Below are 288,358 nucleotides of genomic sequence, written 5' to 3' on the forward strand. Positions count from 1 at the left end.
AGGATTAATGTTGGCCAGAGTGGACCTTCTCGCTCACGCATCCGCCATCTTATGCTCCCAAGCCATGCTCCCCTGCTGTAACCCAGTTAATAGCCTGTTCATTACTAATGCTTACAACTTGGACTTCTCTTCCCGATAGGGGTAGGTTTGGTACCTCCACAGACCAAACTGTAGAGTGGGTACCGCCCATATCTATCAAAAAAGAAATAGGGGGTCATTGACTTCACAGTCAATGTATGGGCCACTCTGGTCTACCTCTAGTAAGCAGTCCTTCTACCCGGTCAGCCAAGGAGAAAAATCATTATTCAGACTCAATGGTTCAGTTGGTACCCTGGATTATAGTACTTTTTTCCCCATTTTGATGCTGCAGTGGAGATATGGGCATATTAATGCGAAATTGTCCTAGATTTTGCATATCCTGCACAGAAGCTGGTTGTACTATTGATTGTACCTGCACATGATTTACATTTTGCTGCATCCGAGGAACAAAAGCATTCTGGATTCGATCTGGACTTTGGTAACATTCCTGTTTCCAGTGCCCAATTTTATCACAGAAATGACAAGGGATCATTTTCTTTAGCATCTCTAGATGTGCAATAGTTTCAGAAATATTCACAACCTCTTTTCTACATCCTTGCATCTACACCATTGCATTTCCCATCTTCACACCTTGCATTGCAGGCCACACATTCATTCCAGCATTGTCAGATGACACAAAACCCAATTCAGGACCCACCGTCTGGTTCCTACCATTGCACTCTGAAACTAGTTTGTGCAACTATCACTTTCTCTTTAATCTTTTTTTCTTTTGCAGTCAGCCACTAACTTCTTTACTTGCCACACTTCAGGGTTTTCTCTATACCCTTTGTCTGTCAAAACATCACACTCTGTTAAATATATGATCTGAGTTCAGTACGCAAACCCATAAGGAAAGCAGACACAAAACCACTTGCACCCTCTTTTTTCGGGATCTTTGACTCTGCTATGTGTCATACAAATCTGTGTGAGCCTTTCATAATAGGCATGCACTGACTCCTTCACTTCATGTGAAGACCTCAAAAACTTTGACCAATTAATTTCTTTCTCGGCCAACTTCTTTTTTATATGTCTATCACTTCCTTGTATTTGTCCACAACCATCTCAGAAGGAACCTTTTTAGGCGTAACCCTAACTGGCTCTTCAGTTGGCTAAGCAACCACAACCTTACTCTTAGACCACAGGTCACTAGGAACAACAATCTCAAACAGTGTGTTTGTCATTCCAAAGCACTTTCCAAATTGTTGTCAACCTATAAATATCTTTGTACCACTTCTCTGGTTCATCTATTAATTTGAGAAAATTTGTCATAAGAGCATAAAGGCCAACTCTCGACCAAGACACAAGCTCATAGTTCCCTCAGTGTGCTTCTCCTTGGGGAAATTCTGAAACTGTCCATATCTCTGATTCACTGGTTGATCCTTTCACTTTCTTTCCTCACTCTGAAGCTTTCTTTTTATTAGTATACTTTTTCCAACCTTATCTGTATTTCTTCAAGTCCTTTATCTTTTCATCCAGATCTTCAATGTAAACTCTTAGGGACTTTAAACCTAATTGTTTTATTTCAACATTAGTCAAATCCATTTTGTAATTTCTTCTCACATTTTTGATTTTACTGATGTCAACCTCACATTTATCAGCCAATTCCGCCAGTTTATCATATGCCTTGTTTGCACAACTCGCTGCTTCTTTGATCAAGCATCTAATTTTATCCACATTATATGTCAGTAACCTAACAGAATAATATCAATGTCTCTTTCTTTAGAAGACTCAATAATGACAGCAGTAGGCATGCCATTTGAAACTAGAAAGATAACTGCTGTGTCTCTACTAGTACTCAGCAAAACAAATGTGTTCTCTGGTGTGGCACTCGTTAATGCACCCACATCTAAGCGCAGTCACCTCTCATGTTGCTGACCCACTCGCACCATCTCCCGCTGCACCTGTATCAGGTACTACCGGGCCCTGCCCGTCTTTTTATTCCATCTGCATATGGAGGAGGTCTGGAGTTCTAAGGATTATTTACAAAGGTATCCTCCTCATCTGAGTCTTGTTCACGGTTTTGTTTCTTCCTGTTTCTCTCATCAGTTTTCTTATCTGTTGTTTCTCTGACTATAGCAGGAAAAGCTCTCACTCCCTACATATCCCCCCTCCAGCATCTCCTTTGTCGATCCCACTTGCCTTCCAGCAACTGTCTAAACAAACGTTTCACCTGCTTCTTCATTCTGCAGGTAATTTCTGACCCTCTATAGCAGATACACTAGGAGCTTTGGGCTTTTTCAACACAGCACCCAATATTTTCACTCAAACAATCAGAAAATTACTCAAAATAATCTAGCAAACAGAAACCAGTCCCATTGCAGCTGTGGCAAAAGTCAATCAATCACAGGGCGGCTGTCAGTAACCAACCAATAACAGCATGACCCTGTAGTACCATCTCATCAGTCCCATTGCGGCTCCGTGGCTGACTAGCCAATCACTGCATGACTTCTTCGTGAACGAGAAAATAACTGTACAGCCTTTTTAGATACACACACAGACACGAAATAAACCAAAATAAATCTTCATGCATAACCTAAAAATGAGAGAAATCATGCGGGATAGAATAAGACCAATCTCACAAACAACAGAAACTAGACTAGCACCTTTGCAGCGCTTGTCAAACCCAAATCACACCTAGCAGACTCCAATCCAGCGGCAAGACGGCAGGTGAGCGAGTCATGGGCACTCCCTCTGTACTTAGTCACATTAATTACTATACAGTGGGTATAACACACTCTCATGTTCAGGCAACACGCATCTTTACCTTCAGGCCTTCTGTACCAGAAGCTGGTGACTACTGTATGCACGCACCTCCCACACAGCCCCTGGATCGCTTCGGAAAATTATGACGTCCACTATTCCTGCTTGACCTATTGTATTCCTGTGGGTGTGTGCTTACTCATAATATAATAAATGCTAATTATGAATATTTATATAGTGATTGAATAGTGCGTGGTTACAACACCACTAATAAAATGCTTTTATATTGTGCTTCGTATTGCACTTATGCTGATTCGAAGAGCTGTGACAAGTGTTACTATTGCTTAATTTGATGATACTCATCCTACCTTTCTTGGAATGATGACAGTCTGAGCCAGCCATGCAGGAATTTAAGTCGAGACCTGCAGAAACCTCAAATGTCGGTGAAAGGTGTTTATCTTAACAAGCCATTTGCCAGCACTGTATAGTGCCTTTGCATAGGGAATAGCCTGCAGGTGCTGAAGTACTAATGAAGAACGCGAATACCAGAACATATTACTTTGAGGAAAGATATTTTTGCTGACCTTTTGTAAACAGGGATTCTCAGACAAAAAACATATTTATCTCCTAGAAAATTATCCTCTCTGGGGCCGGAAGCTATTGAATACATTTTCTTCTTCTTGCTTCCGAAATACGATTAGAGTCAGGCAAACAGAAGCATTTTGTACCACGCACTAGGAGATTCCCTGTTGGACCTAACGTCCTTGGGGTAGCTTGGCTCAGGTAGAAAGGCTTTTACTCCAGAATTGCATGTCGTGCTTGCATCACACCCAATTCACACTTCAGCGCTACACCACTTAAAAACGACGCTACACCGAATAATTAGAAAGGTTAAGAAAAAGTTTTATCTTTCCTTGTCAAAAGTAGTCAATCAATTTTTATCCATCGCATTTCAGGATCAAACATTTCATTGTATTCAAATCAACAGTACAATTCCTTTCTTTACTTCGCTATAGCAGATACCTAAACACCATTGGATGTTTCGATCCAGCGCCTTGACTCTAGAGCGCCAATTTAAATCCCCACAGATAACGCTCCACATAAAATTTACATAGTACTGGATTTCAGATGGTCATCTAGTCTACACGATGCTCTTCAGTCAGATGGTTACACTAGACGCTATTCTTCCTGAATCTTATACTGTCGCATAAAATCAATCTACTACATTTAGGCGCTATACTGGAAATTTACTCTGTTGCTGGGAATCAATCGGTTACATCTAGGCAGTATACATGAATTTTACTCTATCACTGGAGATCAAGCTACTACATTGAAGCATTTTACATGAAACTTTCTCTGTTTCTGAAAATCAATCTGTTATCTCTAGCGCTATTCGTGAAATTCTCAATACGTAGTCTACAGTCTCACGAGTGCTTACATCATCGTGCCGGTATTTTACCATTTAGAACCTGGCTTCCCAAGGGACTGGCAGTCGGGTCTATCAGGACCTCATCTGGCATTGAGTTTGCAATCTCCTGTGCTTTCCCCCCCCCTTTTCTTATAATGCCCAGCTTACTGTTTGAATTCTGTGTCCTCCTCACGGAATGTTCGGCGGAGCCTGGAGTCGAGTTTCCTCTTCTTACGGGACGGGGCTCACCGTGCTGACGAACAAGATCTCTTTTGGGGGAAAGGGGCGAAACCAGGGCACCCTCACCGACCACCTCCCCCAAGGGTTTCCCTACTGGTGGGTCTCCTCAGCTGAAAGAAGCCTCGCTCTTCTGATCTCCACAGCCCGCTGGACCACTCCCCGGCGGACTCCCGGGAACCCACAGCACTGGCGCAGAGTCGACCCTGGACCCTACTTGGACCTCGCAGGCCAGGCGCTGTCCCGTTCCAACTCCGCGACTGCTGGGAGGCGCGCCCGCAGCCGCCAGAAGCAGCGCGGCCTGCGGGGGCGCGGCCTCCTCCCTCTACCGGCAACAGTGGGGCGGCGCCTCAACATCCGCCCCCGACACGTGATACCAGGAAAGCTGCTTCGAGACCTGACGCGGCCCTCTCTTCCCGGGTGCAATCTCCTCACACCTTCAATTGCGCCGCCTGTTCGCAGGCCAACTCAGTGGAGACCCGATTCTCCCCACAGTCCTCCTGGTGACAACAGACAACCTCCTGACTTCTGGGTTGCGGCGGTGAGTGCTTCAGGTTGGGATTCGTGGCAGGGGTGGCTGAAATTAAGGGTGCGATCTACACACCGGGGCAGATGAATAAGCCAACCAAATTCCTGTATCTTTTACCCGGTCACCTCCCCTTCAGTCAGGAACAGTGGACAGTCACCAGGCCCGGTTTGATTCAAAGTCCCAGGCAACAACAGGGGTGAGGGAGATGTAGTCCAGGACGATGACTCCTCACCTGGACTTCCTTCAGGGATTCTGACTAAACAGAAGCGCCTACGGTAAAGATGACCTCCAGAGTCAGTGGCTGTGGTCAGGGACAGGTCAAGAGGTGGAGGGAAGTCACGCAGACCCTAAGAACTGTCAATTCCCTCTCTAGCGCAGCCACCTCACCACTCAGGTGCCTTACTCCTGACTACCTCACAGCTCACCTACTTCCTAAAATGGCCGACCCACCTCACCTCTATTTATAACCGGGGCCCTGACTGGCCAGAGTGGTCCAGAAGGTTCCGGAACCCCTCATGGCAGTCTATGGCCCAGGTTCTGAGGTGACAGTTTAGTCCACCATTTTGTGAAAACACTCCCTCCCTTTTCCATTTTTGTGAAGCACCTTGCGCCTCTCCCTCAGTTAGTTAGAAAGGGGCGCCCAGAACCTCTACCTCAACACCAAAAAGAAGCTAGTGGACAGAAAAATGAGAGGAGAAAGGGAAAAAAAATGAGGAGGGAACAGCCAAAGGGCTGGCAGGTCTAACACGCGTCCCCCCCAGCTGAAAGTGGGGAGAGCTACCCAATCCCTTGGGAGTTCTCTTCACTAAGGCGGAAATACCTGGAGAGACCGTCAGCATTGGCGTGGTCCACTCCTGGGCGATGTTCCACCCTAAAGTCCATTCCCTGTAGGGAGATGGACCACCTCAATAACTTAGGATTCTCGCCCCTCATTTGCATCAGCCGCCTGAGGGGCCGGTGGTCGGTCTGAACCAGGAAGTGCGAGCCAAACGGGTATGGCCGCAACTTCTTCAGGGCCCACACCACCGCAAAAGCCTCCCTCTCAATCGCACTCCACCTCTGTTCCCGGGGGAGTAGTCTCCTAGACAGGAAAACCACAGGTTGGTCAAGGCCCTCTTCATTGAGCTGCGACAGCACTGCCCCAATGCCATGCTCCGACGCATCCGTTTGGACGATGAACTCCTTGGAGAAGTCAGGGGCCCTGAGGACAGGTGCCGCACACATTGCCTGTTTCAAGGTGTCAAAGTCTTGTTGACACACCTCGGTCCAGATTACCCGTCGAGGGTGCTTCTTAGATGTAAGCTCAGTCAAGGGGGCCACGATAGTTCCATACCCCTTGACGAAGCATCGGTAGTAACCGGTGAGGCCCAGAAAGGCTCGGACCTCCGTCTGAGTCTTGGGGGGTTCCCAGGCCATGATAGTTTCAATCTTGGCCTGGAGGGGTTGTATCTTCCCCCGACCCACCAAGTGACCGAGGTACACTACCGACCCCTGCCCGATCTGGCACTTGCTGGCCTTGATCGTCAGACCCGCCTGCTGCAGGGCCTGAAGGACAGCCTGAAGGTGACACAAATGGTCCTCCCAGCTGCTGCTGAAGACAGCGATGTCATCCAGGTAAGCAACCGAGAAAGCCTCCATCCCGGAGAGGACCTGGTTCACCAGCTGCTGAAAAGTGGCAGGGGCGTTCTTGAGCCCAAAGGGCATCACACAGAACTGGTAGTGACCCTCAGGTGTGGAGAAGGCTGACTTTTCCTTTGCTCCATCTGTCAGGGAGATCTGCCAGTACCCAGATGTAAGGTCAAAGGTACTCAGATATTGGGCAGCTCCCAACCGGTCAATGAGCTCATCCGCCCTCGGGATAGGATGAGCATCGTCTTTGTCACAGAGTTCAGTCCCCTGTAATCCACACAGAACCGGAGTTCTGGGGTAGTGCCCGGCGGGGCAGCTTTGGGTACCAGTACCACCGGACTGGACCAGGGACTGCTTGAAGGTTCAATCACTCCCAGCTCCAGCATCTTGGTGACTTCACCATGGATGCTAGCCTTCACCTTATCCGATAAGCGGTAGGACTTGGACTTCACAGGTGGGTTGTCCCCTGTGTCCACATCATGGGTACACAGATGAGTCCTTCCCGGGATAAGTGAGAACAGTGAAGCGTACTGCTCCAAAACCTGGCGGCAGTCTCTCCGTTGTTCGGGAGTTAGAGATGGTGAGAGGATCACTCCCTCTACCGACCCATCCTTCTCTTGGGACGCAAAAAGATCAGGGAGAGGTTCACTTTCCTCTTCCTCTGATCCATCAGTCACCATCATCAAAGTGACCTCTGATCTCTCTCGGTGGGGCTTGAGGTGGTTGACATGGAGCACCCGATGGGGCTGCCTGGGGGTCTTAAGGTCCACCACATAGGTGACCTTGCCCTTCTTCTCAATCACCTCAAAGGGGCCTGACCAGCGATCCTGCAGGACGCTAAGCTCTCCAGGTTCCATAACCCACACCTTCTGGCCAGGCTCCAGCTCCACCGGGTGAGCATTTCGGTCATACCATTCCTTCATGACCGTCTGGCTGGCTTCTAGGTTTTCGGAAGCCTGCTTCCACAACCTAGCCATTAGGCTTCGGAAGGCCAGCATGTAGCTCACTACATCCGGGGGAAGTTTCCTAGGAGTCTTTTCCCATCCATCCTTCACCAGGCTGAGGGGTCCACGTACAGGATGTCCATACAACAGCTCGAAGGGGCTGAAGCCCACTCCCTTCTGTGGTACCTTCCTGTAGGAAAACAGCAAACAAGGTAGGAGGACGTCCCATTTCCTCCGCAGGCTCTCGGGCAGACTCCTGATCATGCCCTTCAAGGTTTTGTTAAACCTCTCCACCAGACCATTGGTCTGGGGGTGATAAGGGGTGGAGAACCGGTAAGTGACTCCACACTCTTTCCACATAGCCTGCATGTATGCTGACATGAAGTTGGTACCTCTGTCCGACACAACTTCCTTGGGGAACCCCATCCGGGTGAAAATCCCCATCTGCAGGTGCAGTAATGGTCCTCAGAGGGATAGCCTCTGGGTACCGGGTGGCATGATCCACCAGAACCAGGATGAACCTGTGACCGGCAGACATTGGTGGATCCAGTGGCCCAACAATGTCGATGCCCACCCTTTCAAAGTGGATGCCAACGACAGGCAGTGGTTCCAGGGGAGCCTTTAGCTTCACCCCTGTTTTCCCACTACCTTGGCAGGTTACACACGTCCTACAAAAAGTGTCGGACGTAATCCTCATCTGAGGCCAGTAGAAATGAGGGACAAGCCGAGCAAAAGTCTTATCCTGTCCCAAGTGTCCTGCCAAGGGTATTTCGTGAGCCAATCCCAAAAGGAAGGCTCGGTAACGCTGGGGAACCACCAAAGCCCGGGATGATCCATGCACCGGAGCCTTGGGTTCGCTATAGAGGAGACCATCTTCCCAATATATGTGGAAGTTCCCCGAATCGTTACCCGCTGCCTGGGCTTCGGCCTGTCACCGTAAGCCCTCAAGGGTAGGGCACTCCTTCTGGGCCCGACAAAATTCCTCCCTGGTAGGTCCTCCCTCCACCTGCCATTCTGCAGGGGTAGGTAAACCCTCCAGGGAAGTCACATCCCCCTCGGTGGACTCCGGGGCCACCCCAGTTGCCCCATCCATCTTACGAGGTGCAGATGCGTGTTGGCACAAGTCCACTTGGGCGTTCCCAACATCTCCATATGAGCCTTGAACTCGACCTCCTTGCATGCCGTATGTTCAAGGTCATTTCCCAACAGACAGTCGACCGGCATGGCAGGCCTTACCGCAACTCGTAGAGGACCCGTAACCCCTCCCTACTCAAAGGGAATCTGGGCCACCGGATAGTGACCTTCTCGGTTGTCAGCCATCACAACCGGGTGGACTACGTTGGGAAACACCTGCTCTGGGGACACCAGCTGACTCCTTACCATAGTCATGCTGTGTCCCTCAGAGCCTCCACCCTCTGGGCATTGATGGTGACCCATTGCCTGTACTTAGTAGTATTCGAGGGCACATGGGTCTTAGGAACCATCTCACAATCCCCTAGGGACACTAATGTTAGCCCTGCCCACTCACCTCCCTTATCTAGGGGCAACTCCTCCCCGAGCACTACGCTCGCCACCCCAGGGGTCTTTCCTCCAGTGGGAGGGTGTGGTCTCTTGGGACACTTGGCATCCCCATTGTAGTGCCCAATCTCGCCACACTCATAACAACGGACAACCCTAGGCTGCTGACCGCGGTCAGGATAAGGGGGTTTATGAGGGCCAACCTTAGGAGGGAATCCTAATCCTTTTCCTTGCGAACTCTTTTGGGGACCTTTAAGGAACTCCTTCTTTTTGTCTCCCCCCTCTTCCTTCTGGGAGGCGCCCTGGCCAGTCCCTCGGAAATTCCCCCAGTCCCTTTTGAGGACACCCGGGTACTTGCCAGATGTCCGCCTCCTCCGCAAGCTTCCTAGGATTAGTTAGCTTGCTGTCCACCAGGTGTTGACGCAGCTCCGGAAAACCTTTCTCGAGGAGGTGCTCCCTTAAAATCAGGTTATACAACCCCTCGTAGTCTTTCACCTCACTGCCCTGTACCCAGCCCTCCAAGGCCTTTTCGGCATAGTCCAGGAAATCCACCCAATTCTGGGTGGCCAGCTTTTGGCTACCCCGGAATCTCTGCCTGTATTTCTCAGGGGTCAGCTCAAACTTTCTAATCAAGGCGACCTTCATAGTGGGGTAATTGGTCTGCTCTCGTTGTTCCAGAGCTAAAAGGGCGTCCCTCCCCACCGGAGGCATATACCTATACAGACCACCCCCCTACTGAACTTCGGGGATCCCATGGGCTCGTAAGGAGACCTCATAGGCAGCCAACCACTTAGCAATGTCATCCCCGACACCGTAGCTGGCAACTACGTCCTTTGGTAGATAGGGTCTGGGCTCCCTGGTGATCTCTTTTTGTAAGCTGCCACCAACGGGACTGCTGGGGGTTCCGAACTGTAGGGCCTTGAGATCCAACTCCTTCAAATGGAGCTCATGGAGGAACCTCCGCTCTTCCCTCTCTTTCTCCAAGCGGGCTAAATCCATTTTGAATTGCCTCTCCTCCCTCCTGTCGACTAAATCAGCTGGAGACAGGCTTCCCCCCGAAGCGCTACTTCCAGCTCTTGAAGGGGCACTAGGTCCTACATCCATATTGCCGCTCTCAGGGGGTAAAAGTGATTCTGTCCATTCCGTGGTGTCTGGTCCTGGCCTCTCCTCCTCCCGTTTCCCGCTAGGGTGGGCCATAACCCAGGCTCTCAAGCTAGTCTGAAGTTCTATTTTCTTCGCTCCCTGCTTGAAAAATACCCCCTTCTCCTGGCAGAATTCCTTTAGCTGGGTTACAGTATACTCTTCCAGCCTACCCAGCTCAAACTCCATACTGCCAGGTGGGCCCTAACACTGCGGAAAAGAACTTTCACGTTAGGAGACCCTTCCTTTTAAATGAAGTCACACCACAGGACAGAAACAATTTCAAAAATTCCAATCAGGGAGACAACCTGGAGAAAACTCCAATAAAAAACAAAAATCAGGTGTAGGGTGCGTGGCGCACACTAAACTGCCAATGAGTGGATGCAAGCACAAGCTCAGCATCCCACCGCTGAACACCAACTTGTTGGACCTAACGTCCTTGGGGTAGCATGGCTCAGGTAGAAAGGCTTTACTCCAGAATTGCATGTCGTGCTTGCATCACACCCAATTCACACTTCAGCGCTACACCACTTAAAAACGACGCTACACCGAATAATTAGAAAGGTTAAGAAAAAGTTTTATCTTTCCTTGTCAAAAGTAGTCAATCAATTTTTATCCATCGCATTTCAGGATCAAACATTTCATTGTATTCAAATCAACAGTACAATTCCTTTCTTTACTTCAATATAGCAGATACCTAAACACCATTGGATGTTTCGATCCAGCGCCTTGACTCTAGAGCGCCAATTTAAATCCCCACAGATAACGCTCCACATAACATTTACATAGTACTGGATTTCAGATGGTCATCTAGTCTACACGATGCTCTTCAGTCAGATGGTTACACTAGACACTATTCTTCCTGAATCTTATACTGTCGCATATAATCAATCTACTACATTTAGGCGCTATACTGCAAATTTACTCTGTTGCTGGAAATCAATCGGTTACATCTAGGCAGTATACATGAATTTTACTCTATCACTGGAGATCAAGCTACTACATTTAAGCATTTTACATGAAACTTTCTCTGTTACTTAAAATCAATCTGTTATCTCTAGCGCTATTCGTGAAATTCTCAATACGGAGTCTACAGTCTCACGAGTGCTTACTGTTTGAATTCTGTGTCCTCTTCCCGGAAAGTTCGGCGGAGCCTGGAGTCGAGTTTCCTCTTCTTACGGGACGGGGCTCACCGTGCTGACGAAGGAGATCTCTTTAGGGGGAAAGGGGCGAAACCAGGGCACCCTCACCGACCACCTCCCCCAAGGGTTTCCCTACTGGTGGGTCTCCTCAGCTGAAAGAAGCCTCGCTCTTCTGATCTCCACAGCCTGCTGGTCCCACTCCCCGGCGGACTCCCGGGAACCCACAGCACTGGCGCAGAGTCGACCCTGGACCCTACTTGGACCTCGCAGGCCAGGCGCTGTCCCGTTCCAACTCCGCGACTGCTGGGAGGCGCGCCCGCAGCCACCAGAAGCAACGCGGCTTGCGGGGGCGCGGCCTCCTCCCTTTACGGGCAACAGTGGGGCGGTGCCTCAACATCCGCCCCCGACACGTGATACCAGGAAAGCTGCTTCGAGACCTGACGCGGCCCTCTCTTCCTGGGTGCAATCTCCTCATACCTTCAGTCGCGCCGCCTGTTCGCAGGCCAACTCAGTGGAGACCCGATTATCCCCACAGTCCTCCTGGTGACAACAGACAACCTCCTGACTTCTGGGTTGCGGCGGTGAGTGCTTCAGGTTGGAATTCGTGGCAGGGGTGGCTGAAATTAAGGGTGCGATCTACACACGGGGCAGATGAATAAGCCAACCAAATTCCTCTATCTTTTACCCGGTCACCTCCCCTTCAGTCAGGAACAGTGGACAGTCACCAGGCCCGGTTTGATTCAAAGTCCCAGGCAACAACAGGGGTGAGGGAGATGTAGTCCAGGACGATGATTCCTCACCTGGACTTCCTTCAGGGATTCTGACTAAACAGAAGCGCCTAAGGTAAAGATGACCTCCAGAGTCAGTGGCTGTGGTCAGGGACAGGTCAAGAGGTCGAGGGTGGTATCAGCTGATGAGGGAAGTCACGCAGACCCTAAGAACTGTCAAATCCCTCTCTAGCGCAGCCACCTCACCACTCAGGTGCCTTACTCCTGACTACTTCACAGCTCACCTACTTCCTAAAATGGCCGACCCACCTCACCTCTATTTATAACCTGGGCCCTGACTGGCCAGAGTGGTCCAGAAGGTTCCGGAACCCCTCATGGCAGTCTATGGCCCAGGTTCTGAGGTGACAGTTAGTCCACCATTTTGTGAAAACACTCCCTCCCTTTTCCATTTTTGTGAAGCACCTTGCGCCTCTCCCTCAGTTAGTGAGAAAGGGGCGCCCAGAACCTCTACGTCAACACCAAAAAGAAGCTAGTGGACAGAAAAATGAGAGGAGAAAGGGAAAACAAATGAGGAGGGAACAGCCAAAGGGCTGGCAGGTCTAACATTCCCAAACTCATTTTTTGGGAAATCTCCACAAAATAATATTGCTCTAAGTCAACTAGCTTCTTGTCTTCAAGAATACAAGATCAAATTCTTCTTAATCTCTGGATGAGAAACATTTATGTTTTTACTGCACGCTTAACCTGCGGGAGATGTCAGGGCAAGATTTTTATTAGAATTTAAACCTGGACATTATTGGCCTTCCTCGCAATTTGTAATGGGTTCCCCGTAAACTATTAGGTGCTCCAACCTTTATTGAAGATGTAATTTTTGTTCTAACCCAAGAAAGAATCACCTCCATTTTAGTTTTATTCAATCAAATTAAATTATAGTGAGGTGCAATTGTTATCCTACTCAATAATACACATTATATTGATTTCAGTGGTCAGTATAATGAGTTGACCCTGCCAGGGAATGCATGAGTCTGTGGCCTGCATGTGTTTGAGTGGGTGCCCATATGACCAGCTTTCAATGTCATCATATTTAGAATATATATATATTTTTTTATAAATCTTGTTATTGGTACATAAACAATAATTTTTACATACAAAGAGCAATCCTAGTCTGTCATCATTTCCATTTATAGATCTTAGTCCTGTGCATTATATGACTTGCTGCAATCTTAACTAACAGTAAAACATGCTACATCACAGTGTCCATCCTACAAACCTCGGTATGTCTGCCAAGCCCCCAAAATGTTCTCCCATTTCTTAGGGCTCCCTCTGCTCTTGTATGTCGTTTGTTCCACTTGCCAGCACCAGTCTAGATCAGTTTCCCATTCCGCCACTGTCCATATTTAGAATATTTATGGACTGTAGTAGAGCTTTTTAGTTGAATGCTACGTCATGCCTACTCTTGATAGGAAACAGACAAAAGCCGGCAGGTGTAGGAAGGTCAGAGTTTTGACAGTTGTAGGTAATACATTGCTCTCTTGGGTGAGTGCCTAAGGGTGTAGGCTCAATACAGTGTTGAATTGTGAGATGACCTCAAATTTCAGTACTGTGCCTTTGAACAATGTGTTCCTGAGTTTGTTGCAACTGTGTGAATTAGCTGAGAAATATCTTCTGCCTCTTCCTGCGTACTCTTGCATTGGACCTTCGCATGGCCATGAGAAGCTCTGCGGTAGTGGATAGTATTTCTTACAGCCCAGCTCAAGGTATTTGCCTGTATTCATGGTTCGTTACACTGCTTAGCACCTCCCTAAACGAGATATGTTTAGTTGTGTATCAATCAAAGGGTTGTATGACGAAACCATGCATGCAATTACCACGCATGCCTTTACCATGCTGTAACTACAACGCGTGCATCACTAGCACACATGCATTTACAACAAAGATGTTTAGGATGCATATGCCTTTCCGGTGCATGCCTTTACCACGAACATTTCGTTGTAAAGGCATAGTTGGTAAAGGCATATACATGGTCAAATTTGGCATGCGTGGTAATCGCCGGGTTAGAAAGATGGAAGGCATGCGCGCCGTTGGGGTGCACTGGGGTGGCTGCAGAGTGAAGAAGGGAAAGCACAGGATGCAGCAGAATGAAGGCAGTGGCTGCAGAGAGACAGAAAGATATTCATGTGGTCGGTTTAATGGCAGAGACTAGCCTGCTGCGGAGCCTGCAGTTGTTGGCCAGGGAATCATGGCTCTGCAGGGGATGCTGAGAGTCCCACGCGCCCCTGGAGCTACACCTGAGGCACTGCTGCTGCACTGGTTGGGTGAGGACGAAGAGGCTGTTCAGTAACTGCTGTCCATTAATGCAGGGGAAGCTTGGCACCGAACTGCGTCCTGGGGGCTCCTCTGCACTGTCCCCCATTGCAGCAGCAACCGTCAAGATCAGGATCCAAATTTGAAGCCATCACCTCCTGTACAGTCTACATCCCTAAGGCTAAGGAATCCCCAAGCTAAATAAAGAATCTCAGGGGCTCAGGTACATCTTGCGAGATAGACGCAAGCAGCAGCAGGCAAAGAGCCTTTGCCCTGTGCTCCGAGGTCACCCTCAGACATTGCTAGACTCATGGCTGCTTTGCAGTCAGTGCAGGCATCAGGAGTGAACGCAGACACACGTGAGTGATGGGACTTACGGCTGGCATCCTATAAAGGAGATCTTACTGCGTTTCAACTGAATTATTTATTTGAGAAAAGGAAATTTGCCTTTATTGATACTACTGCCTGATGCGTATGTATGTTCAACACAGGGTAAATTGGACATGTATTTACTGTTATTACCCTTACTTACCTTTACCACGCATGTTCCTAAGCCTTTACCATGCATATGCCTTCATCATTCAAGCCTTTAGAACAAATATGTTGTAACGGCATGTGTGATAAAGGCATATTCATGGTAAAGACATTGTAATGGATATTTCCCGTATCAAAGGTGCCCTTGGCCCTAACGTAAGGAAGCAAAATGGGCCACTGACTCCTGGTTTGGTTGTAAAAGAGAAGCTATAAATGGGGTGCAGTTGATTCTTCAGACCCCTGGGTCCTTGTGTTACTCTGATATATTAGACCACGAGAGACACTATGGAGCTTTAGAATACACAAGACAGAAAAGAGCAATAAATACTCAGTCAAAATAATGCAGTACTGCCTTTTCAAGGCAGTAATGTAATTTCCTGGCCTCTTTTTTCAATAACAAAACATGGTGTCCAGCCTTAATATATCAACCCCAGAATATCAATGGGACCGAATATTAAAGACAAAATATTCCAAATAAAATATTGACAGGTAAGTCTGTCTAGATTTGTTATACCTAACTCCATATATTGGTACCTACGTGGTACATATATCATGAAAGTATGTAGATGTGGAAAAGGGCTAGGTAAACTATACTTCTCTTTATGCACCTACTTTTCAATATTTTGTCCCTTGATATTCTGTTCTCAATATTCTTGTACAACAACATTCGGGGAGGGGGTTGATGCTCACTAATACAATCACAGGATATTGTCTTTTGAGATAATATTCAGCAAATGGTGAGTGGTTTAACAAATGTTTGTCTCCTTTTGAGAAAGAAGAAATTAGCCTACATTGCACAGCAATTGATCCAATGATGCACAACTATGAATCAGTAGCTGAATTATGCATGTTATTTTAGATGTATATTTATCCAGGATGAGCCTTAAAGACAGCTGGTCAAATTATGATTCCAGCTGTGCTATCTGTTATTATCAGCTTTTTCGAGTCAGGTCCTATGGGACTTTAGAAGTGGTTGTATCACCCCCATCTCTAACTTTCCCTATATGAGAAAACGCCTGGAGAGGTGGGAGATCAGCACAGAGATAGTACTGCCGATGGTACTAGATTTCCTATAATTAGGGTGTCCTGTTTTCCGTGTTTATTTTTTTGTGAATTATAGTGGTAATTTTCCAGTGTTTTCACAAACATTGAAAATGGTTCTTACACCTTTTAGCACCATAAACATATGCTAGAACCCTCGTTTTTCCAGTGGTTATAAAATACATTCACAGATAACATATATATTGTAGTAGAGCCATCGCCAGCATAAGGTGATTTTCTTAGAACTTTTCTCTTTTTTTGTGGTTATTTTGAGGTACTTAAGTTGCTGACAAACAGTGCCAAAACATATTTTTGTTATGAATCAGTGGAGCGCAGCAGCAATATTGATTGTCCCTTGTTCAGAATCTGTTTTGTTTTTGGGCCAGGGGAGCGGCAAAGTGGGAGAGCAGGACAAAAGTGTGGGAAGATATTTTGAGCTTGCCATATACATATGTTGATACCTTTTAGCTTCTACTCAAGAGGACCCTGGCCCAGGGTGGCACATTTTCCATTGTTACTTCACAAGACACTTAGCACTTGGGAACTTCATGGGCATAAAAACAGCCCTGCATTTAAATGTTTTCTCTCCTGTTTGACCAAAATGTTTGATCTTCTGCAAATCATGCTGTCACTATGTCTTTATCATTTGCCTTATTTGCAGCTGAATGTGTGCTTCAAAACAGGCCCCATTCTCAAATGAGAACATGGATGTATTCCTATGACAACTCGCCCCTGGTCCAGAGTGTTTTTTATTCATACTAAATTATGAGTTTACCATATTTTGTAGCCAAAATAGGTCTAGTTAAAGGCAATGACGAGCTGACCTTCACTGACCCCCGAGTGATGACACCGACAAAATATACCATTTAGTGTCACATTCTGCCTCTTACATGAATTGCAATGAAGATGTACAGACACAGCAAACGTTCAACACATCCCAGAATGGTAGAAAATAAATTCCCAACTTTTCCTGAAATCACAAATTTGTGTTTTCAATTTTAAAGATACAAAATTTGGTTAGTATTTGTCAGAGACTATTTATTTTTTTATCCCTACGGGTGAGTGACCATTAAATGAGTCTCATTAATGTGAACCTTTCTGGCTTCCCTAGTCTGGTTCTCTGCAGGTGATCAAATTCCTCCTTATCAGCATCTTTGAAGGTGAAGGTTTTCCTAGTGCTGGTTCTGTAGTGAGCAGAGGCTCATCAAACCAAACGAACCCTGCCAAGACAGCAAGCCCAAATGGCATGCCCTCCAAAAGGGTGGGGAGAATAGCACAAGCCCTATCCGAATCCCAACTGGAACGCCTGCAGGGACTCCAAGAGCAGCAGGTAATGCTGTTGGTAAATTCTGTGTTACAGGGAGAGACTTAGCACATAGGAGAAGCTAAAGGCGCACAGTCCCCTGCTCCACCAGTGTTACAGCTGTTGCCAGTAGCGCATGTAGCACTGGTGGGGGAGTGGTATGTGAGTCTCTTGTTTGGCATATCAGCTGCCTGGTCTCTGCTGCCATCTAGTATGTATATGGTATTTCTTTAGTGGAAACCTAAATAAAGGCAGCAAAGCACTGTACGTGGTCAAAGGCAAGAATAAAGTCTGCAAGTAATAGGAGAGGAAGCTGAATGACGGACGGTTAGTGCATTGTGATATAGTGTTCTTTAAAGAGGTGTCTTCAACTGTTTCCTACATTGGAGCAGCATTTGGGCGGTCCTGATGGATACTGGTAGGTTGTTCCATGATTAGAGAGCTATCTCGGATTCCTAGCCAACATAGAGTTACGGCCCAATTACTACTTTGGTGGTATGAGAGCGGGCTGCCACGTCACTGCCGCTGCTCCAAAACCACCAAAGTCGACCGCCGCCCACTGCAAGGTTACGAGATTCCTCGTGGACTGGCAGACAGTGCTTTTCCGTCCCTGCTACAGTGGAGTTCTAAGGCTCATAAGTGAGCCGTTGCACTGCAGCGCTGAGGGAGCGCCAAAGCAAGTTCTTGCATGGCATGGGGATACACCATGTGCCCCTCTTCATGCCCCCCCTGTGCACAGGGAGCCATGTAGGGCCCCCTTACTTTCCTGACCGCCACACTTTTCATGGCGGGATCATTGCCATGAAAATTGTGGATGTCAGGAAAGTCGTAATATGCTTGGCAGTGCTGCCGCGGCACTGCCAGGATATTGCTGTCCTAGACCACCACGCCACTGCTGAGGGATCGCGGATCCCCACCGGTTACGGAGGTCCCATGGCAGTCGGACTGCCAAAGTTGGAATACGGTGATCGGACCGTCGTTGCGGCGGGAGCTGCCACGCGACCGCGGGTTTGATGGTCCTATGGGTACCTTGGGATTCCCAAGTACCAACTGGAAAAGTTGGAAGTCAAGGCAAAGTTTATTGATTAAGTCTTGTTCCGGAGACAAAAAATATATAATTCAATATAACAAATAATTATATTACTATAAAACAGTATAGCTGTTGTATAACCTTAACCCAAAATAACTCTATAAACATTTTAATTTTTTTAAAATAAGATGACAATCTTTAATTTGTAGGAGATAATACAATAAAGATAATATATCTCTTTCGGTAAGCACATTAAAACTGCAGAAACAGGGATCTAAATATTTAGCACAATACTGCCCAAGATGTATAACTTACAAGCAAATATGGTTTCAATCCTGTATTCAACTATTACAACATACGTTGGTCGGGTTTGGATACCCCTTCAAGCCATGAGTGGTAGTCTATCTGCTTCAATAAACCATAATTCTTGGGTGGCAAAAAACGCAAAACACGGCTGCGTCCTTGTAACGAACATTAAAGTGCCTAGAGGATATTACTCAAGTGTTGAAAAAACTGAACTGGCTCCCAGGCGTCCAAGGGTTTAACAGTGGTGCATGATGCTTTCTGAATAGACTAGTCTCAGCTTTTTGAGTAATTTGTTTTATCATTACTAGCCAGGGAACACTGTAAGAGCAGAAGATAACTTTCTGTCTTTATTGCGAACAATTGAAAGAGTAAGATTAGGTGTCAGGACTTCTCTTGAGACTGAGATGCAAACGCTAATAGGGTGAGCTTGTCCACTGAGAGAGACAGTGTTTCAAGAGAAGTGGTGTAGCATAAACAATGGAGTTCCAACTTCCTGAAGCCTGGAAGAGGAATAACTGGAAGGAAGCAGGAGTAGGCTGGACGGGGACAGTGATCGGGACAGTGATCTGGACAGTGATCTGAACTTTAACTGTATAATGCCTGCAGGAAAAAAATTGAGAGAAAATACAAATAAGATACCTAAACAGGGTACATGAACCAATGAAAAGAGCAACAGCATAAATAAGAAGCAGAAGAATATTAAACTAATAACCGTAAATTATAGTGTGTATGCTTCATGGAAAATTATCTGAGTTAAAGAAAAAACGAATAACATTTATTTTCACAGTCAGATTCTATGTAGAGGAAGAGCATCAAAATGAGTCTCTGTGAGGGACAAAGCTGCAGAACTAACTGGTAACCTCTGATATACCTGGATTTTTAAACACAGATTCCAGATGACAAAGGCAACTGAACACGTAGAACTTAACAAAAGAAATGGGGGCATGGAAGGGAACACAGGACTCTTAGGAACAGATAACAAATCGAGAGGAACAGTACATAAATATGTATCGGGAAGCGCAGAACTGGTCTAGAAAGAGGGAATGTAGCAAGAGTAATAAAATACTCAAAGAGCGGACAAACATAACTAAATGTGAAAGCCAAGCAGACATGAAACTCAGAGACAAAGAAGATTCTGAAACAAAGGGTACCCAGAGAGATCCAAGACAAAGAGGACTTAAGGACAAGGAGACTCAGAGACAACGAGGCCTCACATTCAAAGAGGTATCAGAGAAGACTAAGAGACCCAGTGTATTTGGAGAGGACTTAGAGACAAATGAGGCACAGAGACTAAAGACACTCAGAGAGGACACCATGACAAAGAGTACTCCTAGTAAAAGGGTACCTAGAGAGATCTAAGACAAAGAGGAGTTAAGGGACTCGGAGACAAAGAGGACTCAAAGTCAAAGAGTATTCGGAGAGGACTAAGAGACAAAGGGTACTCGGACGGAACTTAGAGACATATGAGGCACAGGGACAAAGGGTACTCGGAGAGGACTAGGTGACAAATGGTACTCTGAGAGGACTAAGACAAAGAGGACATACACCATCTGGGACTGACTGAGAGACTAGAAGACTCGAAGTCAAAGGGTACTCAGAGGAAAATGGGGCACAGAGACAGAAGGTATTCATGGATCACTAAGAGACAAGAGGACCCAGAGACAAATGGCACTCGGAAAGGTAATAAAGAAAACTTGAAGGCATAGACAACAGAGACAAGGAGGACCCTGCTGCAAGAACTGGTATATTGTCCTTGACGACCCCAAGACCTAATCTTCCCTCCAGTCCTTCAGGCGATATTAAGAGATCATCTTTTTTAGACACGTCCAAAATAATGGCATTCTTTTGCTGTTTGTAAATTGCCCTGCCTACCTCCTAAATCCTATTCTTATTTATTTTTTTACAGTTTATAAATTCTGTCTAAGGTAAAGCACACTGACACTATTGGTGGTCCAGGCGGGCTATAGAAAATATCAAATCAAATAAATAAATAAGTAATGACTGAAAGAAGTCCTCGCATAAAACGAGAAATGACTGTGCAATAGATCCTCCAGTCACCTGGTCTTCGAATGGGTTAAAGTCTATCACATGACGTGTTTCTAACTGGTAGTATTGTGTGGCAGTCCACTATTATCGTGCCACCGGGGACCTTTCTGAGACAACAGACCAGATCTTTCTTTTCGCCCTGGTGACACGCCTTCATATTGTCTTTTTTTATAATAAAGATCGATGATAAGATGACTTTCTGCAAACGCTAATGGAAGTGTTAAAAGTGAAAGCAGACGATATGTACGTGCTGGTGCTTTCAAGGGCCGGGATGTCAGTTTCCACGCTGGCAAGCCAAGGCCTCCAGAGAGCAGCGTAACCTGATCCGTCCGACCTTCAGCACTGCAAATCTTGTTTTTCATTACATCACCCGAGTGGAATTGTGATCCCTTTGTGGCAGACTGGCCCGTGGGGAGATAAGTATGGGCTGTGCCTCTGCTGTGTCTACAGAAATAAAACTTGCTCTGTGGGTTGCGCGAGTAAAGGATTAACATCTCTCTCTGTTGGGGGAGGTTTCTTTCTCAATCTATTAACCCTAGACTTGACGGCGAGCTACAGCACCGCCATTGCGTTCCTTTCTCCCGAGCACAGCTCGGAAACATCGTTCACACACCCCCATAACAAAAATAAGAAGACGTACAGATTGGTAATGACATCCCACGCAGCAATAGCGAAGGGGGAGGGGAGGGGGGTGGGGCGGGAGAAAGCTGTAATGGGCTTTGCTTTGATCTGATAGCTGAATTGTCAAAATGTGTGATGCTGGTAAATCCACTTTCCTTCCTGTGCCTCAGTTTCTGAATATGTAAGTACATTGGAAATAAATACTTCCTGCGATATAAAGCGCCGTGTATGCCAAAAGCTGCAGATTTAAATTGTGCGTCTTTCAGTCGGCAGACTGCACTAAATTAACTATATTGTACACAGGTCTTTACGTGTGACGAAAACTGGGCGTGGGGATCTCTAAAAGGGGCGGGGCGTAAGAAGCTAACAAGGAATCTTTTCCAGGAGGTGTGGCCTTTATCTTTAAAGGCATGACTTAAAACATGTAAACTAAAAAATCCTGTGCTTCCAATAGGGTGCCCTTTGACTTGTATAGTGTTGCCTCTATGTCGGCTTTCAGTTATTGCGTCCAAATAGCACAACAATGGGCATACTCCTAAAACAAGGTAAAACAATTAGCTCTGCCAATGCTTATTAGGTGTGTAAGATCAATTAGTAACAATGACTATGTCATACTGAAAACGTTTCCATTCTGAAAATATGGTGCTGTGTGTTAAAACCTTCGGTGGTTAATCATAGGTGTTGATTCACCAAAATGCCAGGGGTAGCAGTTGTGAAATCACACACATTTGGCCCAATAATGAAATTACAGGAAGTGACAGTGCATGACCTTTGATCCTGTTGACGTCACAGCATGTGACTCCGTTGAATCTTTGAACCTGATTATACAGTGGAATTTAATTTTTTTTTAAAAAACAACACCGGTAAGTGCATTTTGAAACAATAAATGTAAGATGAATAAAACAAAACGTTTCAAAAACATATATTAGTCTTTCATACTTTTATTAATTAGGCTGCTACTGTGATATGCCGTAAGTGCAGCCATGTTATGACTGAGACAAAGCAATTGCATTAAGAGGTCCAGGTGCTGTATACCAGACAGTGTTGCATCCCAATTACAACTTCAGATCCCAACTCACAGCCTCAAAAGCTCGGTAAAAACTCCAACCCTCTGCTCAAAATTACCTGGCAGAGCTGCAATTGCAAGCTTCCCGCAAAAATACAGATTAGGGATAGCATGGACAATGCAGCCCTTGTGCACACAGAGTGGGTACAGAATAGGCAGCAGCAGTACCAACACCCATGCTGGGTCTATGCTAAGACTAACATATCATGCAGGTCTGCTTGGGCTTCCAGTTATAGAACAAGCATTTGCAATGCAATAGGTCTCGCATTCACAAGAGTTTTTGCTATTGGCACTGTCAATGGCAATCCATTTTATTTATGTTGTTTTTAAAACAAATAAATAAAAAGCATTGTCATTTAAAATGCTAATAGCTTAAACTCTCGCAAAGGCAACACCCATTGCATTGCAAATCCGTTCGGCGCCTGTGCTATAAAAAAATTTTTCAAAGCGTTAGGAGAGAGCTTGTCTTGCCTGCTACAGCAGGCAGGACAAAGCAATTTGAGAAAATAGTGCTTGGAGGCTCAAATTTAAGCCTACCGAGTAGCAACACACGTAAAAGGGGGTGTCGCCATGGGAAGTTACATAACGAGACGAGGTGGTACTAAGGAGGGACTACTAAGCCTATTGACCAATGAACAGCCACAGTTTACAGTGGACAATGACACAAGCCAATAAAAAATATAGGCGGAGAATGCCTTGCAGAGCAGCGCATGCGCTAACCAGGCTCGACCTAAAAAAACACCTGTGAGACTGCAAATTCCAGTTTACAGTCCTACTGCTAGCCTTTCTGACATAAGAACGGAACCATTATCAGGAAATTGCCGTTAACGCCTCAAAGTAGATGTATGGAGAAATTCAATTCATTTTGAACTTATGTTATCGTCACATTTTTAAGGAACATACTTTGCAGCGTAAAATGACCGGCCTCCATCAATTTACAGAAAGATACTGCCATCTCAGGCTACATGACAGATGAACACTGCCTTCCCAATGCAGACCTATCCTACCTCCCTGGGAACTGAAAAACTCGGACATTACTGGAGTATTTGCCTAATTACCAGCCTTAATTTCTAAATTACATGTTTTAAAGACCTATAAAATTGCTTTTGGATATATGGCGCAACAGGACATTGCCTAATATGCGTTGTCAACTTCGGACTATGCCAGGATCATAAGGCAGTGTAATGGAGGACATTTCGTGTCTCTGGACCAATGAACTTCAAATTGTGTTTACATTTCTCACTGACCAAAAAAGGAAAGATCATCAGAGAAGTTGTGGGACAAGGGATTCTGTTGCCTAAAAAATTATATATGACTAAATCTCTCCTTTGATTTAGTCATAAACTAGATCTGCACTGGTCTCTACCATGAACACATTAGTGTTTAGAATGCAGTATATATTTTATTGCAGTCTAAAGCATTAAATGTTTGCCCTTTATATCATCACTTTCTGATGAGAAGTGTTTACGCACTCGCTGTCCCTGACAGCAGAGATCACATACATGGGGGGGGGTTTATGCAGATGAATGAGTGTTTTAAAATAAAAGAAAAACAATGTTCACTTAATCGAAAATAAATATGGAAGCTGTGTTATGTTCAGAGCAGGGCTCGAGTCAGGGTAAAACGCGGGTGGACGGCGTCCCCCCATTATTTTACCAGGAGCTCGATAACTGGAGCAAATGGAGCCACACATTCACTCTTTGGCCTCTCTGGGGCGAGATCGGAGCTCATTCAGAACGCTGCTCACGCGCTGGGTTCTCTGATGCAATCGCATCTAAGGGGTGAGTGAGGAAAGGCAATGAGTCTGATGGTGCAAGCCACCTTTTGTGACGTCACTTCCTGTTGTGACGTCAGCGTCCCCCCACTTCTTTTTTAGGTCTCGCTGAGTCAGCGCTCATGCGCTGCTCGGAGAGACATTTTGTAGATGAGTTTTCAAAGTGTTGCTGGCTGGCCTAGCGCTTGCGTTCACGCGAGCATGCACGCGCTCAGCCGGCCGCCAGCAGTCTTTCACGGGTCATTAGAACCGTGATGACTCACTTTTGCAAAAGTAAAGAAATAGAAAAAAACATCTATTTCTTTACTTTTGCTATAATCGCGGCACCCGCGCTTTACTTTTAATGTTCAAAGTAAAACGCCGGTGCCGCAATGCTTGTTTTTTTACTTGGGGGCCTGTTTCAGCCCCCGGTGTACCAGCAAGCAGTCCGTCTGCTTATGCTATAGAGTGCGTTGCTGTCAGCACTCAGTTTTGTTTATTTAACAGTGCCCATCGTTTTCTTTTTTTCACCCATTATATCATTTGGCATGTTTAAATTCCTCTTTATCGGGCTGCGTTCATGTATTTTTCGGCTCCGGCGCACCGTTCCAAGATGTCCGCTGTAGTTTCTTGTTTATTCAGACTAGCGTTTTCATCACGTGACCGATTCAGTGTGTACACGCGCTTTAGTTCGCAAGTTTAATGCAGTCTCAGCAGCTGTTTCACTTGAGTCCATACTTGTGGGGATTGTTGTTTCGAACATCGCGCCAGCATCCAGGTTAGTGCAAGGTTTTCCCTCCGCTTTCGGCTTTTGGGTGAAGCCTCGACATGCACATTGTTTCTTAGCTGTCTTTACTGCTTTTACAGGTGGTGTGTCTCTTCAGGCTCCTTTATAAGGTACCCTTTTTTGGTTTTTACTTTCTGTACACTCGTTACATCGTTACAGCATTTCTTCTAACACATCATTTTATGTGCTCAGGAGCTTGTGGCCAGCAGTTGAAACGCAGGGTACTGACACTTCTGTAGGTTTCCAGTAAGTGGAACTCTTGATTATCGGCATGTCAGTGAGACGGTGTATAGGTGTCTTCTTTCCGCTGTGCACACACCAGCATGATTACGTTACACACTTGGGCCCAGAGGTGCTTTTGTTTGTACTGTTATTGTTGTTCGATTCTCTTTTTCCCTACCCTTCATCTGAACTCTTTGTCACGTACTGGATGTCTTGACTACCTTGTAGGTCAAGTTCTCTTTTTAATCCTTTCTGCTTCAGCTCACAGGGTTGTCGTTGGACGGGATGGCTTGATTTGCTTCTGTATCATTGTTTCTACAATTAGAAAAATGAAAAATGTGCTTGTGTTTACTTTCAGTGGCCCCTGAGGAAGGGACACGAGGTCCTGAAATGCAATGGGCGAAGGTAACCAATCGTCACTTTCTATCTCAACATTGTAACAATGTTATGATTGTGAAACTATTTTTGACGAATTATCATGATGCAATGATTATTGTACTCAACTCAATGTTATATTGTGAAATCTCCTGTTTTTTTGGAAGCCAATGAAAATTTATGGTGATATCAATTTGAGATTATTGGTTCTCTGTTACATATTGTATGAAGGTTTGAAATACATTCAGCAGAAACTTGGTGTAGTAAGTGTAACACCCATTAGCTGTGCACACGGTCTATTTCAGGCTATCGTGCTTGAATAACCCCACACATGCAATAACTGTAGCCATGGCTCGTCTAAAGAAAGGGGCGTGGCCTCTAATGTGAAAGCCCAGCATGGGGCGCTTGCAAACAACAAGCATTTGCAAAGCAATAGGTCTTGCATTTTAGAAACTTTGACCTATTGATATTGTAAATGAGAATGCCTTTTATTATTTCAGGTTTTTTTACACGCATAAATAAAAGACATTGTCATTCACAGCGCCAATACCTCAAAATCTCACAATTGCGAGACCTATTGCATTGCAAATGCTTGTATAAGAATTGTCAATGCCCAAACTGTTTAGAAGCCTGCGGACGGCACTATTGAAGGTCGGGTGCCGAATACCATGGCTGCAATGCTTTGATTCCAATTCATACCTCTTTAATCCACTACAAGTGCTCCCTCACTCTTTGAGAATCCCTGCTTTCTCCCTTTGTCAATGTTTTTCCATTTTTCTTTTCTTTCTTCTTTCCCCCTTATGTGTTTTTCTCTTTCTTGTTCTGAGTGAAAGTCCGATGAGAGAAACTAAGTGCTGATTGCCATAAATAAATGCCGGGGGGCTCACCTGCAAACACTGGCTCAAATTGAGGACTGGGTGGCACATTGCTGGTCCAGACATAATGGAGGTAACTCTTGAAATATATTGGCTTCATTGGCACAATGTGTCCCTCCATGGTATAATGCTGGTCCTTATATAACGGCGGTAATTATTGGTATACTGTGGGTATACATGATGTGAGTGCCCTTTGGTGTAAAGCTGCTACTGGGATAATGGTGATAAGTCTTATCAAACTTTACACAACTGTGCAATGATGGTGCCCAGCCCATGTATGACGCATAGCAGTGCCTATTCCTGGCTCACGATGGACATTTTCTGTTTTTTAAAATGACCATGAGAATTTTATGATTTTTTCAACTGGCTTTTTATGATTGGAGATACTTTTTTTAGATAAGTGTAAGTTTGTGTACCCATTGTTCTTATTATTTGTAAAACAGAATATTAAATACTTTTTAAAGAACGAATGTCTTAATTTGAAGACTGATCTATATGTATTTGCTTCTTTCTTTCTTTTTCTTTTTGGCTCAAAGACTGCTTTTGTTTTCAGGTTGATATTAAGGATGTTGTTAAATGTCTGATGGAAGTTGATTTTAATGATTGGTTTTGATAATGGTTCATAGATCTTGATCGTTCATTGAGTTCCACTCATTCCGTTTATTCAAAAGGTATAAATTAAGTGACTTTGAAAAGGGAATTTTTATGTTATTAGTACAAGTACATCCCGTCCCTTCTCACAGTATTGGGGGTGACTCCTTTGAGTTTTTGGTGATCTTGATTGCCCCTTTTTGGTCTTTGTCCCTAAAGTTTCTTCACGGCTCCATTTGCAACAGGAGGTTTTCTTGATTTTACTGGTGACAGTGTTATGGTCCACTCCTCTTGTTTGAAGAACTCTTCAGATTTATCTGCAGCGCACTCAGGAATTTTGCCTTTCTCCTGCTCTGTTTGTGTATTTTGGTGGCAGCGCTAAAGGGAACAAGCATTGGCATAGCCAATAGGTCTCGCTTTTGGGACCTTATTTAAGTGTTTAGCCATGCAACAGTTGATGTTGTTGCACCAAGGATATTGTGCTGCATAACTAAATACTTATAAGGTCCCAAAGGCGAGACCTATTGGCTATGCCAATGCTTGTTTAGGACTTGTGCCTTGGTTAAGAGTAATTAGTTCAACGGTTTCCAATTTGCAATTCTACTTTTGTTACAAGAAGGTGCAAGGCTTCTTAACAAAACGAATTGAGGATTGTAACTAGGTAAACATTCATTCCTGTACTAACGATATATTTTTATTATGGTTTACATTTAGAGCAGCCCATTTTCTTCCTTCCCTCTTTTTTTCCACAAGATATTTTTCTCTTCTCGCCCTCCAGCTGTGGTTTGTTCACCTTTCCTCCTGTTATCTTGATTTTATCAATCTTCGCTGTAGATTACAGTCAATCAACTAAGTTAGAAGAACTGCAACATGTAAACATCAATCTTAAAGAAGCGTGTTTCATACCTGCCAACTTGAAGAACAATCTAACCGTGTGAGGAGGGGTGGAGCCTTGAAGGGGGTGGAGCCTCGTGCCGAGAAGTACCCAAGAAGCACCTTTAAACCCCACCCTGTCCTCACCCCCCTCCTCCCAAAAAAGAAAAAAAAAGCTCGCGGAGGCTGGTGCCGATGTCCTGGGGGTGTTTTCCCACCCGGCAGTTCAAAGCCTCGGAAAACGAACGATCTCAAAACCACTATTTACAGTGGTTTTCAGCTTGTTTTCCCTGCCTCCTATCGGCTCCACCTCGGGTGACCCTGTGACGGGAGCCGATATCGTGTGTCACACGGTGGCACTGTGAGTTGGCAGGTTTATGTGTTAGCGTCTATTTCCTGGAGCTCTCCCCAAGGACTTTGGCCATGGGTTGCAAGAGCATTGCTGTCGCACGCTGCCTGTTCCAAGCACGCGTACATGGCAATTTATTTTCTCTTTTAAACGTGGCAAACGAGTTTTTTTCCTTTACATTCGATACATACACTGCTAGCAAGTTGATGATGGGATCCACGGATTTAAACGAAAGGGTATTTGGCAGCCGTGCTAAAAAAAAACATAAGGAGACACCTCGCAGTATGTGCACATACTGCCCTCTTACGGCTGTCACTAAATAGGGCAACGGAGTTGAACATTATAACTTTTTCACACGGATACAATTAATTGCTGAATGTCCGTGGGTGTGATTAAGAACTTCGACACATTTTTATGTGTGACTCACAGTGTTAATTCCAAAGCGACACTATGTAACATGGCATTATTCTGCGTTTTTGCTTGTATATTCTTTTTTTAAGGGGGGGGGGGCGTTAGCTAAAATAGAACATGGATACCCAATGCTTTAGCCTGTGCCCGAATTCTGGGGTGAAATGCCTCGAGAAGAATGTTTTGTTATGCAGATGACAACAGGGTATGTTTTGTTAGGAACATTATACTGAAAGCATATTTCTTATTTTGGTAGTCACCATGACCTTGAACCTTTTTGGAACATGGTTACCCCTTAAGCTTCATTGTTTTCAAAACCCGTTACAGCACACTGATGGGCCACAGATATGGCACAATGTGCACGAGATGGGTAGTGGTCCACCCTCTTCCCCTTCACCCCCGTCGTGGGTTTTAGCCCTGGCTGCTTCAGCTTCCAGGATGCACTCAATTCTGTAGCTGATGTGTGCTGGGCTGCAGTGCAGATGGGGCTTCAATGACAGCAGCTATGTATTTTGCATGTTATCAAAAGATTAAAGTCAGGGCCAAATTATGCGGCAGGGTTGAGTAATTTATGCGGCAAGAAAAGGCAAATTATGCAGCATTACGCAGCACATTTTGTTATAGCATTCCTTCATATTGCAATTTTTACACTTCTTAACACTTTCTGGGCATTGGTTGCACCTCATTATTACTAGGTTAACACACGAACACAGCAATAAGCAACAGAAACGTGACCAGTTAAACTTTGCAAAAGGCCTCCCATTGTACGGAAACAAGCGTCACTGTGTTTATAGTAACATTTTAACCTTTTGAGCTAGTTTTTTTTTTTTTTTTTAAATCTGTAGATTATGCAGCAGATGATGTATTATGTGGAAAATGCGGGAAATCTATAATCATGCGGAAAATGCTGTGGTTGCACAATCGCATAATTCCAGTGACCCTGATTAAAGTGCATAACAAGTATGGGAATTATGATCCCGAGTGCAATGGGGGTGAAGCCAGGCTAAAAAAGTACAAAATATATAGTAACTATTTTGTCTTTCACCTTCAGTTAAATGCATATGAAATATAACACACGCTCCTTAAATAAAAAATAAATGCAATTTAAAGTAATCAGTTGGAAATGCATTCTTTTATGTTATGAAAACTCAGTTGGTTAATGCGATCACTGCAGATTTCTGGTGTTTAACAAGACCACCTCAGAATTGAAACCTGGTTGGTGCACTGGGGAATTGTGAGGTGTAGAGCTGAAACCTGTTTGGTGCATTGGAAAATAGTGGCGTGTATTTACAGTGGTACAAGGTCCCAGCCTAGGACTGAAAGCAGTGTGAATAAGCACGTCATTATTTTAAAAGTGTATTATGGGGGGCGGAGCTTGCCGTCAAGAGTAATGGCGGCTTCTTTGTAGGGCTCCGTAGAGGGAGGCAAGGCCGTAGCCATTTCTTATCGGAATCACACATCTGGTAATACTTTAGCAGGAAAAATGCTGATTGGAGTGATACCGGCACCTCAGGACTGCTTTATTTTTTCTGGTAGGCACTTTTCATAAAGGAATCCTGATTTAGTTTTTTCCACTGTGCCACACCCAAAGAAACTTAAAGTGCATGCTCCCGAGAGGACTGCTGTCACGTGCCCGATGCTGGTGGATAATAGAGTTACTCTATCAAAAACACGGCATGATCTCTGAGGTACTGTGGGACTGCTTGCACCCACGTGCTTACTTCGCTTAATTGGGCTAGTTGAAGCTTACATCCATTGTTTGAACCTATTCGGAGCTCATCTAAAAACATTCTTTCAACATCCGATGCATGTGTAAAAGAGCGCACCTGTTTCCTGCCTCTCACTCTTCAATCAATGGTACATTCTTGGGTTCGATGTTATAGCAGACCAATCTATCTCTTTTCTTCTGCCAACCTTTTAGACCCAGTCTTAAAAAAATAGGGCATTTTGGATAAGGCCCTATTTAACTCTTGCTGCTGCTGTTACTTGCTTGTATAAATAGTGGAATGGCTGGAATACTGTTTTGAGGGGAGAGCAGCTTCACAGAAACTCACCTTCCTCCTCCATTCATTATATTGGTGGAAATATTTGCTGTTTTAACGGGTCCTTTTCATTTCTGGTTATTGCTCATGCACAACTTTTGCTGCTAGTTAAAATACGGAAGCTGAATGACTGTGGTCGTTGTCATGGCATGGAGGAATGGTGGAATAATAGTTGGAGGGTAGAGGAACTTATTTGAAAATCATCTTGCTTCTCAGTTCATTAAGTTGGTGAAACTAATTACTGCTCCATTGGTTCTACTTACTGCATTATACATACTCCATCTCTCCGACAGGCCTTCTCTTGGCAAGGGCCCAGTACAAGTGAGACAGCTTTGTGTTCATTTTGAGACCAGTTATATCTCTATGTCAAAATTGAAACATATCAGACATCTGTCATAAAGTGAAGTCCTATAGACAGCTCCACTTACTACGGTCTCTCCTTCTAATATGACAACTTCTCCAGATATTTCTATGACAGCTATGGATACTTTACTTAAAGAACTTTTGAACATTAGAAACTGAATAGCTTCTGTTAACAATGCAGTATCCGCGAATACCCAAGAAGGGCAATCTCTTAGGGGCGAGGTTGCTCAATTCCATTTGAATATGCAGTTAGTTGAAGGGCGCCTAACTGAGGTTGAATCTTGACTTGATAAGACGCCCGAACATGGTCATGGCATATGGTATCTTCCGCAAAAGACAATTGATTTGGAAGATCGCAGTAGGAGAGACAACATTAGAATTTTTGGTCTTCCGGAACAGTCAGAGAAGAATATGTTGCACTTTCTCACACTAACCTGATGATTCCCAACATGACAAAAAGCACTTTCTCTCCACAAATTAAATTTCAAAGAGCACACTGCTTGCGCTAAAAAAACTCTTCTTGCACCTCTCACTCTAATCATATTCTGGCTTGTTGCATTCGGCACCGGCAGGCTCTTCAAATCATAATGGCTGCAAGGAAACATGGTTCATATAATTTTTTTATGGTAGACACATAATTATTACTGCTGAGTTTTCTGCTCCCACCAATATAAAGAGGAACCAATCTTGGCTTTACGTTTTAGGTTAAAGAAAAGAGACATAAAATATTGTCTTTTGGAACCCGCAACTATGCTTGTAGCGTATCAAGAACAGACTACGGAATGTTTTAGTCCTCACGATTTGGAGTCTTTTGAATGATCTTGAAGAAGACGATTAATGGAATGGAACATAAGTCTACATTTTCTGCAACAACTTTGGATTCGACTAGTGATCTCTTCCCAGACTCTCATGATCCTGGCGGCTGGGAATCTATACCTTGTAAACGATCATCTGGTAGTAAACTTAAAACAGGGAAGGGTTTGCACCAAAGAGACAAATCGAGATCACCATTGAAGTAATGGTTGAATGTGTTCTTCTTTGATCCCCCCCTTTTTTTCTTTTTCTTTTTCTCTTTCTCCTTTCTCATTATATTGCCCCTCTTGTTTGGATTAAAATATCATTCTCTTTACCCTTTTCTTCATCTTCTCCAATAACCTCCATCTCTTTCCTTTTATTTTTTTTTACTTCTTCCTTCTTCTCCTTTTTAACGCACATTTCTTTTCATGTTTTCATATAGTTATATTCAACATATATATTATTGTTATTTTATTAATGTCTTACATACACAATTTGACTGTACTTGATTTACCTTAAACACCTAATTAGTATATACGTTTATTGTACTTGTTTATATGCTGGATATCGGTATTGTACATTTACAAGGCTTATGGTCTTGTATTACTTCCTCTCACCACGCCCAGCATGCTTTACCTCAGTTCAAAGTGTTAATAGTTCAAAAGGTTTGTAGCTTGTACTACTTAGTCTGAACTAGACTTACTTTTGATCCTTTTTCTCAAATATATTTCTCTTTCTGTTATAATATAAGCTCTATGTTGTTTTTATCTTTGTATCACTTCGACATTGAATTTTATTATCCCAAATTCACGCAACACTCATATTAATATTGTAGTAAGTGTACTTCTGTTTATATTTTCCCTTTTTCTATTGTTCACAACTTATTATCTTTCATGCAATCTTCTCAATTGAAACCATTGAAAATTGTTTCCCTAAATGTACATAGATTGACACAGATTATTAAACGAAAAAAGATATTGACTCATATAGGCCACAATAAACCATCAAGAAACCCACCTCACACCTTTGGAAAGTGAAAAATTGAAACGCGAATTGGTAGGTAAAGTAGTTCATGCAATATTATTATCCCCAAAACCACTAATGAAACGCTCACACCGTCTAGAAAATGTGGAGTTGGTATTCTTTTTAGTAAACATCTACCTTACAAAATATTACAAACATGGGAAGATAACAAAGGTCTTTCATTTTTGTCAAACTTCAAATTTGTTACACCTTTTTAATAGTGGGATCAATATATGATTTTACAGACTCTAAATTTACCTTCAAATCTGAGTTTAGCAGATTATTAACAGTATTTGGTAATACACGTGTGTTACTCAGAGCAGATTGGAATGTCACTATTGACCCGTACATTGATAGGTCTGTTAAACCATATACACAACATAAAAAGGATAGGTATATGCTAAAATATCTCATTAATGATTAATCTTTGCAAGAACCGTGGAGACTATTGCATCCAACTGAAAGGGATTATACTTTTACTTCTTGCCAACTTTGCATCCGTACATGAATTGACTATTTCTTAACCTCTGTTTCTGTTGTACAATTAGTAACAGATGCAAACATTGTTCCCTGTAGTATATTGGATTATGATCTTATTGATATCAGTATTAAAATGGGACTTTAACGACCCCCAACATCTTCATGGAGATTTACTTAACATTTCCTCTTTCAAAACATCACATTTGAAACAAATGTTATGCTCATACTTGGGACAATTTTGAAAGGAAAATGAACATTTGGTATCTTCTGTGCAGATACTTGGGGGTGCTGAAAAAGCTGTATTGCGAGGGTTTATCATGAGGGACACTGCACTTGTTAAAAAACGTTATAATGCTTACAGAATGACTCTGGATAAGGACATTTCACGCCTGACCTCAATCTATTCACAAACTCAATGCCCATCACTTTTTACAAAAAAATTTACCAGGAAAATTTGACCTTAATAATCTTTAAACTTCTTATGCTGAAAAATGTTTATTTTGTATTTGTCAATGACATTACAAACATGGGGAAAAAGCTGGGAGATTACTAGTTAATCAGTTACGACAACAAGAAGCCTCTAGAACAGTCACTGCCATTAGAATTTTTGATGGTTCACTACTTACCCTCCCATCAGAGATCCTCTCTAGATTTCAGACATTTTATGAAACTTTATATACTTCTATTGATTGTTCAGATCATTCTGCTGAAACTTCTGCCTTCTCCAAATTTAATCTTCCTAAATTGACCCTAGAACAAAAACACAAAATGGAGGGGGAGATCACCAATGATGAAGTATTCAGGGCAATTAATTCTCTGGCTACTGGTAAATCACTGGGGGAGGACGGTCTTCTGATTGAATTTTTATAAAATTACTAAAAGACATGGTGTCCCGCTATTGGTTTCTGTATTCAATGAAGCTTTGAACTTGGGACATCTACCTTCTGATTTCTTAGGAGCTCGAATTACAGTAATTCCTAAACCAGGTAAAGACCCCTTAGAATGCTCTAGCTAAAGGCCATCCTCATTAATTAACTAAATTGTTAAAATTGTGGCTAAAGTGCTGGCACAATGTCTTGAATCAGTAATCACATCCTTGATACATCCCTCTCAAGTTGGATTTGTCCCAGGTTGATCCTCTACTAATCGACTTCGTACTATTTCGCATTTATTGTGGCAATTACGGAGAAGCAAAGAAAAGAATGTTCTTCTTTCCTTGGATGTCGAAAAAGCCTTTGACAGTGTTGAATGGGGATATTTGTTTTGTACAATGGAAAAGATGGGTTTTGGCAAAGACTTTCTTACATTAACAAGTGGTATGTATCATTTACCCCCTGCGTCTGTATCCTTGGTGGGTTTACTCCATCATACTTTAATATTCACCATGACACTAGACAAGGATGCCCGCTGTCCCCATTATTGTTTTTATTGGCTCTGGAACCTTTGGCTACTGCCATAAGATCTAATGCTGATATCAAGGGTATCAATACTACTGCCGGAGAAATTAAAGCCTTTTACTATGCGGATGATATACTTTTGACTCTCTCACACCCAAAATCATCGGCAAATGCTCTTGTTTCTCAGTCAAATATATTTTCAGAATTCTCAGGTTATAAAATTAATTGGACTAAATGCAAAGCCTTATCTAACTCCTGTTACTACTATAGCTTCTATTGATGGCCTCCCATTTAAATGGTTACATTCAAACTTAAAATATTTAGAGATTTTTCTTACCAGCGGCCTTAAGGATATGAATACGGATAATTTAAAACCTTTAATTGACCAAATTAAAAGAGATTTTCAAAGATGGACACTTTTAAATTTATCTTTGAGGTAGGATACAGATTTTAAAAATTAATGCGAATCACAAATGTAATTATGTTTTTGGAATGATTTCGCTTTCCATTCCGAGATCTATCTTTAAATCACTGACATCAGTGATTTCTCGTTTTGTATGGCGCAATGCCAGACTTCGAGTTAACAGCTCCAAATTATATTTCTTATCAGAGAAAGGGGGCCTTCATTTTCCTCTTTTGGAATTTTATTGGATTGCATGACGTTTGGCACACTCTATTTTTATGCTTCCCACTCATGGGAATACACCATTATGGGTTACGATGGAACGTTCCATCCTTAAATCTGATTTGGATTTAGCAATTTATTACACCAAAAGATTGAAGTTCACAAATTCCACTAATCCTATTATTTATTCTTCACAATTAGCATGACAGAAAGCACATAGCCTTAGAAATGTTTATTCTCGTCTCTATTATGAAGCCTCACTATTGGATAATGTTGACTGTGAGGATGTCGAAGGCTCACCGGACCGGAAGTGGAGCAATACGGGCTTGGCCTCTGGAACACCACCGGAAGAACGCAGCGGTCTAGTGGCGCTGGGGAGATGGGACGTCAGGACGTCATCACAGGCGGACGAGGCAAAGGGCGGGGACTCAAACCCTGAAGATGGCGGCGTGAGAGTCAGGAAAGACGGAGGAGAAGAAGAGGAGAAACCGATGAGAGGAGAGCGTGACGAGTCGAGAGAGCAGCCCAGCAGAGGTGTCGACGGAGACCCCTGGAGCAGCTTACACCGCGGACAAGCCCGGCGGCCCAGAGAAGGGAGAGGACGCCCCGGGTCCCAACGCCACGGCCCTGATCACGGGTCGTGGCCCAAGGCAAGTAGCATTGAAGGGGTCGTTCTGGTGGGGGTGGTGGAGTGACACGGGGAGCTAGAACACCTGTGGTTCTTCACGCAATTCCCCGTCACAATACCTTTCCCCAGTATTTTCCCGTTCCCTTTCCCCTGCACAACGCTTGGTGGTGGTAGCACGGAAACCCAGAGCAGGAGGCTGTGAGCTAATCCCGGTATTTGTTCTTCCTTTTCCCTTCATTTGGAGCACCCGGGAGGAAGCAAGACCCACATAACTTCTGAACAAGAGCCTTGAGGACGGCCCAGAGAAGGGAGAAGACGATCTCCCGCATTCTTTAGCCATTGTGTTTGATTTTGTTTGACCAAGTACATTTTCTTATTGATTTTGGAAGACTCCGTTCGGTCTATGGGACTGTTAAAACGAAATACCTACAAACGACGTCCCCATAATAAAAGAAAGACCTTGAAACCCCTATACTGTGTGTGTCCCGTGTTCCCCTACATCCGTTGGGCCGTCAAGCCGCCTACACTGACATTCTGCATAAGGTATCTAAACTCGATTGGCCTCGCTGGATTAAACATAAAATACTTAGAATATTAGATATCTTTCTGCTGTCTCTTTCTATCAAGTAATTTCCCAGTTTATAATAGGAATTTGATTTGCCTTCATCATATTTTAACAGTTATCTTACGTCAGCCCTTTCTCTTAATAAGACGAAAAGTCCTGCTGTTATATTTCATTCTCCTATTGCAAGTTCTATTCATACCTGAGTGGCCCACAGTGCAGGTCTGTCAGAAATGTTTCTATGTTTTATATTTTTAGTGTTTTGAACCCATTCATATTATCAGACACTATTGAAACAGAAACTGAAAGAAAAAAAATGATACATTCTCTCATCAGGTTTTAGCAATAATTCTAATTAATGCCCAAGCCCCCCAAAACCTTGCCACTTTCCTGATCCCAGGTAATTGTTACCTGAAGCAAAGTGTATTGTGGGTGCTCCTGGCTCTGTTGTGCTGTGAATTTGAGAAGTTAACATGGTTCATCCTTCCACAAAGGCTGTTTTGAGGTTGACTGGACCTGTTACCGTATGAATGCCTGTGTTTTCACCTCCTAAGGCTAGCTCCCATCATTTCTGTGCACTATCTAAGCCTCATATTCTATAAAGTTCAAGCTGTATAGACACAGACCGCTCCATAGATGGCAGGTATGCCTTTATAAACTTCTTTTTATTTGGTTTATAAGACAAAATAAAACAACTTGTGCAGCACAGAGACATCTTTGAGATCAGAGAAGTCCCAAACACCTTGATCAATTGTATATCACATGACCTAAATGGGATATATTCATACTTCATAAAATACTCATTCACCATAGGTATATGAGCCATCCAATGAGAGACACAGTCTGAAAATGCAATATCATATGCTATTAAGAGGCACCATTTCTGTTTCTGTTGAAGTAACCTTTTTTGCAAGACATTACATATAATCAACACATTCTATGTTTCTAGATCTTGAAGGAATACATGTATCCTTTGCATGCTAGAACACCATTTGATGCAATATTTTGTCTCACCTACATTTTTTGCCAGTCCTTTAGGCCTGGTGGATTTCTGCATGGATGTAGCTGAATCATCTCAATGTGGACTGCTAACAACTATTTTATTTTAATTTAGACTAGCCCACATTCCTGGCAGAGTATTTAACAGGTGGTAATACTGCCAATTGATTGGCAGTCACTTATTCAATCTCAGGAGAAATAGAATATGCTTTAGGAATCAAACTTGTAAATTTCCAGTCACACATCCTGAATCAGGTGTGTTAACCCACTAAGCTCAATAGTTTAAGACATGTGCAAGTGTGCGGACTCAAACAACCATATGTTGCAGTGTCCTGATGAGCATGGTGAAAATGTACCTTTGGTCAACAATTGGACCAGAGTGTCTTTCTGAAGACGAAATAAAAATATTTAATGACCGCATTGTCATTTCACAGAAGGAATTTTTGGAGAACTGATAAAAAGCATTGTCCCCTTGAAATAAATGTGAGAAAACTAGTTCTCGAGTGCTTTGTAATCAAATTTGTAGAAGCTGCTTCTTAGATGTCAACTCATTTAAGATCTCTGTCAGTAGTTTATACACATTATCAAATAAACTAAAACAGGTTTGTAGTACTTGTATCGGGTTTAACCAATATGTTTAAAATGCATAATTTATTACTCTATTTTCATGTATTGCCTCTAAGAATAGCTCTGCCTCCTTGTTTGAAATGGCCGCCCAATACCTATTGGTTGACCAATTAGCTCCAACCTTGAAGTTGGAGTCTAGTTGTGCCCCTGATTGTTGGACATGTTTAGATGACAGCGCCCTATTTAAAATGACATAGTTTATGGAAATATTTAAAACTTTTATTTGGAATATTTGAAGGTAAAAGTGGACTTTGGTTGTACCTTGGGTGATACTATTCCCTACATGCGTAGCTAAGGCCGACTAGTAATAAAGGTGTTTCTACGTTCTGCCTGTTAGATTCTGTCTTGGAGTTAACCAAGTTTTTCCAAGCCAATGTACATATCCACGCTTCTGCACTGATTCTGGAAATAAATGCAGATTTTCTTAACTAGACTTGATGGAAGGAACTGCTTTTATTACAGATAGAGGTGCCTATCATTCTTCCAAGTTTGTGCTGTTGTTAATAGAAATCAGACATACCTTTCCCAAAAGCTCTGGAGAAAGGAAAACAACTAAGGCGGTGGGAGGATGAACCACCACTCACAGTCCAATGTTGTCTTAAAACACCTTACTATAACTAGCTAATTCTCTTTTCTTGATCAAGTGAAAAGTAGTTGCGGGACAAAGTAAATAATAATAATAGCATAGTTGGCAGTAATAGAAAAATGGCTACTCATTCCGTTCGATTGAACCAGTCATCACTGATATTGGACCTAGAAAGAACAACATTGGCAACATAATAAAGAATGGAAACAGATGCTTTAAAGAAGTAAATATCACTCTAGAGACAGGGAGCTGGACGGATACCACTGGCATACAACTGGAAACCTCAAGCTCAAATACAATACCCTACTTTGATCAGGTTTCCTTCTCAGCCTCCAACTGCACCTTCCAAGTAACTCTCACTCGCAACTGACACAACCTATAATACTGATGCTGGCTCTAGACACCAGGCTTGGCAGGGCTGATCCATAACATCACAAGCACATCACATAATTTTCTCCCTGTTACATTAATTACAAATAAAATGAAAATGTCACATCATCTATCAACTTCAGGTGAGAATTCATACAAGCCACAGGCACTACATGGCTGATCTGACATGATCTCCCAACTTAAGGACTATTGAGAAAGTATACTGTCCAACTGAAAATCACAATGGAAAAGGAGATAGCACACAACTTTTTATCTTCCACCAAGAATAGAAGTGGACACTGGGAAACAGTCTAAACCACATAGTCTGTACTACGCGTGGCTGAACACCGCAGGTGTAACCATGGACGTCTAACCACGCATATGTCTTTACCACGCATATGCGTGGTTCAGACGTCAGTGGTAGTTAGCGCTTTAGTCTGCGGGTCGGAAGTGAGCTGGGCGGAGGGTTGGAAGTAACCTGGTGAGTACCTTTGATTTTAGGGTGGGGGCTGAGGTGGCCGTGGGTAGTTTTGTAGGCTGTGGGTCAGTCGTGGGTAGTTTTGTCAGCTGGGGGGTGGGTCGGGGTAGCTTTCTGGGCTGGGGGTGGGTCAGGCGTAGTTTTCAGGGCTTTGTTTTTAGGGTGGGGGGCTGGGGGGGTCGTGGGTAGTTTTCTGGGCTGGGTCGGGGGTAGTTTTCTAGGCTGGGGTGGGTCGGTATAGTTTTTGGGCTGGTGGTGAGTCAGGGGTAGTTTTCTGGGCTTTGTTTATAGGGTATAGGGCTGGGGTGTTGGGGTATGTTTGTGGGTTGGGGGTAGTTTTCAGGGCAGGGGGTGGGTCAGGTAGTTTAGGACTCAGGGCGGAGGGCTGGGATTTGTTTTAAATATGGGGTCAAGGTTTTAGGATGTAGGGCAGGGGGTTAGTTTTCTGTGCTGGGGGTGGGTCTGGGGTAGTTTTGTGGGCTGGGTCAGGGTAGTTTTGGGCTTGGGTGGGTCAGGGGTAGTTTTCTGAGCTTTGTTTTTAGGGTGGAGGCTGGGAGTGTCGGGGGTAGTTTTGTGGGTCGGGGTAGTTTTCAGGGCTGGGGGTGGGTTGGGGCTAGTTTAGGGCTCAGGGTGGGGGGCTGGGATGTTTTTTAAATATGGGGTCAAGGTTTTAGGGTTAAGGGCAGGGGGCTTAGTTTTCTGGGCTGGGGGTGGTTCGTGGCTAGTTTTCTGGGCTTTGTTTTTAGGGGGGCTGGGGTTCGGGATAGTTTAGGACTCAGGGCAGAGGGCTGAGATTTTTTTTAAATATGGTGTCAAGGATTTAGGGCTCAGGGCAAGGGAGTAGGGCTCAGGGTGGGATTTAAGGCTCAGGGCACAGGGGGGCTGGGGTGTTTTTAGTGCTGAGTGGGATTTGTTTTTAGGGCTGGGGTCCGCTTTTAGGAGTTAAGGCAGGGTGTTGGGCTATTTTTAGGGCTGGGGTCGGGGTGGAACTCGGGGCAAGTGACTGGGTTTTAGGACTCAGGGTGGGTGTTAGGGCATAATCTTAACCACACGTATGATTTTACCAATTATGTCTTTACAACTAAATTAGTTGTAAAGCCATGCGTGGTAAAGGAATGCGCAGTTAAGACGCGGTCGTTATTAAGAATGTGTTGTTAAGGCAGGCGTGGTAAGGGAATTTGTGGTTCCAACATACAACCGTGGACACTAGATCCTTGTAAAGATTCCATGTATAACTTAAGTGTATACAACACCCAAAAACAATTTGACAGAAACTGCATAATATTCGTCTTCTTGCCTTCCTAAAATAGGATTTTTCTTCACTCTCTGGTTCGGAAAATCTACATTTTATGGCAAAACCATAAGCTCTTATTATGCTTGTTTAATTCATATTGACATTCATCATATAATCATAATTGTAATTATTATTATTATTTGTTTAATCCGTTATTTTATCTAACTTTTTTATTATTTTCTCTGTAACTGGTATAATTTTCTCTTGAGTTATTTTTGCACCATATCAGCCTGGTTGGTGTTTCACGTTGCACTAATTATTGTCACTCTTTAGGTTACTACTTCTCTACTTTTTTTCACAGGATATTATTTCCACAGTCACGTAGATTTTATAGTCCGTCTCAGACTTTCCTGTATGTATGTATTATGAAAAAAGTGATTCTTTTTATTTGCTGTTTTCATCTATCAGAATTTCTGTTGAATGCTTTGCTCTGCAAGCGGTGTATGACTTTCTAATGTCCCCAAGAATTCTGCCGCCACTGCAGATAATTTCTCTCAATGCATGTCGGCAGTTGCAGACTGGATGAGACTGAACTTTCTTAAATTAAATTTGGATAAGACAGAGGAGTTTCTCTTTGTCCCATGCTCCTTGAGCTGGAATAGCAATTGGTGGCCAGATACCTTAGGTATATGTCCAGTCCCAGTTGAGAAGGCCAAAAATCTTGGAGTAATCCTAGATACCGAACTTACACTTAATGACCAGGCTAATAATACTGTGGCACCTGCTTCTGGCTCATAAGGATGCTTAGGAAAAGCTTACGTTTATCCACCGGCCAGCACGAAAGCAGGTCGCACTAGCCCTGGTCATATCCAGATTGGACTATTGTAACTCCCTCTATCTAGACTCGAATACCTACACTCAGCACAAACTGCAAATAGTACAGAATGTATTCTTGATATTCCCAGACGCCAATTGACTGCTGTGGAGTTGGGTGCCTTACCCTGGCTCCCCATCAGAAAGTGTATCATGTACAGTTCATAAGTCCCTTTTTCTCCCCAATCCAGCGGGGATTAAAGATATGTTTCACTGGTATACTCCAGGTAGAAGCCTCCTATCAACACACCTTTACCTGCTCACTGTGCCGAGGACCTAAAAGAAGAAATGGGGGGGGCTAAAGCTTTCTCGATTGTGGCAAGCAGACTCCGGAACTCTCTTCCACAAAGCCTGAGGGCCATCCCAGAGTTGTTGCCTTTTAGAAAAGTACTAAAAACCTGGCTATATACTCTATAGGCAGCATTTCTTTTCTCTTCTAGGTCTATAGATAAGGACTAGCTCTGGGTGGCTGGCTTGATGCCCTCGGGTAATTGTCCCACTGTATAAAATCAAACTCAAATCAAATGATATTTACAAGTGGTGGTAAGAAGAATGAATTTAGAACAATCATTGTGTTCTTATCTCATTTTTTGTTTCTTTTTTTTAAATTTAGGTTTTAAAGCTGGCTTTAATGCCATTGTTCATCTGTCAGAAGAAATGGCCTCAGAAAATGATACTAAACAGGGATTCCCTTTTATCGCCCCTTTTGTTCAATTTAGCCCTATAGCCTTGAGCCAATGCTATTAGAAGTAACAGAGCAATTAAAGGTGTTATCACCGGTCCTTATGATTATAAAACACTGCTTTCTTTCAGACAATATGCTATTGACTTCCGTCCCTGAATCTTACATCCCAGTTCTTGTACAACTTGTGGAAAGGTCTGGCTGTTTTTCAGGGTATGTCACTAATTGGCCCTCATTAAGCTTAATGACTTTTTGAAAAATGATTAACAAGCCAGTCTACAAACATTCCCAATTTTGCTGGGAGCCAAAGTAAACAAGGTACATGGGAAATAAAACGACAAGGAACACTGAACATTTAATTATATTACATGTGACAGTATTAAACCTTCAAATTGATGTTGACACTGAGATTAAATGACTTATGTGTACCTTGCAACTATTTATTGTAAGGTCACTGGATCAAACTTTCTCGATTTTGTCTGGGGTATCTGTCACAACCCAATCTTTTCAAGCAGAAAATTACATGTAAAGTTCGTAGATTAGGACTTCCTATTCTTAAGAATTTTCACAAAGCTTTTATTATGCATTAACCTCAATTTTGGTTGCAAGCAAGTAATTCAGACATACCTGTAGGAAGCTGGCTCTGTATATACTATACCAAAGTATAAAGGCAGTGGATCCCTAGAGGTATAGCAGAGGCTAAAGAAGATAATACCGTACTCTCTTTTGTGGTAGTGTTGTTGAACAGTTAGGCTTATCTGAGGGTAGTGTTAAGCATTTGTTGTACACACTCAGGCAAGAAATAATTTCACACACTCCATGACAGAATCCAGAACAATTGTTTGCATAAGAAGTTGTTACTTTGTGGTTATTTTATTGCTAGAGCCTAGATTTACTTAGTAGCAGGTAAGTGATACTTTCAATACACTAACACTTTTCAAGATACAGTGTGTACTGGTTTTTTATAAGCATACATATTACTCTGCAGTAGAGAAAATGGGTTGTAGGCTCTTTAGAATACTTGTAATTACTTTCTAGTTACTTTTCTGGTTTAGGGCAAAACAAACGTCTAACACAGTTTAGGCATTACAGTACATCAGTAAGCAGGTTAACTTATTTGAAGACACCAAGTTGCTTTGTTGCAGTACAAGATATCTGGTTTAGGGCAAAACAAACGTCTAAAACAGTTTAGGCATTACAGTACGCCAGTAAGCAGGTTAACTCAATTCAATTAAAAAATCTTTATTTCGGTCAGTTTCGACCATAAAAGATACAGTTACCTATTTCATCTATCGCCATTAAAACTTATATATTACAATAAATACAATAAAAGCTAGGCAAAATTAACAAAGGCAACATTGTTTTAAAAACCATAACTTTTTCTTCTGTATATACATCAATTTCTATTTGGGTGAAGGTTTCTAATTACAAATTTTCCTTTATCGGTTCAATCATTTCAGAATCACAATTTCCCATAAACACCCATAGATCGTAAAGTGCAAGTGCAATATTTACTAAAAACATTTACAAAAATATACACAATCCTACCCTGTTACAACTTCAGCCCAGCTTTGGCTCTTATGAGGCTCACATTGAATAAATATCTACTTACACTGAAAACAATCAATTGTGAGGTGTCGGTCTTCAATATACGTTCAGCCTCACTACACCATCTAGTATTCAAGTTTTTGCAAACTGGCTTTAGCCACCTTTTCCTAGGTCTATCATATGTGGGACAAAAGAATAATATATGTAAATCATTTTCTTTATTGTTATTTGAACATAATACGCATAGTTCATTACTTTTGCCATCATGAATGTTGCTCCATCTTGATTTATTGGCATTTGTTTGAAGCACCCCATATCTAAACTTCATGAACAAAGATTTCGCTAATTGTGGCCATACCTCGTCCAGAAAGGGTTCAAACTGTGCTACATCTTTAAACAAAAGAAAATTAGATGTTAATGACCCAATAAAGGGGCTATGTAGCACGCTATTATTGATGTAGACCCAAAAGGTGGACTTTAATAGTTTCTTGCAAGCTAGTGTCAACTGGGCTGATTCTTCCCAGTAGTGAGATAAGCCCAACTTCGACATCCACAAAGCAACAGGCTAACTCATTTGAAGACTCTAAGTTACTTTGTTGCAGTGCAAGACAGGGTCAACACTCCTATGGGACAAAACAAAGTGTTAAGGTTACAGGTAAGTAAATGGTTTTGTGGTTCAGTCTCGGGCTGGTAGCACTTACACAGGGCAGGGGTCAGGTAGGTAAAGAGAGTGCACCCTCAGCAGCACAGGGCCGGCCGGGTGCAGAGGTCAAAGGAGAGGTTGGGCCCAATGTAGTGCTATGGAGACTCGGGACAGCACCGGTCACAGGTAGGTACCTGTGGTTTCTGGGTCAGGGATCAAAGGTAAGCACAAAAGGGGCCACAAGTAGACACCAAAGGCGCACCTTCAGCGGCACTCCGGCGGCAGGGTGCAAAGTATGCGTCGGCCCCCAATGTAAACAAATAGAAGACATCGGCCAGGAAGAATGCTGCAGGCTTGGACCAGGAGGCTTGGCAAAGGCGACCAACGGCTGGCCGGTTAAGTTACATAGCTGGGGGACACCGGGGCACCGTCAACTGGGCTCCCCAAAGTCAGGGGCGGAGGATGCAAGAGTGCCTTTAGGTGTGGGCTTTCTTTAGCTGGGTCCAATCACTGATGGGGTGACTCCTTGGACAGAGGCTGCAGGCATCAAGGAGGGGTCCTGGAGAGGTCTGCCACCGGCGCAGATGAGGTCAGGATTGCTGGGGCGACATCCAGTGTAAGTGGTTCACTCGAACTCTGGCCGTGGGTGTCGGGTACAGAGTGATGCAGTGTCGCTGACCCGTCTGGATCCGGTGACTGGTGCTGGTTTCTTTGCTGGACAAATCAGGTGTCCACGGGAGACTGAACTCTTTGCCGAAGACAGCACAGGTCCTCTGGGGTCCTTGAGGTTGTTGGTTGCAGGCACAACGATTTCTGGAAGCAGGTTCGCTGGATTAGGAGAGAGGCCGGTAGGGCTGGGGACAAGTCAGTTCTCGTCCTCTTCTCCACTGCTACATGGCTCTTCTGTCCTTCTTAGGTCATCGAATCTGAAGAGGCAAGGTTCAGGGGTGCCCCTAAATACTAGATTATGGGGCGTTACTGGGGTGTGCAGGTCGGGACCAATGGGTCCCTTTCCTTGGAAGTCTTCAACCCCTATTATGCCACCCTGCAGTGGGAGAGGGGCATGGGCCGCTTCCTGATTGGGTGAGTCCCCTCCTCTTCAAGATGGAGGGGACTGAGATGTGTGTTTCACTTTGCCTACCCCACCTGAGGGGTAGGGTTGGTAAAGGTGGGCCTACCTCCCTTCCTGGCTAGGTTTTCTCACCGATTCTCCTGGCAAAGTGGCGGTCAGATCCGACGGGGACCAGTTGCTGATAGCAGTAAAAGGATGGGGTAGCTAACAAAGACAGCAGGCCTTTGAAGCTTCCCCTTCGTGGAACCTGTCCATCCTGGGGGAGGAGGCATGACACCTCAGCTCAGAATAGGCTTTGTTTCAGGCCCCAGAGAGCAGAGGCTGTCTCCACAGGGATCCAGAAATCTGTCTGCTGGTTGCAGATGATTGGTAGCCAGTCAGGAACCACACCAGGGCTGGTCGTTTTTCAGGGGGCATCTCTAAGATGCCTTCGAGTGCCTTTCACATTAAATCCCACACTGGCATCAGTGTGGGTTTAATGTGCTGAGAAGTTGGGTACCACTCTTCCCAGTTTTCAGTCAAGCCATTCTGGAGCTGTGGAGTTCGTATTAACAACTCCTGGCCTTTATACTGAAAATAGCTTCACTGCACTTACAATGACTGTGAATGGCACAGACACTGTAGGAGCATATTGCTCATGCAGCTATGCCCTCACCGGTGGTATGGTGCACCCTGCCCTTAGGTCTGTAAGGCCAGCTGGAGGGGTGACTTACCCATGCCACAGGCAGTGTTGGTGGGCATGGCACCCAGGGATGGGTGCCTTGTCGACTCTTCAGTTTGGTCGGCACCAGAACACGCAGCATGCAGTGGCAGTGTGTTGGTGTTCAGGTGAGGGGTCCCTGAGGGTGACATAATACATGCTCCAGTCCTTAGGGGACTTCTCTGGTCACAAGGCCCTTGGTACCATGGGTACATTTTACAAGGGACTTGCATGTGGCCCAGAGGTATGCCAATTGTGGAGTCAAAGGTACAGTTTTGGGAAAGAACACAGGCTCTGGGAACCTGGTTGGCAGGGTTCCAGGGCACACTCAGTCAAGTTGGCATCAGGTATCTGGTAAAATGTTAGGGGGTAACCATCCATGCAAAAAGGGGCACTTTCCTACAATACCCAAATGAGTCTACATAGTAAAACAGGTGTATTGTTTGCCAGCACCAAGATTCTTGGTAATAAAAAGGAAAGGTGTTTTTTGGCGCACACGCATGAAGTACTCTCATCACAGCAGGGGCAACTGACAACACTGAAATGTGACTGCACTGGAATTTTCACTATGCGTACATATACCAAGCATGGAATTCTTAGGCATCACCATACCTCATCTCTTACACAAAACTTGAAACAAACTCTTAACTGATAAAATTAACCGAATCAGATGTTAACAATAAATGAATAATGTGAGACAATGAGTTGATAGAGAATTAATATAGAGAAAACTTCATAAATAATTAACCAAGAAAATGATTGTGTCGTCTAGGTCTTCTTGTAACACAATGGCTGCGTCTTACTTTTTTCCTCACAATAATTCTTGTCGCCCTCTTTGAACAATCTAAATAATGTCTCTGATCAACTATACTTACATTATCATGTGCATAATTACAATTCTCATACACAATGACATTTATGGCCATATAAGTAAAATCAACACTTGAAACATGCCACCAACAACCATCTGTCAACTTTACCATGTTCCACTCACTTGCTCAATGTTACAAATTCAGATAATCTCTTCTTCACCAACACTGGATTATTAATTGTAACCGAATCTCCAGTTCTCAGTCTATGACCAAAATGTTTCTTCTCACTGTCCATATGATTCTTGCTTACCATATCCGATTTCTCCTTGGCATTCCTCTATAATTCACTAGCAGTCTCTCCATCACTGCTAATCTTCACCTTCCCAAAAAGGCACAAAATACATGAGGTGTATTGCGATAAGACCAAATGTATTTGGTATAAAATTCACAGCCCTAAGAATGAGAGCAACCATTGATGCTGGAGTTCCCACAATGCTTTGAATCCAACCGTGTTTGAGCTTCACCCCTCCTCAGATAGAACATGCCCAGGATACTCTATTTCCTTAGTCTTGAATACACACTTATCATTCCTTAATGTAACACAATTCTTTTCTAGAACTTTTAGTACCTACTCAACTACTTTTTCATGCTCTTGTTCAAATTTTGAACTGATGGGAAACTTTGGAACATTTTTGTCATATGTTTTTGAAAGATGGCCAACACCAGGCCAATGGCATTCTACAAAATTGGAATACCCTGTTAGGCATAACAAAGGCAGTCACAGGGCATAGTTCTAGACCTAGCACTATCTTGTGATACGCTGACCTTAGATCAAACTTAGAACATCAACTTGAACTTCAAACCCATTTTATTAAATCTTCTCTTCTAGGTAGTAGAAAGCGTTTCACCCTTATAGCGTCATTTAGACTCCTTAAGTCTGCACACATTTTTAATTTACCTGACTTTTTATGTGGCAATAAAATAGTTGAAAGTCAAAGCTTGGCATCCACAGGCTCAATTACTCCTTGTTTGCATGTCACATAACATGGTTGTCAATCTATTCCTCACTTTGTGTATGAAACTTTATGCAATTTGTGTTTAACTTGTAACACATTTTGTTTAGGTGGATAAATGCTTGAAATTTTTAATTTTGCCCTAACTATTCTGAAAAACAGCTTCATATGTTTTAAGCCATCCTTACCATCCAGGACTTTGACTCCTCCAACTTTGCAATCCTTAACTGAAATCGAATTAGAAGGACCGGTTTTGATTGTCATGTGGAATTCTGACTTATGCAAAAACCAAAGGAAATGATGGACGGAGTGTTGAACATTGCAAGCACTCACCCCCAGTCAACTGATCTGGGTTTAATCCATCACCGTTCTTTAGCCCACTCTGCCACCCCAGTTCAGACATGGCCATATGCAAATCAGTCTGACCCTGTGCCTCATGGGAACAGTCCAGCCCGAACTGCCAAGCCATGTCTTCCCTGAACCGGAAACAAGCTTCCTAGGACCGGTTTCTGGCATTTCAGCCGTCTTCAGCCAGGCTTGCTGGAATCCAGTGGCAAAGTGAGCAAGGGACTCACGTCTGAGCATACCCTGCCAACTTATGGCGAACAAAGCAAAAACCAAAGGAAATGATGGGCGGAGTGTTGAACATTGCAAGCACTCACCCCCAGTCAACTGATCTGGGTTTAATCCATCACCGTTCTTTAGCCCACTCTGCCACCCCAGTTCAGACATGGCCATATGCAAATCAGTCTGACCCTGTGCCTCATGGGAACAGTCCAGCCCGAACTGCCAAGCCATGTCTTCCCTGGACCGGAAACAAGCTTCCTAGGACCGGTTTGTGGCATTTCAGCAGTCTTCAGCCAGGCTTGCTGGAATCCAGTGGCAAAGTGAGCAAGGGACTCACGTCTGAGCATACCCTGCCAACTTGTGGCGAACAAAGCAAAAACCAAAGGAAATGATGGACGGAGTGTTGAACATTGCAAGCACTCACCTCCAGTCAACTGATCTGGGTTTAATCCATCACCGTTCTTTAGCCCACTCTGCCACCCCAGTTCAGACATGGCCATATGCAAATCAGTCTGACCCTGTGCCTCATGGGAACAGTCCAGCCCGAACTGCCAAGCCATGTCTTCCCTGGACCGGAAACAAGCTTCCTAGGACCGGTTTCTGGCATTTCAGCCGTCTTCAGCCAGGCTTGCTTGAATCCAGCGCATTAGTGTATTCTCTCTCTTGCCCTATTCCTTTTCCCCTCTGTATGGGCTGCTGTGATTTTTGTTACAATTAGAGTTAGAGATTATGGTCTCTCTGCGGAGGTGAATAGGATTATCTCCATGGCACCTCTGCAGATTTGTAATGAATTCCGTGAACTACAACAGTTTAAGTAGCCCACATTTGCCTATCTGCTCGGGTACCATCAGTACCTCCACTTTTTCCTTACATGATATTGGAAAGGCCATCGGAGGTTTACCAAAAGAGATAAAGAAAGCCATAGTGAGAATCAGTTGCTAAATCAAGTATTAAATATGTCACATCAAATTTACGAAATAAGTAGCCGTGGGCCCTCTGCATTGGGTCAAAAGTCAGAAAATGAAATGAGTACAGGGAGTACTTTTGATCAGAAATTTTACATAATAGTTACAATACTCACACCATTAACTCTACCAGAAAGGTATAGTGGTGATTGACAAAAGCTAGGACTTTACTTAAATCAATGTGGGTTACTTTTTTGTCTAAAACCAGTTCATTTCCAACCCAGGGTCAAAAGCTGTGTTCATATTATCGTATATATTATGGGACGCAGTAGCCTGCCTATTCAATGACATTGATAGAAACAGTCAGTTATTAATTGACCATGAAGCCTTTAAGAAAGACTTAAGAAGGGTCTTTGGTAGAAGGACATTGACCCAAGGGACTTATCATGAGTTACTAGAGATTTGGCAAGGCAAAAGACATTTGTTACAGTGTGCAAGACGTGCAGAATTTGATACCAATACCAATTTGTATAAGGGTCTGAATGATGAATTAAAAGACATCTTGTCTCTGAATCCAGTCCTCTTGAAAAGTGTAGAGGAGCTAATTGACTTAATTATAGGAACTGATAATATGTTAACAGATAGATGATTCGGAAAAAAAACCAGAATTAAGAACAGGCGTATTTGAGAGAAGTTTTGAGACTGTTAGAACCACCCTTCCCCATCTTGAGTCCATCCAGTTTGGCACAGTACATCCACCCATAACAAAGGAATACAAGCAGAAAATAAGGGAGCGAGGGTTGTGTTAATATTGTAGTTCTGATCAACCTTATGATAAACAATGTAATAAGAAATAAGTGAAAAAGTATTCGGAAAACTAAAATGCTTAATAGAATTGAGGAGGGATCTGTTGAACAATGTTTTAATAGACTCCTCTCAAAGCATTTTGAACACATTACAGTCAGGTACAGCACATTTGTTTAAACTTTTTATTGAAGGAAAGGACCATTTTTCACATATTACCACAGTCATTGATTCAGGGGGCGATTTGAATTTTTACAGATTGGAAATTGGTTAAGAAATTGAAATGCTTTATGATCAATAAGCACTGTCCATAATAAGTCAGAGCAGTAGATGGTGCAGAGTTGAAATCAGGATTAATCATTTATTCCACTGCTTTATTTCTAGTTACTAGTCAGGATAACCACAAGGAATACTTTTCCTTTGACATAATTGATTCTTCCCAATTCACAATTATTTTAGGAATCCCATCGTTAGTCAAACACAACCCCAGGATTAACTGGGAGCAAGGTGCAATAAAATTTCAGTCATGAAATTGCAGAAATATATGTGATCAAAGTTTAGATTTGGTGCAAGAAAACATTAGTACTCATTTACAAATGGCTGCTATGGTGTCTGTAGAAAAAGCTGAAGAAGAGATTCCTAAAGAATATCATCAATTTTAGATGGTTTTAGTAAACAGCAAGCTGAGCAGTTGCATCTTCACAGAGAGAATGATTATACAATTGATCTTGAGCCTGGGGCCAAATTGCTTTGCAGAAGAATATACACAGTAACAGATAAGGAGACTGAACATTTGAAACAATAGATTGATAAATATCTGGCAAATAATTTCATGAGACATGCACAGTCTCCTGTATCTTCACCTCTATTTTCGTGATGAAAATGACAGAGATCTTCATATTTGTATTGATGATCGTGCCCTAAACAAAGTTACCATTAAAAATTCTTCCCCGCTTCCTTTGATCTTGGTAATGTTAGATCAGATCAAGGATCCTAAGATTTTTACGAAGCTCGACCTTAGAGGTGCTTATCATTTGGTAAGAGTTTATGAGGAAGATGAGTGGGAGACCTCCAGTTCCTACTAAATTTGGGCTTTATGAATATCAGGTTATGCCATTTAGTCTGTGCAGTGAACCCACAACATTTCAGTTTTTTTAATAATGACATCCTCAGAGAATGTATTGATATATGTTGTCATTGTTTACATTGATGATATTCCTATATTCTCTAAAGATAGACAACAACAAACTCATTATGTGTGCAGAGTTTTACAATAGATGTGGGAAAATCATTTGTATGAAAATACTGAAAAGAGTGAGTTTCATGTTTCTCCTGTGGAATTTTTAGGATTTATGATTTCTCCAGAATGCTGAAAATGGATAGCAAAAGACTCAGGCAATCATTGACTGGCCTATTGCAAAGACAGTGAAAGACATTCAGCGTTTCTTAGGCTTTGCAAACATTTACAGATGTTTTATAAATAATTTTTCTCAGACCCTATCACCCATTAATAAGCTGTTGAAGAAAGGAGTGCCATTTAAGTGGAATCAGGAGTCAGAAGAAGCATTCCAGGAATTAAAAAGCAGACATACTTCCGGCTTGATACTTAGACATCCTGACACTTGTCGGTCTTTCGATGTTGAGGCTAATGCACCAGATGTAGCTTTAGGAGCAGTATTATCTCAGAGACATCCAGATACAGGCCATTTACATTCAGCAGCTTATTTATCCAAAAAATTGACTGATGCTGGTAGGAGTTATACTATTGCTGAAAAAGAGTTATTTGCGATTAATGTAGCTGTTACAGATTGAAGACACTATTTGTTTGAAACACAAGTTCCAGTCATGGGGTTTTACAGAATACTGTAATTTGTTGTTCTTAAGACCAGCAAAAGTGTTAACAGCTAGACAGATGAGGTGCTTATTTTTCTTAGACTATCATTTTGTAATATCCCACAGACTGGGGAAACAAAATCACAAAGCTGGCTCAATGCCTCCTACAAAGTATGACAGTGATGAGAAGGAACGGACCATCTTTCAATAATTCCTAAAGAAGAAAATCATTATGTTATCCATTTGAGAGAGTATTAAGAAAAATATGTTTAGATGAGGAAATGATTAATTGGGCTGTCAAGGATGGCAGACATAGAATGGAAAATCAAATACCATGATTTGACAAATGTCTATATTTTCCTACTATGGAAATTATAAATCAGGTATTAAAGGAAGCACATGATTTTCCATTGGCAGGTAATCAAGGTTGGATTATCAAGTTGTTTGTGGCCTGGAAGCCAGAGTGCATATTGGGGAAAATTAAGGCTCACCGCTACACAGACTAAAGTGGTTTTTATTTTGTCAAATCAGCCTCCAGATATATCTTTGAGAAGTAGCAGAACAATATTATTTTAAGATTCAATTACATTGATGACCTCATCCTTATTTGGTGTGGAGGCGGTTAATGATCTAGGATAAAACATCAGACGTCTCAATAATAAGTTATTCAATCAACTTTTTACATATAATATAGCTTGAGAAAGTTAAGTCTTTGACTAACTGTTATTTTTGGGAACTGGACAGCTGTTTACCAAATTATTTTGGACCTTACTTTTACTAATTCAGTGTTGCATGCTCGTACTTCTCCCCCAGACTGACTGCAAAAATACCATATAGGGAAATGGTCTGAGCTCGACATGGTCTGAGCTAGACATAATTGTTCTAGAAGATCACATTTTAGCAATGAAACTGCCAAACTAGAGGAAAGATTTATAGCCAGTAGCTATTGTGCTAAACACACAACGCTAAATAACAGGCTTTATCTTTGAGAGGGGACACTTTTGGTATCTAAAAAGATACAGAATTGAAAGGAAGGACAACATAGATTTATCGATAAATGTACTAATGATTATAAAACACAGAAAAACATTTTAAGCAAGCATTCTATCAAAAAATCCATTGATTACTCATGAAAGCTTGACTCTATCAGGGATATTGTTATTCAGAGTTATTTTAGTAAACAATAGAAAGGAACTGGCTGTATATGAAGCCCATGGTGTACTACATGTGGCATACATATCTGCTAACTGTGCATTAAGAGATGTAATACCATTTGAGGAAATACAAAATATGAACTCATGTTAAATTAATTTTCAAACTGATTATGGGACATATGCTTTAATCTGACCTTGCAACCGCTTTTACATCAGTAGTGCCATCAGGATTATGAATATCAGAATTTTGAAGCATGTGCATGCAATTAATACCACAGATGTAAATTATCCTGTTGACATGTAATTTGCAGATGAACGAAGTAGTGACCCATTCTCTAAAATGTTAGAACTATACAAGGAACTAAGATGAGATTTTGTGGGCCACAGGGAAATACGTCTATATCGCATGGAGCATAGGATAATTTTAAAGCCATGTAAAAGATACCTGGAGATCTCAATACTGAAGCGGGATTGTTTACTACCCTAACAATGACTGTTTATCAGTCCTTAAATGATTATGTGGATGACAAAGTATGGCTATTAAGCAGGCATAAATATATTATTTCCTTTCTTCATACCTCCACAAGTCTGATATTTTGACCCTTTATTTGTGAATCCAGAAGTGAAAAGTTCATGTTGGGTTTTGCTACAGCCAGGTTTTTGGATTATGGGGTTAGATTAAAAAAGTGGATTTTTAAAGATGTACAATAGCATCTGAAATCATCTGCATATATTTTCACTGTCTGGATTATGTGTAATAAGTAGGTAATACTTAAAGTAACATTATTCCAATCATGTCTAGACAACTCCCCATGATTTAATATAATTGTGTTGCTTTCATTATTTAAACCCCCTCCCCTGAAACGTTTGGTTGCACAATCCCTTTGATAAAGGCAGGATATCTGGCAGAAATGTGCCACGAACCATGTTTCCACTTTTTGCACTTGACACTTTGCTCTATGCATTTTGAAACCCTGTAGGTTTATTAATATTACATTGTTGATCAAGTGAAGTTCTCGGACAAGGCAACTTGTGGATGGTAAGCAACACATTTGCATTGACTGATAATTTTTTGGTGTTTAGCTACAATTGCTTCTTCAATTTTAATCAGTGTTAATGGATTAGTGTGATATAAACTACATATTTGCCACATTTTGCCTGTAAACCTAGTGGCAGATCCCCCGTAAACCTGCCAAGAAATGGTCTTTAAATCCTTCCATTAAAATGTACTATTCGCCGCAACATTTGCTCAAAAGTCATTGACTATAAACCAGTAAACCCCTTTCAAATAGTATTTGTATTGTATTTAGTATGGCCAATCTTACTGGCTAATGTTCTTTAAAATGCACTAATTGCTCAAAAAATGTTAAAATAGTCTTTGCGAAGTTTACTCAATATCCTGTCAAATTATGAAAAGTGTAATCGACTCCAGCGCTCTGCTAGCTACATCTTCATACAGCACATACAGTGGATGCCTTTTCTCCCCATGTATGCATTTGCTATATTATTGAAGCGTACTGTGTTTGGCATTAGCTTTGCTCGAGCTTCACTACTTTCAAAGCATGTCAAGCAGTTGACAAAGAGGGGGACCGAACAAAGCAAAGAGAGTCTGTGATTGTTGGACAGCTTTGAACCATGCCAGTTGGTACTTATGGTAATTGTGGTGTTATGATATTATTCTACACCTCTGCTTTGGATCGCTAAAGCTAAAAGTGTATGTTCTTCAGTAAGAATCAGCCTAATTTGCTTCTGTCAGTCTCTTGATTGTGGGGAGCTGAAGGGTTAAGTTGTGGAATTCAAGGAGGTTGCAGGGTGTGCCCATTTTTCTTATGAGTGTATTGCAGTGCTTAACTTGAGACGGGAACCCGGCCACACTAATTTTTGGGGACTTATTTTTCCTCATTTGACATTTCCCGAAAACAAGAGAAGGAAATGCACATAAGGGGGAAAGAAAGGGGAAGAGGAAAATAGAAACAACTGACACAAAAGGAGAAAGTGGCAACCTGCAGAGTGAGATAAAGTGGCAGACTTGTTAGGCAATGGATTAAAGAGGCCTGAGATGGATTGAAGACTATGCAGCATATTCGGTGCTATGACATTGGCTCTTCTGAGCAGAGTTTTGGGTACCTGCACTCATTATTTTACAAATGAAGCACTACTGTATTGTTTATACTATTCTCTGTTTATAATTGAGGCTCGCAGTTTTCCATTTTTTTCTGATTTTTACCGATAAATACAGACGGAAAACAATCTATTTCCTGTCTATTTATTTAAAAACTGGAAAAATACAGAAAATTGTGCTTCTTCTGAGAGACTCTTCTTGTTGTCCTTTATGAATTCCAGACCAACTGCTAAGCGGATAGACACCATGGGTATTTCAAAACAGGATGAGATTCCTTTAAACACAGGCATATGTTAACATATATTTGTATGTAATACTAATATTTACCTGTCGGTGTAGTGTTTTGCGATATTTGGCTGCTTAGTTTGCTGAAACACGACAGGCATCAAAGTATGAGCGCATGTTTATCAGTTAAACAAATGTGGATGTATACCATTTTACGACTCCATTTATACTCAAAACATAAAATAAAAATTGATAAATACCAATAAACTTGCCAAACATAAATATGGCTAAATACAGACGTAAATATTAAAAAATAAATATCATAGAACCGGGGGCCCAATTTATAATATATTTGTTTTAAATAATGCTAAATATATTTTTCAGAGATGATGTTTCATGTCTTTAAAACTCATTGAGGCTGCAGAAGAGAACACATTGTTCTAGATCAGCGGTACTCAAAGTACGGCCCGCGGGCCAGTTGCGGCCCGCCAGCCCTTTCCATGCGGCCCTCGTGTAAAACAACAGACAGTTGGGAATCAACTGCAATTCCGCCTGTTGTGATTCCTCGGGGGCCACATTCACTGGGTAAAGGATGAAAGAAGCATGCGCAAAACCAGTGCCCCGCAAGCAGAGGCGCAACTAGAGCCAAATTTCGGCGGGGGGGGGGGGCTAAGAAAAATTTCCGGGGGGGGGGGGGGAATCTTTAAGCTATAGGCAGAATAGAGCTGATTTCGGGGGGGGGGGCTGAATCTTTAAGCAATAGGCAGAGTGAAGCTGCAGGGGCTCTTAGAAGTGGTGAAACAACAGCGAGGCCTCATTAACATGCAAAAGGTCTTTTAAAGACCTGTGAAGTGCTCGGGTGCGGCTGTGTGTGGCCCGGGAAGCTGTCTCATCCCGAGCTGCCACACACAGGGGGGGCTGAAGCCCTTTGAGTCCAGTTGGTGTTGCGCGCCTGCTCGCAAGCTCACCCGCAAAAGGTCATCCTACTGCAGCTTCCATTAAGAAACAAACTTGACATACATCTGTTGGTAGGTATATAATATATCTTGTTTTGGGCAAGAGCATGAGAAGGAGAAACTTTCTAACTGCCGCGTTAAAAAGCCCCCTTGATTTGTTTGCTTTGAAGTGGTGGTTAAATGATTGTAAATAGATATTCCTTCTTGCCACATACTGCTCCAAGCAAAGATGTGAATAAACATGAGAAATGAAGCATAGTTTAATTGTCCACTGATGTTGCTGGACTGTGCTTGTTTTCCATTTTACAAAAATAAATGACAGTAAAATATTTTTAAAGTACGTGTGGCCCATATTCAGGGGGCTTGTATTTGTGGGCTGGCAACTGCCAAAGATCACCGATGACGCCAAAAATCAGCACACAGAATCTAATCTTCAACCAGTTACCACTGACAGGTCAGCATGGCCTGTAGAACTTGGCGGGTTTTAGAATGGGTGCATGTTTAATTTTCGTCACAAGGACAATGAGTTCTCAGACAGAGAGCGGCAGAGAGAAGGAGCGAGAGACCGAGGGAGAGAGAGGCAGAGAGACGTAGAAGACGGAGGGAGATGGAGAGGGAGGGAGGGAGACAGGGAGCGAGACAGAGGGGGGAGACAGAGAGAGGGAACAGAGGGAGAGAGAGGGAGGGAGACAGCGAGAGGGAGGGAGACAGAGAGAGACAGAGAGGGAGGGAGACAGAGAGGGAGGGAGACAGAGGGGGAGGGAGACAGGGACACAGAGGGAGACCGAGGGAGACAGAAAGAGGGAGACAGGGAGAGAGAGAGGGAGACAGAGAGAGAGAGAGGGAGACAGGGAGAGAGAGGGAGACAAAGGGAGGGAGACAGAGGGAGACAAAGGGAGGGAGACAGAGGGAGGAAGAGGGAGGGGGAGACAGAGGGAGGGGGAGACAGAGAGAGGGGGAGACAGAGAGAGGGGGAGACAGAGAGGGAGGGAGACAGAGAGGGAGGGAGGGAGACAGGGAGGGAGGGAGGGAGACAGAGAGGGAGGGAGACAAAGGGACACAGACAGAGGGAGACAGAGAGAGAGAGGGAGACTGGGAGAGAGAGAGTACCTGTTTGGCAGTATGTCGTATGCCCAAATGGGCTGCTCTATATGAGACAGCACGTTGCGTACGATATACTGCCAAACAAGGACTCGGAGAACTTTCATTCGCATACTACTGACTGTGTGAGCCTCTGAGGAAGAGAGTTATCGAAACGCGTCGGGCTCAGTCAGGTGTGAGTAATTACAGGCAAGCGCGACAAACCATACCTAATAAAAGCTTGTGGGGAAAAGCAGCTTGTGTTCAAGTGCGGTTCTTCTGATGGACAAATCCCCAATGAACTGTATACATATGTGTGTGTGTATGCTGGGTCTGGTGGCTCAGTGGACGAATGCGTCCGCTGCAGGGGTCTGTGTTCAACCTCATGGTCAGTTTTTTTTGTTGCTCTAGCCCCGCCCCCCTCCACCACTGACCCCGCCCCCACCGGTGCGGCCCTCGGCCACAAACCACACTGTAAATTTGGCCCCCCGAGAGAAAGTTTGTGAGTACCCCTGTTCTAGATCAAGGATCCTCTCTGTTGGACCATTTGGTAAGGACTTTTATTGGATTTTCATAAGCCTAAAACTGGCAAGCTTTCTTAATCCTTGACTTTCAGGACTTTGAGTCCGATTTAGTGTTTGATGGACAGGCCACTCCATCACGCATGTAACAGATATCCTGTAAGTCTTACTACAAGTAGTGTATGGCACTTGTAATAACGTTGACGAGACATCAGTCATATTTGTTATTGAATACCCATGTGCCAAACTCACAACGAAGGCCCTGTGTAAGGCAGCTGTTTGTATAATACCTCTGTAAAATATTAGTAATAACAAAAAAACATCTGCTCAGATGTTCCTACTTTATCTAGCTTTATAGCTTGTAACACTGGGCTATACTGGCCTTTAAAGGCCAGCTCCAGTTTAATTTGCTGGAATAGAAGAGTAGGGCCAATAACTTGGGAGCGTGACCTTAATGACCATTATAGCCTGCTACAGGAGGCTATAACGCTAGTTGAATAATTTGCTCTATAAGGGTGGTTCTAGCAACTTCCATCACAAGTTTGATTTACATCCCAGTTTTCTATCCTTGACAGGTACTGCTGTGCATTCTGGTGTGTACAGCCTCTGCAGGAACTGACATAAAAGGACAGGAGGAGCTGTGAAAGAAGTAAGTGAGAGGCTTCTGCAGCCACGGCCTTCCTCTCTGCTCTGGCAAATGGCTTTCTTTAATTTGTTCAGGAAGAATGAAAGATGGGCATTGAAGGCTTCCCCTTCCCCCCTCCTATGCCTCTTGCAATCACTGCATCTGCATTCCATTGATAGTCTGATCCTCAAAAGGAGTGAAGGGAAAGCCTCCTGTCTTTTCACATGACCACTGTCAGGTTCCACCTTCCAGAATCCTCGGTGTTATGCTGATGCTCAAAAAGGGTCCACCTCTCGACTGCCCCAAGTCCTGAATAATAAATAAACACGGACTGGTGAGGTAGTCAAGTGAGGGAAGGAAAGGGTAGGGACAGCAGGGAAGGAGACCTGGGAAGGACACAAGAATACACAGTCAATACCCAGCTATCTCATCAAACAGTACCATCAGACAAGGCATAACATGTGAACAACTGCAAGGATTGTGACACCCTACCCTTAAATAAAGAAAGTGAAGTAGCGATGCCAGGAGAGAGAAGAGGGTGATTTGTAAAACCTCCAGCATGAAACTAGTGGGAAGAGAGAATGCACACTGAATACATATCCTGCATATACGTAACAACTCTCCCTACAGTAAACGAGAGAGAAGACTCCTCTCCACCTACACCAGTGTACATGTGGATCTGTATGAGTTGCAGTGCAGCAGCTCCCTGCACACCTCCATATGTCTCGCTCTCTCCTAGGAAATGAAATATATCGAACAATTTAAATGTGAAACAATGAACAGCAGAGGTACAATCACCACTTGTAAACTGCTGACAACGGGGCAGCGTTGGCGTGAACAATAACCACGAGATTTCAAAGAAAATACGTAATCCGTTCACAAGAGACGGCTCAAGCTGCATACATTCCCTCAATACTTAGTTGCTCAGAAGCAGAACGTTCAGAAATGTATATCCCTTAAGAGGGTCTCTCACGGTATGCCTCCCAGTAATTGTATGCCAACAAAAACACCAACTGAGGGGCGAAGGAAATGTACTTCCCTGAAGAGGATTTCTCCTACAGGGAGTACGGTGAAGAATGCCCAAGGAAATCTCATATGGTCTTCCTCTGCAACGAGACAGTGGGGGAACAGAGCTGTCTCCTCCAACAGAGGTGCGTGAGAAATTCGAAACCCCCTATAGTGCGCTAGCGCGTTCCTCTGCAAGAGACCGCTAAGAAGTGATCTCGCCAACAGAGGAGCGAGCGCAGCGCGTATGGAAGGCACAAAGAACACGGCCCAACTGGAACGTACTCATGGCAATCCCCAATGGAGAAAGGCGCCCTGCGCCTACGAATCTTCGGAAATCTAGGAAAATCCCAGTGACGGCCAGCCGCAGAGAATAATCGGCAGCGACCGATCTTCCTGCTTGAGTTATATCCGTTTTTTTCGCCCAGCGTCCGAGTCACGTGGGGCGTGGCTCGCGCTAGGCATGCCGGCAATTGTAGTCTAGAAGGGTCGAGACTCCCTGGTTAACTCTTCTATGAGCAGTCAGTGTGTAACCGGCTGTGAGGGCCTGACAGTACATCCCCCTCCCGGAAGACACTGACTGACCTTAGGCTTGCCTGGATACTGTTTGTGGAACGCTGCCACCAGATGTGCAGCATGCACCGCCTCTGCGTTTTCCCAGGAGTTTTCCTCTGGGCCGTAACCCTTCCAGGCAACTAGATACCATAGTTTGCGTCCTACCAGCTTAGAATCCACAATCCCCTTGACTTCGTATTCACGATCTTGCTGCACCCATATGGGCGTGGGCAGTTTCTTCACCGGACTGTGTGAAGGTTTCAGCAGAGAAACATGGAAGACAGGGTGGATGTGTAAATGCACCGGCAGTTTCAGCTTTACTGCCACTGGGTTGATATGTTTTACCACTCGGTAAGGACCTATATATTTGGGGTTAAATACGCTCTCTCACTTAAACCTTATGTGTTTTGTTGACAGCCAAACCCACTCCCCTCTTTTGTATGTGCGGCCTGGTCTACGGTGTTTGTCCGCCTGGGCTTTGTACTTTTCTTTGACATGGATCAAATTGTCTCGTGTTTCCAACAAGACGGTGCGTATGTGGGACAGTCTCTCACGTAAATCAGGGATTTTATTGTTCTGACTAGGAAGAATCAATGGGGTGAAACGAGGGTGAAAACCATAGATGCTAAAGAAAGGAGTGTGCTGTGTAGAAGCATGTTTGGTGCTATTGTATGCTATTTCTGCTACCCATAGCCACTCTACCCACGCGTCTGTGTTATTGTTGACGTAACACCTGAGGAACTGTTTCATGGTTTGGTTAAGTCTCTCTGTTTGGCCATCTGTTTGGGGAGGTAAAAACTCGTGGAAAGTGAGGATTCTATCTGAAATTCTGAACACCAGGTTTTCCAGAAGTGGGCAGTGAACTGGGCTCCTCTGTCCGATACGATTACTTTGGGTAGGCCATGGAGTCGGACCATGTTGGTTAACAACAGTCTTGCCAAAAGACCCGCAGAAGGGACTTGTTTGCAGGTGATAAAATGCCCCATTTTAGACAAATAGTCCACAACGACCACAATCGCGGTGCACCCTTGGTCCTTGGGTAACCCTACGATGAAATCCACGGAAAACCGTTACTACGGGGTGTCTGGTGTGGGCAAAGGCTGGAGAAGCCCCGTAGTTGGACTGTGGTCTATTTTCATCTGAGCGCACGTGGAACATCGTTTTACCCATAAAAGGACATCTGGACGTACTGTCGGCCACCAGAACTGTCGCAACACCTTCTCCAGGGTTTTCTTTCCCCCAACGTGACCTACACACGGGAGGTCGTGACACCAGGAGAACACCGTTCGCCTCAGGTCGGCGGTAGGGACTAACAACTGTTGGTTTTTCATGGGAAGGCCTTGACGCATCTGCCATTCAGGGTGGAACTTCAACTAGTTTCTCCAAGTGAAGGATTGGATCTCTTGTCTGGTTTTCTGTAGGAACTCATCGGTTTGTATTACACATAACACTCTGGTAGGTTCTATGATTGCCCTCTCAGTCGTGACAGGTTGATGCATTGATTTTCTTGCCTCATAAGAGCATCTGCTTTCTCATTGTCTTTGCCGGGTCGAAATGTGACAATGAAGTGAAACTCGGCAAAGAACAGCATCCAGCAGAGCTGTTGTGGAGTGAGATGTCTTGCGGCTCGCATAAACTGGAGGTTGCGATGATCCAAATAGACCGTCACTTGATGTGTTGCCCCCAACAACTAGTGTCTCCACTCCAGAAACGCATCCCTTATGGCCAGCAGCTCCTTTTCAGCGATGGTGTAGTTCTGCTCCGCGGGATTGAGTTTCCTGGACATGAATGCGATGGGGTGAAGATGTCCTGTTGTTTCGTGTCTTTGGGACAGCACCGCCCCTACCGCCACATCGGAAGCGCCTGCTTCTACGATGGACAGCACTTCAGGCTTGGCATGGGTGAGAAAAGGGGCTGAAGTAAAAGCTTTCTTGAGGAGATCTAGTGCCATCTGAGCTTCTTCCGACCATAGAAAAGGGGTCTTTTTCCGAGTCAATCTGGTGAGAGGGGCTACCATGTCGGAGAATTGTCGGATGAACCGCCTGTAGAAATTGGCAAACCCCAGAAAGCTCTGAATATCCTTCACATTCTGAGGCGCGGCCACTCGATGATTGCCTTGACTTTTCTCTCAGCCATAACTTGACCCAAAGGAGTAAGCATGACCCCTAAAAACTCCACGGTGGTCACGTGAAACTCACATTTGATGATCTTACAAAACAGTTGGTGGTCTTGTAGCGCGTGCAAAACGTGTCCTACATGAACCACATGTTCTTCTTCGTTGGGGGAATAGATTAAGATGTCATCTATATATACCACAACAAAGTGGTCCAAGAAGTCTCTCAGAACATCATTGAGGAAAAACTGGAAGGCTACGGTGCCGTTACACAGCCCAAACAGCATGACCAGATACTCAAATAACCCATACCGTGTCTTGAAGGCCGTCTTCCATTCATCGCCATCACGCATACGGACCAGGTGGTACGCCCCTCTGAGGTCCAGTTTGGTGTAGATGACTGCTGTTTTTACCTGTTCCAAAAGGACTGGAATCAAGGGCAGTGGGTACTGGTTCTTAATGGTGATGGTAGTCAACGCCCTATAATCAATGCAACACCTCAGATCCCCATTGGCCTTTGGAATAAAAAAGAGGGGAGAAGCAGCAGGGGATCTTGAGGGGCGAATGAACCCCAAGGCGAGATGCTTATCCAGATATTTCCGTAGGTGTAGGTTTTCTAGTGCGGTAAGGGCATAAATCCTGCAGCAAGGTATCGCTGCTCCCGGAACCAGATCAATCCGGCAATCGTAGTCCCTGTGTGGGGGAAGCTCTTCAGCCTTGGTGTCGCTGAATACCTCAGCAGACCACTCATAACACTTCGGCAGGTCTACGTTCTTTTCTGCCGCCTTGACGATATGATGTCGGGTGGCTAACGCTTTGGATGGTCTTGCGAGAGGTTGGTTACACTGGTTCTGGCAGTAGGTAGACTGCAGAGTCAGTGTCTTGTTAGTCCAGTCTATGATGGGCTCATGCTGTTGTAACCAGGGGAGACCCAATATCACTCCGTACTGAGGGGCTTGAATGATGTTGAACGATAACCATTCATGGTGGTACCCATCGTAGATTAGTTTGTTTTCTGGTGTGACTTAGCTGATCGGGCCTGATTCCAACTCCTTCCCATCTACGGCATAAACTCGTTCTGGGGTTGGTTTGTGGACAAGCTGTATGCCTAGCCTCTGTGTTTCTTTTTTGTCCATGAAGCACCCCGTGGCTCCGGAGTCCACCGTGGCTCTTATCTGCTTGTGCTCCTGGTTTATTCTAATATCTAGTTCAACGAAGAAATGTTCTGATTCCATAAATACACAGCGGTTCACTGAAGGGATCATAGTCACGCTTGATGGCTCCCCTTCTTGCGCCTTCAAGTTTTCCGCTTCTTTTTCTGCGGCTATTGCGGCTACTTGCCCTGGTCTGGTTCACCCATACTTAGGTTTGACGGGACAGTCATGAAGATAATGTCCCTTTTTCCCGCAATAGAGGCATAGGCCTTGTTTTCGTCTGTGGTCTCTCTCGCTGAGAGTCAATGACGCCCTAACCGCCCCAATCTCCATCGGTTTCGGCTTTGTCACGCCGTGTTCCACAGGTTGAGCTCGATCATACTGCGAGGTATATCTGTCTCTCCGCTTGTGGTCCCCCTTCCCCTCTTTTAGGCGGTGGTCGAGTCGTAGGGTCAGCTCAATGAGGGCTGCACATGTCTGAGGCTGTGGGTCTATCTGGGCGAGGGCGTCCTTCAGCTCATCCTTGAGTCCTTGATAAAAGATAGCGGCTTGTTTAGACTCTAGCCAATCTGTTTCTGCCACCAGTCGTCGAAAGCTGTTTAGATAATTGATCAGATCAGTACTTCCCTTTCGGAGTTCTAACAGGTCCCTGTCAGCAGAGAAAGTCTCTGCCCTGCGATCAAACGTCTTCTCGAATTCTACCTTAAACGCCTCCCAATCATAGAGCAAAGGGTTGTCTCGTTTTACTAAGGGGACTGCCCATTGCGCTGCCTCGCCTGCCAAATACGAGATTACAAAGGCTACCCTAGCCTGATTGGTAGTAAACATCTTCGGCTTACAGTTAAAATGCAGTAGAGCTTGGGTCGGAAACACCTGTACTTTCTTGTTGTCCCCATGAAACCGCTCTGGAGGGGCTAACGGTATTTGTGTGAGCATTTATACCACTACCGGAAGAGGTGCAGGGTGTGGTGATCCCCCTACATCGAATGGGTTCCTTTGCATCCTATCTACCATGACTTGGAGAGCGGCTGTTTCAGTGCATGAAGCAGCATGCTCGGCCTGTACTTGAGCCAAAGCTGCTATGATATCCTCTAGGATGGCCATCCCCGACACCAGCACAACCAGGAGGAAATCAATTTGTGGCCCGATAATTCTGTCAGGTTCCACCTTCCAGAATCCTCGGGGTTGTGCTGATGCTCAAAAGGGGTCCACCTCTCGACTGCCCCAAGTCCGGAATAATATATAAACACGGACTGGTGAGGTAGTCAAGTGAGGGAAGGAAAGGGTAGGGACAGCAGGGAAGGAGACCTGGGAAGGACACAAGAATACACAGTCAATACCCAGCTATCTCATCAGACAGTACCATCAGACAAGGCATAAAATGTGAACAACTGCAATGATTGTAACACCCTACCTGTAAATAAAGAAAGTGAAGTAGCGATGCCAGGAGAGAGAAGAGGGTGATTTGCAGAACCTCCAGCATGAAACTAGTGGGAAGAGAGAATGCACACTGAATACATATCCTGCATATACGTAACAACTCTCCCTACAGTAAACGAGAGAGAAGACTCCTCTCCACCTACACCAGTGTACATGTGGATCTGTATGATATGCAGTGCAGCAGCTCCCTGCACACCTCCATATGTCTCGCTCTCTCCTAGGAAATGAAATATAACAAACAATTGAAATGTGAAACAATGAACAGCAGAGGTACAATCACCACTTGTAAACTGCTGAAAACGGGGCAGCTTTGGCGTGAACAATAACCACGAGACTTCAAAGAAAATACGTAATCCGTTCACAAGACACGGATCAAGCTGCATACATTCCCTCAATCCTTAGTTGCTCAGAAGCAGAACGTTCAGAAATGTATTTCCCTTAAGAGGGTCTCTCACTGTATGCCTCCTAGTAATTGTATGCCAACAAAAACACCAACTGAGGGGCGAAGTAAATGTACTTCCCTGAAGAGGGTTTCTCCTACAGGGAGTACGGTGGAAAATGCCCAAGGAAATCTCACATGGTCTTCCTCTGCAACGAGACAGTGGGGGAAAAGAGCTGTCTCCTCCAACAGAGGTGCGTGAGAAATTCGTAACCCCCTATAGTGCGCTAGCGCGTTTCTCTGCAAGAGACCGCTAAGAAGCGATTTCACCAACAGAGGAGCGAGCACAGCGCGTACGGAAGGCACAAAGAACACGGCCCAACTGGCACGTACTCACGACAATCCCCAATGGAGAAAGGCGCCCTGCGCCTACTAACCTTCGGAAATCCAGGAAAATCCCAGTGACGGCCATCCGCAGAGAATAATCGGCAGCGACCTATCTTCCTGCTTGAGTTATATCTGTTTTTTTCGCCCAGCGTCCGAGTCACGTGGGGCGTGACTCGCGCTAGGCATGCCGGGAATTGTAGTCTAGAAGGGTCGATACTCCCTGGTTAACTCTTCTATGCGCAGTCAGTGTGTAACCGGCTGTGAGGGCCTGACAATCATATCGACCTCTCATGTCCCTGCCACAACATACCCTGAATAGAGACAGAAAATAAGAACAGAGCGAGGCTCTGGATTAGGGCCTGTAATGGTAATGGCAAGGAACCTATGCCAGCGTTTAGAATCTGATTAAACTATTTTTAACAGAACTCTCAACATTTCGATAAAATATTTTTTATAGGCCAACAGCTTGTCACCCTTCTTACCTTTTTTTGTAATATAGTTGGTCCATGTGAAGCTTTGTTTGAAGCAAAATTTTAGTAGAGTCCAAGATAGACTCAAATTCACCCTCTCTTTGTGCAGAGCTTTATAGATTTTCATGGAATATGAGACGCTATCCTGGACCTCCAACTTGCGAAGCTGTGTCTCAACGACCCTGGAGTTACGGTCTTTCACCTTATGCAATGCAGAGATTGTTTTGCCACGCCCGACAGGCTCGGACGGGCGCATCATGCGATGCGCTACCCAGGGGGATGGTGTGGTCCTCTGCACATTCACTTGGACCCTGGGGGTCTTGTGGCCAGGAGGTAACTTGCATACCTTCCATTCATCCTGCATTGCCTCGCCGGAATCCTTAGTGAGGAGTCAAGGGATACTTATCTTGCCCAGTACAAGATAGCTACTCCCCATAGCAATTATTGTCGTCTTCCCAATCCATAATGGCTGCCCATTTTTGATGTAATTTCCTGGAGTTGAGCTATATAAGGAGGTCAGATTTGACTTGACCTTGCAGCACAATGCTTTGTTAGTCCTGTTGAGAGTTCTTCGCTTCCTCACTGTTTCTTGAGTCCTGGTTCCAGTTTTGGGTGTTGCTGCCACTGGTTTCTGTTAGTTTCTGTTCTGTTTTGGTGTAATTGTCTGAGAGAGTCCAGTTACTTGCTCTTGTTTGTCTACCGAAGGTTTTTCCCCAACTTGGTCTTTTCCTCCAACAGGGGCTTTTCTGGAAGTCACTATCTGCTTGGGAGCTTCCTAGCGTTGGCTGCATCGTGCCAACTGGAAGGGGTAGCACATACCTCTGGCAGACCTGGGCTTCCCGCTCACTTCGTACTCAAAGGGCATCAACTAGACGTCCGTCCCTGGAATCTGACAGAGATCGGCTTGGCTACCTCCCCTCGGATTGTTCCCCTAGGATCATGTGCTATTTTAAGCCAGCACACCTCACCAGGCACTCGCCCTCTGAAATAGTTTTGAGTGATCCTAAGAGCAGGGTCTCTTATGCCAAGTTCATCCAGCTTCCAGGATCTTACTGTCTTTACTCTGAAGTGCAAAATACACAGCCATATGACTGGAGCATGATCTGAACACATTTAGCTCCTAGGTGCCAGGGCCATTGGAATTAAATTATGTGACAAAGAAAGGAAAATAATTCTGCAATTATGTTGTATCTCATTTAAAAATTATTTTGCAGGACCTTAGAAAGACTTGCAACATATTTGTGAATCTTCTAAATTCTGAATATCCTGTTGAAATAATTAGCTATGTGAACATTGCCTGTGATGTGAACCTGGATTTGTGTTAATAGTAAACTAAATAAACAAACATTGACAAAGAAGGAATCATTCTATCCACTGTTACAATTACATATAAGTACTTGTGTTTTTTTTTTTCTGCTTTGTATAACCCCTAACTGCGATCCAGCAAATGAGACTCTTTACACTACATGTGAAATATTGTCAGCTCTTATTCTGGCTAGTTACAGATATCAACAGCTGAAGGTGACCAATTAACTTTTGTAAAGTTACTGGTGCAGTGTTGCATCTCATGCGCAGCAATTTTATTAACTTTTGATCCATTTGCACTTGAACCAATGTTTTGTTGAAATCTGCAAATTTTGCAGCCAGTCATAGATTACATGGTGAGTGTGATAAACTCATATTGATGTGAAAAACACTTCATTGGCTTATTGTGTTACTTCAGTGAGCAACCTACAGTCAATTAATGTACTTCATCATAGTTGAACTAGCTGTGCCATTCTTGTACAATGAGATACAATAATCTTGTATGTGCTGGGTTCCCGGCCATCTAAGTTTATGTTAATGCGAGACCTGTTGATGATGTACGGGAAACAATAGACGCATAATCATTAGGATTAGCTTTATCTTGCTCCCAGACTACATTTAAGTCTCCTTATTTAGAACCTTACTTCTTGTGCAGCAGCAAAGGACAGGAACAAGTACTTGTAAAAATGCTTATGGGATAGAAGTCCTTTGCACTGTTTTATATACCAGAGCCACCATGCCCCCCACACTATTTCTGATCTACTTTATATTTTCCCTTCAGAAGACTGACAGTCTGTGATCTTGTTGAAAATGTTGCCTTAGTAATATGAAATGTTTGACTGTAGTACCTAGCTTTGCTGAAATGACGTTCACTCAAAGTGTACTGTCAAACATAGTGATGGTGATTACTTGGCCCCTCTTACCTGGCTATGAAGGGTCTAAAAGTGCTGGAAAGAACTGTAGATCAAGTGTACAGTCTCCCTTTTTTCCTGCATCCCAGGAAGCGGAACTGTCTAGATTCTTCCAGTGAGCCACAACTGGGGCTGCTGTGCAAGATAGTGTTAAGTCTGTCCTTATTTTTCTCCATAGTGGAAATGACAGCCTATCCATTTTTATGGCTTACCTTTCAGACATTTATATGGGTAGCTGAAGAATTGTAGTGACAGGTAGCTGGATGAATCCAAACAAATCATGAGGCTGATTCTCGTGATAAGTATATCCTTTAATGGAGGAACAACAAGTTCCAGCAACAGAGCCCGTATCACCTGTCTCTCCACCGCATCTGTTCTCTTTGCTGTATAACTTCAAACACACATCTACATTCTTTAAGTGACATAGGGCCACATTTTTCTCATTTAGAGTCGGACAGACCTTCAGTTTGTTGATGACGCCAACATACACCTCCGATGGCCCAAAAGAGTAATGACAGTTGGAGGCTTTGCTATTTGTCCACCTGACCTATTTAAGTGGGCAGACAAATGGCAACTTTCCAGTGTCCTTCATCGCCAGGTAAAACCTGGTGGTAAGTGGTACTGAAAACTGCAAAATGACCCCCACGCCAAAGATGACGAGGGAGTCACTGCTGTTTTTAGATTCAACGAAAAGCCTCCTTTGGGATTTTTTTTTTCTAAATAAACAAAAAAGTTGAAAGTTTAATGGACTGCCCTATCATGTTGGCGGAGCTGTCCATCAAACTTTCATTGCCTTTACAGGAACCCCTGTTATTCTGGTTCCTTGAAGTGCAAGAGATTTGGCCAGTGGACATCTCTAAATTTGACAAAGGAGTACCCTCGTCATGGCAGGAGTAAAGTACTCTGCTATGGTGACTGTACATAATCTGTCCACCAAACTCTAAATCATGCCCTCAGTAAGCTTCTACACAGGGAGATGCCAGCCAGTAATCTTTCAATAACCACACATTTCGCCCCTCAGCAAAATTTACAATAAAAATAAAACAAACACAAAATGAATAAAAATAAAAATGAAACTACAAATGATGACGGAAAAGTCAAAATAAAATCAAACAGCTGATGACAAGGAAATACCAAATTAACCTAGTCACCAAAACTGCAAGGATGTTTCAGTTCTGTAAGACTGTGACGTAAACATTCATTAGATGCATTAGACAACGTTATTGAAGACACTTTTTTTGTAAAGACTCTTTGGAAAAGGTTGGCAAAAATCTTTTTTTCCTTGACAAGCATCAACCTCTTTTCCTGAAACATGAGACACTACTTATTTGGTTAATAGCTAACCTACTGATGTGCCACTATTGACCACTTTTCACCCTAACAGCGGTGTGTTTTATTTCCATGACCTGAACAGGATTACAAAACTTTGACAACTTTTTTTTCAATAATAGAGGCTTGTCGAGTCTGACCCAGTGTCCAATAGCAAAACACATTTTTCCATAATTTAGATTACACATTGCTTTGGGTTTTTTCATTTTTCTCTGGTCAGACATCAAGCCACCTGGACAAATAGTCAATAATTGTAAGAAAGTGGCTCTGTATACTGTTCCCAAATAGGTACAGTGTGCACAGAGTCCACAGTCCCCAGAGGTTTGGCAGAGGCTAAAGTTAGATACAACCTTACTCTCTAAAGTGGTAGCTTGGTCGAGCAGTAAGGCAGTGTCAGAGGACAGTGTAAAGCATTTGTTGTATACACTCAGTCAGCAAATGGTCTCGCACACTCAAGAACTGAACTCTAGGCCAATGGTTGTATATACAAATATATGGTTGTTTTCTTTTAGAACCAACAATAGGTATCAAAATATACTTTCTCAGAATGAGATGCTTTAGTTAAATACTTTTCAATAGGCAATAGACTTTTGAATGCAATAGTTATAGTTGTTGCAATAGGCAACACAATTTCAAACACAATTATACATTGAGCTCAATGGGAATTTCTAGTTAAATGCAATTGATTACTTTTTGGTTACTTTTCTTACCACAGGACTGGATCCTAGATTCAGTCCTGGGACATCTCCTGTAAACAGTTGAGTAAAACGTTTTGGTTACAGTTGTGATTTTTAAGTAATATTATTGTATTTTAAAAGTTGACAGAAACTTTTTCACATAGAATCACCAATGTTATCCTATGGGAGGAAATTCACTTAGCAGGTAAGTAGGGTTATCGTTACTTTTTCTTACTCAGTGTTGGATCCTGGATCCAGCACTGGTGCATCTCCTGTAAACAGTTGAAAGAATACGTTTTTGTTATACAGGCGATTTTTAACGACTATTTTTAAGTTTGAAAAATCGACACTTCGAACAATTTCTGGCAAAAACAAGGCAATGTTATCCTATGGCGGAAAAGCAAGTTAGCGGTATGTACCGCTGTAATTACTTTGCAGGGCCAGTGCTGGGCACCAAGATCCAGCACTGGGATCTCTCCTGATAGCAGGTGAGTAAATTCGTTTTCGTTGATCGGCTGATTTTTAGTGAATATTTTAAAGTTTCAAAACGCGACAAAAGAATTTCCAAGTGAAACCAGTCAATGTTACCCTATGGAAGAAAAGTGAGTTATCGGCTTTTGGGTAAGTACTCGACTGGCAGAGTTAAGGTTCTGGGCATAGACTCAGGGGTCTCCCAAGGTCAGGTAGGTATAGTTGTTACACCCCCAGCGGCACAGGAGCAGCCGGGTGCAGAGTGAGTTAGGCCAAATGTTATCCTATGGGAGGCAGGGGGCCCTTGGTTGGTGACTGCTGGCTAGCAGGCCACGCGGCTGAGGGATCTGGGCTCCTGGTCACTTACTCATGGCAAGTGGGGAAGTAGATTAGGATAGAGGTTGCACTGCCAGGGGCCCTCGGGCGGCTGGGTGCAGGGTGCTTTTGAGCCGTCGGGCGCTCAATGGATTTCAATGGAGAAGCTCCGTGAGGAACAAAGGCTGCAAGCTCGGGGACGAAGATTCTTCAGGTGCGACCACCACTTCGAGAGGTAAGTTGGGAAGCTGTAGGTTAGGTTGGCACCCAGGAGCTGGGCGCAGGGGGCCGCCGGGCGCCAGGTGGAGGGGTGTCTTTTCGCATCGGGAAATCTTACCCACAGCTGGTCGCGGTTGGGGCGTTCTCTGGTGTTGAGGCTGAAGGTGTCGCCAGGAGCGTCGAGGAGGGTCCTTGGGTGCTGGATTCGGGTCACAAGGCAGTCAGGTCCTCCGGGGTTTTTGAGGTTGCTGACCACTGGAGATGCCGGGATTTAGCAGGAGCAGGTTCGAGGGTCGACAGGCCTGTAGGGCTGGGGCCAAATCAGTTGCTGTCTTCCTCTTGTTAGCAGCTGCACGGCAGGTCTTCTTGTTTCTTGATCTTCGTGCTTGTTTCGGAATCTGGATCTCAGGAAGGAAGGTTCAGGGTGCCCTAAATACTAAATTTAGGGGCGTTACAGGTAGGTAATGGGCAGGGACCAATGGGTCCCTTCCTTGGGGTGGGTACACCCCCTATCCTGCCACTCTCCTGTGGGAGGGGGGCAGTAGCCTAATCCTGATTGGGCAGGGCTCCCCATCTTCAAGATGGCGAGAGCCCGGAGATGTGCTTCACCTCACCTCCCCCACCTGAGGGGTGGGGTTGGCAGTGGCTGGCACACCCCCTTTCCTCCCTTGGGGTCTCCCACCAGTCTTCCCGCCAGAGTGAGGGTCAGAACTGGTGGGGGCCAGTTGCTGAGTACAGCAAGTGGCCTGGAGAAGCTCACAAAGGCGGCATGCCTTTGAAGCTTCCCCTGCCCATCCTGGGGGAGGAGACCTAACACCTCGCCCAGGATGTGCATTGTTGCAGGCCCAGGAGAGCGGATGGCTCTCTACCCAGGGGTCCAGCAACATGTCTGCTGTGTGACAGCCTAGGCAGCCTCTCAGACAGGACGTGGATTGTAGGTTAGGTTCAGGGGGCAACTCTAAGTTGCCCTCTGTCGTGCATCTTACATTAAATCCCACACTGGCGTCAGTGTAGGTTTAATGTGCTGAGAAGTTTGATACCAAACTTCTCAGTCTTCAGTGTAGCCCCCCCCCAGCACCATATACTCTTTATGGCAACACTCCACTTACAATGCCCAGGAATTGACCTGGGTACTGTAGGGGTACAGGGCTCATGCACCTGTACCCACACCACTGGCATAGTGCACACAACTAGAGGGGTGACTGAGGTATGTCAGGGCAGTGTGTTGGTGGGCATGGCACACAGGGAGGTGTGCTATGTCGACTCTCTGTTTTGTTCGGCACCAAGACACTCAGCGTGCAAAGGCAGTGTGTGTGCGTCAGGGTACAGGGCCTCTAAGGGTGGCACAATAAGTGCTGCAGCCCTTAGAGGCCTTCTCTGGTCACGGGGCCCTGGGTACCTAGGGTACCATTCACCAGGGGCTGACATGTGGCCAGAGATGCCATTTGGATTTTGGCTGTAAGGCAGTTTTTAGGGAAGGAACACAGGCCCTGGGTACCTGATTGGCAGGAGCCCAGGGCACACCAAGTCAAAGAGCATCAGTAGTCTGGCAACAAAAAAGAAAAAGGGGGGGGTTTACTGCAACAGAAACCCACTCTCTCACAATAATGACTAGCATGTACCTACATTGTAGAGGTAGAATATGAAATGGTCTTAAAAAATAAAGAACTACTTTTTGCCACTTCCGATCCGGAGTCAACACTGGCTGCTCGGCAGGCGAGAACATAGATAGACACATGCTAGTCACTCATAATACACTTTGAACACTCTCTTATACATTTCTCAAATTCAGTATTGATGTGTGGCCACCAAAAATCTTCTCTGATCATTATTTGTAAGAGTACACCCCAAATGTCCATCATGAGCTGTTTTTATGATTTTGTATCTTAACGAAGTAGGTGGCATTATCCTTGGGTGTCGATTCAGCAAACCACCTATTTAAGAGAAATCGTCAGCTAATTTTCAGTGAGGTTGCAAAGCTGGATTTAGATTCTTTTTTGTTGGCCAGCCATTAAACATCAATTTGAATACATTTTAAAGAACACACTCTTGAGTCAGGTAAGGTTCAATTTCTATTGATCCATACTCTCACATACCAATGTACCAACATTGCAGCTAGCAATAATACATGCCTCAGTTTCATTAGAATCCTCACTTTCCATTGATCAATACTTTCACATACAACTGCACCAACATAGTAACTAGCAGTAACACATGCCTCAGTTTCATTAGAATCCTCAACATAGATAGACTGAAAGGATATCTTGACAGGCAATCCCCCCTGGACATTTCGTTCTCCAGCAATATATTACATTTTAAAATTGTATTACAATATTTTCGTGGCTCATCTGGCCAATCTTGAATTTGTTTTCATGATCTTAGTACCAGAAAGTATATCATTTAGTGATTTATAATCTGATTTATTCACAAATTCATGACTCCAAACATAGGGACGGAGCGTTCCCACATTCCATACACACACTAGCATTTCTTTTTTGATGCCTGAGTATCTTTCTTCAACTGGTTCATTAGTTCTGAAAGCAAAACCAACCATGAAAAGATGGCGCCGCTTAACCTGTGAAAGAACTGCATCAATAGTTATGTGACTTGTTCTTTGTACTGTGTTAGCAAGGCAGGTGCTTCAGAAATTATTTTTTGATCTTAACAAAGGCCACTTTGCATTCATTACTCCAAATAAAATTAGTCCCTTTTTTAAATAAATGTCTAAAATTCTCAAACTGGCAAAGTAATCATACTTTTTGAGTGGAACTCACACATACCAAGAAAGTTGTTCTTTATCAACAGGGCTAGGTGCTTTGATTATACTGTCTACTAACCCTGGCTTGGATTTCACGCCAGCACATGTTCCAGGTATTCATCTTCAGGTACTCTAAGTATACACATATCTTTCTGTGATATTACATCTTTCTCTGTAAGTTCTCCAAAACATATTCAACAACCGAATCATGCTGTTGCAGCGTGTTCCCATGAATTAATATGTCATCCTGGAACGTCACAACACTGGGGATCTCACACAACTTTTCAGACATGACACATTGCAATGCAATGGTTGCAGACGGCAAGCCAAAATACATTCTTCAAAATTGGCAGGTGCCAGTTGGAGTGGTAAAAGCAGCATAACGCCTAGACTCAAGGTCTTGTAAAATCTGGTGATATGCAGCTTTTAGGTCCAACTTAGTGAACCACTTGGCCTGCCAAGTACTAGACAAAAATTACTTTTAGCCTTGGGAGGAGAAAATCTTTAAGCCACAGCACTTCGTTCAGACTTCTTGGACTATGCAAACATGCAACTTGCCAGGCTTCTTTTGTGCTAAGACAAGGGGGAATAACCACAGAATGGTATGGACAGATTCAATCACACCTTCATCCATAATACTTTGGATTTGTTTATGAAGGTCATCACAAGCGCTAAAAGGAACATTGTGCAACTTGTGTTTGACAGCCACCATTGGGGCGTGGGGCGTTGCCCCACTGCTTTCTCACAGTTGGTCTCGGTTGTCGAAAGCAGCGCATGCGTTGCTCTCTGCATTAGAGAGCTTCTTGGAATCGATACAGATTCCGAATCTCTCGGAAGCGGAGTTGAAGCCCTGCCCATCTTTTTAATTGGCCAACGTCATCTTCAATGCAAAACGCTGGCTTTTGATTGTAAAGGAGGCTTCTTAGTCCCTCCTTGTTGCCGCCTTGTCTCCTTTTGGCCACGCCCACCGGGATTTCCGTGACACTCTCTCCTTTATTTATCCCCAAGCACTTTTTTCTTCTCACTTCGGCTTTGGCAAAGTCAGACGCGTGTCTACTTTTGCATAGCGCTTTCACTTAAAGTGAAAGCGCGATGCGACAATAAACACGCGGCTGCCTTCACGGTACCATGCTTGTTGTGATTTCTCTTTCCTTTTGCACAACACTCTGACGGCGACTTGACTGGGTCCACGCTCTCTAAAGCAAATCTCAATGGAAGAAAAAATTAAGCTTAGAGCAGTTTATTTGGAAGGGGGCGCACCTCTATGTAAACAATCTTGCAGAGTGTGCAGGCTGCGGCCAGCAGAGGGGTGTCCTTCGCTGCCAAAGGCCGCCGAGAAGAGGGAGGAGGTGGCAGCGGGGCCGGCCCATCGCCAGCAGAGCCACTGCCGGGTGGGCCTGAGCCGTGGAAGCTGCAGCAGTAGCCACCGCCGTTGTCAATCCAGAGATGGAGGAGAGGCGATACTACTGCCGCTCTCTTGCCCCAGGGCGCAGAGGACAACCGTAGAGGAGGCTGCCGATGCTCGCAGCGTCTGCTGGACGGGCGGTGGCGGCAACCGCACTCTGCTGCAAGGAGGATGCGCCAGTGCCTGCTCTGCCTCGGCGCACCAGGGCTTGATGGTCGCGAGAAGGGTGAGTGCAGCCCGAGAGAGGACCCGACCCTGTCGGCACGTCTGTGGGATGTGTCCTCGGTGGCTCATCAGGCACATCCTCTGCGCCGGTTCCCATCACTGGTTCTTGAGAGCAGGGGAATAGCCTGCACACAAGCGGGGCAAGAGGGTGTCAGAAGGGCACGACCCCGCCGCGCAGAGGCCCAAGTACAGCTCCCTGCAGAAGGATGCTCGCGCCAGCTCCCACGTACTGCACACACATCCAGACTTTCTCTGGTTCTGAGGTTGCCACTTGGGATGTTTTTTCCAAGCCAGTCTGTATTTTCCTGCATAATTTTATCATTATTTTACTGCATTGATGTTGTTCCAATATAAAACAATACAGACTGCTCCGAACATTAGAGCCCAGTTTAACAAAATAAAAAATAAAACAAAAGTGCCTTTTTTTGTTGCTGTAAAACTGTTATGCCTCCGATACCTTGCTATTTCTGTTATGCACTTTTTTCACTTATACATGCAGCAGAATAAGGCATTTTAAAACCCAATTCCTGAACTCTTCTGCTACCCCAGCATGTCTTCCATGAAACACAACATGCACACCGGTCTGTCACCTCGCTCTTATTCTTCAGGTGTCACTTTCTCTCACTTATGCTCACTCTCCGGACATACAAAATGCCCCATAGACTTGAAGTCGCCCTCTTTCCATTGCTCTCCGAAAAACTGATACTCCGTTCACCTTAATGGCATCACCATCTTAATGCATGACTTCGACCCCATTTTAGAGTCAACAGGTTGACAAGTACCCACCCACGTCTTTAATACTGACGCAAGACTACAATTTACTTCTAAAACCCGTCCCTTTGTTCGAACAAGTGTAGTACAGACCTCGGACATGTTTTGCGAGAAAGTTCTGCACTGCTTGCCATTACTATGGCAGGATATCTGACCCATGTCCGTTAAGTGTATTCCGAACAATGGTTCAAGAGCTAAAATAACAAATAATAAACCAAGAAAGGTAAAAGAAGAAAAAATATGAAAAAACAAGAGAAAAACCTAATCCAAAGAAAATCTAAGTCATAAACAACCATATACATAAATAATCAAGAAAGTAATATTTAATATAAATTTAATATAAGACAGAAAAATCTAAATGATAATGACGAGAAGGGCGCTCCAACAGTTACACAGATGACAACCATATTATACACATTGACAAGTGTAAACTGGACAAAACAGTGGCAGAGCAACAAAACAATAAAAACAATTGACACAATACACAATATAACAATAGTGTCCTCTCTTGATTTAGGCCACGTTTTCTATGCATCAACGGCGTTTCAACCCGTAATAACTTTAAGGGTCATCTTCAGGACAAAAGACTTCGAAGAGTGTGAGCGACCACTTTCTTGGTTCTCAGTAAGTTTTTTCATAATTTTTCTTCTTTTACCTTTGTTGGTTTATTATTTGTTATTTTAGCTCTTGAACCATTGTTCAGAATACAGTTGATATTACCCCAGGTTCATGTTCTAGGGTTGCCCTTGTTGTTTGAAATCCATGTCTGTTAAGGGCTGTAACACAATTGAATGCTTAGAATATGTGTGTGAGGGCCACAACCCTCAGGAATCGGGGAAAATAAGTGCTCTATGCCCCGCGGCTGTCCCTATCCAGGTCCTGTACTGTTGTCTGCCTCACCCCCGCATGTCTCTCTATCCCACAGTATTACCCCCTCCTCCCCCAGCGCTGTCCTGCAGTCTCTTTCTCCTCCATTTCACCTGCCGTCTCTCCCTTATAGTAGTCTGTCTCCCTCACTAGTTTTCTACCCTGCCGTCAGTCTGCTCAAGCCTGTATCAGTAGTGCGGCAGGTGCAGCGGCACCGGGAGTCTGAGTGCCCTGTGCTGTTCCGCCGCTGCCAGTGCGCTCTGTACCGTGTGCTCTCCCAGGACCTCGGTGCACCCTGCATGTCTCTCCCCCTGCCTGTCGGCTGCTCTGCCGCCGTCTCCACCCCCCCTTTGCAGTCCGCATGGAGAGGCGCCTCGCTCCTGGCTCCGAGGAGCGCCTCTCCCGTGCACCTGTTACCAGCACTTTCTGGGTGGACCAGGAGTAGTGCCCCCTTGTGGTACTCCTGGCGCTTCTGAGAGGTACGGTGTGCTTGGCCCGTCCACAGGCGGTGCCTATAGGCTGCGGAGTACATTACACCCATGATGTCACAGCTTTCAAAAAATGCGGAGGGGGAGGGGCGTGGCAGGGATAAGAGGAAAGAGGGACGTTTGTGACTGGGTGAGAGAGACAGGCTGGAGGGGTCAGGGCAGAAAGCAGGAGGCTGGTGAGGGAGAAATGCATGTGAGGATGGCCATGGAGTGGGAGTGAGAGAGGCGGGAGGGTAAAGATGGAGGAGATGTGTGATGAGGAAGAGGCATCAGAGAAAGGAATAAGAGTGTGGGGATAGGGTAAGAGGCTGATAATGTGAAAAGAGACGGAGGGAAACAGAGCGAGATAGAAGAATGAGAGGCGAGGAATGAAGGTGGAGAGGGGAAGGGAAGCAGATGGAGAGAGGTAGACAAAAGATAGGGTGAGAGAAGAAACAAACATTGAAAATGCAAAAGGTCTCGCCTTTTATTAAGTTAAAGCCATTTGCTTTGCTATACAACACCATTAACAAAGCAAATGGCGTTAACTTAATAAAAGTCGAGACTTATTGCATTCTCAATGCTTTATTCTCTATGTAGGCTGCTGCAAATGGCCGGCTGGGGCGCTCTCCGCTGCGCCTCACCAATCACAACGCTGCCATTGCAGCGTTGTGATTGGCGGAGGGGAGGGAGGGAGGCTGCATTGATGACGATGAGAGCTGCAGACAGTTATTGGAAAAAACAGGACGGCAGGAGTCGGGAGTTAACCCATCCAGAATCTCAGGTGGCGTGCGGGATGGTGTGTTTTTTTTAAATATATTTTTTTAAATTAAACCCATCCCGCCTCCCCTCCCCGCGATGACCCCATTTACACCCCACCCGTCATGCCGGCCGCGTTTGGCAGTGAGTAATTAGTAGAAACAAGGCGCAGCAGGTGTGTGCAGGAGACTGATCATTGGAGGGCATTGGTAGAAGTTGCCTCTGAGCCTATGCTACTAGTGACGGCACTGCCTGCTCCCGCGCTGCGCAGGTGACCAGTGGGAGCTGTAAACCGAAAGCGGGCTGTCCGTGCCCGTGACTGATAGTTGCAGTTTTTCGACCGTGTAGGTGACTGACATCATTTATTATTACCCGACTTGTAAAGTTGAGTGGGAGCGGTTGCACGTCTGTGCTTTGAAGGAGGGTGGTGGCAGGTGTACTTCCTAGGCCTGTGCGCTGATATGCGCAGTTAGTTGGTGCGGCCGGCTGCAGACTGGCAGCAGTTGCACTTTCTGGGCCTGTGATGCACACGGGAGTCGGGCTGTGAGGTGTCCCATGTACTGCGTGAGGCCCAGGGGCGGCTCTTGTCATTCGGGGCAGCACAGGGCCCCGAAGACCAGCTCTGCTGAGAGAGTCGAGCACTGAAGACTGGCAAAACCCAGCCACCACTGGAGGAGTTCTGCTGCGTCGCTCCTCAGGGCTGAGAGCGGAGAGATGGTAAGCTTTCAGACGGCAACGATGAGTTGTACGGGTCGCATTTGCAATATAATCTAGAGCAAGTTTTTTGCCAGTCTTGGAAATCTGTCTATTTTTGACTGAACTGTTGGAGCCCTGGTTAACTGGGCTCCAACATTTAGATGTAGGGGAAAGACGTGCAGGAAAGCGCCTCATAAATTCCGAGGGCAAAGTGCGCCGTTGGCTTTGCATGCTGAATTTATTCTAGTACATGAACTTCTACATTTAGAGAAACAACAGATGATGCCTGGGAGTCTAAAAGGTTAGAAGATGGGTATTGGGATAACACTAGAACCGTCACCAAGTACGGAGTACTGTAATGTAGCGCTGTATCTGAAGTGATTGCACTCCCAAATGGAAGACATGTCTGTGCAAACTGCTGTTTTAAGCTTGGCGTGGAGTGTGTAAGGTTTGATTGATAAGTGTGAGTAGTGTTATGTTCTATTTGGCAATCCGTGCTCGCTAGAAAGAGGTTAAGCTCTGTGGTGTCAAGTTTCACAATTTCGAAAGCTGTTTTAAGCATTTTGTTGGGTTTCACATCAGCATTTGTAAGAGGAGCAAATGCCTAGACTCGCCCATGCTCTCTAGATTGTGTACCCGGCCTTTTCACTCTCCAAAACTCCCTCCCTCCGTGCGTCTAGGCAGGTTCTGCTGTTCTGAGGGCAGCTGTGTTTATCGTTACGTGTCATATGCTACGAGACAAATCATTTCTGACAATGTGATTGTTTGTGTGCTGGCAAACAGTAGCGTAGTCCATTAAATTCAGTTTCAGTCCTCTGCCTGCACGAGTTTATTCCAGCAGGAGCTGAGCTCTGTAGTCTGCACTCAACTCTAGAAGGGAGGAAGTGTCATCAGCTGCTCACCTTTGCACAGAAAGAAAGATGTGAGCCTTAAGGCAGTGCAGGTAAAGTGGCCTCCCTCCCCTCAACTGGGTAGTAAAGGACAGCCATAACTGGGATATAATGCCGCCCCACCCATTACGATCCTGGGCCCTGATCCTATTGTATGTGCTACACTATTGATTGCCAATGCACTGCTCCCACCCTAACCCCATTGGTGGGTTACACGGTTTGGTGCTGTGGTGAATTCCATGTGACATTCCTTCTTATTTTATGGTTTATTATTAATTCATGTCATTCTATTCTCTTTTCAAGTATTTCTATTTTATTTTAAGAGTTCTCATATTATTAGCAATATTGTTACATTCCTGGACACCATGTTTGTTCATTAAGTTTGCTCGCTTCGCTTGCTACATAAGTCATGCCCACATTTTACGCCCTACCACTTTCAATTGTCACCAGCCGCCACTGGAAACCAAAATACTAATGCACAGTACATTAAAGGATTAGTTAACCATGTTCAATGACAAAATGGAAACTGCGTAGTTGAATCTACACTAAAGCGTGTGAATTGCTGAAAGTGTTGTAAATAATGTGGAGATTGAGGACAAATGTAAACAAGCATTGGCATAGCCAATAGGTCTCGCTTTTGGGACATTATAAGTATTTAGTTTTGCAGCTCAATATCCTTGGTGCAACAACATCAACTGTTGCATGGCTAAACACTTAAAAGGTACAAGGTTTAGCCATGCAACAGCTGATGTTGTTGCACCAAGGATAATGTGCTGCAAAACAAAATACTTAAGGTCCCAAAAGCGAGACCTATTTTGTTTTGGTTTACACTGGAATCTATGTTGTATGTATGGGTTTCTTCTCAGAAGGCTGAGCTTGATGAATCAGATGTGCATTTAAGAGACTCAGGCTGTGTCTAGTGGAAAGAGACGTCCAAGGGGATGGGGCCTTCAGATGTGCCACCCCGTTGTTAATGCTGCTTTTTTTCATGTTCCTCCCGCGCCGTCAATGCATATGTTCCGACCAGTGGGTGTTCATTACCATGTAAGGGCAGCAGTGGATTGCGGGGAGATTGCTGAGTGGCCCTTATTAGTTTGGTGGGGGGAAAAGGGGTAGCGTTGTGTTTCCCTGCCGTTTTGGGCAGGAAGGAAGCCTGCATATGGTGATTTAATGAAGGACGTGGGCGTTATATCTGCTATACCTGAGCAAAGGGTGCTGTCCAAAGCGGCTCATAGTTTGAGCCCAAGGAAACGGCGGCCATGCCCTGCATAAATTATTAAAGAGGCGTGTACTACGGGAGCTTGCTGGAGCGCGGCCTCGGTGAAGTGGCTACATGCTCATAAAGTGAAACAGCAGGAAATGTGTGTGAAGATCAAAACAAGCATTTGCAATGCAATAGGTCTCGCATTAGGAAAGTTTGAGCTTTTTGTATTGTAAATTGACTAATTTTTTATTTATGTGTTGGTATTGAAAATATTGAAATTACTAGCTTTCTCATTTACAATGTCAATAGTTTTAACTGTTGCAAATGTGACACCTATAGCATTTGTAATGCAATATGTGTTGTATTTACGTGACTTAAATGTATTGATATTACAAATAACAATGGCTTTTAATTTTTGCAAATAATTAATACTTAAATAAAAGTTAATGTAAATTATAATGGCAATGGTTTAAACTTTTGTTAATAACTCTTGTGAAGATTATGTTTAGTGTATTTAATTGCGCCTAAAATCCAAGAACAGAAGTTAAATGTTATCATTTTTTTTGTGCCATTTGTAATAAAGCCTAAATATTGAGAGAACATATTAGAGCCAGTTGTTGTTGAATGGTTGTACAGATTGATACTGTGGTGGCGGTGAGTGATGTTGTGGTGGTGTCGAGTGATGCTGTGGCGTTAATTGATGCTGTGGTAGCGCATAGTGATGTAGTGGTGCCCTTGAGTGATGCTGTGGTGGTGCTAAGTGATGCTGTGGTGATGCGATAGATAGATAGATAGAGTGCAATAGTCCGATAGATAGATAGATAGATAGATAGATAGATAGATAGATAGATAGATAGAGAGTGAGGGCGATAGATAAAGTGTAATTATTTAGAATATAATTATGCGGCACTGAGTGGTTTTGTGTGGAGTGTATGTTGATTTTAGTGGTGTGTAATTATGTGGCATTGAGTGTTATTTTGAGTGTATCTTGCATTGTTTGCATTGTAATTAATTGGCACTGAGTTATTTGGAGTGCATTTGGCATTGAGTGTAGTGTAATTATGTGGTGTGTAATTATGTGGCGCTGAGTGGTATTTGAAGTGTATGTGGCATTGAGCGCTGTGTAATTATGTGGTGTGTAACTATGTGGCACTGATTGGTTTTTGGAGTGTCTGTTGTATTGAGTGCATTGTAGTTATGTGGCATGTAATTATGTGGCTCTGAGTGGCATTCGGAGTGTATGTTGCATTGCCTTGTATTTCTATGGTTCCTTAAACCCTTAGAGGCAATTCTTTTATTTTAACTAAAAGGATGGTAGTTAAATGGTGTTTACGGCAGGATGGTCGTTAAATGGTGGCTACGGAGAAGCTGTGTGCTGAAAGGCAAAAAGAACACGGGCATGAAAGTGAAAGCGAGGATGAAAATGGAATGAGTGTGGCAGGATGGTCGTTAAATGGTGGCTACGGAGAAGCTGTGTGCTGAAAGGCAAAGAGAACACGGGCATGAAAGTGAAAGCGAGGATGAAAATGGAATGAGTGTGGCAGGATGTTAGTTAAATGGTGGTTACGGGGAAGCTGAGTGCTGAAAGGCAAGGAGAACATGGGCCAAAGCTGGAAGAAAACACGAGATGCGAGAGGCATGTGTGTGTGGCAAACACTGGTGGGGCTCAGAGCATTCTGTTGCTGCCTTGATGCCTGTGTGTGTGAAGTGCCTAAAGTTGCAAGAAAACATATGGTTATTTAAATCCTTAAACGCAGAATTAATGGAGCTAATGTTATCGACCTTAGCAGGATGAAAAGGGAATGAGCTCGGCATATGTTAACTTTGTAAGCGCAGAAAGCATGCAGGGCAAACTTATTATTTTGGTTGTTTGAGACTCAGATCTGGGCAAAGCTGCAAGAAAACACGGAGCGGGGAGGGCGGGCTGTGTGCTGAAAGGCAAAGAGAACACGGGCATGAAAGTGAAATTGATGGATGGCAATGCGTCCGTGAGACTAGCCCTGTGGTGGGGGAGGGACAGTTGTGAGAGGCGCCATGAGGAAACAATCTCTCGGCATGCTGTGGTGGGGGCGGGGGAGCGCATTCCAGGCGGGGGAGCGGACCCTTTGAAGTATGATGCCGAGGCTGTGGCTACACGTGCACGTGCCAGTGGGCTGAAGCGCTTCCCAAACGGATTGTATGGCGGCACGATGCACGTGATTGTGCTTGTGCTCGCCATGCAATCCACTTTTGGGAGCACTTTGAAATGCCCCTCTTACTAGAGTCTCACATAGCGATTGCGTAAACGCAATAGCTAGGCGAGACCTAATAAAAGGAAAAATGAAGTGTCTGCACTATACCAATAATGTCAGAAAAAGGCCACTTCAAATAAAGTAAATAAATAAAATAGCGTGGTCAAGTAGCACGGAGGGATTCAGTGTGGAAGAGTGGTGCGTGCGAGTAACAGGCTGCACTGCTTTCTTTGTTGAGAGCGACTGTGGGAGGGCACCTCAATGGAAGAATCAAACAACTTTAGCCACTGATCACATCCTTCCATTCGGAAACAATCATCTAGTTAGAATTTGTTGCAGAAGGGAAGATATGCTGGCTAGCTCCCAAAAATAAACAATAAATGATTGAGTTACAGATATTGAACAACATAATTCCTACTTGTAAAGCGCAAACATATCACCTCTTTTAAGGGTTTCGAGGCGCTGGGGGCCTTTGTGGCGATTAACTGAGCTACTGTCCAGAGTCACGTGATGCTGAGCTGCCGCCGACGATCGAACCATGAACCCCGCACTCCGGAGACAGCCGCTCTGGCCGCTGGGCCACACCTATTCATATATAACTGATATGACTGGCGAGCCGGGGACTGACATTTTTAAACCCTGTTTAGAACAGTAAAAATTGGCCCTTCGAACATCTTGCTACGTGAGGGTGGGGCAAAGAAATGGTTATCCCTAACCTTGTGCATCAAAGAATGTATAAGAAGGAATAAGAATAGTAAACACAAATGTGAGTATATGGTGCACCTCAGCTCAAACTCTTAGGGAACAATACGCACGGATTAAAGATATCCACTGGTTGCCAATTAAGGGGAATGCCCGAACAGATAGCGAAACAATGCAGAATATGACCAGCTTCTTAAAGTAAGACAGGTTTGAGACCCTAGGGGCACTACTGGCTGGGCGAAGTATTGCAGTTCATGGCATGAGCAAGCCCCACATTGATGAAGCTGAACACAGGGCGTGTTAGAGTTGGCTATGGAAAGGCAAATGGAAATTATGAGTAAGATGAAAAGCTAAGACCTGGCTAACTGGGCTTCAATGATTCAGGTATTGTCTAATGCCCCTGACAGTGGGTCTCCTTAAACTGGTCGGTGTTCTGTGTGGGGAGAAAGTATATATAGTGATGGCTTCTGTGGTGACTGGGGCTCGGTCTGATGGGTGCTGGAGAGTAGTAGCCAATCCAGAGGTGTTGCGCAGCAAGGTGTGCTTGGTACAGTAGCTCCTGCTCGCCCTATGGTCGTCTAAAAATGTTTCTGACAGTTTAAGAAAGTAGCAGGGAAGATGTAGAAGGAACGTTTCTAGTTTGGCAGAGTAAATAGAAGGTGAGGAAGACATTGTGAATGTTGAGTTGACAGCTAGGAAATTATGTAGGGGTTCAGATTTGACAGTATTTCACTGTGTAAATTAACCATGAAATGTGGGGGAAGAATGAGGACAAGATAACTAGATATGAGATACTGAATGGCTCTGAGTAGCAGAAGAGGAGGAAAGAAAATATATTGTCCTTGAAAGGGTAGAGCATAAGGCTGTATACATCAATCCACTACTGAAGGTCAGAGAAAGAAGTGCTAAGTACTAAGTAAGGGCAACAAAATGTCAGGGTGTTATGTGGGTGAGGCTCAACCAGGGCAAAATCCCTCAAAAGAGAAGTGAATGCATTATTCACCTGGAGGACTACCATAGCCATTTGGACGTGTAGAGTTTTTTCAACTCTTAGAATACACAGATACAGTACAAAAATGGGCCATTTAATGAATGCAGTTTGAGTATGAACAATAGCTAAATACCTCTTAGGATTATTGGAAGTTCTTGTTAATGTATCAAGTCACATTGTACCGCTTTGTTCGCCATAAGTTGGCAGGGTATGCTCAGACGTGAGTCCCTTGCTCACTTTGCCACTGGATTCAAGCAAGCCTGGATGAAGACGGCTGAAATGCCAGAAACCGGTCCTAGGAAGCTTGTTTCCGGTCCAGGGAAGGCATGGCTCGGCAGTTCGGACTGGACTGTTCCCATGAGGCACAGGGTCAGACTGATTTGCATATGGCCATGTCTGAACTGTGGTGGCAGAGTGGGCTAAAGAACGGTGATGGATCAAACCCAGATCTGTTGACTGGGTGAGAGTGTTTGATTGGTTCTGATGCTCCGTCCATCACCACCCCCTTTTGTACCGCTTTGTTCGCCATAAGTTGGCAGGGTATGCTCAGACGTGAGTCCCTTGCTCACTTTGCCACTGGATTCAAGCAAGCCTGGATGAAGACGGCTGAAATGCCGGAAACCGGTCCTAGGAAGCTTGTTTCCGGTCCAGGGAAGGCATGGCTTGGCAGTTCGGGCTCGACTGTTCCCATGAGGCACAGGGTCAGACTGATTTGCATATGGCCATGTCTGAACTGGGGTGGCAGAGTGGGCTAAAGAACGGTGATGGATCAAACCCAGATCTGTTGACTGGGTGAGAGTGTTTGATTGGTTCTGATGCTCCGTCCATCATCACCCCCTTTTGTACCGCTCAAGTCACATTGTAAACAGAGATGCAATCTGAATATAGAATCATTAATGAGCATATATCTCTTTATGGTGCACAAGCAATGTGAAGCAGGTGTCCATATTCAGATTTCCAAAGTGAACGTAAAATAGCCATGTTTTACATTGAAATACATTGCTGAATTATAGGATACTTACAACAGCACCAAATATTTATGAGTGTTGTGCCAAATCCTATCTAAACAAATGAATTTGCTTCTGTATCATCATAATACATCAGGTAAAAAGCAGCGTGGCAGAAATATACAAATCTAGTTCTTGATGGCAGGAATCATAGGCATCTGGATGCAATGTGAAGCCATACAAATCTGTTCTGCCAGAATACAGATCCTGGTTCAGAGAAAGCCACTTGACATGTGGCTTCTTAGGAACGTTTTCTCAATAAACTAGCTGTCTTAGAAAGGGATGAGGCCCCTTAATAAGCCAACCTATACATTTCTAAGTGTATGTTCATTGGGACATGCATTTAGGTAGACTGATCCCCTTGTAAAGTAATCCCTGAATTAAAGTATATATGCAGGTACAATAGAATAACTTTGTGCCTGCATATTAAGCCATATGTGGACACTTCCTGTTGTGTAGGCACTCGGCCCCAGTAGCTTGTTGTGGCCTATATTTGTAATAAGTATGTTCATGCCTCTTTAATTGTGATGCAGCCCCTTGCAGTCCTGCATACATCATATGGAAAGTGATGCTCCTAGAAAACAGTATACTTATAGAGAGTTGCAGTTACATGGTGGATGCATAAAATCTGCGTATGTGTTCTCTTAACATAGCTGTGAGGTAACTCTGCAGTAAACGTTAGTTAGTTAGTTAGTTAATGTTGCTTTATTCGATAAAAAATACCATAAAAGCATTCTACATCAAACGTACAAAACACAAGAGCTACAATTTATAAAAATGAGTTATAGGTATAAAATTATTAGATACATTTGTCCATCTAAAACATTATGTCACGAAATATATAAAAATTCATAGGAGTAAAACAATAAAACAGAGCATCCTGGTAATTCTAGTTTAGCAGCGTAGCATTATCACTCCAGAAGACTTTCCTTAAGTATTTTTTTTCGCTTATTCCATACACAACCTAGAAACTTTGCCACCCCGCAGATCAGAGATGGAGTGCCGTCTGTTCTTAGAATTCGGATGGCAACAGAATGTTTTGTTGTACCAAGGTTTCTGCAAATTGGTTTTAGCCATCTGGCCCTTGCCAGTTTGTATACAGGGCAAGCAAAAGGAAATGGGCTGTGCTTTCCTCTGGCGCTGGGCAACATGGGCATGATTGTGCTGGAGATTTCGGAAGATTCCATTTGGCTGTGAACGAATTTAGGGGTAGGGACCCTAACCTAAATTGGATGTAAAGAGTTCTATCTCTTGGGACTTGAATAAAGTCCATATATGGTTCAAAACAGCTAAATTGTTTGTGCGAGAAGAACTCCTCGGTTAGTCTTCCCATATGCGGATTTCTTAACTCCCGATCACCTACCCAGTTCCAATAAAGTAGTTTAAGCTCCTCTTTTGCCGGAGGGATCTGACTTGCCCGTGCCCCAGACAGCCCTAGATCAATTAGTAATTTCTTGAGGTTCGCCAGCCATTTGACTTTGTTGCCTAGGTCGAGTGCAAGGACCTCTGAGAGTGCTACTGCATACCCAGAGAACTCCTGCGTCCGCCGTAGGTGTGCCCAGAAGAACAAGGAACGTATAAAACACCTCAAGAGGTGAATACAAATGAAAACATGTTTCAGCAAACCCATCCTTACTATGAAGCGTTGGGGACGTATAGCCCGTTTCATGTTCGTTTTAAGAATGAACGTGATGTGAACGAGCCACAAGAGAGGTATTCCCCATTGATGAACTCTTGATTTGCATGGTCGCAACAGACCTAGGACCGCGTTTCAATGTATGGCTACATCTACGAACGGTTTTTACAAGTGTGTGCATAGATGAAGACGTGCCTCATAAACGGTTCAAAATACAAGCCCAGTTTAAAACCGAGTTTGTCGTCTTTTGCCACTTACCTTCCACTGGTCTTCCTACATGCCACTGGAAGTCTGACCCTGTACCCGGAAAAACCCAGACAAAGTTTTATTGGGGGCAAAACAACAGCACTGGATGGATTCCTTTGGTATGCAAATAGAAGGAATGTCCAAGATATCACCCCTTAAACAGCGGCAGCACAAGTTTCACAGGGTGGGGGGGGGGGCAGTGTAGTGAGCACGTCACAGATGTCACTCAAGGACAAAACTGACTTCCCTTTTTACATTAAACATTTCGGTTCCGCTGATCCCGACAGAAATAGCTATCTGCAATACATTTTGTCACAGGCAATATTTACAATGTGGACGAAAAGAACAGCTCGCCGACATACTGAGCAGACAAGCATTGGCCACGCAAGCGGCTGCGAGACGCGATATGTGGAGGAGGAGGGGGGAGAAGGGGGAGGGGGAAGAAGCAGGAGTTGGACGCGCGGCCGAGAGACGCGCTCTGTGACGGGAGGGGGGGGGGAGGGGGTGAGCCTTAAAGGAAAGCCAGGGTGCAGAAAGCTGGCGGCTGCGCGCGTGCATGCTTGCATGAACGCAAGAGCCGCCAAATCCCACATAAGCAAAACAAGATGCTGTAAAGACGCTGCAAAAAATATGACCGCTAGATGGCTCTGCATCAAAGCCAGCACATAGGTAGAAATAAACGCAGACCTACGTTTTGCTGTACAACAGCAATACAGGAAATGCAGGAAACTTAGGTCTTTGCAGATGAGGTCTCTAGGATCCAGGCGGCAACGCCCATTGGGCTCAAAGGGCTTGAGACCCCCCCACCATCGTGTGTGGCAGCCCGGGCTGAGACAGCTTCCCGGGCACACACACACAGCCGCACCCGAGTACTTCACAGGTCTTTAAAAGACCATTTGCTCGTTAGTGAGGCTTTTGTTGTTTTTTCACCCCTTCTCGAGCCCCTGCATCTCCACTCTGACTATTGCTGGAAGAATTACCCCCCCCCCACAAAAAAATTCTTAGATACTGAATCGCTAATTGGGTTTGGGAATAGATACCGAATTGGTCTTTGGAAGGGGCTTGTTAAGGGCGTCCCTTCTAAATACTGATTCCTTTAGAGATGTATTTTATGTTTTGCGACCAAAATCCAGTCGAAAGACATAAATATTCTACCACCACCTCAAAGGAGGTGGTAAGCCATAAAGGGGTCAGACACACTATATTAGGAGAGGTCCAAGCTGCTGAGCAGCCCTGAGAGACGTAGAGGCCCGGCGACTGGAACACCCTGAGCTTTTGGAAGCTAAAAAGGGGATGGTGGTACAGATAGAATGGCTTTGGTTCTTTGACTACAAGCAATATATGGATAAGACACACGCGGAGCAAGACAAATCAGGTTCCCTATTGGCCAAGTTGGCTAACCCAGACAAGTGTGTCTCGACCATAGTGGAACTAGAAGACGGAGGGCGAAACAGATTATACTTGCAGGATGATATTAATAACATATTTGCCCACTATTAGTAAGCCCTCTACACAAGTTCCACTTTGCAGGACACGGCGGTGATGCAAGCATTCTTGGAGACTTTGCCTCTACCACGACTTGAGGTGGAGGAAGCTAGAGAACTTGGGGGAGGGGGGCAGCATTACTCCACAGGAAATAACTTATGCTATCAAACATATGGCGTGGAATAAGAGCCCGGGTACTGATGGTTTCCCGGTGGAATTCTACGCCACCTACTCCACAGAATGAACACCTAGGTTGGCAAACTTATACATGGCAGCCAAGGCTTCAGGAACCTTACCAGACACTACTAGGGAAGGGATTATAGTCTCCATACTAAAACCAGGTACACCAGCCCATGATCATTCAGCATATAGACCACTATTGATGCTAAACATCGATTACAAAATCCTGAGTAAAATTTGGGCAACTAGACTCTTGTCCCTAATGCCTAAATTGAGCCATTCAGATCAATCTAGATTTATCCCTGGCCGCAATATGGCAATTAATATCCGATGACTACTGGCCATTCTTGAAGCTAGGGATTATGACTGGGGGGCTGCAGTGTTTGCTGTTGATATAGGAAAAGCATTTGACAGCCTAGAATGACACTATGTTATCTGTACAAGGTGATTTCATGCATGGGGCTGGGCGAGAGCTTTATAACATGGACACAATTACTGTATACTCGACCAACTGCTAGAGTCTGCATGGGAAGGGTTATCTCTGTGGGTTATTTGGTGGGATGGGGGACACAACAGCACTGCCCCCTCTCTCCCCTGTTTGCTATCTCCATGGAGCATTTGCCACCCTCTGGCAGGTCTGGACATGTATATAGGGGTTACATATTGGGAGACATCACCATTGCCTAGCACTGTATGCGGATGTCTTACTCATGGTCTTGCCCAACACAGTGGAGGACTTGAAGGGAGCGTGGTCCATGCTGAAGAACTTTGGTCTCTTATCTGGCATAAGAGTCAATTGGCAGAAGTCCAGGCTCTTTCCTGCAGCACAGAGCGATGATCCCCCAGAGGGACTGACTCAATTGCAATGGGAACCCCGATGCTTCGCTTACTTGGGGGTTAAGGTTTATTATGATCTGGATGACCTATTAGATGGGAATGTAAGACGAGCTGTCTGATCCCTGAGATTTTCTATAGATTACTGGTAGATGCTGCTACTTTCAGTAGCAGGCAGAAAAGCACTCCTGAAAATGGTGCCTCTCCCCCCACCGTTGCTATTTTTTAAAAAATACGCTTCCAATATGGGCCCCGAAAGTAATATTTAATGAGCTGGACTCATTGATCACTGCTTTCATATTGGGGATGGGACGCAGATGGGTGGCGCTAGTGACAATGCAGCGAGCAACAACAGCTGGAGGGCTAGCGGTCACGGACTTTGAAACATATTATGTTGTAGCCCAATTGTAATAGCTGATTCAGGCACTAGCGTACAGACGAGATCCGAATCTGGCCTGAGGCCCTTCGTGCCACCACTTTCTGACCTCCTGAAAGTATTCCTACAAGTGCGAAAGTTGCCTATAAATGATACTAAGGAGTTTTGAGTACTGGCCAAATGCTGGGATAGTGGCTTACAGAAAATACTTACCAAAATTCCATACTCCCCTGAACTACCTCTGCTGCTACTGAGGAAACTTCCCCCTGGCGGAAGCTGGAAGGGCCTTGATATTTGGGTCGAGGTGGAGGTGTAGAAAATGGGAGACCTTTAAGGACTTGGAACTGCTCTCATTTGTGGAATTCAGTGCAGAATGTATTGGGAATTAGCGCCTGACTGTAAGATACCTTGTGTCTCCCTAACCAGCGTACTGAAACACTTAGTTAAATGTGCCATAAAATTCCATCTATGTAGCATTGTACTGACTCATTGGGGTGTCGGGGGGGGGGGGGGGGGGGGGTTGGTGGAGTAGAATATTTGTTGCTTACATATCATTGGGATACTCTATTTAGCTGATGCGACTGAAATAACCTTGTGCAGCATATGGTTCATGTCGTGACTATGTTGTTTGATGCATTAAACCCAATAAAATATTTATATATTTTTTTAAAGGCAACGGTAAGCCATTCGCAAATGGAAGGGGTCTCCAGGGGACCCCTTCCCATTGTGAATGCTCGCAAAAATATTTTTATGAGCAGGCAGCTGTCCATGCCTGCTCATAACAAGCATTGGAAAAGCAGATAGGTCTCGCCTCTATGAGAGCTATTGGTTTTGTCTATTTTAGCTGTGTTGTACAGCACTGTGGTTGTATAGTATGTTTAAAAATTTATTATAAACGGCTATGAAAAAGCCATTATTGTTTCATTATTTATTAAGTAGTGAGTGATGGTGTAAGTTAAGAATTAAAATCTGAAGAGTGCAGTAGACTAGAGTAGTGTAGAGTGGAGTGACATGGACTGGAGTGGTGCAGAAGCATAGAGTGCAGTGGCATTGAGTAGACTGGTGCAGAGTAGAGCGGTGCAGAGTATAGTGGCGTAGAGCGGAGTGGCATAGAGTGCATGTCATAGAGTGGTGTAAAGTGGAGTAGAGTGCAGTGGCGTAGAGTGGAGTGCTGCAGAGTACAGTGTTGAGTGTAGCAACGTAGATTGTAGTGGTGCAGAGTACAGTGGCGTTAAATGCAGTTGCATAGAGTACAGTGGTGCAGAGTGAATTATAGTGGTGTAGAGTGCATTGGCATAGAGTATAGTGGCATAAAGTGTAGTATGTACAGTGCAGTGGTGCAGAGTAGAGTACTGCAGACTAGTGTAGAGTTGTGTAAAGTTTATTGAAGTAGAGTGCTGTGGCGTAAAGTGGTGTGGTGTAGAGTAGAGTAGCATTTCCCCGGGTAGAGATTCATACAGTCCAGTGGCACAGAGAGCAGCGACAGGGAGAGCACTGTCGTCGGGAGAAGTGGCATAAAGTACAGTGACATAGAGAATAGTAGCAGGGAGTAGAGTGCAGTGGTATAGAGTAGAGTGCGGTAGCATACAGTGCAATGTTGCAGATTATAGTAAAGTGGGGAAGACTGTGGTGGCATATAGTGCAGGGCCTAGATGAATGCTATCAAAGGCCTATGGTAGAGCCTCAGTCTAAGTAATATTTGTTGTTTGGTTTAAGCTAAATTGGTGTGTTGATATAAGTATGTAATAGTGTTAACGGTTTTGTTAAGCTCAGAAATATGTAGACACCGGCATGGTGTGGAATTGTATGTTGCAGAGTGGAATTATGTGTCGTGGAGTGAAATTATGTGGAATAGTGTGGAATTGTGTAGCAGAGAGTGGAATAGTGAGACGTGGAATTGTGTGCCGTGGAGTGCAATTGTGTGGCATTGAGTTCAATTGTGTGTAGTTGAATTATGTGATGTGGTGTGGTATTATGTGGCATCTTGTGTAATTCGGTGGCATGGCATGAAATTAGTTGGTATGGAATAGAATTATGTGATGTGGAGTGTAATTATGTAGTGAGGAATTTTGTGGTGTTTTCTGGAATTGTGTGGTGCGTCATGAAATTGTGTTGCGCTGAGTAGATTGAAATTATGTGGTACGGAGTGGAATTATGTGGAGTGGAGTAGACTTATGTGTAGTGGAAAGAAGTTATGTGGCAAGGAGTTGAATTCTGGGAGGTGCAGTGCAGTAAAATTATCTGGAATGGCATAGAATTATTTGGCGTGGAATTGTGTCTGCTATATGAACTTGAGACTTTTACTGGGTGAGCTTAAAGAGGTGAAAACATACTGAACTGTACATGTATGACTTGGGAGTCTTGTGAGTGAACTGCACCTTCCTAATCAGTGTCATGTCCCGGGTAATCCACGCAAACAGGATTAGAGTCCTGTGTCTGTATCTCCTTGTTGTGCTTTGTAGTACTACGTCATGCTGCGTGATTTTAATACTGGTGTAACGGCCAGAGCTGCCGACTTTGGAACCGGAGAACCAGGTTCGAAACATAGCATCCTGTGATTCTGGGAAAATCACATAATCTCCTTGTGCCTAAAAAAACAAAACATGAATGTGACCTAGTGTGATGTAACCGGTGCTCATGTAAATTGCTCCAATACCTTTGGGTCAAGTTTGTGTTATATAAAAGTCCTGGGCTTGACAATACATTATTGTATCTGCTGGTTGACAGCTGAGTTTAAAGTTCTTGTCCCTCCCACCCACACTCTATCTTTGTGAGAAACCTTTGACTGCTCGTTTTTGATACCTTGAGAGTTAAGTGCGGACATGGTGCACTTGGCCTCATATTGCAGAGTCATAGTAGGAGTGACCCAAGGACAACAGTGGAGAGCATCTTCAACCTCCATGATTGGGGTCCAGTAGCTCCAGTCTGCCCGTGTCCTCTGAAATGGGGTCTGACAATTTGCCTCTACCTCAAAAAGCTTGTTTTAGATGTTTACCTTGTTGCCACGATGCACTTGTCTTTGAAAATATGTCATGTAAGGTTGTCTTTCTTGGTATCTGTGAGCTGAGGAACCCCTTCTTTTAAAGGATTCTCTCATTTGCAAAGCCTGTATTTCTTTAAAAATGTTTTGTGCTTACTTCATTTGCTCTAATGTCTGGTCTACCTAAGGTCCGTACACATGTCCTCCAGTAACAGGATTCTCAATAAAAAAAACTTATTTTGGGCCTGATTCACAAACTGCATTTTGTACTGAGTGAATTAGCACTGCAGTAGTGCTACTTACTACAAAATCGAAGTCTTAACCCCTTTGCAGGTCGTACATTTTTGAAAACTAGACACCCTGGGGAATCCAGGATGGGGTGACTTGTGTAGATCTCACAGGTTCTGTTACTCAGAGTAAACACATGGAGATGATGGACGAAGCGCTGAATCTTTTCAGACACTCACCCTCAGGCACATATCTGGGTTTAATCCTTCATCGTTCTTTGGCTCACTTCGCTACCCCAGTTCAGACCCAGCTATATGCATATCAGTCTTGACCCTGTGCCTCATGGGAACAGTCCAGCTCGAACTGCCAAGCCAGGTCTTCCCTGGACTGGAAACAAGCATCCCGGGACCTGTTTCGGGGTAACACCCCTCATCAGCCAGGCTAGCTTGAATCAAGTGGCAAAGTGAGCAAGGGACCCACGTCTGGGCATACCCTGTTACTCAGAGTCCCTTGCAAACCTCAAACCTTGTCAAATAAACACATTTTACTCATATTTCTGTGGTGGAAGGTTCTGGTATCTGTGGGGAGCCACAAACTTCCCTCCACCCAGCATTCCGCCAAGTCTCCGGATAAAAATGGTATCTCACTTGTTTGGGTAGGCCCATATGCCTGTGACAGCAACGGCCCAAAACGCAACATGGACACCACATTTTTTCCACTTAAAACTGACAATTTTTCTTTTGCAATATGTGTCTAGCTGTGGTTTGTGGGGCCTAGCTCAGCTGGCACATAGAGAAACCTAGCAAACCTGTACATTTTTTTAAACTAGATACCCAGAGAAATCCAGGATTGGGTGACTTGTGTGGCTCTCACCAGGTTCTGTTACCCAGAATCCCTTGCAAACCTCAAAATGTGTCCAAAAACACACATTCTCACATTTCTGGAATGGTAGGTTCTGGAATCTGCGGGAAGCCACTAACTTTCACCCACCCAGCATATCCCTAGTCTCCCAATAAAAATGGTACCTAAGTTGTTTGGGTAGGCCTCGGGCCATTAAAAGAAAAAATCCCAAAACTTACTGTGGAGACATCAAAATGATCTATCACAAAACGTCATGGTTTTGCAAGGGAGTAACGTGCATTTTTGATCCTGGTCTTGGCAGTCATCTAGAGAAACCAACCCAACCCAGAAAGTTCTGAAAACTAGACACCTGGGTAGGTCCTAGGAGGTGTGGCATGAATGAATCCCCCAATGTTTTCTTATCCAAAATCCCCTGCAAACCTCAAATTTATTTGAAAATAAAAAATCAAAATCCTCACATTTCTTTGTGGGAAAGTTGTGGGATCACCGTCCCCACACAAATTTCCTACCATCCAGCATTCCCCCCAGTTCTCCCAATTAAAAATGGTACCTTACTTGTGTGGGTGGGCCAAGTGCCCGTGACAGGGAAGGGCCCAAACATATCATCTATTACAAAATAAACTGGTTTTGGAAGGGGGTCAATAACGTTTTTGGTTCCTCCTCGCATTATTTTATATGGGAGGGTGTTGGAGTACCCGTGGTTGGACATGTGTCATGCAGGACGTTTACACTTACTACTGTTTTGGGTCCTTTTGGCTGTAGTAACTTTAGAAGTGCAGTTAGTCAATAGCAATGGGCTTATTCTTTTGTGGATGGTCCACGAGGGACTTAAAATAAAACCCCAAATAGTAAATAATATTAAACTAAATTGTTTAAGCTAGTCAAAATATACATATATTTAATTTAATGCTACAAAATATATAAAAATAAAGCATTTATTATTTAGTAACCTTTTTAAAGTTAATGTAAAATTAATTTGTAGTAAAATACAAGTACATTTACATTTTCAAATCACGTTTAGTAATACATATAATATACATTAAAATAACGTTAATAGGGCTTTAACATGTTTTAATTTTGTTTTACATATAAAATAAAATGTATGGCATTAATTTAGGTTAGTATTTAACATAAACATACTTTTACTATTTTGTTTTCAATGTATTAAACTTTATTATTTTCCCTATAATTTATCATAGGGACATGTCCACTGTCAAGGCTGTTGCATATCCTTCACCTCTACGTCTCTGCTCTCTCTTTACCAGCCTATTTCTGCATCTCTATATACATAAAAACTTGTCTCTCTGGGGCATATGTACAAGCCCCTTTCGCCACAGGAACGTCACTTTTTGTGACGTTCCCATGGCAATAGGGGCCTTGCCTTATCTACAAGGCAGCGTTCAGCCACTTAACGTGGCTTACTGCTGCCTTGTACATAAGGCACCCTTTCACGCAATGGTTAGCGTGAAAGGGGCGTGCAGTGGGTGTTGTGTTGGGCGTTCCACCACAACACCCATTGTATTTGATGCTGCCCCCTATGTACAAGGGTGGCGTACATAGGAGGCAGTGCCAAAATTAAGACCAGGAATACCCTGGTCTTATTTGGCAAAACAAGGAGAAATGCATAATTTCTCCTCGTTTTTGCTTTTTCCACGTGTGCTGCCTTGTGCAGCACACATGGAAAAAGCTAAATGCCATGGCTTGTTTATGTACAGGAAGGTGTAAACAAATCTTTTTTTTAAATTGCAATTCTGTCACTTTCATGTGTGCTGCATAAAGCAGCACACATGAAAGTGACAGAATTGCATTTTAGGATTCTTTATGTGCAGGAAGGGACACCTTCCTACACATAAATAATCCTCCCCAGCACGCAGACACCCTTGAACTCTGGTGCAAGGGTGCCTGCGTTGGCGCTTAGTTGTTAAACTTAGCGCCATCGCAGGGGAAAATGCAAGGCTGCACCACATTCTTGTAAATATGGCGCAGCCTTGCGTTTCCGAAGTGGCGGAGTGTGTTGATAAGCCAAGGAGGCTATCGACACGCTCCGCCACTTCCTTGTACATATTTCCCTCTATCTTTACACCTCTTCACAATATATCACACATCTGACATCTTTTTCAAAACACTGCTCTACTCCACTTCACTCTTCCTCTCTCAGGACCTCACCTCTCCACCACTCTGTGCCTCCCTCCTGTCTTCTCTTTATTTCAACTATCGTTACCTCGACGCTGTCTCTGCACCTTATTGCACTGTTTTTATCTCGTCTCCATGTTCTCCTGGGTCACCTGCGGTTCGATATTATCTCTCTTTACAACAGCGCTTTATTTCTATCTCTGTCTGTGTCTCACCTCTTTCCACCTCTTTCTCCTTTTGTCTCTACCTCACATTTTTTAGTTCACCTCTCAAACTCATTTCTATTTTTACCTCACACCACACTACATCACCTGTCTCTACCCCACCTCACAAACTAACATCTCAGTTTACCTCGTGATTCATTTGCTACCTCTCCTTTTCTTTCTTCCCATTAACTTTACCTCACCTCACTCATTACCTTACTCCTTTCTTGGAACCTTGCGTTTTCTCCTTCTTTCTCTCTATCATTACCTATCCTCTTACAGCTCTGTTATCTTCTCTTTTTAAACTCACCCTCTACACCTTATATCTCAGTCTCCAAATGTGTATCTATCTCTGCTTCTCTTACTACCTCACCAATCTCTAGCTCATGCTCTGTCTACAACTATATCAACCTCATCTCTCTTTCTCTACATCACCTGTCTCTATATGGGACCTCTTTTCACTCTACATGTCAACGCTCTTTCTACCCTTAAAATTGACCTGTCATTCTGTGCCTCACTTACCTGCTTTTCTACCTCGTCCTTTCTCTAGCTCTCTCTGTCTTCAACTCTCTCTAACTTTTTCTACCTTCCCTCCATTTATAAATGATCCTTAGGGATCCTTCACTCCTCTCCCTGTTTCCTTTTCTTTATCTGTAGCTCTCTCTGCGTCATGTTAAAACCCTGTCTTGTTCTCTACCTCTTTCTCAGCCTACATAAGATAAGATTGCGCTGGCTTCGTGAACACAGAAACAACCACCGCAGAGTCCTAGGAGTGGAGGTGCGTCCCATGCCAAGTGCCAGCCTGCACTTTGGGACTACAAGTAGGGGGACCTATCCAGTCCCGTTATGCTCCCTGCGGGGCCCTATTGACACATCACAGTGGAGCCGGATTGCCAATGCCCACTCGCGGCAACTCTGGGTTGTGCTTTTGCTGTTCTCTCCCTCAAACTCTCGGAAGGAGACTAGGTGGGTGCAATCACTCCAGCGGAACCTGCGACAGGGAGGCAGAGGCGCCCTCTTGTCCTCTTCAGTGGCCACCCTGGGGCCCAGCTGCTCGTGCTGGCCTTGTTGACTTATTGGGCAAGTTGGGCCATCTGCTGGAGATATTGACCCCGCCCTAACAGTAGTGTGACATTTGCAACTATGGGTGACTCAACTGACAAATTGAAATATGGCACTTACTCCTACCCCCTTGGCTAACAACTGTCACCTGCCTTCTCTCACTGATTGAGTGTTAGAGGCGACTCCCAGACACTCCATACCCTGCAGCTGTGGGGAAGGACAAGAACTGAGCTGCGAGTACACAATTGAAATTTGACAAATCTACATCTTCTACCGAAAACAATCAACCAACAAACTACGATATCCAAGTCCCACAGCAATCTGTGGCCCAATTTTACAGGCAATCCAGACCTTCCAAGAAGCTCTCGAGTCCAGAATTGGCAAAGTTGGGTCCTATTTGGTGCTTCTCGGTCAGGACCTTCGCAGTGTGGCTGGAAGGGTCATCGAGGTGGAGGGCCGAGTATCCACCCTGAAGAAGGATTCCTCAGATCTTAAAACAAAGGTCAGCACGCTAATAATCACCGCCAGTAACCTAGAGACCTGAGCTGAGAATGCTGAAAAACATAGTAGACACAGTAACCAGAGACTGGCGGACTTCCCTGATGGTGTCGAGACCCCCCACCCTGAGACCTTTATTGAAACCTGGATAAATTCCTGTATTCCAGAGGAGACCCTTTCGCCCTGGTTTGTGGTCAAACATGCGCATCGGTCTTTGGCGCATTAATCTACTCTTGGGGCACCACCAAGACCAATCATTGCCAAGGTGTTGAACTTTTGAGATGGCGATGATATCCTAAGACAGGCCCGTACGCAAGACAAACTCCATTTCCAATCAGGTCACATTATGATCTTTCCAGACTATACTAAAACTACACAACAACCACGCAAATCACTCAACGCCATCAAACAGAAGCTTTAAGAAATGTCTCTCCAATATATGTTGCTTTTCCTGGCGCACCTGAATGTTGTCCATGGATCCCGTACCCATTTTTTCAACACCCAGGAGGCGGTATGGCTGTCTGCAACCGAACAGAGACCTCTCCAGCATACCGATCCTTCAGATGATGCAGGTCAAAGGGGTTACGACTCACCAATTACAGCTCCTATCTGACCCCGAAACCCACTGATGTCCTAAATCCAACAACAGATGGGGACAGAGTAGATGCTCTCCTGTCATCACAGACTTAGAGGTGGATCGCTCTCAAATTGTTGTGCTGCTTCTTCCCCCTCCTGTGCCGGACAGTAACAATAGATCTACTGGGGAAGTTTCTTCCGGTGAGGTGGTTTGCTTGCAGGGCCAGCATAATATTTTACGCACCTTTCTAATTGCTGGCCCTGGCCCAGGGCTTACCCCTTTCTTACTTTGCTGTTTAGATCCTACATAGAAGGAGGTCCACCTTGAAGAACCTATTATGTGTTAGACTCATTTTGTTGGAGGAGGTTGGGTTACAGATGCTTCTGGGGTGGAAGTGTGGGGTGGGAATTGTTGGGAGGCTTAGGATTTTAATTTGGCCGTTCTTGTATTTTTTGCTGTAAATGCTCCCACACATGTCTTGCACCATCAATCACGACTCAAGTGATTGCTTTATCTGCTGCTACTTGTTTCCCACAATTGCCTCATTACCTTTAGCCTTCTCTCCTGGAATGTAAATTGTCTTTTAGATTGTATGAAATAATTGATACCTGGTTAAGGTTGTTTAAACAATTTATCACTTTATTGCAGGAGACCCATCTTTTGGGTACTCAATGTCCATCTCTGCCCAGATTTGACTATCGACTAGGATCGAGTCTACCACTCAAGGGTTAGCAGAGGGTCCAGAGGAACAGTGATCCTACTCCACAAACACCTCCTACAGCAGTCACCAAGATTATCCACCACAAGGCAGATATACTGGAGTGATTGGCACTTTAGAGGAGAAACCATACAACATCCTTAGTGTCTATACCCCCCCACCACTTACATAAGCAAACCTTCAAAGATCTAACAGAAGTGATCACTGAACTACCATATGGTGTGCTGATTATAGGGGGAGATTTTAACGCTGCTATGAATCTGGACATGGATGTGTTGGGCACCTGCCCTCTCGTAGTCACCGCGGGTTTTCCAAAACCCTTGTCGCTTGGATGGACTCCTTGGGTGTAGGTGATATTTGGAGAAACTTTCGAATGAAACAAGGTACACCCTGAGGTTAATTTGTAGGTCTGGGAGCAAGGGGGAAAAAACACAAAATTATGAAAAAGACTCCCTCCCACCAACCTATATACTTTATCTGTAGGCTTGCAAAAGCTCTATGGGCTACCCACTGTTGAACATACAGATCAAACAGCTGATTGTGTGAATTTTATCATTTTATTATATTATTCAGTTAATTCTTATTATTTTTATATATAACTTTTTTAGGGTATTTCTCAGATTGAACAAAAGTTAAAAACATATTAATGAAACCACAAAACAGTCATTAGTACAAATGTACAGATATTCATTTTGGACATACATGTCACACAGTGGGATGTATGTCATTACAACGCACACTTTTACAACGCATGCACTTACAACGCATTTTTTACAACGCAACATCCACTACAACGCATTCCATTACATAGCATGACACTACAACGCATTTTTAAAAACTACCTTTACAACGCATTCCATTACATCACATACTACCTTTACAACACATACCATTACAACGCATAATATTAAATTGCATTTAAGGTAAGTATTGGATAGTATAGGGGTAAAAATTACTATTCTAACTCCAGGGGGTGCAACAGTAGGGTAAGTGTTGGATTGCGTTGTAATGATATGCGTTGGAAAGGTAGTATGCGATGTAATGGAATGCGTTGTAAAGGTAGTTTTTAAACATGCGTTGTAGTGTCATGCGATGTAATGGAATGCGTTGTAGTGGATGTTGCGTTGTAAAAATTTAGTTGTAAGTGTAGTGCGTTGTAATAGTTGCGTTGTAAAGGTTGTTCACCCACACAGTGCTTTAAATGGGAAAAAATAAGTGCAGGTACTCATTAAAATGAGCTAGAGGTGTGGTGAGTGGGCGGGGCTAGGGGCGGGGCTAAGAGCAAGACATGATGATACTTAACGACTTCTATTATAGTTGCAGCACACACCAAAACACATGATAAATGTGTATATATAAACAAAGCAGGTTAACTCATTACACAAAATGAAAGAGAAATGCGGTAATATGTTAACATTTCCTTTTTTTGCAATAGTTGCACCTTCTTAATGCCATACTGTTAGTTGCTGTTGTTTGGCACAATACTATATATTTTTGAGCACATGAGTAGGAAGAAACTGAAAATACCCCCACTTTGAACCAAAGCTTTATGGCACAAAGCAAATGAAGCAAATCATCACGACCCTTCCCAGAAGATATCTCTTTTCCTTTCATCCTACCATTTACCTGTTGATGTCCCCCATTTAACTTTTACAGTCTATTGTCTATTCAGTCTTTCATCAATCATTCAGTTTTTCACCATTCTGTCTGTCCACCCTTCATATCAAAATCTATCCATCCATCTGTAAATCCATCCATTCATTCTTTCACTCATCCATCTCTTTATCCACCCTTTCACTCATCCATCAATCTTTTCGCTCGTCTATCCATCAACCCTTTCACCCCTTTATTTCATCCACCCTTTCATCCATCCTCCCTCCCTTTCATTCATTCATCCAATCTTTCACTTATCCACCCATCATCCACCCTTTTATACAATCATCCACCCTCTTTCACCCATCCATTCACTCATCCATCCATTCATTCACCCATCCATTCACCCATCTATACATCCACCCTTGCTCACTCACCCACCAACCCTCCCTACTACATTATTTATGAACCTTTGTCGCCGAGCAGTCATGTACATACAAAGTGCAAACCCATTTTCTTTACAATACCTCCTGAGAGTGTCATGATTCTCTCTCTCTCTCTCTCTCTCTCACTTTTTTCTTACAAAAAACAGGCCTACAAATGCAGGCAAACACACAAACATAAGCAGACACACAAAAGACTCCGGTATGTTAAAAGCCATGTTATACTCTTCACCATGGCTTTTTTAATTGCCACTGCCAGGGGACTGACATCATTCCTGTGTTTGCGCAAATGCACAGGATAAGTGTGAATGTGATTGACAGCACAGGGCCTGAACGGACCCCATAGGTGCCAAGTTTTCAGATTGCTATGTGTGACATTTTCATATTTTCATTGCAATTATGAGTGACATTTCAACGACTATGAGTGACACTTTCTCGCTAGCAAAATTAAGCAATGAAGACATGGGAATCATATAAATATCAGAAATGACACCCATTTCAGTATAGCTGCTAATGTTTCAGATTGCTTATGTGTGACATTTTCATAGATTCCGTGGATTTACGAGAGTCAGGCAACAACTAGATGTGTAACACTTAGAGTGGCACTTTCTTGCGACCAAAATCATGGAATGAAGTCAATGGAAATAGACAAATATCAGAAATCACACTCATTTGAGCAACAAGGAAGTCAAACTCTGCAGCAGGTGCTTTTGAAGCTATTATTTAATTTCTAAAAAAATCAGCACCCTCCACCCCAACCTCGGCTTCAGGTGTGGCCAAACCACATGAAACAAAGAGATCTCTGTGACAAAAATAGCAATTCACTGAGCTATCCACATACAATACAGTACAACACAATATGCTTTTTTAAAGGAGGCATATTAACCCTCTGCGTTACTTAATGGTGAGAGTGAAATCTGTCAGTAGAGAAAACTCTGACCTCTCTCCAGCGGGAACAATAATCACATGACTTGTCTCTGACTTAGCAAGTCTAACTGTGCTGGGAAAAGAAAGGCTGCTGCTTGTAGTGTCACTGTCAAGCAGGGATGTTAAATACTTTGAACTACTAATAAATCATCAAAACTGCTAGTTTAGACAAAACGTAGCGCGTTTTCAGCTCAGACAGACAACTTTAGTGTGCCCATTTGCAAGGCCCTATACCGTGCTGGAGCCCCCTAATCATTTTCGTAACAAACATTTTAAATTTCAGCAGGAGATTATTAAATTAATATCTGATGGACCTGAATATCTTTATAGCTGTCAGAACGATCCACCGAGAAGAGCTGCTGGCGCGGCACCACCGGGATGGCTAGCCTGTCTCTTCTTCAGAGAGTCAGGAAGGTAGGTGCCTCAGTGCAGAAAGCAGTTAGATAAGCGCTCCAGGGGCCTCTTCGATGGCATTGTCTGGGCATTGAAAGTATGGGAAGTGTGAGAATCCGCCGCCCTTGCCCCTGATATTACCCTGCACTGACTTTTCACTACCTGAAGTGCTGCGCTTTGAAAATCACACACGCACACTAGCAGGAAAAATGAATCTCGACCATGCTCTGTCAAGCACAGCGTGATAGTGAGCACCGGAGATTATTCAAACGAGCCCTGCTGCATAGCTCAGCTGGGGCTCAGATCGGGGCTACAGAAGTGGCGCCTTGCCAGCCGAGACACGTCCCACTCCTGCTCACCAGCACAGCTAATGAGCCTACCTTTTCATGAGTACTGGTACTCTCTAGGGCAGTAGAGAAGTGCCGGTACTCAGAGCGATAAATTTAAGAAGTGCCGGTACTCCGTTCCGGTGAGTACCGGCCCATTTAAAGCACTGATGTCACATTTGTTTTAATACATCATCGTAGTTTGTAAAAAATGCATGTATATTGGAACATATGGTATATCTCCTGAATCAACCAACAAACCATTGTGACCTCTCACACAACACCACTCTAACAAACACACATCACATACATAAACTACCCAGCCAAAAGTGGCATACATCATTGGAACACTTCATGGAATATCCGCGATTGTGTTGCCAGATTGGATTGAACAACAACCGGGTCAGCGCATGTTTCAGTGGAGATTATAAACTGTATCCACCTTCATCAGGACCACCCTTTTGAATCTGTAAAGGTGAGTGGTATTTGGAGAATCTTTCATCCTCAGGAGCTGATGTGTACTCATACCTCGTCGGTTCTGAAAACCATGTCTCGAATTGATCATATTTCTGACTACAGATGTGCCCCTCACCACGGCATCCATACATGGTATTTCAGACCACTCCCACCTGCTGCTCCGATTGGGCATACCAGAACAGAGTTGATGACACGTGTGGTGACATAACGCCTAGTTCCTTATGGACGATGGTCTTCTGGATCACTTATCTGCGGAATTGTGAGCCTACTTTGATTTGAAACAAGGTACTGTCCGTGAAGTGAGTACCCTATGGGTGACAAATAAGGCTACGCTTAGGGGGATAGCCAAAACAGGAAAAAGCATTTACATCTCATGAGCTACAACGCATGCGATTACAATGTGGTTGTTACAACTACCGTGTTGTTACGACGCAAGCCATTACATCGCAAGCCGTTTCTATGACTTGCTGCAGGAGGCGCGCTCAACTAAGGAATAGTATAATTTACTATTCCAACACCTTCCCTACTGTTGCACACGCTGGAGTTGGAATAGTAAATTATACTATTCCTATGTCCAGCGCGCCCCCTAGAGCAAGTCGTAGAAACGACTTGCGATGTAATGGTTTGCGTTGTAACATCGCGGTCATTGTAATGACCACGTTGTAATTGCATGCGCTGTAGATCATGCGATGTAACATCGCATATTCAGCCAAAACATACCTTTAAACATTCAGATAAGGAGCGCTATCGCCACATAGCAGACCTTGAATCCCAATATTTTGTTTGAGAACAGCTGTCGCCTCCAACGTGACCGAGTCCTTAAGCCGGCTGTTGGAACATGACCAGGCTTCCTTGTATCAGCTTGCCTTCCACAAGGCTTGCTAATCTTGGTATGCATCCCATCAGTGTGTCTATGAACACAAAGATAAGAGCAGCACACTCCTCTACAGACACACTACTAGAGATGTTAGCTCCCACTTTATTCTATCCATTAACAATTCTAACGGATCCCCAATTACTGCTCCAGGAGCAATTGCAAATGTCTTTGCATACTACTATGAACACTTATAATCCCACCATCCTACGCCTTCCTGGGAGACTGCTCACCCCCTACTGCCAGCACTTATAAAGATGATGCTGCTGTAGCTCGTCTTCTACACCCTACAGAACTTTCTGCTTCACGTCCCCAACACCTGGTTTGTCGGAATAAGAGCACAACTTAATTCCTTTCTCTAGAAAGATAAGCCACCACGCATTGATTTTTGACAAGTGTCGGTGCTCCATCTATGACGGTGACATGGGAGCTGTTGATATCAGTCTATATTACTGGCCATTCCAGCTCTTGGCCATTAATGATTTGCTGAATGGGGGCTGGAGAGACCCAGCTTACAGACTGGAGCTAGCACATCTCGGCTTGGATGGGGTGATGCATTATCTCTATGGCAGGGCCATCCCTCTTTCCATCCCAGAAGCACAAGGAGGATTTTTCTGGTGTGGCGAGCTGCTAATAGATTCCTCGGTTTGGACTAGAAATAGACCCAACAGACTCTCCTCTGGAGGAGGCGATGGCTGGAACATACTGCACGTTTAGAGGGTTTCCGACAATGATTGGATCGGGATCACAATGTTGGGTGATGTGTAGGGGGGCTCACATATATGCTCCTTTGCAGGCCTACAGACCCAATTTCCACTCTCCCCCACCCAGTTCCATAGATATTTACAACTGAGATGCGCTCCAATGCTATTACTCTGCTTTAATTGATTTACCAGAATTTGGTCCCCTGGACTCTAAACTACTGATGGGCAGCCTGAGTCAGGGAGGGATCTCCCATCTCTACCACCCCTTGGTCTACAATGCCGCGATGGGACTGGACCACCTTTGGCGGAGATGGGAAAAATGGATTTGTGATCTAGATGACATGGTGTGGCGGGAGGCTTGTATGGCTCTGAGGGAACTCCGAGGGAACTTGTCATTTCAGTGCGATTCAGCATTAGCGGTCAGTGACATTAAAAAATGGTGGGGCACACAGTCAAGCTCACAAACGCATACAAACATACAGTCACAATCATAAACACAGCCACATAAACACACATAATCAATCACACAGTGAGTCAGGAAGACAAAAAAACATAAAAGTTTCACTTACCTTTGAATGTGGCACGTCCTCACGCTCTCCAGTCAGTGGATCTTACTCCTACGAGCACGGGGTGACGTAGCAAAGCAAACTACACCTTATCCAATCCAGACGCTGCTTTAAAGCAGCATGAGAGCAGCATCTGGATTAGCTGGAGCATGCTGCCTCAGCACTCAAAAGACACTGGAGCCCTCCGCCTGCTCTCTAACCCAGCTGACCAAGACAACTGGGTTGGAGAGTTTGACCAGTGCATGTTGGTTTGGCCATAGCAAAGTAGCCGCCCAAACGGACATGCACACTTCAAAGTGAAGGGGCCACTCGCCATTGCTGCCAAAAAGCAGCAATGACGCACTGGGCCTGCCCTCTCTGTTTGGCAGAAATCTGGAAAAGTAAAATGGTAATACAATAATTTTTATTACCATTTTATTTCTGCAACTTTCTGCACAGCAGTGTTGGGGGGGGGGGGGGCAGGCTGATCCACTCGTATGGAGGCTCCGCTACGGCCATTCAGATTGATTAACTGCATTATTTGCACTTTAAGTACAGCACTCAGGCGCTATGGCATGCGGCCCTCCTTGCTGAATCCAACTGCATCCGCTGTTCCTCCCCCGAGGCGGAACTTCTTTCATATGGCATGGCAATGCCGACTGATTACTAAATACTGGTCTAGAATTGGTAGAGCTCTGTCCTGAATTTTGGCTCAACCCATGACATTTATAACACAGAAAATTGCTCTCTTAGGGATCCTTAATGAACTTTTCCTTAATGAACTTGGAGGTCTTATTGGTGACTGGACACTTGTGGGCTTGGCTACGCTGGTGGCCAAGCAGGATATTGCAGAAAATTGTACGTCAGCACAACCCCTAGCCGTACTATATTGAAATCTGGCATGGATTGGTGTACTAAACAAGAGGAACCGATCTTTATCGCAAGAGGTTGCCCTAAAAAATCCATAAAATTTGGGGTAAATGGTGGGAATGCACAAGTTACTTAACTTCGGTAACGATATATATGTAAGAGACATTAGTGATAGATTCCTTAACTTAGAATTACCCCCAGGCGTCAGACTGGATCTGGAAAGTTTTCGTCAGCAGTACCCCTGCGCGTCGGAAGGTGGCGTCATGCAGCTGCGCGTTTGTCGTAGGCGTCGTGATCGCCGGTATTTTGTCATGGCAGCTACTTAGACACTGCCCTCGCGCGCTGACGTCAGTTCTGTACATGACTTTCCACGCCAGGAACGCAGAGCCATGCAAGATACTGAACACTGGTGCATTGAAACTAGGGCCCTGAAAGGGATGACCGTAACCCTAGAAATCATTTCGCAGAATGGGGAGGATGGGTGGGGCGGTAAGGAATCAATCACTAACTAATGTAAGTAACTTGTGCATCTGAAAGAGACACGTTAGTGATAGATCCCTTACCTTAGAATAGATACCCAAGCAATTCCAACAACGGTGGTGGGTCTGCGAACTAAGATCACACCAGAAAGTCACCGAGAACAGAACGGCCAAAGAAGTCGTCTCTCCGGACTTGGCTGTCAAGGCAATAATGCTTAGTAAAAGTGTGCAGCGAGGCCCACGTGGCTGCCGGACAGATGTCTTGCAGGTTGACACCACGTCCCAATGCAGTAGTAGCTGCTGTCGCCCTAGTAGAATGGGTGCGTAGCCCCACTGGAGGCTCGTTTTTAGCCAGAGAATAACAGGCTTTTATACACAAGACAGCCCAGCGAGAGATAGTCCTCTTGTGTACATCCCGGCCTTTCTTGGCGTCTACGTAGCCAACAAAGAGCTGGTCATCCACCCAGAACTGCTGTGCGCGATTCAGGTAAAATGAGAGAGCAACGTTTTGGGTCCAGACGGTGGAGCCTCTCTTCCTTTCTGGATGGGTGCAGAGGCGGAAAGAAAGTGGGCAAGGTGATAGTTTGCCTGATATGGAAGGCAGTGACAACCTTTGGCAAAAAGGAAGGACGAGTGCGGAGCACAACTATATCCGGACGAACAGACAGAAAAGGAGGTTTACAGGAAAGAGCCTGGAGCTCACTCACTCGCCTAGCGGAGGTGATGGCAACCAGGAAAGCAGTCTTTAAAGTTAGTAAATGAAGAGGACAGTTGTGAAGCGGCTCAAAGAGAGGGCACATCAAATAGGTAAGAACCAGATTCAAGTCCCACTGTGGCATCACAAAAGGAATAGGAGGGAAAAGGTGAGTAATGCCTTTGAGAAATCTATTTACAACAGGGGACTTGAAAAGAGAGGGCTGATCAGGGCACCTGAGAAAGGCTGAAATTGCAGAAAGGTAGCCCTGGATAGTGCTCAGAGCAGAGCCCTGCGGGGCCAAAGAAAGAAGGAACAAAAGGACTTCTGAAAGAGGGACAGAAAGGGGATCCACAGCCTTTACTGTGCACCATGCCACAAATTTGTTCCACCTGCAGGCGTATACGGATTTAGTGGAGGGATACCTGGCTGCCAGAATGACATCACAGACTTCAGGAGGCAAGTCAAATGGAATCAAGTGTCGCCGCTCAATCTCCACGCAAAGAGGTGGAGGCTGGACAGGTTCGGGTGGAGGACCGTACCTTGCTTCTGCGACAGAAGATCCTCCCGAAGAGGCAGTCGGATCGGGGGATCCACGCTCATACTGTGTAGCTCGGGATACCAAACTCTTCGAGCCCAGTCCGGAGCTACAAGAATGACTTGGGCCCGGTCGTGCCTGATCTTCTTCAGCACTGTGGGTAGAAGTGGTATAGGCGGAAAGGCATACAGTAGACCACAACTCCACTTGTGACGAACAGCGTCGCCGAGCGAGTGCCGCCTTGGAAATTCCAATGCACAGAACTGCTAACATTGCGCATTCTATTTGGTGGTGAATAGATCTAACCAAGGCTCTCCCCACTGTTGAAAGAGACCTTGTGCCATCTCCGAGTGAAGACGCCATTCGTGATCCATCGTGCACCTGCGGCTGAGTTCGTCCGTGCTGGCGTTCAAAGAACCTGCCAAGTGTTGAACAACCATGGAAATGCCTTGATGTTACAGCCATATCCAGAGACACAGAGCCTCCTGACTTAGGGTCCACGACCCCACCCACCCCGCCTTGCTTGTTGCAGTACCACATGGCAGTGGTGTTGTCTGTGAACACCTGCACTACTCTCCCCTTGACAGAGGGAAGGAATGCCTTCAGTGCAAGTCGGATCGCCCAGAGCTCCATAAGGTTGATATGGAGCCTGGACTCCACCGGAGACCAGAGGCCTCTGATCTCCGCCTCTCCCATGTGGCCGCCCCATCCCAGGAGGGACGCATCCATCACCACTGTGTGCTCCGGTCGGGGAAGGGAGAGTGATCTGCCGCTGACCCATTGCTGGTTCGTGAGCCACCACTGCAATTGTTGTGTAGTGCCCTCCGAGATCTGGACATACTCGGACAGGTTCCCCTGATGCTGCGCCCACTGGAACTTCAGGTCCCACTGCAGAGCCCGCTTATGCCATCTGGCATGATTGGTCAGCAGGATGCAGGAGGCCATGAGGCCCAGCAGCCTTAAGGTCATCCTGACTGTAAGAAACTGGCTCTATATATACTGCACCAAAGTGAGGTACAGTGTGTATAGAGTCCAAGAGTCCCCAAAGGTAGGCAGAGGTTAAAGTTAGATAGAACCCTACTCTCTAATAGCGGTAGCTTTGTCGAGCAGTAAGGCAGTATCAGAGGACAGCGTTAAGCATTTGATGTACGCAGTCAGCAAATGAATTCACACACTCAAGAACTGAACTCTAGGCCAATTGTTTTTGTATAAAAATATTATGTTGTTTATTTTTAGAACCAAGCAAGCCTGGTACAGGTAAGCATTGAATACGTTTCAGTAATAAGTTACTGGATATAGATCAGTTGAAAAATGCAATAGGAATTGTACTTTGTTTGAATGACAGGGGAGCAGTAGTATGCAATTCTTAGCAAATACAGTACATTGAAATGAATAGGCTTTTTCAGTAAATTGCAGGTAAGTTACTTTTTACGTTAGTTTTCTAACTCAGTGCTGGATACCTAGATTCAGTACTGGGATATTTCCAAGAAACAGGTAAGTAATTACGTTTTGGTTATTCGCATGATTTTTAAAGAATATTTTCAGATTTCAAAACTCCACACTTAGAAACTTTTTGGAGCAGTACATTGAAATGAATATGCTTTTACAGTAAATTACAGGTAAGTTACTTTTTACATTACTTTTCTAACTCAGTGCTGGATACCTAGATTCAGCACTGGGACATTTGCTAGAAACAGGTAAGTAATTACGTTTTGGTTATTCGCATGATTTTTAAAGAATATTTTCAGATTTCAAAACTCCACACTTGGAAACTTTTGGGAGAAAAAGTGTCAATGTTATCCTATAGGAGGAAAACAGGTTAATGGTTCACAGGTAAGTAATAGGCTGTGGCAGTTAAGGTTCTGGGGTTAAACTCAGGGGTCCTTCAGGGTCAGTGATGCACTGTTTTTGCACCCTCAGCGGCACTAGGGTGGCCGGGTGCAGAGTGTTGAGGCCCAATGTTATCCAATGGGGGATAGGGGGCCTCTGGTTGGTGGCTGCTGGCAAGCAGGCCACTGGGTTGTGGGAGCAAATCTCCTAGGGTTTAGCTCAGGGCAAGTTGGGAACCAAAGTAGCACCAAAGGTGCATCCTCAGCGGCACTAGGGTGGCCGGGTGCAGGGTGCTGTTTTGAGGTCGGGTGCCCTGTTGTTTTCAATGGAGAACCTCCGGTACAAAGAAACACTGCAGGCTCAGGGACAAGGATCTTCTGGGTGCGACCACCACTTCGAGGGGTAAGTTGGGATGTCGTGAGTTGGTTAGGCACCGTTGGTTTGGGCACACAAGGCCGTGGGGCGTCAGGTGCAGGGGTGCCTTGGGACGTTGGATTTTCTTACCCGCTCTGGTCACGGTGGGGGGGTCCTCTGGATTGAGGCTGCAGGGTTCGTCTGGAGGTTTGAGGCAGGTCAGGGGTCACCGGATCTCAGGTCAGGATCACCGGGGGGACCTCCTCGTGGTGTTTTTCCACTTGAGCTCTGGCCGATTTCGGCGGGGGCAGAGTGGGCTGGATTCGCGGTCTCTGACTGGCACCAGAAGCTGCAGTTTAAACACGTCCAGTGGTCACCGGAGAAACAGTCTTTGAAGTGAAGGCAGGCAGGTCCTCCGGGGTTTGTGAGGTTGCTGGCTGCTGGACACGCCAGGATTTCACAGAAGCAGGTTCAAGGGGAGACGGGCCTGTAGGGCTGGGGCCAAGTCAGTGGGCGTCGTCCTCTTGTTAGCTCTGCACGGCTCTTCGTCCTTCTTCTATTCTTCTTGTAGGTAGGCTGGATCTGCCTTCTTGGTTCAGGGCTGCCTCCTAAATACTGTATTTAGGGGGTGTTTTAGGGGTCTTGAGGTCAGTAGCCAGTGGGCTACTGACCTTAGGGTGACTACACCCTTGGTGTGCTCACCCCATGTGGGGGAGTGAGCACAATTCCTAGTCCTGATTGGGGAGTGCCTGCAATCTGCAAGAGGGGGAACACTGGAGAGAGGGCTTTGCCGCCCCTCCCCCACCTGAGGGGTGGAGTTGGCAGAGGTGGGCACACCTCCTGGGCTGGCTAGTTTATCCCGCCCGTCTTCCCGCCGAAAGAGAGGGGAGACAGAAAGGGGGCCTGCTCCTGATAGCAGGAGAGGCTAGGGGTCGCATTACAAAGGCTGCCAGGCCTTTGAAGCTCCCCTCCCACAGATAGCTCTTCCTGGTCTGGAGAAGGTGTGAACACCTCCGCCCAGGAAAAGCTTTGTTTCTGGGCTCAGGGAGTGTAGGTTCCCACCATAGGGGTCCAGAAGCATGTCTTGTGGTGGCAGGCTGGTGTGTACCAGTCAGGGAACCCACCAGAAGCTGGTCGTTTTTCAGGGGGCATCTCTGAGATGCCCTCTGTGTGCATTTTTCATTAAAACCCACACTGGCATCAGTGTGGGTTTAATGGGCTGAGAAGTTTGATTCCAAACTCCTCAGTTTTCAGGGTAGCCATTATGGTGCTGTGGAGTTCGTAATGACAAGCTAACAGCACCATATACTCTTAATACATCGCCATCATCCACAGGAACACCATCCGCATCACGACCAGCACCGACAACACCCCACCCTCCGCCGAACACCTGCATTTCCAGATCCACACCGACCCGAAGACCACCCTCAGAGGCACCCTGATCTACCGACCTCCGGGACCACGCACCCAATTCAGCGAGGACATCGCCGACTTCGTCAGCCCGCATGCCCTCCCCTCCGCTGACTACATCCTCCTGGGGGACTTCAACTTCCACCTGGAGAACAATAACGACCGCAACACCACCACCCTGCTCGACAACCTCGCCAACCTTGGACTCAAGCAACTGGTGAGCACCCCCACCCACCTCGCCGGACACACACTCGACGCTATCTTCTCATCCAGCAAAGACGTCGATTTCAGCCACGCCACAGAACTCCATTGGACGGACCACAGATGCATCCACTTCACCTTCAGGAGAACGACGATCCACCACCACCAGCAACAGGTTGCACGAAGAAGCTGGAACAAGATCACAGCCGACCAGCTCGCCGCTTCCCTGAGCCAGCACCCTCCGGCCAGCTCAGCGAACCCCAGCCAGGCCGCCGACAACCTCACGAAGTGGATCAGCAACTGCGCGGACGAACTCGCCCCTCTGAGGACCCCGCCCAGCAGACCCGGCAGTAAGAAATCCCCATGGTTCACCGACGAACTCAAGAGCTCCAAGAAGAACTGCCGAGCCCTCGAGAAAGTCTGGAGAAAGGAACCCACACCGGACAACAGGTCCACCCTCAAGCTCGCCACCCGGAAGCACCACCAACTGATCCGCACCGCCAAGAAAACGGCTTTAAAGAACCGACTGGATAACAACGCACACAACTGCAAGGAACTCTTCAACATCATGAAAGAGCTCTCCAACCCCAACGCCGGAAACAACGACATCACCCCTTCGCAAGACCTCTGCAACTCCCTCGCCTCCTACTTCCACAACAAGATCGCGGACATACACAACAGCTTCAGCACCCATCCGACCCACGCCACGTCCACAGCAACGCCACCCACCACCACCCTCCGAGCCTGGACCCCGATCAGCACCGAAGACACCATCCGCATGATGAACTCCGTCCACTCCGGATCTCCGACCGACCCCTGCCCTCACCACGTCTTCAACAAAGCCGACGCTGTCATCGCACCCCACCTGCGGGACATTATCAACACCTCATTCGACACCGCCACCTTCCCCGAGAGCTGGAAGCACGCCGAACTCAGCGCTCTACTCAAGAAACCTACGGCAGACCCCACCGAACTCAAGAATTACCGCCCCATCTCTCTACTCCCGTTTCCAGCCAAAGTCATCGAGAAGACCGTCAACAAACAGCTGGCCGCCTTCCTCGAGACGAACGGATCCCTCGACCCCTCGCAGTCCGGATTCCGTGCCAACCACAGCACCGAGACCGCCCTCATTGCCGCCACCGATGACATCCGAGCCCTGATGGACAACGGAGAAACAGCGGCCCTCATCCTCCTAGACCTCTCCGCGGCTTTCGACACGGTCTGCCACCGCACCCTAGTGCAGCGCCTCTGCAGCGTCGGAATCCAGGAGAAGGCACTGGAGTGGATCATCTCCTTCCTCGACGGAAGAACACAGAGAGTCCGCCTACCACCGTACAAGTCAGAGGCCACCAGTCATCTGCGGCGTCCCTCAAGGATCCTCGCTGAGCCCTACACTCTTCAACGTCTACATGAGCCCCCTCGCGGCCATCGCACGCCAACACAACCTCAACATAATCTCCTACGCCGACGACACCCAGCTGATCCTCTCCCTGACCAACGACCCCGCCGCCGCCAGAGCCAACCTGCACGAAGGGATGAAAGAGGTAGCCGAGTGGATGACGACGAGCTGCCTGAAACTGAACTCAGACAAGACGGAGGTCCTCATCCTGGGCTCCTCGCCCTCCGCCTGGGACGACTCCTGGTGGCCCCCCGCCCTGGGCACCGCACCCAAACCGACGAACCACGCACGCAACCTGGGCTTCATCCTGGACTCCTCCCTCTCCATGACCAGGCAAGTCAACGCCGTGTCCTCGTCGTGCTTCAACATCCTGCGCATGCTTCGGAAGATCTTCTGGTGGATCCCCACGGAGACCAGGAAGACCGTCACCCAGGCCCTCGTCACCAGCCGACTGGACTACGGCAACGCCCTCTACGCCGGAACCACCGACAAGCTCCAGAAGAGACTCCAGCGGATCCAGAACGCCTCAGCCAGACTCATCCTCGACATCCCACGGAACAGCCACATCTCCGGACACCTGAGAGACCTGCACTGGCTCCCCGTCAACAAAAGAATCACCTTCCGGCTCCTCACCCACGCACACAAAGCCCTTCACGATCAAGGCCCGAGCTACCTTAACAACCGAATCAACTTCTACGCTCCCAAACGCCACCTCCGATCTGCCAGCCACGCCCTCGCCACCGTCCCACGCATCCGTAGAGCCACAACAGGAGGAAGGTCCTTCTCCTACCTGGCCGCCAAGACCTGGAACTCCCTCCCGGCCGACCTGCGCCTGACCCAAGACCACCTCTCCTTCAGGAAGAAGCTCAAGACCTGGCTGTTCGAGCAGGAACGGCACCCCCCCCCCCCCTCTAAGCGCCTTGAGACCCTACGGGTAGGTAGTGCGCTCTATAAATGTCTTTGATTGATTGATTGATTGAATGGCAGCACTGCACTTACAATGCCTAAGAATTGACTTAGACACGGTAGGGGTACAGGGCTCAAGCACCTGTACCCTCACCACTGGCGTAGGGCACCCAGGTAGAGGGGTGACTGATCTGTGCCAGGGCAGTGGGTTGTAGGCATGGCATACAGGGATGTGTGCCATGTCGACTCTTTACTTTGTTCTGCACCAAAACACCGGCCTGCAAAGGCAGTGTGTGTGTGTGTAAAGGTACAGGGTCTCTAAGGGTGGCACAATAAGTGCTGCAGCCCTTAGAGGTCTTCCCTGGTCACAGTGCCCTGGGTACCTGTGGTACCATTTACCAGGGGCTGACCTGTGGCCAGGGATGCCAATTGGGTTAGTTTTTGGGAAAGAACACAGGCCCTGGGAACCTGATTGGCAGGGACCCAGGGCACACCAAAAAAAAGTGCATCAGTAGTCTGGCAAAAAGTGTGGGGGGGGGGGGTTACTGCAACAGAAACCCACTTTCCTACACTGACCGAAACCCAGGACCAGGGCTGAAAGATCAGAATCATAGCCCGAATGTCCCGGACTCGCTGTCCGGGAGGATAAACCCGAAACTGTGCCATGTCCAGAACCGCTCCGATGAAGAGGAGCTTCTGGGAGGGAATCAGGTACGACTTCGGCACGGTGATGGAGAACCCCAGCAAATGCAGGAGGTCGGCCGTAGTCTGGAGGTGGGAGATGACTGCCTGGGGCGAGCCCGCCTTCAACAGCCAGTCGTCGAGATAGGGGAAGACTGAAACCCCTGATCTGCGCAGATGAGCTGCGACCACCGCCATCCCTTTCGTGAACACCCGAGGGGCGCTGGTAAGGCCAAAAGGGAGCACGGTGAACTGATAGTGCTCGTGGCCTACCGTGAACCGCAGGTAACGTTGGTGGGCCAGCAGGACAGGGATATGAAAGTAAGCATCCTGAAAGTCCAACGCTACCGTCCAGTCTTGCGGGTCTAGGGCAGACAAGACCTGAGCAAGTGTGAGCATCTTGAACTTCTCCTTCCGGAGGAAGCGATTGATGTTCCAAAGGTCTAAGATAGGACGCAGGCCCTTGTCCTTCTTTAGAACCAGGAAGTAGTGGGAATAACAACCACAACCCACTTCTGGCGTCGGAACGTGCTCGATGGCCCCCTTGGCCAAGAGGGCTGCAACTTCCTGCTGGAGAAGTGTTAAGTGATCTCCTGACATGTGGTGGTACTGAGGTGGCATAGCTGGAGGCGTAGCCTCGAAGGGGAGGGAGTAGTCCCTTCAGGCTATCTGTAAAACTCACCTGTCCAAAGTGATGGTGGGGGAGGTGATGGCGAATCCTGCCGCCCACTGGCGTTTGATGGTCCTGAAACACCGGACTAGGAAGGTTTGGAGGCAGTGGAGGCAGGGGTGGTGGCGGACTGACCCACCCGCTGGCCCTGTGACCCACCTCGGCGGGTCCCACGTCTGCGACTGTTGCTACGCAGGCCTGTGGCTCTGAAATGAACGTGTTTGGGCGCCCCTTCCGTGGCCACGAAAGGAGAGAAAAGCAGAAGCCGAAGGAGTTCGCGTGGCCGAAAGACCCAGGGACTTGACCTTAGCCCGCGAGTCCATAAAGCGTTCCAATGCACTATGTGCCTTGTCGCCAAAAAAGCGAGTGCCATCAAAATGCATGTCCATCAGAGTGTTTTGGACATCCCCTGAAAAGCCAGTTGTCCTCAGACAGGCGTGACAGCGTAGCGCCACTGTCGTGGAAATTGCTCTGCCCAGTGAGTCGGCGGTGTCAAGGCCACAACGAATCGTGAGCTTGGCTGCATCTCTCCCTTCAGCAATAGCTTGTGAGGCAGCACCTGCGCCACCGTATCCCACACAGAGTGGGAATAACGGCCCAAGAGGCATGCGGTGTTCACAGACCTTAATCCTGAACTGGCGGAAGAGAAAATCTTCTTCCCAAACTGCTCCAGTTTCTTGGATTCCCTGTCTGGAGGTGCAGAAGGGAATTCACTCGGGGACGCAGAGGCTTGGACAACCAAGATCTCAGAGGTAGGGTGTTGGGAGAGGAAAATGGGGTCACCCGGGGCCGGGCGATGGCGTCCGGCCATATTCCTAGCCACAGGAGCTCCTGTTTTTGGCCTGGACCAGGTGCCCAAAAGAACGTCTGAAAGTGCGTCATTAAAGGGCAGCAAAGGCTCCGCAGAGGAAGCCGCCGGCCGAAGCACTTCTGTCAGGAGGTTAGTCCTGACGGCCACTGTAGGGAGCTCGAGGTGGAGTGCCTCGGCTGCCCTACGCAACACCACTGAATAAGTACCACCCTCCTCCGTAGCCACGGTAGAAGGAGACAGTGTGCCAGGTTCTGGAGAGAAATCCAGACCACCTGCGTCCTCCAAATCCTCTGCCCAGTCCAGGTCTAACTCGCATTTGGCTGCGAGAGGGTCTCAGACCCGTCCCAGTCCTCCCCATCCACCGTAACCTGCTGGGCAGACGGGAAAGAAGGAGGAGGATGGAGAAAGGGATAGGAATTCCCCATCGGCGTCGGAATCGGCGTCGATCGACACCGGTCCTGCACCGTCTCCATGTCGGGGTGGAAGCCGGGGACGACATCGACTGGGGAGCCGACCGCCGCCGCCGGCGGTGTCGTAGATGTCGACGTTGGTGGAGGTCGTACGAGGTCAACCGACGTCAGCTGGGATCCATGGGTGTCTCGCGGCGCCGAGGCCTGAGCCGTCGACCACGTCGGGGCATGAGCCATCGACGAAGAAGGGCGGGGACCCCCAGTCGAGCCCGCGGGGCCCGAAGGCGCGCTGGCGGGGCCCGACGGGCCAAAGAGGCGGGCCATGGCTGACAGAAAGTCCTGCAGCTGGGCCGGAGTCGCAGACGGACCCGGGAAAGGCAACTGCTTAGGCTCCGCCGGAGCCGCGGGGCAGCACCACCCGCACCCTCAGCCGTGTCATGCGACAGGCTAGGGAAAGGCGAGGAGCGGCGTCACTTCTTCGACTTCTTGTGCTTCGTCTTACCTGACCCCGAGTGCGAAGACTTAGTTGAACGATGGTGGCAGCTCCGCGACCGGTCCCTTGACCTCCAACGGGACCGGGACCTTGAACGACGCAGAGCCGACTCCTGGGCCTCAAGCAACTTTCGGGACCGCTCCCGCAAAGTTTTCGGAGCCATGGCCTGGCAGTCGGGTTATGACGTGGGGTCGTGGTCGTGCCCCCAGGCAGTAGAGACACTTGCGGTGCGGGTCCGTCACGACATTATGCGGGTACAAACTTCGCAAGCATTGAAACCAGGCATCCCTACAGCACCAGGAGTCGAAAAGACAGAGACAAAAGTCCCAAAAAACTCAGTCAAAAAGTGACTGGGGGTACCGCTCTCTCCGGATCTGCGCTTGCTGGCACGGGAAAAGAAAGAACTGACATCAGCACCCGAGGGCGGTGTCTAAGTAGCTGCCGCTACATCATCCAGGCGATCACAATGCCTATGACGGACGCGGAGCCGCACGACGCCACCTTCCGACGCGCAGGGGTACTGCTGACGAAAACATTCCGGATCCAGTCTGGCGCCTGGGGTAATTCTAAGGTAAGGAATCTATCACTAACGTGTCTCTTTCAGGTACTGTGGTTTATCCACAGTACGAAATTATGTACTTTCAAATGACTCAACATTTATGTACTCACTAACTTTGGGTGGGTGAAATAGCGGGACTTGATTGGGCAACAATACAATTGTTTTATTTACAGTTTGTTCATTGTAAAACAATAACATTTTAGATTATTAAAAAAAAAAACATCCAGCTAGTCGCCCTTACCATGCCTCCTACAATAGGATCAAAAGTCTAGTTGGACAAAAAATTCCACATAAAATATAGCTGTTGCAGGATAAAATAAATCTAGACCCAAGTTAAAAAAAGCTTATTCAAGGCTAATGCAAGCTTTCGTTTGGTCCTATTTTTACGTGCTTCATTTCTGAATAACTTTTAACATATGAATTCATTGGCTTCTGCAAATCTTTTGCCCGGGCCCCAGAAATCGTTAAGATGGTATTGGGTGTAATAATTATTGCATCCGACGAGGCCTTCTTAGTCAGGCACTTGGAGGAAGATGTATTTTTGAGGGGAGTGTTGGTGGTGGTGGTGGGTTGGTGGCCGAGTAAAGACAGGGAGTGTCCGGTCAAAAGAGCTGTCATAAGCAGCTTTACATTATAGGGCGAATATTTCTTTTTTTCCTGTGATAGAACCTCAAAGCAAATCTTTTACTGACCAGTAGGTGGCAGCAGATTTTAAAGTATGTGCTCGCCTGCCTTGTCTAGTAAGTTTCCTTTGGCACTACCAGATATAAGCATTTATTTCAGCAGTTGCCTCCGGCGTGAGAGCGGGTGCGGTCCAAGACGAAACAGTAAATACTTACGCAGACGCATTGCACAACTTCAGTTTATAGTACATAATAATACTCGTTCCAAGACGTAACAGGTATTGCCGCTTAATTATTACTTTGGTAGCTCGCTCTTGCTTCTTGATCAGCAGTAGGTTTAAACATGCGGGAGGTTCTCTATTTTTAAAGTAAAACATGTCTTTCATTTAGTCTTTTTCCTGCCTTAAATTGGCAACATTTCAATACAAGTCAACGGGAAAAATACACCCCCCAGACTATTTTTCAGAATCTCGGTCTTTCACCTTCCCAAATACTGGCTTGTATATAAAGCAGTCTGTGTATTGTGTTCCTGGAGGGGCGGTGTTTTAGCGCAAGACATATCAGGGTTCTGTGTACTCCAGTGGCGGCAGCCACCTACGGGGAGTGGTAAGGCGGGCAAATGGGAGGTGGGTGCCGGTGCACGGCAACATTACATCAACAAGATTGCCGACATGCATTACATTATCGTAACTTTAAAACGGTAATGTAATGTATGTTGGCGATTTGGTGCACATTAAATACATTTAAGACATTAAAAAAAAGAAAAGGAAACTCACCTCATTTGCGGCACGTCTGTGCTCCTGTCCGGTGTTCTTCACTCCTCCAGTGCGGGCCCCAGGCTACTCCCCTAACCAATCCCAGCGCTGCTCTCAGCATGAAAGCAACGCCAGGATTGGATGGAGCAGGCTTGCTCATCGCTCCAAAGAGCACTGGAGGCGTTTGCTCAGTCTCAATCTAGCTAGGTGCACAAGATAGCTGGTTTGAGAGGTTTAAAGTGTGCATGTCTGGCTAGCCAGCGCAAGATGGCCAGCCAAAGGGACATGCGCACTTTAAACATAAGTGCCATGCCCGGAACCTCTTTCTGCTGCTGCCAGTCAGCAGCTGTTCCGCACTCCTGACGCTTGGCTCGTGGCGGGGTTATTGAAAAAAAAAATGGAAATACATTAACTGTATTAGCATAAATTTTTTTATCTCTGGGGCATTTTAATTAGTGGGGCGACGCTCCTCCACCTTAATGGAGGAGCTGCCCCAGGTGTACTCTGGAGTGGACATCTGCCAAACAAACCAGTCAATAGTAAGGTTAAGGAAAGATATCAATATGCATAGCTCCAGAGGAGCGAGACTTGTTTGGACAAAAAACGGATGTTCGAATATAATAATAATGATTGTAATATGTTAACTCCATTCAAAAATCTGCTCCTAGGTGTGAGATGCATGCCCCGTGAGTGAGGCTGCTCCACCGTGTGAGACTGACACACACTGAGCTAGGCTGCGCTCCTTGGATACATACATAATATAAATACAATTAGACTTACAATACATTAGTCAGTCATACAGTGGACATTTCTTTGAGATTGTACTCCAAAGACTGTGCTTCAAGGTGTGAGACTCATATCCAACAATTGCCAAAGTATGAGATGTGTTTTTGTGAATGAGACTATACTTGTCTGAAATTTGAGGGTTTTCCGAGACACTGTGTGATGGGTGTTCTATTAAGCCAAAGGCTCTAATATGGGATCAATAGGGTGTAATAATAGCTTATTTTTCATACAAGGAACCTGCGCGGACACCATGACGGTAACTGCCATGGCTTAAAGTAAAGGAATACTCTGGGCTTGGTTTAGAATTGGGTGATAATGGAAAACCCATAGTCAGAAAACTGAATTTGCATAAACATTTGCAAATGTAATTTGTCTCTGAACCTATTGTCTCTTCGCCTTTCCGCTCCTTTATGCACTGTCAGTTTGAGATGTATTTTTTGTCATTATTTCTCCGATATTGTTACTCAGTGATGATCTATGATTCGTACTGTATTTAGTACTAATGAGCATTTATTTGACACTATTTAGATACATCATTATAAATACATAAATGAGTCTGTCTTTATTAAAGGTGTTTATTTAGTTTTAGGAGTATTTTTATAACTAGGAATTAGTTTGCCAAACCCTGTCAACTATATAAACATTGCATCGCCATAATTGGTATATTAGAAATGAAGACTGGGCGTAATACAGGCCCCCGCAGCCCCGCTGTGCGGTGGTGCCCCCAAGCTCCAGGGGGTCCCCTCAGCACAATACTCCGACTGGAGAGCTCCTGATTGAGCCTGGAGGGGGCCCCTCCACGTACCTTGCAGGGGGGCCCCCTCCAGTTTCGTTACGCCACTGAATAAAGATACAATTTGGTCTTTGGTAAATGTGGTAATTTGTTTAGTAATTCACTAACCCAGCATGAAGGGACCTGTTGGGTAATGAAATTGGCCTTGTCTGTAGAAGATTATTAGTCCCAGATCGCTAGATCAGGATCAATAGGGTATAATAATATTTTATTTCTTCATACAAGGAACCTGCGCGGACAACATGACTGTACCTGCCATGGCTTAAAGTAAAGGAATACTCTGGGCCTGGTTTAGAGTTGGTGTGATAATGGAAAACCCTAAGATGTGTTGAATGGTTGCTAATTCTTGAACACTATCCAAGGGCAGAATTTCCGGTAACAGAACATATACTCATTTGAATGATTGAGATTTTCTAAAGCGCAACCGCTACCTCGGCGGTGGTGTCCTGGCGCTAGCTGAGTGCTGCATTGTGGGCCCACTATCCCTGCCTGAAGAGCCAGTTTTTTAAAGCTCTCCGGAATTCTGTTTGTGATTTTAGCAGGCACGGATGGAGTGGGAGTGAGTTCCATAGTTTTAAAAGACTGCACCGCAAAAGATCTACCGCCCAGTTGCACTTTACGGTAGTCGCAGATTGTTGGATCTCAAGACTTGTTTTTGATGGTACAGCTGCAGCCTTTTTTGGAGGTACCTAGAGCCCAAGCTTCTGGTGGCCCTAAATGTAAGGATCAGTGACTTGAATTCTATCCTTCTGATTATAGGGAGCCATTGAAGTTGCTTCAAGTGCGAGAGATGTGGTGGCGCAAAGGTACCTGCCTGATTAGCCTTACAGCAGAGTTTTGGATAATTGGTAGCCTTCGCAATAAGTATGCAGGTAGCCCCAAGTATAGGCTATGTGCATAGTCCAAGTGAGACGTGACTAAAGCATGGACCACTGTCTTCCGATATTCCTCCGGCAGCAAGAGTAAGAATTTCCTTATTGCCCTCATCTTCCAAAAGCAAGTGGATGAGATATGTCGTATCTGGGCGGAGAAAGAGAGCTCCTTGTCCAGCCTGATTCCCAGATTCCTGGCTGATTCTGAGGGGGGTGGGTTCAGTTCTGAAGGCCACCAAAGAATGGGTGAAGGAGGGGGCGCTTGACTAAAAAACAGGACTTCCGTTTTCTCTGCATTTAATTTCAGGCCGTTCTTATTCCTTCATGCCAAGATGTCTTTTGTAGAAAGAGTGCTAGTTCCAGAAGTGAGCGCTTCCCATCCCCACAAGTAAAGCAAAAGCACAGTCCCACAGGCCCCATTCACCACCTCCCCCCAATGTCCTCAGAGCCCAGCAACGCCCTCTGTTTACAGTCATATTAAACAGCGTCTTTGTGTTTTTATTTTAGGCAGAATAAGCCATTATTTATTCGATGCGGTAAAAAAAAACAACCTTTACGTTGAAATCTGCGTGTCATTTAAAGATTTACAACTTTGCCAAGCATTTTTGCCATTGTGGAAAATTAGATTTTACTGTCCACATCTTCACCTGACCCTGCTCCCCGCCCTCCACCCCAAACACAGACCACAACGCCATAGGCCATGGGACGCCTTTTATTTATTGCTGATTTTAAGGGCAATTTGGAAACCTTCATCTTCTAGCTGAATAGGCAACTCCCTGGTCTAGCCTTGCCCCAAACCTGGCACCGAATAAAGAATGTAGAGTTTGTGGTACATGTTGTGCCTTAAAATATACAAATGATTACCTCAAGTATCGATCATGTATATGTCCTGTACATTGTAATTTTATACATATATGAAAGCAGAATATGAGACGATGTTAACCAAAGAATGATCCTGCTGGTTGCATTTTGGCTCAGTGCACCTCAAAGTTTGTGGGGACACCCCATTCATTATGCATTCTGGCTGCATACGGCACAGGGAGTTTTAGTGACTCATGGTGGCTACAATTTGGCACAGGGCATATTTGTGCCTGGGATTGGTGGTTATAGTTTCACACAGAATAATCCTTTGACTAGTCGTGGTCGTTTTATTTTGAAGAAAGAAGAGACACCTCAGTGGACACTCCCCAGTACCTGGTGAGTACCTCTGGCATAGGTTAGCCAAGTTAGTATTTTAGGATTCTGGTGGCGGACACTGTCAGTAATTATTGTTCTGAATACTTTGTGGTACATGGTACATCAGAGTCTGGTTGAGGGGGATGCCATTTGCCTTATTGTCCCCGAGTATAGTCTTAGATCGGATAAGAAGGGATGGGGGACTTATTAAGATGCATTTCTAAGAGCCCAGTCCTTGCACCTGGAGAGTCTGCCTGGCATTAACAGGACGGTGAGAACATGCAAGATCACAGGACTATCATCTTCTGCCAATAGACAATAAAATGGCTTCTCAAAGTCCAAAATTTGTCTCAACAAACATGCATTTTTGTATTATTGCCAAAGAACCCCCCAAAAAACCTTTAACAATCATGGTTTATCATTCTCAACACATTAGATAAAGGTGGTGGTCGGCATCCATCGTTGTCCTTTCTGGCTTCACCATGACATCATGGACACTTGGATACGGATATAGTAGGCAGGCAACACAACTGCAGATCGAAAGACAGTGAAGGCAGAGAGTAGGCACCTCATAACCTGCCACCCAAAGTCCGATCTTTCAGATACTTCCTTTGCACAAATCTATGCATTTTGCTTTGTGCCTTTGGCTCTCCTGTCCTCTTTGGTCGTTCCCTGGTAGTTCAGGGCCAGCCCAAACTCTTTCCCAATTCTCTCCCTTTCGGATTTTCAAGACAGAGTTTTTGCAGGGGTTTCAAGTACAGAGTAAAAAATGTAAGTCGCTTAACAGCTGGCAGCCAAACTTGTCCGTGGAGAATTGGATGCGCTGCTAGGATGGTGCCATGTCCACTTTGGATGGCCAGCATTGTGATATCCCACTCAGCGCTGGGTCTGGCTTCAGCAGGAGGATTCTCTGTCCCATGCCAAGTGGCATTTCTTGCAGAGGATGTGACTCTCCAGAGGGAAACATCCCTGATCCGTCGGCTCCACTGAAAGCATGATTCGACATTTCTGCATGAGAAGGAAGACAACACGTTAACACTGCACACAAATTCCTTAACGTTACAATTCTTACAGTTCTGGTCTCCAGACCCCCTTTATCGAGACTTTTGGCACGTTATTCTCCAATTTTTCCCCAATTATTGGAAGTCCACGGACAAGCATGGTTGTTTCAGTGCCCAGGGCCCACTGCGAAGCATGCAACAGCTTCCTTATAATTCACTTCCTTTTCTCTCCGCACACGACAAAGCCAGAAAACTGTCTACATAGACAAAGAGCGTGCATGGCATGTGAAACATAGAGAGGGAAGTGGGTAGGGGGTTCAAGAGTTATGTTACATTTCATACCTCATCCAGCCCTCCTCATTTAACTGGGAAGATTCCATAGAATGTTTAGTCCAAAAAGGGGCACGCAGCAGATAATGACACTAGCTAAAAAATATTTCTTTAGCATCGCTTGACCAAAGTGGTGTTTTGATCTAGAGGTCACATCGAATGCCTAAAACTTACAAAAGTATGGTGATACTGCTTGTATGAAAAAGAACATTCAAGATCCATTCGATCTAAGTACTACAACATCCCTAAAGCCTAAAACTTACAAATGGATGGTGGTACTGGCCATAAAAAATAAGAACATTTAACATCTTCATCTAAGTACTGCCCAGTATCCTGAATGCCCAAAACGTACAAAAGGATTTCTGATACTGCCCATATAAAAAAGAACATTTAACATCCTCCTCTCTATCTAAGTACTGACCAGTAATTAGAGTCCCATTTATAGGTCTCGCCGACCAGACCGCACAAGCTGTATGCTTGTGAAAAGGCCTATTGTCAGCTTACAATGGGCTTAGAGTCCACCCATTTCTTACCAATGGTTGGCTTTACTGTCACTCTCATTTTCTTGGTTTTTATTTGTTAGCTTGTGCTGCCTTTCCTTCCTCCTATTGTGTTTGTCTCTTCCCTGGAGCATGACCTTATTACTTGTGTACCCCACAGCTTATGTTTCAAGCACTACTTTTTATTGTTGTTAAACATTCCATTGAAGTGCTTTGTTTTCCAGCTGCCTCTCTTGTGTACTTATCTTCTCCCCTCCACCTCTCCGTGTGGTTCTCTCTCATTCATGTGCTTCTCCCCTGCCTTCCCACCGAAATGCGCTCATTCCCTTGTGATTCTCCCCCAGTTCCATGTTGCTCTCTCTCACCTGTGTGCTTCTTTTCTCCACCTATAATTCATGTTGCCCTCTCTCCTTGTGGATTACTTCTCCCTCCACCCTCCGTTCTCCTTCCTTCATAGTCCGTGTGGCTTCTCCCCACTGCCACCCTCCACGTTACTTCCATTGCTCCAGGCCCTCTGCGTTACTACCCCCAACACAGAACCTCTGTGTTGCTTCTATCCACCTGCTTCAAAATATAAAAATAAAAATGCTTTTGCTAAAAAAAATTCTTTTTATTTACTGATCTAACGCACATTAGAAAATAAAAAGAAAAATTTGCCCATGTCATTTTCGTAGACACATGCATGGGTCAACCACTCTACCATGCTTATAACCCACCTGTAAAGGTCTAGAAAAACACTTGAATGGTTTTCCCGTTACTTTTCTAATTGCTCTTTTAATGCTTCCTGGCAATCAGACATCTCCATCCTCAACTAAAAACTTTGGGTACTATTCAATTCTAGCATTCGTCTTGTGTCATTCATAATCTCCACCACAGCTGTCCATTTTTAACTGCTCAACATACAAAAAAATCTGACAATACTCCCATTTGGAATGATCAGATGCTTTATCAATGGATTGATTTTTGGCAAACTGTAAAACTGCAGTAGCCTACTCATGGCACTGCCCAGCATGCATTTGTTCCTTGTTACAAAATTCCCAATGTTGTTACACGGATCGTCTTTAATTTGCCTAGACAGCCATCCAGTTAGACATCTACACACCCTGGGACCAGTTCACAAACACATTTATGAGAATATGAAGATGCACTCTTCCAGTAGTACTTCATATAGTTGTATATGTCTTAGTGAATTGGTCTAAAAACATTCAAAATGGAACTATTCAGGGAACATTAATTTACAGTTTGTACAAATAGAAAGGACTAAGGGCCACATGTATCAATATTAGGAATAGCGATTACCACCTTGCGATTTTCTGCGAATCGCAGTTAGGCAACTGCCATTCCTAATGTATGAAACTCCATGAGTTTCATTTAGCGATTCCTAGGGGGTCGCAAATCAACCTACCTCATGAATAATAATGAGGTAGGTCTCTATTTGCGACCCATTAGGAATCACTAAAATCATGGGTGTGGTGGCCTACTGGGGTCAGCAGACCATCATGTTTGTGATTGCTTTTAAATAAAGCAATACCAATGCTGCCCATTTTTCTTCAAAGAAAACGGGCTGCGTATAAAGAAATGTTTTCTTTTCATTTTCCAAGAGCAGGCAGTGGTCCCCCAGACGTCGGTCCCTTGCCGACTTTGCCACTGGATTCAAGCTTGCCTGGCTGATGAGGGGTATTACCCGGAAATTGGTCCCAGGATGCTTCTTTCCGCTCCAGGGAAGACCTGGCTTGGCAGTTCGGGCTGGACTCTTCCCACGAGGAACAGGGTCAAGACTGATTTGCATATGGCAGGGTCTGCACTGGGGTGGCAAAGTGAGCTAAAGAACGATGATGGATTCAACCCAGATCTGTGACTGGGGGTGAGTATCTGAAAAGTTTCAGGGCTCCAGCCAGTAATTATTTTGTAAAAAAATAAGTGCCGGGGCTCTCACCAAGAGGCCATTGCAGCTAGTGCCACACATTGCTCCAGCCAGCGCCGCCCCTGACAGTACCAAAACTGTTAACCATCACACTCCTAAAAGTTTGACAATTCAGACTATTCCAGGCCCTCAACGCTCTAAGTATAGCTTGAGCTCTTGTAAAAGTCATTTTTAATATATCTTGAATTAATAAACATCTGTTGTTGTGCTCATCCCTGGATTAGAAAGTCAGTGCCACCATGGTGCAGACTGTCATAAGTGTTGACAATTAAGTAAGTACCGGTGCTGAGCACCAGAAACCACTGGCTCAAATTAAGCACTGGGCATATAGTTTAGTCTGGCTTTGTATTCTATAAGCAATTACGAAAGACTGGGGAAAAAGAGCAAGGTTCAACTCTAAATGCCGTGCAGTTAGCATGCAGCTCCTTGATGTTGGTTCATAACTCGCTGAGCTACATTAGAAGTTTTGTAACTGGTGACAAGTAGGCAACAGAAGGAACTCTGCAGCAATAGCAGTAACCCCTGAACTGTCTACATGAAACACAAACCTGTGACCTGCATGCTAGAGGTTGTGCTTTGCAACAGACAGATGAATCTTTTATGGTATTTTATGATGAGCCAACCTGCCTAGTCTGCAAACAATCTCTCCAGTAAGCACTTTAACCGCCAGAGATATCTTACTACTATTATACAAGCAGTATGGAAGATGGGTTCACAAAGAGATCTGCAGCTGGTGCCTTAACCCCACGTTTTAAAAGGCAACCTGTCTATGACCATTTAAGTAAGCCTTTACCTCCAATTTATGTGATCACGGAGTACATTTTATTCTATTTTCACCACTGCCTACTAATCAAATACTATCTCCAAAATCTAAAAATAATACCTGGATGATGTTCATTCCTATTGAACTTTGTCTGTATAGGTTTAATACTTCCAGGTTTTTATATCTGTTGAAATGCAACTTTCCACTTGTTTCCTCCTGTGAAGCACTTCAACCCCCCTGTGTCTGGTACACTCTATATATTGAACTGCAAATAAATCAATCAATAGTCCACCTACCATCAAGCACCGAAAGGCTGCTCTATACATGTCTGATGAAAGATAATCACATCAAGGATGGTAAGATGGAAGGGCAGGGAAAAGACCATTGCTTGAGATGTGGAGGGGAATAAATGATGCACTCCACCAGCACTAATTCAAACCCAGAACAGAGTGGTACACCCGTCTTCTTTTGCCGCAAAAGTTAAGTCAGCAGCAGTGGAGGAAGAGATGCAGCCATGACCCCCACACAGTATAAAATGTTATTAAGCACAATCAGCCATTTGAATGCTTTATAGACAAATTTAACACTGAACACTGGCACACAGCTGATTACAGAAAAACAAGATTACCTGAACGTGCCACTCGAGGCAATTTTTTGTCGAGTGGCACGTTCAAATAGATGTGTTTTTCTGCCATCAGCTGTGTACTAGTGTTCAATGTTAAATTTGTCTACAATTCATATTGATTATTATGCTAAATAACGTTTTATCGTGAGGGGCCCATGGCTGCAGTTCTTCCGCCACTGCTACTAGCTTTTAACTTTAGAAAAAAGATTTTGCTCCAAAAGTTAAAAGCCATTAGCAGTAAAGAAAGAGCTGCAGCCATGGGACTCACACTATAAAACGTTTAGCATAATCATACATTTCTATGTTAAAATTGTAGACAAATATAACTCTGGTGAAAGGCATTACTTACTGGCACTGCAGGACAGCCTTTTTAGTTTAAATTAATCTGCGAGGGAGGAGGCCTGCTGCACCACACGCTGATTGCTTGTGTTGTCGGATAATGATTAACGCCGCAGCTGCGCAGTATGCTGGGCGGACCACAGGTAAAAGCACTACTCATTGGTCCGATTCGGGGCACAAACTTCGTGATTCGCCAAGAAGGGACGGGACCAGGATAATATATTTTGCAATCGTTTATTGGTAGTGCATTACCCAAGCGCGCTACCAATGAAAGACTGCAAAATGGAAATGGGGTGTGATGGTGTTGGTGGCCTACGCTGAGGCAGGGACCCAGCCCAGGCAGTTTCAGTTTCTGAGGGTAATTGGATGTGTGTGGCTCACATTTCGGCAGGCGGCAGAGCCACTGCATTCAATTTTAAATATATTACGCATGCATGCAATCATGTGCAATATCAGCTGTTCACGAGAATGGGAAGAGACTCGAACGGTGGCACCTACTCTCAGAATGCGCATCCAATTATTACCTACACTGCATGTGGACTTGACTACAGTGTAGACCCGGCCCTGAGAAATAAGTGCCGGTGCTAAGCATCAGAAAAAATTAAGCACTGGCTCCATCCCCCTTCTCCTTGTGTTTGCTTTGTGCGCTCTAAGTTGGCAGGGTGCACCCAGACTTGGGTCCCTTGCTCACTGTGCAACTGGATTCAAGCTAGCCTGGCTGATGAAGGGTGTTACCCTGAAACCGGTCCCAGGATGCTTCCTTCCGGTCCAGAGAAGATCTGGCATGGCAGTTCGGGCTGGACTGTTCCCATGAGGGACAAGGTCAAGACTGATTTGCATATGGCAGGGTCTGTACTACTATGGAGAAGTGAGCTAAAGAACGATGATGGATTCAACCCAGATCTGTGACTGGGGGTGAGTGTCTTAAAGGTTTAAGCGCTCCGTCCATCATCTCCTTGTGTTTGCTTTGTTCGCTCTAAGTTGGCAGGGTATGCCCAGACCTGGGTCCCTTGCTCACTTTGCTACTGGATTCAGCTAGCCTGGCTGATGAGGGGTGTTACCCTGAGACCCGTCCCAGGATGCTTCCTTCCGGTCCAGGGAAGACCTGGCTTGGCAGTACGGGCTGGACTGTTCCCATGAGGAACAGGGTCAAGACTGATTTGCTTATGGCTGGGGTGTCGAAGTGAGCTAAAGAACGATAATGGATTCAACCTAGATCTCTGACTGCGGGTGAGTGTAAGAAGATAAAATAAATAAAGGCATGTTCATTGCTCATTTACAGTCTCAACTCCAGCATGGTTTTTCTGCAGCAACCTGCTACCCCTACTTCCAGTACCTATGGTAGGGAGTCGAACATTTTAGGGTGAATTCACAACAACATGTATGTGAACGTAATCTTCCCTCTATAACTCCTTCTCTCCGGTGTAGATTTACTTCTTTCTTCTCTGGTTCTTCAATAACTTTTTTCTTCCCGTCAATGGACATCCACCTGCATACATCCAGCCCCAGTGGTGGAAAAAAAGAAGCTGAAGATGGTGACCAAAGGTGAGAACTTCAGGAGAAAGCACAACAACGTCACAAGGTGCACCAAATGGAGGTACGTCGACGCCCAACGACAACAAATACAAAAATAGTAGAAGGACAAATATGATTTTAGTGACAATTCCGTACTCAACCACTAGATGGCTGAATAATGCACAGCATGTGAATCCAGAAAAGATTCACGCTGCGAAACCTTCGTGAACTGGCCCACAATTTGGGGGCGGGGGGGGGAGAGATGTGGCAGCTATCAGCTAAGCATGTGACATAGCAGAGGCTACTCACCTTGACCATAAATCAGCTGCACCCTGCTTCTCTCAGTTGGTGACAAGCCACACTCCGCTTACTTGCTATGGCTTACTAATCTGCACTTTTTTGTTGTTCATAAGCATTCTACAGCGTTCCAATCTGTCCACAAAGGAATGTCCTCCCTAGCCCTATCAGAGAAACCCCTTTCCTTAAGGAGTTCAAAAACAACACATTCCCAAAGCTTACCTACACACTGTGGATAGAACTACCCTGTGAACAGTACATTTTCCACACGTTCGAATTGTAAATAAAGAGGGTACCTGCAATAATCTGTTTAGAATGCTGTAACATAATGTATGTAAAGAGCAGTACAACAACTGTTATAATTATTCATCAGTGCTCACAGGTCCTCTATTACAAAGAAATCTATATGTTGTCCACACATCTAAATCTCCTCCTGTGTACCACCTTACAATATCTACATAAACCACCTCTTTTAGAAGGGCTCCTCAAAGGCACCGATGACGCCTTTGCCCTAACTGCACATAGAGAAATTCCTTTTGTTCAAAAGTGGTTCAACCTGATTTCTTGTGACAGTGGCAGTCCAAACATCCTGAGCCACGGGGAAAACTAAGCAGAGAATCACACACATAGAGGTAACACCAAGAGGAAAATGTTGCTAACCCAGTAAAAATATGTTTGTAGCTTGTATTGCTGTTCCCACAACAGCACTTCTCTGGCTAGCAAAGACCTGAAAAACATATACAGGTAGCAAAGGTCCTTTTCTAGAAGTTTCAGTGCCCCCCCAAGGACGCTTGTCAGAACACTGTGGGCAGAGGAAAGATCTGCCTGGTGGAAGTATGAATCCTTGCTTATAATCCCTCACACTTGACAGAGGTGTCATGGTGAATTCACATATGGCTTACGTGACTTCTTTCCACACTCATGTGTTCAAAACATAAATGGATCACTTGGACGTTCAAGGCTCATTCCTGAGAGAAATAAGTGAGAGTTTACCTCTCACTTATGGATGCCTTTAAGGTAGTGCCCCTACCTGGCTATGTAACAGAGAAGGACTCACATAGAAATGTGGAAATCTCCTGACACACACATGCCTGTAAAACGCCGTCAATAGATGGAACTCATTCAGTTATGTATCAACTATGATCAATGCCTGCCTATCGTGCCATTTCACTTCTCAAGGGTCACAACCATGCGTGTGTACATATACCTAGCAAGAATATTTACATTCCATTTTAGTCCAGCTTACCTCACAGCGGTAGCAATCTTCATGGAAGTTTTTGCCCAGGCATTCGATCTTGTAGGAGTCTTTGCCATCCTTGGGAATGATGGGGTTGAGGCATACACTGCAAACAGGCGCATACTTCCTGCGGAGTTAAAAGGCACCCAGAAACAAAGTGATAAAATGTTACACCCATAGTCCATGTGTAAATACAACCCATGAATGCCTTCTGTCACTCGCTCCTACTTAAAGCAACCCCATTTCCTCTGATACTGTAGCCAAGCCTCCCCTCTTGCAGTGAGCAGACATATCCTGATATCCCAGCACCCCCACTGCAGTCAGTAAAGGTTCCTCTGATACCCTAGCCGATCTTCTCAACACTGCGGAGAGCAGCCTTCCTCATACGCTCTAGCAAGCTTCCACCACTCTACAAACATGCTTCACCTGATGGTCTTGCGAGCTTCCACCACTGAAATGGTCAAGATTTTCCTGAAACTATAATCAACCTTTCCCAAATGCAGTAGGCAGGCTTCCTCTCTACTCAAGTCAATCTTCTCTACAATGTAGTAAGCAGCCTTATCTATACACTCTTTTGAAGCTTCCCCACTCCATAAAACATGCTTCCCCTGATGGTTTTGCAGAAATTCCACAGACACTCTTATGAACCTTTCCCAACTGCAGTAGGCAGGCCTCCTCTATACTCTAGTCAAGCTTCTTTACTACATAGTGAGCAGCCTTCTTCATACACTCTTTCCAAGCTTCCCCCACTCCATAAAACATGCTTCACCTGATGGTTTTTTCTGAGATTCCACTACCGAAGTGGTCAAACCTCTACTGACAATCTTATGATCCTTTCCCAAATGCAGTAAGCAGGCTTCCTCTATACTTGAGCCAAGCTTCTCTACAATGCAGCGCACAGCCTTCTCTGTAGACTATGGCCATGCTCCCTATTCCATAGAAGATGCTTCTTCAACTGGCACTCTTGCTAAGCTTCCACTACTGCAGCGGGAAAAGTTCTACAGACTCTATAATGAACCTTGTCTACTTCCTGAGCATACATTAGAAAACAATTGTTCGCTAAGATTTTATTCTCTGTAATAAACAAAGAGGAACTTGCTTCTCGTTGTAGAAGACCAAGAGTATATCTACTTCATACAATACCAAGGCATACAATATAGGCAGGTTTTTTTTGCAATTAATTTATTCAGTGCATATTGTAGATTCAAATTACGTTTATTCTTGTAAAAGAACCAGTGTTCATGCTTGTGGGGAAGAAAAGTGCATTGAGGAGAGAAGATACAAAGACAAAGTGTATCACAATTAAAAAGACATGACTCCTTTTTGTGGTTATTTTAACAGTATGCTGGGAGTCTGTATAGGTCTATGGTCAACAGCGTTTCGACCTTGTTTAATGAAAGGTCATCATCAGGACTGGAGTAGGAGCACCTGGTATCTAAAGATTAAAGAGATGCAAGAGTAGGAATACAAAGGTGTCCTAAATATAATGAAAATTAAGGTACATTTCCATTATATCTAGGACACTTTTGTGCCCCCCTATTGCACGCTCGTGCTTATACCAACAGGATCACCTTCCTTGATACCAGGCAAGAGTGGCAATCGTACCAAATCATAATCTGAAAGCAGGCTGCTTTTTACATTATTCTTAGTTTTTATATCTTCTCTCCTCACTGCACTTTTCTTCACCACAAGCATGAGCACTGGATCTTTTACAAGAATAAACGTAATTTGATACTACAATATGAAATATTGTATGCCATGGCATTGTATAAAGTAGATCTACTCTCGGTCTTATACTACGAGAAGCGAGTTCCTCTGTGGTTATTATGGAGATTGAATTCCTAGCGAACCATTGTATTCTGATGTAGCATACTACCCCAGGTTCTCTAAAATTGTGGAGCCACCCATGTTAAACCGAATAGACTTCCCTGAGTAGGCTTGCTCTATCCCCTACTTGAGCTTCTCTACAATGCAGTGAGCCCCATATCCCTTGCACCCTTTTCGTGCTTGCTCCACTCTAGGAGTTATGAAAAACAATTGGTCCTTCAAACATTACAATTCAATTGACAATAAATCCCTGCGATTGTGCTCGAGATCGACTCAAAACCTACTCACGCTACCGGCTGAAAGTGTGATCGGCACCAAGCCAGCGCTTTGCTAAATCAGACTCTACTTGGCCATCAATGCATGGCGGCGCCCATTCTGTCATTAAGGTCTTCCTAAAAGCAACCTTGACTCTTCACTTAGAACGCTCATTACAGCGGTTCTCAAACCACGTGGATTCCATTTTCGCTTCCGCATTTTACTTCCCCACGCTGACTGAACCTCCACGCTTCCGATCCAGGCGGCGTATTACTTCAGGCCTGCAAATCTCCTTGTCCTGATGATGATCCAAGTATCTAGTTATGGATCGAAACGTCGTCGACTTTAACAGCTTGCACGTTAAACTGATTTGTTAAAACTAGTGCAACAGCTGTTGACTCAAAAAGCTTGCCCAGATTATTTGTATTGGCGAAAAGCTTTTCCCTGTTTTGCCTGAAAAAATGTGTGTTTATTTGTGAATGTCTTCTGTTTGTTCTTGTAGGATACAGGACTGTGCCCCACTTGATCACCTTGTGTTTGATCACGACTAATTACCTTGATTCATTAAATTAGGTGTCCAGCTGGACATCTTTAATACAGTATAGTACTGATTCTGGTCTATATTTATTGTTAATTGAATTGTAATATTTGAAGGACCAATTGTTTTTCATAACTAGTTGATACTCCGGGTCCTTCCTACCTTGCGGGTTCCCTTGTTCACACTAAACACATGCTCCACTCAGGGAAGCATGTTTCACCTGAGAAGCAACATTCCCCTGTCTCTTTATACAAATTTCTTCTGACGCACCTGTAGTAATCCTCGGCGCAGTGAATCTCGTTGTAGTCATCTACTGCAAAACTCTCATCTGCGATTCTCCGCTGACAAACCACACATGTGAAACACTCTGGGTGATAGCCACTCCCCATGGCACGCACAATATGGTCCAGGATAACTGCATGGCATTTGGCACATTTATCGAGTGTGTCCTACGTGCGGGAGTACAAGAAGCTGGTGAGTAACATGCAAAAGGTTCTGAACTGTATGCTGTATCCATATAAAAGTTACATATGTTTACAGAAGCTGATTACAAAAATTATGTGACCATCAGTTGGACACTGGTCTGTGTTAAGCTCTGATATATTTAGAAGGCACTTTAACATTACCAAGGCATCATTTAGATAAACAGATTGTTTCTATTACTACAATGCATAAGGTCCCAGAGCCAGTTTGCATGTAGGAAGACCGTACTTATACCAAGTGTATTTCCAGAACATCCTAGCAGCATGGCCATTGTAACGAAGCAAATTACTTTGCAGTTTTAGAACCCCATCAGTACTAGTAGCTTCTTTTTTTTATATAACGCCTCATACAACATTTCTGTCGTTTCTAATAGCTGTAAATAACAGGTTCTATGATTTCCCAAGTTAATGCCACTCAATGTATTGATTTCGGAAGGATGGAAGGCTACGTTCACCTTGCTGGGGCTCAAACTTGTGACCTGCACATCACAACAGATGTCGGAGGCGAGCATTAAATCTTTCCGCCATCCTGCCAAGTAAGGCCTTGAACATCCATTGAAGTTACTCATTGATACTATTGTTTATGCCAATTGTAAAAACAAATGGCTCCAGAAAGGCGCACCTATGGCAGTTTTATGACCTTATAGTTTCACATTTGTCTAAATACGTATCTATATAGAACTTTCTTTGCTAACTTTTACATTTTTTGATTACCTCTGGGACAAGCGCCATGCTTTGAGCTATAATTCAAATGCATTTCTCTTTTCTTATCACCCTACTGATATATAAGGGCATTGTCAATCAGACCATAACTGACAGCTCAGAATTCATCCCAATACTGCCATTAAAGGAGCTCACGTTGCACCAATGGGAAACCAGGAAATGCAACTCTCAAAGCCAGGCTTGCAGTTATAGAACAGGACTTAAGGTGAAGTATAGACCATGTATAAATACCCTTATTGATATGACCATTGAACACATTTTTCAAGACTTAACATGATTATTACAGCATCTCATGACCCATTCCAAATGCATTTATTGTTTTCAGCAAAACGCAATAACAACATTAAAATATACACACTGTATTCATAACACTACTAGCACTACGTTGATAATAATAGATAAAACAAGTTAAACACTACATTAATCCTTTAATATATTTACATTGGGACATGAACATGACATGTATTATTCATGCTAAGGCATGAGACGTAACTCCCTGCCCTTCATATTCCTCAGCTGCCCCATTCCTACCATCTGCCTTGTTCGCATTTTGATGTTTTGATTTGATGAATTCAGACGAGACTTACCAGCACCACCAATAAAACATCAACTCATCTTTCTGTGCCCAGAGTACCCATCCTCAGCCGTCGGCATTACATAAATACATGTTTTAACATAACTATTGCATACCTAATTAAGCGTTATTGCTCGAACTCAGGGAGTTAACCATAGTTAACCTTTGCAGAGTATGTAAATTGCAGTTGATTGCCTGCTGTGCAGTTTTGGGCCTTTGCCAAAGATGAGGACGCAGAAGGGGAATAGTAAATAACAGCTGTTAAAGCCCAACAGCATGTGGGTGATAAGGTGATTAGCACCTGTTCCCTAAATCGCAGATAAACGCATTGACTGTTTAATGTCTGCCACTGAAACAAAAACGCAGGCAAACAACAGTACCCAGTGCTAACATTATTGGCAGTCTAATAGCCGTAGCCAATCACAGCATTCCATTTTGGGTACTAAATGCATTTCACTCATTGAGGTAGCCCATTGGCAGCCTGCAAACCTGTTGGATTAGAAGTAGGCGCAGATACCACATGACACTTTATTTGCACAGCAAAAACAGCAATTCTTTTTTCTTAACCAGCATATAAAAATACCTACCTTAGGTTACTTGTGTTAGACTGTATTAAGACTTTTGAAACATGTTAAGGCTTCCCTAGTTCATGACTTACCATCTCAATCTCAGTGTTTTTAGGACAGTGCCTGGGATGCTTATATCTAATGAAACGCTTCCCTTTTATCGTACAAGGTGATCCTTCCTACCATACGTGATTGTCAACATAGCAGAAAACATCGAAGAATATTTAAAGCCTTGCTGTCTGCAACTTCGTGATATTGAAATAAATCCTCTCTTGCACTGTGGACACCAGTATTGAAATCCGGCTAAACCAAGGACTTTGAACTTGCGCACACCAAGTCCTCTTTCTCCTGAACATTTTAAATGAGGATACAGGCTGTGATAGGCAGAGAAGAAGGTATACCTGGATCATGGCTCACCACAAGGAATGGGGGGTGTTTTCAACAAAGGGAAGTTCGGAAAACGAAGCCCATCAGGTATTTCATGTGAAAATGTTTGCATTACTTGACTTTTTGTGTATTAAGCAATGCAGGCAATTCTAAAAGTATTTTTCTTGAAAAGCTGTTCCTACATGTGTTTGACATTGGCCTACAGTTGTTCCCACTCCAGCTTTAGACTCCACCATCCCATGGGGCATTTGCATCATTGTCGTTTATGAAACATTCAAGTTAAGTGTTAGATCATCTAACTTCAGGAAACAATTTCAATACTCAATTTTGACTCATCTGCATTATTGACAATTCCACCCATCTCGGTTTGCCACTGTTCTTCAATGAGAAGCCGCCAGATCATCATGTTTTGACATTCTGGAATGGGTTGGAACTTGTACTGGAATAGGAGTATCTTGAAAATACAGTGCTTATTTTCTAGTTTAGCAATTGTATCACTTGCATTTAGGAATATTTTAGAAAGCCCTTTGATGTGATTTATTCTTGTATTTGTTGGTTAATGTTTGAATGTAAATAAAATAGGTTTTTGACTAGATTGGAACCCCTTTCCCACAATCACCACCAGCTGAAGTGTTCTCCACCAGAGTGGCCTTTTCTTGTGCTTTTGCATTTGACCGGTTGTCGTTGTCTTATTTAAGCGCGGTCTGCTTTATCGGTGTGCTGCAGTGTCAATATCATATGAATGGAATTCTTTGATTCCGGGACTGTCATTGACCTCTGCTAGCCAATGCGTACAATATAAAGAATTCAAACACAGGTGATGGCAAGGCAAACTGAAACCTGCTGAACATGCTAAGTCACTATGGAGTATGTGGTAGAGCTGAAGTGCTGTAATCGTATGAATCACCTGACAATCATATCCCTCCCAGTTCCAACTTTATTTCATATCAATTGGATTCAGTTCACTTTCTCATGTACTTTCACATATTTTCCAAGCAATGGCTGTCACATAAAACAGTAATGACCCAAAAGGTGAGTGTAGGTAACAAAAAAGGGCATCTGATTTGCCAGAATTGCTACTTTAAGGTCAGTTCCCTGTGTGTCATTGCAGCTAATGTACATTACAGTTTCAACATAATTGGCAGGTAGAAAACAGGTTGATTGGAAACATAGATCCTAATTTTCTGTTCCGCCATGGGGATGGAGTAAATTACTTCATCCCCATGATGGAGGGGCTGCCCACCTAATTTCTAAGTGTCCGCCCAGCTGGCGGTCATTTATAAAAGCATTGCCAGGAGCCACTGTCACAGCGGTTCTAGTCAGTGCATTTTACTCTGTGGTACAGGACTGTGTCAGCATGATGCAGTCCTTTATTCTTTTTTTTTTTTTTTTTTTTTTTACGAAAGGAAAATCCCGAAACGGGACAAAAAAAGTTATGTTCCCCTCGCCAAAGGAGTCATCTACCATGGTCGGGGGAGCATTATTTGCATTTTACTGTGCCTCACCACCAGGGAGGACATCAAAAAATGGCTATATTTCTGCAACTCCTATTTGGGCAGGCAGACATATGCCATTTGGCCAACGGGCCCTTACGCCACAGGGCTCTTAGAGACGTTTTCCCATGGTGGAGACAAAGTAGTCTCTGCCATGGCCACACTTAAGGGCCGCCAGCCTAAAGATCGGGAGGGTGGACCATTATGTAGGCAGGGAGCGAACTCCGTTGCCACCGCACAGAGTTTCCATCCCACCAACATATAAATTATGCACATAGTTGCCTACATCATGTGACATTCGGGCCTATACCACTACTAACGCTGGAGCAACTAGCAGAACAAACACCTACTATCTTTGCCCATTATCATTGGTCCGGCCAGCTATATAAGCTATGCCCCAGCGATGCCTACCACGTCACAGTGACTTCATAGATGGGCAACTTCTTCACCTTATCGGCTGGGCAGCTGATCACCTAGCTGTGCTCTTTTTACCAACTTTGTATTGTGGTACTTGGAGTCTTGTTTTTACAATTTAGGGAGAGGATGTAGCCTTATAGCTAGAGCGGTCGACCTCGAAGCTGGGGAACCAGGTTAGAGTCTCGGCAACGACGCTCAACATCCTGTGATTCTGGGCAAATCACTTAATCTCCCTGTGCCTACCAAAAATGAATGTGTTCTTCTGTAATGAAACTGGTGCTCATGTAAAACTCTCTGATACCCGATGTCTCGGGTCTAGTTCGAGCTACATAAAACTCTTCAAAAAACAAAAAAACAACAAAAAAAAAACAATACCTTCTTCAAAATAAACAGATGAAGAAACATAATGTATGCATTGTGCCAATTTGCATGTTATCTCATTGTCAATGAACACAAGACTATGTCTAAGTATGCATCCATTCTGCTATCTCCTTGATGAGATAGGATTCGGAATTAAACAAAATGTGCATTATTGGTACTTCACAAGCAAACTAGTGTTACAAATAAAGAAGACTGGGACTGTATCAACTACATGAACGTGACACGCTAACACAGATTAACATAAGAACATGAAGCCATTGGTGGATATTTCTGAACAATCCTACTCAGCACGGCTTCCCTATACAAAGGCGATCCTTTCCCTCTCTCGTGGTTACTGTAGTTCTCGAGTGGTCATTCAACCAAATGGGGTTCACACTTTTGGTTGTCTTAGAAGGCATCTACATAAAATGTACTTGCATGGGAAGAAGTCTAGAAAATCTCAAAGAAGAGGTATTTTTTTCAAGTAGCATGTACAATGTTACAACAAATGGCCTGCAACATTAGGAGCATAAATATTTCAAACTTTGTTTTGCCTAGACGACCTTGTCTGTGACTTGGCAAGATTCATGGTGACTTATTCCTGAGAAAGAATCCAGTGTGTTATGGTATCATGTTTGAAGGAGTCTTTGTGTTTGGTCTAGGGCTCAGTGCAAGTGTTGCAAGAGTGCAGTTATGTGTTAATTCATCTAGCTAACAACCCCGGCAAAGCAGTTTTAAATTATAGATAAGTGATCAGTTTTTTCGATAGCCCTGGCACATTATCAAAGACCCCCAGTTACAAACCGGACCTGTAAATTACCAAAATAGATATTTTAGCCATTTTCCATACCTGGCACCCACCACACCCACTCCGGGGACCAAGTTGTTGAACATTTCTCAGTCAGTGAAAATGGGGCTGGGAGTAGAATGGCGGAGTGTTTGAACCTGAGATTTCCTGACTATGGCATACCCAACTTAAACATGATCCTACGAGACAGGTGTAGGAAAGTATATGTTTCACTGGAAAGACTGACACTGTGAAGTTTTAAGGGGTGCTAGTAGGAGGAAAAAAATATATTTTGAAATATAAAATATCTTCATATCCATTCAAGCATTGAGGTATCTGTTTTTATACAAAAAGAGCTTGAGAAATTAGAAAATTCCCCACTGAAGCTTTGTCTCAGATTTTAGCATTGGCAGAGGGTGGGGATAACTCCCACCACCAAGTTACCATAACCTGCGATCCATCCACCAATTACAAAGTTGAAATAGGGATGGCACCAATCGAATGCCGGTATCGCTGCCTCCATCACCATTATCCTGTTAAACCCCTATCAGGTCAGAATTGAGTGGCGTTGTTAGCCTCCAAACATTTCCATGGCTAGGCAAGGTGAAGGAATGGCAGTGGGTTACTTCAGCTCAGGAATGGTGATCGCTCCCATCTTCCCTTCCTCAGGGTTTATGGAATCCCTGAGATTTCCTCCAGGGCCTGCAGTGCTTGTGTTGAGGTGCAATATAATCAATTCCCGAGCCTGATAAAAAGAGCATTACACTAAAGGGATTTCCCTTTTATTTTGGGTGGGTTCACAGCAGAGAAAGTAATTCATGGGAATAAAAGCATGGTGCATTGGGAACCCCGAGCCCTTAGGATCTGCCAAGATTGTCCCTGCCCTCCTCTGGGATCCCCACCACACCGGGTGCTGTTCCAACCAGTGCTTGCACCACCTAATGTTTGCCGCTGCCCAGCCATTTACCGTCTATGGCACAGCCACCTTGATAAGCAAGGACAATTGCAGCTAGTGACCATGATGTAGGAATGTTTGTGTTGTGGCATGTATTAGACATGGGCAGACTCCCATGCTCTGGGGTTCCCTGAGCATCCTCCCCGCAAAGCCCTAGGATTTCACCCTTACACTGATTCTATCCCAGGTATTGTTTCCTCCGGTGCTTGCACCACCATACTAAAGTCTGCAGCTGCTCTGCCATTCTCCTGCCATGGCACAGCTGCCTCAGTAATCAAGAACAATTACTGCCAAAAGCCAGTATGTGGGAATGTTAGGATGGTGGCGGGTACTGGCACTAGGCGGAGGCAGTATGCTGATTTCATCTTAATTGAGGCCTTTGGCACTTAATGACACTTTATTCCAGTGGGATAGCTAGGGAGGTTGAGCTTTTGCGGCAGTGATCCATGTGTAAGCTGCTGGTCCCACATTTTAAATCCAATGAGGCGACTGGTTGGTGAAAGTGCGAGAGGGACAGTAAGCTTACTTTACTTTTATTTTAGGTAATGTAAATTCAAGTTCAAAGGGCAGCAGAGCCCTTTAAAAAGAAACATTTTCTTTCAGAAAGAGCAGCTCATGCTTGAAGTGCTGTACATACAACTGCATTGTGTGTGTGGTGTCTTGAAGTCAAGGTGGTGGGGGATGGTATTATCTTGGAACATTACCAAGCCATCTGGTTTCAATGGGTATTAACTGCTTTCTTTGAGAGTGTGGAAGAAGGCGGTAAGGTTGGTTCAGATTACAAATATAATGAGACGAGCTTCTGTGTCTCATATGCTTTGTACGCGTGAGTACATGCACCACAGACACTGCTACACCCAACTGACAGTGACCCGCTCTAGCTACCAGCTAGTGGAAGCATTTTTAGGTGGCAAATTTCCTATCACCAAAGCTAAGGCGCTGCCTCTACAGAGGTATATGCCTCTGGATTACCTTCTAAGGAGGTCAACGTCAGGATTTTGTCTCTGGGTTTTGCGTGTAGGAGCTGGGAGTTCAAGTCTAGTCTGTTAAACCCTGCACGGTGTGATGCATAAATATTGTCTCTCCCTCTCGAATTCTCTGCTTGTACCAAATTGCAACAGATTTCTTTGTGCTTACATTGGACATTTCATAAATTTTTATCAACAGGTGCCCCTTTAGTGTAAGGATATAGCAGATTGCGTGGAATATTAGAAAGACCTCTTGAAATATCCCTCCATCAAGTACATTCTTCACTGAAGGTCTTCTGGAACATATTTCAAACCAAGGATGAACATAGGCAGCCCCTCAAAAATTTCCCATTGGCTAACACATTCTTCTAAAGTGGTATCTTCAGGAACAGACATGCTTTGATGCCTCTAGCCTGAAGCATTCAACAGATTCCTAAATGCCAAACACACCCAGCACTAAACATGCTGCCACCTAGTTCTGCACGGCTGAGCCTGAGGGGCGTCTCTCAGGTGCTACCTATGTCTTGAGTTTGGCAGATCATGGCTTGCTTTCCATTCCTTCATTTTATGCTGTTACCCATACACGGTGCCCACGCTACACCCGTGCTCATCCTGTACAAGGGTAGCTGTCTTTGCCACTGACTTGCATGTCTCAGAAGACAGTTAACAGAATTAGTCCAGGTGTGCTGAGAAGTGTGGGAATATAGGGTCCCAAGTGGGTCAAGGATCCAGCCTAGAACACCCCCCCACTTCCATAGAAACAAATTGAGGGAGGGGCTTAATGTACTGCAGCATAGAAAATAATATTCAATCAAATGATTTCGACTTATAAATTAAAGACATATACAATTATATTAGTGTTAAAAAGTTAAACAGAAGTAAATATTCTATCATTGAAAAATAAATAATTACCAATTTTTTTAACACAAAAGAATTCAACTACACTTTTCAATTGGTTTTCAAAAAAGAAAAAGTATTTTAAAATAATAAAAAAGGAAATGCTATTATTTGAATTAAAAAAATAATGAAATATTAAAATGAGGATTGTTTAAAATTTTGATTAAAAATAATATATGAAATTAACGTATTTTAATTATGTAATTATTTAATAAAAATGTACTTTGATGAGTTTATGTGCCTTACATTATATTTTATTAGTTATAGGTAAACCATAATAATTTTAAATGAATTTACAATTTTATTGTGCATTAAAATATTTGTTAAATGTTTTAAGAATGATGTATTATTTTGTCCCTATATTTTACCATTTGGAGATCTCCGCCACTGTATCTGATGGGTAATAGGTGAGACAAGCATTTTATAATTAAGGTTCCAATTTTTCTATTATTCTAATGTATACCTATAACTGCTTACAGGTAACAATATATTTTCGTGTCTCCAATAATTAAAAAAAAAAAAATAAGAAACTAGGTTTTCACATGAGTGTCTCTCCATTCTGTCAGTCATGACTTCTTTGTTGATCGCTGTGCATATTCACAGTGTGGATTTAAAAACATGATATTTTACTAAAGAAGCTTAAAAGCTGCAGATGTGCACACCCCTAATGTTTTCAGGTGATCATACTGCTTTTTTGTGTTTGGCTTACAACATCAATAGGAGCCTGAAGATTTCAAATCTCGTATGCACATTTACATGTTAACCATGCAAATATCCTAGTTCTAATTAATTTTTTCATGCACCCAAAAATAAATATGAATAAATACGAAGAAGACAAGAAGAATATATATGTGGAAATACAGTCGAAAATGTCAAAAAATTAGAAGCCATAAAACTGAGTGCCCTAACCATAATTAATCTATCCACTCTGGGATCCTAACACAATACCTCTCCCCAAAAGCTGGCGGTCCAATGATAGTTTGTCAGGAGAAATAATAATCATTAATGTATAAAGACTACTCATTTTCTCCTTATGTGTCATGGGGAATTGTGCTGCAGAATGGTATAAGTTCTATACAGTGACGTAGCAAGGTCAGGTGGTACCCGGTGCGGAAAACTTCTTGTCACCTCCGGCTTGACAAAATGGCAAAAATATGGGTTTAAAACAAATATTTTTGCCATTTTGTAACCCCCTCAGTGATGACATCCGGTGCGGCCCGCAACCACCACGCCCCCCTTCCTACGCCACTGGTTCTACATACATACCCCTGCTTTGTCAGGAGATTAAAACCCGGTTGGGTGAGCAGGGCAGATCGTGGTGTGGGGGTATGAAGTCTCACCTTATAGCAGGAGTCACAGAGGGGTTGACCGTCCATCTGGTAATACCGTTGCCCCGCCAGTGGAAGCTGACACTTTCTGCAGGTAAAGCAGCCGGCGTGGTATTGCTTCCTCATCGCCTCTACAGCAGCAGCCTGGGCGGAGATGCCTTTGCGACAGAAGGCACAGACATCTGGAATCGAAAGAGAAAATCTAACTCCAGTCTTTCTTTATTTAGTGTATTTATTAGAGCACTTTTATGCTAAACACTGTGCGTAAAATAGTATGGTACAAAAAATTAAGTCAAAGATTAATTTACAATAAAGATTATACAGCAGGTCTGGGTTGGTGTGATAATTAAAGATACTGTTCTTCAGAAACAGGAAGCTCATTCCATGATTAAGGAGCTAAAAGAGAAAACAAGTAAAAGCAAGAAGAGGCAGATGGGAATGAGTAACAGATAATTGAGACAGGGCATCACAGTGAAGAGAAGAAGAAGTGGAATACAGCGAGACCAAAGAAGATAAGTAAGACTGTGCTAAAGAATGAACACAGAAGAATGAAAACAGGGAAATAAAAACTTAAATCATATTCAAAATGTAACACAAAGTTAAGACAGATAAGGACACATATTTGAGTGATGTGAAAGACGTTTGAATGACCTGAAAGGGAGCAGTAGTACATTTGGGAAGACCAACATATAAGAAGCAGCAATAGTTAAGGACAGATTGAGCTAACGTTTTGAAGGGCAGTATCAGAGAAGAAAAAACGAAAAAATATTCCTATTTTAAAAATGTTATACAGATGTAAGCGACTATTCTTTAGAAATTGAGGACATTTGACTAAGGAAGTTATGAAAAGAACCAAACTAAAATCCAAGGTTATCAACAAAAGAAGAAAAGGTAGTTACAAAGGGGGAAAAGGAACACGGAAATATTAGACATGGCAGAAAAGAAGAGAATCTCTTTTTTAGGATTAAATTTGAGAAAGTGGGTAGCCATCTATGCCTCATCAACAGGAAGGTATGCCAAAACAAGGACATGGAGAGAGGCAGCTATCAGTAATGCTTGGTTGTGATTAGTCATGGACCACTTTGTTAGGATAACAATGTTGGAATGGCAGGAGCCCATTTGGTGTTTTGCACTCCTCTCTCATCTCAAATGTTTTATTGGTTTGCACTAGAGGCTTGGTGCATTTTTACATGGGGCCAATTTTAGTAACTTGGTACAATTTGGAGTACCATGCAGAATCTGTAGTGTACACTAGGAAACTAATCTGGCCTAGGTTAAAAGTTACGGTTTGCTAAGAACCTAAACACCAGATTCACTTTACGCACCCAGCTATCTCAGTGAAGGCTTTCAGCAACAAAGCTTGCTCTGAAAGCAGACCACCCTCATACTTCTCACACACTGTTCTTTCAGTTCACCTTCTGTCAGTACTGTATGAGGTGGCATCCTCCTCTCTGTATCCATTTGTACTCTTTTTGTACCTCAGTGCAATACCTGCAGTGTCCATATGGTGTTTATAATCATTCCCCTTTCCTTCAAAACAGTTCAGTTGCTTGTGTACTAAATCATGTTGTGTCTCAGTATAGTACCTTCAGTTTCATCCTTCTTTCTATAACTAGGCACACAGGGCCTCCGTACCATGGTCATAGTGCTTTCCTCTTTTTGGTGCCTTTTTCCCTCTGTACTTTAATTGTAATATGTGCCAACTTCTTATATATCAATTCCCCCTCCCTGGTAGGCCATCTTCCCGCCTACCCAGTAATCCTCTTCCACTTACCGGCAATCCCACTGGTATGATGCAATTTAACGGGGTACTTTGCAAAAGATGTTACGAGCTCTCTGAGATGTCTGTCACCCTCAGCATAGCTGCCCAACGAGAAGCATGCCCTGTCCCCTTCTCTCACTCTCAATAATTCTCAGCTTTACTCACAGTGGGGTTCTAGGTTGCTGTCAATCTCTAGGGATACTCACTTTTAGTGGCAGTGAGGTTTTAGTTTCTTGTCAGTGTCCTAGGGGTGGTGGAAGAACACCGTCTGATTCTATATCTATTCACTGTGTTCTTCATGACAGTATGTGAGCAAGATTCTCCCCTCTGCAGTCCCTATAGCAATTCACCCACTCTTGGTCAAGTTCACCATTTCTCCTTATAATGTTCACCCTCTCTGTTAAGTTCACCCCTCTCTGCTTGTAGAGGTCATCTCCCACTCTGTAAAGTACTTGCAATAACCCAGTCTCCAGCTCCTTTGTTAGATGAGAGTATGGAATGATAGCCTTATTGCACGCTGATATGTGACATGCTGGACTCAAAGCCTGGGTATGTTAGGGTCTGACCCAGTTGGTAGGGAAGGCGACCTGCGACAGCCTGAGGGCTCCAGGGAGTCACCGGGACGGGGTGCTCCCTGAGTTGTGGATATGAAGCTTAGGCCTGAAGGTCCGTGGACAAGTGAAGACACCAGAATATGTCTGAAATGTGAGAAATAAAGATAACGAGGCCAAAGTGGGAGGGAGGGTAGGGGATTTGGGGAATGTTTCTTATTGTTTTTAGATCTCGCCTAGCATTGCTGCGCGCATGTGTAGCTCGCTCGGCGAGACATATTGTTGGAGAGGAGATTTCAGAAGGGGGCTCGAAACCCTGCCCCTCATTTTCATTGGCTTGCGTCACCGTTTATGCTTAACGGTGGCCTGCCATTGGAAATGTTTTTTTTTTGTAGCTGCCCTTTCTTCTTTTCGTCCGGCCCATCCGGACAGGATCGCCTGCTTCACGGCTGTCGTAAACCAATTTGTTATCTCAAGGAGGCGTGTTCACACTCCTCTGAGCTTTTGTGTAAACAGGGCCATGATTGTTATCTCGTCGCATGTGCTGTTCAGGTGAAGACAGAGATCAAAGGTCAGATGTGGTTCCCCGAGTCTGCGTGTTTATTTTCCTTTAGCTAGGTGGCCTGGCTGGTTATTATTTGCTTCAAACCTAAAGACGACTACTACATTATATTAAAAGGTCTGAAAATATAATTGCGCTGAAGTTATGAAACAGCGGATCGATGTGTTTTTATAAAGTATGTCGCAGAAGTGATTATGAGATATTAAGTTTACAGTGCACAAGGGCGGCGGTTTCCTTATTGTTTCCTTACGGCAGGAAAGAGACTCGTAATCATGATGATTTATGTTACCGAGGAGCCCCAGTATACACTTGACACTTTGCGAAAAGGACTGCCGCTTGCCTGGGTTATACTGTGCAGTGATCAGTATAGGAATGCAAACTGTACTTTTTGCAAGCCTACAGAACTGTTTTAGAAACATTCACTTAACATCGGGCCTGAGTGCGTTTTTGTCATCGGGCCTGTAGTAGTAGCGAATATGGCGACGGGTAAATCTCGCGAGGTGAGAGTGGGCACATTCGGAACTGGTGGGCGATTCTGTCTCTTTCCTCAACAAAAGTTCGCCTGCTCCGCCGCCCGGAACATCTTGGAGCAGTAGCTGACATCTGCAAGGCCAAAAACGGGCGCATTCTGCGCCCTCACACCGGTACCCAATTGCTCTTTGTTGCTATAAGCCTTCGCAAATGTTATTTAATAGCCATGATGGGTGAAACGTGGGTTACATTGAAGCTTCTCATTTAAACAAAGGATTCTAGATAGCTGCTTCTGTATCTTCTGGTTACATTTAGGATGATGGGCTTTCGAAGACAAAATGACGCCATAATCGGTCGCTGAAGGCGCCAAAATCAGTTTTTAGCTCCTTAAAACATGTAGTCAAATTTTCATCTTTTTCTTGGACAAAGGCTGTGTGGAACACACTCCTTATTCCGTTTAGTCTAACTTAATACGCCTCGTGAAGAAAACACGGTATTCTTACAATGTACACCCAGTTCTTAAATCCAAGGAACACTGCACGTTTGTTTTTCCTTGACCATTCTACAGCTGTATTTTTTTCGGCATGTCCCAGAAACCCGCATGATTTAATGATGTATTGTAAAAAGAATAGTGACACAATGTACTGAATGTAAGACTATCCAGCTCTCGGTTGTTACTACCTATAATCGATTCAGAATAGCGACGTGGGTTGCTTTCTAACCACCTGTGTCATTGGCATTTTATTTCCTGCAGTATCCGTTGAGCGTTTATTCCGTAAACGTTTGTAGCCTAATCTGGTTTGTGTTTTCCGGACCAGAGCTTGTACCAACAACTCATCTTCCTGTCTATAATTGCCTGCCACTGACTGGGTTTGCTTACCCTCACTAAGATGGCGCCTTTTTCGCAGTAGACCTGTAGAATGCCCCTCAAAACATGTCTGCCACGAAAAACGCGGCGCTCCGAAGACTCGTGATGTTTAACACCCGAAATCGTCAGCCGTCAAAGTGAACTGTTGCTACATTTAATCGCTACAACAAACCAATCGGCCTTTTCTCCTGTATGGTTTTCATTGTAAAGCAGCACGTGTAACATAGGGGTAACTTTTAGGGTTAACTCAAGTAATCATAGAACAGAGTAAGCGATGTACATTGCATTGTGCCTAGCAGATGCTGCATGCTAATATTGCTGGAAACTGCGCTATATATTCTTATTAGGCATTTTTTTTTTGTCCGGTTATTTGACTTTGTTACTCCTGGAACAAACGCTACAAGACTGACTTAGTTTAATCAGCTCCACGTAGGGTTGCCACCTTTTCCGAAGGATAATATCGACCATTTGTTCATGTTTTAGGGCCATTGTACCTAAATAGAAATTTATTTAAAACCCTCTTTATTTTTAATGTCTTTTCTGTATGTTTAATTATTGGGCAGGGTTCATTAAGGCAGCTCTGGAACACTTTAATGTGATTTCTAATTGGATTTGCTCCTTTAAATGTGCACTGATAAGGGGAACGTTTTGGTGATTTTTTTTATTGTTTTTACCATCCTGAGCATTAAATACTGGTAATTTCAGTCAAAAGACGGTCAGGTGGCAACCCTACATACACACTTGGGAGAGACCTTTGGAGACAATAAGTGTTGGCAAAGCCAATAGGTGTCGCCTTCGAGACCTATTGGCTTTGCAAATGGTTTTAACCATACTGCACAGCATATCCCCAATTCTGTGCTGCGTAGCTAAAGATGTATTTTTAACAAAAAAGGTTTTGACGCGTTATTGTGTAAGCTTGTGCTCCGTCCATGCGTGAGCTGACAACATGGCAGCCATGTTTTTTTCTTCAACTAATCCCACTATGCAGTGGAGCCAGTGCCAGCCAACGGGCACTGCCGGGCGTGCACGGCTCTCTGGTTCTGATTCACGTGCACAGGTGTGTGTCTGTGTGCTCTATGTCTCTGGTGTCTGAATGTGTACTGTGTCTGTATCTGTGCGTTGTGTATCTGTATGTGTGAGTGTGTTGTGTGTCTGTATGTGTCTCTGTAGGTGTGTGTTTGAAAATGCGTGTGAGTGCATCTGTGTAAACACATTGCTAGGCTGCACCAGTGCGTTTTAATCGATTCAGCTGCACAACGTCTTCGAGGCATGAACAACGGCTTGTAGGCACAGGCGGCCGCGGCGTGTTGGTGCATGGCTAGGGTTGTCTATCCTAGGGATAATAATATGCCACACAATAGTGCATCGAGGAAAAAGAACAAGCAGGAAATGTGGCCAACCCGGCCCACAGTAATAAAATTGGCCCCCCACTAGCTTAATAAACCGCCACCACCATGCCAGCCTCCGGTAAAACAACAGTCCGGCCTTGCTGGGAACTCGTGAACTGTCACCCTTCCATGTCCAGCTGCATGCCACTTTCTGAGAGAGAGCAGAGCACAGCTGAAGAGGGCGGACCTTGGGATCTACTAAAACAAGCATTTGCAATGCAATATGCCTCGCATTCATGGGAGTTTGAGCTATTGACATTGCAAATAACAATTCCTGTTATTTTTGTTTTCGTTTTAAAAAATTAAATAAAAGGCATTGTCATTGAAAATGCCAATAGCTTAAACTCGGGTAACTGCGAGACCTATTGTATTGCAATAGTCATATGTGTGTGTTGTGTACAGTCCTCTTCCTTCCTAGACTTCTTTGCTGGTATTGTGTATGAGCCAAGGGCTGGGTGCGCTCACTTTTCATCGGCAAATTAATAGTCCAACTGCACCCTTTTCTCAGTGAAGGGGCCAGTATTAGGGCACCGAAAAGAAAGGCCTTCGAGCAGGTTAGCAAGGGGTAGACCTCCAGATCAGGCAGCTATAGTCTGCCCCCAGAGGAGCATTAGATTAATGTGATAAAAAATAAAAAATATTAATAAGAGCCATTACCATTTACAATACAAAACTCACACTAGTACAAATGCAATGCAATAGATTTCGCAATTACAACAAAGGGAGCTATTGCCATTTTGCATTACACCATTTGATTAATGCTTCACGAAGGAAGAAAAAAAAAACGATCACATTTCCAATGCCAATAGCTCAAAGTAATGTAATCGCGAGACCTATTGCATTGTAAATGCTTGTTGTTTATTGTAGGCACTTCTTCCATGGTTGACTGACTGTGTATCTGTGGTGGATTTCTACTGTCTTATTTGTTTTTGTGAAAATCAATAAAGACTATTAAAAAAAAGTAATTCTCCATCTCTTCTCTATCTTACCCACTTTGACAGGGTTGTACTATGTCAGAAAATATGCCCTGGCACTAAAATACAAGTGGCCCTAATGAGCAAATCGGAGATCTAAATAAGTGGCCCACATTTGCAAATTAGGGACGTTTTATACTTTGGAGGACATGTTGTGTAAGTGTTTAGCAAGGAATTGGAAACTGCATGCATTTGTGCTTGCTGCAGGCAATCTTTGTGGTAATATCAGGGAAAACAACAGTAAAAACCTGCTCACCGGACCATAAAACATGCCCACAAACTGCCAAAACACCATCCCAATCACTGACCTGACAGACTAGCCCTTTGGACACTGACAGATTGCCCTATAGGCCAGTCCGACCAGCACTCTTTTACCACAGTGCCCATCTGCTCTTGACACTCATGCACCCTTTTTCCCTCTACTGTACCTGTAGTGCCATCCTCCTCCTTATATCCGTTGATGCTCTTCTTGGGCGGTTGTGGTTGATTGGCTTGTATGGAACTGACCGGTGGTGGCTTGATCAGCGAGTACTCCTCCAGAAGTGGTGAGATGATCTGCTGTGGAAAGGAGCAGGGATGAGTACAAAGGTCTTTCGCCTGCACTGCACGTTTGTTGGCTCACTGCGGATCTGGGCCTACACCTTTGCACACCCAAACATTTGCTTAGGGCGGCAGGAGGTACAGGGTATCAAAAGTCCTTTCGATCAAGGAAAGCCATCCAGCACAGCCTCATTCCATCCCTCCCTCTTAAAACACCAAACCGTTATCTTTTTATTTCAAAATCTGTTTATTTAATTTTTCTTCAGAGTGCGGCAACATTAGTCACAAAAACATTCATCCCGGCTGTACAGTTCGCTCATGAAGGTTACAGATTGTCCACAAGGTCCATGGCGAATGAATCGTGCAATAATACACAGCATCCTTATAAAGTATTGTGTTCAGGCCCATGGTGCTGAGCATCAATCAACCCTCCCTGAATAATAACAAATCCGTTGTCTTTTTAAAAACAACATGCAAACAAAACACATTTCATAGGCTCATTGTCAGATTTTTTTTTTACACATTTTAATAGCGCTATGGTGAATTTCTGTTTGTTTTACATTTTTCCTCTTTGAATGATGTCTAAGCTCAATTATGACGTTATTTGTGAAAGGGATATATGTGATTTATAACTGAAAGAATACATGTTCTTTCCTCATTTATGTGTTTGAAGCTATTGTTTATACTTGCAACTTTTAATTTAGCACTCAAGCAGTAAGGAGATTGATTCAAAGAGCTTGTAAAAAATAAAATGAGCTCAAATCTCATATAAAAGTCAAATGCATTTTTTAATGGATATATTTTCTAACGCATTTTTTTCTTGCAACTTTATGAGTTTGGAATGTAAATAAAAATATACGATTATATAGCTCTTTAAAGCAATCCATTTGTTCCTTCCTTTTGTTTCGTCATTACATGCCTGGTATACTCATGTCTTGGCAGTAGCTTTTCTCCTCTCTGCTAAGTTTTATTTAGTGGTAACGAGCTATGAAGTCTATATGTACGTTGCAAATGTATCCTTGCTAATGGTCTCAATTAAGGGTGTAATGTATATGTTAAATGAACGTCTTATTGGTTGACTCGGGTCTCTGTTGGATCCCCTTCCTGGGTGTAACTGACCTGCTCATCCCAGCCACCAGATCCCACTGGCTGTTTGCATTTGCCAGCCATCTTACTAGCTGACTGGTGGAGTGCAGTACCTGGTCAATGGCCTACGGCTGCATTGTTACTTTTAATCTTTAAAATGTCTTTCCCGTGTACCAGTGGAAGGTAGGCACAGCAATCTCTCACCCTCATTGGCTTCACTCCATGCAGAAGGGCGGTTGTATGGTCGAGCCACCTTTGCCATACACAAATAGCATTAGAACATTTCCCACATAATTCACATATTTACCCGTCTCTTCATTTATACACCAGCTCCATTTAAGGATCCTATCTCTTTCTTCTTTCGCTTCACAGTTCTGGACAGCAGGCCGGGCACTGAAACAATTGCCACTTATGCCTCACCAGAAACTTACACTTTTCCAACCAAGCACGCCTGTGAAGTAGCATAATACCTGTCCACAGATGTGCAGTATTGCTTATTGAGTGGTATGAAGGGCCTGCCTGCTTTATATTATTGTATTATAATTTTACAGCAGAAGATAAGACTCTGCTTATTTAAATATTTTTTAAAGTTGAAAAAAATTTGTTCCTTGCTATGAAATGTTTTTTTACAGTTTTTCACAGTTAGTAGCAATTCAAGTTTACATCAGAAAGTTCTTAAACTAGTAGTTATTTTATAAGGGCACTTTGAATTTAGAACATTTCCAAGTATTGTGCATCTCTTGCTAATATATTGAACCTATAAACGTAGATAACATAAATAAATGCCTCATCAGCTGACCAATTTCAGGTGAGGATCCATAATATATAAATCAGTCTTGGCCCAGCTCCAAAAAAACATTCTTGCCAGAGTGGCAGGGTTACGTCCTTCCAAAATAGGAACACAAAGTACTATGTGTTAGCCTTTGTTTGTCATTGCCCTTTTATGCAAGAAACAATTAGCATTTTTTGTTGTGTAATTCAGTCAATCATACCACATAATTTGGTCTTGCATTGATGCATAATTTCAGTGGCACTGGTTTTATGGCACAAGTTAGATATTAGCCAGGTTTGTTCAAAAGGGAACTCACCTTACTAGGATTTGTAAGATTTTGCGGAGAAGATGGTGTCTCTAAAAGGCTGGTTGAACTTGACTGTGAGTCCTTGACACGTAAAGCAGGCCTGACCTATGACTTACTATGTCCTGGCTCTACTAGCCTTTCTGGAACTCTCCCGTTTCTGTATATAGTAGTTTATTTGTCAATCTCACACACGTCTTGATCAAGGGGTCTCATATTCCCAATGACTTCTACTTAGCATGAGGGATGTGGAAGGAAAGTTATATCTTGAGTTTGCTATGATTGGAGCTGTTAAGTTCACTTTGGGTGAGATCGACTGACTGGCACTTCAGGTGTGCAGCGTAAGACCACAAGTCATCATTGCGCCAAATAGGGGGGATGGTTCCATGGAGCTCGGCTGACCCTTTGTAAAGTAATGTGTTCTTCCTTGTTTGAGTTTAGTCACAGGAGGGGACAGAGAATTGGAGCAGTGATTGACAGGCCGCTGTACATCCTGTACGTCAGGTGTTATTCGTAGATGTGAAACACAGAGAAGGGTGTGTTGTCTAGACAGAAACTCTTTGCCTCACACTAGCTGGATTGGTCAAATAAACACTGGAAAAGGGACTTTTGGAGTTAACAGCTACCCATCAGCTATAGGGGAAAACTATTCAAACAAAAGTCACCAAAGATAGAGTTACAAGAGAATTTATTATTCATCAAGATGCGGTAATCCCAGCAAATTTAACAGAGAAAGCCATAGAAACTAGAAGTCCAGACCCTTATAACATACCTCATGTATATCACTGGCATCACATCATCGGCCAACAAGTCTATTCTGGGAGCTATCAGGTGATAATTGTAGCATGCATCTCCTCTAAAAGTGGTGAACAACCCTGTGGAGCCAAAACAGAAATCCGGATCTCTCACTGTGTCCACATTGGTCAGGCCACAGTTCAGGCCCTCACACAGTAGAGAGAGCATAATATGATTGTCAGGTACGTTGTTGACTGTCTCTACATCATGGTGTATAGTCAGGGTTCGGGTCTTGAGGCTCTCTGCCAAACCTGTGTCACCTAGGGTGTTTTTTTGCATACGGGCAATGTGTTTTGTGCCCCAACAAATGATCCAGATAATTGAATGTCAGAGTAATGTTATGTGTGATAGAGGAATGTTATCCAGGCAGATGAAGAGAAGTTGCTGAAAGCTAGGAGGTTTGGATTCTATGCAAGATGAGTTTAAAGGCTGCTTGATGGGAACCTTAAGAGTAACATGAGAAAGGGAGGGGGGTGAAGAATGAATGACGGTAGATATGTTCACAGTCTTCTACTATCCAGGTAAATAATTTGCATTTTTTGTAGAAATATTACGTTGACATTTTTTAAAGTTAGATAGGCAACCTTCACATACACGGTCTACCTCAGCCTCCTGGAAAGGGTTCCAAGCTGCTGAGTGCACGGCTTGGAGCGGATAGATGGCGAAAAGTTTGCAAGTCCTGACTCAGCAGTGAAATGCCTGAAACAAAACATCTCCAGTCACAGCATCCGACCATCCAAGACGGACGCAAATTCTTTGCCACATCACACAGATATATGTTAGGGTTTGGGTGGCCAAACAGAGAAGTCCTCACTTAGGGCCTGTCTGTATCAAAGCCTGAAGGGAAGGGCCAAGCAAAGCCACTACAATTCCAGATGGAAAACACTCCACATTCCCGCCGGGTCACAGAGACAACGGGAGGGCGAAGATGAAAAGGCAAAATGTATCTTTGTGGACAAAGACATATGGTCCTTCTTCCAGACGGCACACCACTGCAATGGCATTTATATACCTCCGTACCTAACCCCCATCTCCCTATGGATGATGGCAGATAATCAGGAGAACGGCAATTAACAGCTGTTAACACCCAACAGAATGTGGGCAATAGATCTATTAGCATCGGCCACCCTAAGTCCCCAACAGTCAGAACAAGCATTTGCAATGCAATAGGTCTCGCAACTGCGAGATTTGGAGCTATTGGTATTGTAAATGACAATGCCTTCAATTTATTCACAAGCATCAGGCATCAGACATCCACAAGCATCAGACATCAGGCATAAGACATCCACAAGCATCAGACATCAGGCATCAGACATCCACAAGCATCAGACATCAGGCATCAGGCATCCACAAGCATCAGGCATCAGGAATCAGACATCCACAAGCATCAGTCATCAGGCATCAGACATCCACAAGCATCAAACATCAGGCATCAGACATCCACAAGCATCAGACATCAGGCATAAGACATCCACAAGCATCAGACGTCAGTCATGAGACATCAGGCATCCACAAGCATCAGACATCAGTCATCAGGCATCAGACATCCACAAGCATCAAACATCAGGCATCAGACATCCACAAGCATCAGACATCAGGAATCAGACATCAGGTATCACACATCAGACATCACACATCAGACATCAGGCATCAGACATCAGGCATCAGACATCCACAAGTATCAGACATCTACAAGCCTCAGGCATCAGGCATCAGACATCCACAAGCATCAGACATCCACAGGCATCAGGCATCATGCATCAGGCATCAGGCGTCAGACATCAGGCGTCAGACATCAGGCGTCAGACATCAGGCGTCAGACATCCACAAGCATCAGGCATCATGCATCAGGCATCAGACATCATGCATGAGACATCCACAAGCATCAGGCATCAGGCGTCAGACATCATGTGTCAGACATCATGCGTCAGACATCATGCGTCAGACATCAGGCGTCAGACATCAGGCGTCAGACATCAGGCGCCAGACATCCATAGGCATCAGACATCAGGCATCAGACAGCCACAAGCATCAGACATCCACAAGCATCAGACATCAGGAATCAAACATCCACAAGCATCAGACATCCACAAGCATCAGACATCATGCATCAGTTATAAAGGTCTGAAAGATACTTCATATCGACACACTTATGCTTACTGAAGATTCACTGTGTGTTGTGTGAGACCTGGTAGAAAATGAACTGAAGAATACACCTGTAACTGGGCCAAGGCTAATATTCAATCTATTGTGTACTGTCAGTAAGTTAAGGCAGAGTGGAACATTTAAGTCACATCTTTGGCAGTCTGCCACAACTGGCCAGGAACAATTCAAAGAGAGAGGAGGTGAAGCCGACGGGAACTCAACGCCCAGCTTCTGCATCAGACGTAAACTTTTTTAATCCATGCCGGGAGATAGCGAGCTGCCCGCCCAGGGTCGAAGTTTGTTAAGAGGTGGAGCCAGGAGTACGCTTTGTGAGTTCTTTCGAGCCTTCAATAAGTGATGCAATTGATTAATTCAATAGTTTTCACTGCTTGACCTCAGAAGGATAAAAGTCAGAGTCATCAGAGCTGGTAACAGAGATTTGAGGAGTCACATTGGTATAACGTAGGAGTGGGAAGTAAGCACGCACCACCTCTCTTGGTGCACGCCTTCCCCAAGCGCTTTTAAAATGTTTGAGCTCGGCTGGCATGCGGTAGAGAGATTTCTTGCCAGCCTATCACGTCCGACAAGCCGTCAGGGCTGGGGCAAGCAGCCATGAGTCAGGCTTTCCTGAATGGCAGGAGTGTATCTTGGCCTTCATGCTGTGGAGAGTGGTTAATGGTGACACCAGACACTGGGCTTGAATGCACGTAGCTGAGAGAATGAGGGGGTTGCGATACAGGGGTGGGGTGTTACACACAACTCAAGAACGCCCCTGATGCCCACAAGTTTATATGACGTGTCAGGGAAAATCTGACTCTAGGCTCAACCAAAAACACTGTATGCATACTCCCTACTTGGAGCAACACTACTGCATTACATTGTAAAAGGTAAAAGTTTAGCTTAAACTAGTGAGTGCCAATACATAGCGCACAGTAACGTCACACAGACTTATAATAATCACATACTACTATAACAGTACGCATAACTTCACCATCCCTAATGTGTTGTGTTACAACACGCTACTCGACTACAATATTACATCAAGAAATATATGTCGATAGGACGCACACGCTCCCTCACTGACAGTCACACGAAGAGAACTTAATATAAGCATGGTAATTGAAATAGTATAGATGCACACCCCTCAGTAATCTACCGGCATTGGGCAGCTCCAACAGTGTTCAACGTATAAAAGTAAACTAGTCGTAGAGCCCGGGCAGCAGTCGTTCCTCACGTTAGGGGCACAGCACCATGCCCCCTTTAGCAGCTACACCGCTGACTTGAATGTTTAAAGGTGCGCATATTGTCGCGTACGGGTCAGCCATGGAAAAGGCATTGCAAACAAACTAAACGCAGATGTCTGCAGGCCATCCCATCTGCTATTAGCTGCAACCGCCTCAAAGCAAACCCCCCAAAAAGGGCTAGGCTCAAAGTCGGCTCAGCAGTTCCGATAAACAAAAGAGCATAAAAAACAAGTACAATAGAAAACGTAAATCAAAACCCTTAGCGTGCGTGGTGCTGGTGAACTTTGAAGCTGTTATTCATGGCTAGGGTCTTAAGGGGCTCGATGTGGAGGCTGAACAATGCGGTGCCACCACAGAACAAGAAACACTAATCAGAGCAGGGACTCAGCTCTGTACGTTCACGGCAAGACACTGAGCCTTAGGAGAAAGGAAGCCCTTGTATGTTTCTTACCAGGGGTGTACTTGAGCACCATGGACTGTGTGCGGGGGGAGGCGCCCAAGGCGGCCGTTGGTAGCTAGATGCTGCTGGGCAAGGCCGGGAGGGACGCCAGCCCTGCTCCCGATGTGTGCTCAGCAGCAGTGCCCTCAGAGAGAGGGTATGGAGGGCAAAGAATACCTCTGTTGGTGAAGGGAGACATAGGAGCAGCGATAGCACCGGAGCAGCCCTAGCGCCAAGCCTCCATCTCGTCCCCATAATAACAGCAAACTCAAATCAGACGTGCACATTCCCAGCGTCTCGTGAGTGATGTGCACGTGCTGAATGTAAAAAAAACAGCGATCTGGGAGGGGTGGTGGGGCGGCAAACACGCACAGGGAGACAAGCGCAATATAAATTACATAAACAGTGTCCTGCGAGTGGTGTGCCCGCGCTGGCACAGTCATACTTTATCTCTCTGTCTATCCGCCTGCCTGCCTGTCGGTCCTGTGTGCCTGTCGTCTAGGCGGCCGCCTCTGGAAGAGTCGGCTGTAGGGTCGGTGGATGCGCCTTTCTCTTTCTTGGTTGGTTGGTCTATTTCCATACATAAGTATCTATCTATGCAGCTAGTTTGTCCATAAAATAGATGTCTGTATGTTTATAAGGCTGCATGAACACATTGTATAGGTATATGTCATATACATAGTTGTTTCCGTTTAGCGCCTCCCTGGCTTGGGGCCGTTTTGTGCGGTGTGCTGCTCTGTGAGGCGCTGTCTGTGTCGACGGGAGTGTGGGGAGAGGCCACGTGGGTATGAACGTGCGTGAGGCACAATGGCTGTGTGAGTATAATAAACGTGTGTATTTGTAACAGAGCGGGTCTGTCGTCTTTGCATGTTTCTTTCTTTTCACACGCTGTGTGTGTCGGTGGGCAGCGCACATTACATGTTTTTCAACAACAATTACATGGACCAGAAGCGGAGGGGCTCTGGTGAGAGTTGGGGTCAGAGGCTTGCGGATTAAGGATGGCGGGGGCGGGGCGGGAGATGGGGGTGGGGGCACCCCATCCACTGCTGAGCAGAGCCCAATCACAGCGAGATACAGGTAGTGCGCTGCACTTTGAGAATCTGGTGGTGTGAAAGGGGGAGGGGGTTCTGTCTGTACGTTATTCACCTGTGTACAGAAAGAGAAAAGTCTGGCTTAAACAGAACCAATGCATCACCGCTGCTATGTGTCACAAAGACTTGCATCTCCTCTGCAGTCCTCGGAACTCACTGATGCTGGGAACAAAGAGATTGGAATCTTTACTGCCGATCTTTACTGCCGTGCGGCCCCCGAAAGTGAAAGCAAACGAGTGCTTTCAGGCCTCCAAATGGTGCGCGCGCCCGACCGACGCACATGCACTGTATTTGGAGGCCTGAAAAGCCACTGTTTGCACTTCCAAAACTCGCTTACTATAAGTCTCGCCAGAGCAGCGCTAAAGCGCTGTCTCAGGCGAGACCTAAAAAAACAACCCACTCCCCCACCTAACCTCACATCCCTGCTCTCAATTTACTCTGAACTTAAAACGCAGCAATAATGAAGGCAGTATTCTAAGCCTTTTAATTGGCAGCTACAATATCAGTGGCCTTCGTCTGGCCTTTTATGGCCTCTTTAAGAGAGGTCTAGTAATATCAACTTGTGTGTGCCCGAATTGGTATTACAAGTTGTACAAAATGACTGCACAACCCAATTCCCCCCCCCCCCCCCCCATGCAAATTATGCTAAATAATATGTGGTGAATTTTAAATGCGGAAAAAGTCAGAAAGAGTCAAATCTGCGCTCATAAAGTGTGTGAATTCTAAGGCTGCGGTATTCCCTTATTTCAAGCCCTTAACATGCGGTTACGTCGACTTGAAGAAAGACTGCACATCTTCAAAATAAAATTGAATGTTCCAAGCCTTGAACTGTCTAATGTCACTCTATAGGTCCCTACATGTCACTGCTTTTCAAGAATTGATAGATGTCTTCCTTGTTTTTCATCTAAATTATAGAATTCCTTCTCATCACACCTGTCACATTCTTTGCTAATGATTTTTCGTTAAGTGGTGCTCACCTGTAGGACAAGGAAGTGTTTCAGAGCAACCCACTGATACAGGTTTGTAAGTAACAGTAGTAATGTGGTCATTGATGGAAACAGATATGTGGCAAGTGCCTCCACTGTCTGAATCTGGGCCTACTTAGAGCAGCATCTCGGATTCCAAATGGCCTGACACCCTGCACGAGAAGCAGCCTAATTCCACCAACAACCTAAACCACAACATCAAACAGATTGACGAGTAGATCACAAAATGCGCCGACTCCCTGGCCCCCAGAAAACACAATACAAAGTAGGACCCACATATATAAACACAGAGGGGCTTTGGGTCAGTCCTCTTCATCCATTGATCTGTTCATCTGTTATTCACATTTACTCCTGCCCAGCACAGCACGGGGCAATGGGTCAGCTCATATAGCCATTGGCTCTCTAGAATGGGAAGTGATGGCATTTTGCCTGGCCACATATGTACATCCCATAAAAAGAATCCCATAAAAAGAAATGCAATTCAGTATCAGGACCGGTGGGCCGCTACTTACTTTACCAAAGGTATTTTTCATTGATGTTTTCAGGTTACAATAATTCAAAAGCAGAAGTACCTTTCTTTGCACCAATACGAATTATTATTTTCCTGTGAAGCAATCCTGGGTCAGATGTATGACCCTTATAATGTGCGAGTTGCAAATTGTGTCGTTTTCTGACTCGCAATTTGCGACTTGCAAAATGTAATTTACATCAGTGTCTCAGACACTGTTTGCCATTCCTCATGTGCTCGCAAATTGCCTGCTTCATTAATATTCATGACATGTGCAATTTGCGACCCCATTGGGAATGGCTAGCACTCCCAGGGATGGTGGCCTGCTGGGATCAGCAGACCACCATGTCTGTGACTGCTTTTTTAATAAAGCAGTTTTTTTTAATGCAGCCCGTTTTCCTCAAAGGAAAACAGGATGCATTTAGAAAAGAAAAATGAAACAGTTCTGTTTAATTTTTTAAGAGTAGGCAGTGGACCGTGGGACCACTGCCTGCTCTTAACAAATATTTTCGCATACATTCACAAAGGGGGACCTCTTCCCATTTACGATTGGCTTACACCTACTTGAAGTAGAGGGTAAACTGCAAGTGTTTTGCGACGGAATTGCCGTCGCAAAAAAGCAATCGTGCATTGAAGTGCGACTCGCTATTAGGAAGGGACGCCCTTGGCACGCCCCTCCCTAATAGCGAGTTGCAAACCCTATTTTGCATGTCGGTAATAGTTAACTGACTCACAAAATAGGGTTTGTACATGTGGCAGACCTATTTTGTGGTCGCAAATGGGCCGATTTCCCATTTGCAACTGCAAAAAACCGCCGTACATCGGTGCCCAAGCCTCCTAAGAAGCACCCGTAATGTTCCACCAAAATTATATGCATTGTTTATTGTTATTCTAACATTTTTATTGCAGGCGTATGGCAGTCACATTTAGTTGGCAGGATGATTTCTGTTTTTGGTTTTTGTGGCATGTGTGTGTAATAAAAAAGCAATGTTGTGCATTTATTCTGCCTTCTAGGGGTTGGGTTCACTCCTACTGGTAGGTGGTAACCATTTCGTTATCCAACTTGAGTGGAATAGCTGTGATCCTGGGACTGCACTAGCAAGTGATAGTACTCACAGCAAATACTGCCTGGTTTACACTTATTGCCCACAGATGCAAACAAATTACCTCTCAGTGTGTGATTTCCAGCCTGTTGATGCAATCATCATTGCTCCCTCATCCCTTTTTGTTGCCAGCTCACTCGAGGTTGTGAGTTAAGATTGTTTCACCATAAATCTCCATTCACACTGTGGCCCGACGAGATGACCACCCTTTGTGCGGACTCTCAGTGGATCCTCCTACATCCCTGCCTAAACTATTATCTCATCCAGCACCCTACGCCATCCATGTGCAACTACATTGTGTGCAAATAGGACTAGCTTTGAAGGTAGAGTGTGCATTCCTACACTACAGTTGTGCTTGGAATGGGTGTGGCACTGCTTATATTTCTTTGCTGATGACTCAGCTTTCCAGTTTCTGGAAATAAACAAGCACTTTCTGGTACATTTCACAGTTTGGGGTAGCTTACGGGTGCAAATTAAAGTCATAGTAAGAGCACCATGGACATTACGAAAAGCAAATAAAATTCTCCCCTCACACACCACCCCTTAGTTGGTTACTAAAAGGCAGCAATAGTTAGTAAGGTTCCTCTGTACACTGCAGATTATGAAAGGCACCATATTGGTACAGAAGGTATGGTAAATTCATGGCAAATTTTACAGAGTTGGTTGTACAAAGACAACTACCACCACCTAGATCAAATTCCAATCCCCTAGGGACTGCACTGTCTCATCAAGAGCTAAGCCCACTCCACCAAGAGCCCTCCTCAATCTGTCAGGAACTTACAATAGCTACATAGAACCTGCACTATTCTGCCGGATGTTAGTCTCAGCCTGCCAAGAGTCTGCGACAACACAGCAGGATCACACTCCACCCCTCTCGGAACTCACTACAAGGGCCTATACCATCTCACCAGGGGCTAAGCCCAGTCCTTCAAGAGTCATCTCCCTGTCACCTCTTCAAAATGAGGGCCTTCACCAACCCACACCAGCCAGCCAGTAAGTAGTATTTGCTCTCCGAAAGGAGGTTTAATCTGTAGATTCGTACACTTTGAAGGAGTCATTGCTAGAAGGTGAACACATATAGATTAAACTGTCTGTACTCACTGTCAGAAAAGCGGGAAAGAACTACACCTCTGTATGTTAAAAACAGGGTTGCCAACATTTACATTTAATGAGTAAAATTCAAATTAATTTAAATACAAGTATTCCAGGATCTTTGTTCTGCCAATTTCCTAGCAACGTGAGAAGATTTTAATTGTTTAATTTTAACAGATAGACATTGGCTACTTATGATTTTTTTAATCTTTTTGTTTTGAATGTGGCTTTTAGATTGAGATAACTGACTTGTAGAAAATGGAGTGTGTTGGAAAGGATTACATGTCAAAATATAAGGTATGGCAAACTGAACTTGATGTGAACATGTCTAGGCTATTGCAACAGCATTGTTAAAATACATACCAATAAAACACTTAGCCATAAATCTAAATTCCAAATTATTCCAGAGAGAAATTATAACTATTTCAACACACTAATATGAACTGCCAGAAAACGCCTTTCTTGTTACACCTCCAATATCATTTAAAAAAGTGGCAGTTTGCAGTTCAGAGCACATACAAGCAAATTGTATGCAAACGGTCTGATGCTCTATCCATACCCTGGACAAGTACTCCAATCTATCCACACACTAATAATCCAAACACTCTCAAGGTACTTACTCTGTCCATTTACAAGGACACCCTCTACCTATTTGCAAGGGATCCTCGCTAATCATTTGCAAGTAATCCACTTTCATCATTTGCAAGGGATCATCCCTAAACAGATGTACTGGAACAAATCTAAATATTATCAAGGAATCCACCGGGACCTAACCAGTTGAATTGTGTCCCTTCTGTCCATTCCCAAGGCATTCAGTCTTCTCAATCACAAGGGTTCACTAACAGTTCACAAGGAGTCTGATCTATTTATTTATGAGGGACTCGCTCTAACCATCCACAAGGGACCTACCCTTACTAAGGAAAGTGAAGCCACTATAACCATTCACAATAAATCCACTAGCCATGCGCAAGTGATGAACTGCCCGTTCACCAAAGACAGACATTTTCCACAAAGGATACACTACCTGTTCTCCAGAGAGGTATTCAACCCATTCAAAAGAGAGCCACTAAAGTTATTCAGAAGGGGTTTGCTCTAACCATTCAGAAAGGATACAGCCTAATCGTTCTAAGGTGATCCATCCTAAATGTTCGAATTTGAATTTATTATAGCCACTCACAAGGGAACGAGCTCAGGGGAAGGAACCCAAGGAGGGAGCGCCATGAAGGTCGCGTCATTCAGTGCCAGGCACTTTGGAATCCAGAAGTGTAACAATGGGGACATCATGTTAGTCATTACTAGGGTGAGTAGGGAACTTTAACCGAGAGAAGAAATGTGAAAACTGTTGCTTCCTGTGTAGAGGGAGTTCTTAAATTGAATTCGGAGGTTTACCTCTGGACTGCTGCCTCTGAAATGCTGGAAGGAGAGGTGTCAGTCACTCAGTGTTCATTGAGAGAGTCAGTCGCCAGGCTCCCCTCTAACACCCACTCACCCCAGGGAGCTAGTAGAGATGGGGAAGGCAGGAGATGCCACTGTGTTTTAACACGACTGCTGGCTTACCTGAGGGAAGACAGGAGATGCCACTTTGTTAACAGGGTTGCTGGCTCACCTGAGGGAAGGCAGGAAATGACAATGTGTGTTAAAGCTACTACTGACTTACCTGAGAGAAGGCAGGAGAAGCCATTGTGTGCTAACGCGACTGCTGGCTCACCTGAGGGAAGGCAGGAGATGCCATTGTGTGTTAACGTGACTGATGGCTCGCCTGAGGGAAGGCAAGAGAAGCCATTGTGTGTTAACGCGACTGCTGGCTCGCCTGGGGAAAGACAGGAGAAGCCATTGTGCGTTAACGGTACTGCTGGCTCGCCTGAGGGAAGGCAGGAGATGCCATTGTATGCTAACGCAACTGCTGGGTCGCCTGAGGGAAGGCGGGAGATGTCATTGAAGGCAGGAGATGCCATTGTATGTTAACGCGACTGCTGGCTCACCTCAGGGAAGACAGGAGAAGCCATTGTATGTTAATCCGACTGCTGGCTGGCCTGACAGAAGACAGGAGAAGCCATTGTATGTTAACGTGACTGCTGGCTCGCATGAGGGAAGGCAGGAAGTGCCATTGTGTGTTAACGGAACTGCTGGCTCGCCTGAGGGAAAGCAGGAGATGCCATTGTGTGTTAACAGGACTGCTGGCTCACCTGAGGGTAAGCAGGAGAAGCCATTGTGTGTTAAGGCAACTGCTGACTCGCCTGAGGGAAGGCAGGAGATGCCATTGTGTGTTAAGGCAACTGCTGGCTCGCCTGAGGGAAGGCAGGAGATGCCTTTGTGTGTTAACGCGACTGCTGGCTCTCCTGAGGGAAGGCAGGAGATTCTATTGTGTGTTGATGCAACTGCTGGCTCGCCTGAGGGAAGGCAGGAGATGCCATTGTGTGTTAACGTAACTACTGCCTCACCTGAGTGAAGGCAGAAGAAGCCATTGTATTATAACGCAACTGCTGGCTCGCCTGAGGGAAGGCAGGAGAAGCCATTGTATGTTAACCCGATTGCTGGCTTGCCTGAGGGAAGGCAGGAGATACCATTGTCTGTTAACGCGACTGCTGGCTCGCCCGGGGGAAGGCAGGAGAAGCCATTGTGTGTTAACATGACTGCTGGCTCGCCTGAGGGAAGGCAGAAGAAGCGATTGTATTATAACGCGACTGCTGGCTCGCCTGAGGGAAGGCCCGAGAAGCCATTGTATGTTAACCCGATTGCTGGCTCGCCTGAGGGAAGGCAGGAGATACCATTGTCTGTTAACGCGGCTGCTGGCTCGCCTGAAGGAAGGCAGGAGATGCCATTGTGTGTTAACAGGACTGCTGACTCACCTGATGGAAAGCAGGAGAAGCCATTGTGTGTTAGCGCAAATGGTGGCTCGCCTGACGGAAGGCAGGAGATACCTTTGTGTGTTAACACGACTACTGGCTCGCCTGACAGAAGGCAGGAGATACCTTTGTGTGTTAACATGACTGCTGGCCCTCCTCAGGAAAGACAGGAGAAGCCATTGTGCGTTAATGCTACTGCATGCTCGCCTGAGGGAAAGCAAGGAGAAGCCATTGTAGGTAAACGCGATTGCTGGCTCACCTGAGGGAAGGCAGGAGATGCCATTGTGCTTTAACACAACTGCTGGCTTGCCCAAGGGAAGGCAGGAGATGCCATTGTATGTTAACGCGACTGCTGGCTCACCTCAGGGAAGGCAGGAGATACCATTGTGTGTTAACGCGACTGCAGGATCGCCTGAGAGAAGGCAGGAGATGCCACTGTTTTTTAACGCAACTGCTGGCTCGCCTGATGGAAGGCCGGAGATGCCATTGTATGTTGTGTCTTGCCTAAGTGAAGGCAGGAGATGCCATTGTTTTTTAACGCGACTGCTGACTCATCTGGTGAGGCTCCGTTAATTCATCTGAGTCATCCCTAGACATCCCATTGATGTTCCCTCTGCCTGTGGTTAATGGAAAAATCGTAATGGCTCATTTATTTTTATTTTTTAAACAATGAATAAAAATTGTGACCAGCAGACAATTTAGGTGAGTTTTTGCTCCTTCAGCCCTGCTGTGGTGGAGGGCATTTATTGTATGCATTAAAAATTGCGGGCTCTCTTAGGGCTAGAAATGGCTGCCACACCTCTCCCCTCACCATCTTGGAGCGTAAAGTTTGCTATGTGCTCATTATTATTATCTATGGTTAGACTCCCCGCTCCATTATGGATGCCATGATTATACAATCTAGTTGCTGGTGGCCATCACAGTTCGTGTACGTAACGTGGTGGCCATTTCAGGTATGTCGTGCTGGCTTTTCCCTGCGATGGAGGCCATTTTAGGGCTGGGTTATTCCCTAGTATTGGAGTGAAGGGATTCCACAGGTTGAATCCATCTTCTAGGGTATAGTGGGAATGATGTCCTTTGTGTTCACTTAAATTATTCAGGAAACAGTGCTTAGTGGGAGATATGGAAGCGCGCAGTCTTATATACTGCCACTCCATTGTATTAAAATGTAGATTGGTTATTCTTTTTTACCTTGCTCCTTGGCTCACTAGCTTTCTGTGCAATTGATCGTTAGGTTAGCTATATTTCTCTGGGGCTGGAGAGATGCAGACCTTTCTGACCCTTTCCAGAGCGTATAGCCTTTTTGATTTCTAGAAGTTATTCTTGTACAGGCGCAATGCTGGGTGCAGCAATACCATCATTTGCGCATGTCTGCTATTACACTGAATTTGGCGATTTTGAGATCTTGCATTGCTCTCTGAGCAGGTCCAGGTGTCTGCCGCCTTGTTGCCTGCCAGGTTTTGCTTCTGTGATACTGCTGTTGGTTTACCTGTCTCTTTCTCATATTGCTTGGGCTTAAAACATCCTGTTTGCCTAATTATTTTGTCATTTGTTGTTTTTGCTGTCATTTGTTGTCTTTTCCTCTATTTATTCCTTTGTTCTATCTGCTGTTATTTGTTGTCGTTGCTGTTTTTTGCCCCCCTGCCCACTCTCTTCCTGACATTGGGCCCGATTCACAGAACTAACTTAAGACAAAATTCTAAACTTAATACCATTTTGGTATTCACAGAAGGCACTTACTCATTTTGGTATTCACAGAAGGTACTTACTCATATCGGTATTCACAGAAGTTAGGAGTCCTAACTTTAGGACTCCTAAATGCCTTCTGTGAATACCGAAAGTCTTAAAGTTAGGATTTTTCTCCGTTAAAGAGTAGTAAAGTTAGGACTCCTAACTTTACTACTCCTAAACTGAGAAAAATCCTAACTCTAAGACTTTCGGTATTCACAGAAGGCATTTAGGAGTCCTAAAGTTAGGAGTCCTAACTTTACTACTCCTAAACGGAGAAAAATCCTAACTTTAAGACTTTCGGTATTCACAGAAGGCATTTAGGAGTCCTAAAGTTAGGACTCCTAACTTCTGTGAATACCAAAATGAGTAAGTGCCTTCTGTGAATACCAAAATGGTAGTAAGTTTAGGATTTTGTCTTAAGTTAGTTCTGTGAATCGGGCCCATTGTTTTTATCCTATTCTATCCAATTAACAGACTCGAGTCCACAAGTCAAAATTAACTCATACTTCCCTATACTAATCCACCACTAATCCTCTTTGGGTTATGGAGCAGCCTGCTACTCGCCGAAAGCGATTTAATGGCTGGTCAGGGGTAGTAAGTGTTATATAAATACAATTACAATCCAATCCAAGAGATCCCCTCAAACTAGGCACAACTGATCCACTCCACGTATTCTCATGGGATTCACTCCAACCATTCATAACATTTCAAGACAGCTACTTAAACCATTCACATGCAGTTTACTTTACCTGTTCAAGAGGTCTATTGAGCGTATTATTAAGAAATCTATTCTAACTATTCTGAAGGGATCTGCTCTCTCCATTCACACGGGGCTCCTGGGATCTACTTTTAATTCACCATGGATCCTGCACCTGCTGACATGACACAACCTACTTCAGGTCATGCTGCACCATCCTCATTCACAAAGACATGCTTTTTATATTCTTCAAGGACACTTCAACACCAATGAGACGGTCGTCATGTATCCTTCTAATTCAATTACACAGTTCTTTTTAGGGATAATCATGAAATATTGTACACGTGTTCAAGCTAAAGCAGTACCTGATAGCCTGGAGATGGGGTCAAGTCCATCTTCTGGAAGTTAGAGCCGAGAGGTTCAATTAGTGTAAGAGGAGGCAAGTCCGGACGATTATTGTGAGGTGGTGGGGGTGGAGGGGGAGGCGGAGGCGGAAGAAGGTCTATGACGTGATCTTTCGGTGCTGGGATGTCGTCCAGGAAGGGATGAGGTAAACCCGGCAGATCTGTGAAGGGAATGTGACAATCACATCATAGAGCAGTATCATACAATTCAACATTTTGCTTTGGTGAGAGGCCTTTCGCAGAGCAACACTGCTATGCAGGATCTATACATACTGTGTCTCCAGAAAGTTGGAGCGGTTCTGCTGAAAAGGTCAGTCAAAAGAGCTATGTGAGCGGAAGAATCTCTGCACAAAAATGTTTGTGGATAATGCATTTTGTCATTTGACAATTCCCCACAATGGAGTTTCATCATCCTAGTTTTGTCAGGCTGGCATTCTACATTTTTGGCATTCGTAAAAATGAGGTTGAGCCGAGGCAGACAACCTCGAATTGAAGTCTTTACTTCTGCGTGGGTCAATGAAATATCTTTAGGGCTTTATTGACGCTCATACTTCCTTGGCTTTAAAAGCATTCTCATGGCTGTGTCTGTATAATGTTACTGATACCTGACATTTTGTGAGGCTAGTAAACATCATTACAGTAGTTGAGCATCGAAAGGATATGTAATCTTGTGAGTTATTTAGGTGGTCCATGGTGCACAGTGTGATGATTGTTGTTTACTGATTTAATTGGTGGTTCATACTCTTCATAACTTAACTGCCCAGTGCAGTGAATGATAACTTGTTTTCAGATCTGATGCCCAGGTGCCTGGCCTTGTCCACTAGACTGGGGAGTCTGTCAAGGTCTTTTGCCAGAAGAAAGGGATGGCAATGTTCTCACTTTCCAACTGGGTTTTTAGAGCCACTATGACACAGCTTTCTCTCATCCAGTGCTGCTGGTTCTTCCTGTTTAGTGGTGAGGAGATTGAAAGGTATGACGAATCTGTCATTTTATATGCTATGCAAAATCTGAGGTGGAAGCTGTGTACAAAGCATTACATGTAGTTGAGAGAGAGTTAATGAGAGAGAGAGAGAGATATGCATATTAGAACAATGACATTATGTGAATGAGTGAAAGGGACCAAATCCCACTGCTTTCATCAACAACGTAGGATCAGCCATATACAAGGATGGGGAGATTTTGACCATATCTAGTTCCAACAAGCCATCACTGTTCACCGAGAGTGAATGGCATAAAACATACAGCGGTGTTGAATGTTTTGAGGTAACCCTTAGAACCCGCTACAGTCACTTTCATCTTACCTCCATTGGGGAAGTTGGTTTCCTCCAACCAGGACTCCACCACGCCACGTGACCGTTGGCTCTGCTTGCCCTTTTTGTGACCATCGGGTAGTGCCTTCGATGGAGGTAGGATTGATGGCTCCCATTGGCTGACTCCAGCAGGCTTGGTACTTTCCTTGACTTGGCCCAGCCTTGGTTCTGGAATCTCCTCTCCAGCATTTTTACGAACAGGTGGCGGGCCTCTCTGTGGTGCGGAAAGAGTGATAAAAACAGAGGACACCATCCTTTTCTCCGACATTTTCACCAGGTTGTGTCTGTAAAGCGAAGGGTAGAAAAAGTGATGTAATTGGTCTTGTGATGAAGCAAACATTATCAAAATCAGTTCTTTATACTGGAATTTCTATAACATAGTGTTCAGCTGGTTTAAAACTAGCAAGAAACAAAAGGGGGACCTTAATAGGAAAACACCACCTTAAACTTGAGAGACATTGAGATGGATGGTAACCTGCAACCCATTATGCGTCCACGTGTGCCCAGATATACACCACTAACAACCAGATCTGCACAACAGATAAATCAACGTTCACAAGAAATACACCTTGCTGTATTAAGATAGTCACCCAACTGCAGCAAGTATGCCAGATGCATCATTAGATACACACCTGCCTGTGCGGAATGTATAACAAGCCAAATCCCCAATTTAAACCGTCCAGACCGAAATTTTTAAGTGGAAATACAAGGCTGGTTCATTACTTATCATTCTTACTCATTACAGGCCCAACTAAGTCACATATCCGTCAGGAAGATTGTCTCAAACGTATCCCATTATAGATTCATCTAATTAAAAAAAAAAGAAAAAATCTATCCATTTCTCTGTTTTTAAGACACTATGTTTTTTGTAAATAACAGTTATTCACTTAAAAAATCTATGTTTATTAAGTTTTCGTATATTCAACCGTATACAAGTAAGATCAGCATTTGAGAAAGATTTATACACCATGCAGGTTCTCATTCACAGCCTTGCAATGAAAAACAAAAAGAACATTGGCCCTCATTTACAACAAATTGATGAAGCGCGGCGCCGCAAGCCATTTTGCTGCACCGAGCTACCGCATTTTAAAAGCACAGGGATGCGTCATACTTACAACAATATGACGCATCCCTGTGCTTTCACCTACTCTGGTGCACATTTGGCTGCCATATGCCAACGCAGGCACCCTTGCGTAATTTTGCAAGGGTGCCTGCGTTGTGGGGATGATTGTCTTTGTGCAGGAAGTGAAAAATACAGCACACTTAGAAAGAGGAAAAAACAAGGAGAAATAAGAGTATTTCTCCTCGTTTTGCCCCCTTACGCCACCCCTGGGCAGGCGAAGGATTCTGAGGCATTCTATTCCCAGGCTTACAAAATGTTGTAAATCTGGGAATGCGGCAGAATCCCTGGGTGTTGCGTGGGAACACTCACAGCAGCACCCATTGCACGACTTTCATGCAAAGTGATGCGTGAAAAGGGGCCGTATTTACAAGGCCATGAAAAGCCACGCAGGGTGGTTTTACTCGGCCTTGTAAATATTGGCCAGCACACTGTGCCGCCGGTGCATCAACAAAAGTGATGCACCTGCGCTCAAGGAGCTTGGAAATAAGCCCATTTGGTTTAATTTATCAATGAGCCATTATCACCTTCAAGTCCAGCAGGATCGCTCGGGGTAGTCCAGCATAAACACAGTACAGGGGCATAGATACATCACCTGGAATTACTTCCTCAGAGGTAGGCCAACTCACATTACGGTCCACATTTCTCCTACAAGTGTTCCCCCTACCAACAAATGTCACAGAGAGGCTGCTTAGGTGGAGCGGGTGTTTTGTCTGGCTGGGGACTCACCATATGCTCCAATGCATCAGAGGAGGGCGCACCCCCTAATCTGGGTTTTCGTAAGCTTCCAGTACCTCACACCAGAGGTGCGCAATGGGGCATCTCCTCACTCCCCTTGCTTCCTCTTTCAGCACTGCCAGTTCTTCTGCCTGGGCCCATTCCTTAACCGAGGATTCCCAAGGAGGCACCACTGTGCCTACTGCCGAATTCCAAGTCATGACAATCAGGCGTCATGACAATCAGTGCTAGGTCAATGAAACCATTCCCCACATTCTTGGGCTTAGGCCTAGGGAAGGACCCTACCAAGCACATCTCCATGATACAGGTCATTTCCCACTGCAGTAGTTCAGCCAGCCTCTGTATCACTAATGACCAAAATACCTGAATATGTGTGCAAGACCAGGTCATTTGACAGAAATTTGCCTCCACCAATGCACACCTGGGACAATGCTTGGCTTGTCCCCCCGTAAATAGCTGTAAACTTTTTGGGGTGAGGTAGGTTTGATGGAGATAATTAAACTGTATACATTTGACGTGAGTGTTAGGCGAGACACTGTGGGTATTCCAAAATTCTTTCCCAGTCACGGTCCGATACATCTCGCCCCATCTCCCCTTCCCATCTAGTTCACAAGGCATGCAACAGCTTCCTGTCCATTTTACTAATGGGGCCATAAAACCACTTCACTAAATGACTCCCATCTACCTTGGACCTTTGCAGCTGGAGGACCTCATGCGTCTGTGGCACATCCGTGCCTCCGCTTCAGAGTGGTTGGAACGTCCTGATGAGCACCTCGTAATTGATAAACTGCCTCGGAGGTAGACCATGATCCTCAATCAGTGTTGCCGACGGTTTCAGGGTAGAGGCTTCATAGCAGTCACCCACTATGGCCAGTCCTACATCCGTCCAATCGAACATCTGATCCACCAGGAAGCAGAAGGGGGATCCCCGTGGGTTAGGCCCACCAGCTGGAGGGTCGGGACATGTATTGGGAAATCTCTCTCACACAGCACCACCAATAACGGAGAGCAATGGACAGCAAGGGACTATCCCTCCCCTTCCCGGGTACCTGGCGCAAGCTCCAGCAAATTTGTGCCGGCCAGCCCTTTGGCAATCCATTGCAGCTGGGACACTAGATAATAAGTCTTAAACCCCCCCCACCCCCTCCCCCCCAACCGTCCCTCCAAAATGTACCTCTTTAGTTACAGCCAGTGCCACTCGGTTGCACTTCCGATCCCATATGAGTTCTCGGAGGAGTGAGTCAATTTGCCATAACCACCCCGCTGGTGTCCACACAGGGAGATTACTAAAGTAATACAGTTCTCGGGGCAACATAATCATCTTCATGAGCGTCAGGCACACCATAATGGGGAGCTTTAGTGTCCACCAGAAGGCCACGCAACCATGTAAGGAGCGGATTGTGGGCCTTGGATTGCCCTCCCGGGTGTCTTCAAGTGAATGAAATGACATAGTTACTCATGTGTTGTATACCTTTTTCCATTTTTTTAGGTCTCGCGACCTGCGTTGCCCTGCGCAGCAGTGCTCGCGCAGGCGAGAGTCCTTTTGTCCGGGGTTCAGAAATGGACACTGGAATAGCGCACGCTTGTGCGTGTGCGTTTCCTTTTCAGCTCTCCCATTGGCCTTTGAGTGCGTCTTATTCTAAAAGACTGAACGCAATTGGCCCGAGGCGAGCGTATAGCTCCTCCCATGGCCAATTGGTGTCTATTATGCGCACCAAGCGCGTAATAGACACCAATAGGCCGTGGGAGGAGCTATGATCGTGCCCAGACAGAGGCGGGACGCGTGCGTCACTTGTTTTTCTTTGCTTGTGGTATAAGCGCGGCACCCGCGCTTTACTTTTGATGTTATAAGTAAAGCGCGGGTGCCGCGATTATACCAAAGGTAAAGAAATAGAAAAAAACATCTATTTCTTTACTTTTGGTATAATCGCGGCACCCGTGCTTTACTTATAACATTAAAAGTAAAGCGCGGGTGCTGCGATTATACCAAAGGTAAAGAAATGGATTTTTTTTTCTATTTCTTTACTTTTGGTATAATCGCGGAACTCGTGCTTTACTTTTAATGTTATAAGTAAAGCGCGGGTGCCGCGATTATACAAAAAGTAAAAGAATAGAAAAAAACATCTATTTCTTTACTTTTGGTATAATCGCGGCACCCGTGCTTTACTTATAACATTAAAAGTAAAGCGCGGGTGCCGCAATTATACCAAAGGTAAAGCATTTGCAATGCAATAAGTCTCGCATTACTGAAAGTTTGAGCTATTGGCTTTGCAAATAATTACGCAACACCAATATCTCAAACTTTTAGTAATGCGAGACCTATTGCATTGCAAATGCTTGTCTTCTTTGGCTTGTTTAGTGATAACTCCAAAGAAAGGCACAGGTATTCAGCCACATGTTCAGCTATTGGATAACTATCAGATGGCTGGAACTGGGCCTAGGTACCCGCCGAGCTGTCAGGGAGATGGAACGCACTATAGGCCTCATGTATCATGGGGTTTTGTAGCTGTAAATTCTATGATTCACAAAAACACAGAGTTTGTGGCTGCACAACTCTTTTTTTTAAATGCATTAGAGCAGTTTTACGAGTCGGAAAATTGTATTCTGATTTGTAAAAGTGCTTTTGCGATCCATTACTAAGTGCAAAATAGGAGGGGATGTGATCACAGTGGATGTATCAATGGAATGTATCAGTGGGTTGTGACCACAAATACAGTCTCAATTACAGTGTTCCAGAGTGACCACAATTGCAGTCTCAATTACAGTGTTCCAGGGGATCCAATTCCTGCTTCCCACAAACTGTTCCCAAACAGGAAATATATATTTTTTCAAAGCAACACATGTCCCTTTAATAGACGTGGACTGCTGTTAAAAAAAGTGCCCTGGTTGGACGTGTAAATGCAGGGACAGAGGTCTGTTGTCACTAGAGGCATCCATCCCTGCATTTGAAGCCAATCACAGGGAGTCGGAAATAGTGACTTGTCCAATGACCCTCTACGAACAGTCTGAATGCGACCTATTAGTACATACATTGTATCTCAAATTGTATTCCCATTCGCAAACCAGTTGTTGCGCAAACTGTATATCCTTTGTTTGTGAAAGGGAATAGTACATCATGTGCTATATGACAGTCGGCATAAAAGTCTTCTGTGTGCCGTGGAAAGCTGTGCCCACCAGCACTGTGTTTTTTTGGGCCTGCCCTATTTTTTCCCTCCAATGAACTTGATAATCTGAAAGTCCACTGCAGGTGCATCATGTTTTACTGTGGTGGTTTTCTAATCTTTTCTGACCTGAAGTGAACCCATAACTTGAATTACACTGTCTCCTGCCCAATCAACTCATCTCTACCTGTGCCACTGCCGCCTTGGAAAATGCCAGCTAGTCTCGCATGGCTGGGGTCACTTGCTTCCCCTTTGTGAAATATATGATTATTTGACTGTAGCCATGTGAACAGTGGTGCCCATTAGATTACGTACACAATGATAATAGCATTTCTATTGCACTTTTCTACCTCTTCATGAGTCCCCAAATCAGTTTCCAGCCAGTCAGGTAAGTGCTTACCCATTGTGGTGCATGGTCAGAAACCACCACTTATCTTTGCACCGTCTGGGGTTCTGCATTTTACAACACTTCAATGACCCTTGCGTGTGACCAACCAGTTGATGGGCCAAATGTACTCATCACTAAGTTTGGCTGAATTTGTCATAACGTTAATAACTTTCATTGGGTTAGTGAAAACACTCCCACGTTTGAAAACCTTAGCATACCTCTTGAGACACACTCTCAATACAACATTATTTATATCATGCTTGACATTACCATACTGTGTGTACCCTGGTTATGCTTTCTTAAGGTTTTCTCTAAGTTCTTGCTGTGACCACACTAATAATCCTCGTTCAAACATTCATCCTAAATTGTCCTTGCTAAACAGCATTCTGCATGTCAAGATGGCAAAAGATCTGTATTTTGCTAAACTAGGCATAAAGAAATATGGCCACACCATATTCATCGCTTTATTTCCCCACCACTTCTTATTATCTCCAGCTAGTTCAATTGTCTCCTTAATCACTCTATTGAATCTTTCAACTCAACAGTTGGCACTTGAATGATACACCGAAGCTGTATTATATTGCATACTGTTATGTTGAAAGAAATCCTCTACAAACTGCCTCAAAATATGCCCCATTATCACGAATGATCCTTTTCTGTTAAACCATCATGTTGGAAGGGTTTATCTACACATTAACAGCCCTAGCTACAAACTCAACTTCTGACTATTTGAAACAGCAATTTTGTAGGACTACAGCTAAGTATATTGAGCCATTGACATAGGTGGTAGGACCCATTAAACCCACTCCCAACATCTCTTACAGTGTGCTAGGGCAGTTAACCGGGCACACAGGAGTGCCTATGTTTGACTTATCTCTCTCCCATTTCATACATTTACTCACAATATACTCAAATTCAGCATCCATACCCAGCCACCAGTGTATATATCTTATTCTCCTTTTGCTCTTGACAATACCAAAATGTCTTTCAAGGCATTTTTTTTAATACAAATTTTTATTGATTTTGTATATTATACATATCATATCTTCATGTTACATATCACATATAGCCTTCACTTATTACAACAAAGAAACACATGACATTCTCTTTTTACATCTAGGACGGTGGTACAGATAAAGATTATTTTAGTATCACAAATGTCCATTTTCTTTCTGTGTCGATATCATTCTCGATCCACTGCTATGCTCGGTATGATCATTCCAATAAACATGTTCCCAACTCCCCCCTAACCCCCAAAAAACCTTGTTCTCAAGTGTATGTACAAAAATTTCACATTTCACAAATTAGGTGTTGTCGGCTCATAACGAGTCTATACATGTGTGTAGAAAAGTACCATCTATGTTCTATTACCAGAGTAGGGGTGTCCCATCAATGTCTTTCATAGCATAATTGCATTATCCTTTCTCTAATATCCACACCTGGGATGACTTGATCATTCCTCAATTAAAAAACAGCCTTCTTCTGTCAGTTCTTGCCTGATGTCCCAAATAATTTTCAACCCATCTCTTTTATGTTCTGCCCATTCTAGCTTGTCTATGACTTCTAATTTTTGCCCTCAGCCTGGTAATGCAATGCTCTTCCCACTCATCTTGCAGATACACTCCTGCAACAGGAGTTGCAGTCTCTTCCAACAATCAGCCATTGTATTCCAGGATTGTACTGTATCTTGTAATTGAAGTCATGAATGAATGGACAATTTTAGATGATGCAGAAAACCGACCACCTGTGGTTAGCAGATTGTGATCGCACTTTAATATAACAAGCGTTTCTATTTCGATAACATAGTGTTGCTCCTCTGTAAGTGTCAAGGGAAACAAAGCAAAAGCTATTGTAATTTCCTCTCCATTAGTTCTTATAGGTGTAAGGAATGACTTAAGGCCTTTACAACCCACATCATTGTTATGATACTCTTGGCAATGGGATTGTATCCCTTAAATGCCCCTGCTTCACAGATGCCCCTCTGAAGTTTGGCAAAAGCCTCTTGGTAATGCCTCAACAAACACCTTCTGAAACGTCTTCTTTGCAACTCTCTACAACAACTTGTTCATTGCTCTTTGGATCCAAAATATCAAGTGTGCGTTGATGCAGCCAACCCAACACTGAAGGGCTCATCTAGCCATGTACAATTTCACTGTGACCTTCTTATTTTAATCTCAAACGTAACTGCTCTACAACCCAGTATGGGAATAGGGCTACTAATAAAACTATTAGCATTGATATCAATAAACTGCCCCAATACTTCCTATAAATTTGCTCTTCCATACTTCTTTATTAACTATAGTATGTGGTAAACCCGGAGCACCGACAATCAACAGCTTCTCCTCTTCAATCTTTATCTTACAAATTGGGTTGTTTCTAGAGATTTTGTTCAGGTTACACACTTTGCTACCACTACTACCAATATTGAGCACGCAATCCTTAATGCTTGTGTCACTGGCATCATCCGTATCGAATGTCTCAATTGCTTATTGTCATTCGCATACTTCACCGAATACCTGTTACTACTTTTTTTACACACATGACCCCACAACTTGAGCATTTTTGGTTGACGACTGGCAAAAATTGTTCTATTGTAAATGCTCAGATCTCCTGTAGCACTTATTGCGCATACTGTTTCCCTTCCTTTGGTCACTGTACCTCTTACCATGCCCACTAGCATGAGTGCTGCTTCTTTCTTTAAAATCTTTTCAGTTGTTCCTCTCTACTTTTATGTTTCCCTTACTTCACTTTACTGACCACTTCTTTATTAAGAGCATGTTTACTCCCCATTACAACTTTGGCATACATCCCCAGGATTTGAGCCTTCTTCAAAATGACTATAACATTCTTAAGAGCTGAATCCCAGTCCATCCACATCTCTCTTTCACACTCCCACTGTTTGTGTGTATGATTATCTGATTCTATATTAACTCATCATGTAACAGACCAAAACTCAACTGATAGCAAGCTTTTTCGATGAAGAGATACAATCATCTATAGTCTCCATTCCTTATTTTCTGAGGGTAAGTTGTAGTGGGAAAAAGGTTATGCACACACCGGTAGAATGGTATGATTTTAAGTCTACTAAAATAATAGAGAACGCAATAGAGAATATATCTCCTTCTCCAACTGCTCTGACTATACAGTTTGTTTGTAGATACTTAGGCACTCCAGACCTAAAGAACTGTGTAAGATACTTTTGTTCCCTTTCTGTGGTTATTTCCATTTGGATGTAGTTCAGACAATATTCCTTCCACTCTTAAGAATGCTGATTCACCTGGCATGGAATGGAAATGCTTAGGTGGTCTATAGTAAACGTTTGTGCTGCACATATGATGAATTAAAATATTAACCTTGCCTTTGTTACAATTATGAATTGTTTGCAGTTAGTAAGAACAAGAAACACTGGTGCGAAAATAAGCAGGTCTTGTACTCTGAAGCGGATGTACAGCCAATCGTTGAAGAACAGCCTCTGTAAATTATTGATCATAAAATGGTTACCATTGAAAGGTCATGCTGTGTGCCCTTGCGCAATTACGAAAGCAGCACGCTTATGGTCTGTAGATCTGCCCTAGACTGCAGGGAACTCGTCACCAAAATCGTAAAAGTGTACTGGAATCAGTTCCAGCACTTCATTTAAGCCATGCGAACACCTTTCGAATCTCCAAAAACCCTCCACCTCAGTTAGCTCCCTCCAAATGACGTCATATTCAACCCACAACATTCAGTTAGAATTAGAATATCACACCACAGGGATCTCCAAGGGAAAATGCTTTAACTATACGAAGGCAGGGATCTCTAAATACTGTGGATGGTTCTCTGCCAAGATGGTAGAGGTCATGACCTCTGCCTAAATAAAGCCATTATTTGTGAGATTAAATTAGTTGATGAGATCAGGGAGTGGGACTTGTATACATTGAAGAGAAGAGGGGCAATAGTTGTGAGAGTTTTGGAGTGCACCTATTTGAGAGGTGAATATCAAAGAGTGGAATGTTGAGATATGATAATTTGGGCTGGGTCTGTGAGGTAGGATATTCTCTAATTGAGGTCAGATTCCTGTTTCCAATAGTTGGTGGTTGTCTTCTGGTTGGTAGAGAAGGAGTGGTGCCAGAACTCTGTTGGTATCTATGGTGTTCCTAAAATCATCTTAGATACTAATCCAGATTCAGTGCTTCTTCCAAGTCTGAATCTATCTGAGAGGAGGTTGAAGGGACCTAGGAATCTGCAAAAAGCGTCCTTATTAATGTGTTTACCTAGGAATGGTGCATTGACTATTAGTGTAATATGAGTGCAGCTGTCGGTGATCAAGAGGAGGTCTGGATTTAGATCAGCTAACCGCTCGTAAATGTGCATGTTGTTTTTGCTAAAACATGTAGCTTTGATTAGTATGCAAGGTTTGTTTGGGCAGGTTGGGGGGTTTTGTTCCCTAGTTCATTACATAGTGCTTGTGTTTGCTGGTGCCATTGGTGATGGTTCTTGTGAGATCTCTGGTGCTACTCTGGCTGGTAAGGCCACAGAGATGGAATTCCTCTGTGAATGATAAAAATATTTTGTTGACCATAACGTGGAATCTAGTGCCTTTGTTTAGCAGATGCCAGTTGATTGCTGTTGTTTTGATTCTGTAGAGTCATGTGCTCAGTATGGCAGCAGAAGTAAGAGCGCTGTTTTTTTGTCTAATTGGCAGTCAAGGATTAAACGATTATTGGTGATTTAGCAAGACCAGGTGCCTTAGCTGACCAGAGGTTTGGCTGACTTGTAGTTGTGGCTCTGATGACTATTCTGGTTGGCAAGGTAGCTGAGGTGGTACAGATTATTAATCTTGCTGGAGAGGGGGGCTGATAAGAGAAATGTGTAGAGAGGTACACATTCTTTACTACCTTAGATGACCGCAGTTTAGTTGGCGCCAAAGACTGGTCTGGTGATTGCTTTGGCTGCTTTGATAGCAGAAGGTATGAGCAAGGTGTTAGGGTTCATTCATGGAGCCTCTCTAGGAGGCAAAGAAACAATTTTCCTTTATTATGTTGGATGGGGAAGGCGTGGGTGCCAGAGTAGTTAGAAGCAAGTAGAAGGGTGAGTAAGAGGTAAACTTGATGTAGACAGGTAGTAGTCATTCTCCTTGAAATATAGTAATAACTGGAAACTGAATTTATTCTATGTCATGCTGTGCTTGAGCTTTAACCCCGGCCACCCCCTAGAGTAAGCCTTGATAAGTCTAGTTTCTAAAGTTAACATGGTTACCGAATTGGAGGGCAATAGTGTTGTAGGCCCTGAGATGTCCATGGTAGATGAGCACTCACGAAGGATATGGCCCAGTAACCGGTGGCGGTTTCAGGATTCAAGAATCTCTAGTCACAAAAGCATTGTCTTATTATTATACAGGCAGCCTCGGGGATGGTTTCAGGAATGACTCACTCCATTCTACCTGCGCCTACCCACAAAACTGTCCACATCCCTGTATTTGATGACCTCATAGATCATATCAGTGACTGCTACTTACTAAAGGAGGCTCTAGAATGAGAACATTTACCTCCTCAGGCCACAATAACACTACTGAATTCCCTGTAACCAGTACCACTCCAAAAAGGTCTGCCCTAGCCGCATCAACCTTTCACAAGCACCTGCTTGTCAAAATATATCCAGATTTCTTAAAGGCCCCAGCGTGCCACGATCTAAACCTAACTCTGTGGAGATCCCACCTTCATAGGTGCAGACCACAGCCTTGAACTCCAGTTAGTTAATGAAGCGTAATCCCATGTGTTTGTAGCTCCATACTACTTTTGTGTCCATCACTTTTCGTGGGCCATGTTTAGATGTAACATGTCCTCCTATTCAAGTTATTCTGTGTTAATATTATGTTGATGGCACCTTAAACCTGCAGTTTTAATTAATGCACAGGTACAACAATAAAAAGTAGGCCTGGGCTAAAATTTCGTTCCGTTCGCGGAAATTGCGATAATTTGACATTTTCGCGTTCCGCGGAGAGCGCGAAAATGTCAAAATTTCCGCTTTCCGCAGCTTGGCGATAATTTGTTTCTTGCTCGCGCTGTAAAATAATACATTCTCGCACGCGTGCGATCGCCTTACCTGAATCCCTGCGTTCGCCGACAAGTTTTCTTGATCCGGTCGCGTTCTCCATGAGATGTTGTATTGTTTTTAGCCATTTGCGCTGTCTCGCGACAGTTCGCGCCCGCAGTGACGTCATGCGTCGCGCGATCACGTCTTTCTTCTCGCGATCATGCACCGCGAGACAACTCAAAACAAGATGGCCGCGCCCGCGAGCACCCAAATGGGTAAGTTGGCGACCTGCAACCATGCAGAAAATCTCGCTAACATGCGGGAAAAAAACTTCTGCATCTTCGCGATATTTCCGCTTGTTTGCGATAATTTTAAACATTTTTGCGATAATTTGCGAAAGTGGATTTCGCAAATTCCGCCCACCCCTAATAAAATGGGACCTGGACACATAAAACCAGATTAATCAAATATAGGGCAGTGCTACAACCAGCCAAAATTGTGGTCATTCGCTAAATTCCTAATCCATGCAATATGGATTTGTGAATTAGGGGCCATATGTATGACCGTGTTTTGCGGTTGCAAACGGAAATCGGACCCTTTGCGACCACAAAAAAGGGTCCTGGAATGTACTAATGCTATTTTGCGAGTCGGTGACTCGCAAAATAGCGCTTGCGACTCTTGCTATTAGGAAGGGGAGTCCCTTCCTAATAGCAAGTCACAATGGAATGTACAATTGTTTTGCGACCGCATCAAAACACTCGCAGTTTACCACCTACTTCAAGTAGGTGGTAAGCCACTCGCAAACGGGAAGGGGTCCCCCGGGGACCCCTTCCCCTTTGTGAGTGTGTGCCAAAATATTTTTTAAGAGCAAGCATTGGTCCCAGGCCCACTGCCTGCTCTTAAAAATTGAAACAAACGTTTAATTTTTGTTTTTTAAATGCACCCTGTTTTGCTTTAACGAAAACGAGCTGAAAGGAGACCGAGCTCATTTAAAAAAAAAAAAAAAAAACTCTTATTAAAAGCAGTCACAGACATGGCGGTCTGCTGACCCCAGCAGGCCACCATCACTATGAGTGCTTGCCATTCCTAATAGGGTCGCAAATAGCACCTGCCTCATGAATATTAATGAGGCATGCGTTTTGCGACCCCATTAGGAATCGCTAACAGTGTCTGAGACACTGTTGTAAATTGCATTTTGCGAGTCTCAAAATGTAAGGGTCATACATCTGGCCCAAAGTGCCAAATCCTCAATGGCAGTGCAAGTCAAATAAAATTCACATTCATTGTGGGTGTCTGACATTTCTAAACTTCAGCGTGGATTGAAGAATGTCTTCGCTGTCTTCTTTCTGACACGTGTGTTTCGTTGTCTGGCAGCATATGTTTCCTTTTACCCATAAAAACTTCACACAGCATACAATTATCAAAGTAAAAATAGTCATGCAGTGGAGAAAATAACATTTGCCATAAGTTAAAAGACTGACTCCATACTTACCAATGTGTAAACGTGAATGGGACAGCACGAAAACCAATTTGCGATCGCTTGTGATAATACAGTACGAAGTGATACATAAAAAGCCCCAAAACTACACATGTAGAAACACTGAAAACTTGAAATACGGCCCGAAACATGTAAGTATCAGTTTTCCCAGACTTGAATGGAAGGAGACTGTCATCGTGAAATACCATGAAATGCCACCAGTGCGAGCCCAGTGAGAAATGAGTGCAGTCGACCTCGAAGCTGGGGAGCTGGGTTCGAGTCTCAGCAGGGATGCTCAACATCCTGTGACTCTCGACAAATCCCTTAATTTACCCGTTCCAAACAAAAACAAATGTGTCCGTCTGTAGCAATTGGCGCTCATGTAAAGCGCCCTGATACCTTCGGGTCGAGTTTGCGGTATATAAAATTCCCCTTAAAAATAAATAAAAAATTAACAGAAGGTACAACTGGAGAACTGAAGGACGACTTCAGTGTGCACCCGGACACATAGTGCCAGAGTGCCCTCGAAACAAGGTTTATTGGTGCAATGTGGAGGATAAGAGCACTTGCAAATAATTTCTGAAACTAGCAACACAGAATTTTACCCCAAGGAGCCCAGACTCAAGTCTGAGGTTGATGCTCATCATGACGCAATCTAACAAATCCTATTGCAGACACAGACGCCTATGAAATTCTGCTAGTCATAGTCTGAACACAGCGACTAAGCTCGCAAATGATTAACCAATGAACCCACTAACAGGCCCTAATTTCCTAGAGAACAGTAACCACAAATGAATACTGGGTGGAGGCCACAAACTGTGACCTCCAGAGGAATGTGTGTGGGATGATTTGGGAATGACTACCGAGGAAAAATAAACAAAATGTGGTAATTAATTCTTGGCAAAGCGTAATGGTGATGCTTACTATTATTTCATGGAGAATATCACGTATATATGTTCATATAACTAGTGTGCCTCATCATTATGTGTCATGACAATGTTTGATGTGAGACATTTCGAGCCACTGATCAAAACACTGACTGTGGAGTACTGCAGGGCTCCTCTCTGTGCCCACTCTTCCGTCTTCCATATCCAACAAGATTGAAAACCATGTTCGGTTGTCATTCCCCAGGCAGACCTCTATGCTCATCTCTATAACTGCTGCTTGTGGTACCGAGAACCCAAAAAAAGAAATGGGGCAATAGAGCATTTTCAACGGCTGCAAGCAAACTCTGGAACGCCCTACCACTAAATATAAGGGCCATCCCTCAGCACCTGCCCTTTAGGAAGGCTCTTAAGGCATGGCTATTCTCCGTGTAATGTTCCTTCTGAAGCTGGTGAACTAGTGGACCTCTTCCGGGCAGTGCCGGACAGCGCCTTGATGCCCTTGGGTAATTGCCGTGCTATATAAATTTAAAATCAAATAGATCTTCTACCTGCAGTTATCCACCTATTCTTGTTGATAGTCACCTGGACACAGAAAATGCAAGCCGTCATCCACCTGGGTGGGGACCCCGCCAAAATTGAGTTCCCTACTCCATCCATGCATGCAAAAAAATTCTCTGAAGCTTAATCGTGATACGGCTAATGTGCACATTCTTGATGGCCAACTATTCGTTTTATTGGATGGTTGGTGGTTGACTGACGATCTTCAATTGCCGACTCCTGTCACAAGGGTGTGGAACCTGGGTATATACATTTTTTTAAATTAAGGCCTCTCCATGATCCTCCAAAGTCAACAGACTTGCCTCCACCTGCTTTCTGCTTTCAGAGCTCAGTGGAAGATTTTCAGCTTTCTCCGTGTGGATACCAGGAGGACTGGTTAGGGCTGGACAAATGGGTATGCTAAGTTCCACCTTTTCAGGCTCCAAGCTCTCCAGAACAATGCAACCAGAATTTTCTAAATCTTCTTCTGCTGCAGTGCTGCAACTTAAATTCCTCCCATCTTGCGCACCTTCATTGGCCCCTGTGGCCAACTGTGTTGCCTTCAAGCTCTGTGCAGTTGCCATTGGCCCAGCTTAGCTACTGTTACTGTCTTCTCAGCTGTTTTTGTCATTATCACCTTTAATTGACACTATGCTCTTTCTAGAGGGCCAATCTGATAGGCGCATATGTATGAAGAAACCGTTTTGGGTGCAACACGGTGTCCTTCTGGCACCCTTGCAATTGCATTCGCAATTTGTGAGTCCCTATTGAGGAACTCACAAATTGCAAATGTCTTCCTATTCATTCCTATGGGACTCTAGACCCATAGGAATGAATGGGAAGGTATTCACAAATTGCGAATGCAATTGCAAGGGTGCCAGAAGGACACCCTGTTGCACCCCTGAAATAAGCATGTCACATCGTAAAATGCAAAAAGTGAATTTTTCAAAGAAATCGCAAATTACCACCAACTTGAAGTTGGTGGTAATTTGCGTTTTCTGAAGGCTAAATTGCACATTGGGTGCTTCCAGAATTGTAGTTAAGGAATAAATGCGTTCGCAAAATAGGGATCACAAATTTTCGCGATTCTCTATTTTGCGAAGCCCTTTTGGGATGATACATCCCAAAAGGCTTTTTCCCTTTCGATTCTGAGAATCGGCTCGTTTGCGAACGGGAAATGGGCTTGATACATATGCCGCATAGTCTCTAAATATTATGTCATGTCCATGTTGGCGGAGGGTACACTGAGGAAAGAGTCCAGGTATTCCTTTGCTAGTGGACAGGGGCTTGCTCTTGAAATCCCAAGGTGCTCTTTTATGGGGTAGAGTGGTTGAGCAGCATTAAGCTTATCAGAGAGGAGTGTTAGACATCTGGAAAATATACACAAAAGTCAATAAATGATGCACACGACTCAATAAGGAGTGCCACACACGATTTATAAAAACAACATGTATTTTTATATATATATATATATTTAGGCACTAGAATCAATACGATCATGTAGGTACATTTTTCAGTAGAAATAGGTTAGATCTGGGGTTCTCTAGTTGGCAGAGGTAGGTACCTTTGACCAAATAGGGACCCTTGCTTCTAGTCAGGGTAAGGGAGATACACACTTTAGATAACCCCTGCTCACCCCCTTGGTAGCTTGGCACGAGCAGACAGGCTTATCCCAAAGGCAATGTGTAAAGTATTTGTACCAACACTCACAGTAACACACTGAAAACACCACAAATGGACACCACACCAGTTTAGAAAAATAGAATATCTTTATCTAAACTAAACAAGACCAAAAGGACAAAAATCCAACATACAGAAACTCAGTAGAATGTTTTTAAAAAGGTTGTTGCAAAAATAAACTTGTAGATGATGAAATCCGACACTTTACTCACAAAGTACCTGGGATGCGTAACGCAAAACAAACAAAAGGGTCGCAGAGAAGGCGATGCGTCTGTTCTTCCTGTGCTCCGGTGCAACAAGATGGTGCCTTGATGCATTGCGACGATCCGGTGCGATGCGAGAAAATGGCGCCTTCACTGCGATGCGACAAGATGGAGGTGATGCGTGCATGCCCAACGGCCTTGCGGCGAACTCAGTGGTTTTCTGAGCCGCGACAGGCCCTGCGACACGCTTCTCCGGTGTTGCAACGTCGATCAGCGGCGGTGCACTTCCTCAGCAATGCGACAGCCCTGTGACACGCTTCTCCGGTGATGCGACGGTACCCTCTGTGTGGCGACACGCTTCCTCGATGCTGCGTCATCGGCTGCGGCGTCACGCTTCTCTCTCGTTGTGTCGCGCTTCCAGCTCCCAACAGCAAAAAGGCCTCACACTCAGTTACAGGCCCTCCTGGCAGACTGGAACTCCCAGCAAGGAAGTTCAGGGAGGCTGAGGGTGAAGTCCTTTTGTGCCTGAGACCTCAGAAACTGGAGGCAAGCTCTTCTCAGGTCCTTGGAGACTTTTCTTCAGATGGACACCGCACACAGCAAAGTCCTTCTTCAAGCAGGGGACACAGCACACAGCAAAGTCCTTTAGATCTCTTCTTAGTAGAAGCAGCAAACTGCAGGCCAAACCCAGACACAGCAAGGGCAGTACTTCTCCTCAGTCTCTTCAGCTGATCTTCTTTGGCAGGGATTCCTCTTGATCACGAAGTAGTCCAACTTTCAGGGGTTTCAGCTCTCATATTTATACCCCAAAAATCTTTGTTTTCTATGTGTGAAGGGTCCTGGACCCAGTCCAAACCAGCTCTGGGGGCACTCTGCCAGTGCACATCTTCATTCTTTGTGAGTGTGGGCCAGGGTCATCAGACACACCGCAGGAGGTGGAGCCAGCATTGCGGAAGGCAGGCACAGTCCTATTCAGGCCCAGGTGCTACTCCTCCCACCACTCCAAATGCAGATAGGTCTAGTCAACCTAGTGCTGACTCACCCAGACTCCTGGACCCACCCCAGCCCCTGTCACTCTCAAACCAGACAGTCATTCCACAAACAGGCAGAGGCACACAGAAAGGTTGAACAAGAAAATAGCCACTTTCTAAAAGTGTAACTTTCAAATATCGAATTTAAAAACCATCCTTCCTAAAATATGTGTTATTAAATTCTGAGTTCAGGGATACCAGACGCCAATTTTCTATCTCACTCCTATGGGAAGATATGCAGGTAAACATGTTACACAACATTTCCCATTCTGGCCTATGGGCAACATAGTCTTTCAGTAGTGAAAAACGTAATTGACAGTATTTCAGGACATGTTACCCACACTAGTACATGTCCTACCTTTCACATACACTGCACCCTGCCTAGGGGGGTACCTTGGTCCTACCATAGGGGTGTCCAATGTGTAAGAAAAGGGAAGGGTCAGGCCTGGCAAGTGTGTACACTGGCCAGGACAACATGGCAGTTTAACAAACTGCGCACAGACACTGCAGTGGCAGGCCTGAGGCACCATCTTAGGGCTACTCCTGTGGGTGGCACAATCAGTGCTGCAGGCCCACTAATAGCATTTGAATCACCAGCCCTGGTACACTCAGTGCACTTTACTAGGGACCTACTGGTAAAACAAATATGTCCATCATGGATAACCAATCACAATAACAATTTAACCAGGGAGCACTTGCACTTTGGCACTGATTAGCAGTGGTAGAGTGCCCAAAGCATCTAAACCAGCAAAAACAAATTGCAGCAAAGTGTCAAAAATACAGGAGGTAGAGGCAAAAAGTCAGGGAAACCACGCCAAGGATGCCAGATCTAACAAACTACTTTTGCATTCAAAAGTCGACACTTATCGCAATTCTCAGAAGCTGCAATATTATCCTATGGGAGGGTGCATTTCTCCGAAGTTGCAATGTTATCAAATGGGGAGGAAGTGCAGCATTCAGGTACAGTACAGTGACTCACGGGACTAACCTCCGGGACTTAAGGTGAGTGGCGGGCAAGGTCCAGGGCAGCACCAGCAGAACGCCACCAGCAGCACTAGGACGCCTGGGTGCAGAACAGCGTTGGGTACCCAATGTTAATCTATGTGATCAGTCTACGCGTAAAGAGGTTGCAGGCTTTGACTTGAAGGCCACTCAGGCTGACCCAACAGGGGGGCTCAGGCCTCATGATGCTCAGGGACGTAGGGACACCTTTGGTCCTATTCTCCACTGCCCAGGGGCGATGGGTGCAGAGGTGTGTTTAGGCATTGGGTTTTCCTTACCGGGAGCAGTCACAGTAGAGGCAACAGGTGACATCTGGGAGTTCACGAGGAGTGAAACCACAGTGGACTGAGTCTCTGGAGGGCTGGGGGACCAGCTAGCACTGTTAACCCATTCAACTCGGGCTTAGAGTGAAGGATGCAGTGCTGTCCTCAGACGCTGGGTTTTCTCGGCGACATCTGGGAGTTCACGAGGAGTGAAACCACAGTGGACTGAGTCTCTGGAGGGCTGGGGGACCAGCTAGCACTGTTAGCCCATTCAACTCGGGCTTAGAGTGAAAGATGCAGTGCTGTCCTCAGATATTGGGTTTTCTCGATTTTGAAATCCTCTTAGGTCTCTTTAGTGCCTGCAGGATGCAGGGAAGCAGGCCTGCTGCTTCGCTGGAGTTCTTCGTTCCCGGGTGAGGTGCTGGCAGGTCTCCCAGGCTTTGGAAACACAGCAGCTGGAGGACAAGTCATCGTTTGGTGCAATTGTTGAAGTTTGCAGGCAGGCCGGCAGAGTTGGCGTTCAAGTCAGTTGCTGAGTCTTCTGTTCTTGCTAAGTGCAATTCTTCACATCTGTCTTCTTCTTTCAGGTCAGCAGGATCTGTTTTTATGGCACCAGAGGGGTCCCAAAATATTGAATTTAGAGGTGTTAGGGGAGTGTAGGGTGGTAGCCAATAGGCTACCTACCAGTGGGGTCACTACATGCCCTATATGACCACTTCCTGTGGGAAGTGGGCATAAACCTGTCCCAGAGTTCCTACGTTTGCCATCACAAAGATGGGCAACTCTAAAAAGTTCTGTCCACTTCAGGTTAGGCTACCTTAAGGGTGGTACTACCCTGGGGGTGGGCACGCCTACCTGACTAACTAATTTTTCAGCCTGTCCAGCTGTCAGCGGGCTTTGGACGAAGGGGGATGGCTTCTTCTCCTGTGAGGGAAGCCCGCCTTGCATTTCAAAGGTGGTAGTTTCTTTGATGCTCCCTTGCCTGGGAATGCTAATCAGCAGGTCATCCTGTGAGAGGAGGTGTGAGCACCCTCTTCCCGAGCAGGCTTTGTTTCAGACCTCCTGAAACCAAAGGCCTTCACCCTCGGGGGTCAGAAACTCATCTCCGGTGCCGAGCTGGCAGAAACCAGTCAGTCGACACACACCAGTGGCTGGTAGGATTTGAGGGGACACCTCTAAGGTGCCTTCTGGGTGCCTGTATTAATAAATCCAACACTGGAATCAGTGTGAGTTTATTGATACGAGATGTTTGATACCAAACATCCCTATTTTAAGTGAACCTATCATGTAGCTGGGGAACTCATTTTCGCCAGTGTCCAGCACATGTTTTAAAATGGCTTCCCTGCTCACTTGCACTGGCAGTAATGGGACTGCCCAGCACAGGGGCATATCTGCTCAGGCAGATATGTGCTCACAAGCAATAAAATGCACCTTGCCTTAGTGCTGAATGGCCTGCTGTAGGGGTTACTTACAAATATAACCTGCAGTGTTAGAGGACATGGCACGCATGGATGAGTGCCATGTCATATTTTCCGTCTGCACCAAAACACGCAGCCTGCAGTGGAATGCTTGCATGTGTTTGGTGAGGGGTCTCTTAGGGTGGGACAATTCATGCTGCAGCCCTGAGAGACTCTCTTTAGTACCTCATTTACTAGGGACTTACAGAGTGCTAAAGGTATTGCCAATTGGGGGAAACAATTGTTCAGTTTTGGGAAAGAGATCTGGCACTGGGGAACTAGTTAGCAGGGACCCAATGCACTTACAGTCAAAATCACATCAAATACCGAGCACAAAGTGGGGGTGATCATGTCAAAAAAGGGGACTTTCCTACAGAGGTCACTACCAAATTCTGGCATTTTTAGCTTTTCTCTCTGTGACTGACTCAAAATCATCTTAACATAAAACATGTCTCATGACCACCTCGACCACGCCTTTTGTCTAAAAATTGCTCACCTGCACTTTACAGGTGGCTCCTTTATTCATGTGTGCCCTGTACATTGATGCTTTGAGTATACATTTTAAGTACCAAAGGCTTGTTTAGGGTCTGTATGATTTTTTGATGGTTTATGAGCTATGCTGCCCAAAGATGTCATTGAAATATTTCACATTATCTGAGAGGAAAGTTAAAAGGATAAAGATGTGATACTGTAGCAATAAATAGAGGAGAAAACCTTGAGGTTTAGAACATCTTTGTGGTAAAGAAGCTATCAGCTGAGTTTCTGCCCTTATAAGCGGATGTCCTGTGCCTTGCCGGGCTGGCGTTGATCACCTGGGCGTGAATGTCAATACTGTAGCAGGTGTGTGATCGGGAGCACCCTCACCAACCCATATTGCTGAGATAAGAGATGTACTTTGCCTTCTGTAGATAGAGTTATTTGTCTAATGACTCCTTCAGCACACAGGCAGACAGCAACTAAAGCAAGCTACCATAAGAGCATCACAAGATAATGAAGCAGCCATATCCGGGTACAGAACAATACAAGCAATTGAAACACGAGGCACTAAAGAGAGTTTCTGAGTACCACACTATGTGAATAAGAGCGATTCGTTATGTTATGTTATCAGAGATCTGTATTGCACGTTCTGCCAATTGTATGGCCCTAAAGTGCCATTGGGTGTTCAGGAAACTTTTTGCCCTGGTCTTGAGGATTCTATTATATGCTGAAATCTGATTTCTGGTTAAGTTGGATCAACAGTGCGGTTGGGTTATTTCTTAGCTTTCATGTATGTGTTTGGTTGTATGTGTGCTGGAATGATAAGAGGTGTCTGGTGTGTGTAGTCGAAAGACTTTACCAATTCAGGTACAAGATGAAACAAGCGCAGAGTGAGTAAACTAACACAGGACAATGAAAGAGACCAGGGTTGCAGTGACATCACTAGATTTCATACCATAATCCATCAGCACAGGAAATGGCATGACTGTATTTGACATCATCCCCTCTTTCCAGGCAGTGATGTAAATTCTCCCCCTCCCAGGGCCTACTTAATGGGGTTGCAGCTCAACTGTGTTGGTGGCGCACCAAAGACAAGCCGGTCTATGCTTGTCATCGCCTGGATTGCGACCAGCGCCAGGAACGCTGCCCCCCTCCCACTGCTACCCTGCTGCAACCCTCCATGTCCTCAATCCTGGCTGCTTCTCTCCACGCTGCTGCCTTGCTACACCACACAGCATTGAAAGAGCATTCTTGTGAACTTCCTGCAAGTTTTCATGCACTCACCTACACCCAACACTCACCGCACCAGCTGCAACCAACAATCCACTCATTCCTGCAACCACTCACACAACACTCTGCACTTATTTTCATGCTCCTCAACATCCGCTCTCTCACCAAACATTCCACAGAGATCTGGGACCTGCTGCACAACACCACCTTGGACCATATTTTATCTCACAGAAACCTGAATGAACTCTGCATCAGCACCTGACTTCGAAGTGTGGGCTGACAATGGGTTATATATGACACTGGGTTGCTTAGCAACTATAAAACAAGTGTAGCAGCAACGCAAGCTTCCTTCACTGACAGAAATGATGTGGCAATAACAGCAGAAGCATCAATAACTAACAATAAATCATGGCCAGGGTAGGCCTTATAAGGCAGCCATGCCTATCTCTGGGAACTACGGGTGGTCAGTGCAGTCTGCATGAACCAAGGTCCTTTGTCGCTTAGCGTGGGTCTGTAAGTGTTGTGTAGCTTTGACAGAAAAGGTTCAAGCCTCTGTGACTTCTCACAACAGCATGTGTTGGTGGCTGGTTCCTCTTTGTTGGCTGGCACTGATCGGTGATGCTGGGGCGCTGGGACTTATCATGGTAGTATCAGTCTTAGTATAAACTGAGGGTCAGAGTCCCAACCCACATTTGGCCAAATAGGGAACCTGAGACAGCCCTCGAGGTTCTGTTAGCTAGACCAGGTATCTCCAACCTTGTCTGTAATAAGAGCTACTTGTATTCAACGGAAATCCTCCTGAGTTACTACTATTATTAGAGATGTAGTAGTAACCATATCAGACAAGATTACATTAGTGGCCACCTTTTGCATGATTACTAGGATTACTAGCAGTGATCACCTCCATGCATCAGGCACAATTGTCAGCAGTAGTGTAAAAAAAATGCTTTGTCAATGGGAAATGCCTCTACGTGGGTAATACATAACAGCCATAAATGCAGTGGCCCTCGCACCAAGTTAATAATGTTAGTAATAGTCTCCCCAACACTGTTTGATTATTATTACTCAAATGTCAGCTTTAAATATATTCCAGAAAATCAACAGTTTTTCGCCAAATATCAGCTTATGAATTCTGAAAATACAGATATTTTAGTTTAAAATAAATAATTTTCAATTTTGGTATACATATATTCATTCAACCAAGCAAAAGCTTCTAATTTAGTTCACTGGGTTGCACACAGGAGAGCTACTTACAGGTATCTGGAGAGCTACCAGTAAGTAGCTCACGAGCTACTTGTTGGAGAAGCCAGAGCTAGAGTGATTAAGTTGTCCCAGCCAGGGCTGGTGGGATGAGGGATGGCTGTGGTGAGATGAAGCAGTTCAGCTTCGGAGTGTTGTGGGTCTGTGGAAGGGACATACGACGTGGGGCAGGTAGGGTTGCCAGCCAGATGTTTTTTAACAGTGTGACCATTATTTTATTGTCCAGGCCTGTCCAAAATTCGGAAAATTACTTATGGCCCGTATTTTTCCCCCTTATCAGTACACACTTTAAAAATTAAACATAAAACAAACTGATCCATCCAGATCAGTGTGGCTTCATGCCAGCTCGTGCCACCAGACATTGCCTGGGATGCCTCTATCTGGCGCTTGCTAACCGCCAGGCAATAACCCCCTAACGCTTCTTCTCGTAGATTTCGAGAAGGCCTTTGATACAGTGGACTGGCTCACAATAATGGGCATGGGTCGACAGTTTAGACGCTTTGTTCGAGTCCTATACTCTAACCCTAGAGTCAGAGTGCTGATTAATTGAACCCTCTCTGAGATATTTCCAATCCGGAGGGGTACGAGACAGGGCTGCCCCCTCTCCCCACTTCTTTCACTCTGGTGATGGAGCCCCTGGCGTGTCTCATCCGCACGGATGCTTGGATTCAGGGCTGGGCATGGGGAACCCACCACGTGGATAAGATTGCACTATACGCGGATGACGTCCTGCTTTTCATCGCCAACCCGCTCTGGCCCCAGATGTCTCCACCAGTCCCTTCTAGCCTTCGAAAAGGTCTTGGGCCTTCAGCTGAACCCAGCCAAATTGACCCTTGTACCTCTTCACCCCTCTAGGGAATGCTTTGACTAGCAAACTAACATACCCATTAGGCGACAGTCGTTTAAATATCTGAGCATATGGGTTTCTCTACTCCCTGAATTAGAATGGGCACTGAATATTACTCCACTTGTTAAAAAGGCTAGGGAGGACCTTAATCATTGGCAAACCTTGCCACTTAAGCCGCTAGGAAGAGTGGCACAATTCAAGATGATGATCCTCCCTTGGTTCCTATATGTTATTCAAAATACTCCCTTCCACTAACCCCAAAGCTGGTTCTGAGAGATCGACGCCATGATCACACGGTTCCTGTGGGGAACTGGGAGGCTGCGGATGGCTCTTGACCGATGCCGCATTCCGTCCTTCGATGGCAGCATGGGCATGATGGACCTCTACTTATACTATCTGGACACGAGGCTGCTTGTCCTCCATGACTGGTTCACCGGGGGATGGTCCAATCCAGCTTATAAAACTGAACTTCGAGACATGGACTTCCCTCGAATCCAAGCTCTTATGTATGGCTCCACCATTCCTAAGACGCTTCCAACGGGGACCTGAACAGTTTTCCTGGCCTGGCCTGGCGTTCGGCCTTGCGTCACACACAATGGGAATCCAAACTGACCCAACAAACGCCACTTTGGCAGGGCACGTGGCTCACCGAAGTGGTGGCGCTACGAGGGTTTAAACAGTGGGACTACATTGGCATCTCCCAACTGGGCGACGTGTCGGTAGGAGACCATACACTCACTTTTCAGGCTGCACACCTCACAATTCTACTGATACTTACAGATACGACATGCCCTGAGCACACACATCTCAACGGGTACCACACTCCCTGATTTCAGTCCACCGGAAGCTCAGGTCATGATGGGAAATCTCATGAAGGGAGGCATATCATGCATATACCGCACCCTCACGAAAAACAGTGCCACATCTCTGGACTCGCTTAGAACTCGCTGGGAAGGTTGGCTGTGCCCCCTTGAGGATGAGGACTGGCGAGATACCCTTATGGCACACAAAACTGCCACTACCTCTGCCAGACTCCGACTCATCCAGATCTATTACCTTCACACTGCATACCTTACCCCAGAGCGACTACATAGAGCAGGGCTGCGCTCCTCGTCTGAATGCACACCCTGCAGGCATCAACCTGCAGACTTCTACCATGTGGTTTGGTCTTGCCCCCGCCTCATAAAATACTGGGACAAAATAGAATCCAAACTCACACACATCTTGGGCTGGCATGTACCTCATGAGAGGGCATGGTTCAATTTCTGGGAAATTGCATAGGTACCAGTGGATGAAGAGCTTTGAGTGAAGACCAAGAAGTCTTATTCTTATTCATTGGTAATGATGGATCTGGTGACACGGCTATTTTTGCTAGTGGCTCTCTGCTGCCTTATGAAATATGGCAACCATTTAATTCAAAGTGGGGATTCATGTTAGAGATTTGGGAGTGCAGAGACATGCCTAATGAGTGTGTCTGACAAACATATCCTTTCAATGAGTGTGCAATTTTAATTCTCAAAGTGCAGTGCTAAACTCTCACCCATTCTGTGATTTGTGCTTGGAGTCAGCTCTGCTCACAGCAGGGAAGAGGAAGGGGTGTGCAGGAAGGGGTTATGAGGAAACACTTTGACCCTGGTTAGGTCTTAGGAGATACAATTCTAAATGTATGTCACTAATCAGAAAGAGATGGGGCACAAATTCTGCCAGGATGTTTTGATGTAGAATGGCCTACAAGGGGGTGGTGAGGGCCAATTTGAGATTTGTGAGGGAAATGCAAGAAGTTGTAGGTGGGAGTTTGGTGAATGTCTAATTTATCATTTCATTGCATTCTGCAACAAAACAGTAAGGGGATACTGGCTGATATACATGAACTGTCAAGGGTGATGGGAATAATCTGTGAATAACAGGAGGAGTGCGTAGTGGTCTATGCAAACATGGATGAGGCAGTGGAACTTGTGCAGGCATGTACTGAAAATGGTGAAGTAAGACATAAAAAAGATATTCCAGATGGATTTCAGTCTGATGGACATGCGGTTTGAGTGACAAAGCTCTGTGGATCAGGCCATGTCAATGGGCAATTTATTGTCACGTCCTTTATGGAAGAGATTAAGCATATGTCTTTAGTAGGAGGTTGTGATGCTGCTGTTTCTGTACAGGTCTTGTATTAACTGGGAAATGTCCTTTTTGTGGGTCAGGTAGGGAAATAAGTAGGGGTAAGTGAAGAATTCCACTCTGCTGGAGAGCGCTTGCTGGAAAAAAAAATCACACGCTAGACCTCTCAGCAAGATTTCTCATTGCGGGCGGTTGGAGCAGGTCACGACCGCTTGTGTTGAGAAATCTGCCATTCGCATTGAGGAAGCTGCCGCTGGAGTAGAATGTCTACTAGAGCGCTAGAAAGCAGCAGCACGACGCATAGTATCGTTCGCGCTGATTTTACAGCACAGGGCAAACATCTGTGCGAGCAGTGCGACTTAACAGACTCTTTCTGGCACTTCGCGGAGTTCCGCGGAATAAAACTCTGCGTACTCCGCCCAGGCTTAGAAATAAGGTGATTGAAGCTCATCACTTTTGCAGGTTTTCAGGAAGTGGTCTGGGAGCCAGGGTTTCCTTTGGTGCTGAGAGGAAACAGAGCTCTATGTGCTACATAACTTGTGTGCGGATTGCTATGAACCAGGTAAATTGGAGTTCAGGTTCCCAAAGGATAAGTTGGGAGCAATTTGGTGACTGATTGACATGGCTTTGAATGTTGAGAAAGTGAAGATGATAAAGGTCCAGCAATTGTTGGACCATCTACATTTTGTATATACAGTATCAAGGGTAGACAACGTTTTTAAAGTATAGCACTTCACGATGCATATCTGCTGTTTCAAAGCGCTGTTAAAAACAGGCACTTCTGTTGTTCAAACTCAAACATTGGTACCCTGCACCCCTGTAGGGACATATGTAGTATCCATCACACACCAAACAGATACAACATGGCCAGCAGCAGTGCAAACAGGCATGACACACAGAAGAGGATGCATGCAGCCCCAGTGCAAGCTTCCTTCTCCCAGAGGAACAGCGCTGAATGCTCAGTCCTCAGAGAGTCAGTCTTTCAACAAGTCACTGTCCTTGGATCCCTCCGGGATTTTCCTGGCAGTCTGGGGTCATGGCCATGGTTTGAATTAAATGTCTGCTCAAGTCGGTCTCTCCCATCTGGGGACTAATCTCCTAATTTCCTGTCAATGTTCAGACCCAGCAGGGAAATATTTTTGCAGCCCAGACTTAAGTTACAGCAGAGAATGAACTGAGTCCAGACCCCAGTGGGCAGGGACTGTCTCCTCTTATTGAATTGTTTTGTATTTATTTAGTTTACGTTTTCGCCCTGTCCGAGTGCGGATACCGTCTCCAATAAAAGGATCTGTTTTGCATAGTTATGAGGGCGATGTATGGCTTTAGGGGCTGATGCACAAAACAGACAGTCCACAGCTAAATGTTTGCACTGCTCTGTGACCAGCCTCTACCTTTGCTGTGTGAGGAATGCACAAAGCACACGCGCAGCAAAAGATTTTTTGGCAACACGTATAATATTCTCTCCTCATGAATATTAATGAGAACATAATTTTATTGCGACTCCCTCCTTGTGATACGTTGAAATGTGGGAATGGATACACAAAAAGGGGGACTCTGGGGCTTTTTCCTCTCTTAGCAGCATAAGTGCCCCGGGTAACGTCTTTGCAAGAGAAGGTTATGCTGTTCCTCAGTGGACAAACAAGGGAAACTTGACACCAACCTAACCGTGTGGGTTCAGCGTTGGGGATCCATTTATTGGATTATAATGCCCTCACACACCCCAAAAGGGATGTCATGCTTCATCATCTGGGCTGCTCCTCGTTGGGTCGGCGGCGCAATACCCTACGGGCTCCCTATTATAATCCAATAAATGGATCCCCAACGCTGAACCCACACGGTTAGGTTGGTGTCAAGTTTCCCTTGTTTGTCCACTGAGGAACAGCATAACCTTCTCTTGCAAAGAATGTGGAAATGGAGTCCTGCAGTGGACAACAGAACTCCTTCCCACCATTTGGATGTAAAATATGCCTACATTGTAAAACCTGTGCCTCAAAGTGTCTGAGGTAGTGATTCCAAACATGCCTTGGCAAAGCCACCAGTCTGTGTTTAATGTGCTAATGCATGCAGCATTAGCACAATAGACAGACACATGGGGCAGAGCCAGCAGGCGTAGAAAGAGAGGACTATTGATGTAAAGTAGTCACTCATGCAGTTCAATGCAAGGATTTGAGTGCAAGCGAAAGGATACACTCAAACAGCCAATAGCATTAGTTGAGTTATAAATATTTTACTGGGTTGAGCAAGAAATGACAAAGTCTGAAGCCACTGACTGAAACAGGCTGTTCAAAGAAAGCCACTGTTTGAAAGCAGCAGACACAATGCCTACTCTATGTATATTGTTAGCAATCGATCTGTTTGACATCTGCCCCGTCAAACCTCAGACTCATGAAGGCACATTGCGAATGCAACATTGAGTGCACGGTCCATATGATCCCCAATCTTCACCTGCTGATGCTGCAGTCTGCATAGAGTGTAGGGAAGGCTCTTAAAATTCCATGCTTAGCAGCCCCGAAATGATTACAAGGTATTTGTGCTTTGCTCGGCGAATCGCAAAGATGGAGGAATGCTCCACAGCTCTCATCTGTCCCTGGTGACTCACTAGGGATCACAATGCCTGGATTACAGTTCATAATGCTCAGTACAAATCGTAATGCACTTTTGTGCATTGTGACTATAAACCAAGCATTAAAAAATGCAGTTACCATAAAATTCATATACTTGGGTTCGCGTTTTTACTTCAAAAGCACATTCACTTTCTCTCCAATATACCTATCAGCAATTTTTGTTATTTTTTTTCTTCATTTTACTTATTGTCGAGAGTGCAAGCAACAAAGTACCAAGACACATCATAGTAATGCATAAATCAGTAAAACATGAATTAATCATATATATTCTAATTACTTCACAAAATTCGAGTAAATCATTGGAGCTAGTCAAACAAATTTATTAGCATAATCAACAATGTCTAATATGAAATCAAATAATCTTTCAGATCCCCCCCAAATACGATGACATTTCAGAGTAGACTGGCCATAGCTATCTGAAATTCACATGTTGAGTCTAACTATGGAAAGAATATAAAGAACCCAGTCAGCAGCTCCTATGACAAGCAGGATCATTTTTGAAGTAAGTATTCCTGCATGAGGTTGTAGTATTGATATCTACCATTGTATCAAAGACCAAAATGGTATCAGTTTAGGACATGTAGCAAACATATGGGCGTTATCAGCTGCTTCGAGAGCGCAACGTGGGCAGCTGTATATAACCTATTATACCATTTAGACAATTTGGAAATACCAATGTAAAATTTATCAGCCGAATTCCCAAATCTTTGAAAGAGTACTGGATAAGACAGCTATATTTTCCCGAAAAGCTGAATCAATGCTTACCAAATATCATTTGTGCAATGTCGGACTGGACCAATGAGGTAATGATATTGCTACTCCCGCTCAATGAAAAAGTCCAATTCTGCAAGTATTTAAAAAAACTGCGACGGTGAATAGATAATTCTGCCTGTAGATCTATGAAGGATTTAAGCTGGAGTTATCCATCAGGTCGCCTAGCCACTTGATTCCCAACTGTGACCAAACACCAAAATAGGACGAGGTAAAGCACCATCCAGCCGAAATTCATAGGCATTAAAGAATGGGATTTTCCAGAACCTCATCAAATTAGTGCAAATCTTTTCAAAAGCAATCACAGTCTTTAACTGTTTTGAAAAATGTACTGCTTTTAAATTTCGTACTATTGCTACCAGGAACCTTCCCGGCTAAGATGGCATGAAGCCAGTAATCCGGATAAAAGTCATACATCATGTGAATACGGTCAGCCATTCTAGCTCAGTATTAAAAACGCCAATCAGGAAGTGCCCACCCAACTTCACTTATTAGTAGTATTATATTTCTTAAAGATCTCTGCTCTTTCTGTTTCTGCCATATGAATCTTGTAACAATAGAGTCTAGCATTTTAAAATACCTTTAAGGAACTAACAAAGTTTATGATCCAAAAAGATACTACATTTTGGGGATAGTGTTAATTTTAATTAAATTAATTTGCCCAATAAGAGAAATAGGTAAATGCATCCATTTATCGATTCGATTCATAAACTTTATTCAATTCAAAAAGAAAGAATCATAAAAATATACAGAACACCACTAGAAAATCATTCTACAATTTGTACATTAAAAGAATAAAAAGAAAAATGTGTACAATTTATCTAATAATAGTCTTAGAGACTGTAGTTGTGCAGTATAATTATATTCATAGCACAACTTTATCATGGGTGCCAAAATAATACCTAAATACCTTACTCGAGTCATCACCCTCTGAACACAGCTACTCACACGTCCCACAAGGATCAATTGTCTTTTATGAGCGTTTATTTTATACCCTGAGACCTGGCCAAAATCTAATGCAACAGGCTCAACACTCTTGATTGTTGTCTCAGAGCAGTGAGAAAATATTAAAACGTTATCTGCATAGACGCCCAAAGGTGAGGTCAATGACACCTATGGGTTACTAGGAACATTTCTGCGTAAAAACCTGATATATGGCTCCATATATAAGCATACAAATCTAGGGAGAGCGGGCAGCCTTGTCGAGTACCCCGGGAAATAGAAATGAAGGGGGTTCGCTCCTGTTGTATACAAATCTGAGCTTCAGGGTCCTTATAAATGGCTTTAACCATTTTAACAAACCTAGACCTAAAATAAAACTAGGCAAGCACTTCCCAGAGAAACTTCCAGGGTACACGATCAAATGCTTTCTCAGCATCAAGTAAAATAGTATTGAGCGGTTCCTGGACAGTCTCAGTGCGATCTATTAGCGTATTAATTAGATTTGCATGAGAGGTCGTATCCTTCCCTGGAATAAAGCCATGCTGTTCTAGTGATACAAGCTTAGAAATAACCATATTAACGCGATTGGCCAAAAGCTTGGTGAATATTTTTTTGAGTAGACGTTAAGAAGTGAAATAGGCCGATATGAGCTACATTCTGTTGGATCTTTATCCTTTTTCAGGGGCATTCTAATAATGGCTTCATTCCAAGAAGCTGGGACTCCGACTACAGTCTGAACTTCTTTAACACCTCCAAAAGAAGCAGAGTGATTATAGATGCAAAGAATTGTATATGTTTCTGTTGGAATAAAATCTGGCCCTGGCGCTTTCCCTGTTGGTAGGTTGGCAAAAACCCTTCTAAGCTCATTTGCCATGAACTCAGCATCCAGTGACTCATTATAGTTCCTTGCTAGTTTGGGGAGACCCAAAGCTACAAAATAATCCTTAATACTTGTAGGAATGCACTGCAGTTCCTCTTGATATAACCCAGGGTAATAGGCCATAAAAGTAGATAGAATATCACAGTGTTGAGTGTAGGCGTATTGAATGTGTGTGATAACAGTTTTTGGTCTATCAACATGACAGAGACAAGCCAGCAGTTTACCTGACTTTTCCCCAATCTCACAATTCAGGGCTTGAGATTGAAAAGATTTTTTATTTATGCGGGCCGTTAGTAAAGTGAAAATACGACCTCGTAGACCCATCATTTTCAAGTATGTAGCTTGAGCTGCGATTGAGCGGGATGCAATTTGTGTCATACCCCTAATGGATCGCTCTTCTTCATTCTCTGCCCTTGATATCTGGATGACAGATGAATGTGAAATGCCCCTGGCATAGGCTTTGAGAGTGTCCCATATCACAAAGGGGTGGGCTGACCATTGGTTGGTCCAAATAAATTCCTGCGTATGAGTACACAGATATTCAATGTAATCAGTACGATCTAGCACATACTTAGGGAAGTAAGACCGACATAAATTAATACTAAAACAACAGTTACCTTCCCATTTTAGTTCAATAGCTGAGTGATCGGAATGTAGTAAATGTAAAATCTCAGTTCTACAAATCAAAACAATTGAAGCACAACTCTATATGGGAGTTTTGTCAATGGGGCCTAGAGAAAAAGGTATAATTCAGAAGGTCAGGATTTTACTCCCTCCAAATATCGAGCAGATTCATATTAACTACTATACCATTTCTAGCACTGCTCATACAAACTGTATGAGCAGTATTGGTTGTATCAAGCTCTGGATTCAGGGCACAATGAAAATCCCCAATTATAATAATAGGTAAATTAACAACGCTAATTTCTAGCACCATAGTGGTGAAAAATCACAGGTTTGGATTGTTCTGGGCATAAACGCTTACCAAAACAAAAAGACTTTTATTTGTTGGTCAACAGTTTCCACCCTTACTCAACTACCATCGTGGTCTGCTTTAGAACGTTTAACTCTAAGTGATTTATTAAAAATTAATTTTAAAAACTCCAGCTGGCCTGAGCAGAATGTAGCACTAACTGAATCATATATTTTAGGTGCAATATAGCCTCAACAGCATTTAGATATAGAATGAATATCTCGCCCTCTTTTTTGGTAAGATGCGTCTCTTGGAGAGCCAAAATATCAGGTTTTATAGAGCAGTCCTCCAAAAATATCTTGGCTTACTTCCTCCCCACTTTTAAGCCATTTATATTCTAAGAAATAATATTAACCATTCAGCTTTATAGACATTTTGTTACTCCTAGCCAAATTGCTGACCAAAAGGCATGAATAAACTCTCTTTTTTAAGTAAATTATAGACCATATGTTCCTATTAACTACACTTTTACCATTACAGCATGGCTGCATTCACTTTTCACTTTTTATCCCTTCCCCCTTCCTGCCCCCTCCGCCCTCTACCCCTTCTTCCCACAAATTCTACCCACTTGGGCTTCCAACATACCAATAACTCAGCACAGCTAGGGAATGGAGCCCCCTCCGAACCCTTGAGATGTCACAAAAGACATCCAAGCAATATTAGAGCGCCACCTCTCACCAACCACAAATTAACACAATACAATGAACCCATCTTTAGCACAATTCACAACTATTAGCAAGGGCATCACCCTGCTCCTCAATGTCCCAATACAATTATTCAACGCAGAATGTCCTCAGAATTCAAGAAATGTTCTAAAAATGTTAAGAATGTACTCTTCCAATTTATTTTAAGAGATGGACCCCCTACAAATGAAACTGGAATAGATGCGACTTTAAACTTGGGTATGAGGGATTGCATTCTTGTTGCTGTCTCCCAGGCCAAATCCTGAAAGATAGAAAAAGAATAGCCATCTGGAGCGGTGACTCTTCCACGTTCCCTAGCAATTGACAAAATTCTCCCCTTAATCTTATAGTCCTGAAAGAAAATAATTATACTGCGAGGCCTGTTTCCATTCTTAGATGGCTCTGATGGAGTCGTATGTTTACGTGCAATGGACAAAAGAGCATCTGAACCTGTGATATTACCCACACTGCCTGACAATACGTAGGTAAGAAGAAAGTTGACAGTCCATTTAATCAATGCAGCATCTGAGTGATTGGTATCCTTGGCAGTCTCTAAGCCCTCTGGCACTCCCACTATGTGCAGATTCGATCTATGGGAGTGATTTTCTAGGTCCTCACATTTGCTCTTACGGTGTTTTATTTGCTCCGTCATCACTTCCTGTTTGCCCTCCACCTGAGTTGTCTGTATTTGCAGACTCTGTAGCTTTGTATCAATTGCTTTATGCGTGTCCGTAAATCAGCTAAATTACTGCTCAATAGATGATACTTTAAGCTCCAGATTATCAAATCTATCAGCTTGTGCATCCCGATTGTCTTTGAGAATCGTTTTCCGTAGGCATTTGGCAGTCATAGAGGCTGAAGAACAGGTGGAGGTTGCCTCGGATTCCTCTGTTTCAGAGGTAACAGATGTTGTGTGATATTAGGTAGGTCAACCTTATCAAGCTCTACTTTCCTGCCATCATTGTGTACCATAGATCACTGTCGTCCAGCTTTACTTCTTATTTCAGGAAACCCTTTGTAGAACGTAAGATGCATAGCTTAATGAGGCATTGATATTAGGTTGGGCCTCTGGGGATTGGGATTGGCGTAGCTGAATAGCTTGACCAGTCTTATTGCCAGTATTCTGATGTGCATATAGTGTTGAATTCTGGTGAATTCTGATTAGCCACAGGAATTAGCTTCTCTGGCCTCCCAGTTATGGACACTAATGGCTGTTCAACCCAAAGCTCTACATTGAGGGACGTCGAGAGCGGTATCACATTCCCCTCCTCTTTACTAGTGCTTGCAGTATAGGGTTTAGTTGCAACTACTTCCTCTCCTGTCGTTATAGAATTAGAAGCCATATTATCTGGATTAAGTTCATCCTGGAGAGGAGGCAAAGAGCATGCAGGCATTGTATTCTCAAGTGCAATAGTGCTCCTGCTTCTAGATACGATATTTGAGCCCCCCCGCACCACAACTGCTAGACTATCTGCAGCATTTCGACTATTCATTACTTCTGAGGAAGAAGGCTGAGGCAGCAATTTTGAAGAAGTTAACTAAATATACCACACCTACTTGCACTCAGCATTGCATCACGGGCACACCATTTCCAAAGATGCCTTGACACATTATTATCACCTGAAGCTGAGTAGTGAACAACCTAACACCCCAAATGAACAAAACAAATGATGAACTCCTGTGGCTCAGACACCTCTTTACACCTACTAATCCACACAGCTCCATAAAAGGATCAAGTTGACCCACTATAAAATATAATCCATTAATAAACAATATATTCATCTATTCTGGCTTTTCCAGAGATGATCCATTATCAGTCGCCTCTAAACAATATGAAACTAAAACAAATACAATATTAAAAGACCAACTTTACAATTAGTAGCAGTGGGTATTGTTAACCGCACATCCCATCAAAGAGAAGAGCATAAAGTATAGTAACAGAGGAACTGTGTATGTGAGAGGGCACCAGTGCTAACTAAAGAGTGCAGCCAGAGTGCAGTTGAATACCACACTCAATGTAACTACGAAGTAACCTGGAGCACACCAAATAAATGAAAGTCCTCAAGAAACGTGTCGGCTGTATTATCCGTTTAAGAGGTCTTCAACTGTATACACAACTGGTCACAAAATTACAAACTGTTTCTTAAGAAGTCATCGGCTGCATCTACCTATGTTTGCAGTATTATATTGCTAATTTTTACTATAAATGAAGTCTAGTATATATGCCGCTACATCAGCTATAGACACTGGTTTTATTTGAAACAAGATTTCTACAGGAGTTGAATGAAAGGAAAACTTGACCCACTGTATCCCTTGTGGATAGTTTATAAGTTACTGATATGATTACTTTGGACTTTAACCTTTTATTTGGTGAGCTCCAGGCTACTTTGTAATATTAACAGACCACTTTTACCCCTGTCAATGAGTATTCTATAACTGTAAAGGGCACACAACAAATGCTAGAAAATTACTACACGGTTCAGGTAGTATGCCATAAAATACACAGATCTCAGAGGTTTTAGCTTTCTGACAGCATTCTTTGTTTCACACATCATACGGGCTCAGACTTCACATAGCAGAGCAACCCTCAAAGTGACACAGAAGTGTAGGATTTGACTTTCAACAGCTGAACTTTTAAGTTTACAGGGATCTTACAGATGTTTGCTTTGGACACTAGAGTTTTCCCTTATGTGGAGCAAAGCACGAAGTCTGGAAAAGTGATCTATGCGGCCATACAGAATTTACAGATTCCGACACGGATAGCTGAGTGATTGCTCAGCTGATGCAAAATATCTAAGCTTGGCCATCAGCCGGCAGTCGCACGTCTCAGGCAGCAGACCTCTCCCTCATGTTACACAGCCCTAACATTCTGGGGCCTTAGGCAGCAAGCTTAAGCCTCAAGCATAAGTTTCAATTATATATGAAATCTGACACTCACATTGTGCATGAAGGCTAGTGGCCTGAGTTAGAGGTCTGTAGCTAAAAAGCCTGACATTTCTGGCAGAAACTATATATATGTTACAATGAGCTGTCGTAATTTCCTCTACCATATTGTAACTAGGTGAAGTAAATTCAGCCGGTGTAGTCTCTGTCTTTAGCATTACCTCCAGAAATGTGAAGATTCTTGTTTTCCCGCAAACTTTAAATCAGGCCCCATGGCTTTTTATCCTCATGTCCCTCTTTGTTTTTGCTCTGTCTTCCCCTGTCTCACTGTTCTTTATTTACCTTTCCTCCCACTCTCTTACCTTATTTCTGCCTCTCTAATCTTAACCCGGTTGTGTGAAAGGGGAGATGTCTTCCCAACAGATAAACTGACCCCCACAAGTATACTCCTATGGGCACATCTGCCGGCTCACAATATTAATAATGGCATACATTTGACTTTCAGTGCCCCAGGGAAACCGACAGCAGATGTAGCAGAGTTACACTGTGGAGAGGGCACCAAGCTGGTAGTTATACAGAGAGCGAACCAAGGGACCGGGCTGATGGAAGGTGAATTGGGCAGGTGGATAATGATAATAGGGGTTGGGAAAGCAAGGGGTTGTGAGGAAAGGATCTAGTGTGACACTTGAGACCTGTGAGTCAAGAATGGCCTGTCTAAGTCAGGCATCGACTAAGATCATCATCCTCAAAGAACGGACAGAGAATGGATAGAAAGGCAAAATTCAATCCGACTTATCCTTGGCAGGCAGAGAAGAATGGCAGAGGATGGCAAGAAGTAAACGAGTTGGATCACAGGTTTAGTATCTCACGGAGTTTGGTGTGGAGGACAGTGGTGGAGGCAGGAAGCTGAGAGGAACTAAGTAAGAAAAGTGGAGGATAACAAATTACTGTTTAATGTGCATACAAGGCAGGTGCATCTTCATTTTTCCATTTGAGTTAAAGGGGTTCATGAGACGGGTGCTGGGGGATAATTTCTTGGCAGCCAGGGGCATTCCGGCAGAGGCAACGAAAATGTTGTATGGGGAGGCTGAAGAGCGGGAAATTGCTGGATCCTTTGCCTGGTGGTATCTTAATAGTCATATAAGGTCGACTACTTGGTGGTTTATACATGCGCACAGTAAGTACTAGTGAGTAGGAGTGTAATAATGACCTAAATCATCCAGTCAGTTTTCCGGCTATTGTTGGTTCCTCCTGATGTTTTTTGTTTGTTTTCTGGGATTGCAGTATAATGAACAGATGTATGCTGACACGGCCACCTGATAGGCTCCTGATATGCTGGTTTGTCTTCAGCACCCAATTTGAAAGGCTCTAAACATTCCTTCAGTGGGCTTTGTTGTCTGCGACATCAGAAGATAATACCCATGGGCTGGTTGAATGATTTTTTGTCTGTCAGGAGGAAGGAGGTCCTGGAGGAATGTAATGGTTATATCAGGCTGCCCAGCAAGTTGTACGGAAGCCTGATTATCTGAAACCCCGAAACCGGTGCTAGGATGCTTGTTTCCGGTCCAGGGAGGACCTGGCCTGTCAGATTGGGCTGACTTGCTTTGTTCACCCTAAATTGGCAGGGTATGCCCAGACTTGGGTCCCTTGCTCACTTTGCCACTGGATTCAAGCTAGCCTGGCTGATGATGGCTGATTAGCCAGAAACCGGTCCCAGGATGCTTGTTTCCGGTCCAGGGAAGACATGGCTTGGCAGTTCAGGCTGGACTGTTCCCATGAGGCACAGGGTCAGACTGATTTGCATATGGCCATGTCTGAACTGGGGTGGTGGAGTGAGCTAAAGAATGATGATGGATTAAACCCAGATCAGTTGACTGGGGGTGAGTGCTCGCAATGTTCAACACTCCGTCCATCATCCCCTTTGGTTTTGCTCCCCTATGTCTATGGATTTTAATTTGATGTGGTGATGACTTGGTGATGTAGCCGGTAGCATGCAATACAGTTGCCCCACTGTGCATATAAAGGACTTTTGAGGGGAAAAGAGCTTGGCGGTGTCCGGTAGGTCAATTCAAACTGTTGGTGTGGTTTTAATATCCTGTAAAAGTGGATTTGCACGTTTTGCATGCTTTTCAAATAGACTTTTCTCGGATGCAGTTCTTTAAACTTTGGAGCAGATAGTTGTCTGTGGTGATTATTGGAAACAAACCTATCGGCTTGGCTCTTTATGGGAATTGATTTTAAGGTCTTTGGCCTTTGGTGGGGGAAATGGGTTATAGACTGATGATAGTCAGCAAGGGAAAACAAGCATTGGCAGAGCCTAGCTAAAATATGTTGTAAAAGCCTGTTGCAGTAAAACAGCAAAACAAACATGGTTTTCTGCACATAGTACTTCTAAGAGATTACTAATTTAGCGTATGGTGACTCTTTAGATGTAAAATAGTCCTGCTTGCATTGAAGTGTAAGCATTCCATAGGTATAAGAATCATATACTAAACAGTCACTAGCATGAGGTGAGAGAGAATACTCCTTTGAGAGGAGCCAGAGTGCACTCTATGTGTAGTTTAATGAATTGCTAATACGCTGTGTAGACAGCTGTGCTGACAATCTAGACCAAATATATAGAAGAGACGAGGGGAGAAGGCTGGTTATGGTAACCATGCTGAAGGGCATGTGTGGTGAGTTAAAAATTGTTTGTTTGGTTTGAGAGAGGAGGTACAGTACAATGTTTTGAAAGGATGTCAGAGTTTCAGAATTGCTTGGTTGCAATGGTTTCTTATGCATGCTTAGGACGATGTGAACATGCAGTAAGATAGGATGCCAGTTAGGGTAAGAAGTAAAAAAATGAGAGACTAGTGAGATGGTCAAGTTGCTAGCATCTCTATACTCTATGCTGCACCCTTGGCATGCTTTTCCTATTTAGACGAATTAGCGAGCGGACTAGAAGAGAGGGTTTCGAGGCACATGAGTGGGAAAGGTCTAACATATTTTCAGTTATTTAATGGTTATATATCCAGTGATCTCTCCTTATGCAGGGTTGCGAGAGTCAAACGGACTTGTATGGCCATCTTAACATGCGTTTTGTTTCTGTCTACTCCCACGTTATACTACAGGCAGTGAGGAAGATCAGGCAGGCAGGGAGACACAGACATTGTGTAGTTTTTAATTGTATTGTATTGTATTGTAATTGCATTTATATAGCGCTTACTACTCCCGATGAGACGTTGAGGCGCTTTTTTGGCAAGTAGCACGCTACTCCGGAACCCAAAAAGGATTAGTGTTGAATTAGTATAGTGAAATATGAAAGTAATTTGAGTGGTGGGTGGGTTAGTCAGTTATTTGGATTCAGAAGGATAGCAGAGGATAGAAGAGGGGAAAAGGTTTGCATTTATATAGCGCTTGCTAACCCTGATTGGGTGTTGAAGTGCTTTTTTGGCGAGTAGCACGCTACTCCGGAACCCATAAAGGATTAGTAGTGATATGAAGCAGCTCGGGAGAGATGCCTGGTCGATGACTACATACATTCCTTTGGTTTGTATCGGAGCCGGAACCTTAGTGGAGATTAGCAAAGGCTGGAGTTGTCCCAACTGTTTGTTCATCTACTCGCAAGAGTAGAATCTGGATCAAGCTCCAGGGGTCTACGTTTTGGGGAAATTTAAACAAGACCTAAGAGTGATAAATGTGACGTGTCATATATCTGTATTGTGTGAACAAAACGTTCTCATGCCAGGGTTTTTAGGGGTGTTGTGGGTCATCTCCCATTGATAAGTCGCACAGAAACATAAATAGAGGTAGCAGTTCTGCATGAGAGGAGGGGTGGTGAGCATGAAGCATGGAGAGGATCCTTATGAGCTGCCTGATGCTTTAGGGAAGACACTTTCCACTTGTCGTTTTTTGGTAGAGTGTTACCTGATAAGTGTGGCTCAATGATTAGAGCGGCAGACCCTGATGCAGAGGTCTAGCCCGGGACCAGGGTTCAATTCCCCGCCTCGGCGGGTCTTGGGCTCAAAAATTCCACGGACCTGATAATTCTCGCCTCGGTGCCATTCCAATCATGGAGTCCCACTCTGCAACTCTGGGCAATAGCTTGCTTAATCTCCACAACGGCCCCCACAACGCTAAGGATGCCTGGCCTCCACCTTGGGGGTGCCCAGGAGTGGACGCCTCACAGGGAAAGCCAGGATGGGTTCCACAGCGGTATTCGTACAAGCGCCTTGAGACCCTTGCGGGTGAGTAGTGCGCTATACAAGTATCAATTTACATTTAATTTACATTTACCTGATATAGTTATAGCTGGTGAATATGGTTCCAGATGGAAAGTGAAACTTTCTGTGATAGGACAGAAAAGCTCAGCAGGAGGGGTTTCCTGGGTGTGGAGGTTAGATGTCAATTGCTATTGGCTGTTTGTGTCTGTTAGGCATGGTATGTTAAGGGATGAGCATGTTTCGGTGTTCCAGTCAGCCCTAAAGCGCAGGGAGGCAGGTGAACCTCTGGACTCTGAACAGACAGTAGGCCCAGAGGGGAGTAGGAGGACCGACAGCAGGGGCGCCTAGTTCACAAGAGCTCAAGGCAATCAGCCCCGCTGCAAATATGTTGATAAAGTCACTGCCCCCTGGAGGAATGCTTTGTTCTTATCTGCACACAATAGCAGGCTGCTGGAGAGACAGGCCAAGCCCTGCTGCTCCAGACCTCTAGAACTGCAGACAATCACCTCCTCCCACAGGAGCAGGAAATTAAACAAACATCGGCAAAGCCAAAAAGTCTCATCTGTGGGACCTTTTGGCTTTGCCTATACGTTTTAGCAATGTTGTACAGTATGGCTAAATAAGAGAAAAACAAGCATTGGCAAAGCCAGAAGGTTTCAACTATAACAGATGATCTATTGGATTTATCAATGTTTTTTAGACGTGTTGCACAGCGATATGGGCTGCTGTGCAACATGGCTTAAACTTAAAGTTATGAAAAATAGCGTTATGACTCAGTCAGCATTGACCGCGACATAGCGTTTCCCCCCCTTTAAGCCATGTTGCACCGCAGCTGACACTACTGTGTAATGTGTCTAAAAAAGCGGGGGCAAGCAACATGAGGGAGGTGCAGGAGAGGAGGGAGGGAGGGAGCAGCAATAGAGCGGGCCGAGGGCGGGGGGAGCAACACAAGGGAGCAACAGGGAGGAGCGTGGAGGAGGGAGTGAACAGCAACACAATGGACAGTGGGAGGAGAGCAGAGCGCAAACAACACAGGGGAGGTGCGAGGAATGAGGTAGGGAGCAGCAACAAAATGGACAGCGGGAGGAGGAAGATTGAGGCACGAGCATGGACGTTGGGAGGAGGTATGGACTGCAGGCACGTGCAGTTTTTACAGTGCATGACAAAAAGTAAAAAAGAACCTGCAGGGGCATGCTGCCATTGGCTGTAGACAGAAAATTGTACTTGGTCCATGCTCCACGACATGGAGAAACACTGGAAGCGCTTGAAGGAAGCAACGGGTAAGCAGAAGGTGCTGAGTAATTAGAAGCAAGGAAATATAGAGTGACATTGAAGCCAACCAATCTGTAAGTAAAGGGACAGCTCTAAGCTCGTTTTGAGCTTTCTTCTTTGTTTACAAGAGATTTAGTGTTAGGCAAAACCTAAAACGTCTAGGGAATCATTTACTGCACGTGCCTAGAAAGTGATGTGGCTGATTTTTTCCCCCTTTTTATTGGCCGATTCAAGTCGGAACGGTTAATAAAAAGGAGGGAAAAAAATCTGAGAGTGTTTTTTTTTATTACAAAGCGGGTGGGGTTAGCAGCAAATACAGGTGAGGTATAGAATTCCTCAATGGGGTAAAATGGGTGGGGGAAGCAACAAGGGTGGAAGGTTTGCAGAAGCAACAGCAGGGGCTATTGGGGGTTAAAGCAACATCGGGGACCGGAAGCAACACAGAGGATGCATGTGAGGGGGAAGCAACATGAAGAGTGCGTTCATACCTTTCCCAAAAGAGCATGCAATTGGGTTATTGGTAAACACAGTTGTAGACAAACAACAATGCCCGGTTACTCACCGGTAATCTTCATTTCTCCGAGTCCTGGTCTTCCTGTTCCATTCCTGGGCCCGTCCCTCCCTCCCTGATATCTGGTTCTGGTGATTGTTTTTGTTGTCTTTTGCGTTTCTTTGGTATTTTCAGGCTGTCAGGGTGAGGTACTTCCCCCCCTAATCCCTGCTGGGTAGGCAGCGCCATGTTGGGGGGGGGGGGGGGGGGAAGTATTTTGACGGTACCTAGGAAAACGTTCTGTGGAGCAGGCGAGCTGCTGAAGGATAAGGAATAGGAAGGGAAGACAGACGAGGGGGTAATTGAATTTTACATGATTGAATGTCCAGTGGCGTATCAGTGCCGTATACCTTCATATAACTGGTATACCTGGGAACTTGACATGCAGGCTTGGTTAAAAAGGGTAAACTAGTAGGTCTGGGGTGGGGCATGAAGGTTGGTGGGAGGTTTATCTAAGGAGAGGCAGATAGGATATGTCCTGTATTAGTTCATTGTTTAGGACAGTTCTGTAAAACAATGGGACGAGATTAGCATTGTTTGTAAAGTCACGACAGGTCACAGATTCAAGCAAGAGTCTGCTATTGATTGTCTCCTGAGCATCTCTTGTAACACTTTGCGTCTCCTGTCTGATTGCTGTCACACTCAATGCCAAGCTCCTGGGGAGCCCGCGCCTTGTTCTCTCATTCTACTCATAACCGCACCCTCCTGCTATTATCAGATTTTCCAAGCGGCGCAAGGCTGGCCGTATGCGCCTAATAAACACTGCAGTATCACTTTCATTACCTTCTTTCTTGTTCCTGTCCTTTTGTGGGGCAGTGAGACAATCTGATACTCTGGCCTGTTGATGAGTGAGTGGATTTTGTAGCAGGCCAATGTCCCCTGGGTGCCACGGGGCTAGTGGACAATCCGGTCACGTGTCAGGCTTAGTGAAAGCGAAGGCTTTAAGCACAAAGGTGACACCTAGGTTCAGCCACTCACCCCGGCTGGCAAAAGCGAACAGGCTACCCGGGGAGATGGGTTGTGAGGGGTAACACGGGATGGGCTTATCCTGCGAACTCCCGCTGGGCAGGCGGCGTCGTCACCGGCTCAGGGCTGTAGAAGTCCAGGGCCCAGAGCCGAACTCTGACCCCACGGTGACCTCCATGGCTGAGGCCCGGAGCAGCTGCTTGACAGGCTCTAACTTGCTTTGCTGGATGCGATCAAGTGATGAGTTAATGGACCACGTCCCGGGCAATAACCTGCGCGCATAGAAGTATGTGTACGGCAGGGCCCCTGGAATTATGCGATTTTACAGCCGCGGCGCTTCCTCGTAATTATGGATTTGCTGCATTTGCCAAATTGTTCATAAAAAATCTGCTGGTAAAAAATCCGCAGAGTTTTAACAAAAAAAGTTGATCAAAAGTTACTTGAAGAAAGTTACTTTAAAATATGTGACACTTGTTGCTGCGCAGTGGAAGGCCCTTCGCAAAGGCGGACTGGTCATCTTTCTGTTGCTTATTGTGAATGGGAGTGTTAAACTGATACTAATATGGTGACATTTATGCTCAGGGTTAAAAAATGAAAAAAATGCTATCACAAACGGCGCAGCAAAATTGTCCTTTCTATCCGCATAATTTTGTCAACCACACCATATAATTTGGTCCACCCCTGATGCATAATTCTACTGATCCTAGTGAAGGGGTTGGCTTTCTGGCCCAGGTCTAGACTGGGCCAGTGGCCTAACGACTAGAGCTGCCAACTTTCGGAATTGGCAACCAAGTTTTTGTCCTGGCAACATCCTGACATTCCTGGCAAGTCACTCAACCTTCTCCGGCCTGAAAAAAGTGTAACGTCTGGCTCTCGTGTAAAGAGCTCCAATGCCCCCGGGCCACGTTTGCGCTTTATAAAAGTGCAAAAATATATTTTTAAAAAGGAGACAGAGTTATTATGAGTCCTTCCCTTGGCTTGTCTGTTCATTGCAGAGTTGGAACGAGAAAGGTAGGAGGGAATGTGTCTGTGCGCGCACACAGAACTTCTCCGCCTAGTTACTATCTCTCGTTGTCAAGGCCTAAACAATGTAGATGCTCCGGGTCAAAGAGCCCATGGCGAGACTGCACGTCTAGGAGGGAGCGCCGCCATTTCATATAGGAAGAGAGAACGTCTGCGGTGCCCACGATTTTTTGCCGATTTCGTAAATGGTCAAACATCTCTGGGTGGCCACGTAGACTTTGCCTCTCTAGTCAACCAACCGGGTGGAGTCCCCCGCTGGTATTTCAGAGCCAGGGCTGGAACTATCCATATTATGCCATGGGCCAGTCTGTGCCTGCAGTCTAGGAGACGTATGGTGGCCATTCCTGAATTTAGAGTCTGGCCCGTACTCACTTCACCGAGAAACATGTTCCCAGGGCTTTAAGTGGGGAGTAAAAAAGGGGATCTCTCAAAGGGGCGAGGCCGATGTAATTAGGGCGTGGCTTAAAGCACAAACTAAAAATCTGTGTTTAGCTTAGTGTGCGCCTGACCGGTAATTTGCTGATTCTGTCGTTGCATCCAGATATATAATACAAGTAACATTACACCTACAACAAGCCAGGAATATTGGCTATGCCAATGGCTGTTAGTTGCACGAGGTAAATAAGTAACAACTATGGCTTCGTTGTATAGAATATTGAAAATGCTTCAATTCTGAAATGACGAGATTGTGAAAGAACTAAAAGAACTATAGGGTGTCTCTTTGAAGTTACATCACAGGCAGTGAAGGAAGGGTGGTACTGCTGCTGAGTTAAGATTTTTTTTCATCCTGAGTGTGAGGGCAGAAATGGAGAGCCCGATGGGTACCCCTCTCAGCACCTGCTTTTTAGAACTGTCCATGCTGAGCACCGGCAGGACCCGGCACACTTAAAGCCCTACATGTTCCTCCTCACAAAGGACAGTATTTGCCACTGTTGTATCTAGTCTAAGATACATGGCAACACACACAATTACACGGGTGACTTTCAAGTTCTTAATCCAAAAAGTTCTTTAACTGTCTACCACTTTAAAATTCGTTCATTTTATTCCAAGGTAATGGAGAAATTAAATCCCCTCTTTTTTGTTTGAATCTAATTTAGCTGTTGGTGAATGCTGGTTTATGTGACATGGTGCCTAGAGCTGCGTGACCCCCTGGTGGTTAGATATGGTACTAGAATATTTGGTTTAAATATCACCAAAATATTGTCAGATAAATATTGTGTACACAAATATTGGCCATTTGGAGTTGAGACAAGAAAATCGACAACGCATTGAGCAATTTTTTGCAAATGGTATCCAGGCCATAATAGTTAATTCAGAAGGTATTTTTGTTGTCGATTTTCAGAAACAGAGATAGTGGTGGACGGTCAGGTCTGGTGGAAAGTGTAAAACTTTAGGCCCAGACCTAAAATGGTCTGTGACCCTCTGAAATACCATCAAAACTGCCACCTCGCTTTCTCACCGTCAAAGACTGGATCACTTTAATCTGTCCAGACAAAACAGAAATCCCTAGATGGAGAAACCTAGTTCCTAGTGGAAGTCATCTTTGCTAACAGATCTTGGACAGGTATACCCTCAGACTTTGGTATACACTCAGACTTTTTAGACTTGGGATCCTCTTAGATATTCTCCTGACCTTTGAACCCGAAATGCAATATGCATGGGCTCATAATCCTAAAATGAGTCTTCCGTTACCTAGGCTTTCCCTACAGAGTTCGGTCAACAGCTACCCTTACACGCTGCTGCCTCAGTGTTATTAACAAACACCATCGAGAAGCGCCGGAATTCCTCCTGATCGAACTGCAACAGGCCCAAAATCCAGCAGCCAGGCTTCTATATGTTAAACTCTGGGATCACATGAATCCAGCTCTTTTGACTCTACAATGGCTTCCGGTTTCACACAAAGATCTCTTTCGAGGCACTATGCATAACACACTGAGCACTCCAAGGAATGAGAAAGTCCAGGGATCGTCTAACAAAAATGCCACACTGGCTGCCCTGTTTGCATCCTCCTTCCCGACACACTCTTACAAGTCGGGCCTCAACATAAACCAACTGACTGTCATAGACCCAAGCCAGCAGATCTAGGAATCCCCTAGCACGCCACATCACAGAACTACAAATCACCCTTCCTTCCTGTGGGGCATACAATATGTCTCCTGAAGCATCAGGACCTTAAGCAATCCTGCTCTCTCAATCCCCCATCCCCCCTCCCTCGGCAAGACCTCTGGCTGACACAATTGGTTAGTGCATCCCCCATGTGATGGTTAATACAAGAAGTACATTAACTGGAATAAATATGGCTAGATTTACCCCTTCCCTTGTTGCATACTTCTATAAACATTGCTACATATAAGAGCAGCAACAAGATCACCCCAAAACGAGAAGACCACTTGACAGTAATTCATGCATCACACCCAATTCTTCCCGCATAGGACTAACTCTGACCACCCACTCTCCATTGAGACACACAGGAACACCTGAGGTTACGCTGAAGAGTATCAGTCCTCCGATAGCACAGTACTGGCAGCAACAAATGCTGCATAACATAACATAAGCAGGCAGGCCAGCTGAGGCATTTGAATGGAGATGTAACAAGGTCCACTGGGGCTTAGACAGGTCTCTCATCCCTAATGAGGCTGGCAAAGTCCCACACAGGCCCACAGGGACTGCTAAACACTGAGTTTCCTGGAAAGCCCATAAGGTTTCACTGTATACAACTTAGTGAAGTGTTAGGCCAGGAAAGAGCATTCCCCAACGAGGCCTATCGAGGTCTGCACCGAAGCATACTGAAGCCCTTCGAGGCTGGCTGTGGGTAAACCTCACCTTTAGACATTCCAAACTCAAGCCGCGGCCTCTTATTGTAGTTAGAAAGTGAGTGAGGACAAAGTATGGAACATGCGCCTACAAGTCGAAAGATTGCATCATTGTAAGTCATTGCCTGCTCTTTTTCAGAATGAATCATGGCTGCAGGACTCAACCAGCAACGAATTCCGCCACACTGGGAAAGCTGTAAGGGAGAGGCAGGGCTGCGGAGATGCTGTAAGTACAATGAAAAGAGCACATTACACACCTACAGGATACCTGCTCTGAAGGCACCCAGTAGCGCACTTCCAGCTAGCTGCACACAGTAGCCATACTTAGCTGAACTCATCGCCCAAGAGGTGGTCCTGGTACACAGGTTGGGGGGAGGGGAGTAATATGATGGGTGCCTCCTTGGGTGCAGTTTTGAGAGTCAGCCCATGGGCCAGAGGAGACACCAACTTCAACTCTTCTATGAGGAAGGAGGCAACACTACCAAGTGTTGACAACTACCGTATTTTACAGGAAGACCCAACACAGAGAGAAACCACCCCAACTCCCCTGTCACTTGATCCTACATTGCCTGGAGCAGACAACCACTACAAACTTCTGTTTAGGGTGAGTCCACATTGGCTGGAGGAGACAATCAATTCACCCAACTTTGGAGTTCACATGCTTGGCGGCAGCCCCCCAAACCTCAGCTACAGAATGAAGCAATGTAACTGAATGTGACCTGTAGAAAAGTTAGATCTGACTGGAGACCGTGTGTGACTTCCTTGCACACCGTAACTGTTAAGTTGTCTTCTTCATGCCTGATTTCATGGATGCCAACAGGTGTAGGCCAGACATGTGTGTCCCATGGTGCTACACAGTAGATGTCATCAGGAAAGATGAGTCCTTTATAGCTACATACAAGCCTGCTCACTGTATGAATGCTGTTAGACAACTAATTGCTGTCAGTATGGTCTCCTTTAAACTTAAATCAATAAGTGGGTAGTTGTTTTGTGGGAGAAAAATCTGGATCTTCTGTCCGCCCCTTTGTAAGGTAGTCGACAGTGTTGGACCCAGCGAATCGGTCAGGTAGCAGCGTGCTACACCAGTGGAAGCGCTTGTTTGGAAGGGGGTTGAACTGCAGTATGTTATAAGCGGGAGGTATTTTGTGAGTGCCCACAGTGGTCGTTGCCTGGTTTACGTTCATCATTTGTTGTGATTCACTCCGCAGATGCCTGTAGGATTCTCTCTAGTGACAGTAGAATCCAACTCCACCCTTCCTCGCGCAGACGAAAAAGAGCTGTGGTACCATAACAATGTAAGAAGGAGCATTACAAGTGCTGTTAAAATAACCTAAATATTACTCACAGCATCAGTTCCATGTTAAAACAGCTTTTTATATATACGAAATTTACCAACAAGCATTGACAAATCCAATAGAGTTAGCCTTAGTGACAGTGGTTTTACAAGATTTTCTTTTTGCAAAAAGAAAAGAAAAAGACAATAAGCACCATACGTATGAGCACGTTAGCAGCATGACATCGTGTGGCTGCTTCATTCATTAGGTGCGTTCATTCGTCACTACTGAAAGACGTGGTGGCCATTTTATAAAAATGTTTATTTACCAATCAAAGATAGGGGACACCACTTGGAGTGGTAAATAAAAAATTTAAAAATACCAAAAAGCACATCTTTTAAAAAGTAGTGGACCGGCTGCAAATCAGAGCTGCCAGGCTCTCCATAAAAAGTTAAAGAAAGCACTTTAATGTCCCGGAGGTTGGGGGAGAACGGGTGGCTTGGGAATCTGGGGGACCATATGGCAAGCATTCGGCCATGGCGTGGTGGTAAAAAATTAGGTAGAAATAAAAAAATATATATATGCTGCGGAGCGGAGAAGGAAGTGGAAAAGCAGCACACAAGGAAGAGAGGAAGTGGGAAGCATGGAGTGCAGGGGGAGTTTATTTGGGGGGAAACCAGCACATAAGGGAGAGAGCTAGAAACGTGTGCTTTTATGGAATGCTGAAAGACAAAGTGGACTCTAAATGTGAGAAGTGGAAGGATACAAGTCAGCCAATCGGGAGAAGTGGAGGATACAAGTCATCCAATCAAAAGGGTGGTAAAAAGGAAATGGTCGAGGGAGGACAAACAGAAGAACAGGAAGTCAAACCATCAAATAAGATGCTGGCAAATGTGAGTGACACTGAAGCCAACCATTGGTAAGCAATGGGCCTGCTGTGGATTTTTAATATGCGCCACAAGAGGCTTTCACCTGTACACTGCTAAAAGCTGCCTGGTAAGTGAAACCAAATGAACCTCAATGAAATGTGAAACATGGGCTGTCAATCCTAGGGTCTTTATTTGTGACCGATTTCAGGGGCACTGGGGTACTCTGAAAATATCCCGAAGGGGTTGGAAGAGTAAATCTTCTTTGCTTATTTGGATAAATTATTCAATCAATAGCTCAGAAACAGCTTCTAGAACATTAATATTTCAAATTTGAATCACACTTACAACAGGAAATTTAGCAGGGTTTCTCCATGTTGGCTTATCGGGACTGTGTCAACTCCATAGACAGCAAATCTAATTTCCCAGAGTTTCTATGGCCTGTTTCTGGGCGGGTAGGTCACGGACTTGAACTGGAGCATGATTAACTATTTTGGACACACCCACTCTTATTACAACTTCAAGAACATGGAACAATCTCCATTATAATGACATTTCAACTCTACGAGTTATTTCTCACACCAACTACGCAACCTCTGACTAACTGTATAACCTTGAAGAAGTCACCTTGTGACGAAACACGTGTCGGCTGTTTTTCCAGGTTTCAATACACGTTTACAGTCTACAAACACCTGGCTTCTGTCTTCAATTAGAATTAACAGTAACCAAATACTTTTTTGGGAAGGTTTACATTGTTTTTCCGGACTACTTTTTGAGCGTTTTGCCACTATGGTTTCTTAGCTTGGAAACAGCAGTGGAGACCCACACCAGGCTCATGCAATAGATGTGTTTATTCAGAGAAGAGGAGTCAAAACCGTGTCTGCTCTCAGAGCAAGAGCGGTAAATTGCAGGGTTTGCACCGGTGCCTCAGCCTTGTGTATCTTCTGCTTTACTGTAAATATCACTGCTTGAGGATTTAATATCAGCTGTGAGAGACCGCATCTGGAAAACATTAAGGCGTGTGCTGCCAGAAACGTCAATTCTTCAATGTTATTGCAATGGTCGAGCCCTCTGGATGTGCACTTATATTCCCCGGCCAGTACTAACCCCAAATTGATAAAAGGAGGAGCATTATTCACACTTTGATCTGAAAAGTTATATTAGTTTTGTCTTGTGAATGCCAGAAAGCTTGAAATATACACAAGATTTACAGTGCACTAATAGATGCAAAACTAATTGAAAATTACCCGCAGCACACAGAATCCGGGCTCCATCTTTCGTTTCCTGCGAAACGGTACTACACTGGGAAGAATAACCACTACATGTACCAGAATGCTTTGGGAGGATAGCAGCTGTGCACAGGATAGGCAACATGGTGATAGGCTAAGTGCTGTGCTGTCGACATTTGAGTGCACACCTGGGAAATAAGAATTTTGTTTGGATGCCCTGGAATACCTGGCAGGTGAAGGGGGTGGGGGTGGGGGGGGGGGGGATCGGTTATCACAAAGAGAACACACTCTGCTCTCTCATGTGTCTTTTATGATTGTAATCCACGTCGTAAAAGAAAAACTGACATTTACAAAACTTTTGTAAGAATAAGGGATTTTTTTTTACTAAATGCTGATGGAGCAGAACTGCAAATCCCCCAGCTAGGCTGGTACGGTGCACATGTATGGGTGAGGCTTGTGTAATGGTTGGTGGGCCGCCGCTGCCCTGCCATCAATTGACAGACCTAATGCTAAGCCATACTACAGTCCTCTCGCCTCTCCCTAAATCTCCATCCAGGTGAATTTTGGACCCAAGAAACGTCAGATGTAAATGGATTCACCCAGCTCCTGGTCAAGGATGTTGAATTCACTTGTACAATTATATTTTGCTGTTTGGGCGCCCCTACTGACCTAGACAAGGGGATTTTTGTTCTATTTGACACACTCTTGAAGCTGAATTAGAAGGTTCCTACTTTTGACTCAATACAGTATTAGCTTCGAATGTGCAAAAAAGAAAAGAATATGTCAAGAAAGTAACTATGTCCTTAGCTGGTAGCTTTTACTGCCCCGCTCTGCTTTATGTTCCTACTGGCAGCTATTACTTCCACACTGCATGATGCTGGTAGCTGGCAGCTTTTAGTGTCCTGCTCTGCTTTACCCTAATGGCTGCAGCTTTTACTCCCACCCTCAGCTTTATGTTCATACTTCCACGATCTGCTTTATGCTCGTAGCTGGCAGCTTGTACACTCACACTCTGCTTTATGCTCATAGCTGTAGATGTTACTCTCAGGCTCGGCTTTAAGCTCATAGCTATAGTTTTAACTCTCACTCTCTTCTTTATGCTCGTAGCTGGCAGCTTGTACACTCACACTCTGCTTTATGCTCATAGCTGTAGATGTTACTCTCAGGCTCAGCTTTAAGCTCATAGCTATAGTTTTAACCCTCACTCTCTTCTTTATGTTCGTAGCTGGCAGCTTTGACTCTCACACTATTTTATGTTCGTAGCTGGCAGCTTTGACTCTCACACTGTTTTATATTCGTAACTGGCAGCTTTTACTCTCACACTGTTTTATATTCGTAACTGGCAGCTTTTACTCTCACACTGTTTTATATTCGTAACTGGCAGCTTTTACTCTTACACTGTTTTATCTTCGTAGCTGGCAGCTATGATTCCCACGCTGTTTTATCTTCGTAGCTGGCAGCTTTTATTTCCATAATCTATTTTACATTCATAGTTTGCAGCTTTTACTCTCACGCTCGACTTTAGCTGGCAGCTTTGACTCTCACCTCGGCTTTAACCGACAGCTTTTACTGTCACACTCTGCTTTGACTGACAGCTTTTACTTTCACACTCTGCTTTGGCTGGTAGCTTTGACTCTCATGGGCTTTAACTGGCAGCTTTTACTTTCACACTCGGCTTTGACTGACAGCTTTTACTTTCACACTCTGCTTTGGCTGGTAGCTTTGACTCTCATGGGCTTTAACTGGCAGCTTTTACTTTCACACTCGGCTTTGACTGACAGCTTTTACTTTCACACTCTGCTTTGGCTGGTAGCTTTGACTCTCATGGGCTTTAACTGGCAGCTTTTACTTTCACACTCGGCTTTGACTGACAGCTTTTACTTTCACACTCTGCTTTGGCTGGTAGCTTTGACTCTCATGGGCTTTAACTGGCAGCTTTTACTTTCACACTCGGCTTTGACTGACAGCTTTTACTGTCACACTCTGCTTTGACTGACAGCTTTTACTTTCACACTCTGCTTTGGCTGGTAGCTTTGACTCTCATGGGCTTTAACTGGCAGCTTTTACTGTCACTCTCTGCTTTGACTGACAGCTTGTACTCTCAGGCTCGGCTTTAACTGACAGCTTTTACTTTCACACTTTGCATTAGCTGACAGCTTTAACTTTCACACTGCTTTGACTGACAGCTTTTACTTTCACACTGCTTTGCCTGGCAGCTTTGACTCTCACGCTCGGCTTTAAAATGACAGCTTTTACTCTCAGGCTCGGCTTTAAATGACAGCTTTTACTCTCAGGCTCGGCTTTAAATGACAGCTTTTACTTTCACGCTCGGCTTTGGCTGGTGCTTTGACTCTCCCACTCGGCTTTCACTGGCAGCTTTTATTCCCCAGTTCTGCTTTACGCTCATAGCTGTAGATTTTACTCTCACTCTCTTCTTTATGTTCGTACCTGGCAACCTTTACTCTCACGCTCTGCTTGCTACAACGATTTCTTATTCATGAATTCTCCCTGTTGTTTTTGTTTCTTCACAGGCTTTAAAGTGCCACTAAGTACCCTGCAGCCACCAGAATTGAGAACGCTAGCGCTATATAAACCATTCAGTCAAGCATGAAATGGCTAATAACCATGGACAACCAAACAACAGCAAGTACAGCGCTGATGGACGGAAATCACAGACGGTGCTGCAGTGCCATACGAATGGGGGAAAAGCGCTGTACAAATGCAGACACTTATCATAATCTGGGCGCTTTAACTCCCGTGAGGGACACTCAGCTGCCATTGGCTGGACTAAAGACATTTGGTGAGGGAAGGGTTGGGCTGGGTGAGTAGCTGCAAGGCCTGCCACTCCCCCAGAATATACAAATGCATCAGCCGGGGCCATAGGTTAAAAATATAAGTGAATAACTGCACTAAATTGTACAATTTCCGACGAATGTGAGTACTTTTTAGTTAGAACCTTGAATCTATGTTAAGGACCACACCACCCTTTATGTTTACCACTCTTCCTGAGATTAAAAACAATTCCTTTCACTCAGCTCCCTCACAATTTAACCACCGGTGCTCCTGTCCTGCAAAAACTCAGCAGTTCTCTATGGGTGTGCTCTTATCGTTTGTTTACTTCTCCCCCCCCCCCCCCCCTTACTGCTTGTCCTACCTTTGACCTCGCACTTTAATTTCTAATACATTATTCATCATGGCGCCCATTGTATGACATCCCTCGTGTAGCAGCCTCTCCCACTGCTTATTAGAAAAAGAATCAGCTCCTAAGAGTCAAAGCCAAAGTGACTTGGCCAAGATCACGGATTATCAGGTGGGCGCTGGGATTTCAACCCTAGAAATAAGTGACTTACTGTCAATGCCTTTACCATTGGACCCCACCGCCTCGTAATGCCCCCCCCCCCCCCACCTCTTGTACGTTTTCCGCCTTTAAAGGCGTGTCTGGCAGATGTGTGTGCCAGGACGAATGATGGTGACTCCTAAGCATGTATGACTGTTAATGATTAATGTGTGAGTGATTGAAGGTGTCGGAACTGGGCGAGTGAATGGCTAACGAATTCGAGAAGGGCCGGTCGAGACCAGTGAATGCGGTCGAGACCAGTGAATGAACACGAGACCTTAGTTGGGGGCCGAGGCCATGGACTCCCCCACTTGCTTCGGTTTTAAGCATTATAATGACGTAACAGAAGGGAGAGTGGGTGGTCTGCAGAGCAGGTTGTGAGGATGAGGTACATCCGAAGAGGGGCGTCGGCCAGGGAGGTAAAGAACGCGGGAGCGCGTTCCACAGCAGAGAGGGACGAGGGATGGGCCCTTGAGCCGCAGGAAGACACTGACGTGCAACTGGGCCACAGGAACCCGAGGTCAAAAGAGGACAGTCCTGGAAACTGTAGGACAACACCTGGACCTGGCGCCAGAGAAGAGAGAGGCCTGTGAACTGCAGCCAGAGAAGAGGAGAGAGACCGGGTAACAGCAGCCATGGGATGCCAAGGAGGGCCGACGCCTGTGAACTGGAGCAACAGGACAGGGCCCAGGCGTGGGAACTGAAGCCCTGGGAAAAGACACAGGCATGGGAACTTGTACAGTAGGAAGCGGAAACCAGAATAGGACACACCCCTTAAAACAGGAGACTCGGGAGAGGACACAGACCTGAGAACTAGAGCCGCAGAAGAGGATAGAGCCGCAGAAGAGGACACAGACCTGGGAACTAGAGCCAAAGGGGTGACACAAACCTGAAGAGATGGACATGATGCAGGCCTAAGAACTGGAGCCATAGGAGGGACACAGACCTGAGAACTGGAGTGAAAGGATGGACACATACCTGAGAACTGAAGCCAAAGAAGGAGACAGAGACCTGAGAACTGGAGCCGCAGAAGAGGACACAGACCTGCGAACTAGAGCCGCAGAAGAGGACACAGACATGGGAACTAGAGCCAAAGGGGTGACACAAACCTGAAGAGATGGACATGATGCAGGCCTAAGAACTGGAGCCATAGGATGGACACAGACCTGAGAACTGGAGTGAAAGGATGGACACATACCTGAGAACTGAAGCCAAAGAAGGGGACAGAGACCTGAGAACTGGAGCCGAAAGAGGGACACAGACCTCAGAACTGGAGACAAAGGAGGGGACAGAGACCTGAGAAATGGAGCCACAAGAGGGACACAGACCTAAGAACTGGAGACAAAGGAGGGGACAGAGACCTGAGAACTGAAGCCAAAGAAGGGACACAGACCTGAGAACTGGAGTTAAAGGATGGACACATACCTGAGAACTGAAGCCCAAGAAGGGGAAACAGACCTGAGAACTTGAGCCACAAGAGGGACACAGACCTGACCTGAGAACTGAAGTCAAAGAAGGGCACACAGACCTGAGAACTGGGGCAAAAGGAAGGGACACCGACCTGAGAACTTGAGTTAAAGGAGGGAAATAGACCTGAGAACTGAAGCCAAAGATGGAGCACAAACCTGAGAACTGGAGCAAAGGGAGGGGACACAGAACTGAGAACTGGAGCCACAGGAGGGACACATACCTGAGAACTGGAGCAAAAGGGGAGGGCGCAAACCTGAGAAATGAAGACCGACTTGAGAACTGGAGCTAAAGGAGGGGCACAGAGCTGAGAACTAAGGCCAAATAAGGGAACACAGACCTGAACTGAAGCCAAAGAAGGGGAACAGACCTGAGAATTTGAGCTAAAGTAGGTACACAGACCTGAGAACTGGAGCCACAGTAGGGACACAGACCTGAGAACTGGAGTCAAGGTGGGGGGAACACAGACCTGAGAACTGGAACTAAAGGAGGGGGTCAGACCTGAGAAAAGAAGCCAAAGAAGGGGGCACAGACCTGCGAACTGGAGCTAAAAGAGGGGGTCAGACCTGAGAAAAGAAGCCAAAGAAGGGGACACAGACCTGAGAACTGGAGCAAAGGGAGGGGACACAGACCTGAGAACTGGAGCCACAGGAGGGACACATACCTGAGAACTGGAGCAAAAGGGGAGGTCGCAGACCTGAGAAATGAAGCCAAAGAAGGGGGCACTGACCTGAGAACTGGAGTCAAAGGAGAGGGCGCAGACCTGAGAACTGGAGCTGAAGTAGAGAGAACACACCTACGGACTGGAGCCACAGAAGGGGGCACAGACATGAGAATTGGAATAGGAGAGCGTGCATGCTTAAGAACTGGGGCAATAAAAGAAGTTAGAGAATCTTTTTTTTTGGGGGGGGGGGGGGGTAGAGTTTTAAGAGAAGTCAAGACACCTAAATAATGGAGCCGTGGGAGAGAACACCGACTAAGGAATTTGGGGCTATGGGGAGCACCAAGCCCCGCGAACACGGTATACATTGAAATAAAAGGTCTCCTTTGCAGTTCAGTTTGTAGCTGTACGATGTGTCCCATAACACGTCTGCCCCCTGCGATTTCATGACAAAATTAGGAGTGTGTGTAGGAGCACCCCCACATACACAACTCCCCTACTCCCCACACACAGTACACATCCATCTCCCCTCGGTATGTCCAGCTGATGCGTGTGAGGCGCGGGGATTTAGACTGCCCACCCCGAGACTGAGAGAAAAAAGCCCGGGCAGCAGGGCATCCTACCTGGCCGGACACAAAGGGACTCCGCCTCGCACTGGGGAGCTGCTGTCGGCGGGGGTCCCGCTGCTGCCGGGCCGCTTCCGACCTCTGCCGCCGGCCCCTCTGTTCTTATGCTGCGGGGTCTGCGGGGGCTCCGGTGCTCTGCTGCAGACGTCTCTCCGCCCTGTACTCTGCTGTCAGTACCCCGTGTCCTCCGCCCAGAGCGCAGCTGTCCTCCGCCTCCCCGGGTGTCCCCCTGGACGCAAGACAATGCCAGGCTCGCTCCGCTTTCTCTTTCTTCTGCTGTGGGTTTTACAAGGGCTAGTCCTGCTGACATCACCGCCCTTCCCCGCTACCACCCCCCACACTTCCTCCCTCCCTACTTTCCCCACCTTCTCCTCCCTCCTTGCACCTCGAACCTCCCCTCTCGCCCTTCTTCCGCCTACCTCCTTTTGCCCTCCCTCTATCGCCACCTTCTCCACCCCCTGCTGCTGGGCTGCCCCCATCCCGTTGACCATAAAAGGTGAACGCATTCTTGCACAACCCCCCATGCTCTGGCAGGAAATGGCCCATTACCTGCCCGCTGGATGGGGGTGGGTACATGCCTCCCCCTGCACTCCCCCGCCCCTCCCTACTCAGCGCAGTCCAAACACTGCTCACATCTTTCCTCTGTCTTTGTCCTTTGTTCTCTGTGTTTGTCTTGTCTTCTCACCCCTTTACCTTTCACGTCACCCCTTCTATACTCCGCCCTGGTTCCTCATTCTCTTTCTCTCCTTTTCTCCAATCCTGTCCCTTTTGCTCCCCTTTCTTATTCCAAATGGTCGCTTTCTCGCTTCAGTCCATCTGTCTCACTAACCCCGTACCTCAATGTTTCTATTTTTCCTGTATTTTGTCCAAATTATTTTAATCTTTCATTTGTCCTCCCATCTTCTCTTTCTGCTTTCCATTCCCTTTGTGTAAATATTTTTCACCTGCCCTCTTTCTCTCGCACTCCCCCCGGCCGCCTTCGTTTTTCGACCCTTTTTATTAATATTTTTCCCTCTAAATTTCTTTCCTTCTGTTTTCTCTGTTCTCTTCACCTTTCTTTGTATGTTATCCTCTGCTCTGCCTATTGACTTGTATCTTCCCCTTTTCCATACCCTCTTACAGTATAGTTTGTCTCTCTTTTTCCTGCCTGAATTTGGGTATAGCTCTCGGGGTTTCCCTCTCTCCCTCTCCCTCTCACGCTCTTTTCTCATCCCTAAGTTTCTAACTCCTCTTTCGACATTTTCTACCTCTTTTCTACAATTTTGTTCGCTCTCAACTCTTATCTCCGCATTCCCCCCTTACACCTTCACTATTTTGGTTTCATTTTGTCTTTATTCCAAAATGTATTCCATGTTTTGAACCACTAATTCCCTTCAGTCTTAAATCAAAAGAAAACAGTCTTTCTTTCTGAATTTTGTTTTCTCTTGTCGTTTTCGGTTTGGCTGACAGCTCAGCTGCCTGTGTACCTATGGTTACAAATTCGTTGTATTATACATAAACGGGTGTTTGGCTCCACACAAGGTAATTTAGCATTGCTCAACTCATGCAATTGGCTGTGTGCTACATAATTCCACTTCTTTTGGCGTGCTTGCATTGCAGTGCATGGTGAGTAGCATTTGCAATGCAATAGGTCTCGCATTTGCAAGAGTTTGAGCTACTGGCATTGTAAAAGACAATGCCTTTTATTTATGTGTTGGTTTTCAAAACAGATAAATAAAAGGCATTGTCATTTATAATTCCAATAGATTAAACTCTTGCAAATGCGAGACCTATTGCATTGCAAATGCCTGTTTGTAAATGCGCCCCATGCTGCGCTTTCACTTTAATGTTGGCCACACCCCTTGCTTTCGATGCGGCTTGTCTAAAGATAGGGGCAAGGTCGCCATTGAAATGTAAGCAAAAAAAAGTTAACAAATGGGAAGAAGAAAAAAACATGTGGCCCCGTTCGGCGTTCCAAACAACAAACCAAAGGCACGGCCACCATGAGGTGTGCCATGCTATGAAAAAGGAAAGCGTTGCGAGAGAGCATGGCCTGCCTGCAATAGCAGGCAGGAGAAAACCATTTAACCAAATAGTGTTCGTAGGCTGTAATTAAAGCCGACCGAGTAGCAACTCATCTAACAGGGGGTGTTCTCATGGCAGGTTACGAGATGAGACAAGGCGGTACTAAGGAGGGACTACTAAGCCTATTGACCAATGAAAAGCCACAGTTTACAAAGGACAGTGAAAGTAGCCAATTAAAACAAGCATTGGCATAGCCAATAGGTCTCGCTTTTGGGACCTTATAAGTATTTAGTTATGCAACTGTTGCATGGCTAAACACTTATAAGGTCCCAAAGGCGAGACCTATTGGCTATGCCAATGCTTGTCCGTATAAGCCCTGATGGTGGGTCGCCTGGGGTGCCCCTGCACAATCTCCATAGACCACAACCTTTTTTGAGAAAAAACTCATTGGACGCAATTGCTGAAAAATGATACGTCTGTGAGACGGATTGCCTCGACAATGTAGTATTTCAACGCTGCCCATAAAAATGCTTTGTTTTTATTTTGCGCTGCTGTGCTATTTGTAAAAGAAGAAAAAAATACAAAAGCTAAATAGCTCTGCGTGAGCTATTTGAATTTGTTAATGTTTTTTGAAGCTGGGTTAAAGTAAATAAAAAAATGAGCTATGGAATGCCAGCGCTGGCTATCATAGCGCTTTTTGTTGTAAGGCGGGGGAAAGGGGGCAAAAAAAGGACGTGAGTGGGGGTGGGAGGGACAACAACAATGAAGAAGGAGGAGGGAAGGATAGGGAAAACAACAAGGATGGGAGAGGGGGTGGGAGGGATTAACAGAAGTAGCTGGAGCCTGCAAACACATTCACCCTTAAGGAGTGCCTGATTTAAAGAGAATAACAAGATGACGCAACATTACGCAAAAAGCTGTCCACTTTGTAACTTGGGGACCAGGTTCTAGTCTCGGTGAAGGCGCTATATCCTGTGATTCTGGGTACATCACCTCATCTTCCTGTGCGTAAAAAAATAGGGGGAAAATGTATGTGACCTTGTGTAATGTAACCAGCGCTCAAGTAAAGCATTCCAATACATTAGGGTCGAGCTTATGCTATTAAAAAAAATGCAAAAGAGGCAGGCGAAAAGACCCCTTGGGCGATGACAGCCATACCTACATTCAATCTATAATGAAAGTTACATAATCACTGGTTATCCCGAAAATCTGGAATGGATTCAGAAACTAAGAACCCTTGTGATTATATTCAGTGGTGTTCCTTTCGTGCTCTCTGTGCACTGCGAGGTTGGTGCGCGAGCTGGAAATTGAAATTGACTCCTCTGGCTCGCCCTCAGCCGAGTCTGAATAAACAGTGTGGGTGGTGACCATTCTGTGAGGCCCTGTTAAGGATGCAATCACTTTCTTACCCTGTGCAGCGCAGTAAATCATGCGATGCACGCCTGATTGCTGCGCGCGGAGCCCATCTGTAATGGCGGCTCGCGCTGCGCCGAAGAAATCACTTACTGGGCTTTCTCAAGCGAGAAGAGAAATCATCCATTTACCCTGCCCCTGAGTGTTTAATTAATGTAGCAAGTTCGGTGACTCCTGGGGCTCTTGTCAGATGATCTTGGGAAGGCCTGTGAAAAGTATGCGAGGAATGCAGTGATGTGGGAAGAAAAGACGCGAGTTCACGCCACAAAAAGCTTTCAGCGGAGCACAATCACCGACTGTCGCAGAAAGCGCCAGAAAAAACACAAGCGGGATATTGACTACCAGATAGCTTACAAAATGTGCATGGTTTGTAATTCAAACTGTTCATTTCTCATTGCTGCTGCCGGTAGAATGTAAACGGCCAAGCCAGCAGCACGCTTGGCAACATTATCTAGCCCAGCAGAAAAAACCCGAAAGCATTTAGCCATTCCTCAAAAAGTAAAAAAACAAGCCCGGCGGAGCGTGGCGCGTGCGCTTGGCGGGGGAGCGCATTCCAGGCGGGGGAGCGGACTCTTTGAAGTGCTCCCAAAAGCGGAGTGCATGGCGGCACGATGCGCGTGATTGTGCGCGTGCTAGCCATGCAATCCGCTTTTGGGAGCACTTTTAAAAGCCCTTTTACAATAGTCTCGCTTTGCGATCGCTTACGCGATAGCAAGGCGAGACCTAAAAAGATGTGCGGAAAGTGGGCGGAGCTTCAAGTCTACACCCGAATACATAATGTCTCGAAGAGACAGCGCAATCGCTGCCTAGGCGAGACCTAAAAGTACATTGTATCATCGCATAATAAATTATTTATCTCATAAGTGCATTGTATAGAGAAAGCAATTGTTTGCCAATGCTTGTTTCTATCTCCCACTCTTTCATTCCCTTTTCATTAGTAGCAAACTACTTCAATGTTATGTTGCGTACAAAAGGAATTAAAACTGCACTCGACAAAATGTAGGACAGATACACTCCCCGATTACCTACACCATGTCTCCTATCAATAAGAAAGTGTCACCTAGAGACATAGGCATGCATCTATCAAAGATGTTCAACAATCACAGACGTGTGGGTATATGATCACAGTGGTGTTCATTTTCTTTTGGACTTTGCTGACAGTGAAGTTGTTACCCAACATCTTTATTCTGTTTGGAATTGCTTGGTATTAGCTGACCACAGCTTCATATATTTTCAAGAACACAGACAACATCACACAGGAAAACACATGTTGTATGTTGGACATCTCTGAGAGAGGATTCTATTTGACCTTACGGCTGTGCGTGTTGTAAGTAACACTATGGTAATATTCTGAGCTCTTCTACTCTGGGGGTGAGGTGGAACTTGGTGCATCTGTGGTTCTGGGTTTCGGGATGAAATGAGTCATTGGGGTGCAGTGGGGGCTATTGGTGAGCTTACAAGCGGGGGGGAGTCTGAACACCGAGCTGGGATGCGATAAACCCTAGGAGTGGGGAGGAGCCCTGGCGCTGCTGTTAAGGAGATCCTTTGGGTTTGATGGAGCTCTGGACTTTGGGGGTCTTTTGGGCCTGGGTGAAATAGCATAGCGTGCATCAGGTTCGAAAAACACTGGGGTCCGTAAAGCCGTGGGCTGGGCTGAGATGGGTCATGTGGATGAGATGACATCCTGGCATTAAGAAAAGTGAGATGAGTTCTGAGGATGAGATGGGCTCTTGGGCTGTGAGTGAGATGAGCCCTGGAGTGATATGAGCACTGTGGACGAGGTGACGGATTGTAGTGAGATGTGTTCTGTGGTGGGTGTTTGATGAACTCTAGAGGTAAGGTGTGCCCTGTGGTGGGTGTGTGCTGAGTTCTGGTGGTATAATGTGTCCTGTGGCGTGTGTGGTGAGGTCAGAATGTGTAATGTGCCCTGTGGCGGGTGTGCGATGAATTCTATATATGCCCTTTGATGGGTGTGTGGTGAGCTCTGGTGGTTGTAATGTTCGCTGTGGCGAGTGTGTGGTGAGCTCTGGGGGGTGTAAGGTGGAATGTGTGTGATGATCTCTTGGGTGTAATGTGCCCTGTGGTGGGTGTGGGGTGAGCGCTGGGGGGTGGAATGTTTCCTGTGGCGGTTGTGTGTTGATGTCAGGGGGTGTAATGTGCCCTCCTATGGCGGGTTTGTGTTTTTTTTCTTTTTCTTTAGCAGAGTTTTATATAGCGCGAACTTGACCCGAATCCAATCCGGTATCAGAGCGCTTTACATAGCACCAGTTAAGTAACATGAGGACACATTCATATTTTTTTTTTGTTAGGCACGGGGAGATTAAGTGATTTGCCCAGATTCAACAGGAGGTTTAGCGTCGTTACCGAGACTCAAACCCAGTTCCCCCAGGTCCGAGGTCGAGCGCCCTAGCCGTTAGGCCAACTCCTCTCCCAAATGAATTCTGGGAGCTAGATGTGCCCTGTGGCGGGTATGTGGTGAACTCTGGGGGTTATAATGTGCCCTGTGGCGGGTGTATGGTGAGCTTTGGGGGGTGTAATGTGTCCTCTGATGGGTGTGTGATGAACTCTGGGGTGTAATGTGCCCTATGGCGGGTATGTGATGAACTCTGGGGTGTAATGTGCTCTGTGGCAGGTGTGTGTGTGTGTGATGAATTCTGGGTTGTTATATGCCCTTTGGCGGGTGTGTGGTGAGCTCTGAGGATCTCTGAGGCTTGTATGGACTTCTGGAGCTGAGGATTAGATGGCCTTTGGGTGAGACAGAAGGCTTGAGTGAGAGATTGCAATGTGGTGAGATCAGCCCAGGGTTAGCGGTAATGAGCCGTATGGAACCTAGTGTTGAGGGTGCAGACATGATCAGTAGGGGTGAGATGTGTCCTGAGGCTATTTGTTCGAAGGTAGGCTGGTGGTATTGTGGATTTGGGGGTCTTTTGGGGGACCACCCAAAGGTGCAGGGTCACCCTATAGTCCACGGGTCCGGAATACAAACTGAGACCAACACTGGAGCACGGAGAGAAAGGATATTTATTACAATCTCATGAGAGAGAAAGCATCAACAACAGACACCCGTAGCTGTCTGAGGAGGCAGTCTGCTGAGTGCTTTGGTTCTGCACCTTATATACCCTTCATCTCCACCCTGTGCGTGCTAGGTGAACAATGACAAACACCAATAATTTACAGACAAGCAATGGTCAGTTCTGATACAATCAGCAGGTGGTGGCTGTTTGGCCCCTGCAGGGCATAGGTGAAAAAGGCATGATTATATGTCAAACAAAGGTTAATCTGATAAGTCCACAGATGGTAGCGGTGAGGCCCCTGCAGGGCATAGGTGAAAAAGGCATGATTATATGTCAAACAAAGGTTAATCTGATAAGTCCACAGATGGTAGCGGTGAGGCCCCTGCAGGGTGTAGGCGAAAAGCATGTTTATACGACAAGTAAAGTTCGATCAGATAAGTCCGCAGATGGTAGTTGTTGGACCCCTGCAGGGCACAGGCGAGAGGAATGATTACACAGCAAGCAGAGGTCAATCTGATAGGCCTTCAGATGGTAGCTCTTGGACGCCTGCAGGGCATAGTGTGCAGGGTGAGGACGATAAACATCTGGGAAACTCCCTGTCCGACTGGTTGAGCATGGGCTGGTCAGTTTGTGGCAGGTCAAAGCACGAACAGGGTGTGAGCGTCCGTGCAGGAATGTGGGAGGTAAAAAGTGGAGCTCCAGAGTGTTCGTGATACAGAGAGAAGGTCAGTCATGAAGGGTATAGCACAAAATGGCGGAGTGAATGGCAAGATAACAGACCTACTTTTCCACAGTATGATGAGTCCAAGTGAGAGGGAGAACTGGGGCTAATGGGGAGAGGCAGCCCATGAATGCGGCAGGGCAATGGGCTAATGGTGAGATGAGCTCATGGAGTGAGATGACGGCTTGGGGTACGTTTTGATCCTTTGAGATGGAGGCCAGGGGCTTAGGATGTGGTGAGCCAGAGGGGTGAGATGTAGCCCTGGTGTGTAGTTGAAATTATTTTGGGAAGTTAGATGGGTGGATGGGGGAAGATAAGCTGTGGGTATGATAAACATTTGACCCAGTGAGCTGGAGCCCCAGTCTTAGGATGAGGTGAAACCCAGTATTGCGACGGAGCCTAGAGATAAAGGTAAGCCCTTGGAGCGAGATGCTCCTCTGAGCCGGACTGGTGTGGTACATGGGAGCTGCACACAGTTGGTCCCACTTCTTCAGAGTATGCTGTCCAGTGTGCATTGCTTGTGTGCCATGTACTTTAGAAGGCCAAACATGACAAATCTGTTATTAGATGTCATACCTGGAAAGTCTATTTTGTTCAGTAAAACCCATGCCTATTTGCTGAACGCACGCCACAAACCGTATTGTATAGTCTCTTGACTAATGGCTGTATTTACTCAATTCAATGGGCAGGGTTGAGTATTACTACTCACTGTACTAGTTTCTTCTACCTTAGAAAGATGGAACGCTGATTTAGCTTGTGGGTAAGAAGTCAGCCCACTTGATCATTCACACTGACATTTGGGGCCCTATTATGATGTCAGTCGGACACTTTCCGACTGACACCCCTGTGTTGACTTCCAACCGCCTAATTACAATGTAGGTGGTCAGAAGTCAAACCGGCCGGTTAGTCCGGCTGGCTTCCAATGGGCTCAAGGAGTCCGTTAGCCTGTCGGAACCATAGTGTAATCCCTGTAGGACAGCTTTTCCGCCATCGGGATTACGATGCCGGTTTCACACAGCCTTTCCATGCCTGCCTTTTCTACATGGAAAGGCTGTAGGAAAGCGACTTTGGGGTACCTAGCTGGGCCTCCTTACCTCTGTGGCCTATGGTTGTGGCCCTGGGAAATCCCTGCACCCTATGCCACAGAGTGCAGGGATTTACACAAACTCCAATTTCTCTATGGGAGCTTGTGCTGCGGCTGGTTTCTGACTGCAGCACAAGCTCCCATAGAGAAATTGGAGTGTGCGACCGCACCATGTGTGGTCGCATCATAATAATGCGGTCGGGACCGCCGACCGGAGCTCAGTTGGTCCCGATTCCACAGCGATGTCCGACCAACATCGTAATCAGGCTCTAAATGACTTAATGTGTTTTTTTTGTTTTTTTTGTTTTTGCTTTTCAAAAAACCTTTATTGGCATGTTGCACAGTACATCAGTGTAATGTCAGTCAACAATGTTATCTACATTAAACAATTTCGACAATATCGTACACCTTCCTGCACAAGTTCCTTACAAATGATCAACATTTCCCCGCGTTCCTCCGCCCAGATAAGATTCCACCCTCCGGTCGCAGAATAGCACAGAACTACATTGTACTAAGAACACCACCTTCCGTAGAACACGGAGTTTCCGAACCCCACGACTTACGGACCTTTTATGCACCGCTAGAATCAGTCAGCGGGGTACGAGCTCCCGCACCCCTTATGGGCCTCCAGAATCTCCCCCGTGTCTGCGGCCCTCATCAAGAGCTACGCGCAACAGCATCCTTGTAGCCCACTGGGGCTTCAGAGATTGTTTTTTGTGGGGGGGGGGTCCCGTTCCCTCCCTGAGTCATCGCCTTCCCTCGGAGATATGCAGTCAAGGGACCCCAAATATTTTTCGGTCGAGAGTTCATAGGCAACAGTTCAGCATAAGAGTTCATATGATCTTGCCACGTAGACATCGAATTTATCCAGTTCTTGAACTTAGGGGCCCCCCCCCGACCCCATCTGCTTGCTATCTGCCGCTTTGCCAAAAGCATACCCATTGCCAAGTATTTCTTATGCACCGTGTTTATGTCCTGAATGAGCCCCAAGAGAGCCACGAGGGGGTTCGGAACCATTGGTATGCCTATCATTGTGGACATTCCATCAAAGACCCGTGTCCAGTACATGGCCACCCGAGGGCAATTCCACGCCAAGTGCACATAATCCGTCCCCCGCTGCCCACACCGTTCACAATTATCCTGATCTCTCAGTAAGAGTTTGTGTAGTTTGACCGGGGTGTGGTATACCCTGTGCAGGAACTTAAAGTGGATCAGGCGAAGCCTACTATTACCGGTTACCTCCTCTGTGTGTCTACAGCTAAGCTCCCATTGCTCGTCTGTTAATGGTTCACCCAGGTCAGTGTCCCACTCTCGTCTGGCCCTAGGACTTCGAGGGGGTGGTGCCTTTCGAATGTGCCTGTATAGAAGTGAGATGACATGACGCGGAGCTTCCGCCTGCAGCAGGTCCTGTAGGGGAGCAAGTGTGTCTGGCTCAGCAGGAAATGCTGGGAGAATCGCTTTCACACTTTGTCTGAGCCTGATATACATGAAAGTGTCCATGGTTGTGGGTTCACAGTCGCCGAAGAATTGTACCTTGGATCTAAATTGTCCCCCTACAAAAAGGTCGCCCCAGGTGACATAGTGTAAACGATCCAAAATTTTACGACAAATCCCTTCATATGTAATTTTTAACCATGGATGGCGCTGTAGGCGCATTCTAGGGGAGTACATCATGGGGCTACCCAATCTGCGTACTATTTGCCCCCACCCAGCAAGGGTACAGTCCACCGTAGAGGGGTCACGCTCTCGTCCCGGCACCTTAGTGAAAAGGTAGCCCTCTGGAGTCGTCGGGGACATATATCCGTCCTCTACCGCTAAATGCGGCATGAAGGGAGGCGGATGGAACCAATAAACTGCGAAGTGTGCCTGCGCGCAGTGGTAATAGTATTCAAAATTGGGAACGTCGTACCCCCCTTGCTGGTATGGCAGCATCAGTGTAGCTAAGATGAGTCGTGCGTGTTTCCCACCCCATATAAGTCGTATAAGCAGAAATTTCAGTGTGTTAAAAAAATGCCTGCCAGGATGGTAGGGAATATTAACAAAACAATACAGGAATCGAGGGAGCAATACCATCTTAATAAGGGATATCCTCCCTGCCATGGATAATGGGAGACTAATCCACTTGTCAATGTTATCAGCTGTTTTAACGAGCGCCACCCCGTAGTTTGCTCGCATCAGTTATATGGACCCCTAAATACCTGAGTTTGTCATTCTCCCAAACCAAAGGATAGTCCAATTGATGCTGCCGGGTATTGGGTGTAGGGGGAAAAATTGCAGATTTAGTCCAATTTACCTAGATTCCCGAGATGGCGCCAAATTTTGTTATCTCCCTCGGCACAGGGTTAAGAGTCTCATGGGGTTTCTTAATATATAGGGTCATATCATCCGCGTATAGTGAGATTAGCAGTTGTCGGGCAGGGTAGACTAGAGAGCGCTCCTTATGATGTTGCCGAAGCTTCGCTGCCAACGGTTCGATGGCTAAGGCAAATAAGATGGGCGAAAGTGGGCACCCCTGTCTCGTGCCTCTGGAAACAGTAAAAGGAGAGGAACGGGCGCCATTCAGTAGGACTGACGCTATCGGTCTTGTGTACAGCAGTTTAATCCAGTTCAAAAGGGTGAATGGCATCCCCATGTATCTCAAGGTTCCTATCAGGTAGTCCCACTCTACCGAGTCAAACGCTTTGGTGGCGTCGAGAAATACCGCCACCGCCGAGCATTTGGGGTCTATGTCTTGTAGTACCGCAAACAGTGTGCGGAGATTATGAGCCGTGGCCCGGTTGGGAATAAAGCCCGCCTGATCCGGCAGTACCAATCGCTCCATTAGGAGACTGAGGCGGATCGCTAGAACTTTGGCCAGAATTTTAGTGTCACAATTTAGTAAAGACAAGGGACGGTATGACTCACAATGCAGCGGGGATTTGTCTGGTTTGAGCAGCGAGACTATTTGAGCTTCTCGCATAGTTTTAGGCAGGCTGCCTTCCTCCAGCGCCGCGTAAAACACGGTCTTTAGGATAGGAGCTAATATTGGTGCATACGTTTTATAAAATTCTATTGGTAGGCCAGCCGAGCCCGGGGCACGACCTGATTTCATTTGCATAATTGCCTCGGTAATCTCGTCCACCTCTAGTTCCAAATGTAGAAATTTTTGTTGATTGGGACCCAGCCATGCCAATCCGGTATCCACAAAGTATTGCTGCAAATCCAGCTGATCACCCCTGCGTGACGTATAAAGCGTTTTATAGTAGCCCCTGAATACCGCCAGCTGATCAGAGAGGTTCCTGTGCACATTGCCCTGATCATCCCGCACTTCCGTGACATAATTGGGGAATTTAGGGGGTCTAACCTGTTGTGCGAATATCTTTCCTGGACGATCCCCCTCCCCATAAACCCTGGCTATGTACGGCTTTCTTCGAAAGTTACCCTACTTATTAGCGATTTCCTCATACTCCGTGATAGTTTCCCTCTGCTTAGCTCGGCGCTCTCCGTCGGTCGGGTGCGATTGAAGTTCCACTTCTAACGCTTTAATTTCCCCTTCCAGCCTACGAAGGTCTCTTCTCAGCGTTTTGAGTACCCCTCCACCCTTAGAAATGCACCACCCCCTGGCCGTAACCTTGAATGCCTCCCAGACCATAGTCAGGCTAGATACAGAATGAATGTTGCGCTAAAAAAAGTCTTTGATTTCCTGCTCAACTTCCGCATGAAAGACTGTGTCTTGAAGATGTAAGGGGTTGAGACGCCAATTAATATACGGACTGTGGTCTACCGGGGACTGCATTTCCAGCACACAGGGGAATGATCTGAATATGTACGAGCGAGATGGGTCACATTCGTCAGCCAATGCGCCATCCAAACCAATATAATTAGGTAGTCTATCCGTGCCCAGGATGCATGTACCGCAGAGCAATGGGTGCCTTCCCGCTGTGTCGGGTGCCTATACCTCCAAGCATCCAAAAGGAAGTTATTATCTACAATGTCTTTGAATACCTGCTGCGTATTCGTGAAGTGCGTTGGGGTGGCTCGGGATCTATCCATCTGTGGCTGCAGTACAGTGTTAAAATCCCCCCCCCAGATAACATATGTGGTGCCTATCATCTGAATTTTACCCCACAGTGCAAGCAAGTATTGTGGATCGTCTGAGTTGGGGCCATAGTAATTTGCAAATGTGACATCATATGAGTGAATCCTTCCCCACACCAAGCAATACCTCCCAATATCGTCCACTTCCGACCCACTAGGTATGAACCTCACCCCACGCTTGATGAGTATGGCCACACCCCTAGAGTATCCAGAATAGGATGCAAAATACCAGTAGGAGGCCCATTTCGCTGCAAACTGAGGAGTAGGGTCTGCCCGTAAGTGCGTTTCTTGTAGCAGTGCCATTGCAATGTGATGCCTGTCCAAATAGTTGAGAACTTGCCTCTTTTTCCTAGGGTTATTCAGACCCCGTATTTTCCACGATAATACCTTTAAAGTGTTATGGGCTCGTGTGCCCTCTGTCGTACCCATGTCTAGTGTAAATGTATCTAGGTAGTGTTATCCTTCTCCTGACCGGCTGGGTGAGTAACATTACTGTGGACCAAAGAACCCCTCCGGCATCCCCAACTCGCCGGGTACGTGTATCCTCCCTCCCTTAAGAAACTTCATGTCAACTAGAACAGTCCCTCCTTAAGGGAGGTTTTTAGGGGAACGCCCTTGTGGGAAGTCACTAGTTACTCGCACCGTACCCCCCTCTCCTCCACTATTTCACCTACCCGCTACTCCGCCACAAACGCGAAGGGCCATGGCAGGAAGGAGGTAAGGGTCCGGGCGAGATCAGTAAAATTGCCATATAAACCATTATACATCACCAAAGTCCAGCTGTGCCGCGGGATCCGGACACCATGCATGCCCTCCCTTGTCATTGCAATTGTTCAGTCCAGTCCGGGGCCGATAGCGGAGACTGGGATCCGGAGCCCGCCCCTGTCCCCGGACCAGAAGCCGTGCCGCCGTGCCTCTTCTTAAGAAAGTCCTCCACCCGTTGAGGATTATGAAAGAATTGTTGCTTTCCCTGATGTGTGATTTTCAGCCTTGCTGGGTACATCATGGCATATGGGATCGATTGCGCTGGTAGCTTCTTCTTCACGGCTGCGAATTTGTGACGTGCATCTTGTACCGTTTGGGTAAAGTCCGGGAAGAATGACAAGGTAGTATTTTCATAGTGTACCTGCTTTTTTTCCCGGGCAAGCCGGAGCACTGCATCTCTATCGGCGCCCCCGGGGGCGGTCGGGCCGCCAGGGATCTGTGTGCTCTCTCCACCGTGCGGTGGGCCGAGAAGGGTTCACGCCCAAACAGCTCCACAACCAGCTTCTCAATGAAGACCTCCATGTTACCTGTGTTGGTCGTCTCTGCCAAACCAAGGATACGAACATTGTTCCTTCGAGAACGGGCTTCTAAATCTTCGTTCTTATCCGCGATTATTTTAAGCAGCCGTTCCATCTGTGTAAGTTGTTCCTTACTCGCTGTAGCCCCATCCTCTAGGTCTGACACTCTAGTTTCGGCCTCCTTGATTCTTTGTTCATGATGGTCCAGTTTGTGAACCACGGAATCAATGCGCGTGTTCATGGTGTCTATTTTTCCACGATGGTTGCTAGGCTTTGTTTCATGCCCAGCAGGAGCGTCTTCCAGTCTTCCTCCTGCGCCTCCGTATGTTCGGAGTGCGCCCGTTCAGTCGATGTGGAGCCAGGCGGTTTGCGCGCCTTGAAGGGCAACTTCGCTTGCTTTGCATCCGTGCGACCCATGATAAGTCCACGTGGGTCACCCCCAGGGCAGGACCGCCGCGAACCACCTGTTAACGTCACCCAGGCATCTGAGAGTACGGCGTAGTGTCTCTCCCTCCCAATGCAGTGCACAATCACCAGGGTCTTACAGGGTCTCACAGGCCAGATCGGCACAGCCGCCTCACACAGTCCCACTTTTCACCCGCTCCAGCAGCGCCAAGCAATGTTAGTGCCTCGCAGCTACCGTATGGTGTATCGCTGGCCCCCAGTCCTCCAAAGTCTATGGGACAGCGCTTCGTTCCTCCGCGGGGTCACCTCAGCCCGTCTGGTACCACCTCAGGGCCCCCTTATATCACATTAAAAAAGGCTCCAGCGCTGTGCCACCATAGGGGAATATTCACCGCCGCCGCTCCGGTGGGGATTGTGACATCGGGGGTCTAAGGAGCTCCCGGGCCCGGTCACCCGATGCGCGGGGAGCGCACAGGCGCGCTTTGCTGCAGCCGCAGCGATCGGCCGACAAAATGGCGGCAGCAGGCAACAGGTCCAATCCCTGGGACAGGGGCACCCCGTTAGTAGCGGGCGCCCCCACCCGGCGCACCTCAGCTGTCCCGTGACCGGGGGGGGGTCCACCTCACGTCTCCTGTGCAAAGTACGTAGGGCCGCTCCGCCTGCCCGCCCGGCTCCCACTAACCGCAGTCGCAGGCAAGCGGCCCTCAGCCGTCGTCCCACACTTGGCTCCCGGGTCCAGGGCGATGCTTGCTGTCATGAATGGATCGCCAATCCAGGCTCCCGTCCCCCAGGGACCCCGCGGGGCCGCAACGGGGCCGCCGCTCCCCAGGCCTCACGTCGTTCACCTCCCGCAGGGCCTACAAAGCACCGGGCTCGCGCAGCTGCGGCCGCCGCCCCCCCTCCAGAGAGCCAAGGGGCCTTCAGCTGCAGGAATCTTTTCCCGTCCACCAGAGCGTCAGGGTCCTCGCTCCGTGCCTCGCAGCGGGACCGCCGGGGTCAGCAATGGTTCCAGTCCCCCACAGGTCAGTAAGGAGCTGCGGCAATATCGCAGCATGGGTATCCAGGATAATTTCTCGCCCGGTCGGGCGGGAGCCTCACTGGTGTGCGGCCATCTTGGTAGCGTGCCACATAGCGCCCCCCTAAATGACTTGATGTTTCCAGCTCATTTTATCTTCTTTTATCTTTAGACTGACTCATCACACAACAACAGAGTCAGAGCCAATCAAAATCTGATAATGTAACCGTGTGATTTATCAGGGGATTTATTTTCCATGATAATGCACTTTTAATGGTGGACTCGGAAACATAATCAGTGATTTCTTATTCAATGTGATGAAAACTGCCCTCACTTTTAGTGTAATGAGGCCTGGGTGAGTGGGCCAATTATTTGAGTAATCCAGCACTCACAAGTGTCCCCTTGGTAATAAATTGGCCTTGCATCTCAGTATTCTCCCGTGTTCCACGAGGCTCCAGTGGGTGCTCTTCACGTCTGGAAAACACTGGACTTCTCCCCCTGGGACAGCCTATCCTCCAGTTGGGCTAGGCATTTAGCAGGCAGTCAGGCTTCTAGGCTGTAAGCAGACTCTCAGTGCTACCAGCAGAAAGTGCAGACTTCAGGTGATGCTCCCTCACCTTTAGGAGACTGACTGTTATGCAGACACCAGCCCTTGTCCCACAGGTGTTTTTCGTGTCCGATACGGAGCACTCCCTTTCCTGGTCTAGAAGAACTGGGGACTGTAAAAATGTGGGGTGGTTTGGATTCCACTTTTATACTAATTTTCAGACAGGGAATGTGGAGCCACAGTCTCCGGTTTCAGAACTGGATTAATTGATTATCTTTCAAATGTAATTTTCTGGCTGCTCTTCAGGCACAGCCTTTGTGCAAGGTGGTGGCTCTCGTAGAAGGTAGTAATGACACTGGGCCCGATTCACAGAACTAACTTAAGACAAAATCCTAAACTTACTACCATTTTGGTTTTCACAGAAGGCACTTACTCATTTTGGTATTCACAGAAGGCACTTACTCATTTCGGTATTCACAGAAGTTAGGAGTCCTAACTTTAGGACTCCTAAATGCCTTCTGTGAATACCTAAAGTCGTAAAGTTAGGATTTTTCTCAGTTTAGGAGTAGTAAAGTTAGGAGTCCTGACTTTACTACTCCTAAACTGAGAAAAATCCTAATTTTAAGACTTTCGGTATTAACAGAAGGCATTTAGGGGTCCTAAAGTTAGGACTCCTAACTTCTGTGAATACCGAAATGAGTAAGTGCCTTCTGTAAATACCAAAATGAGTAAGTCCCTTCTGTGAATACCAAAATGATAGTAAGTTTAGGATTTTGTCCTAAGTTAGTTCTGTGAATCGGGCCCACAGGCTCCAAGCAGGAGGGTCCTAAAACAATGCCACAATGAAGTGTGGGATCTCTGCACCTGACTCTTCAGCCTTCCTAAAGCAATAATCAGGGAGAAATCCTCTACCCCTACTATTGTCCAAATGGTAGTGCTCATGATTAAACTAATCAGCAACCTTCTACTAACAAGGGCCAAATCGAATTTTTAAGGGTAGTCCTGTCTTCATCCTCCCTCGCTTCCCCGCCTGAGTCTCCATCATGAACCTAGAGGAATGCAGTCAATACACTTACACTGTCTGGGGAAACTGTATCCATCCTCCCTCCAGGCTAAACCAGGGCAGTGGCATAGCTAGGAGGGAGTGGGGGAGGGGATCCGCCCCAGCCGGCACTGTTTTTGGGGGGTGACAGAGGTGAGCAAGTTGTGTCTGTCGACTACCATCAACCCCCCAAGAACAAGTCATTCGTCAGCTGCCAGATCCCCCTCCCAGAACAAGTCGTCCTTCCCCCTCTGGTCTTACCGGCACCAAGCGGCAAACTTAGGATCCACCCTGGGTGGAAGTAGGTCTAGCTACGCCACTGAACCAGCGGCTAACCAAATTAGTTTCTGCCGGTCCAAGTATGCAGACTCCCACCATGCACAGGGGCCTAACACCATACATTGCTATTCAGCCACTTCACATACATGCACTCAACACACACATGGGATTTTTACACAAGGTCTGGGCTCATTAGAGTGAATCAGAGGGGTCGGTAGCATGCACTCTCTCCAGACACAGTTAAAAAGGTCTGCTCACACTAAAGAGTCACATAAATTTGGTAAATTGCCATCATAGTTATATGCGCCTTACGCATGGCATTGCCAGTAGTCCTAAGCAAGCTACAAGGGCATGACATGTGAGTTCCTCCAGATCCACAGAAGAGGTTCTGCACATCACATTAAGAGAGGGAGACTAGGCCTCTGTGCACACGCTTTATTAATGTGATGGCAGGCTAAACAAAAAGTCAGGATACCAGTTTCACTCTCAAATACTCAGGGCAACACACTCATTTACCATGCAGGGGACATCCCGTCCCCACAGTGTATGACAGAGTTCTAATTGAAAATCTCCGCTATGGAAGATATTGTCATACTATACTGCATCCATGACATCATTCGATTATGGATAACTGTACACCACCCGAAGCACAACCCTCGGAAATGGAATTTCTGCTTATTTCCCCAACACACTTTAACAACCCTTTCCAATCCTGGAATACTTCTCTAAACATCCTGGGCTGCAAACCACACATAATTAAAAGCTCCCAAACTGGGTTTCATGCTCAAGGAATGCCTAACCCTACAGGCTCACATCGCCGGAATTATGAAAAATGCCCACTTTTCAACAAAAACTGCATAAAAGTATCAAACCCTATAGGACTTCAAAGCAGTAATGCAGTTATTTATACTATCAAGAACAGACTATGGTAGTTGATTGTTCATTGACTTCCAACAATCGCAATAACACAAGGGAAAGCCGCTCTTCATGCAGCAGCCAGGCTAGTATCAGGGACAAGATTTGACAACATTTCACCCATTCAGGAACCAGATCCCAGTTCAATCCAGAAACGTTTTAAAACTAGAGCTCGCATAACTCTCATAGTACACTTTGGAACTCCTAGTCTCCCCATTTCTTGACTGTCATCGGTGCAATATTTTGTAACACCCTCAGACTATATCTTTTTTTGTTAGTTTCAGATGCTTGGGTTAAATGGTCATTAATTCCGTTTTCTCATTTGCTTTATTATGGAGGGCTGCCTCTCCTAATGTTAGGACATTCTTCTCGAGATGAAGCCCCAGCCTCTCAGTCCACGGACCACATTGTCAATTCCCAGCCTCTCACTGAATTAAAATACCTGCAAAGCCCCGGAAGTTCCGTGGCTGCACCAGCACTGAAGGCCACGCCCATCCAGTTCACAGGAAGCAGATCTGATGCCCGGGGCTTCCACCAGAGGGAATCTACCACCGAGGGTAAATGAACCACAATGTTGGTGCCTGCAACCACACTTGGGCTGTATGGTCACTAAATCCCACATTGGGCGCAACAGTTGTGGTTGGCTACACATTAAACTACTTTCTAGCAGAAATTATTGCATCTCTATTTACTTTGTTTTATCTGCACCTTTACAGTGATCACTGCACCATTCACTCCAATGAACATCTTTTCTGCTCCATTATTGCTTTATTCTAATATATACATTAGTTCATAATTTGTTGATGGTATATTATATATATTCTATATATATGTTTTATTTTTCAATTTCGATTTTATACTATAAATAGAGTACATTCTATTTTGAGTAATAACCACAGTTATGGAAAAATTGTTATTTGCTACAAATACTTACCCAGCTTATTTTCCCATTGGGTTGTCTCTTATACCTTTAATATTCCTGGGGTAAGGCCATGTAGCAGTTATGTTATAGTGCAGTACCTCTAAAGTAATGTTGTCACTTTGGCACACGACAGCGCAGTTGTGCTGTGAATTAACGAAATCATTGCGTGCTACGAGCCCAAAAGCGCTTCTACACCTCATCTGGGGTAGCAAGTGCTATATAAATGCAAACCCTTCCCTCTTCTATCCCTCCACTGTCCTTTTCATTCCAAATAACAGACTAGCATGTCCACCGCTCAGATTAATTTAATATTTCCCTATACTGACTCACCACTAATCCTTTTTGGGTACCGGAGTAGCGTGCTACACGCCGAAATAGCGCTTTGATGCCTCGTCATGAATGCATTTACAATGACAATTTATCAAAGGAATACTGCACTCTCCAGTGTCCATTTCGCAGCACTGCCCATTGTGCCTAGGGCATTATCATGTGGATAATGCACTTTACAGGACAAGAACAACAATGTATAGTGGTAAGTGGCAAAAGGGCACTATATAGGTGTCAATCAAGATATTAATACTGCACTGTACAGCGCCAAAGCCACAGCCATAGAAACGAAACACAGCACTGTAGCGAGTCAAGTTTTTTTTACAGCGCACACCTTGCTCGAGGGCATTAAAGCGCTTTGGGACCGAACCAGACTATGAGTTGCCCAGAAGCAGAGTATGTTGGATGGAGGCTGAGATTCCATCCTGGGTCCTTGTGCTACGAGGTCGGCAGCTCCAGGCCCAAGGCCACCCCATCTCATCCCCAACAATGAAGTCGAATCAATCTTGCTACTTTTAAGAATCCTTTGTTTCCGCAATGCCTCGAATGCGCAGCAGTGCCAAATGAATATTACACTGTACAATGCCGAATAACATCTAAATATAGCGCCGCAATGTACCGCATCCAGAGCAGTCCCCAGGAATGCAGTGCTGGGGTGTGCGGTAGGGAGGCCATCCAGCAACATTGCTGCCAAGGTCACTCAGCCATCTGTTTTACGTTGTGCGAAAGTTACATTCCTTTGCAATTGTGACATCTAGTGGCCAATATAAGTTTTGGCATCATCTAATAGATGAATATTCGCAAGGGATGTTAGGAGTCCGAAACTCCAGAGCAATACAAGAAGAACGATTCTCGCACTAGTAACTTCCCTGACCAGTACTAGAAATAGATTAATATACTCCAGGAACTAAACACTGCGGAGGAGTACTGGTCATGAGGCGGGGAAAACTGGATCATGGTGACAGGCAGCTGATGGGCTGCCTTGCTGACGTGTACTTCAGGATCTCATAATTTCACCACTACCCAATTACTCAAACGTCTCATTGGAGCTCCTTTACTCTTAATATGACGCTTATCAGCAAGGCTGTTGTACCATTAATGGACGATAGCTGCACTTCTCATCGGGTATACCAATAGTAAATAGCCACAGCACTTTTCAGCAGGTCTGTTAAAGCAATGATAAAGAGTACGAGCACTTCTCAACAGGCTTGTTATACCAGCAGCGAAGAGTCTCAGTATTTCTCAGCAGGTCTCTTAAACCAATAGTAAACAGTGCAAGCACTTCTAAGCAGGTTTGTTAAACCAAAAGTGAAGAGTTCCAGCACTTCTCATCAGGTCTCTAAAAGCAATAGTAAACAATCTGAGCACTTCTAAGCATGTTTGTTAAACCAATAGTAAAGATTACCAGCACTTCTCATCAGGTCTTTACAAGCGACAGTAAACATTATGAGCACTCCTAAGCAGGGTTGTTAAACCTACAGTGAAGAGTACCAGCACTTCTCACCAGGTCTCGTAAAGCAATAGTAAACATTATGAGCACTTCTAAGCAGGTTTGTTAAACCAATAGTGAAGATTACCAGCACTTCTCAGCAGGTCTGTTATATCACTAGTGAAGATTACTGGCACTTCTCAGCATGCCTTTTAAAGCAATAGCAATGAGGGCGAGCACTTATAAGCAGATCTATCAAAGCAATAGTGAAGAGTACCAGCACTTCTCACCGCTTGTCTTAAAGCAATAGTAAACATTATGAGCACTGCTAAGCAGTGTTGTTAAACCTACAGTGTAGAATACCAGCACTTCTCACCAGGTCTCGTAAAACAATAGTAAACAGTACGAGCGTTTCTAAGACGGTTTGTTAAAACACTAATGAAGAATACCAGCTCTTCTCAGCAGGTCTGTTATATCACTAGTGAAGAGTACTGGCACTTCTCAGCAGGCCTTTTATAGCAATAGTAATGAGTGCGAGCACTTATAAGCAGGTTTATTAAAGCCATAGTGAAGAGTACCAGAACTTCTCACCAGTTCTCCTAAAGCAATAGTAAACAGTATGAGCACTTCTAAGCAGGTTTGTTAAAACACTAGTGAAGAGTACTGGCACTTCTCAGTAGGTCTGTTATATCAATAGTGAAGAGTAAGTCAGCTCAAAATCCTGTTCCTCGATCGATCCCTAGTGAACCGATAGGAGCAGTCGGAGCGTTGAAGTAGACACCTCACTCCTCTCTGACGCTGCGTCAGCAAGACCCCGAACTAGAAGTCTTCATCATTGACATTTATTAGTATTTTTATTACGTGATTTCCCACATTATTGTATTATGTTTTGTTCTGCTATGTAACCGATGTAAAGCGCTCCAATACCATCTGGTCAGGTCAGCACTATATAAAACTTCTAAAAAATAAATAAATAAATAAACTTCTCAGCAGCCCTTTTTATAGCAATAGTAACGAGTGCAAGCACTTATTAGCAGGCTTGTTAAAGCAATAGTGAAGAGTTTCAGCACTTCTCAGCAGGTCTATTTTATCAATAGCGAAGAGCTCTGGCACTTCTGAGCAGGTCGGTTATTCCAATACTGGGGTGTCCCAGCACCTCTCACCAGGTTTCGTATACCAATATTAGAGAGTCTCAGCAGGTCTGTTAAACCAATGGCGAAGAGCCCCAAAACATCTCAGCAGGTGTGTTACACCAGCAATAAAGAATAAAAGCACTTTAGAGCAAGTATTTTATAGCAACAGTGGAGAGTACTAATGCTACTTTACAGGACGGCTAGACCATTAGTGAACAATACCAGCACTTCTCATTAGGTTTCTCACACCAAATGCTTAGGAGTCCCGGCACTTGTCATGAGTGCTTTATTAGCCATAATGAGAAGTACAGGGACATCTCAGCAGGTCTGTTATAGCAGCAGTGAAGAGTCCCAGAACTTCATAGCAGGTCTGTTCTACTAGTAGAGAAGAATACGAACAGTTCTCAGTATGTCTGTTACAGCAATAGCGAAAAGCCCTGGCCCTTATCAGCTCTATTATGCGAATATTAAGGAGTACCAGTACTTCTCAGCAGGTACGCGCTAGCAGCAGCAAAGAGTACCAGCACTTCTGATCAACTCTGTTATATCAATAGTTTATTTATTTTATTTATTACACTTGTAAAGCGTGCAGCTACCGAACAGGGTCTCCCGGCGCTAGACATGTGGAGGCCGACACAACTAGACAAAGACAAAAGTGCAGAGATCACAAAGGATAAACGGAGAGAAATCAGACCAATTAACTAAACAGCAGTGTCTTTAAGCTCTTATGGAAGGCCAGCAGGGAATGACAATTCCTAAGGTCAATCGGAAGGGTATTCCAAAGCCTGGGGCCAAGACAGGAGAAGGAACGACCCCTCATACAGACGAGTGGGAACCTGGGAACTGAAAACAATGAAAGGCTGGAAGAGCGCAGCTGTCAAGCCGGAACATAATTGTAATTGTAATTGTATTTATATAACGCTTACTACCCCTGACGAGGCATCGAAGCGCTTTTCGGCGAGTAGCACGCTACTCCGGGACCCATAGAGGATTAGTGTTGAATTCATATAGTGAAACATGCAAGTACATTTTAAGTGGTGGATATGTTAGTCAGTTATTTAGATTTGGAATGATAGCAGAAGGATAGAGGAGGAAAAAAGGTTTGTATTTATATAGCGCTTGTTACACCTGATGGGGTGTTGAAGCACGCTATTCAGGAAGCCCATAAAGGATTAGTGGTGAATTAGTATGGTGAAATATGAAAGTAATTTGAGTGGTGGATATTAGTCAGTTATTTGGAGTGAGAAGGATAGCGGAGGGATAAAAGGGAAGAAAGGTTTGCATTCATATAGCACTTGTTACCCCTGATGGGTGTTGAAGCGCTTTTCTGGCGAGTAGCATGCCACTCCGGAACCCATAAAGGACTAGTGTTGAAAATTAGTATAGTAAAATATGAAGTAATTTGAGTAGTGGATATGTTATTCAGTTATTTGGGTAGAGAATGGTAGGTGGTGGGATAGAAGAGGGAAGGCATTTGTATTTATATAGCGCTTGCTACCCCTGATGGGTTTTAGAAGCGCAAGTATCAAGCTACTCTGGAACCCATAAGGGTTAGTGTTGAATTAGTATGGTGAAACATGAAAGTAATTTGGGTGGTGGATATGTTGGTCAGTTATTTGGATTGAGAAGGGTTGGGGAGGGTAGAAAAGTGAGAAGGTTTGCATTTATATAGCGCTTGTAACCCTGATGGGGTGTTGAGATGCTTTATTGGTGAGTAGCACGCTACTCTGGAACCCATAAAGGATTAGTGGTGAATTAGTATAGTTGAATATGGAATTTGATAAGTGAACATGTTAGTCTGTTAATTTTGATTGAAAAGGATAGCGGAGGGATAAAAGAGTGAAGGACTTTTTTTTTTAGGTCTTAGCAGTAGGAGGAGGCTTTTGGATGAGTAAAAATGAGTTTTGGATGGGAGGAGTCAGAGGGAAGGGTTTAGCAAGGTTTGTTTTAGGGGACCGGTATAGTAAAAGAGGTGTCAGATGATGCAAGGAGGGGTAGAGTAGGAGAGAGTCTAGAAAGGGTTATTTTGGGGATCATAGTAATGGTATGGGATAAATGAGAGTGGATGTAGAGGATATAATGATAGATGTATAGGATGAGAGATAGGGTAGTGTATTGGAAAGAGTAGTAGAAAGAAGTTTGAAATGAGTCAGAAGGTTGGGCTAGAGGATATATTGAGAGAAGTTTAGGCTAAAAAATAGGGTAGTGCATTAGAAATACTAAATTAGAAGAAAGTGATAAATATATAGATCCATAAGTACAGTGAAAGTATATAGATACATAAAGGAGGTAAGTATATGTAGATTAAAGATATTGATAGAGGCACAGGATGAGAAATAGAGTGATGCATTGGATATGCTTTTTCAGGAGAAAAGTAACAGACACACAGATCCAAGTACATGGAAGGTACATAGATGCACAATGGAAGTATGTACATGTAGACCAAAGATGATTTTTATTTATTTATTAATTATTATTATTTTATTTTTACCTCTCTCTCAACAATACAATTATTTTACATGTTTATACAAAGCAACACACAAATATAGGTACATATCTATAGTGAAAACAAATGCTTATATACAGAGGGATATGCTGTAAATTTCTCTGCGTATGGTGCTTATGTGGGGAAGAGCCAATTCTTGAGTAGTTTTCTGAAGATAGGTGGTTGTCGGTGGACCTTATGTTGGGGGGTAAAGAGTTCCATAGTTTGGTTTGCTTGAACAGAGAAGGATGTGCCACCCATGGTTTTTTTCTTGTATCTTGGGATTTTGAGGCGAGATGCTCCTTTAGAGCAGAGGTTCCTTCGTTGAATGTGTTTGGTGATTTTATTCCTGATGAAGAGCGGTCCCATTCCATGTATTGCTTTGTGGATGATACAAAGCAGCTTGAACGTAGATCTTCTGGCAACAGGTAACCAATGCAGGGCTTTCAAGGCAGGGGAGATGTGGTCTCGTGGTTTGAAATGCAAGAGTAGTCTGGCAGCCGAGTTCTGAATCCGTTGTAGTCTTTTCATGGTCGTTAAAGATGATCCGTGGTAGAGGCTATTGGCGTAATTGAGTTTGGAAAGAACAAGGGAGATGGTAGCTTGGACCTTGTGTGGAAATCCCAAATGAGGGAAAATGCGTCGCAGCCTTTTTTATAGTGACAAAGCTTGGTCTTGCTAGTTTGCCCACTTGGGCATTCATCGACAGCTTGGAGTCCATTGTCATTCCGAGGTTTCTTACTTCCTTCGATACTTTAGGCGGTGATCCCAGTTCATTAGGCCATGCGGCAAGCGGGTTGTAATGTTTCCAATTGCCACACGTGAGTATTTCAGTTTTTGAAGCATACAATTTCCACTGATCCACGGCTCTGAGACAGCTGAATATTGGGGATTTTCCAATGTCTTTGGGGCATTCCAGTTGAAGGAGTATTTGCATGTCATCTGCATAGTTATACCATGTGAGGGGAAATTTATTGGTCAGTACTGGTAATGACTTCATGTAGATGTTGAAAAGCATGGGAGAGATGATAGAACCTTGAGGTACCCCTGCTTTTGTGGAGTACGGTTTGGACAAGAAAGGTGGGGTATGGATGACATTAGTTCTGTTTCGAAGGTAGGACGCGATCCAGTCTAGATCAGTTCCCTCATAAGGTGTGAGTAGGCTTTGAATGTAAGAAGGGGCAAGGCCCCGTTTGGCACGAAACATGTAGCACAGGGCCTTGAACTCAATACGCTTATTGATTTTAAGCCAGTGAAGTTGGTGGAGCAGAGGGGACGCAGAGGCAGATCTAGTTGAGAGTACCAGTACTCCTTAACAGGTCCGTTATACCAGTAATGGACAAAACACTTGCTACACAGTTGGACTGTTATACTTGCAATAGGAGATACCACATGTTCCCAGCAGAGCACTAATAAAAGTAATAGACAGCATCAGCACTGTATTAATTTACATCGACATGTAAAGCCCAACCCCGGCCTTATGAGCGTCAGAGCGCTGTACGCCAGTAGTATACTACAAATAGAGCACCTATAGAAGAGGATGCCATTTTAATAATGCCTCTATGCGTGCAACTGATTGTACTAGCACTTCTAACAGCACTTTGTTACAAGTTGAGCATACTTTTAGTGACTTCGGATCAGAGCTTCTCTGCAGGACTATTATACCTGTAATCAGACAGTGCTAGTACTTCCAAGCAGAGCTGCTGCTCTTGTAATGCGGCAATATACGCACGGGTGCCGAAGGCTGCTCCACTGTTCACTCCCCGTAAGGGTACTTCGCCCCAGAGACAGTACTTGGCTACAATGGATCGTATAAGCACTTTATGTAGGACTACTGCACTTTATATTCATCAGTGCAATGACTTCACAAGTGCTGTACTTTAAATAAGAGAACGCAGGCTCTCCTCAGCAGGAAGCAGGCATTTTGTGAAACCTGGCGTTAGGCCATCATTCCGGCGCGAGCCAAGAATGCTGGCGTGATTCATTCACTGTGTTTCTCTTTGAAACAGCTCGCTGCGCACAGGAAGGACATACCATTTGGTGACGAGGGCGCCCTCATTGCCCGTGGTGTGTTCCAAGTGGGGTGGAGGGTGGTGCAGCTGCTGGAAAAGGCGCTCTGTCACGTTCTGTTTCATTTCCGTACCTCTTTGCTCTGATCATACCTACCACTCCCCCTGTCTTTTTAGGGCTGGTCTAGATATATAAGTGTAGAGCTTTGGGTCTTCCCTTTTCATCATTTGGTTTCTTCATTCACATTTTCTTCATTTTCACGGCTGATTCTTTGCCATCAAGCTGCTGGACTAAATAAAGTTATGACAGCTAATGCTAGTCAAGGACCTTTTTGATTTTTGAGTATGAACTCCGATCTTCCAAGAGTTTGTAACTAAAGACAATATGACTGCCGCACTCGTGAAGTGTGTTCTTTGTCTTCAATAGGTCATCACTCTGTCTGGTCTCATACTGCATTATGGACATTGTAGTTATACATTTCACAGTTCGTCTGCCATGATTACAGAGTTCAATAGCCCAGATTCTTATGTCACAATGCACACGGGTTTTTGATCACAACAAAAACAAGCTGATAGATAGAATGCTTGAGCATTGCTTGGGTCGCATTCCAATCCATCCTTTCCTCTCACCATGCCACTCTAGAAGGAGGCCTGCTGTGTGCAAATCACCAGTACCTCCTAGGAGCGGTCTGTCCGAAACTGCCGAACAAGGCTCTCTCCAGAAGGGAATATAAGCAACTCCAGACCGGTTTTGACCTACTCAGCTCTCATCAGTAAGGTGAGTCTTATGGCACAGTGAAGATGGGGCCCAAATTTGGGCATATCTGTGGTACTCAGGACATAAAGTGTAACAATATCAAGGTAATGGATGGAATGCTTACATTTATCTTAGCCACTGCCTGTCACACGTCTCATTCTAATTCATCATTTTTCGCCCACAATTGCCACTCTAGACAAAGGCCTGCCTTATGCAAATCAGTATTGTGAGGATTTGGGAGGTTTTAGAGGGTATGGCTGTGCGGCCTTACCATGGAATAAACTCTCAAAAACTGTCTTGTGTTTAGTCAGGCTTGTTTGCATAACCTTAAGCTCTGCCCTGGGTAGCTATTGCTTTGAGCAGCAAGGCTTGAACGAACGAACAAGTGTAAAGCATGTAACAGTACTAAACAATGAAATTAGAAAGCCACGCACCATGAAAGAAATACAACACCAATTTATAAAAATCGATTATATTTTTATTATTTTTTAGAGCCCAAGTTGAGCAACATCCACAGGAGGGTTCTGGAGATACAGATTTTTAAAGAAATCTTAATTTTTAATCCAACCGCAAACAAGCATTTACAGCCATAATATTTGTAAATTTTTTAAAAGTATGTAAAAGTTAGTTTGGCTACTCCGGCCCGGCTTGGGTGACCAAATCTGACAGGGGGAAGGTCTGGGGGCCAATGGGGTTGGTTTGGACAATTACCGGGCAACCAAGGCATTTTCCAGTCCAGTTCCAAACTTTATGGTTAGACCGTTATAGACTTCAATGGAGGGGTCCTGATGCTGTGTCTGCAGGAGATGAAGATGCTCAAGGATACTTCAGGTGCTGTGTGGTCGATAGGGGTACCTTTGTGGTTATTCTTTGGTACACAGATCAGATGGGGCACCTTTAGCCACAGAGGTAGGGGTCTCTCTAGTTCTTCATTGAGACTGTATAAGTCCAGTAGTGGCTGCGCTACTTGTCTCAGTCCACAGCTGTACCAGTGAAATCCTTTGGTGGTGGCTGGTATCCCACTTGGGTGACCACTCTTGACTCAGGCAGCACTCCTGGGTCCGGCTGACTTGGATATAACTTTTGGACACTGAGGTTCGGTCTCTTGTGATGCCCCGTGGCAACAGGTAGCGAACCTTCCTTAGTGGCTACCAACTTGTAGTGTGGGCACCTTCAGTTGTTCTGACCCTGGTGCAGGTTTCAGGGGGCCAGTCCACTGTTCTCTTGAGTCACTCCTTTGGTCTGGGGCATGACTTTTCCTCAAGCCAGGAGCCACAGATACAGTCCTGTGTACGCTAGCCCAAGGTGCAGCAGGTGCAGTCCAGCAGACGGTGAAGCCTCTCTTTGTGCAGTCCAGAGGGCAGCAGGGCAGTCCTTGTTTCAGTTCTAATGTGTTCAGAGGGCCAGGGTGTCAGGGGTGCCATATTTGTTCCCAGAAATTGCCCTGGGGGGATGATGCGGTCACTAATCAATGGGCTACCAGGTCTCCTCCCTTTTGGTGACAACCTTCTGGCTATGTGTTGCATCTAGCAATTGCAGAGTGCACTATTCTGTCCCTCTCAAGATGTCAGGCCCCTTTCTCAGATGCCAGGAGCTTGGTAACCCATCCTAGAGGTTTGGCTACCTGTGGGCTTCACGCCCACAGGACAACCTGTTTGGCCACTGATTTCCCCTCTCTATCCCTGTCTCCAGTTGGTCTACCTGATCAAAGGGCAGCCCCTCAGGATTGTAAATACTATTTGCCCAACAAAGGTGGTTTCACCTTTGAAGCTCGCCTTTTGGGCTAACACCTAGAATAGCTTAGTGTGAAGGGGAAGTAACACCTCGTCCTGTAGCATGCTGTTATTGTTTCTAAGCCTGGGAGCCATTCACATAACTCCCCAGGTGGGCAGAATGCTGTCTGGTGGCTAGTGACCATGTAAGGTCATTGGACAAAACTGGGTTGCAGAGTGGAAGCTTTCTAAAAGTTGCATTTTTTTAATAGTGACATTAAATTCAACTTGGGCAACCAGTCCGGTTTAATGCCACAATTAATTAGATACCCTAAATACCCAGCTAGGTAGTCCCATTCAGAAGTTAGGCGGGCTGAGGGGTCAGCCGGTAACCCTGCTTTAGTCAATGGGGCTATTATCCCTTCCACAACAAAACGACAATTAAGAAGTGTTGCTGTTAAAGCATATATAAAATACATGTCATACTTAATAATATAGAGCTCCCTGCCTTAGGGCTCCAAAGGTCTTGCTTAGGGGAGACTTACATGTATTGTTAAGGGAAGTAATTGCTTTCCCATTAAATGGCAATGTCGAATTAGCAGTGATACCACTGCCCTTGCAGTCTGCAGCGGCAGGTTTAGAGCCATTTTGTACATTGTCATACAGAGGTTGGCTCAAGCAGTGGTGCAGCCCTGGGTGGACACTGCCTTACCTAGTTACCCTAGGTACCAAATACTAGGGACCTATCAGTAAGTCAGTCCTTGCCAATTGGGGATAGCCAATTCGACATACACTTTGTAATGGGTTAGAACACTGGCACTGAGGTCTGTGTTGTGTTTTACTTCGTGCCCACATGACAAGCTTTGTACACCGTATGGTATGCCCAAGGCTTTATGATGCAATTACATTCCATTTGGAACCTTGGGCATAGGCAATGGTTAAGTGGTCAGTTGGTGGTTGTACCTTGACTGAGGACGACTCTTTTCTCGGTGTCAGGGCATTACTATGATAAAGATACTTTCCTTACTTCATCCCGCTGTTCCTGCGTATCTTTACAAATTTGATGACTTTTTCCTTCACCCTGATACCACGCCGGACCTGTGTGACTGAAGAATCCTGGGTAGAGGTAGACCTTGTTGCAGCTGTTGTTCCATACATTCCACTCTTCGTCCTGTGGTAAGGTCGCTAGTGGAACATTCGAGTGTTGTACTTTTGCCGTGTTCTCACACCGTCCTCGGTTGTGCCTTCCGTATCCAGCTGTGCGTTTGAGGGCCGTTTCTGCGCTCATCAGGCACCGCTGTCCACGCGTCATTAGAATGCAATGTGCCTGCCTACGCCTTTGGCCATTTTGGACTGGCACAACGTCCTTACGTAGGTGGCCATTTTATGTAACAACTATGTGTTACCAACGCGTTCGCAAGGGAAAGATAGCCAGATTTTAGTTTTCAGTGATGCCCTCACTCAAATGCGCATTGGTATTCTTGATGAGTAAAAAAAAAAATAGTAATAGTGTGTGAGCTCCTCGTGTTTAAGTTGGTGGGTGTTGTTTAGTAACACCAGTGTGTTACCAAAAAGGAAAAGAAAGGAAAAAAATAGCTGGTTTTACGTTTTCAGTGATGACACTTACTTGCGCATTTGTGTTAAAACAAATAAAAAACAAAAACAAATAAAGAATAAGCAAAGATAAGAGAGATGTATCCAAAGTGATGCACTCCCGTAGGTGTGCATTGATTGAAATAGAGTCGTTTTTCAGCGATTCTGCAAATGATGTTCATCATATTTGATTTAGTGATGTGCACACTTGAATTGCACATCGTGAGAATATCAGTATTCCGCAGTAGTTAATTTTACTCAGTTCTTTTGGGTTATATCTCTGTGCACAGTGACGTGCACACTTTCATGCTGTTGTCTATAGGCAGCCACCGTTCACCAACCTACAGGAGCTTGTGCGTTTTGCGCCGTCTGTCGTCACAGTGACGCGCAAACTTCTTGAACTACATTTTCTTTTCTCTTTTGTGTTTAAGGAAGTGCATTTATCTTTACTAATATTTTTTTTTGGGTGTGATAATGGCCTCAGTAAATATTTGGAAACTTTCTCCCCTGCAACCATTCACACATACTTCTGGGGACTAATCAAGTGGGAGGAGTGGCGTGAGTACTTTGAAAATTACATTTCTACTTTCGAGGATGAGGAGGATCTTATTTCAGATAGAAAAAATATCTTTCTACATTGTTTGGGTACTCATGGAATGAAAATTTTGAATCGCATCAACAAAAAACCTAGACAGGCCGGGCAGGGTGATGTGTATGTAAATGCTTTGGCGGATCGATCGAACTACTTCAAGCTCACTGTTTGTGCTGCTGTTGATAGATTTACATTTTTCTACAGGAAACAAGGTATGGAGAAATCTGAAGAGGTATTTGTGGCTGCGCTCAAAAACTTAGCTCTAACATGCCGTTTTGGTTCACTCCATGACAAATTAATCTGTGACCAGATAGTTATGCGAGCAGCCAATCGTAGTATACAAGACAAGCTTTGGGGCGAAAGGGGAATTCTCTCTCCAAGAGGTGATTGATACTGTTAAGAGTGCAGAGTTAACATGGAGGTGTGCAAAAGCAGTTTTGTCTGAAGAAAAATATAAAGCTAGTATAGATGAAAATTCTACGATTGCAAGGGTCAGAAATTTTAAAAACGTTTCTCGGAAATCTGTGGAGGACTCTAGTTCCAGCAGAATAGAAATGGCAAACAAATCCAAGATGTTTAGTGGAAAAAAATGTTTAAGGTGCGGGAACAAGTTCCATTTAGCAAATGACAAAAATAGTCCTGCACGCAAGCAGAAGAGATCTAAATGTGGAATTGCATGTCATTTTTTTAAAAGTGTTTCAGAGTAAGTCATAGAAGGATGTTAATGTAAACTATATAGATCACGTTAGTTCAGGAGAATCTAATTCCTCAGATGAGGAGGATTTGAATTTATGTGTGTTACATGTAGATGATGACATTCTCAATGTACAGTGTAAAAGGAAAAATCTCATAGGCGATATGTCCATTGGGGGTGTTGATGTCTCTGTTGTGGCAGGTGCCGGTTTGCCATATACTATAGCCAACAAGGAGGTTTGGCAGGGTAAATGTATACCAGTAGTAGGTAATCACGTAGAAAAATCCAGATATCTTTCCTAAAAACTTCACTGGAGAACCCCTCGATGTGTTGGGTTATAGGGAACTATGGGCCAGATGTACAAAGGTGTTTTGCGTGCGCAAATGGGTTTTAGACCCATTTGCGCCCGCTAAAAACCTGTGGCCCATGCACTATTCCTATTTTGCGAGTTGCAAATTAATTTGTGACTCACAATATAGGATTAGGGACTCGCTATTAGGATGGGGCATTCCAAGGGTGTTCCTTCCTAATATCGACTCCTTAAGCTATGTAAGAATGTTTTGCGACCGCAATTGCGGTCGCAAAACACTTGCAGTTTACCACCCTTCTCAGAAGGATGGTAAAGCACTCGCAAACGGGAAGGGGTCCCCAAGGGACCCCTTCCCATTTGTGAATGCATTCGCAAATATTTTTAAAAAATGAAACTGAAAAGTTTCATTTTTATTTTTTAAATGCATCCCGTTTTCCTTTAAGGAAAACGGGCTGCATTTAAAAAAAAAACTGCTTTGTTTAAAAGCAGTCCCAGACATGGAGGTCTGCTGACCCCAGCAGGCCCCCATCCCTGGGAGTGCCAGCCATTCCCAATGGGGTCGCAAATTGCGACAGCCTCATTAATATGCATGAGGCATGCAATTTGCGACCCCATTGGGAATCACAAACAGTGTCTTAGACACTGTTGTGCATCCCAATTAGCGAGTTGCAAATTGCGAGTCGCAAAAGCGACACAATTTGCGACTCGCTAATTGGCGGGTTGTACATCTGGCCCCTAGTTTCCATTTCAAAGAAAGAGAAATGTGTGGGAAACTGTACGTTTCTGCTTTTGGTCCTTCTGTTCTAAGGTGGATGGATCAAGGATGGTGTGGAATTGTATTAGATTCCATCAGTCTAGAACTTGTTTTGAGTCTACAAGCTGAGGAGGATTTTTGCACTGCCATAGTCAGAAGATAACCTAAAGTCTTTTCTGGGAAAATTGGAAAACTGAGGGGTTTCCAACATAGAATACAACTTCAACCTGGTGCTGTTCCATGTGTAGACAAGGTTAAGAACATTCCCTTCTCTATTAAAGGTGAGGTGAGGATGAACTCCGGAAGTTATAAAAAGCAGGAATTATTGCAACTGTTGAATCAGGGGAGTGGGTTGCACCTTTGGTCGTTTCAAAAAAGGCCAACGGGAAATTCCGCTTATGTGTGGACCTCCGTGACTTGAACAAAAATATTCTAATTGATCAGTTTCCTGTGCCGAAAATAAGTGAGATGTTGTCATGCACATGTGGTGTCAGATGGTTTTCAACTATCAATCTCACTGCGGCATATCACCAAATAGCGATCCACCTGACAGTAAATGTCTTACAACTTTTGTGACACCTTTTGGTGGTTTGAGGTTTAAGATGGTACCTTCTGGGTTGGCCTAAGCTGCAGCAATGTTTTAAAGATTGATGCAGGTCATTTTCAAGGATGAGACAGATTTATTGATTTTTCAAGATCACATCATGGTCATGGGAAAAAACAGGAAAGAGCATTACGCTAAACTGGCAAAGGTCTTGAAGATTCTTGAAGATAAGGGTCTTACTGCTGAAATTGGAAAGTAAAAATTTGCATCGAATAAAGTCACCTACTTTATGGGTTAGAGGTTACTGGAGAAGGTATCAAACCCAAGAAAGAGTTACTGCTACCTTAAGAGAGGCTCCTTCTCCCAAAAACAAGGATGAAGTGAGAGCGTTTTATAGGGTTGGTGGAGTTCTAAGCTAAATTTGTGCAGGATTTCTCCACTAAAACTTTTGCTTTGAGACAACTTATAAAATTGAAGAGTAAATTTGAGTTGACGGATGTTTGTGAAACAGCATTTCTAGACATTAAGAAAGAAATTTGCAAGGATTTACATTGTGTAGTGACAACGGATGCCAGTGGAAGGGGTCTTAGGGTGCTGTTGACCCAATTGGATTTGAGGAGTTCTAAGAGAACCATTGCATTTGCTTCCCATTCTATTACGCCTAATGAGGAGAGGTACTTAGTAATAGAGCGGGAAGCTCTTGCGTGTTTATGGGGTTTAGAGTATTTCAGACAGTACATTTGGGGGGACAGAATTACCCTGAGGAGTGACCATAAACCCCTGTAAAAGTCCTAGCTGCTAAAGGACTGCAGAGTGTTTAACCTTGTTTGGCATGCATGTCTGTGAAAATGATGGACTATAACTATGACGTGCAATATGTCCCAGGAGTCAAGAATGTTGTGCGAAGTTGGCAAGTGGATCAAGGATGGCTGGCCAAAAAAAAAAGTAATTCCAGTGACTCTGCGTACCTTTTAGGAATTGAGGCATGAATTGTCCGTTGAGGGTAGCCTTATTTTGAGAAATGGTAAAGTATTATCTCCCAAATGTCTTCGGTCCAAAATTTTGGACACTTTGCTGTCCCACCCGGCCGGAATGGCACAGTCGAAAGGTTTAACTGAGTGATCAAAGGTATTGTGCAACTAGCTAATAATAATTGAATTGGAGAAATAAGTTGATACATAATATGTGGGCTTTCCGTATCACTCCGTGGGAATCAACGGGTTAGAGCCCCTTCATCATTTTGAGAGGCAGAACTCCCATCACCAAAGATAATGTGGGTTGGATGTCTACGCATCAAAAATCCATTTGGTTATCGGAGAGGGTGAAGCAGAAACTTCAGCATTCACAGAGTATCGGTAAGAAGTATTAAGATTCCAAGCATGGAAGCAAACCAGCAAACATCAGGATAGGCGACAGAGTTCAAGTAAAAAAAAGTGGTTTTCAGAAAAAAGGTCAGAGCCATTTTTCACAACCCATGGTGGTTGGAAATATTTTTTGTAATTCTGCTCTATTGAGTGATGGTAAGAATTGGCATTTTTCTTCTTTGTCGTTGTGCAAAGGGGAGAAAAGGGCACAGCAGCTGCAAACGGCCCCACACTGTTATAGGTTGGTTGTTTTGGGAGTTTTATAAAGCGCAAACTTGACCCGAAAGTATCAGTGCGCTTTATATGAGAACCAGTTGCGTTGCACAAGGACACATTCATTTTTGTTAGGCATGGGGAGATTAAGTGATTTGCCCAGAATCACAAAATGTTGAGCATCATTTCTGAGACTCAAACCCGGTTCCACAGATTTGAGATCGACTGCCCTAGCCGTTAGACCACATTCAACCCCCGGTTGTGGGGCAACCATAAGTTTGATTGGCTGATGGATGATGTGAACAAGGATGAAGGAGTTTGTGAGGGTGGTATAGGAGAAGTACTTGGAGAACAAGTTGCGCAGAGTGGAAGTGGAATGCTGAATGAGAACAAGGACGAAGGGGTCATTGATGAAACCTAAGTGAAGCATTTGATGATCAGGTGGTGCAGAGTGGAAATGGAATAGAATGCATAGGAGATGAGGTAGTTGGAAAGGATGTTTCGAACTCCGAAAACTCACATACAGTTGGAAGACCAAGGAAAGAATACAATGTGAATAAAAGTGGTAGGGCCAAAATACCTGCCACATTGTGGGATTATGTTTGTGAAATAGCATAATATTTAATTTTAGTATCCCCTTAGTTTTTAGAGTGTTACTAGGATTTGTTATCTCACGTTTTGAGTAATATTATTGTTTCTCTACATTAGTTAACTGGTAGGGTTTATTTCAGTGATCTATTTACTGCCTTACATATATATTTTTATTCCACACTGCATTTGCTCGTTTTTGTTATGTATGTTACAGAATTCTCCTAGGATGTATACTATGTTTTCTCCTTGGGGCAACATGTACTTATTTGTTCTGTAAAAAGGGAGATGTGTTGTGTTTTACTTAGCACCAGCGTGACAAGCTTTGTACATCATATGCATATGCCCAAGGCTTTATGATGCAATTCCATTCCATTTGGAACCTTGGGCATAGGCAATGGGTAAGTGGTCAGTTGGTGGTTCTACCTTGACTGAGGCCGGCTTTTGTCTCGGTGTTAGAACATTACCACAACAAAGATACTTTCCTTACATCATTCCGCTGTTCCTGCGTTTCTTTACAGTCTGGTTGGCAGGCCCCAGTGCTCTCTCAGAGTCGATAAACCAGCAGCTAGTAGTCAAATGGGGGCAAATAGTGGGGGTAAACCTGCAAAAAGCTTTTTCCTTACAAGCATTGACCCTGCTCCTCATGGGAACAGTCTGCCCCCAACTGCCAGGCAAGATTCTCTCCAGAATGAGCCACAAGTAGCCCCAGACAGGTTTCAACCTACTTAGGTCTCATTAGTAAGGTATAGCTTGAGTCTTATGGCACAGTGATCACAACCCATGTTTGGGCATACCCATCACACTTAGGGCATAAAGTGCAACAACAAGGAGAAGATGGAATGCTTGAATTAATTTCAGCCACTGGCAGTCATTGAGGTGGACACATTCAATTACATCCTTCTTTGTCCATCATGCCACTCTAGACAAAGTCTTATGCAAATCAGTAAGTCCCTGCTTATCATTGGAACAGTGGTCTGAACTGGTAGGCAAAGCCATCTCCAGAAGGGATCACAAACAATCCCAGACCGTTTTTGACTAACGAGGGGATTCATCAATGAACTATAGCATGAATCCTATGGCACAGATGCTCGTTGCACATTCCATCCCATCCTTTTTACGCCCACCATGCCACTCTAGACAGAGGCTTTCCTTATGCAAATAAATACCCACCATTCTCATAATGGGAACAGTCCACCTAGAGCTGCCAGGGAAGGCCCCCTCCAGAAGGGACAAGAAGCAACCCAAAAAGGGTTTCAACTTACTTAGGTCTCATCAGTGAGTTATAGCTTGAGTCCTATAGCACAGTGAACATGGGACCCAGGCCTGGGCATACCCATCTCACTTAGGGTGTAAACTGCAACAAAGTGAGGTGTCATGGTGGGCAAAAGTATGATGGGTAGGAATGCTATCCAAGCGATTGCCAGTGATTACACTTATTGCAAGCATTCCTCCCATCTCCTTTTGTGTGTTTGATGTACTGCCCTAAGTGGCAAGGTTATGCCCAGACATGGGTCCCGTGTTCACTATGCCACTAGAACCAAGCTACTCTTGACTGAAGAGCCCCAATAAGTAGAAACCGGTCTTTGGTTGCTTGTGTTTCGGTTCAGGGGGGACATGGCCTGGTAGTTCTGGCTAGGCTGTTACTATTCAAGCAGGATTAAGATTGATTTTCATATTGCTTGGCCCTAACTGAGTTGGCATCGTGGGCAAAAGAATGATGAGTTGAGAGACGACGTGTCCGCCATCGACTCCGAGCGCAATTTGATAACGGGCAGGGCAGCTATTCAGTCCCTGTTAAAGTTTGGCACACAGGAGTGATTGGTGCCTTTTGGATACTAATGTAGTTTGTCCGATAATAAATCAAGGATTTCATCTCCTAGCATAGCCGCCGTAGGTAATCTTTGGAAATGGAGGAGGTGATACTCATTTCTTGACACAATGTCATAATATGTGATCGTTTCACAACAGAAATACTGAAGCTTTTTGAACTCGCAGGGAGCACACAGTGCCCCTCCCCTTTATATTCCCTCTTAAAGACAACTTGTCAAGCAAGACTGCTCAGCTTGATGAACACGGCATCACACAATTGGGTTCTTAGTCCTGATGAAGACCTCGTAGCGATGATTTTCAATCTTACACCTCTTTAAGCGGTCGAAACGTTGATGTGTTTGAAAATCAAACGTCGTAGTCCAACTAAACTTGAAATCAATTGACCACGTTCTTACGTTTAGCTAAGAAAGACTCACACGATGATGACGTTGTTGTAATTAATTGTGTTATATGTAAATCAATTCATTTTTTTGTTGATCTAAGTGTATTGTGGTTTATGTATAGAATTGTTTGTACCCCAGTGTTTCAGTTTCATTTTGTCTGTATGTATAATAACCTATGAATAGTCTCTTGTGTGTCTATATGTCATGCCTTACACAATTTAATACATATGAATTTTTCACATTTCATTAATTTGGAGTGATTTTCTTGTATGGGGTGAGTTTGGAGAATTTAGTCGGTTTCTATTTCATTAAATGCAAAATGGTGGGTATTGAAAAAGAAAAGGTTTTTTGTAAATATAGCGGCAGAACCACTGTTTATTTACTCTAATTATCCCCAGGTTCTGTGTGTAACTGGGTTACCCCATTGATATTAATGGAATGCTACCCAAAGTGCTTGCCATTGGTTTGACTTATTGCAGGCATTCCTCCTATCTATTTTAGTCTGTTTTCTTTTTTTTAGCCTGAGACACTTAAGTTCAGCACCATTCTTCAGTCCACCCCAGGCAAACTTTAAGTAAAGCTTTAGTGTTAAAACATAAGACTCTCTATTGCAAGGGAACATCTCTTCTCTCTGTAGGCACCACCCCCTAAGAAGCAAAAGCCAGAATCCAAAAACCTTATTTGTGGCTGCATTGCAGCACATCAAATTGATGCATCTCAGCTTTGTACCATTGCTTTAATAGGCCATTAACTTGTTTGTGCCTCCTATTGCATTATGATCCTTCTAGTTGAAGATTTCATGGTTTATCTATTCCATCACACTTGGGTTTGAGGGACCGGCTGGTATTTACACCCCTATAATCCTGCTTCTCATTCATAAATAGCGAGGTGAAGGCCGTGCATGCGACTCGGAGAGCGAATTATCACTCCTTTTATTATTATTTTTTTTAAAAGCCCATCCCGGACTGCCCATTTCCCAGAATTACGGAATGTCAGTATTATCTTGGAGAAAACTTACAATTTACAACCAGTTTTAGATCAACACGCCTGCTTTCCCTGATTAAGTCAGGATTCCATCCTAATCAATGAACAGAAACTGCGACAGTGGGCCTCTCGAATGAAGTTCTAGGGTTAACGGATGGTGTCCATTAGGCCCTTGTACTCTTCTCAGATGTATCCACGGCTTTTAATAATGTAGTTCAATTGCATCTTTCCAGTGGCCCTACATATAAAGAGCTATTTTTGCTCTTTGATGAGTAATTTTAATGGCAGAATGCAACTGGCAATGAGCCCCTGTTCTACTTTAAGATCACAAATGAGACTGAGATTTTGGGTGATTGAATAAACCTCCAGCAACAATCCAGTCGTAGATGAACACCCACTGGATTCAACCAAATAGTGGTAAAACAAATAGCATGCCCTTTGTTTTAAGGGGAAAGCTGCTTCTCAGACTTTTTACTTCCACAATGCGCGTGTGTGTGATGTTCCTTGTGCCAGTGACCATGTACATCTCTGTGGTAATGTTAATTTCTGTTACAGGCCTTCCATGTATTAATGATTTATTGTGTCAACTTGTGCAGAATGCCTTGATTTATTTTTGCTGTCCATACTGGCACATGCTTTTTGTTTCCCTATGGCTTAGATTCTCTGCAGCGTGACTGAATGAAGAATTTCCACTTTTCCACTGCTCATTAGTAAACTAGCTTGTAGGGATTTTTTGTGTGCATTTCTTTGTAAGCAATTTGGGCCCTTGTTTACAAGAAATTAACGCTGCGCAGTGCACCAAGACATTTGGCTGCGCCGCACTGCATTAATTCCAAAGCAAATGAATGTCATATCTACAATGATATGTTGGATCGCTTGGCTCTCAACTGCGCTGGTGCACAATTAGCTGCCATGCACTAATACAGGCACCCATGGTGCAAGGGTGCCTTTGTCACGGGGATGATTGTTTTTGTGCAGGAAGGCACACCTTCCTGCACAATAACAATCACAAGAGGTGATTTCCTCTTCCTATGTGTGCTGTAGAATGCAGCACGCTTAGAAAGAGGAAAAAAACGAGGAGAAATTTAAAAAAATGTCCTCGTTGTGCCTCCCTACGCTTCCCCTGGGAGGCGTATCATTCTGACGTATTTCCAAGTTTACGATTTCTCGTAAATCTGGAAATGCGGCAGAAGCCATGGGTGTTGCGTGGAAATACCCACAGCAACACCCATGGCACGCCCCTTTCACGCAAAGTGTTGCATGTAAAGGGGCCATATTTACAAGGACACAAAAAGCCACGCAGGGTGGTGCAAGGGGCTTGTAAATAAGCCCCCAGATTTCCACACTTCTGGCTTCAAATGTGACATAGTCTAACAATTCAATGCTGCGAAGGATAGGACTGTGTACTGCAAAGTTACTAGAGAAATGCCTAACATCAGTTTCCAATTGAGAGGCACTGCCACCAGCTCCATAGAGATGCTATGGAAACATACATTGGCAAAGCCCATCGGTCTTACCTTTGGAACTTATTGGCTTTGCCAACGGTTTTAGCAACATTAGCATAATCATACAAGAACAAAGCAAACCCAACGACGGACCAAGGTCAAGCACTTGTATTCCTACTGTTTTCCTTATTACTAAGGTACACTATGTTTGTGTACGTGGTGCAACAACTTCCAGCACCCGTCGTTGTTAGATGCAGGACAAGACCAAGAATTTATACACAACGGAAGGTGCACTCAAATAACCAGGTCCAAATTGATATGTATTCCAAAAGATCTTCTCTCGATCTTCGTATTTATTAAGCAAACAAGGCAGCCAACGCGTTTCGTTCCTAACACACAGGAACTTCTTCAGGGCACAGAGTAGGTAACTTATGTAATCCTATTCCAAATTCGTAGAGTCAGGGAAAACCCAGATCACAACGTCGAACCGTCAACATTGGATTTATAAACCTACCTGACCTACTATCCTGTGTCTACACGTGACTTTTTTGTAATAAGATCTTGCCTTCGTTTTTATACCTGTGGATGTGCTATTACACACCTACTGTACGGTTCGACGTTGTGATCTGGGTTTTCCCTGACTCTACGAATTTGGAATAGGATTACATAAGTTACCTACTCTGTGCCCTGAAGAAGTTCCTGTGTGTTAGGAACGAAACGCGTTGGCTGCCTTGTTTGCTTAATAAATACGAAGATCGAGAGAAGATCTTTTGGAATACATATCAATTTGGACCTGGTTATTTGAGTGCACCTTCCGTTGTGTATAAACATTAGCATAATCATTGCATATTGCACATAAGTATAGGCTTTGGATTTGTTAACATTTGTTAACTTTCTTTGCTTTACAGCGATTTTGTATTGTAGTTGGAAATGAGTTTACTAGGTAGGGCAAATTCAAGAGGACTTGGATCAAAAAACTTAAGGTATAATAATGATTGAAAATGCTTGCATGATACTTGTGAGCTGAGTCACATTTATGTGACCGTGTGAGTTCTGATTGTGGGAGGGTGTTCATAATGTGGCACAATTGAGAGCTCTGGAGCAGTGGCCGAAGACAGTGCACATCAGTGGGCCACATCAGTGTTTATATTACATGCTCAACCAATCCTTGGCCTCACACTAGTATGCACATAGTGATGGTCACATATGTATCATTTATAATTGCTACTTTTATTAATTTACAACCAAATCATTGTTGGTATTCATTTATATCAAACTGCTAACAAGCACTCACAAAGCCAATAAGTCTTCATTTGCAAATGCAGAAAGCTAACATAGCGGCATCTAAATGCTGGCCAAGCAGCATGCTGCGTGAAGCACAGGATTATCGGTTCACATGTTTTAAGCCAGACCCGTAATTATTTAGGACACACCCCTTTTAGAGACACCAAACTCTGTTTTTCACCCACGTAAAGCACAGAGGTCCATAGTAGACTTTTGCCTACAGACAGCTTAAAGCTGTTGTTTGGCTTGGTCCTTTCTGCAGGGTCATCCCCAAACCTTTTTATCTTACTCCTCCATTTTTGCTGTTCTCATTTTTGTCGGCCTTAGGACTCTGTGCATTTTACCACTGCTAACCAGTGCTAAAGTGCGTGTGATCTCTCTTTAAATCATGGCAGCGTTGGCTTACACCCAATTGGCACATTTAATTTATTTGTAAGTCCGTAGTAAAGTTGTACTACATGTACCCAAGGCCTGTAAATTAAATGCTACTAGTGGACTTGCAGCACTTATTGCACACCCACTCAAGTAGCCCTTTAAACATGACCCAGGCCTGACATTGCAGCCTGTGTGTGTGTAGTTTTAAAATGGCTAGATGCCTGAGTGAGAAGGAATGGACCTGCATCTTGAACCCAGGATCACCAGAGTTACTCCAAGGGCTGGTTGGCTGGCCTCCTGATCCGATCCTCAGGGACAGATAAGGCTACAACCACTTTCAACCCAGCACCTGGACTCTGCTTGCTGTGAATATTGCCCCCCAAGTGGTGCCACCCCAGTCTTGGACCCTGGGAAGTGGGCCTCAAACTGCTCTGTCAATCCAGCTGTGTTCTCTTTGGCAGAACCGACAGCATCATACCCTGGGGTGAGATGCATCTCCAACGCAGAGCTCCACAGCTCCTTGGAAATGCCACTGCATGATGCATTCTCAATGCAGGACCTCATATTATAGCCCAGCAGCAACTCAGAACTGCTGCTGCGCCACGCATCCTTGATGCAGGAGCCCGCAGCCACCGATGCGCGACGCATCATCGGCACTGGACCTCACAACGCTGTGCAACCCAGATTTAAGGTACTTTGTTCAGTAGGCCTAACTTGGTCCCTGTACCAGGCTCGCGCTCCATCGTGATCTGACTGAACTTGTGACTTTGTCCCAGTCTGCCATGACCAGATAACCACATTTGGCGCTTTGTGCTTCTAAGCACTGTTTTCACTTAAATCTATAAAATTGCATATCTCCAGTTCTACTAATTGGATTTTTGTTGTTTTGGTCTCAAATAGTTTATTACATTTTACTTTGGTTTTCTAAATTGGTGTGGGTTTTCTTGTGTTGTGTTTTCACTTTATTACTTTTTGAAGTGCTGCATAAATACTTTACACATTGCCTCTAAGCTACGCCTGACTGCTTTGTGCCAAGCTACCAGAGGATTGAGCACAGGTCAATTTGGGGTTTGCTTGTGTTTCGCACTGACAAGATTATTGTGGTTGCTGCTTGAATAGGGTTTCAGCCCCTCAACCTGTAGCCAAGTTTCTGACAGCTGTCTTATTGACCAGAGCTTTAAAAGGGATGTTGTAAATGTGTGGGGTCCTTGGATTGCAATCTAAAACTTGTGGAGCAGAAAGAAGGAACAACAATTTTGATCATCTGTGACAGCTCTTCTGGCAGGTCAAGAGCACAGCTGGTGCTAGGTGTCGGGGGTAGGGGAGTTGTGCACATAAATGGAAGAAAGTTGAGGGCCTGACCTCCGCTCTGACACCCTACATTCTGATTGTGGATCCCAGGGCTCTTTGTGCCATTCGCCCCCCTGGCGAAGCTGATCCAAAAGTTGTGAGATCATTTTCTCCCCGGTGAAGGAGATCCAAATATCCTCAGCTTCTCCGGAAGTGCAAACATAGAAACACTGGTGAAAGACAGCAACATGGAGTGGAGGAGGCTGGTAATTATGGAACACAGGGGTGAAGAAAGCAACAGGAGAGGAATGCAATGTGTGGGTATGGGAAGGAGAAGCAACACTGAGGGTGTAGCTAGTGAAGCAAACTTATGGGCAGAGAGAGCAACATGGGGCTGAGGAAAAGTAATGGATGAGACCAACAGGAGTGGGCATGGCAGAAGCAGACAGGCAAGAGGGAGAGCCAAACACAGTGCATGGAGGAGGAAAAGAAGCACATTGTGGAGTGCTTAAACAAAAAGAAAAAAGTACCACCTGAAAAATGAGCAGTGAAAGAACACAAGCAATTTTTACATGATTCAAGGGAGGAACAAATACTGGAAGATCTAAAGCCCACAGAAGCTAACCTATAAGCAAGAAAATGAGAGTAACAATGTGGTCAACCAAAGGTAAGCAATGGGTGCACTCTAAGTATACTGTAAGTTAAAAATATATCGTGCAACAGAGCATGCACTGTCTAATTGGTCAGACCCAAAAAAGGGTATATGAGCACCTCTCAATTAGACAGAGAAAAATATGAGAGAGAAAAATGGAGAGACCAGATGATGAAGATCATTGGTTCTGAAGGAGATATACTGGGAGTCACAAGATTGCTCCTCAGCCAGGCAGCAGAGAGACAGACATGCCAAAGGGCAGCTAGGGAGAAGAGACTAAACTGTTAGGAATGTGTGTCAAGTAATTTTTTGGGCTGGAATATTCTAAATTGAAACATGTCAGAACCCCTTTCAGAGGGCTGTGCGGAAAGCAGGAATTAATGGACCCAACATTGGTTGTGGAGGTCTTTTACTCCTTATTTCCCAGGACCAGGATTTATCTACTAACACAAAGCGCCTTGCAAACTGTATATACATTATTTTTGAGACAAGCCCACTAGTGTTACCCAGCTCAGCTTTCCAGTCCCACCGACCTATTTATGACTGATGATTATTCCCCATTTCCATGTGGCGACATCGAAGCTAGGCCCCACTATGGAGTTCAAGTCTCAGAGGTTCTATGGGGGCTCTTAAGTAAGATTCCCCAAGACCCCACGCCGGAGTGCATCAGTCCAGAGCACATTCCACAGAGCCCAATGGCCTGAGTGTCAATCTTACTCGTGGCGTGGCGGTTCGGAGCCCCTGGAGCCCCTTGGCAGCTAGACTGTGCCTAGATGGCGGAAAGTTAGGGTGTGGCGGACACCGTCATCGGTGCTCCTATGATGTGATATGATACGATACGAGTTCCTATTAAAGTGCACAGAAGAGCCTGGCTCTTCCGAACTTCAATGTGTCTCCCAAGCTCTCAGAAAAGCAGCAATTCACAAATCTGCCCAGGGAAACCCTCATCAACCTCTCCCTGCTCCTTCAGCATGCCCTGGGGCTCTCACAATGGAACAACGTAATAAAGTACCGTTGTTGACTTGTTCCCTGCCTTTGGAACCCAGACTTATTACCAGGGGGCCCTTATTTCTTTACCTTGACTCCCACAATGGAACCCAGTGTCTTCCATGTATTATGTTCTTCAGATGTGTGCAGTCTCCAATGTACTGTATCTCTTTGCGGGTACACATGCATCCTAGCGTGCTCATGCAACACCATGAACTATTTCCTACGTGACATACCATCCTTCAGGCACATACACACCGTAGTGTACATAAGCAGCTGCTCACGCTATTTCTCCTGCTGTGTACAATCTCTCTGGAACATGTCCATCCTTGATAAAACAAGCAACTGCTAGCACTATTTCTCCTGCACTGTACCATCTCTCAGGCACACATATATCCTGCACTGCACACAACCAAATGCAGACCAAGGATGAAGTTAAGCACACAGTCAAATTTTAATAGGGTTGGCCTGGAGGCACCAATCTAGTAATGCAGGTGAAACAGGCCTGTTCCCTTTACTGATCACTAAACACATGGAACAGTGGCTGCTGGTGACATGTGAAAGTGGTGTGCGTACAATTATTGGCTTACTGCACCTTCTCCCCCGAGAAAATTTTGAAAAAAAGAGTGGATAAATGGTGCATTTTCAAGCAAATTTGAGGAAGCAGGAAGGTTAATAGAGCAATATGAGCACGTAGAATATCTGCCCTGTAAGAAACTGGCTCTATATATACTGCACCAAAGTGAGGTACAGTGTGTATAGAGTCCAAGAGTCTCCAGAGGTTTGGCAGAGGTTAAAGTTAGATAGAACCTTACTCTCTAAAGTGGTAGCTTGGTCGAACAGTAAGGCAGTATCAGAGGATAGTGTAAAGCATTTGATGTACACACTCAGTCAGCAAATGGTCTCACACACTCAAGAACTGAACTCTAGGCCAATTGTTGTGTATAAAAAAATATACTGTTGTTTTATTTCTAGATCTAAGCAAGCCTGGTACAGGTAAGCATATACATACTTTGCAGTAGTAATTTACTTGTTTGAGCACAGTTCAGAATTGCAGTATAACTTGTACTGGTTTTGGTTACAGTTTTAAGAAAGCAGTTTGCAACACATTGCAGGTATAGTACATTCAATTGAATGGGCTTTTGAAGTAAAATGCAGTTAATTACTTTTCAGATTACTTTTGTAACCACAGGACTGGATCCTAGATTCAGCCCTGGGACATTTCCTGAAAACAGGTGAGTAAATGCGTTTTGGTTAAAGGTATGATTTTACAGGAATATTATTGCATTTCAAAAGTTGACACTTAGAAACTTTTTCACATAGAAACACCAATGTTATCCTATGGGAGGAAATTCACTTAGCAGGTAAGTTAGGTTATTGTTACTTTTTCTTACTCAGTGCTGGATCCTCGATTCAGCACTGGGACATTTCCTGAAAACAGTTGAGAGAATGCGTTTTGGTTAATCGGCTGATTTTTAAAGGAATATTTGCAGTTTTCAAAAGTCAACACTTGGAATCTTTTTGGGAGAAAAAGTGTCAATGTTATCCTATGAGGAAAAATGAGTTATCGGTTTAAAGGTAAGTAATCAGTCCTTTGAGTTAGGGTTCTGGGGTTAGTCTCAGGGGTCTCCCAGGGTCAGTGATGCACTGTTGTTGCACCCCCAGTGGCACTAGGGCGGCCGGGTGCAGAGTGTTGAAGCCCAATGTTATCCTCTGGAGGATAGGGGGGCTCCGGTTGGTGGCTGCTGGCAAGCAGGCCACAGGGTTGTGGGAACACAGCTCCTAGGGTTAAGCTCAGGGCAAGTTGGGGACCAAGTTAGCACCAAAGGGGCACCTTCAGTGGCGCTAGGGCAGCCGGGAGCAGGGTGCAGTTTTGAGATCGGGTGCCCTGTTGAGTTCAATGGAGATTCTCCGGGACAAAGAAACACTGCAGGCTCGGGGACGAAGATCTTCCAGGAGTGACCACCACTTCGAGGGGTAAGTTGGGATGTAGAGGAATGGTTAGACACCACTGGGTAGGGCACACAAGGCCGTGGGGCGTCGGGTGCAGGGGTGCCTTTAGACGTCGGATTTTCTTACCCGCTCTGGTCGCGGTAGGGGGGGTCTCCTGGATTGAGGATGCAGGCGTCGTCTGGAGGCTTGAGGGGGGTCAGGGGTCGCCGGATCTCAGGTCAGGATCGCTGTGGGGACATCCTTGTGGTGTTTGTTCACCCAAACACAGGCCGGGCTCAGCGGGTGCAGAGTGTGCTGGATTCGCGGTTTCTGGCTGGCACCAGAAGCTGCAGTTCAAACACGTCCGGTGTTCACGGGAGAAGCAGCTTGGAAAGTGAATGTAGGCAGGTCCTCCAGGTTTTTTTTGAGGTTGCTGGCCGCTGGACACACCGGGGTGTCATAGGAGCAGGTTTGACGCGAGACAGGCCTGTAGGGCTGGGGCCAAGTCAGTGGGCGTCGTCCTGTTGTTAGCTCTGCACGGCTTCTCCTCCTTCTTCTTTTCTTATGGCTGCTGGATCTGAGGAAGGAAGTTTCAGGGTGCCCCTAAATACTAAATTTAGGGGCGTTACAGGTAGGTAAAGGGCAGGGACCAATGGGTCTCTTCCCTGGGGTGGGTACACCCCCTATTCTGCCACTCTCCAGTGGGAGGGGGCAGGAGTCTCTCCCTGGTTGGCTGGGTCCCCTCATCCTCAAGATGGTGGGGACTCGAGGTTGTGCTTCACCTCGCCTCCCCACCTTAGGGGTGGAGATGGCAGAGGTGGGCACACCTCTCTTCCTCACTTTGTTTTTCCCGCCAGGTCTCCCGCCCAAAGTGGGGGGTAGAACCAGTGGTGACCAGTTGCTGAGTACAGCAGTGGTCTGGAGAAGCTCACAAAGGCGGCATGCCTTTGAAGCTTCCTCTTTGTGAACCCTGCCCATCCTGGGGGAGGAGGCTTGGCACCTCGTCCCAGGATGTGCATTGTTTCAGGCCCCTGAGAGCAGAAAGCTCTCGACCCAGGGGTCCAGAAACATGTCTGGTGGTGGCAGCCTGCGCAGCCACTCATTCAGGTCACTGGGAGTTGGTCAAGTTTCAGGGGGCATCTCTAAGATGCCCTCTGTCGTGCATTTTATATTAAATCCCACACTGGCATCAGTGTGGGTTTAATGTGCTGGGATGTTTGATACCAAACCTGGGCACTGTAGGGGTAAAGAGCTCATGCACCTGTACCCTCACCACTGGCATAGGGCACCCAGCTAGAGGGGTGACTGATGTATGCCAGGGCAGTGGTTTGTGGGCATGGCACACAGGGATGTGTGCCATGTCGTCTCTTTGTTTTGTTCTGCACCCAGATACTCGGCCTGCAAAGGCAGTGTGTGTGTGTGTGTCAGGGTACAGGGCCTCTAAGGGTGGCACAATAAGTGCTGCAGTCCTTAGGGGCCTTCTCTGGTCACAGTGCCCTGGGTACCTATGGTACCATCTACCAGGGGCTGACATGTGGCCAGAGATGCCAATTTGGTTTAGGCTTCAATGCAGTTTTAGGGAAGGAACACAGGCCCTGGGTACCTGATTGGGCAGGAGCCCAGGGCACACTCAGTCAAAGTACATCAGCAATTCAGCAAAAAGTGGGGGCATACCATGCAAGAAAGAGGGCACTTTTTCACATGCCCCATCCATGATTTTCTGAACCATGACAGCTTGTTTCAAATTTGCGTGCACCCACAGCATGGCTGTGCCGCAAACTGTTGCATCATTACTGCCTGTGCCGGCATCCACTGCATGCTACACCACAGCTGCCTGCACCATAAGCCGCTTGCTCCACACCCCACAGATCTACACAAAGTCTGCTTCTATGCACATATCAATTGCAACTAGAGTTAGACCATGCCTGCACGGAACGTCTCTGCTGTCCTGCGGCATATTCTGTGTATGTTTTTGAATGTGATGGTGTTTCTAGAAAGTGCACTGAAATGTAAGCGTGAGGTCGGGTCGTTTACGGTGGACCAGGTATAAACCAGGCACACTAGTCACGGTTTGCTTGTGAACATAAAAAGAGATTCGCCATAGCACAGATTACACTTAGATGGCAGAGTAGCAGCAACGCCTCCCCCAACATTGTCCACACCACATAAAAATGCTCTTTATCACATAAGAAGTATCCATGCCATGTAAACACTGTCTCCGCTCATCAGAAGAGTCGGTGCGGCATAAGTGTGGTCCATAGAAGAATTCTCTACACCATGCACTCGCTGATTGTACAGTATAAGAACTCCCTATGCATACAGGCATTCTCCTTGCCATATAACAATTTGCCATATTTTGCCCTTGAATGTGTTTCGTAAAGATGAGTACTCACGCGCTTTGCGAAGCCATGCCCTTACAAAAAGGGGCATCCCAAATATACAGATACACAATATCACCATACATAAAATGCGATTTTCCGCCCACTGGGACACACAAGACACCTGCTAAATGTATCGCCAGTGTCAGATGTCAAGCGAACTGTGATCACTTTGTTATAGCGCATGCCGAAGACTGAATTGGCCTTAGTATATGAATAGTATGTGTTATTATTACACACAGGTGTTGGCACTCATTTTTTCAGCCTCTGAAATATCAAAAGAGGAGCAGAGATTCAAAATTGTCACGTGCCTATCTTTGAGTTATCTCACTGATATCAACTCTATCAGGCACCAAAAAAATGCCACCCAAAGTGTCTCTGTGGTTGAACCAAAAGGCTGTCCGAAAAGCGCCCAGACGCAGAGCACGACTCCCCTCTCTGGCATTCCCCACGGACGCATTTTCACTTTCACACAGTTCATGCCTTGTGCGCCTCAATAATTTGTAAGCCTTAAAAAATGCAAAAATAGACTTCAACTCACATAATTCTGAGCGTCTTTTCTTTTATTTCAGCGCCAACAATCTCAGCAATGCAGACAGCGCTATATTCATGCCTTCGGTCAGTCATTTAATTTTTAATCCGACTGTATCAAGGGCCCGCACGCACTTACTCTTATCCTTGGCTGGGGTTTGAGATACACACACATACGTCACTTACACGGGCCTGGACGGTTGTCGCCGATTAAAGCGCGGATTCAACATCACACATAAGCCTTAGAAGCAACGACGAACCAATATCGGCGCTACATCTCTAGATACCCCAACGTAGATAAAAAAAACACAAAATACCCATCCCAGAGGAATTAGACACTCCAAAACCACAAAGGGTGGCAATGACACCACAATGTATGAACTGTGCGTACAATTGGTCAATGTTAAATTAAAATAAAAAGAAAACTAACTTACCTGACACTCCGCGCCGCCTCTGCAACTGCTCCCATGTTGGTGCGTACAGGAACAGCCACGTCACAACCCGTCTCAGCCAATACTGACGCTGCTCCAGACGCGCCAGGATTGGCTTACAGGGATATTTGCTGCCCGCCTGCCCATTAGGAGACCGAGGGTTGAGGCTTTGATTAACCCTCACTCTCCTAATGCGCAGCCGCCAGCCAGACTCAACACTAGTGCGCATGACTGGGCTGGTCGGAAAAATTCTCCGACCTAAACCCAGCATGCTCACTTTTGCTGCTGCCTGTTGTGCGCCCTCGCCACCCCCTGGCCTGACAATGCATGTCAGTCAGCATGACGCCAGACCGCCCACCCCCTTCAGACTCGGAAGGGGGTGGGCGGTCCGGCGTCATGCTGACTGACATGCATTGTCAGTTTACTTCAGTCAGAGCCGCCGAGGGAGCTGCAGGCGTGGGGGGCTTGTGGGTCAACGCTTCAACTCCCTAATGGACGCACTGACATGGAATGCTGCCACCACTGCACTCGTGCTATTTCACTTCAGGTGAAGGTAGATGTCCTACACCTCCATACCTTTTTGGGCACCCCTACAGGTCTAAGCAGACCGCAGTCCATGAGACTGGCCTAGGTCATAGCACACATGCATGATCTGTCTTCCCTTATGACCCAAAATCATTACCAAGGTGCCTGGAACACTCAGAGCAGGCATACTCGTCTGTCACCATGCAAGGGACTTTTCTGTCACAACAATCCAGGCCATTACTAGGAAAGTTTGGGGAATCATTCCAGGAAGAAAATTTGAACAAAATGGTTCCGAAAATACACTATAGAGCACAATTTAAGATTAACCAAAAAAAAGACAAATTTATTAGATTTTTTTTACCAGGCTCTCTTGAAATAATCCAAAACAGTCAAGGTCTGCCTACTGATTCTGCCTTTCATGAGAATGTTGAAATGTCATCCCCCAAGAAAATTCTGAAAAAATGGTCCCAAGATACTTTACAGAGTACAGATTTTAAAAACAAATGTGGCTTCAAAGTACCCTGGGGCGGATTTACAAGAAACTGACGCATCTCTGCATTATAGCAGAGATGCGTCAGTTTACTTGTGTCACGCAAAAAAACCCTTGCACCACCATGGATGCATTTCATTTACAATGCGGCGCACCATGGCGCAAGGATTGACAGATGCGTGACGCATCTGTTGGCGCAAAGGTCACGCATTGCTGGAGTCATGTCGCAAGCCCAACGCAACTCCAGCAATGCTCAGCAAGGCCTATACCTATTGTGCTGCATCACTCCTTACGCCTAAGGTTTTAACTCCGTGGCGTCATAGAAGTGGTGCAGTGAAATTTTATGAGGCTTTCTTGCTTCGGAACGGCCAACCTGCATACATTATACCTGATGCAGGTATGATGTGGCACAGGGCTTTACAACGTAACGCATCTCCTTAGATGCATCACGTTGTAAATGTGTCTCAACGTGGTACATGGTTGACGCCGCCACTGCGTCACAAAAGTGACGCAACAGCGACACAAAAGTGTCCCAAGGGGCTTGTAAATCTGCCCACATATTATTCAGGCAGTTTTTCCAAAGCCCTCATTAAATAATCCCCCCCAAAAAATCAAGTCTGGTTACCGAGCATGCCCTTCATGCTATTGTTGAGATATCACCCCCCTAGAAAATTCACAAATAATTAAGTTCCAAATTGTAGATTTTATAGTACGATTATTTTCAAACAAATTGAGCAAGCAAGCTACAGGTGTTAAAGCCATCTATGAATAGGCATTTATGAAATATGCCAATATTTTGAGGGTGTGCCAAACAAGTTTGATCATCCCCGGTGTAATGGTGATTCATCTCCCCACCGTCAAGAAAGCCTGATAGAAACGGTGGCAAAATGAGTATTAACCAGTGTGGTTTTCTTTAAAAGTTTGATAAAAAAGCCACATGGTTAATAGACTGTTGTCTTCATTTGGGTATGCAGTTTGACACTGTGTCTTGACATTATTCAAGATGCTTATTCGTCTTCACATTGTTATCTCATTATTTTTGTATTTCCAACTTGATCCTTCTAAGCAGATGTGCAGTGACGTATTATGGCTAAGAATTTACTAGAGGGTCCAGGCTGTGGAATGAAAATGTATACAGCTCTCCCGTTCTTAGGGGCATATCAGCAACAACCGGCGATAATTAACGCTAAGCGCACATAGCGCTAGGATAATTATCGCCGGCTAACGTGGATTTTTATCGCTGAGATAGCGTGCTATTAGAAACGCTTATCTCAAAAGCGATAAAAATCCTAGCGCTAACTGCCTAACGTGAGATTATCGCTGGAAACCCAGCGATAATCTCATGAAATGTGGCGTTAGCTTGTTGATAGGGCCTCACAAACTTAGCCATGATATCCACCTTCCATAGGATATCATGGCTAAGTCAGTCCTGAAGCAGGCGTAAGGAAAGTAGCGATAACAAGGGTTATCGCTACTTTTCTTGCCGCTATGCTTCATAGCGTGGTGCTTGATGATAGGAGAAATGTCGCTTAGCGACATTTCTCCTGTCAGGTCAGGAACGCCCACTTTGCATCTCATTAGAGATGCAAAGCTGGGCGTTAAGAATTTGTGCGCTAATGCAAGGTTTCACGCGTTAGCATGACCATGCTAATTAGGCGATAAAATTATCGCTGCTTTTCAGCCGAAAACAGACGCAAAAGCGGCGATAATTTTCTATTGCCGCCTTGTAGATATGCCCCTTAGTCGGTAGACAGGTAGGTTATCCATCCTGTTAGAGAGAGCTGTAAGACTAAGACCCGTGAGCTACCACACAGGTTCTGTCAGTTTACATATTCATAAGGATATCCCAATGTTACAGGCTCTGCCACCAGACAGCAATTCTAATGATAACATCATAAATATATTTATATAGATAATGAAATGCCTCCATAAAATCATGAAATATCAGCAGTAGCAGCAATTGCCCTTCGGCACCAAAGAAACAGTATTAACAATGAGTGTCTCCAGCACAGCGTGAAATGTCTCTAAATAGTTCATTTAAATATAATAGGAAAACACATCACCTTTGTTTATAGATGTCCTCCTGATATTTCTTTAACAAATGTAGGGGCATATTGTCAAGGACGGCGTTAAAATTATCGCTGCTTTAGCAGCAGGAAACTGCCGCTAAAGCGGCGATAATGGGCTTGATAATATGCCGCAGAGAATTCCAATAGAAGCCCATGTTCACACCAGAGCATGGGCTTCTATTGGAATTCTCTGCGGCATATTACCAAGCCCATTATTGCCGCTTTAGCGGCAGCTTCCTGCCGCTAAAGCGGCGATAATTTTAACGCCGTCCTTGATAATATGTCCCGTGCATTTTGTTCCCAAATGCGAGTTTCCCCTTTTTGTTGGATAAAACAAATACCCCCCCCAAAAAAGCTTTTACGTTTTCGAATATAGATTTTTGTCATCAAAATACCAGCTTTTTTTTTTTTAGTAAATCCACAGGTTTTTTCCCCGGCAACAAGCTGGCAAATACTCAAATGTTCTTCTGTTCCACATGGTCTGAAACTGATTTTCTTATCCACGCAATCACGAGTCATGGATCCCATTCATGCTTGTTGAGGTCATCAGTTGCTAAAGATGTCTATGCAATACCAGGATGCACAACACAAGCAATGGGTGGTCACCATATTCCTAGGATGGCAACAATAATGGCAAATATGCCTTACGTATAGCACTGCATAGCCACCTGATGCAATCAGAGCCACTATTCCAGTAATGGCCAACATGATGCTAGGATTCCCATCATATGCTAATGAGGGCCATTTCATACCAAGGCTGTCATAATACATAGTGTCCGCAATATTCCAAGAATGGTTCCTTTCTGTCAGGCCTCCATAATGCCTTCAATGCTGACAATTTGCACGGATGGACAATTTACGTGTGTGCAACCATAATTCCTAGAATGCCCAAAATATGTCCAGGAGGTGTGCATGATATCAGGGCTACCATAGTCCCTAGAATCCCCGCAGTATGTCAAGAATGGCTATGATAATGCCTAGAATGCACACAATGCTCTGGCATTGTCACTGCCACCCCAAGCTTTTAATCCTTTCATTAGCTAATCTCTGTCTTTCTTTTTTCTTTTAGGTAGTCTTATTTTACTCTTCATTTTCTTTTCGGTTCCATATGCTCTTTCCTTCTACCTTTCTATGATTTCATTTTCTTTCTTTCCTCTTATATTTTCTTTGTCCCACATTTTGTTTTCCATTGGTCTGTTTTATTTTTATTTTATCACAGTCTTGGTTTTCATTCTCCTGCTCTTTCTACCTTTCTCTTTCTTACCTTTCTTTATTTCATTCTGTTTTCTTTTATTACTGTAGTTCTTTCTTTACTTTCTATGTTTCTTTATCTTTTTTCTAGCATCTTCTATTTCTTTCTTTCCACATTCCTTCTTCTTCATCTTTTCTGTTTCCATTTTATTTCATATTTTGGTTTCCTTCTATATCCTCCAGTCACATTTGCTGTCTTTATTTCAGGTTTACCTCCTTTTTTGTCTTTAAACCAGATCTTTATTGATTTTCCAAATATTTGCATCACAAACTTCATTTATGCAATGCAGTATATGCAATGTTTTATTCATACATTTCTGGTTCTCTTCAACAACATCTTAAGTCATGTTGTCCTTCTTAAACATTGATTCCCCTTTTCTTTTTTGTTTGCTTGCTTTTGTATTTAATTCCCTTCCATGCTTTTTTCTCTTCACTTCTACTTAGGTTTTTCTTAATTTCAACTTTCTTTCTATTTTCCTTCTATTGGCCCTTCCGTCATCATACTTACTTTCCATATTAATTTCACATCGATCTTGTGATATGTCCAGCCGCCTTTCCATCATTGCATCATTTCTATCATCTTTCTTTCATTTATTAGTGTTTCTTTGCCTTTTCCTATTTCTTTATTTTCCTATGTGCTTTCATTCCTTCTACCTTTCTCTACTTCTTAAGCCTTTCCCCTTTCCTTCATCCATTCTTTCTTTCTGTCATTTATTCTTTGTTTCTTTTCATCTTTCTTGCTGTATTTTCTTCTTGAATTTATAATTCCTACCTTTTTTATTCCCTTTTCTTTTTCTTTTGACCTTTCCCTTCTTTTTGCTCATTCTTTTTCATTGCGTAGCTACTTCTTTGCATCTTTCTGTATATTATTCCTTCATTCTTTTTCCTCCATCCAGTCTCTCCATACTAATTTCCATTTTTATCCCCTTCATTCTCTTCTTATTTATTTATTTTCTTCATTTTTTCTTCCTTTTCTCATTTCCTTCCTTTCTTCCCCATATTTATTTCCTTCTTTTCTTTTTTCAGTTGGTCCATTTTCTTTCTATTCTTCTCTCTGTCATTCTTTCACTCTCTATCTACCTTCTTTCTTCTTCTATTTTCCTCTCTTTCCTTCTTTTGTTCCATATTTGTATTCTTCCGTTTTTTCTAGTCTTCTTTCCTGCCTGACTTTTCTGTGCAATTATTTGAATTTCTTTAACCTCTTTTGTCTTTCTTTATTTTTCTCCATTTAACTAAGAGCCTGATTTATAGGTTTATGGATGGTACTCCTACCGTGAGGGCGGCGGCAGACGTTACTCCTGCCACCACAATGCACTATTACCAATCAAATTCATAGATTACCACCAGAGCAGCGGTCATCTCTGTAAATTGAAAGAAACCGCAGTCACAGCGGTTTCTTTCAATGTACAAAACATTTGGAGGACAGCTGCCATCATTTTTGACGAACCTTTGCAATTGAGTTTTTCAGAAACAAACTTCTAAAGCAGGAGCTTATCCTATCAAAACCCTGGTGGTGATGGTCAAGAAAAAAAAAACATTACACTATCCACCATAATCAGGGGAGATGATATAACGTCCTTCCTTGGACGGCTCTACCTGCATGGGGCCAGAGAAGAAAGTTTTCCTCCGATCTCTCAGTCAATCGAAAACTTAAGGTCTGCTGAGGCAGGCGGACCAAGGTACTCCATCACAGCTGTGATGGTGCACCTAGTCCGCCAAACTTTAAATCAAGCCCAAAGTTGTTTTTGTTTCCAATTTCCCTTATTCTTTTTCTTGCAGTCATTCTATTTGGCTCCTTTGGTACCCCATGTGAGAAGTTGGCCTGGTATATGCTGTCCACTAATTAAAGTGGGCACCTTGCACCAGTCCAAACGACCCTTATGATGTATGAGGTCAAAGATAACCTTTAGAAAGCCATCCTAGTTGTAGCTGTGGAGAGCAGCCTTCAGACTTAATCTTGAAAGAATGTAAAGCACCTTGGTTTACCAGAATATCACCTCCTACATTGACTAAATGAAAGGAGAACCACATAATAGTTATATAAAAATATGAATGTATGAATAGAACACTCTCTAGTATCCTCTACATGAGGATAGAACACAAAGCACACAATGCAAGATCAATAGAACAGTTGTAAGTAGCACAATACACGATGAACTCCAGACCAAACCATATACCAAAATAGTGCTATAACAACCACTCGGGAAAGACAAGGTCTGGAGCATGTAGAATCACTGGGACCCCAAGGAACCACCCAAGGTAAGTAGATAGGAACCCCACGGAGGACGGGTGCAGTGTGATAACACGACATCGGGCTCCGTAGAATTCTATGGGGAAGTCGCAGTTAACATTTTACAGTTTAAGGACCCTTCTAGGAGGACTTCGAGGAAACCCTTTGGAACTTAAGAGGTTGGAGAGCCACCCCACCCGTGGATACCGTAGCACCCACGTTACTTATCCCAGAGGAGCCGGGTGCATGGGTCTGGAGTGGTGTCGGGAACCGCTGTCGTTCTCAATACAGGGCTGCGAAGAAGTACTGCTGCCATGAAGGTGAAAAGGGTCCAGTGGAATCCAAGCCTGGATTCTAGAAGGATGGAACCTGAAATCAGAGGGGACAGAGTCTGGGTCACTTCAGAGTGCCCAGGGGCTTGGGAGATGAATGCCCACCGATGTCGGGTACTTCAGGTGCGAAGAAGGTATGCTTGACTCTGCAGCCACGAGGGCCAGGAGGAGTCGATGATGACCAGGAGCACGGTGTGAGCTGTCCCATGAAGGCTGTGGTGTGCTGAGGGGTCGGTGTCTGGCTGGAGCACCAACAAGCCATGGCAAAAGCAACCCACGCAGGAAGGTCAAGCAGGTTACGGTGAGGACCAGCAAGGTGCTGGGGACTGTCCAAGCAATGGACAGTCAGGGCCCATCTGGAGCAACCAAGGAAGCCAAAGAGAAATCAAGATGACCCTCCAGAGGAGTCACAGGCCAAATGACTAGGAGTCGCGATGGGACCTTAAGCAAGATTGCAAAGTACAAGCCCACGGAGCACTTGGCGTGAGGAGGCTGGAGTTCTTTGGTGCAAATACTGCTCAGGGTCAGATATACATGGAGTCCACTGCACAAGCTGGGGAATTGCCAACAGGCATATGCAACTGAAAATAGACGCGGTGCACAGGGGTTCAGGTTATGCAGTCCCCACGAGGGATACTGGTGTCAAACTTGCTGAGAGGGCAGATCAATCTCAGGGACTTTTGTAACACACCTCCTGTGTTGCTGAAATCTTTGGAGTCTGCAGGAGCTCAGGAGCAGCAGACTGGTCAGCTGTGTTGAGGTGCCTGCGAATGCAGGGGAGTGACTCCTTCAACCCAAGGGAGATTTTTCAGTTGTCCTTATTGCACCTTAGGTCCTGCACGGAGCCTGTATGGAGCAAGGGCACAGACAAAGCTTTGGACGGAGAGGGAGACGAAGTCGGACCCAGTTGAATTCCAGCTAAATCCAGAGTGTCCAGACGGTCGAAGGTCAGTGGTTTCTTCTTGTAGAATCTTGTACACGTAAAATCTAGTCTTACAGCCAGGTAAGCCCCTTTGTACCCACTGGAGAAGGTTGGACAGATTCAGGGGACCCATGTCCTTTGTCCAGTTTCACACCAGAGCAGGAGCCAATGGCTCCCAGACTGGTTTGAGTTGGACTATGCACAGGGACACTAAATGTGTCCCAAGTGCAGAATTTCAGGCACTCTCAGAGTGCACCCACCCAGCCCCAATACACTAAATCCTGTCTGGGAGGTGGTCACACCTCCCTGTGACAGGATGCCTATTGTGCTGCTATCCTCTGCTCGAGCTTGGCTCAGCAGCAGGAGGGCAGAAATGTGTCTCTGGTCGGCAGCATCAATTTTGTGCTGACCGGGTCGAGAAGGCTGGCATCGGATAGACCAGTGACCCCACGAAGCTTACTTCAGAAGGGTGGAATCATACTTCCCACACCAGTTACCGATATGGAGGTATGATTCCAAGGTGTTTGATACCAAACACGATATGTTTCTATGCAGCCGTTTTCGAGATAGCATTTACAGCGAGGTTATAATGCACCTCTACCTATATGTCCCTCTGAGTCACAGATAACCCGGGAGGATGGCCTCCGAAGGCTGTAGAGGGGCTCTGCTCATGCAGGGGCACCCTCTCACACAAAACCCAGCACTCTGCCTTCAGGAAAGTAAAGGCCTGCTATAGGGGTGACTTATAAATTTTAAGTGTAGTGACATATAGATATAGTGAACCTATATCTAAAGTATGTGGGGCAAGCACCAGCTTACACAGGTTGCAGTAGCAGACCTGTAGTTCCATTTTGCATGGCCTCTCATGGGTGGCATAATACATGCTTCAACCCATGGGAGGCCTCTGGGGTACCTATGCCCTGGGTGCAGGTGTACCATACACTAGGGACTGATAAGGGTACCCCAGTATCCAATCAGGAGTGTACCAACGTACATGTAACAATTTAAAGGAGAAAGCAGATAGACTGGGGTCCTAATTAGCAGGATCCCAGTCAGACTAGTCAAAAACAGTGCAACATCAAGCAAAAAGTGGGGGTGGCCCTAAGAAGCGGATCCTACTTTCCTACACCCCACAGCCCTCCACAAGGGTTAGTGTTTAGTGTGAATTTGTCACTGTACAGCATGTTGTTTATGGAATAATATGTTGATTTCATTACAACGTGTTGATTTAATTTGCAAGCTTTAACCTGCACCTATTCTTCCCATTTAGGGAGTGATTTGTATCTCAGAGTAGACACCACATTAGTCAAACCTATGGTCCACCCGCAATTTAATTGAGCCAGCGTACTATTATGTTGATGATGTGTATACTCCGTTGCGATTAAGTAAGCACACCGCCAACATATAAATCAGACCCTTAGTCTCTTAGTATTAGCTCTCTGTTTTTTTTTTTTTTTTACACTATAATTGGTGTTTAATTATACATGCAATGCAATCTACCAGGAAATGAAACTCATGGATTAAATTATTTGATAATTATTTGATTGCCATGGATGGAAAAAAATCAATGCAGAAAGAAAGCATGATTGTTGACCATATTGGGAGGAAGATCAAAGAATATTTGAACACTTGCATTGTCAACCACCTTCAGGAACAGCAGTAGGAGATTATGATGAGTACCTTGAAGCTCTTGAAAGGTTGTAATAGCAAATTAAGGAGGCTCCTCACCTTATAATGGCTTGTCATAAATGTTGTGCTCATCACCAATTCTCTAATGAACCCACTGAAACTAATGTACCATAATTATGAATTTTAGCGGCCCAGTGCAAGTTTGATTATACTTTGAATCTTTACATCAGAGATCAAATTGTAGTTCAAACTGTAATTCAGGGCCACAATATAAAATGTAAGAACCATAGTTACAGCACCCGAATCCTCCTGTAAAGAAAAAAAACGATATTGTTAAAAGTGCAGGGATGTTGTGATCTATCAAACAAATGCCCGAATATGGAGAAGTTCTTGAGGATGTGTGCTTTGTTAAGCAAAATATTTCTCATGATAGAAATAAGGGCAAATATATAAGTCCTTTCCAATATGCAGGAGTCACAGAGTGGTTCACAATCACATGTGAGTAACTCCAGAAAGTGTTTTGTCCAAGGTAAAGATTGTTTCAAATGCAGGGAAATTGGTCATTTTTGCATCAGCATCCAACCACTCAGCAAAGAAGACAAATGTCATTCATGATATGGAAGAAGAGTTTGATTAAGGCAAAGTTAACATGGTTCTTAGTATTGTTGAGGAAGACAAATATGTTCTAGTTACAAAAGAACAAGAACTATGAGACCAGCTCATAGCGATTACCAGTATCAAGGTTCGATCATACGGAACCCTATGTTCCTTTTTGTGAAAGGCATTCACAATAATAATGTTGCTGAGAAAAGAAAGATTATTGTTTGAACCTGATGTTAAAACATGTTCCTAGTATGATCATTCTACAGAAGTGGTGACGTTTTTTGTAGCACAGATTCAGTTTAAAGAAAATAATTGCCTAGGTAAAGGGTATGTGGTTCATGATAGTCAACATTTATTATCATGGAGACTACAGTGCAATCTGGGAATGACCATTAGACTGGGTGCAAAGCTTCCAATTTATTGAATTTTTGAAGAACTTCGGGGCATATTATCAAGGACGGTGTTAAAATTATCGCCGGTTTCCGCTAAAGCGGCGATAAAGGGCTTGATAATATGCCCTGGAGAATTCCAATAGAAGCCCATGTTGACACCAGAACATGGACTTGATAATATGCCCCTTAGCATTGGAAACATTTTGAACCAATTTGAACAAGCAGACTGTCAACCCTCTCTAAAGTACAAGAGGTATTTTCTAAAATGGGTCAGGCAAGATATTCTCCTCTACACCTATGTGTAGCCTACCATCAGATTCAACTCGAAGATTGTTGTTATGTCTTATGATAGTTGTTACGCCCGATGGAGCATTTTGCTTTCCCATAATACCATTTTGCTTGGCTTCTTCAGTTTCCGTGTTTCAGAGACTTATGGATAATTTATTCAGAAACAACGAGGGCGTTGCACCTTTCCAAGATATTATCATTTTATATGCTCCCACGTTAGGTGAACATAATCATCTTCTTGTCAAAATACTGTCAGTTCTTAACAAAAGGGTAATGACTTTAGAAAAAGAAAAATGTAGATTTCTACACAAGGGAATGGAGCAGTGGCAGCTGATGAGCTGTGAAAGCGGTGAGGCGTAATACCGACCAGGAGTTAACCCCATTTTTTCAAAATGTGGGTAACTCATGCTCAATCACTCTCACAGTTATGCCCATATTAACAAACATTTCGCACTGGGTTTAAAAAATAACGCAATTTGAAAGCAGGCGGTGAAAAAGGGAAAATGCTTTTATTTCTCCTAACCTTTGCCAAACTGCATGTGCACTGCACTGTACAGCATACGTGCTAAATAGGGAAACGTTTTAAAGTTAGTCAAAGCATATCATTTTGTACTGGAAGGGCACCCTTCCAATGCAAAAGCTATGCTGGACTTATGCACACACCATTGCACTATGGAGAAAAGGTGTATGAGTGGAGCACAGCAGCCTAATTGTGCACCAGTACCACGGAGAGAGCAGGATAGCGCCATGTCTTTGTAGATATGGTGCTTCCTGCTCTCCCTCTCATGCAAGTTTTGATAATCTGGACCTTCGTTTTTTCCCTCTCACTCACTCTAACTTATGTTCTTTCACTTGCTCATTGTCACGCATACTCACTCCCACTTACTGTTACTCACACACAACTATACTCACACTTACTGGTTCTCGTTCTCACTTAGTAGCACACTTACACACACACACACACACTCACTTTGGGCTTGGGTACAACTGCACCTGCTGCACCATTGATAGCAACACCCCT

The 288,358-nt window shown here is 44.8% G+C and overlaps 1 protein-coding gene and 1 long non-coding RNA gene across 4 annotated transcripts; one reads left to right on the top strand and one right to left on the bottom strand.

Moving 5' to 3' along the window:
- The first annotated feature begins 21,155 nt into the window (after positions 1–21,155).
- Positions 21,156–226,880, top strand: LOC146868146 (uncharacterized). Of its 2 annotated transcripts, XR_014962419.1 has the most exons (5): positions 21,156–21,263; positions 25,425–25,471; positions 58,831–58,904; positions 217,556–217,642; positions 223,317–226,880. It is a non-coding gene; the product is annotated as an uncharacterized LOC146868146 (long non-coding RNA). The 2 variants fall into 2 exon arrangements; XR_014962420.1 differs by lacking the exon at positions 58,831–58,904.
- On the bottom strand, positions 123,512–227,007 carry FBLIM1 (filamin binding LIM protein 1). 2 transcript variants are annotated; one of them, XM_085609031.1, is made up of 8 exons: positions 226,874–227,007; positions 170,941–171,233; positions 169,601–169,800; positions 152,285–152,411; positions 145,293–145,462; positions 135,614–135,792; positions 132,733–132,850; positions 123,512–125,200 (listed from the first exon to the last, which is right to left on the bottom strand). In XM_085609031.1, the coding sequence occupies exons 2-8, from the start codon at positions 171,215–171,217 to the stop codon at positions 125,087–125,089; spliced, it is 1,185 nt and encodes a 394-aa protein (XP_085465157.1). In that variant the 5' UTR covers positions 171,218–171,233; positions 226,874–227,007; the 3' UTR covers positions 123,512–125,086. The 2 variants fall into 2 exon arrangements, with proteins under 2 accessions (XP_085465157.1, XP_085465156.1); XM_085609030.1 differs by having other exon boundaries at positions 152,285–152,414.
- Between the last annotated feature and the right edge of the window lie 61,351 nt (positions 227,008–288,358).

Source organism: Triturus cristatus, chromosome 1_2 (genome assembly GCF_964204655.1).
Source record: "Triturus cristatus chromosome 1_2, aTriCri1.1, whole genome shotgun sequence".
Lineage (NCBI taxonomy): Eukaryota > Metazoa > Chordata > Amphibia > Caudata > Salamandridae > Triturus > Triturus cristatus.

Coding starts and splice junctions, on each gene's coding strand:
- FBLIM1 (XM_085609030.1), bottom strand. CDS start 171,217: ATGTCGGAGAAAAGGATGGTGTCCTCTGTTTTTATCACTCTTTCCGCA. Junction 152,415..169,600: donor CCCCATCTCCAGGCTATCAG/GTACTGCTTTAG, acceptor TCCTTTCCACAG/CAGATCATCTCACCACTTCT. Junction 125,201..132,732: donor AAGATTGCTACCGCTGTGAG/GTAAGCTGGACT, acceptor CTTCTCATGCAG/AAATGTCGAATCATGCTTTC.